At 41.6% G+C, this 288,358-nt stretch overlaps 1 protein-coding gene and 1 pseudogene across 1 annotated transcript; one reads left to right on the top strand and one right to left on the bottom strand.

Moving 5' to 3' along the window:
* The first annotated feature begins 140,873 nt into the window (after positions 1-140,873).
* Positions 140,874-283,714, top strand: LOC126299251 (metal cation symporter ZIP14-like). Its single transcript, XM_049991046.1, has 9 exons — positions 140,874-140,928; positions 206,281-206,417; positions 211,825-211,984; positions 234,887-235,056; positions 249,725-249,847; positions 255,547-255,708; positions 263,290-263,512; positions 277,121-277,305; positions 283,166-283,714. Exons 2-9 carry the CDS (start codon positions 206,292-206,294, stop codon positions 283,316-283,318), a joined length of 1,302 nt encoding a protein of 433 aa, XP_049847003.1. The 5' UTR covers positions 140,874-140,928; positions 206,281-206,291; the 3' UTR covers positions 283,319-283,714.
* Positions 175,957-176,074, bottom strand: LOC126299829 (5S ribosomal RNA; annotated as a pseudogene).
* Positions 283,715-288,358: the final 4,644 nt, after the last annotated feature.

Genomic DNA, 288,358 nt, shown 5'->3' with positions numbered 1-288,358 from the left:
TATTGTCCTCAAGTACATCACCCTTGTATAAACCTTCTATATACTCCTTCCACCTTTCTGCCTTCCCTTCTTTGCTTAGAACTGGGTTGCCATCTGAGCTCTTGATATTCATACACGTGGTTCTATTCTCTCCAAAGGTCTCTTTAATTTTCCTGTAGGCAGTATCTATCTTACCCCTAGTGAGATAAGCCTCTACATCCTTACATTTATCCTCTAGCCATCCCTGTTTAGCCAATTTGCACTTCCTCTCGATCTCATTTTTGAGACGTTTGTATTCCTTTTTGCCTGCTTCATTTACTGCATTTTTATATTTTCTCCTTTCATCAATTAAATTCAATATTTCTTCTGTTACCCAAGGATTTCTAGCAGCCCTCGTCTTTTTACCTACTTTATCCTCTGCTGCCTTCACTACTTCATCCCTCAGAGCTACCCATTCTTCTTCTACTGTATTTCTTTCCCCTATTCCTGTCAATTGTTCCCTTATGCTCTCCCTGAAACTCTGTACAACCTCTGGTTCTTTCAGTTTATCCAGGTCCCATCTCCTTAATTTCCCACATTTTTGCAGTTTCTTCAGTTTTAATCTACAGGTCATAACCAATAGATTGTGGTCAGAGTCCACATCTGCCCCTGGAAATGTCTTACAATTTAAAACCTGGTTTCTAAATCTCTGTCTTACCATTATATAATCTATCTGATACCTTTTAGTATCTCCAGGGTTCTTCCACGTATACAACCTTCTTTCATGATTCTTAAACCAAGTGTTACCAATGACTAAGTTGTGCTCTGTACAAAATTCTACTAGGCGGCTTCCTCTTTCATTTCTTAGCCCCAATCCATATTCACCTACTATGTTTCCTTCTCTCCCTTTTCCTACACTCGAATTCCAGTCACCCATTACTATTAAATTTTCGTCTCCCTTCACTATCTGAATAATTTCTTTTATTTCATCGTACATTTCTTCAATTTCTTCGTCATCTGCAGAGCTAGTTGGCATATAAACTTGTACTACTGTAGTAGGTGTGGGCTTCGTATCTATCTTGGCCACAATAAAGCGTTCACTATGCTGTTTGTAGTAGCTTACCCGCATTCCTATTTTCCTATTCATTATTAAACCTACTCCTGCATTACCCCTATTTGATTTTGTGTTTATAACCCTGTAATCACCTGACCAGAAGTCTTGTTCCTCCTGCCACCGAACTTCACTAATTCCCACTATATCTAACTTTAACCTATCCATTTCCCTTTTTAAATTCTCTAACCTACCTGCCCGATTAAGGGATCTGACATTCCACGCTCCGATCCGTAGAACGCCAGTTTTCTTTCTCCTGATAACGACATCCTCCTGAGTAGTCCCCGCCCGGAGATCCGAATGGGGGACTATTTTACCTCCGGAATATTTTACCCAAGAGGATGCCATCATCATTTAATCATACAGTAAAGCTGCATGTCCTCGGGAAAAATTACGGCTGTAGTTTCCCCTTGCTTTCAGCCGTTCGCAGTACCAGCACAGCAACGCCGTTTTGGTTAATGTTGCAAGGCCAGATCAGTCAATCATCCAGACTGTTGCCCCTGCAACTACTGAAAAGGCTGCTGCCCCTCTTCAGGAACCACACGTTTGTCTGGCCTCTCAACAGATACCCCTCCGTTGTGGTTGCACCTACGGTACGGCCATCTGTATCGCTGAGGCACGCAAGCCTCCCCACCAACGGCAAGGTCCATGGTTCATGGGGGGGATGACATGTGTATACATTTTAATTAGAAAAATTCGGACAGATACTTCCATCTACAAAAAATTTGATCAAACCATTCATATTAGTGATATAAATTTTGCTCACAAATTTAGACAACATCGTCTATGGAGCGCAGCGATCTAGTGCCAACTTTGACTGAAACAACAGTCGAGATCAAAAAGTCGGCCAGGGTGGCCGAGCGGTTCTAGGCGCTTCAGTCTGGAACCGCGTGACCGATACGGTTGCAGGTTCGAATCCTGCCTCGGGAATGGATGTGTGCGATGTCCTTAGGTTAGTTAGGTTTAAGTAGTTCTAAGTTCTAGGGGACTGATGACCTCAGAAGTTAAGTCCGATAGTGCTCATTTCCATTATAGATCAAAAACTGGTTCAAATGGCTCTGAGCACTATGGGACTTAACATCGGAGGTCATCAGTCCCTTAGAAATTAGAACTACTTAAACCTAACTAACCTAAGGACATCACACACATCCATTCCCAAGGCAGGATTCGAACCTGCAACCGTATCGGTCGCGCGGTTCCAGACTGAAGCGCCTAGAACCGCTCGGTCACACCAGCCGGCCAGTCGAGATCGCAATACCATTTATTATTACCGGTTTCGGCTTATGTTAAAGCCATCCTCAGATTTTTATTTGGACCCCTGTTGCTACACTTGAAAAACCAAGGAGCCCCCAGCACCAGCCATAGTCGGCCAACAAAAATTGAGGATGGCTTTAACATAAGCCGAGACCGGTAATAATAAATGTTATTACAATCTCGACTGTTGTTTTCATCATAAATATTTCTTCTTCATCTTCTTAATTATTATTTTTAAAAAAACGTAAATCTTGTAGCAACTGTTGCAGTCATGCTGTTTAATTGCTCCAAGTTAAATTTAAAGATGTTTATACAATATATAACTAGGCGTAAAGAAAAATGTTCTGAAAGAAGAACAAAAAACAATTTATGTCGTCTAAAGAAATGTTTCTTCGCTTACAAAATGATCATTGCTATGGTCCACTTTTGTATCATCGTATTACTATTGTTATTATTAATTCCTTGTTCAACGCAAATAATTTGAATGATGCGTGTCATGAATTTCAGTTCAGTAAAAGGTTTAGTGCGATGGTGCTCGGCTCGGAGGTAGCCGGTTCGAATTCTGATGGTGGAAGAAAATTTCACCGCCAGTATTTGGCCGGCAAGGAAAGGAGACGTGACTACGTAAAGTTCTTGATCACCAGAATTTGCTCCCGTGTCCCATATTAAATTCCAAATATCCCCCTAGTTTCTCTTGGAGTGAGGGCATTTTGACTGTGTTGATGGTGACCCGTCTGTCGGATGGGAATGTTAAGGTATTCGAGAGGAGTAGCCTGTGTACCGACTCTGAGTTTCAACTTCTCCCTTCTCTCAACATCATAAAACACAGACGTCACAACACCCTGTACTCACATTGCGAAGTCACCTACAATTATCACATAAACGTAAGACACTACTTCGTACACCACAAGGGAAAGAGGAGCATTGACCGTGCAGGGGGAAAGCGTTTTCCGATTACGGGGCTGAACTACTCTTCGAGCTCTTCCAGTCAACAATTCCATTCAAATCTTCTTTTTTTTCATTTTTCAGTCGACTCAGGCTTACGTTCGGAGCAGATAAAAAACACAGACGTGCAAAGTACGAGTCCTTATACAGCTCTATTAAGTCTCAGCCTAATCCCCGAACATATTTATATCCACTCAACATCCCACGCTCATGATTGCTCATAACATATTGGTCGACATTTAGCAGTTTGCGACGACTTCCACAATACGTTCCTCCCATCGGTATTTGCAATCACTGTAGAGTTAAAGATATTTGACATGTGTCAAAACTGGTAGATCGTAGGAACTCTAAATCTACATCTGTGCTGCACAAGCCACCATACGGTGTGTGACGGGTGTACACAGTGCATTAGTATTACCATCGCACTTACTACGAGGTTCGTTTAATAAATAATGACCCTATTACTTTTACAGCCGTTAATATGTACGGGGTGTAACTGGTATAAATAGAGATATTTTATATGTTCTACCTTAATATGTACACACGTAAGTGTGACGGTTGCTTTTTCTCTGCATCGAACAGTCTTCCCAAAAACACGTCACATAATTTACTGCCTGACGTTCTCGGCATGGTCGTAACTGAACCACTAAGTGGATCACAGCTATCAGTATAGACTGACCGTTCTGCATCCACGCTTCCACACTTACACACCTGACATGCTACCCATGGGAAAATAAGCATCAACGGCTTGCTCTTGCCCCATGTACTTGGAAGTACTAACCAACCTATACTTGGAGGTACTAAGTAACTGTAAAACGTGCGACTTGGAATAGCTATAATTATTGATCTGCAAATGACGTAAATACTGATGCAATGTTCTTCAGTACACCATCGCCATATCTGCACTTATAACGTTACAGCCCGTATATATGTAATGATCTTTGAGGTGCTTCAAATCTAATGTTCTTTTGCACTTGTGCGATGTTTCGAACAACTCTGTCAGACGGCAGAGCTGCGGTGAATCATCAAAATGAGATCTACGCAAGATATTCGTTACAATCAACGTGCTGTAATTGAATTATTGGTTGCGGAAAAAGAAACCATGGTGAAAGTACCAAGAAGAGCAGAAACTGAGCTCCGTGGTCGGCGACCTTCGGGACGACATGTTGCAGACATCGTTCCCAGCATAGTGAATCACGCGGATGCTATTATTCCTGCAGAACGGCGCATCACAGCTCGACAGATGGCTCTACAGGTGTTGTTGAGCATTGGAAGTGCTTGTGCAATGACTGAGACTCTTAGATATTTAAAGGTGTGTTCAAGGTAGGTTCCACGAATGCTCACAACAGATTACAAGATTCAAAGAAAAGTAATTTCATCTACACCGCATCGAGGAGTATGAGGCCAGAGGAGAAGCCAATCTGTCACGGATCGTTACAGTTTATGAAACTCGGATGCATCTCTTTGAACCGGAAACAAATTGGCAGTCATAGGAGTGTCACAGCCTGAAATCTACAAAAGGAGAAGAAATTAGAGGCAGTGTCCTCTCTGGGCAATGTCGCGACAACAGTCTTATGAGGTACTAATGGTGTCATTCTTGTGAATGTGTTGTCAAAAGGATCAACCATTAATTCAGTGGCATACGCGAATGCTCTGAAAAACTCTAAAAACGATTCCGACATGTGTGGTCTGACAAGAACCAAAAATAAATCTTGCTCCAACACAGCTCACGACCGTTAGTACGTCTCAGAATCCGGGAAGACATCACCAAATTGGATTGTACATCACTGTCTAATCGGCTCCATGGACCAGACCTGGCAGTCTCAGTTTTCCGCCTATTTGACCACTTAATGATTCTCTACGTGGGGCGCACTTTGAAAATGACGAATGCATCGGCTATGCAGCAAACACATAGCTACGAGCTTTTACTAACAAGGAATATACATTCATATTCAGGAAAAGAACACCTTGTACGATTGCGGATAGGACACTCATATTCACGGGGCATGTACATTAGTGTGTTGTGCAGAAATGGTTAGCACTTGAACTATGTAGGCCCGCGGGTTCAAGGTCAACTTCGATATCACAGCTTGTGGCTCTCGTTGTCGCTATAAGCCAAGGTAATGGATCAGTGTGACTTGAGCAGACGTGCAGGATGCCTCGCAGACGTATGCACGAACCGTACCGTCAACTCAGTGCGTCTGAAAGAGGGTGTATTATTGGCATGAGAGGGTGTGATGCATACATCCAGGAAACTGCTGCTCGTGTGGGACGAAGTCAAGTGAGTGTGACCAGAATGTTTCACGGAAGGCCACAGGACACGACGAGATGAGTCAGGTCGCACCACCCAGACTATCCCCCGAGAAGTTCGACACCTCATCCTAATGGCATTGCAGGACAGGTCTGCGTGCACCTCGGCTATGGCGCAACAGTGGAACGGTGTAACACATCGTACACTATCAGGGGTGACAGTCCGTCGCCGTTTATTACGGCATGATTTAATTGCGCGTCGTCCACTTCTCCGCCTATCTATGATGAATGTGCAGAAACATGCTAGACGTCAATGGTGTACGGAACGACGTCACTGGGGCCAGGAAGGCATCAGATAGTATTTTCGGACGAATCCACGCTCTGTTTGAAAACGATGGCGACATTTTAGTTCACTGAGACAAGTGGAGCGGCATCACAGTGACTACGTTCGCACAAGACTTACAGCGCCAACTAAAGGCCTTATGGTGTGGGGCGCTATGAGGTACAAACACGAATCACAGTTGGTGGGTCTCCAAAGCACTGTGACTAGTGTTCAGAAATGGGTCTGAGCACTGTGGGACTTAACATCTGAGGTCATCAGTCCCCTAGAACTTAGAACTGCTTAAACCTAAATAACCAATGGAAGTCACACACATCCATGCCCGAGGCAGGATTCGAACCTGCGACCGTAGCAGTCGCGCGGTTCTCGACTGAAGCGCCTAGAACGGCTCGGCCACAGCGGCCTGCGTGACTAGCGTGACCAATTTGAATGACATCCTGTAAATAGCCATACCCTTTCTGAACAACACTCCAGACGCCATTTTTCAGCAAGACAATGCACGACCGCATGTTCCTTCTTGGTGTCACAGGATGTCAGCATTTTGGCCTGGCCCGCCAGATCATCAGACTTGTCGCCAGTTGTAAAAGACTTGGATATGGTGGAACGACAGGTGCCAACCACCATATATGAACATTGGAACCAAATGAATGCAGCATAAATGGTTATACGGTAGGACGTCATTCGGGCCTTATATGCTGAGGTGCCATCACCCATGGAACAAGTTATCATGGTGGACCCTTTACCTACTAGGCAACACGACACATGCTAGACCAAGGTGACTGAAGTGCTAATCATTTCTGCAGAACGTACTGATGTACATGTCCTGTGAGTATGAACGTCCTATCTGTAGTCGTTCAAGGTGTTGTTTTTTTCTAAACATGAGTGTACGCTCTTCCACAACGCTTGCGTAAGGCCATAGAACATAATGTACATGTAAAAGAAATCTTAACTTTTAAGAATAAATTAAGAGTGGGAATGAAAAATTTTCTAAGTGCCAAAGCTGATAATGGTTCAAATGGCTCTGAGCACTATGGGACTTAACTTCTGAGGTCATCAGTCCCCTAGAACTTAGAACTACTTAAACCTAACTAGCCTAAGGACATCACACACATCCATGCCCGAGGCAGGATTCGAACCTGCGACCGTAGCGGTCGCGCGGGTCCAGACTGTAGCGCCTAGAACCGCTCGGCCATCCCGGCCGGCTAGTAGTTGCTGATAATTGTCAGGACAATGGAAAACAATGTATCTCTGTTTCCGTATAACCAGTTTGTGTCCAAAAAATTGAGAAGGTATTCTTATACCACAGATTTATGCTCGCCGCATCACTGCAAAAAATGATACAAATTAGAAAATAGATACTTTATTAAGAACGTGCCATACCAGAAAACTGACAGGTTCTAATTGCCAATACGAAAGTTTTTACAAGTAGAACTTTGCAAAGAAGAAAATAGTAACCAGCCACTGTTAATAGCGGTTTTTATTTACACATTTGCAACAGGACGGTGCTCCAACACGCTTTCTTTCAGGCGTTCGTGATGAACTAAATGCCGAACTGTCTCTGCGTTGGACTGGACGTGGTTCCCACGGTGAGTGTCTTCGTCGGTGGACTCCACGTCCACCTGCCTTAATTCCATGTGATTTCTTTTTATGTGATTATGTCAAAGATCGTCTGTTCGTGTCGCCATTGCCACTTAGTATGGAAGAATTTCAAGGACGGATAATTAATGCGGTCGCTGATATCGACCATGACATGTTTTGATGCGTACGGCAAGAGTTTCACTATCGTATTAACGTTTGCTTCGTCACAAACGGACCCATTTGGAGTACCTGTATTATGAGCCAGAAACTTGGAGCGAGGAGAGACGCTCAGTAGCTCGGTACGGGCTTTTGTTAAAGTTTCGAGAACATACCTTCACCGAAGAGTCAAGCAGTATATTACTCCCTCCTACGTATATCTCGCGAAGAGACTATGAGGATAAAATCAGAGAGATTAGAGCCCACACAGAAGCATACCGACAATCCTTCTTTCCACGAACAATACGAGACTGGAATAGAAGGGAGAACCGATAGAGGTACTCAGGGTACCCTCCGCCACACACCGTCAGGTGGCTTGCGGAGTATGGATGTAGATGTAGATGTAGAGGCTCTATCCACTGATACGTGCAATTTTCTGTATGACTTGTATATTTCGTGTAGTCGTCTTCTGAAACCACGGAAGTACTTACAAATAACCTTGTATTAAAGACTCAGCAGATAAAGTCCGTTGTCCTATGAGGCTATTCGCAGCCAACATATAGTTGTATCCAGGCTTGTGACATCGTCTGACTGTTCTTACAAGTTGCAGATAATCATCGCCTGCTGCGAAGATTGGCAGAAGACCTACGACATTAAAATCTGTAATGTGCATAAATAAACGAAACGATCCAATACCGTTTGACTACTCCATCTATGATAAGTCACTAAAATGAATCACTAATTTCAAGTATCTCGCACATTCTGTTCAGAGTGATTTAAGGTAGAATGAGGATATAAATTTAACCGTGCAAAGGCTCTTGCCAGATTTACGATATTAGAAGTATCTCAAAAAAGAGTAATTCAGCGATCGGTGGTGTGATACATTAGACGAAAGATGTCGCGTATCACGGAGACCCTCGTTCACAAAATTCCGCGAGCCCACGTTTCAAACTGAGTTAAGAAACATAATGCTTCGTGCAACATACATCTCGCATAACGAACATGACGTCAAATTAGAAAAATTCTGAGTCATATATAATGTGTCGACCGTGTTTATTCCCGCGAAAGACACGTTATGTGCCAATCGCTACATGCTGTACAGCCGGCCGCGGTGGTCTAGCGGTTCTAGGCAGTCAGCCCGGAGCCGCGCGACTGCTACGGTCGCAGGTTCGAATCCTGCCTCGGGCATGGATGTCTGTGATGTCCTTAGGTTAGTTAGGTTCAAGTAGGTCTAAGTTCTAGGGGACTGATGACCATAGATGTTAAGTCCCATAGTGCTCAGAGCCATTTGAACCATTTGAACATGCTGTACACTAACTTGCGGCGGAAGATGCAGATTTCGCTAAGGAAGAACGGTAAAGGAATGTAGTTCCACACTTACAGGAACGGTGACACACATACTTCGTATATTAAAATCTCGCATATTTTTGCATTTGTTACCAACTCTAGCGGCGACGTAGGACTCCGAAATTGTTATTTGGGGTGCTTACTTTGTCATATTAAAAGGAATAATTTACATCAACACAGGAACTTCATTCCTATTCAGACAGCTTCGTGAAGGCAATGAAAGTGCTTGTTACTGCTTATGAAAGTTCACTGTTTATTTAAAGGGACCCAACTTTCCGCAATTTCTTGCTTTCTGAAAACAAACTGACGATAAAATATTATATGCCAGATAATTTTCTCTAATTGAATGTAAATTTAGATGGCCATATATTAGCGCATAGCACTCACGTTGTTTATACTGATGACGCATCTCGGCATGAACACCACGAGACAACGCCAACGTGATGGAGGTGAACGGTGATCGCTCACCATCCTTCCTCCTTCACCACCCAAAGCTAATGGAGACTGCTTGAAGCTGAGTCCGAGACACGCCCACCTTTCTGGATGGGGCTCTATAAGACTGACCTGAGTGACCAGTCACATTCCCTCACGCTTTATTTGCTTATTTATTTATTTACATGTCTAGTTACGTAGGTTCAAATTGAGAAGCAAATGTTCAAGGTCATGGAACGTGTCATTACTTTTATGTTTAATTTCATGTATTAACAGGTAAAATAAAATGTTTATGAACCCAAAAAAGACAAGCCATAAGTTTATGTAAACGCAATCAACAATATTCCATAGCAATCAGATTAATTTTTCAAGGAACTCGTCGACAGAATAAAAGAAGTGACCCATGAGGAAACTCTTCAGTTTCGATTTGAAAGCGCGTGGCTTACTGCTAAGAGTTTTGAATTCTTGTGGTGGCTTATTGAAAACGTAAGCAGCAGTATACTGCACACCTTTCTGAACAAGAGTTAAGGAAGTGCGATCCAGATACAGATTGGATTTCTGCCTACTATTAACTGAATGAAAGTTGCTAATTCTTGGAAATAAGCTGATATTGTTAACAAGAAACGACAGCAAAAAAATATGTATTGAGAACCCAATGTCAGAATACCCGGACTAGTGAACACGAGTCGACGAGAGGTTAGCGAACTTACACAACGTATTGCCCGAACCGCCCATTTCTGAGCTAAAAATATCCTTTGAGAATGGGAAGAGAGACGCTAAAATACACTCCTGCAAATTGAAATAAGAACACCGTGAATTCATTGTCCCAGGAAGGGGAAACTTTATTGACACATTCCTGGGGTCAGATACATCACATGATCACACTGACAGAAACACAGGCACATAGACACAGGCAACAGAGCATGCACAGTGTCGGCACTAGTACAGTGTCTATCCACCTTTCGCAGCTATGCAGGCTGCTATTCTCCCATGGAGACGATCGTACAGATGCTGGATGTAGTCCTGTGGAACGGCTTGCCATGCCATTTCCACCTGGCGCCTCAGTTGGACTAGCGTTCGTGCTGGACGTGCAGACCGCGTGAGACGACGCTTCATCCAGTCCCAAACATGCTCAGATCCGGAGACCTTGCTGGCCAGGGTATTTAACTTACACCTTCTAGAGCACGTTGGGTGGAACGGGATACATGCGGACGTGCATTGTCCTGTTGGAACAGCAAGTTCCCTTGCCGGTCTAGGAATGGTAGAACGATGGGTTCGATGACGGTTTGGATGTACCGTGCACTATTCAGTGTCCCATCGACGATCACCAGAGGTGTACGGCCAGTGTAGGAGATCGCTCCCCACACCATGATGCCGGGTGTTGGCCCTGTGTGCCTCGGTCGTATGCAGTCCTGATTGTGGCGCTCACCTGCACGGCGCCAAACACGCATACGACCATCATTGGCACTAAGGCAGAAGCGACTCTCATCGCTGAAGACGACACGTCTCCATTCGTCCCTCCATTCACGCCTGTCGCGACACCACTGGAGGCGGGCTGCACGATGTTGGGGCGTGAGCGGAAGACGGCTTAACGGTGTGCGGGACCGTAGCCCAGCTTCATGGAGACGGTTGCGAATGGTCCTCGCCGATACCCCAGGAGCAACAGTGTCCCTAATTTGCTGGGAAGTGGCGGTGCGGTCCCCTACGGCACTGCGTAGGATCCTACGGTCTTGGCGTGCATCCGTACGTCGCTGCGGTCCGGTCCCAGGTCGACGGGCACGTGCACCTTCCGCCGACCACTGGCGACAACATCGATGTACTGTGGAGACCTCACGCCCCACGTGTTGAGCAATTCGGAGGTACGTCCACCCGGCCTCCCGCATGCCCACTATACGCCCTCGCTCAAAGTCCGTCAACTGCACATACGGTTCACGTCCACGCTGTCGCGGCATGCTACCAGTGTTAAAGACTGCGATGGAGCTCCGTATACCACGGCAAACTGGCTGACACTGACGGCGGCGGTGCACAAATGCTGCGGAGCTAGCGCCATTCGACGGCCAACACCGCGGTTCCTGGTGTGTCCGCTGTGCCGTGCGTGTGATCATTGCTTGTACAGCCCTCTCGCAGTGTCCGGAGCAAGTATGGTGCGTCTGACACACCGGTGTCAATGTGTTCTTTTTTCCATTTCCAGGAGTGTATAATACCATATGACCTAAGCGAATGAAAATAAGCAAAGTAGACCAATTTTCGCGTCGAACGATCACTTATTTCAGATACCGTTAATAGTAAAAGTGGTAGCATTAATTCTTTGAGCAAAATCGTGAACGTGGGCTTTCCACGACGGTTTGCTATCTATCTGAATACCTAGAAATTTGAACTGTTCAGTTTCGCTTAAAATATCGGGTTTTGTTGAATTGTGTGTTAGAAACTATAAATACTGAGTCATACTGTGACATTACTACCAAGCTAGGGCCATAAGCAGACAGAAATATTTTAGAATTATCTGTAATACTAGAGGGCATACAATTTATGTAAATAAGGGGCAGGAGTGGCCCTAGCACTGATCCCTGGGGCACTCACCATTTGACCGTGCCCCATTCAGACTACACATCACAGCCATTCGCAACACTGATTAATCACCTTTTGCTGTCTGTTGTTAAAATAAGAGGTGAACCAATTGTGAAATACTCCCCATATTCCGTAATGGTCCAACTTCTGGAGCAATATTTTGTGATCAACGCAATCAAACGCCTTAGTTAAATCAAAAAATATGCTAGCGTTCGAAACCTTTTGTTTAATCCCTCCAGAACCTCACAGAGAATGGAGAATATAGCATTTTCAGTTGTTAAACCGCTTCTAAAGCCGAACTATACATCTGATAGCAAATAATATGATATAAAATGAACAATTATCCTTACATACACAGCCTTTTCAACAACTTAAGCAAACACTGAGTGAATAGAAATAGGTCTAAAATTGTCTAAATTACTCCTTTGGACAAAGTGGCCTTACTACTGAATACTTTATTCGTTCAGAAAACTGACTATTCTTAAAGAAAAACTACAAATATGGCTAAGTACAGGACTAACATGTGCAGCACAGTTCTTTAATATTCTGCTGGGCACGCCATCGTATCCATGAGAGTCCTTAGCCTTCAGTGACTTAATTATTGACTCAATCTTCCACTTGTCAGTATCAAAGGGGAGTATTTCGGACATCAATCTCGGAAAGGCATTTTCCAAGAGAGTTATATGATTCCCTGTAGAAACTAAGTTTTTATTTAATTCACCAGAAATGTTCGGAAAATGACTGTTAGATACTATAAATATATCTGACTTGTCAGTAACAGAAATATTTTTACTACGAACTGACTTTATATCGTATCGCTAACCTTGTGCTGCTGACCAGACACTTCCTTCACAACTGACCATATGGTTTTAATTTTATCCTGTGAACTAGCTGTTCTATTTTTGTACCACATACTCTTTGCCTTCCTAATAACATTTTTAAGCACTTTACAACGCTGTTTGTAATGGGCTACTGTAGCTTGCTTGTGACTACTCCTAACATTTTGATATAATTCCCGCTTTGTTCTATACAATATCCTTATCCCAATTGTCAGCCACCCAGGCTGCCTTTTACTGCTAATACCCTGTTTTGAACTTTCTAATGGAAAGCAACTTTCAAAGAGCATGAGAAATCTGTTCAGGAAAGCATAATATTTATCATTTATGTTACCGGCACTATTAACATCCTGCCACTCTTGTTCCTTAAGGAGGTTTAAAAAACTCTCTGTTGTCGTTGGATTAGGTTTGCTACATAATTTGTAATTATATGTAACATTTGTTTGAGTACAAAAGCCTTTTAGTGTTAAAATTTGTGCATCATGGTGTGAAAGGCCATTCACCGTTTTACTAACAGAATACCCATCTAGTAATGAAGAATGAACAAAAATATTTTCTATGGCTGTGCTATTGTTCCCTTGCACCCTGGTTGGCAAAAAAAAAACACGGTCTGCATCACATCATATGAGTTTAGGAGATCTACCAACATTCTTTTCCTTGCACAATCGTACACAATATTAATATTGAAGTCACCACATATAACTAATTTTTGGCACTTCCTATAAAGTGAACCAAGAACCCTCTCCAGCTTGAGCAGAAATGCTCTGAAGCCAGAGTAATAGGACCTATAAACAACAAACAATTACAAGTTTAGTTTCACTAAATTCAACTACCGCTGCACAACATTCAAATATTTGTTCTGTGCAGAGCTGTGATACGTCTACAGACTCGAATGGAATACTTTTTTTTTTTTCACATACATGGCCACTCCGCAGAGAATACCTTGAAAAACAGCCAGCTAATCTGTATACTGCTAAAGGAAACCTCTGAATTGTCAAATTATTTAAGTGGTGCTCCGATATACCAATAATGTTAAAGTCAACATCTATAAGCAGTTCACTAAATTTATCTCTAATACCTCACATATTTTGATGAAATATGCTAATTCCCTCTCTACCTGGATTCCTGACCTCCTCTCAAGGTGATTCCTTTTTTTTTAGAGGGACTTCCTTTAAGCAGGTATACCTATCAGCTGACTTCGGTCTGAAAAAGGTGCAGCTCTAACACCAACTACTACAAGAATTTTTCCGTGAGTGGTTCCACCACCACCACCCACTACACTGTCACCTATAAGCTTCGTCAGGCTCCCCTTCTCATACCTATTGAGGTGCAGGCCATCAGTGCTTGCTCCAGCCCCAAGTTAACACGCCTAACTGCAGCATTAAGATGAGGCCGATCATGACGCTGAAACAGTTGCACAAAGCGCACATTAGTGCCACAAGTTTGAGTAGCTATCTTTACCAGTGCACCACCTACATCATATTCCCTGTTCCACCCACAATCACTAAGTGATCCTCTTTCGTAAAATTCCTACATAACTCCCCTATGCTGTCAGTCGCCTGAGCCAACCCTGCAATAGTCTTCACAATGCTGGTGACCTGGTACTCACTCCCCAACACTTCCTGCAACTGCTGGCCCACACCTCTACCATGTGAACTACGTAGCAGCAGAACCTTCTTCTTTCTATTAGAATTTGCAACTGACATTGGTCTCCGAACTGCTGAGGACTGCTGCATGTTTCCTACACCTACAGCTACAAGAGGCTCCTCTCCACTCAGTTCTAACAGTTGGTCAAATCTATTGCATATAAACGAAGAACAACTGTCTGGATATCTCCTCCTCCTAGCTGCCTTCTTATCAACTGCCAGTTCCCATTCCCCAGCACTCTTCACCCTCCTCAACGTATTTGGTTCCTCCTTTGTGTCTTATAATTGCACCTGAAGGGCACAGATCTTACGCTCCTGCTCCTCTATCAATTTATTTCTGCTACAGATTCAGCATTCCAAGGAGAGGATCTCGCCAGTATGCTCACTGGCTTCCCCACGGCATTCCCCCCCAATGAAAAAACTTTTAACAAATCCCACACCGAACCCACTACTCACAAACCGGCGACAAAGGGCACACTTGTCACTCATGGTAGAATTTTAACAGTTACTGAAAAAACTAAACATCTACGTTGCCTAAATCTATTACAACAATAGAACTATTTAAATAACTAACAATAGTGGACTTGAAATTCTTTCTCTACTAAGAGACCAACAACTTTTCTTAATAGTAATAAACCACAACTAATACCAGTACCACCAAAACTTCACAAAATTTCTTAGCTAAAACCAAAAATTCAACGGCCCCTAGAACACTCAACGAAATTGAAACAGCGAATGAAAATTTTACTGAAATATTTCACTATAAACAATAAGAAACGTCAGCTGAAAACTTTCGCACGAAATTTACTAAATGGCGTCAACGCACAGACAAATCTAAAAAACACAATTGGAGAACGTTTCTATAAGTTTATTAAACCGTTATTTTGCCACATATAGCACGAGATAGCGTTGAAAACTACTAAATTTAATAACTGTATAACAGTGCACAAACAACTTTGTCAAAACTTAAGTGCCGCTGCAGCTGCAACTACAACTGCACGCCGCGAAATGTAAACACACTGTTAATTCTTGGATGAACTACTGAAAACTACTAAATTTAATATTCGAATACAGTGCACAAACAACTTTGACAGTACTTAGCTTTAGAACGGCTACAGCTGCAACCGCACGCCGCGATATGTAAACACACTCCTGAGGCCTGAGACTTGGATGAACGACGTCAGCACACTCACGAATAACAGAGCTCTCGAGTCAAAGATTGAAATGAATGAAAATCCTCTAATACATCCACTTTTACAGCAAATGTTAACAGAATTAAATTTTAAAATAAGTGTGCGCATTGTGCGTTTTTAACCGGGGACCTAGAAACGACGGAGAGGCTCGTCCCGCCGTAGCCCTCAGTGGTTCACAACCCCATAAAAGACCACAGCAGTCCACTCACCCCACCGCCGCCCCACACTGAAGCCAGGGACAGTGTTTGCGCAGCAAGCGCCGACATAGTGTAACTGAGGCGGAATAAGTGGAACCAGCCCGCATTCGTCGAGGCAGATGGAAAACGGCCTTAAAAACCATACACAGGTTGGTCGGCACACCGGACCTCGACACTGATCCGCCAGGCGGATTCGTGCTGGGGACCGGCGCGCCTTCCCGCTCAGGAAGCAGCGCGTCTGATCTCGCGGCTAGCCGAGCGGGCTGAAAATAAGTAATTGAAGACTAAAATTTTATAAAACGTTAGCGAGCAATCTCAACAGCAGTCCAGCACCCGTGACGTCACATAAATCGCCGTCTGTGGAGACATTCAGAATGGTCTGACACAAGTCACGAAAGATGAGGTGGTGCGTCTATCATATGGGAGTTGCTATCAGACAGTAGATTTCTGCATAGATCCCCATTGAGAAGCAACAATTAAGTCAGCAAAGGCCCCATTTCCTCTCCACACTAGAGTAGCTCCAGCACTGCCTCGACAGTGTCCTGCCGGCCGCGGTGGTCTCGCGGTTCTAGGCGCGCAGTCCGGAACCGTGCGTCTGCTACGGTCGCAGGTTCGAATCCTGCCTCGGGCATGGATGTGTGTGTTGTCCTTAGGTTAGTTAGGTTTAAGTAGTTCTAAGTTCTAGGGGACTGATGACCACAGCAGTTGAGTCCCATAGTGCTCAGAGCCATTTGAACCATCGACAGTGTCCTGTGCTGCCCAACGTGCTAGCCCAAGCCTTCAGTGTACATTCTAAGACCACTATCTGTGGCGTCTCCAGCACGTCTTCACTTGTCATCTGGGCTCAGTTCTAAGTAGGACTCATTGCTGAGGACAATTCTACTCCGGTCAGTGAGATTGCAGACCGAAGACGTGTCTGGAGACGAGGTGGGATACCAACGTCACTGTTGCCCGCCATACAGCCCGACAACCACGAGTGTTGGTCTGAGGCGCCATTTCTTTTCATAGCAGGACCCCTTTGGCTGTCATCCGTGGCACCCTTACAGTATAGCGGTACGTCGACGTTATTCTACGCCCCGTTTTCTTGCTCTTCATGGCAAGCCATCCTGGGCTTACATTTCAGCAAGATAATGCCCACCTGCTTGCCTTCGTGTTTGTCAAACCTACATTGGCCAGCAAGGCCACTTGGTCATATCCCAAGTGAGAATGTTTGCAGTATTATGAGCAGGGCCCACCAACCAGCTAGGGAGTCTGACGATCCGAAACGACAGTTAGGCGGAATTTGACACGACATCCCTCAGGACGACATCCAACAAGTCGGCCAATCAGTGCCAAGACCAATAAGTGCTTGCACAGGAACCAGATGTGGACCAACGCGCTGTTGACGCACTCATAATTTGTTTGTCAGTACATGTACATCTCGTCTACAGATTTCCGGATATTTCATTCATGGTTTCTTTTTTAGTGTATATCAACGTCTACTGCCACTCATCAGCCCAGATGACGCTTTCCATTCTTCGAGAAACGAATGCCGTGCGGTATAGCCGAGCGGTCTCAGGCGATGCAGTCATGGACTGTGCGGCTGGTCCCGGCGGAGGTTCGAGTCCTCCCTCGGGCCTGGGTGTGTGTGTTTGACCTTAGGATAATTAAGGTTGAGTAGTGTGTAAGCTTAGGGACTGATGACCTTAGCAGTTAAGTCAAATGGTTCAAGTATGGGACTTAACATCTCAGGTCATCAGTCCCCTAGAACTTAGAACTACTTAAACCTAACTAACCTAAGAACATCACAAACATCCATGCCCGAGGCAGGATTCGAACCTGCGACCGTAGCGGTCGCGCGGTTCCAGACTGAAGCGCATAGAACCGCTCGGCCAGCAGCGGCCGGCAGCAGTTTAGTCCCATAAGATAAAAAAAAAAACAATGGTAGTGCTCATGTGCCCATGTCAACATCTGTGAGTTTAGGCACTGTTTAGGCACTTTGAGAGATAACTGTCAGTTTCAAAAATGGTTCAAATGGCTCTGAGCACTATGGGACTTAACAGCGGAGATCAGTCCCCTAGAACTTAGAACTACTTAAACCTAAGTAACCTAAGGACGTCACACACATCCATGCCCGAGGCAGGATTCGAACCTGCGACCGTAGCGCTCGCGCGGTTCCAGACTGAAGCCCGTAGAACCGCTCGGCCACACCGGCCGGCAATGTCAGTTCCGCAGACTTCCATCATAACGGTGATATATTAACGTCTGCATTCTCGTACCACACGCAACGAGTCATGTTTTTACGGGCCACAGTATACGTATCGCTTTCTCTTTCTAACCCCACCTCCTCCACTCATAGTTATTTGGCAAAGTAAAGATTGCCACTGGAAAGTTGAAATATGTCTGAATTTCACCAAGGTCGGGGCATCTCATGCCAATTTTGCCAGCGAAGATCTTTGTTTTAGCGAGTCACCTCATGCGATATCATTGTAACTTCCGCTGTTTGCACTCAGTTTAAGTGCCGTTAGTGGAAAGAGACTCTTGAATGGGCGGTTAGGCAGGGCGGAAGAAGCAGGTGTCGAGTGGAGTCGGCAGCACGCAGCAGGAGCTTTGGTAATCGTCTACCTCGTTCACGGAGTATAAATCTAAACAGTGGTAACATAAAACTCAAGTTTCGTTGCTGCGATATAGTTCTCTGAATATGTAGTGGAATTTTTGGAGTAAAATCCCATTCTCTCAGTTAAATCAGTCGACACGTTTTCTGGGCGATGTGCGTAACGATTATGCGGAATTAAATTTTCGTGGAATTGCTGGAAATGCTTCCTATTTCAATCCAGACGAGAGATTTGGTCAAAATCATCTTTACTGTTATGTAGTACACTTGTAACAGGAGAAGGTCTTGGTTCATACCGACACCTTTCTTGAAAATCTGTATTGTGCAGAATGTTACTACAGAATGCTTGCTTGACTTATTGCATCCTTCCACTTTCACTTTGATTCTCGAATATTTGCAGGCACAGGCACTATTAGATATAAAACATATTTAACTGCACATTGTGGTAGGGGTATAAAGATTCTCTGCGCATGTTCAGTTTATGTTGTGTATGATTCCTTGTAGAATTTAGAGCGCATCATTTGTATTTAATGTCATTCACTTTTGGAATAAATGTAAGTCTTCAGCTCTATCCACGTTTCACATGGCGGCCAGTGCTTAATTGTAAGCACGAATGGGAGCCCTGAGCTGTAGAGTACTAGCGGTAGCCATCGTGCTAGTACACATTTTTCTATGTAAATTGGGTTCAGCCTGGTCAATGAGTGTTAATTACATGAATATAAAAAAGAAAGTCAGGATTCAACTCTAATTTACACAGTTATCACCATCCTTGTGGCTTTTCCTGTTAACACGGATTTTCGTTCCTTTATCATAATGAATTCCTCCTTTAAATTTATTTATGTAGACATAAAAATTGTATGCATTCTGTAAGTATATTCCAGCTCTTAGGTAATATTAACAGTACCCGTGAAATCACCGGTGGATAGCAGAATAGCAGTCAGGTCAAAATCATTTCATGGTCATAGTTTCTACTTTATACCTTTTGCAAGTATCATAACAAGGTCTTATGAGTACAAGTTTTTAATGAACGCCAATAAAAGAAAAAACTTCGTTTGCAACAGATCATGGATTTACTGTGAGGTTTTAAGATAATAGCGCCATGAGTTCATGTTGGCTGTTATCTTCAATTAACTCCCAAAGACCCAAAAGGTCGATATTATTGTTCCAGTTTACTATTACCACAAGTAACATGAAACCACGCTCAATCTGTGTGTGTTGTTTTCGGTACCCCCATAACGCAGACATTATTCATCGTTTGGTATCCAGCATTGAGTTGGCTACTGGTTCGTTGCACTGTTACATTCCGTAGTAATCGGCTGTGATAATTTTCATAAATATGTTGTTGCGGTGGTTTTGCCTACATCAAAGCAGTCATGGTACGCCTTTGACGAGGATGTACAAGAAAGGTCGAACATCTGCACGACCTATGCGTACCCCATGATCTGGCCAGGAGCAAATGCAATAAGATCGAGCGTTTTTCCCAGCTTTGTCTCACTGGTGACCTGTGCGAAGTGTCACGCTCTTGACACGATGCACACTGAAATGGGTGGCACACCAGACACGGGGAGAATGACGATTCTAGTCTTCGTCTGGACATCTACATTAATGTTCTCTATCATTTCCATAAATCGCTAAGTTGAATGTCTGGATGGTTTCTTTGAAAGTGCTCGACCTATTTGTTTCCACACCCTTCCCCTGTCCGAGCTCGTGCTGCGTCCCTAATGATCTCACCATCGAAGGAACGTTATGTCCTACAGTTCCTATCTCCCCTGACGTAAACAAACCGCTCGCCTTGGATCACAATTTTGTTTGGTTCAAATGGTTCAAATGGCTCTGAGCACTATGGGACTCAACTGCTGTGGTTATTAGTCCCCTAGAACTTAGAACTACTTAAACCTAACTAACCTAAGGACATCACACACAACTATGCCCGAGGCAGGAATCGAAGCTGCGACCGTAGCAGTCGCACGGTTCCGGACTGCGCGCCTAGAACCACGAGACCACCGCGGCCGGCCTTTTGTTTGGTTACGAACTAATTAATGGCCAATGACTGTCATCTTAATTAGCATAATATATTATCCAAGATGGCTATTGAGTAGTACACTTGCGTTTTTGTTTACATAGAGGGTACTCAACGGTCAAATTCTTTTAGCCCAGTCTTAATTACGATTATTTATGATTTAAAAATGATGTCCTCCCTTCCTCCACTTGTGTAGTGCGTTCCAATTGGTCTCCCAATCACCACAATTCTTTGGGGTACACAGTATCATGAGACAGACTAAGCATTCATGCTCTGCACGTTGGTCAATAAACGGCAGCAGCAAATACAGATGATATACGCAATTTCGTTTTTGTAATTTTCAGCTGATGATCACATTCAATGGAATTATCTGCAAGCACGCCAACCTGTGACATTATTTACAATTTTGGGGCTATTTTTTAGAGTTCTATCGTGCCATTTTTCAAGAAGACACACATAAATACAGCGTTTCATATTTTGGAAGACGAAAGGCGACTTGTAAGTAGCCATAATAAAGTTCCCTGTTAAAAACCTACGTAATACCCACTTTTAAATAATTGTTTTGAAAGAAAAACATCTGACGACACCATACTTTTTCTGTTACCTGTGAGCTAAGGGGGAGGGGCTGCGAGCCCACCTTGCCCAGGCTATGAGCGCCGTTGTTCCTTCTGTCCTCTGTATGCGTCTAACATTAGCCCCACAGCTACCAGCCCATTGTTGCACTACTGCCACTACGGTGCATAAACAATAACACTCGCTATGAATGCTCGGAACAAAGAACCACTGTCTTGCACTCAACACACATGGTCCCAGATAGCCACAGAAAGGCATCTTTAACTGTAATACTCTGTGAGAGTGAATTAACAAAACCCTGTGTAATTACAAAATCTTATTCGAAAAGGCAGCATCCGCGAATTTTCTTCCCTCCTAGTTGCTAGTTGCATACATTATCCCATTGTCCAATCAAAAAATGTCTGGACACCTCTATTGTGCTTACATGCTCACCCAGAACAACGGTCTTCTATGTCGAGTCACTACACGACCAGCAGCATGCTCCAGGGATCAGCCAGAGCTGCCAGTCTTCATACACGAATTCTAAGAACTTTTTATATGGTTCAAATGGCTCTGAGCACTATGGGACTTAACATCTATGGTCATCAGTCCCCTAGAACTTAGAACTACTTAAACCTAACTAACCTAAGGACATCACACAACACCCAGTCATCACGAGGCAGAGAAAATCCCTAACCCCGCCGGGAATCGAACCCGGGAAACCGGGCGTGGGAAGTGAGAACGCTACCTTACGACCACGAGCTGTGGACAACATTTTATATAACTTGTCTCCTAGTCATTGCGGATATACCCAGAAATTTCACATTTTCTCTATACAAAGAATTGTGAAGTAACCATTTGTACACCGGCTATATTATGTTTACACGAGTAATGATGGTTAGCCAATGTCATTGTGGTTGCCTACTGCGCACGGTCGGGCTCATGTGTCTTCGGTAGACACGCTAGCGCGGCTTTCCTTCCCTAATTAAACATTTTATTACCTTCAAGTTATTTCGTTCCGAAGGCGAAACTTCTCTTTCGTTCCGAAGGCGAAACTTCTGCTACTACCATGCGCTCCGCTTCCATTTGCGAGTGGCGCGAGGAGAGAATGTCCCATTGCAGTCATTTCACGAGACCTGTATGGAAGGAGGTAATACATTGCTCATGACACTTAGAAGAATTGGAAAAAGGTATTGTGTATACTACTCCCTATACCACCCACCATGTATCGCTCTTGAGGTATAAACTTGGCCAGAAGTTGGAAACAGTGTGAAAAAAGACTCATCCGACCTGTGACACTCTTCCATTGCTCTATAGCCCAGGTTTTGTGGCTTCGATACCCCATTTTTGCTGTTACAGACACGTGAATCACTGATGAGCGGTTTTAGAATTGCGGCTCTCCCTGCAATTCCCTGCTTATGGAGCTCCCGTCATGATGTTTTAGTGCTCGCATGGTTCACGAGCGCTACCATTCAATTCTCCTGTAACTTTTGCAGCTGTCATTCTCTTATTTTTTTCGCTACATTCCTCTTCATTGGGCGTCCTTCACGATCGCTCAACACACATTATTACCGTCCACAGTGTGACTTAAGTCCTTTTCACATGGTGATCGAAAATGTTCAAGAAAGATTATAGTCTACCGAAGCGCTCCAGGCGTACTAGGCACGAACTGTAAACTAGATTTTTACAAGATCTTGTAGCCTGTTTCAATAACAAACGTAAACACAGCGTTCTGCTACTAGCATAACAGTGCCAAAGTCGTGATTTCACATTAGCGTATCATTAATTATTAATTAAATTTACAAAGATTTAAAAATTTCCGTGAAAATATTTACGAAAAGTGAACTTACGCTCACTTGCTCAGAAAGTTCCTTGTAATAACAGGATAATAATAAATAATAATAAACAGAAACAAAACTCAACATACGGAAGGCACCAGAGAGCAGTATGACAGACTCAGCACTCAGCTGAGACGTGACCACAGCAGACAGCCACTAGCATGCGCCTGCGCAGTGAGGCCACTAGGACCGAATTTAGAACAGGCCCTATTCCCTTATCCCTAGAATTATCGCTCGTCGCTATTAACGTGATCATAATAGTGAGGCCGTTCACACGCTAGACAGCCGCCATTCACGCAACTGGTTGCTAATCGATGTTCGTTCATCATGTAACAAGGACATTAGCGGATCATGTTCTCCGCTTACCCTGGATGCCATATAAATCTTCGGTACGGTACCTCTTGAGACACTATACATTTTAGAGCTCACTTAGCTGAAAATAATTCGCTCACAACTACACAGGACACTGTTCTGACCACAACTAACACCTGCAACCTATCGAGAACATTGCTCAGGCGCCATTCATGTCAACATACAACAGCGCAACCTGCAGGTTTGGCAGGCATCTGTGTTTCTCGCGGTGTTTCCATATTTGTGTCCAACCGCTCTATCTCCTCCATCTGATGCAGGCATCTGAAAGTAATCTCTTTAATATGGATCTGCTATATTTCTTGAGATATGTGGAATGACAATACAGTATTTGCAGTTCATGATGCTTTCATCTTAAAATCTATTGAGTGAGAAGGTGTAAAGTGTTCAATCAACAACATGCTGATAATATGTAGTCATCCTTTTTAAGCAAATAGGTGTTTTGCAATATTCTCGACGACGAATATATACTAAAAAAAGACCCTCTACACTATACCATGTCATCCGTATTTTATAATGTTGTTGCATGGTCCACTTTCCTCATATTCTTCCCATTAACTATATAATCCGTTAGAACTGTAGTCTTCGATATATTCCTATATCATTAAAATTTGGCAATCCTACAACATTATACTAAACTAGTGTTGGTTTTTCTGTAAGATATTGGCTGTTCCTATGATTTCTGCATGGCAGCAAAGAAACATTATATACTACGAGGTGTGATTCGAAAGTTTTAAGAATGGGCTTGTAATCGTACAAGGGTGGTACTTACATGCTATTGTGGTGCATCTCCTTCAAAATAGTCCCCTTAAGACTGAACACAGCGACTCCAACGGTGTTTCCACTTTTGGAAACATTCCTGGACTTTTTTTACTGAAGTGTGTTAAGGACGCTCTCCGTATTTGCCTGGTTGTCTTGAATCGAGTCAAATCGCTTCCCTTTCAGTGAAAATTTCAGTTTAAGAAACAGGTAGAAGTCCACGGAGCCAAATCAGGGGAACATGGCGTTCGTGGAAGCACAGGAATTTTGAATTTGGTCAAAATTTCAACGATGGAGAAGGCACGATGAGCCGGAGCATTGTTATGGTGTAACACCCAACCCCTGTCGTTCCACAATGCACGCCTTTTCTTCCGCACCTTTTGCCTAAACGCTCAACGACCCATTTGTAGTACTCCTGTTTAATTGTCTGTCCTCCAGAGGTAAATTCATGATGCACAATAGCGGTAGAATCGAACAAAATCACCGACATTGTCTTCACCTTCGACTGACTTTGCCGTGCTTTCTTCGGTCGTGGTGGAGTGCCGGCCGGTGTGGCCGAGCGGTTCTAGGCGCTTCAGTCTGGAACCGCGCGACCGCTACGGTCGCAGGTTCCAATCCTGCCTCGGGCATGGATGTGCCACGTCGTGTTGCGGCACTTCTGCGTGCTTGTGAGCACCCTATACGACGTTAGGCTGGTGTACCAGTTTCTTTGGCTCTTCAGTGTATGTGCCCAGAGCAATGTCAACTGGAGCACCTATACACCCAATCAGTCCAAACGTTTGGAGACTGGGTCAGCACAAAATAGAGAAACATTAAAGTAATGGTTTTAATGCTTCAGATGTTCTACATAGGTTCTCGTTACTTCAGCGCAACGCACAGAACGTTCATAGAAACATGAAAGTGTCAGAGAAATCCTTCTTTGGGATGTTATTTAATCTCGCACGTCACATTGGCTCGAATGTCGGTTATGTCGTCAAAGCGTTGACGCTTCATGTGAATTTTTGCACTTTGTCGTTTTGTGGAAGATTCGTGTTTCTAACACTAATTCTCGTCATTCGTGATTTCTACAATAGAATGGTCCGCATTTTGCATTTCAGTCATGTCGCGGAAGGCGTCTTCGCGTCGTTGTTTTTGTTCGGGGGTTCTGATGTGCGGGACAAAGTTTACACAATCTTTTCTCTTCTTTAAAACATTCTGGAGAATGTCTTGAACAGTTGATTTCGATATGTTGTTACATCGCGATTTGCAACACCACAACGTGTACACACTACGGTCGCACGTTCACTACTTAACGCTGGCTGCTCACGACTATGTGTTAGAATCCACATCAGCAGATGCCGGTCTGAGACCCCTTGGAGGAATCATAAGGAAATGTAAATCACCTATGAAGGAGATAGCATACAAAACCTTCGATCGCCTTATTATTGGGTATTGTTCGTTATTCTGGGAAACTTAGTGGGCAGGGTTAATATAGGAGCTGTATATCATATAAATATGAATAGCACTTATTGTAAGCGTGTTGTTTAGTTACCGTTAGGACATCGTCGAGATGCTCATCAAACTCCAGCACCAGACGCTAAAACAGAAGCGCTGTGCTTCACGGAGAAATTAGCTGTTAAAATTATGAGATGGTTTCTCGGTGAGACAAGTTACAGTTTACTTTTTTCCACATTCACGAAAAGACGACGATGGGGAAAATAGAGAAAATGGAACAGGCGTGTGTGGCAATCATAAGTGTCTTACGAAAAGTGGCTCGCGGAATGTATATGTAGATCTTAACCTCAGGCGTACATACTTTGAGTTTACGAAGCTCCAAATCCACTGTCTATTCTATGAGGGTTGTATGAAATAATGGACATCAGTTGTACTATTTGGGTCTCCCTTTGTGTTACTAGTAGTAACAGTTGATTGTCAGTGATGGCAAAGCCTGCTGATGTCATCAAGGAAGCTACCGCTTATAAGTTCTACGAAGTCCATCACCGGGTCTTCCGCGAACAATGAAACTATTAGAATCCAACCATTACGTGACTCGGTGCAAATCTGTCCTGCTAAACTTTGTCAGTGACATTCGCCGAATCTTCAATGTATGAAGCAGTATTAGCTTTCAGCGAAACTAAATACCTTCCTAGAGCGTACAACGGTGAACCAGATACGCTTATAGCAAAGTATGAAAGTTCTGCGCCTACGTATATACAGCTTTATTGTACAGTGTATCGCGGGGAGTACTTTGCACCAATATTAGTGTCACTGCCCTGTCCCATCCACGCGTGGAGCAAATGTAAAAGAACTTACTGTGTATAGTAAGCGTCCTAATCTCTCTTATCTCATATCGCTTTCTGTAATGTACTAAAAAGTATTCCTCCGGAACAATGTTGCTTTCTTTTATAAAAGCTCACATTTGATTTCCACGAGTATCCTGCCACACTTTATTCTGGGCTATACCAGTCTCTGACTGCTGTCATGCTACCGAAAACAGCCCTAAACATTGGAGCTTTAGAATTAGTCGAACTAGCGTCTTCTGAGCGGTTTCCTTTACAAACGTTCCGCACTTACCCAAAATCCTCCAAATTCGACTCTCCAACAACTGTTTTTACATATCCTTTTCATCTCACAGCATTTCTTTAGCATTAGCCCTATATATTGAAACGATTTTCCTGACTCCAGATGTTTTCCACTATAGTTGTAATCGGATACTACGAGTGTGATTTTGCAGGTTTTCTCGGCGTGACTGTTTAATTTTAAAGACGATCTAGGTCTCTGAAATCCGGGTGTGTACAGCTTCCCATGTCAATGTGGCATGTCTTACGAGGGATATGCTATTAGAACAATTGAGGAGAGGTACGAGGAACATCAGCGACACATTTTCCTAAAACGAACAAGCAAATCAGTTGTCACCGAGCATTGCCTCGAATACAAAAATTAAATGAAATAGAATGAGACCAGTATCGTGGTGCAAGCACCAAGTCTCTGGTACAGCGTAATTAAGGAGTGTATAGAAAGAAGGAAGTCAGACAACCTAATAAACAGTGAAGAAGCTTCCAATTCAAACAAGGCTTGGTTTCGGCACTGAGTCTATTAAGATCTCACTTGCCGTCGCATCTAGCAGTGCTGTGAGACCCTAAGAAAATGTACTTGCAATGGAGTATCAGTGCGGACTCTGAAAAACAAAAGAGCATAAAAGGCTGTAGCGGGAGTCGGGAGGCGAACTCAGCTATAAAGAGCGGCGCGAGACCGACAGGCGTTCACTGTATGTCTGGAGTCATGGCACAGCTCACAGCGTCTGTAGAAGACGAATGGTCTGGTCTTCGGAATACTGTGCATAAAATAGAAATAGCAGCTCGGCTCAACACCTGGAAGCACACCACGGATACTATAGGGCTCGTTCTGTTTGTTATGGCTATTACATTGCGTTTATTCACATAGAAAGGAAGCTGCTATTCATAAGATCCAGCGGAACTATATACTAAGTCGTTCTCCAGATTCTTACGGTCATCAGCTGACGATATTTTCCTGTGCACAACAGAATCGTGAAAGCATAATCTGAAAAAGCTTCTGACCGACTTCGTGAATGGTTTGTGGATGCTGAGAACATTATCGGTCCTATTTAACCTATTTGGTGCGTACTCGATGCTATTTCTGTTGAGCATTCGCCGTCTAGCATAAAGTACCGGCTTCTCTTAGGTAAAACTTCTTCCAGTCAGTCAGAGACATCGGTGTGCAAAACTAAAGGACGAAAATAATTTTTGGATGATGCGTCACAGCCAAAAACATTGCTAGGTGAAACGGAACATACGAGTACTTAGAAAGACCTGCTACACAACAGTACAAAAGATAAATGACATTAATTCTCAATGAGATGAACAGTAATGGCACTTCTTTTCAAAGACAATAATTACACTGATGTCACCACTATTTATAATGGTTTCCAGGACATAACAATTGGTGGGACGTGATTCTTCATAGGGTGTCTGTTCACCACGGACAGCACTGCACGCTCTGCAACGTGTTCCACTCCTCCAGCAGCGCGGTTCACAGCTGCTGGATGGTCGTTTGTGAATGTGGAGGTGCTGCAAGACATCTCCCCAACGCATCCCAGCGCGCCCTATGGGATTTCAGTCGAGTGAACGGGCAGACAGGCCCATTCCTCGTATCTCCTCACTTTCCAAGACCTCCTGCACGTGCGCTGTCTATTCGGTCGCTCACTGCCATCCATAAAATCAGAGCCAAATGCACCCCTGGAAGGACGCAAATGGGGTAGGAGTACAGTATCATAATAACGTTGACCGGTGAGTTGATCGTGTTTAAATGATTTGGAGGTCAGTACACTCATGCAAAATTATGCCTCCCCATCCCATAACACTATGACCACCAAAACAATTGTGGTCTACAATGTTCCGGGGTGCATTACATGTTCCCACCTTCCACCATATGAAGGTATGTCCAGAATCACTACTCAGACTGGATCTGCTCTCATTCGAGAAGAGCACGGGACTGGTTCAAATGGCTCGAGCGCTATGGGACTTAACACCTGAGGTCATCAGTCCCCTAGAACTTAGAACTACTTAAACCTAATTAACCTAAAGACACCACACACATCCATGCCCGAGGCAGAATTCGAACCTCCGACTGTAGCGGTCGCGCGGTTCCAGACTGAAGCGCCTAGAACAGCTCGGCCACAGCGGCCAGCTGGCACGGGACTCCAGTCCTCGTCGGTCTGGTCTCTATTGTCTTGAGACCATCGCAAACGGTGCCGCCGAAATGTTAGTGTCAATGGAACTGGTCGTCGGGAGAAGAGACCACCCCATACAGTCAGCGTGCTACTGTGGAGCGTGAGATTGTGTGCCTTTCAGTCCTGTTTAACGTGGTTGTAATTGCACACGCTGTTTGACCTATAGTGCTTTTAAAATTAGTTGCGACTTTTGACGTTTGGCTCACTGGAGGGGGACATGATGCCGTTGCCCAGGTAACACCAATAGCGAGCCGGCATTCCCTACCACACCGCCAGTAGTTCGATTCGTTAAGGCTGGTATTACCTCATCAAATTTCTTTGTCCAATATCTTTGTCAAAGAAATTTGATGGTGTAATAGGGAACTTTGTCAAATGACGTTAAATATTTGATCAAATCTAGGGCCTCACTGTAGATTTGATTAAAGAAGTCGCTTGTCTTCTGTTCACTGCAATGTGACACGTTACCACGTGGAATGCTAGCATAGCTGCAGCCTTCTGTCATCTGTAGTGTTTTTATAAACATTGCCAGTAAATACAATTGGTGTGTACTGACAACTACAAAATTAATAGAGATGTATGAAGCTGATGAGGCGCTTTACAACGAGAGGCACCCTGAATACAAAAAAAGATTAAGAAGATTGGAGACCTGACCTGACCTGACCTAACCTAACCTAACCTAACCTGATCTAACCTAACCTAACTCTTTCTTGTAGCAAGGAATCGGAGTGTTACAGTGAGCCTGTCTTCTACAGATATAGCAGTTCTTGAGTGAGTATTGTGCTTTGTGATATACGGATACACTTCACTGTGCACATACACTCTTAAGTAACTGATGTACGACTTGACGTCCTCTATAAGCTCACGTAACAAGTTTTGTTGAATGCTTTTATCGTATCGTCGTAAAACCCACGGCTTCACCCAGGTAAGTTTCCTTTTTTTCCCCACTTCTCTTCCGCATTTGTGTTATATAGAACTGCTGTAGTTAATAACAAGTTGTTGTTGTCAGCCATCTTGAACTTTGACGAAAAATATGATGACGGTGTAATACCCCTTTTTAGCGTCAAAGATCTTTGTCAAATATATTTGACGAATATTTGATCACATCTTTGATTAAATCTTTGACAAAGAAATTTGATAGTGTAATACCGGCCTAAGCGCCTCTGTTGCCTCGCCGTGAATAAACAATACCACGTGGTGTCGCGCATTACAGACACGTATGTTCGTTTCCTCTCGTTGTATAGTGATGTTTTCTGACGCTGAAGTGTTCTACAGTCGTCAGGTATTGTGAACGAGTGTTTCGTGTTGGCAGTGCATTAATAATAACTGTGCACCACGTGTGAACTCGAGATTCGCAGTAAAAGTTGTCTTCCAAGAACATGTTCACCGGCTGTGAAGATAATGTTCTTTCGCAAAATATTCCTCCGAATTCGGTGATAGTAATGGTCAACGCGCAATACTACTCGGCTGTGATGGATAAACCTCCAACCATGCAGCGGAGGAAAGCGGTAAATTTTCTCTGGGTACAAAGAAATGTTCGAGTGGATAAAGTTGAACCTAGGTTGTGTAAGGGGAAGTTAATGCAGGTTGTAATACTGTATAAGCTAAAAATTCCACACTACCAGGTCGTCGAAACGGTTGACGCTAAAGAGCATAGTTTAATCGGGCTTCCCCCATATCGTGCTCATTTCAATCTGACAGAATATATGGGCCTAGGTATAAAGTGCCAAAAAACAACAATAAATTTACGCTCTGTGAGGCTGAAATACTCACAAAAGAAGTCATTGCAAATGTTATCTCACAGGACTAGTCTCAAGATGTCAGCCATACCAAGAATGTTGTTGAGGAGACATGGATTCATGAAGGGCTGTATCGAGTTTTGAGTAATACGTTAACTCTCTTGTTGCTGTGTTAGTATCAGCTTCTTCTGCCTAAACGCAGCAGAGTTTACGGGTATACATCTCACTAACATTCTAGAGCAGTTGAAATTATGGCAGAATCATAGAACAGCATATTATTAAACTAGCAATGAGGACGAGACAGATCAATAGTTACGAGAAAGTCCATTTTCAGTATAAAAATTAATGTACAGCTTCTTCACTTATATTGTTGCAAAACCCACAGCAAATCTCGTTTCATAGGCTATTGATGGACGTTAAAAATTACACTGTTTCATTTTAAAAAAATCTGCAGTTGCTTGAATATCGTGGTATATACGGAAGTTTCGCATATTAATCATACACACATCAAAAAATGTTTGGCATCACCCCAGTTCCCAGAAATCTTGAAGATAGACTTTGACTCTTGATTCTGTATCACAGACACAGTCCCTTTGACTGTTCAGAGACGTCTTTAACCCCACCCTAACATGTAAAAAACAATGCATGAGCAGCGCCTATTAGATGGAGGGGGTCCGACAGCCGATCAGTTCCAAACATTCCATCAGGAAGGAGGTACACGGCTCGTGTTGGCTGTAGTTCAACCATGCCTAGACGGTCAATACCGTCGTTCGATCGCGTCCGCATGGTTACTTTGCGCCAGGAAGAGCTCTCAACAAGAGAAGTGTGCAGGCGTCTAGGAGTGAACCAAAGCGATGTTGTTCGGACATGGAGGGGATACAGAGAGACAGGAACTGTTGATGACATGCCTCGCTCAGGCCGGCCAACGGCTACTACTGCAGTGGAGGACCGCTGCCTATGGATTATGGCTCCGAGGAACCCTGACAGCAAGGCCACCATGTTGAATAATGTCTTTCGTGCAGACACAGGACGTCGTGTTACGACTCAAACTGTACGCAATAGGCTGCATGATGCGCATCTTCACTTCCGAGCCGCGTGGTCTAGGCGCCTTGTCCGGTCCACGCGGGCGCGGCTTCCCCCCGTCGGAGGTTAGAGTCCTCCCTCGGGCTTGGGTGTGGGTGTTGTCCTTAGTTTAATTTAGATTAAGTAGTGTGTAAGCTTAGGGACTGATGACGTCACCAGTTTGGTCCCATAGGATATAACCACAAATTTCCATTTCCATTTTCACTCCCGACGTCCATGGCGAGGTCCATCCTTGCAACCACGACACCATGCAGCGCGGTACAGATGAGGCCCAGCAACATGCCGAATGGACCGCTCAAGATGGCATCACGTTATTTTCACCGATGAGTGTCGCATATGCCTTCAACCAGACAATCGTCGGACACGTGTTTGGAGGCAACCGGCTCAGGCTGAACACCTTAGACAAACTGTCCAGCGAGTGCAGCAAGGTCGACGTTCCATGCTGTTTTTGGGTGGCATTATGTGGGGCCCACATACGCCGCTGGTGGTCATGGAAGGCGCCGTAACGGCTGTACGATACGTGAATGCCATCCTCCGAGCAGTAGTGCAACCATTCGACAGCATAATGGCGAGGCATTCATCTTCATGGACGACAATTCGCGTCCCCATCGTGCACATCTTGTGAATGACTTCCTTCAGGATAACAACATCGTTCGACTAGAGTGGCCAGTATGTTCTCCAGACATAAACCCTATCGAACATGCCTGGGATAGATTGAAAAGTGCTGTTTATGGACGACGTAACCCACCAACCACTCTGAGGGATCTACTCCGAATCGCCGTTGAGGAGTGGGACAATCTGGGCCAACAGTGCCGTGATGAACTTTTGGATAGTATGCCGCGACGAATACAGTCATGCATCAATGCAAGAGGACGTGCTACTGGGTATTAGAGGTACCGGTGCGTACAGCAATCTGGACCACCATTTCTGGAAGTCTCGTTTTATGGTGGTACAACATTCAATGTGTGGTTTTCATGAGCAATAAAAAGGGCGGAAATGATGTTTATGTTGATCTCTAGTCCAATTTTCTGTACAGGTTCCGGAACTCTCGAAACCGAGGTGATGCAAAACTTTTTTGATGTGTGTGAGACAAAATGCTCTTCTCTTTGCGTGCTATCATTTGCCAAAATATTGTTTCGAAATCTCAGACCGCTTATGAGATCCGAGAAATTTATGAATATTTCATTCCGGCTTTTTCACTGGCGAGTGCGTTCGTGACGGAGCCCTTTACATGCATTCCATTTTCTGGGCATTGGAGACAGATAGGCGATATCCTTCCAGGTTTAAAGAATAATTTAATACGTTAACTAAATTTCATTTGCAGCAACATATGACCTAACACACACCAAATGCAATTCCATAGCGGTCCCTATTTTCGACTGGAAACCTTAAGAATTTCTTCCAGTAGTTTTAGCTAATACCGAAATATCACAATAACTATGACTATTAACGGAATGATAGGTACTTCACCATGAAGCTGACGAATGAAGCTACAATATGTGCGAGACTCAGAGTTTATTACCGTATCATTCCTTTAAAATCGTTTGAGAAATACTACAGGTCGGCCAACTTGTGCGGCTGATATGTTACGCGCCGAACAGGCGTGGCATTACCGTCGCCTGCTGACTCGTTCAGCACACGCTGGAAACTGCGCTTCCCTCCATTCGCTCCCTGCTCAACTGTCAAAAGTCGCAACTAATTTTAAACGCACTATAGGTCCCTTCGTTCCTGTTGCACAATGTAGGAATCATCTGCCGCTGTTGGTGATCGTGGTCGACCACCCTCTCATTCGGGCGCAGTGCCTCTGTTTCGGAAAGCTCCCCATGCACTTGAAACAAAGCTGTAAGCAATACCAAAATCCTGAGCTAAACTCGTCATTCTTCCAGTTTCTAAGTGATTCTTCCTATGTAAATTCGTCCAGTTGTTGACAGCGAGCCATGTTGTAATGAAGGATACCACACAATGCACAGTAAATTATGGCTGATTAACACAAAGTCTTTTCCCGTTAGTTCAACTTTCTCGTGTTGTGCCCTACCCATCTGATGCTATAGTCACTTCCAGCTTTCTGTGCACGAGAGGGAGACCTCTGGCAACATTCTCTCTCACTTTCATTCGTTTTCACCAAGTATTTAATATGTTACGTTCATCTACCTCTTTCTTAACTTTAGCAGAACAGTGGATTTGTAATGACGCCCTGTATGACCGAACTTTGGCAATTCACTTTGTTCTGTATTCCTATCCCTTCACTGAACGTACGAAAATCATGCAGCTTAGCTTCGAAACATCTGTTCCTACTGTTCTTTCGGCTTGGAAATGCAACTGTTCGAAATAAGTTGATGTTTGCTACCCGCAAATAGAAATTACCTTCATATTTCTTGGAACTCACATAGTGACTCCGTTGGCACCTTCAGTGACTAACTATTCACAGTTAATATTGAAAATATTGTGAAAAATTTGTGATTTAACAGGGAAGCAATCCGACGCATTATCGTATTTCGTCACTCATATTCCGTTCCATCGCTAGAAATAATCGTTTCTAGCATTGCACCTGTCCCGTTTCACCAGGGTATTCGCAAAACAAATACCGGAATCAGCTTAAAATTAAGTTCGCACTCTCTCGGTGATGAGCTGTAAGCACTTGAACGTCGAACACACCACTAAGGAATGTGTATGGATTATCAGACTAACGCCACAACGCCGATGCTCAACACACATTGCTTTTTGGAGAACTCGTTCCGTTTGAAGTATTCGTTTCCGACCATTCGTTCTATATTACAAAGAACTTAGTTAAGGATTCTCTACCACCTGAATAATGTTGTCACTACAAGCTTGGGGCAATATGAGTACAATATTACGTTTCGTGTTTGTTCTGTACTATCTCAACTGAAAAGTAAATGTTTGTTTCTAAGCTATCCCACCGAAAGGCCCGCCATGAAATTCAAATGGTTGGTTCCTGGGAAGCACTTCGCAATGAAAAATTAAACCTCTGTCATAAAGTGAAGCATATTATGCGGGACTATCACGTATGAAGCTAAACGGATAATTAGCTACGACTAAGCACGATACCAGTACAGTAATCAGACGGGAAGTATACAAATGTTCCGGCAGAGATCGCATAACATAATTAAAATGACTAATGGCACAGTATCAGACATGGAATATGTCGAAATATGATTAAATAGCTTGTGCACAAATTAATTCTGCCGTAAAACGTGAGAGCATTAGTCACTCGTCATCAGCCCTGCATTTCTCATATATTTTAATCTAATGCATACTTGTACACACAACAGAAACTCATCACACTGAAACAACGTCCTAAAAACTCAGCTGGTTATATTTATTATTTAAGGCTCGTCTAACCATGGGGAAGCTGCACGAAATTAGAGATCTCAAAATGTAAGTCGATTGATTTTCTCAAGTTAAATCAGCAAAATACCACAGAGCAATGATCTTAAAAATGGAGTAAACTGAAGTAAAAGTGATGCTAAGCACTGTGGAACTTGCATTTTATCGAAAGATTGTAGGAAGAAAAAGGAATAAGAATTCCTCATCTGGGCAGCTCGCAAATTCAAGGTAAACGAGACAGATAATAATACAAAGAAATGAACATACAGTGTGCACAACAAAATTAGTTAACTGTTAGCTGCTCAGAAGATGGACTGTGCTACAGTCTGAGCGATACTTACGTTTTCCAAGTATAGCCAGTTAGGACGAGATGAGAGTAAGGAAGCCAATAGATACCAAACAAAATTTCTCTCACCTCAACTGCTAATAATTCTAAAACTCATCTTGGAGGGAGGACTGAATACTGCTTCCAATGTGACGAACGAGAATGTCCTTAATAGCCGGCCGCGGTGGCCGTGCGGTTCTGGCGCTGCAGTTCGGAACCGTGGGACTACTACGGTCGCAGGTTCGAATCCTGCCTCGGGCATGGGTGTGTGTGATGTCCTTAGGTTAGTTAGGTTTAAGTAGTTCTAAGTTCTAGGGGACTTATGACCTAAGATGTTGAGTCCCATAGTGCTCAGAGCCATTTGAACCATTTTCTTTGGTCCTTAATCCACGGAACAGCACCTTCCCACTCAAGTAATACAGAAATGTATATTATGATTCCTTAGGGTGTTCCTGGTACCGAACAGAGTCTTCACTAGTTTCCTCATTTGCGCGACGTCCAGTGGCGAGTGCGTTACTTTGGAATGGACAGTCCGTGAACTGGTTGGTAAATCAACGATCTTTCTCACGCGACCAGGGCAGCGCCGGTAGACAGCTCTTCGTGACAAAAAGACAATTTCATGCTGAAGACACACACGGCAATGCTGTGGCGGCTGGTAGCAGCCCGCCTGTGTTACAAAGTATTGTCGGGAACTGACAACAATTACATTCTGGAGAACAAGACCTTTCTGCAATAACTGGGCGCCTCCAAGGAGGCTGCTGTTCCCTGATTTTGGGACACGGTGATAGCATTTTTGCTTACAAAAAGGAACACTGCCAAGCACTCCAGACTCGCTCCCTTCCTACGAGACTTCGAAAAACTTTCCGTTCTCAGGAATACCAAATTTACGCAATAAGTTATTTAGTAATCGTAACAGACCTGAAACAAAAATCGTAAATCGATATGTAACAGTCATATTACACAACATTAATCACTAAAGGTAATCATTTCTAATCATGGCGATGGAAAACATTTGTATCACCAGAAATTTGCCAGAAGGCATAAGAAAATATGTATCGTACTGTCCCCAATCTAAAGACTGTGAGTCAAATACAATGGTCAAATAGAAAATCTCCTCGTGCAGTGAGAGCATATAGGACTGTCAGTAGATATCTGTTGCGTTAAGTCGTCTTCGATGCCACAGAAAGGTAGAAATTTGTAAACTGCCCCTGCTTCACCGCCTCTCTTCCCTTGACTCTATACTCATCTGTATCGACACGAAATACTCATCACAGCCGTTCACATCAAGAAAACACAAATCACCTCTACTAGGACCTAGTCTTGACCAGAAAAGCAGGATTCCCTTGTTGTTTCAAAACTTTCTTGGTGTGTATGAGTTTGACTTGGAAGAAAAAAGCGACTCTAATGCTGACTAACTGTTTACTACTGGCCGAAATATGAGGCGTGAACGAAATCTTATCGGTAACGATAACATCTACGTCTACACCTAAGCTCCACAAGCCATCTTATCGTTATGGTATGTAGTTTGGCGTACTTGTAGTATGGGTGCCATATGTCCACCAGCTGTCCCAATTGCAAATGGTGCAGCTCAATATGAGCTCTAACTTCTCTGATTTTACCATCGTGATCATTTGCAGTAGTTATGTGGGAGGAATAAATGTGTTGTCTGACTCTTCATAGACCGTCCGCTCTCATAATGATCAGCAAACATTTCCGTGATGCAGAAAGCCTCTTTTAGCACCGTTTGCCACTGAAGTTTCATTCGGCGAAACAAGATTTCGTAGAGTGGCTATACGTCGGCCATTTCTAAAGCGAACTGAAATCCTGTCAGCCGTTTTTTATTTAATCAAAGGCGTCATTTGCTTTTTCACGCCCCCTTGAAATTAGCATTGACTAACTTGAAATAGCTCCTGCTAGTTTTATTTTTTCTCTCAATAAACAGTAAGAAGCGGCGATTACTGTGTACACTGGCAGCGACTAAGAACATTTAAGTGAAAATATCAATCAACTTTTCAATGTAGATAAAATTGCAAGATGAATCAAAACATCATATTCGTCCACCTACGATAACTTCACCAGTTGTTGGCAACCTGAATGTAAATCAATGCAATTTGAGCAATTTCCGAAAAATGCAAGTAATTCTGTCCCGTCATTTGCTCTTTTAAAATGACTTCCTCTGTCAACGCGTTAACGATCACGCAGCACCAAACAGTGATAGAAACACTGACTTAGAAATTGATTTCCACTGTGTTGAGAGGATTTTCTTGCGACTATCGATGATTATTACTTGAGTTGTTAATTCCATTCGTTGTAAACGTGGCTTCATCAGTGAACAGTATTAGTGGAAGCAAATGACTATTGTCATTTAAACTGAGACAAAATTCAAGTCATGTCACATTGTCGCCAATGTCAAGATTGTGGACACTCTGTATATGAAATGGTTACAAGTTTTCCGCATGTAATGCTAGCCATACATATGTCCACGGCACAGTGATACGTGCAGAAAGTCGCCGTGTGTTTATAGTAGGACTACGCTGCACCACTTCAACAGTGTGTTGGTGCTCCTGCACAGGCTGTTGAACTGAGCGTTCAGAAAAAAAATGGGGACTTAGAAGAATGTCTGTTTCACGCAATATGCAGAAAACTCTGGTAAACACTCTACGAGTAGAAATTCGACAGAAGTAGGAGAACTACCATCGCAGAAGCCATGAACATACACCATATCTGCATATTCTTCATTAGTGTAGATTGTGGCATATTAGCCAGCGAGTGTACACAGTTAACCGATGCTTCTCGCTGATAAACTCTCAGTCCCTATGTCGATACATCAGGTTTTCATATGCAAGCAACACCTTGTTTTTCGATCACGAGAAAGCCTCGTACACCATTTAGAAGCACAACATGTTCTACATCTACACCTATACTCCGCAAGCCACCGTACGTCGTGTGGCGGAGTGTACTTTGTGTTTCAGTGTCACTTCCCTCTTCTCCTGTTCTAGTCGCGTATGGTTCACGGAAAGAATTGCTGGTAAGTCTGCGTGTGGGTTCTAATCTCTTTAACTTTATCTTCGTGGTCTTTTCGCGATATAAACGTAGGAGGAATCAGTATAATGGTTGACTCTTCTAGAAACGTACGCTTTCGGAAGTTTAACAGTAGACGATGCCGTAAAGAGAAACGCTTCTCTCGCAATGTCTGCCAATAGAGTTGTCTGAACATATCCGTAATGCCTTCGCGCTTGCTAAATGAACATGTAAGGAAAGGTGCTGCTCTTCATCGGATCTTCTCTATTTCTTCTATCAGTCCTATCTGGAGTTGATCCCATATTGACGAGCAATATTCAGCTATTGGTAGTAGTAGTAGTAGTAGTAGGCTCTGTGCACTATGGGACTTAACTTCTGAGGTCATCAGTTCCCTAGAACTTAGAACTACTCAGACCTAACTAACCTATGGACAGAGCACACACATCCATGTCCGAGGCAGGATTCGGACCTGCGAGCGTAGCGGTCGCATGGTTCCAGACTGTAGCGCCTAGAACCTCTCGGCCATCAGGGCCGGCTCAGCTATTGGTACAACGAGTATTTTGCAAGCTAGGTCCTTTGTTGATGGATTACATTTCCTGAGGATTCTTCCAGTAAATCTGTCTGGCATCTGCCTTACTCGCGATTAATTTTATTTATTTGTTCTATTTCAAACATTTTATGGAAATAATTATTTCCATTGACTGTTCTGCAATTTTTAATCATGTAATACGCAGTACGTGACTTTTTTATGTTGACGGTCAACTGCCACTATCTATGGCAAGCGTCGATCCTCCACAAGTTTTCCTGCATTTCGCTACGGTTTTCTAGAGTCACGACTTCTCTGTGTACAACAGTGTCACCTGCGAAAAGCCTCATGTTCGAGTCACCTTACCGCCTTTACACAGTCCTCCTCGTCATACACTGTGCTGGAGAAGCCGTGTTAGACAGGTCAGGACAGAGCGATGTTCCACAGGCAAGCGTTATCACAGATGCGATTGCAAAAGGCAGCAAAACGTTCACGGTAAACGACCCAGTCCATTGTTCATTGTAAGTGGACAGCTTTGTTATATTTAAAATTCTGCAATCTTGCAACAGAAATACACCCGTTTCAGTTTGCTAAAATGGCTACAAAAGTGACGCAACTCACCGATTTAAGATTTTCGACAGAAAGATAAGGTACGAAGACATCGTTATTGACCAGAACATTTGCTGTCCACCTGCCTTGTAAATAATACATCTTATTCTGATTATGAGTGGTTCTGTGAGATTTGTGAACTTCCTTTTTGTCATTAAGTTCTCTTGGTTACCATAACTGAGGGGACTGATGGAAAGCTCCTTCGAAACACTTTACCTAGAGGGTCGTCTTAGTGGTAAAAAAAATACTCATAGTTGGGAGAAATTGGGTTAAAATACCCACCCGAGCGTCCAGATTTACATTTTAAATGGTCTCTCAAACTGGATTACAGCGACTGCCTTCTCTGCGCGATAGCAATGGATATACAATCGAAGAAAGTGCTGCCAAAGCAGAGTTACTAAGCACAGCCTTTCGAAATGCCTTCACAAAAGAAGAGGAAGTAAATATTCCAGAATTCGAATAGATAACAGCTAACAACATTAGTAACGTAGAAGTAAGTATCCTCGGAGTAGAGAAGGAACTTAAATCACTTAATTATAGCAAGTCTTCTGGTCCAGACAGTATACCAGTTAGGTTCCTTTCGGAGTAAGCTGATGCATTAGCTCCAGACTAAACAATCATATACAACCACTCGGTGAAAGATCCGTATCCGAAGACTGGAAAGTTGCACAGGTCACCCCCAATATTCAAGAAAGGTAGTAGAAGTAATACACTTAACTATAGGCTCATATCGTTAACGTCGATATGCAGCAGGATTTTGGAACATATATTGTGTTCGAACATTATGAATTACCTCGAAGAAAACTGTCTATTGACACACAGCCAACATGGATTTAGAAAACATCGTTCCTGTGAAACACAACCAGCTCTTTACTCACATGAAGTGTTGAGTGTTGTTGACAAGGGATTTCAGATCGATTCCGTATTTCTGAATTTCCAGAAGGCTTTTAACACTGTACCACACAAGCGGCTTGTACTGAAATTGCGTGCTTATGGAATATCGCCTCAATTATGTGACTGGATTTGTGATTTCCTGTCAGAGAGGTCACAATTCGTAGTAATTGACGGAAAGTCATCGAGTAAAACAGAAGTGATTTCTGGCGTTCCCCAAGGTAGTGTTATAGGCACTTTGCTGTTCCTTATCTACATAAACGATTTGGGAGACAATCTCAGCAGCCGTCTTTGGTTGTTTGCAGATGACGCTGTCTTATATCGACTAATAAACTTATCAGAAGATCATAACCAATTGCAAAACGATTTAGAAAAGATATCCGAATGGTGCGAAAATTGGCTGTTGACCCTAAATAACGAAAAGTGTGAGGTCATCCACATGGGTGCTAAAAGGAATTCGTTAAACTTCGATTGCACGACAAATCAGTCTAATATAAAAGCCGTAAATTCAACTAAATACCTAGTTATTACAATTACGAACAACTTAAATTGGGAGGAACACATAGAAAATGTTGTGGGTAATGCTAACCAAAGGCTGCTTTTCATTGTCAGGACACTTAGAAAATGTAACAGACCTACTAAGGAGACTGCCTAAACTATGCTTGTCCGTCCTCTTTTAGAATACTGCTGCGCGGTGTGGGATCCTTGCCAGATAGGACTGACGGAGTGCATCGAAAATGTCACTGGAGGTCAGCACGTTTTGTATTATCGCGAAACATGGGAGAGAGTGTTACAGTAATGATACAGGATTTGGGCTGCACGTCATTAAAAGAAAGGCGTTTTTCGTTGCGACGGAATCTTCTCACGAAACTCCAATCACCAAATTTCTCCTCCGAATGCAAATATATTTTGTTGACACCGACCTACATAGGGATAAACGATCGCCACGATAAAATACGGCAAATCAGAGCTCGTACGGAATAATATAGGTGTTCGTTCTTTCTGCGCGCTATACGAGATTGGAATAACAGAGAATTGTGAAGGTGGTTCGATGAACCCTCTGCCAGGCACTTAAATGTGATTTGCAGAGTATCCATGTAGATGTAGATGTAGAAATGACGGAATAGTTACTTTCAAAATGATGTGGTCGATTTCCTTCCCCATCCGTAACCTTCTCGAGTCCCCAGCCATTTCTATTATACTCTTCGTCGACAGGACGTTAAACAACTCAATGAAAGTGGCCTGACCTCATTCCTTTTTGTACATTCTTATACTCATGTGTCCACCTGTAACAAACACTGGTAAATTAGTCCTACCTCACATCCCAACCCACATGATTTACCCGTAGCCCATACCCATCCCCATAGAATCAGTCAACCCATCATCTCCATTTTATCCTTTCCAAATGTAATTACTATTCAGTTAAGGGTAGTGTTTCTTTGAAAATGACTCCATGATATAATAATAATTTTTAGAAAACAATAAAAAAAGAAATCTTTAGGGCCCTCGTGTAGGTTTAGTGCCATTAGTATGAGCCAGTTAAAAACAATGTACAGGGTGACAATTATTGAACCATATGAAATAAAATCTTCATAACTTCTGAACGGTTTACGGTAGGACGTTCAAAATGCACGATTGGCCGGGGGGCATGATGAGAATTAGTATGCGCTGTATGGTTTGGTTTAGCGACGAAGCCCACTTTCATTTGGATGGGTTCATCAATTAGGAAAATTGGCGCATTTAGAGGTCTGAGAATCCGCATTTCGCGATCGAGAAGTCTCTTCATCCGCAACGGCTGACTGTGTGGTGTGCAATGTCCAGTCACGGAATAATCGATGCGATCTTCTTGATGGCACGATGGCTACCGAGCGATACGTGAAGGTTTTGGAAGATGATTTCATCCCCATTATCCAAAGAGACCATGATTTCGACAAAATGTTGTTCATGCTAGACGGAGCTCGACCCCGTCGAAGCAGGAGAATGTTCTGTGTCCTGGAGGAGCACTTTGATGACCGCATTCTGGCTCTGTGGTACTCGGAAGCCACTGGCAGGGGCCTCGGTTGGCCGCCATACTCTACGGATATGAACGCATGCGACTCCTTCTTGTGGGGCTATATTAAAGACAAGGTGTACAGCAATAACCCCAAAACCAATGCTGAGCTGACAACAGCCATTCAGGAGGTCATCGACAGCATCGATATTCCCACACTTCAGCGGGTCATGCAGAATTTCGCTATTCGTTTGCGCCATATCATCGCCAATTATGGCAGGCATATCGAACAAATGATAAATCTGAATATCTATAGTGACGTTTACATGTTGAGTCAAGTGTGTGCACGACGTAGTTTGTAACTAATTTACGTTTTATTCATATAGTTCAATAATTGTAATTCTGTAAATACTGCAGGTTCTTTACATACTACGCATCAGTTTTTGTATTCTCATAGTGCGCTGTCTTTTCCGTGGTGCGCAAAGGCATAAAATTAAAATAAACGACACTAAATGTTACTTTTAAACATAACTCACTTATGTTGTATGGAACTGTATAGGATCTGCTACGGTTTTACGAATTTTATTAACTACGTGCTTTTCTACTTCTTGTATCTTTTAATGGCAGTACAGTATTTAGTCTGAGATGACACATTCTGGCAGCTCACTGCCCAGCTACTAATTATACATTACTCTGTGTGACTACAGTTACCACAAGTGGCATGTTTTTGTTGTTATGTGAGCCAGTGAGATTAGGTGGCGAATTTCCGTTAGTTCTGCTAATAAATTTACTATGGGTCACAATCGAACAACTTTTACTTTCACATGGCATATAGTAAGTGAAATAAGCTTTAACTTACTTTGGTGAGCATATAAACTCCAATTTCTGGCCAACAGAGCACTAAAAACAATCAAACATCGTTTGATTGCGGCAGATGTAAGCAAATAAAATAATGTTTAATTGATAGATGCACCTGATGATTGAAGCTTCTTTTTGAGTATTAAGTATTAAGTATTAATGTTAAAACTGAAATCAAAATAGTGTGTTGATCATAAATGTTAACTGCTAAATCAAGACGCCAAAAGTCAGGTTTCATACTGGTCAGTGAAAGTTGGGAATTCTCGTATTGCAATACAGAGGATGTTTCTTATAGAAATGGTTCGTCGACGCCTTCCTCAGAGCTATTATGAACTGTCAAGTGTGTTTATGTCGTGTGGATGACTCATATAATTTCTTGTCTGGGTGATAATGAAGTAATAGCCTCCTTATCTCGAATGTCATCAACGACAATAAGTAGCGTCATATGCCTTCACACCAGGATACAAAACAGAGAGGTTTGAGATATAACAAGAGACTAGTAATCTGAAGCATTTCGTCATCATCTGATCTCCCGGTGCCAGGGTTGGAGTGTTTTCGATCAGGCGCCACCATATTAGAAAGCGTTAGCAATACTAAATGCGGAGGCTGATATCTCAAGGTGTATCATGAGTAAAATAAAATTCACAGGAAAAAGTAAACAAGTACTTTTAAAATTCTTATCCAGCAAGAAATGATGTTTGGTTACTCCCTGATTGTTCCAAGAAGTTAAGATTAGAAGTATGTTTTAATTAGTTCCTGGTACAGGCTCAAGCACGTGGAAAAATCAGACTGCGTTATTTCACTGCCACACGATAACACGAAACGGTGAAATCACATTATCATTGTTTCCGAGATAATGTGGAAATTCAGTGGTATTAAAGATAGTAAATAAACAACTGAGTAATTCGCAGTAAACGAGAAGTAGTGAGCATCTGGTATCTGTCAAAGAGACGTCTAAGAGATATACAGGTTTTCCAGTATGGTCCACCTGCTTTCTTGTGAAGTACACTGACGAGCCAAAGAAACTGGTACACCTGCCTAATATAGTGTAGGGCCACCGCGAGCAAGCAGAATTGGCGCAACACGGCGTGGCTTGGACTCGACTAACATCTGAAGTAGTGCTAGAGGGAACTGACACCATGAATCCTGCAGGGCTGTCCATAAATCCTTAAGAGTACGAGGGGGTGGAGATCTCCTCTGAACAGCACTTTGTAAAGCATCCCAGATATGCTCAATAATGTTCATGTCTGGGGAGTTTGGTGGTCAGCGAAGTGTTTAAACTCAGAAGAGTGTTCTCGCAGCCACTCTGTAGGAATTCTGGACATGTGGGGTGTCGCATTGTCCTGTTGGAACTACCCAAGCCCGTCGGAATGCACAATGTACATGAATGGATGCAGATGATCAGGCAGGATGCTCAGGCAGCTACAGTCGCTTAGTGGTGGAAAGACATCAGGACCAGGCGAGATAGCTACAAGATTCTACAAAGGTCATGCGAAAGAACTTACGCCCCTTCTAGTAGCAGTTTACCGCAGATCGCTGGAGAAACGGAGGGTACCTAGCGACTGGAAAAAGGTGCAGGTCATTCCCGTTTTCAAGAAGGGACGTAGGACAGATACTCATAATTATAGGTCTATATCGTTGACGTCAATCTGTTTTAGAATTGTGGAACATGTTTTGTGCTCGAGAATTATGACGATTTTGGGGAACAAAACTCTCCTCTATAAAAATCAACACGGATTCAGCAAAGTGAGATCTTATGAAACTCAGCTCGCTCTATTTCTTCATGAGATCCATAGCGCTGTAGACAGCGGCGGTCAGGTTAATGCCGTGTTCCTTGACTTCAGGAAGGCACTTGACACCGCTCCGCACTGTCGTTTAATGAACAAATACCCAACTCATCGAGTATCGGACCAGATCTGCGAATGGATTCAAGACTTCCTTACAGATAGAACTCAACACGCCGCTATTAATTGAAGAAAATCGACATGTTTCCGGAGTAGCCCAAGGAAATGTGATAGGACCGTTACTGTCTAGATGTAAATAAATGATCTAGTAGAAAGCGTGAGAAGCTAATCAACACTGTTCGTAGATGATAAGGTTGTCTGTAAGAAAGCAGCAACGCCAGAAGACGGAATCGATTTGCAAAACGACCTGCAGATGACATAAATGGTGCAGACTCTGCCTGAGCCTCCATCGGCTTGAACAGTCCCTTGCTGACATGGAGGGTCCATGGATTCATGAGGTTGTCTCCATACCCGTACACGTCCATCCGCTCGATACAATCTGAAATGAGACTCGTCCACTCAGGCAGCATGTTTCCAGTCATCAACAGTTCAATGTCGGTGTTGACCGGCCAGGGAGAGGCATACAGCTTTGTGTCGTGCAGTCATCAAGGGTACACGAGTGTTCCTTCGGCTATGAAAGCCCATGTCGATGATGTTTCGTTGAATGGTTCGCACGCTGTCACTTGTTGATGATCCACCATTGAAATATGCAGAAATTTGCGGAAGGGCTGCACTTCTGTCACGCAGAACGATTCTCTTCAGTCGTCGTTGGTCCCATTCTTGCAGGCTCTTTTTCCGGCCGCAGCGATGTCAGAGATTTGGTCTTTTCCCGGATTCCTGATATTCACAGTACACTCGTGAAATAGCCTTACGGGAAATTGTCGCTACCTCGGAGATACTATGGCCCATCGCTCGCGTGCGGACTAAACACCACGTTCAAACTCATTTAAATCTTCCATTGTAGCAGCGTAACCGATCTAACAGCTGCGCCAGACACTTGGTCTCTTATACAGGCGTTGCTGACCGCAGTGCCATATTCTGCCTGTTTACGTATTTCTGTATTTGAATACGCGTGCCTGTACCAGTTTCTATGGCGCTTCCGTGTATATCAGATAATGATAGATCAGGAGTACGAATAATAATGAGTACGGAAAATGGCAATTTAGTAACGGTATATCTGCAACAGATAGAAAGAATATCGCTAGCAGAATTCAACTAAACGGCTATTCAATACCCATTGTGGCCTTCCAGGTATTCCTATCGATCACAAATACGGATGGCAGAGAAACAGCACCAGTGTGTGATAATTTTAATGATCTTATAAAATATATCAATGAGGACGAGAATTTAATCACAATGAGTGACTGTAATGTAGTCGTACGTGAAGGTAAGGAAAGGAAAACAACGGGAGACTCCTGTCTCCACACTTCAGTCCGGAACCTGCTACGGTCGCAGGTTCGAATCCTGCCTCGGGCATGGATGTGTGTGATGTCCTTGGGTTAGTTAAGTTTAATTAGTTCTAAGTCTAGGCGACTGATGACCTCAGATGTTAAGTCCCATAGTGCTTAGAACCATTTGAACCAGTTTTTTTCTGTCTCCACTAGCGAAATGAGAGAGAAGAAATATCAACAAAATTTTGTGTGAACACACTTCTCGAACACAGTGAAGATTTCAATGGATCAAAGAAGATATCACATAGACTATATTTCAATAAAACGTGAGCCAGGAAACAAGGACTCCAAGAGTTATCTTGGTGTTGACATTGATAGGGACCATAATATGGTATACAGGAAATGACAGTAGAAGTTCAACAAATGAAAAAGAAAACATCTGAAACGTTGGAACCTACAATAGTTGAAGAAACCACAAATTCGTAGTATCTTGGAAGAACGTGTGACAAAGAGAGAGCCGCCCGTGGTGGTCTAGTGGTTCTAGGCGCGCAGTCCGGAACCGCGCGACTGCTACGGTCGCAGGTTCGAATCCTGCCTCGGGCATGGATGTGTGTGATGTCCTTAGGTTAGTTAGGTTTAAGTAGTTCTAAGTTCTAGGGGACTGATGACCACAGATGTTAAGCCCCATAGTGCTCAGAGCTATTTGAACCATTTGACAAAGAGAGAGTTGTCACTTCAACTGCGCTGGTGTGGAAAATCGGAACTACGGCCTTCAGCGTCTACATCATACTCCGCAAGCCACCTAGTGGCCTTTGGCGGACGGTACTGCTGGTATCACTAACTGATCCCTCTTCCTGTTTCACTCGCGAATGGCGCATGAGAAGAATTATTGTTGGTATGTCTCTGTATTAGCTCTAATATCCCGAATGTTCTTGTCGTGGCCATTTCGTGGGATGTATGCGAGCCGAAGTAATTTGTTGTACGACTCTTCCTGGAAATTTCAATAATAAGTCTCCTTGATGCAAAACGTAGCGTCTGCCACTGGAGTTGAGCATCTCTGTAACGCTCTCGCACCGACTAAACGAACCCGTGACGAAACGCGCCGCTCTTCGTTGGATCTTCTCTATCTCTTCTATCAGTCATACCTGGTAAGTATCCCAGATTGATGAACAACACTCAATAACAGGTCAAACAAGCGTCTTGTAAGCCACTTCCATCGTAGTGAGTTACATTTCCCTAAGATTTTTCCCACGAATCTGAGTCTGGCACCTGCTTTTTATACTATTTGTTTTATGTGGTTACTCAACTTAAGCTCGTTGTGGGTGGTTACTCCTAGGTATTTTACGATACAATCTGTGTCCAGTAAGTTGTCATCAAGGGCGTAGTTGTACAACAGTGGATTTCTTTTCCTATGTATTCGCAATAAGTCACATTGATTTACGTTCAGGGTCAACTGTCAGAGTCTGCACCATTTATCAGTCATCTGCAGGTCGTTTTGCAAATCGATGCCGTCTTCTGGCGTTGCTGATTTCTTACAGACGACCTTATCATCTACGAACACTGTTGATTAGCTTCTCACGCTTTCTACTAGATCATTTATTTACATGTAGACAGTAACGGTCCTATCACATTTCCTTGGGCTACTCCGGAAACATGTCGATTTTCTTCAATTAAGAGCGACATGTTGAGTTCTATTTGTAAGGAAGTCTTGAATCCATTCGCAGATCTGGTCCGATACTCGATGAGTTGGGTATTTGTTCATTAAACGACAGTGCGGGGCGGTGTCAAGTGCCTTCCTGAAGTCAAGGAACACGGCATTAACCTGACCGCCGCTGTCTACAGCGCTATGGATCTCATGAAGAAACAGAGCGAGCTGAGTTTCATAAGATCTCACTTTGCTGCATCCGTGTTGATTTTTATAGAGGAGATTTTGTTCCCAAAAATCGTCATAATTCTCGAGCACAGAAGGGGCGTAAGTTCTTTCGCATAACCTTTGTAGAATCTTGTAGCTATCTCGCCTGGTCCTGATGTCTTTCCACCACTAAGCGACTGTAGCTGTTTTTGTATTTCGCCGCCGTTATCTCAATATCTTCCATTTGGATGTTTCTACGATAACAGAAAGGTGGGACCGTCCTACGATCTTCCGCGATGAAACAATACCGGAAGACGGCCTTCTCTCTGATATCTTCAGTTTCGGTGCCGGTATGGTCCTTGAGTGAATGAATAGAGGATTTCAAACAGCTTACTGTTTTTACGTGAGACCAAAACCTCTTAGTCTATTTACTCAGATCGACTGACTAAACTTTTTCCTTCAAAGTCACAGAATGCTTCTCTTTGTGAAGGTCTCTTTGTTTACATAGCAGTTTTCTAACACCGCTATTAAAGCACTGATAGTCTTTCCCATCCTTCATGACCTTGCTCGGAACATACTTGCCTAAGGCATATTGAACGACGCTTTTGAATTTTTCCCATTTGTACTCCACATCTTCGTCCTCAGCTTAGAATATTTGATGCAGACGTCTCGGATACTCCGCAGTTTTTATGCTGCCACTCTTTCTATGCAAAAATATTTTCCTATCTTTCTGAACATTCCTTGTAACACCCATGGTCATAGTTGCTATTACAGCCTTATGATCGCTGATATCTTCCTCTACGTTAAGTGATTCCATAAGTTCAGTTCTGTTCGTTGCTAGGAGGTCTAGGCCATTACCTTCTTGAGATGCTTTAAAAGATGTTTTGTAAATGCAGCATAGAAAACACTATAAATGAAAAGGGCAGGAAACAGGCAACCACAGATAACAAATGAGATACTGAAGTTAATAAAGAAAGGTCGAAAACGTAAAAGTGCAGTAGATTAACGGCAACAATATAGGCTACATAAAAATGAAATCATTCAGAACTGTAGAAAAGCTAAAGAAGAATAGATGGAGGCAACATGTACGTAGAGAGTTCAAACAGGGTACATACATACTAATAAACAATCACTTTATGATGCATATAAAAAAGACCGCAGTGGTAAGATAAAAAAGTTAATTCGGTAATGGAAGCAGAAAATAATGCAACAAGATGGAAAAAATTCGGAGAGACTTAACAAACACAGCAGACAAAACTTAGTGTTCCTAGAATACATGACGCTAATACGTCTGAGTGGGCAACTAACCAAGAACGCTATAAGCTTAGTGGACACTACTATTGCCATCCCAATAGACGGGAATACCTACAGCGTACTTATCACGATGATGTAAAAGAAAGGTTAGTACTTTGTCACTCAGGATGCTGAAATAATCATTCTGGTCCATGTTAACGGTAACCTGAATGAGTGGGATCAAGTCACAGTAGGAGAAACACCCCCGAAACATCACAGAGCTCTCTGGCCTGAAGTACGCCTTCCACAACTGCCGGTTAACCGCTTATTGGACCGTCGGTGCATTAGATGTTTTGCAGCTTTTAAAAAGAAGCAAAATCGAGTCTTTCCGGACCATACTAAACGCCTCTATTCAGCTACTGTCCTGTTTCTGTATTGTTTGGCCCACTGAAGACGTGCAGCTTTGTCATTCGCTGTGAGCCTTTTGCGAGGTATCTGCCTCCAAATCCATTGTACTTACTTCCCTTTGAAACGCCAGCTAGAAAACTGAATGAGTTGTATCTACAATCACTGACAGCGACGGTCCTTTCGGGTTTGAAACACATTGTCACTAAAAAAGCCTCACACTTGACTCCAGTCCCTCTCATCTAGGATCTTTTTACGATCACTGTTCTTAGGCCATGTTGCACGGTTGTGAGTAGTACACCATTCCTTATATACAAGTTGGACAGTGCACATCGATACGCCATCATTCCGGGCAACTTCATTCATGGTGTAGTCATGGGCACGTCCTTTCTGTCCACCTGTGACGTCTCCTCATCGATCCACCATACTGCATTGATTCCACACAACCCTGTGGCACATGCTGGTATATACCTCTTCACAGATATAGCATGCGTTAGCTGTGGAGGGTCGCATTACCCAGTACCAGTTCGACTCCGCCTACAGCGTACGAAGTGTGTTGCTTACAGCGGTCGACTAAATTTTGAGGCGGTAAGCTTATATACTGTGTACAGAGGTAAAATGTACTGCGTTAATTAACTACAAGCAAGACATGAGCGATAATTCAATACAGCCAATCACACTAATAAAATGTTTCAGGGAACGACCAATCAAATGTAGTTGCCAGGACATCAGACGTAAAGGTGAAACTTATAGCATCAACACATGGGTCATATATCTTTTCTTCGAAAGGAACTTATTTATAAAGGTATCAAAAAATGGTTCAAATGGATCTGAACATTATGCGACTTAACTTCTGAGGTCATCAGTCGCATAGAACTTAGAAATACTTAAACCTAACTAACCTAAGGAAATCACACACATCCATGCCCGAGACAGGATTCGAACCTGCACCGTAGCGGTCGCTCGGCTCCGGACTGTAGCGCCCAGAACCGCACGGCCATTCCGGCCGGCTCCGCCGACAGTTGAAGAGGGTCGTAATGTGTAATAGGCAGACTTCTATCCAGACCATCACAGAGGAATTCCACACTATATCAGGATCCATTGCAAGTACTATGACAGTCAGGCGGGAGGTGAGAAAACTTGGATTTCATGGTCGAGCGGCTGCTCATAAGCCACACGTCACGCCGGTAAATGCCAAACAACGCCTCGCTTGGTGTAAGGATCGTAAACATTGGACAATTGAACAGTGGAAAAACGTGTGGAGTGACGACTCATGGTACACAATGTAGCGATCCGATGGCAGGGTGTGGGTATGGCGAATGCCCAATGAAAGTCATCCGCCAGCGTGTGAAACAGTGAAATTCGGAGGTGGTGGTGTTATGGTGTGGTCGTGTTTTTCATGGAGGGGCTTGAACCCCTTGTTGTTTGGCATGGAACTGTCACAACACAGGCCTACATTGATGTTTTAAGCACCTTCTTGCTTCCCACTGTTCAAGAGCAATTTGGGAATGGCGACTGAATCTTCGAACACGATCGAACACCTGTTCATAATGCACGGCCTGTGGAGGAGTGGTTATACGACAATAAAATTCCTGTAATGGATTGGCCTGCACAGAGTCCTGACCTGAATCCTATAGAACACCTTTGGGATGTTTTGGAACGCCGACTTCATGCCCGTCCTCACCGACTGACATCGAGATCTCTCCTCAGTGCAGCACTCCGTGAAGAATGGGCTCCCAATCCCCAAGAAATCTTCCAGTACCTGATTGAACGTATGTCTGCGAGAGTGGAAGCTGTCATCAGGGCTAATGGTGGGCCAACACCATATTGAATTCCAGCATTACTGATGGAGGGCGCCACGAACTTGTAAGTCATTTTCAGCCAGGGGTCCGGATACTTTTGATCACATAGTGTGTTAGTCTTTTTTCTGCTCCAATAGGGGCATTTTTCCGCTGGTTCTCTTCTTCCCCTGCTACAACAGGGCTTGTCACTCATATGAAAAGAACTTTAAGTGTCAGTAAAATTCTGAAAGTTTATTTATTTGAAACTGAAATAACGCAAAACTGATTTTACGACTCGGACCGGATTTTATGTGCCCAAAGCCTTAGCATGTGCTTCAGTAATGAAACACGGGGTTCCTGGAACCCTTCTGATGATAACGGAAACACTTTACAGCCAGTTTCTCCGTGCTACGCCATTCTGTAAAGTATGTTTTCGCCTCAAACCTGATATTAGGTGCGTATTTTATGTATTCAATTAGAGTAACTTTGAACCTCTGTATCTAGGAAACAAAGATATCAAGAAAATTTTCAAGGATGTTCGAAATCGGTTTATTAGGAATAAATTGTAAAAAATTCAGCCATTTGCTTGGAATCCGTGGCTCTGTTTTGATATCCCAACAACTGCTTGTGTGTTTCGGGTTTTTTGAGGAACCGCCCGTGAACTAAATGGTATCTTCATAAGTACCTTAAGACGGACCATAGGACACATATATCGCAAAAAGAGCCTATCGATTTGCTCTATTTCCCTAAGCTAAGTGTAAAATTCCAACTATGATCTTGTGCTACAGGATAGTTACAATAAGACGATCCTTCTGTTGGGTATAGCCCAAGGGCTTTAGAAAACACATGGTCCTACCTTTTTATCATCAATAGAACCCGAGGTATGACCCCCAAAAAAATCGCGTTACCATGCGTGGCGTTATGAAACATGTGACTCAGCGCATGAAGTCGCATGCGTACCGATTACGTCTGCATGTAAACAATGAAATTTTTAAATTGCTAGTTCCAAATTATTGCATATTAGATAAGTGAAACATTTCTATAAACAGAAAATTTAACACTTTAAATCTATATAGGTCGTTTATTTGTAAAGTAGAAACTTTTTGGAACAGTTGCCTACATGAAATATTGAATTCTTCTGTAAAATAAATATTTCCAGAAAAACCTACTACACCACAGGAATCATCACAAGATAAATTTTTGTCTGAATTATAGGGCTTTGGTAAACATACCCTCCGAATTAATTTCGATATTTACTGTGCACTTGTTGTTTAACGGTACATTGCAAAAAAGAAAAAACAGCAATCATCTCTTCTAGAGGTGATACCAGAGCAAGTGCAAATGCTCTAATTTACTACGTTTTAGAATATGACCCTAACTTCGGACTTTCGAAACTCCGAGACTTTTGTTTTGAAGAAAACGCTCAAAACATCAGTATCAAAACAAAACTCGCAACAACAGATTTCTGAGAAGTGAAGATTGTAGCTCTGTTCACAGAGATTACAAAGGCGTGTGTGTTTACTGCGAAACCTTGAAAACATTGTGACGTGTAGCGCGGAACAAACAGCGAGTAGCAGTCACACTGGGATCTTGTGTGGCGAGCGATAACGTTCACACGGGCTGCGCGTGCCTGGAAGGGGGAATTCGCAAAACCGTTTGAACCTCGAACCTAGCGGTTCTCAGAGCTTACACAAAGTCTGGGCGCAAATTAAACGAAAAGGAAAACGCACCAACCCTAAATCTGAATGGTTGAAAGGTGAGTAGATCGCTATCCTCGTGGCTACGAAACTGGTACGCTAACCACTGCATCACCTCGCTCTGGCCGGCCGCGGTGGCCGAGCGATTCTAGGCGCTTCAGTCCGGAACCGCACGACTGCTACGGTCGCAGGTTCGAATCCTGCCTCGGGCGTGGATGTGTGTTATGTCCTTAGGTTAGTTAGGTTTAAGTAGTTCTAAGAACCTGCGACCGTAGCAGTCGCGCGGTTCCAGGCTGAAGCGCCTAGAACCGCTCGGTCACATCCGCCGGCTTTTGGACAACACACTGGCGTTATGAGTAATATGCTAAAGCGACGAAACAGAAGTTGTAAGCAACATTTTTCAAAGAAGTGTTAATGGTCTTCTGTGAAATATTTTTTCTTTTGATCAGCACAACACGTTCCACATTTTGTGGGTGTAGATATTGACGAAAATCGGTACTGGAATAAACGGATTACTGAGCTAGTCAGGTTATGTAACTTTTCAAATGTTCAAATGTGAGTAAATTCCTAAGGGACCAAACTGCTTAGGTCATCGGTCCCTAGACTTACACACTACTTAAACTAACTTACGCTAAGAACAACACACACCCATGCCCGAAGGAGGACTCGAACCTCCGCCGGGAGGTGACGCGTAAGTAACTTTTACTCTCCGTAAAATTACCATTTCTGAAGTAAAAGAATCAATATATTAACATATTTTGGATATTTCCACTCGTTAAGATGTTGCACCATATTTTTTGGGATAACTCACTACTTAGCAAGAAAGCTGATTGCACTAAACCGAGCAGCGGAAATACTTACTGGATTTCTAAGAGCAAAACGCCGTCGAAATTGTCTGTTTCAGAACTACGACATTGACAGCAGAAATTAATTTATCTCCATTAGAAGAGAACTTAGTCTTTGCGAATAATATTTATGTCACAAGGCAATGTACACGTTGTCATGTTGTAGTTAAGTACTTCCTTACAGTTTATGTAGGTAAAAAGATAATTACCACATCTTATTTTACTGTTCCGCATTCGTCCTAAGGAAACCGTCCCAATTTGATAATAACTTGAAGAAAGAAAAAAAGACCTTGATTACCTGTTAATAAAGCTGTCAACGCCTCAGAGGAGGGTTAAACACGCAGCCTCAAAATCTTACAGCCTTTTCCTAACAAAATAAAATGCCTGACAGGTACTGAAGCAAACGTAAACCAGAACCAATGTTTATATGCAGCTCTTTCTGTTCTTTACATGAATTTATAATTTAAAAAATAGATGTTTGGCAAAAAGAGGTAGATGTTTACTTCTGTAAAATGTAAATATGTTTCACCAGTAACAATAAAATCAGAAGCTAATATGACCAGTTTTATTAAATTTAAGCCAATATGCTATTTAGTAATCTGTGAACGACTAAAATATAGTCATGCAAACAAACAATCCACATGTGCATATGCACTGCATATACTGCTCATGGCCGAAGCTTCTGCTTGTATAAGGGACGATCATAATGCTTCCGTTCGAAGGCAGTACAGTCCAGAATCGCCGTGAGCATTGAGACAATCACTCCCCGACGCACCAGGTTGAAGCTACCCAATTGATAAAACACCATGTCGTGTTGCGTGAAGAAGTCAGTTACTGCCTCCTGCACGTCCTCGTTCAACAGAAATCGTCGACCTTTCAAGCCCTTTTATAAGGTAGCGAAGGCGTGATTATTGCATGGGAAGAGATCAGGAGTGTAGGGCGGGTGCTGGAGTGTCTCTCACTTGACACTTGAGTTGGTGTACCTTCCGCTATGCGACATTTGCAATATGGGGACGTGCGTCATCGTGAAGCAGCAGCACCCCTTGCGCAGCCGAGAAAAGAATAACAGCACGTTGGTCCTGTTGGTAATAACGTCGTCATAGTTCACGTTTCCGTACTTACCGCATGCACGTCGGAAAGTCAGGTCCGTATTACACTGTCAAATTTCTTTGATCAAAGATCTTTGTCAAAGGTTTCGACAGATTGCTTTGACCAGAGTACTTTACTGACACTATTAGACGATTGTCAAATTTTTCGTCATGGTAGTTGGGGGATGAATGCTGAACAGTTAATCGTCTGTACAGTAATATAATGTTGGCACCGAGTGCATTGCTTAGAAACATTGAGAAACGGAAACGAGTGTGGGTGCAACCATGTACAGCAAGAAGAGAAGCTTGAAGTGTGCATCAGAATTTGTTTTGTGAGTTACTGTACGAGGACATAAAGAGCTAAGAAAATTGTTTGAGAATTGACGAATGCCGCCCTGAGTGGCCATGCCGTTCTAAGCGCTACAGTCTGGAGCCGAGCGACCTCTACGGTCGCAGGTTCGAATTATGCCTCGGGCATGGATGTGTGTGATGTCCTTAGGTTAGTTAGGTTTAAGTAGTTCTAAATTCTAGGGGACTGATGACCTCAGAAGTTAAGTCGCATAGCGCTCAGAGCCATTTGAACCATTTTGAATTGACGAATAAACGTTGTTGTTGTTGTTGTTGTTGTTGTTGTGGTCTTCAGTCCTGAGACTGGTTTGATGCAGCTCTCCATGCCACTCTATCCTCTGCAAGCCTCTTCATCTCCCAGTACCTACTGCAACCTATATCCTTCTGAATCTGCTTAGTGTATTCATCTCTTGGTCTCCCTCAACGATTTTTACCATCCACGCTGCCCTCCAATACTAAATTGGTGATCCCTTGATGCCTCAGAACATGTCCTACCAACCGATCCCTTCTTCTGATCAAGTTGTGCCACAAACTTCTCTTCTCCCCAATCCTGTTCAATACCTTCTCGTTAGTTAAGTGATCTATCCATCTAATCTTCAGCATTCTTTTGTAGCACCACATTTCGAAAGCTTCTATTCTCTTCTTGTCCAAACTATTTATTGTCCATGTTTCACTTTCATACATGGCTACACTCCATACAAATACCTTCAGAAATGACTTACTGACACTTAAATCTATACTCGATGTTAACAAATTTCTCTTCTTCAGAAACGCTTTCCTCGCCATTGCCAGTCTACATTTTAAATCCTCTCTACTTCGACCATCATTAGTTATTTTGCTCCCCAGAGAGCAAAACTCCTTTGCTACTTTAAGTGTCTCATTTCCTAATCGAATTCCCTCAGCATCACCCGATTTAATTTGACTACATTCCATTATCCTCGTTTTGCTTTTGTTGATGTTCATCTTATACCCTCCTTTCAAGACACTGTCCATTCCGTTCAACTGCTCTTCCAAGTCCTTTGCTGTCTCTGACAGAATTGCAATGTCATCGGCGAACCTCAAAGTTTTTATTTCTTCTCCATGGATTTTAATACGTACTCCGAATTTTTCTTTTGTTTCCTTTACTGCTTGCTCAATATACAGATTGAATAACATCGGGGAGAGGCTACAACCCTGTCTTACTCCCTTCCCAACCACTGCTTCCCTTTCATGTCCCTCGACTCTTATAACTGCCATCTGGTTTCTGTACAAATTGTAAATAGCCTTTCGCTCCCTGTATTTTACCCCTGCCACCTTTAGAATTTGAAAGAGAGTATTCCAGTCAACATTGTCAAAAGCTTTCTCTAAGTCTACAAATGCTAGAAACGTACGTTTGCCTTTCCTTAATCTTTCTTCTAAGATAAGTCGTAGGGTCAGTATTGCCTCACGTGTTCCAACATTTCTACGGAATCCAAACTGATCTTCCACGAGGTCGGCTTCTACTAGTTTTTCCATTCGTCTGTAAGGAATTCGTGTTAGTATTTTGCAGCTATGGCTTATTAGACTGATTGTTCGGTAATTTTCACATCTGTCAACACCTGCATCCTTTGGGATTGGAATTATTATGTTCTTCTTGAAGTCTGAGGGTATTTCGCCTGTTTCATACACCTTGCTCACGAGACGGTAGAGTTTTGTCAGGACTGGCTCTCCCAAGGCCGTCAGTAGTTCCAACGGAATGATGTCTACTCCGGGGGCCTAGTTTCGACTCATGTCTTTCAGTGCTCTGTCAAACTCTTCACGCAGTATTGTATCTCCCATTTCATCTTCATCTACATCCTCTTCCATTTCCATAATATTGTCCTCAATTACATCGCCCTTGTATAGACCCTCTATATACTCCTTCCACCTTTCTGCTTTCCCTTCTTTGCTTAGAACTGGGTTTCCATCTGAGCTCTTGATGTTCATACAAGTGGTTCTCTTATCTCCAAAGGTCTCTTTAATTTTCCTGTAGGCAGTATCTATCTTACCCCTAGTGAGATAAGCCTCTACATCCTTACATTTGTCCTCTAGCCATCCCTGCTTAGCCATTTTGCACTTCCTGTCGATCTCATTTTTGAGACGTTTGTATTCCTTTTTGCCTGCTTCATTTACTGCATTTTTATATTTTCTCCTTTCATCAATTAAATTCAATATTTCTTCTGTTACCCAAGGATTTCTACCAGCCCTCGTCTTTTTACCTACTTGATCCTGTGCTGCCTTCACTACTTCATCCCTCAGAGCTACCCATTCTTCTTCTACTGTATTTCTTTCCCCTATTCCTGTCAATTGTTCCCTTATGCTCTCCCTGAAACTCTGTACAACCTCTTGTTCTTTCAGTTTATCCAGGTCCCATCTCCTTCAGTTCCCACCTGTTTGCAGTTTCTTCAGTTTTAATCTACAGGTATAACCAATAGATTGTGGTCAGAGTCCACATCTGCCCCTGGAAATGTCTTACAATTTAAAACCTGGTTCCTAAATCTCTATCTTACCATTATGTAATCTATCTGATACCTTTTAGTATCTCCAGGGTTCTTCCATGTAAACAACCTTCTTTCATGATTCTTAAACCAAGTGTTAGCTATAAACGCTTCAATTTGAAACCATCCACAGCGCAGCGTCTTAGAATACAGCTGATGGCTGCAGATATTTCGTTACGGAAATCTAACCGCTTGTTCCGATTTTTAGAATCATATGTGCAAACAAGGTAATCATTTTAGAAATGGGATTTCTACTGTAGATCGTCTCATAGTTTCGTTAAAATTGTTAGCAGCAATTGGAAACTATTCGAGATTGCAATATAGTACTCGCATCTCGTAGCGTACTATTTCAGGTATTGTGACAGAAACATGTGGACCAATATATAAAACACTTAAGGAGCAATCTATTAAGCTTATATTTCATTATTTGGCGTGACAAATAAAAATATTTACTACACTTATGTACGTTTTATTGACAACATTTTATTTCCATATCACTACAGATAGCTTAGTCCTGTTAATTTTTTCTTTGCATCGCCCACAGTACAGTCCCTTCGAATAACGCTTATGTCGGCAACTACTTCTTTGTGGTAATCTGACCGGTTTTTCGGTTTACATACTCATTGTGTTTGGTGTTATGAAGAGCATCGTGTTTTTCACAGTTGTAAATTAGGCCGGCCGGAGTGGCCGAGCGGTTCTAGGCGCTACAGTCTAAAACCGCGCGACTGCCACGCTCGCAGGTTCGAATCCTGCCTCGGGCATGGGTGTGTTTGATGTCCTTAGGTTAGTTAGTTTTAAGTAGTTCTAAGTTCTAGGGGACTGATGACCTCAGCAGTTAAATCCCACAGTGCTCAGAGCCATTTGAACCATCTGAACAAACACTTATAAATTACCAATGTGGTTGCAGCCACACACAAAGTAAACTTAGCAATGGTTTTACACGTTAGAAGCAACTGAAGCGACTCAATTAATTGGCGGACTTCAATCAGAGCTAGGGCCACGCTCTAACTTTGAAGAAACAGAGGTGCTGGAGTGCAACAAATCGCTCGTCAGTTCAGTGCTGGCCAACAATGAACATCCCACCCACAACCAACGCTTCGCTGTGAGATACAGAAGCCATCGCTCCACACCCGAACTCCTGCTCGCCGTTGCTGACAGGACTTCGATTAGCACGGCGGTAGGAACCTCATCACTGGGTGCTCGACATGTGGAGAAAGGACAATTGGGCTGCTGCGTAACAGTAGACGCCGGCATACACAAACAGCAGCGTACAACTAACACTCCAGGAAAACAAACGCGAGACAGAACCGAGCAGTACTAAATGCAACTTTAATGGCGAAGAGTCAACTGTGTAATGCCGTTGTCAACAGTAAATATCTTGAGTGATCGGGACAAGTTTATTTTTCCCCCACGAGACACACAGCTTATGTAGTCGACATTTGTGCTGTTGCGCAGATATTTTCAGTGCATATAGAAACAAAAATAAATAGCGATAAGAAATCAAATGAAATGCAATTACTCTTCCTGTACAGCCTCCGAAAGTTTGGCAGTGGATTTCGGGTTCATCCGGTATGGCACTCAAAATACTAAGCAACCTGACACCGCCAGGAAGAAAGACGAAAAAGTCATCAGGGATGAAACACTAGCTCTGATTGTTGAAGATAGTGAAGGAAATGCGCAGTTCCTAATTAATCTCCAACTCAGCTACTTAGTGGAACCACGGAAAACCTAAATTGCGATACCAAAACAGGAATTTGAACCGATATATTAACGAATACAAGTCCACTGTATCACGTCGATCTTTCTTTCTCTTCTCTCTCTCTCTCTCTCTCTCTCTCTCTCTCTCTCTCTCTCTCTCAGGAGCACCCCGCCGCGACATCATGTAAACATTTAGCCTATCCTGCATATAAACGTGTTTTGAAGGTGTTATGTGCAATAAGCACACAACCTCAGATGACTCCTGAAAAAATCTTCTCTGACAAGACATTTACCTATCCTTGAAATAAAAAGTGCGGCTTGTGGAGTGGAACATCGGATGAAGTTCAAAATGGTTCAAATTGCTCTGAGCACTTTGGGACTTAACTTCTGAGGTCATCAGTCCCCTAGAACCTAGAACTACTTAAACCTAACTAACCTAAGGACATCACACATATCCATGCCCGAGGTAGGATTCGAACCTGCGACCGTGGCAGCAGCGCGGTTCCGGACTGAAGCGAAGTTCTTGCACGATCAGGATATCTCTCAGCATACAATCGCTTTGCTGCTCTCATATTTTGGCGACGTTCCATGTAAATAAAAACTGTATTAACTTTCTCAGATCCGACGCGCAAGTCGCCGAAGTGGCGTCAAATCCAAAGACCCGACGGGAGGCCTTAGTCACAAGACATTTACATTTTACTTCCTCAGATTTTGCAAAGAACATTGAGAAGATCTGATAACTTTATGAAGACGTCGTCTACTCGCTACAACAGCAGACCACAGATTAATGGTCTGGCTAATTAGCTCCAGTTCTGGCAAGCTGTGTAAACTTGTTGTCTGTACTTGTTGTTTGTACAGGCACTATGAAACACATGACCACATCATTTGGCTGTATGCATCTTATTGCTGGCACTCGCAATTAATGCTATAGGTATAATCTTCTGAAGAACGGTATCAAATGCCCGAAACCAGTTAAGAAATTAAATTTCTTTCATGCAGTTGGTTGCTAATTGTTTCAATATATAGAACCTAGTGCTTTGTGCGCGTCTTCAGATGCATTATTAAAAAGTAAATAATATAACACGCCAATGCATTTAAAATAAACTTGACTATCATATCTTCTCTACCCTTCTACCTACGAAAAAATGGTGAACACCACACAATGTCCTCCTTCAAGCTAAGCAGCATTTGTTTGAAAGATTTACTTCTATCACTAGAAGTGGCTAAGTTATTCAGGTGTCCTGTTTTAATTGCCTCACCCAGTATATACGGAAAGAAGGAAGGAAGGAAGGAGTACGAGGATCCCGCCCGTCACGAATTCATTAGAAACAGAGATCAAGCTGTAATTGTGCAAAGGCGTGGAAGAAAATCTGGCGTTCTCTTTCCCAAGAAATCACCCCGGCGTTCGCCTTAACCTCCTTAGGGAATCCACGGAAAACCAAGAGTGAAACTGCTATGTTCTTTGAAAGTAACCATACAAGAGACTTAGGGGCAGAACGGAAACCTACATCTGGATGGCAGGACGGGAAAACGAAAACGAGTCCAGTGTCCACCTTTATGTGAGACCAGGTTCCTCAAGTATATTCGTTTGAAGCAAACCTTCAAAAAACAGTTGAATAGTGCAGCTGACACTCCTTTAAAAGTTTTTTTTAAATGCATTTTACCAGCAATCATTTGGATAGATTTCTTTCACGAAAAAGAAAGTAGACATCATTCAAATAAATGCTCGGCTTGTAACCGTATAGTTACAAAGAAAATTTATTATGTTTTTGTAAATCAACTGTTACGATTCGAATCATAGCAAGATAACAACAATATAACATGTGGAACATATAATGAAATAAATAGCTACGTCAAGATGACTGAATATTCCGGAGGTTGTGGTAAGGTAGATCTCTCCTCAGTACGTCACAGAGAACTATTCGAAAACGCTATCATGGAGAATATTACAAAGGATTCTCACTTCGAACGCAGGTCAGCTTCTAATCAATAGAAACCTATCTACATCTATAAGGATACTCTTCAAATCACATTTAAGTGGTTGGCAGAGGGTTCATCGAACCACCTTCACAATTCTCTATTATTCCAATCTCGTACCAGGCGCGGAAAGACCGAACACCTATATCTTTCCGTACGAGATCTGATTTCCCTTATTTTTATCGTAGTGATCGTTTCTCCCTATGTACGTCGGTATCAATAAAAAATTTTCGCATTCGGAGTAGAAAGTTGGTGGTTGGAATTTCGTGAGAAGGTTCCGTTACAACGAAAAACGCCTTTCTTTTAATGATGTCCAACCCAAATCCTGTATCATTTCAGTGACACTCTGTCCCATATTTCGCGATAATACGAAACGTGTTGCCCTTCTTTGAACTTTTTCGATGTTCTCCGTCAGTCCCATCTGGTAAGGATCCCACACCGCGCAGCAGTATTCTAAAAGAGGACGGACAAACATAGTTTAGGCAGTCTCCTTAGTAGGTCTGTTACATTTTCTAAGTGTCCTGTCAATAAAACGCAGTCTTTGGGTAGCCTTCCCTACTACTTTTTCTATGTGATTCCTCCGATTTAAGTTGTTCGTAATTGTAATTCCTAGGTATTTAGTTGAATTTACGGCCTTTAGATTTGACTGATTTCTCGTGTAACTGAAATTTAACGAATTCCTTTTAGCACTCATGTGGATGACCTCACACTTTTCATTATTTAGCCTCAACTGCCAATTTTCGCACCATTCAGATATCTTTTCTAAATAGTTTTGCAATTGGTTTTGATCTTCTGATGAATTTATTAGTCGATAAACGACAGCGTCATCTGAAAACAACCTAAGATGGCTACCCAGATTGTCTCCCAAATCGTTTACATAGATAAGGAACAGCAAAGGGGAACCCCAGAAATCACTTCTGTTTTACTCGATGACTTTCCGTCAATTACTACGAACTGTGACCTCTCTGGCAGGCTATCACAAATCCAGTCACATAACTGGTACGATATTCCATAAGGACGCAATTTCACTACAAGCCGCTTGTGTGGTACAGTGTCAAAAGCCCTCCGGAAATCCAGAGATGCGCAATCGATCTGAAATTCCTTGTCAATAGCACTCAACACTTCATGTGAATAAAGAGCTAGTTGTGTTTCACAAGAACGATGTTTTCTAAACCCGTGTTGACTGTATGTCGATAGACCGTTTTCTTCAAGGTAATTCATAATGTTAGAACACGATATGTGTTCCAAAATCCTGTTACATATCAAATACATACGACTCTTTTCAGTATATGTAACATTGTTATGATTAAGCAATGTAGCCAGTCCCAACATGTGAATCATTGGCAAGAATTTCCTCACGACTTTCCAGTCTTAACTGCCGTGTACCTTGAATTGCTGCTGCCACTTAATAATTTAGAATTTGTGAAACACGCGACATCTATGGCATTACAACTAGAAGAAGATTTCCATTCCCGAAACATAGCTGACTACCCGATTGTGGACAATTATTTCCAATCTGCCGTACGTCACCAAATTACCTCTTTAATACGATTAGACAATAAATTATGTCCCACAGTCACCTGCAGCATTTTCTTATTACCAGTTCGCAATTTTAACGTTAAATCGAACAAGAACACAAAATGACAACATTAAAAGGCAATAAAAGACATTTGAGTAAAAGTGTGTTCCCATTAATTAAAGCGCTGTCAAAAGCAATTGGGTTAAAATTCAAATCTAGCCAGATCCCAAATAAATGCTTCATACATTTTTAAGAGCTGCAAACAAATGCACGATGTACTGATGTGTTAACATCCACCGAAGTCCACCGAACACCAACAAAAAAGGAAGAGCCTGTTTGACAAGTATACTGATTTATTCGCGACTGTTACGCTCGCCTAACAACGGTATTCTTCATTGCCACAGCTTTATCAATGTTTGGTGAGATGACTCTTCACGAAATAATTGAGGTAAAACGTCTTTCTGCGTAGAAACACGGATTGGAAATAAATATGGAAACACCGCTACAAATGCATGCTTGAGGATAAATGCCAATGCTGGCCAAGCCTGCAGGTTCCGCATTTGTATATGACCCTACAAACGGCACCTGTGCAAAGTGTCCGCCGTGTTCAGAAGTGTGTTCCCTCTAACTGTGAGTGCCTTATGTCGGAGATAAGTGAATCCGAACGTAGATAAATTATTGGTGGTCGTATGATGGGTGCTACCGTAATCAAGGTAGTTGAAGTTTCAACAGGAACCGTATCGAAGATTTATCCGGATTACAGAGTAAATGAAAAAAAAAAATACATCATCCCCTGAGTCGCAACGCGGGCGAAGGTTTGTGTTGAGTGATAGTGACAGACAGTCATTGAAGAGGATTCTGACAAAAAATTAATAGACGACAGCAGCAAATATAACTGCAGAACTGAATGTCTCATTCGCGGGGCCTGTCAGCACCAAAACAACACGAAGGGAGCTCCACAAACTGAGAATTGCTGGGCGATCTGAAATTGCAAAACCACTCATCAGTGACGCAAATGACCTTAACAGGAAAACGTGATACCGAAACCATAAAATCTGAACTATGGAGCAATAGAAGAAATTCACTTGGTTGGATGAGTCTCAATTCACATTCTTCCCTACTGATGGCCTAGTTTACGTCCCAAGAGTGAAAGATGATGAGGATTCGGTGATGGTTTGGGCAGCCATGTCACTCAATTGAGTATTTCACATGGTTGTGCTAGGCATTCCTACACAACCCTCCTCTCCTTGGTTCCGAATTGTAACTACAGAGCCGGCCGCGGTGGTCTCGCGGTTCTAGGCGCGCAGTCTGGAACCGTGCGACTGCTACGGTCGCAGGTTCGAATCCTGCCTCGGGCATGGATGTGTGTGATGTCCTTAGGTTAGTTAGGTTTAAGTAGTTCTAAGTTCTAGGGGACTAATGACCACAGCAGTTGAGTCCCATAGTGCTCAGAGACATTTTTTGTAACTACAGCATCACGGAACTATCGAATCGAGATCGTCGACAACTTCCCTTCTCGTTTCACTCTCTGACGTATCATCTCCCATACCAACAGCAGGTACATTGGTACTTGGATCCACCGGCTCCGTATCCAACGAGACCGGATCTCTGACAACTGTGATGTCCTCGTTACCCTAATTCACCTCCATATTCGTCCGGTTATTAACCCTAAGAAACCCCTCTCGTCTCGTCTGACTTTGAGTTCGCATTCAAAACAGCTCGAATTCCCTACACACAAAGAAACCTGTTCGCTTCCTTTTCCAACAAACTCAGACACATAAAATAAATCTCTCCAAAATTTCAACTCGAAACAACGCCAATCGACGAGTGGGACAACACACAGAAAACACACCAAAGCTGAAAGAAACAAATGTAATTAAGAAATGCATAACAACCTAAATTAAATAGCTCCCCGCCTTTACGAATTTTGCCTCGTACTTACTTTGCATACAAAGTTCAAAACATTCCCACAATCACAATGTTGTCCACACAATCAGCACAATGACCACAAAAACAAAATTCAACTTGAAATGCACGACTCTACTATCTATCTTGAATTAGATTACCTACCAGTAGGATCCAAGGAAGAGTCGCCATTTTTATGCAAGATACCACTGGGGATAAGACAATAATTTCGTGCGTCAAGCCGGTGATCTGCATCGAGTATCCCCTCTCCATACAGAAATCGAGCCACTACGATTCAGGTGTACGGAAATGAGGTGTGCACAAGGAAACCGATCGGGTGAGTGGCCCTGAAAAATGAACTGTAGCTGTGAAACTTGTATGAAATTCATAGGTATGAATGTAGCAGAGGGGATTGTTGTCTACTGAAATTTAACAGGGATTGATAATTATCACAAATTATTGACAACGTTAACTGAATGCAGATCAACACAAGACACGGAAACGCAAATCAGGTTACCTCCTTACAGGAGATGAGTGCTAGACAGAAGCTGAGTCCGTGAGTATAGGAACGTTTATAATATTACGTCGGGATGGATAACTCACGAAACGATGTAGCTTATTCTGGTAAATACACTCGTGGAGTATCTAACTAAATTGAAACACTGGGTTGCATAGGTCATGACGATTGCATCCAGTCAGTGAGTGAGGGAATAAGTACGCATGAAAACGTAACAACAAAGTCATGGCCAAGAGATTACTGTACAAAGTGTGAGTGCTCAACGCTACATAAAACATCAAATCGTGCCTATTCCCACTTGAGTACTACTGATTCTTTGCACTGCTGCGTGAACTTACTCTTGCAAAGCTGAGCTGGGTGGTGAGCTGGCGCTGCAGCAGGTGATGGATTACCAAGTGCCATCTCCCATCTCTAGAATATCGAAGCCTCTCTCCGAATCTAAACTAGCGAACATCTCCAATGCCTCTCCTAGAATCAGAGTCCAAAGAGAAGCAGTATCGGCATGTGAATCAAAAGAGAATCAGAACAGGAATGATATCAGAATCAGACTGTGAATCAGAATCTAAAGAGAATGTGATAAACTAAAATCAGAAAGTGTATGACTCTAAAACTTGCGCACTGCCACTTCTGCCCTCGCGATGCCACCAAAATTACACGTTTGTCAGTGTGAAGGATTGTCTCTACCTTAGCGAATGGAAACCCTCGTATCAAAAAGTGGCATGCTCAAAAATGGTTCAAATGGCTCTGACCACTATGGGACTTAACATCTATGGTCATCAGTTCCCTAGAACTTAGAACTACTTAAACCTAACTAACCTAAGGACATCACACAACACCCAGCCATCACGAGGCAGAGAAAACCCCTGACCCCGCCGGGAATCGAACCCGGGAACCCGGGCGTGGGGAGCGAGAACGCTACCGCACGACCACGAGATGTGGGCATGGCATGCTCACTATGCAGAATTACCTGATGACTGTCGGGGAGCTGTGAGTTTCAACGAATGGAAAGACGCAGTTCCTAAAGTTTACGAAAGCCGACCAATCGGAATTGAGGCTGGTTTTCTCCCCGGAACTCCATTTGGGCTGTCTTTTAATAGCGGCGCCTGAAGGCATCGGCATACTACAAAGTTGGCCCTTAACAGTGATGGTATGCATTTCACACACTATGTACCGATCGTCCTGTGCTGGGTCTCCCGGATCGCTCGTTGTTCACAGTCTGACTTCCGGTCGCCCCCACCCACTACACGTGTGGTCACCGGCAGTCGGTAGACGCACTATACAGGGTGTTACAAAGAGGTACGGCCAAACTTTCAGGAAACATTCCTCACACACAAAGAAAGAAAATACACTCCTGGAAATTGAAATAAGAACACCGTGAATTCATTGTCCCAGGAAGGGGAAACTTTATTGACACATTCCTGGGGTCAGATACATCACATGATCACACTGACAGAACCACAGGCACATAGACACAGGCAACAGAGCATGCACAATGTCGGCACTAGTACAGTGTATATCCACCTTTCGCAGCAATGCAGGCTGCTATTCTCCCATGGAGACGATCGTAGAGATGCTGGATGTAGTCCTGTGGAACGGCTTGCCATGCCATTTCCACCTGGCGCCTCAGTTGGACCAGCGTTCGTGCTGGACGTGCACACCGCGTGAGACGACGCTTCATCCAGTCCCAAACATGCTCAATGGGGGACAGATCCGGAGATCTTACTGGTCAGGGTAGTTGACTTACACCTTCTGGAGCACGTTGGGTGGCACGGGAAACATGCGGACGTGCATTGTCCTGTTGGAACAGCAAGTTCCCTTGCCGGCTAGGAATGGTAGAACGATGGGTTCAATGACGGTTTGGATGTACCGTACACTATTCAGTGTCCCATCGACGATCACCAGAGGTGTACGGCCAGTGTAGGAGATCGCTCCCCACACCATGATGCCGGGTGTTGGCCCTGTGTGCCTCGGTCGTATGCAGTCCTGATTGTGGCGCTCACCTGCACGGCGCCAAACACGTATACGACCATCATTGGCACCAAGGCAGAAGCGACTCTCATCGCTGAAGATGACACGTCTCCATTCGTCCCTCCATTTACGCCTGTCGCGACACCACTGGAGGCGGGCTGCACGATGTTGGGGCGTGAGAGGAAGACGGCCTAACGGTGTGCGGGACCGTAGCCCAGCTTCATGGAGACGGTTGCGAATGGTCCTCGCCGATACCCCAGGAGCAACAGTGTCCCTAATTTGCTGGGAAGTGGCGGTGCGGTCTCCTACGGCACTGCGTAGGATCCTACGGTCTTGGCGTGCATCCGTGCGTCGCTGCGGTCCGGTCCCAGGTCGACGGGCACGTGCACCTTCCGCCGACCACTGGCGACAACATCGATGTAGTGTGGAGACCTCACGCCCCACGTGTTGAACAATTCGGCGGTACGTCCACCCGGCCTCCCGCAAGCCCACTATACGCCCTCGCTCAAAGTCCGTCAACTGCACATACGGTTCACGTACACGCTGTCGCGGCATGCTACCAGTGTTAAAGACTGCGATGGAGCTCCGTATGCCACGGCAAACTGGCTGACACTGACGGCGGCGGTGCACAAATGCTGCGCAGCTAGCGCCATTCGACGGCCAACACCGCGGTTCCTGGTGTGTCCGCTGTGCCGTGCGTGTGATCATTGCTTGTACAGCCCTCTCGCAGTGTCCGGAGCAAGTATGGTGGGTCTGACACACCGGTGTCAATGTGTTCTTTTTTCCATTTCCAGGAGTGTATGTTATGTGGACATGTGTCCGGAAACGCTTAATTTCTATGTTAGAGCTCATTTTATTACTTCTCTTCAAATCACATTAATCATGGAATGGAAACACACAGCAACAGAACGTACCAGCGTGACTTCAAACACTTTGTTACAGGAAATGTACAAAATGTCCTCCGTTAGCGAGGATACATGCATCCACCCTCTGTCGCGTGGAATCCCTGATGCGCTGATGCAGCCCTGGTGAATGGCGTATTGTATCACAGCCGTCCACAATACGAGCACGAAGAGTCTCTACATTTGGTACCGGGGTTGCGTAGACAAGAGCTTTCAAATGCCCCGATGAATGAAAGTCAAGAGGGTTGAGGTCAGGAGAGCGTGGAGGCCATGGAATTGATCCGCCTCTACCAATCCATTGGTCACCGAATCTGTTGTTGATAAGCATGCGAACACTTCGACTGAAATATGCAGGTGCTCCGTCGTGCATGAACCACATGTTGTGTCGTACTTGTAAAGGCAAATGTTCTAGGTAGAGTTGTTGTTGTTGTTGTTGTGGTCTTCAGTCCTGAGTCTGGTTTGATGCAGCTCTCTATGCTACTCTATCCTGTGCAAGCTTCTTCATCTCCCAGTACCTACTGCAACCTACATCCTTCTGAATCTGCTTAGTGTATTCATCTCTTGGTCTCCCTCTACGATTTTTACCCTCCACGCTGCCCTCCCATGCAAAATTGGTGATCCCTTGATGCCTCAGAACATGTCCTACCAACTGATCCCTTCTTCTGGTCAAGTTGTGCCACAAACTTCTCTTCTCCCCAATCCTATTCAATACTTCCTCATTAGTTATGTGATCCACCCATCTAATCTTCAACATTCTTCTGTAACACCACATTTCGAAAGCTTCAATTCTCTTCTTGTCCAAACTATTTATCGTTCATGTTTCACTTCCATGCATGGCTACACTCCATACAAATACTTTCAGAAACGACTTCCTGACACTTAAATCTATGCTAGATGTTAACAGATTTGCCTTCTTCAGAAACGCTTTCCTTCCCATTGACAGTCTACATTTTATATCCTCTCTACTTCGACCATCATCAGTTATTTTGCTCCCCAAATAGCAAAACTCCTTTACTACTTTAAGTGTCTTATTTCCTAATCTAATACCCTCAGCATCACCCGACTTACTTCGACTACATTCCATTATCCTCGTTTTGCTTTTGTTGATGTTCATCTTATACCCTCCTTTCAAGACACTATCCATACCGTTCAACTGCTCTTCCAAGACCTTTGCTGTCTCTGACAGAATTACGATGTCATCGGCGAACCTCAACATTTTTATTTCTTCTCCATGGATTTTAACACCTACTCCGAATTTTTCTTTTGTTTCCTTCACTGCTCGCTCAATATACAGATTGAATAACATCGGGGAGAGGCTACAACCCTGTCTCACTCCCTTCCCAACCACTGCTTCCCTTTCATGTCCCTCGACTCTTATAACTGCCATCTGGTTTCTGTACAGACTGTAAATAGCCTTTCGCTCCCTGTATTTTACCCCTGCTACCTTCAGAATTTGAAAGAGAGTATTCCAATCAACATTGTCAAAAGCTTTCTCTAAGTCCACAAATGCTAGAAACGTAGGTTTGCCCTTCCTTAATCTACCTTCTAAGATAAGTCGTAGGGACAGTATTGCCTCACGTGTTCCAACATTCCTACGGAATCCAAACTGATCTTCCCCTAGGTCGGCTTCTACTAGTTTTTCCATTCGTCTGTAAAGAATTCGCGTTAGTATTTTGCAGCTGTGACTTATTAAACTGATAGTTCGGTAATTTTCACATCTGTCAACACCTCTTTTCTTTGGGATTGGAATTATTATATTCTTCTTGAAGTCTGAGGGAATTTCGCCTGTTTTATACATCTTGCTCACCAGATGGTAGAGTTTTGTCAGGACTGGCTCTCCCAAGGCTGTCAGTAGTTCCAATGGAATGTTGTCTACTCCGGGGGCCTTGTTTCGACTCAGGTTTTTCAGTGCTCTGTCAAACTCTTCACGCAGTATCGTATCTCCCATTTCATCTTCATCTACATCCTCTTCCATTTCCATAATATTGTCCTCAAGTACATCGCCCTTGTATGGACCCTCTATATACTCCTTCCACCTTTCTGCTTTCCCTTCTTTGCTTAGAACTGGGTTTCCATCTGAGCTCTTGATGTTCATACAAGTGGTTCTCTTATCTCCAAAGGTCTCCTTAATTTTCCTGTAGGCAGTATCTATCTTATTCCTAGTGAGATAAGCCTCTACATCCTTACATTTGTCCTCTAGCCATCCCTGCTTAGCCATTTTGCACTTCCTGTCGATCTCATTTTTGAGACGTTTGTATTCCTTTTTGCCTGCTTCATTTACTGCATTTTTATATTTTCTCCTTTCATCAATTAAATTCAATATTTCTTCTGTTACCCAAGGATTTCTACTAGCACTCGTCGTTTTACCTACTTGATCCTCTGCTGCCTTCACTACTTCATCCCTCAGAGCTACCCATTCTTCTTCTACTGTATTTCTTTCCCCCATTCCTGTCAATTGTTCCCTTATGCTCTCCCTGAAACTCTGTACAACCTCTGGTTCTTTCAGTTTATCCAGGTCCCATCTCCTTAAATTCCCACCTTTTTGTAGTTTCTTCCGTTTTACTCTACAGGTCATAACCGATAGATTGTGGTCAGAGTCCACATCTGCCGCTGGAAATGTCTTACAATTTAAAACCTGGTTCCTAAATCTCTGTCTTACCATTATATAATCTCCACATCTGCCGCTGGAAATGTCTTACAATTTAAAACCTGGTTCCTAAATCTGTCTTACCATTATATAATCTATCTGAAACCTGTCAGTATCTCCAGGCTTCTTCCATGTATACAACCTTCTTTTATGATTCTTGAACCAAGTGTTAAGTATGATTAAGTTGTGCTCTGTGCAGAATTCTACCAGGCGGCTTCCTCTTTCATTTCTTTTCCCCAATCCATATTCACCTACTACGTTTCCTTCTCTGTCTTTTCCTACTACCGAATTCCAGTCACCCATGACTATTAAATTATCATCACCCTTCACTATCTGAATAATTTATTTTATTTGATCATATATTTCTTCAATTTCTTCGTCATCTGCAGAGCTAGTTGGCATATAAACTTGTACTACTGTAGTAGGTGTGGGCTTCGTATCTATCTTGGCCACAATAATGCGTTCACTGTGCTGTTTGTAGTTGCTTACCCGCATTCCTATTTTTCTATTCACTATTAAACCTACTCCTGCATTACCCCTATTTGATGTTGTGTTTATAACCCTGTAGTCACCTGACCAGAAGTCTTGTTCCTCCTGCCACCGAACTTCACTGATTCCCACGATATCTAACTTTAACCTATCCATTACCCTTTTTAAATTTTCTAACCTACCTGCCCGATTAAGTGATCTGACATTCAACGCTCCGATCTGTAGAATGCCAGTTTTCTTTCTCCTCATTACGACATCCTCTTGAGTAGTCCCCTCCCGGAGATCCGAATGGGGGACTATTTTACCTCCGGAATATTTTACCCAAGAGGATGCCATCATCATTTAATCATACAGTAAAGCTGCATGCCATCGGGAATAATTACGGCTGTAGTTTCCCTTTGCTTTCAGCCGTTCGCAGTACCAGCACAGCAAGGCCGTTTTGGTTATTGTTACAAGGCCAGATCAGTCAGTCATCCAGACTGTTGCCCCTGCAACTACTGAAAAGGCTGCTGCCTCTCTTCAGGAACCACACGTTTGTCTGGCCTCTCAACAGATACCCCTCCGTTGTGGTTGCACCTACGGTACGGGTATCTGTATCGCTGAGTCACGCAAGCCTTCCCACCAACGGCAAGGTCCATGGTTCATGGAGGTGGAGGGGGGGGGGGGGGGGTAGGCAGAGTATCCCGTATGAAATCATGATAACGTGCTCCATGGAGCGTAGGTGGAAGAACATGGGGCTCAATCAAGACATCACCAACAATGCCTGCCCAAACGTTCACAGAAAATTTGTGTCGATGACGTGATTGCACAATTGTGTGCGGATTCTCGTCAGCCCACACATGTTGATTGTGAAAATTTACAATTTGATCACGTTGGAATGAAGCCTCATCCGTAAAGAGAACATTTGCACTGAAATGAGGATTGACACATTTTTGAATGAACCATTCGCAGAAGTGTACCCGTGGAGGCCAATCAGCTGCTGATAGTGCCTGCACACGCTGTACGTGGTACGGAAACAACTGGTTCTCCCGTAGCACTCTCCATACAGTGACGTGATCAACGTTACCTCGTGCAGCAGCAACTTCTCTGATGCTGACATTAGGGTTATCGTCAACTGCACGAAGAATTGCCTCGTCCATTGCAGGTGTCGTCGTCGTCCTAGGTCTTCCCCAGTCGTGAGTCATAGGCTGGAATGTTCCGTGCTCCCTAAGAGCTTCCCTGCCGGCCGCGGTGGTCTCGCGGTTCTAGGCGCTCAGTCCGGAACCGAGGGACTGCTACGGTCGCAGGTTCGAATCCTGCTTCCGGCATGGATGTGTGTGATGTCCTTAGGTTAGTTAGGTTTAAGTAGTTCTAAGTTCTAGGGGACTGATGACCATAGATGTTAAGTCCCATAGTGCTCAGAGCCATTTTTTGAATTGCTTCCTGTCGGGACACCTTCGTTCTGGAAATCTGTCTCGATACAAACGTACCGCGCCACGGCTATTGCCCCGTGCTAATCCATACATCAAATGGGCATCTGCCAACTCCGCATTTGTAAACATTGCACTGACTGCAAAACCACTTTCGTGATTAACACTAACATGTTGATGCTACGTACTGATGTGCTTGATGCTAGAACTGTCGAGCAATGAGTCGCATGTCAACACAAGCACCGAAGTCAACATTACCTTCCTTCAATTGGGCCCACTGGCGGTGAATCGAGGAAGTACAGTACATACTGACGAAACTAAAATGAGCTCTAACATGGAAATTAAGCGCTTCCGCACACATAACATGTTTTCTTTATTTGTGTGTGAGGAATATTTCCTGAAAGTTTGGCCGTACCTTTTTGTAACACCCTGTCGACAACTGTCACTGCCTAGTGGATAAGTTACAGACTGCAAGCACGACCACGGTATCCATACACCCTCTGTTCGCAGAAACGTTAATGTTCTCAGACGGCGCTGTCCACCTGAGTGAGCAGGGCAAGACGGCGTGCGGTGGCGGCCACACAAAATCCTGGCCGGTTTCCAGATCCCTAACCGGGCGTCCCCGCGAGCCTCCTAATGGAACCCTCGGCTACGCCTCGACTGTCCTGCCAGCTAACTACATACAGACTGTATGTCCGCGGGATTTTTAAAGTAGCGACGGGGACGGCGGATAGGTGGCGCTGGGTGGGGATGTCGATCGGCGGAGAGGCGTGCCCAGATAGTCCGCAGTAAACACCATGTACGGGTGGCGCTGTGGTTAATGCAATTGCCTAGTAAGCAAGAGGTCCCTGTTCGGCACACATTTTCAACTGTCGCAGCTGATTCCGCGCAAAGTCAGGATGCAGCTGACATCAATACTACTTACTTTTCCCTTCCTTTCTCTCTCTCTCTCTCTCTCTCTCTCTCTCTCTCTCTCTCTCTCTCTCTCTCTCTCCCCCTCCCCCCAAGCCCCTCCAACTTCGATTTACGTAATACATACAGATTCGCTACCGAAAGATACATTAAAAAATAGCAATGGGTAACTTCAGCAATCATCATTGCTGCCCCATAAGCATCAAGCCTCACGCTGCACATACAGCATTACACCATCAAACAGAAAATCTGCATATTGCATTACCAAATTAATATATGTGCTTAACAAGAACGAGAGGTCAGGCTGGCTACAGTCGGACGCATTTCACTCTCAATACGGAGATGAATATACGGAGATGACTATTGTTGCTGCAATTGTTAATTCGATGTTCCTCTCCATCTGCTGTGTTTACGGAATGTCAAAACAAAATAGATGCGATTAAAACGTATATCATTAGACGCTCAAGTAGACACAATACTCAGTCTTTGACGTAAACAAAAGCACGAACTATTAAAACTCGTATCTAACAATTGAGGTAAACATCTACATCTACGTGATTACTTTGCTATTCAAAATTAAGTGCCTGACAGAAAGTTCATCAAAAAGTGGTTCAAATGGCTCTGAGCACTATGGGACTTAACTTCTGAGGTCATCAGTCCCCTAGAACTTAGAACTACTGAAACCTAACTAACCTAAGGACATCACACACATCCATGCCCAAGGCAGGATTCGAACCTGCGACCGTAGCGGTCGCGCGGTTCCAGACTGTAGCATCTAGAAACGCTCGGCCACTGCGGCCGGCGAAGGTTCATCGAACCACCTTTAAGCTACTTCAGTACCTTTCCACTCTTGAACAGCGTGCAAGGAAACCGAACATTTAAATCTTCCCGTGAGAGCTCTGATTTCTCTTATTTTATTATGATGATCATTTCTCCCTACATAGGCGGGCGTCAACAAAGTATTTTCACACACTGAGGAGGAAGTTGGTATTTGAAATTTCATCAGAAGGTTCTGCCACAGGGAAGAACGCCTATGTTTCAATGACTGCCACCTCAATTCGTGTATCACATCCGTTGCACTCTCTTTCTTATTTCGCCATAATACAGAACGTGTTGTCCCTCTTTAAACTCTTTCAATGCCCTGCGTCAATCCTATCTGATGCGGACCCCACATCGCACAGCAGTATTCCAGAAGAGGGCAGACAAGCGTAGTGTAAGCAGTCCCTTTTGTAGGCCTCTTACATTTTCTAAGTGTTATGCCAACAAGTTGCAGTCTTTGGTTTGCTCTCCCCACAACATTATCTATGCCATCATTCCAATTTAAGTTATTTGTAATTGTAATACCTAGGCATTTAGTTGAGTTTACACCCTTCAGATTTGTGTAATTTGTCGTGTAATTGAAATTTAGAGGATTCCTTTTAGTGTTCATGTGGATGACTTCACACTTGTCATTATTTAGAGTCAATTGCCACTTTCCATACGCGTAGAAATGCAGATCCTATCGCATCAGAATTAGCATCCATAATGGATATATGCCCTTCAGTTTTCTTCTTTATTTCTCCTTTCGCCTAGAAAAGCAATAGAATTGTTTCACAATATCGTGACCTGTGATTCACATTCAATGGTTTCTGGCTCAAAACTGATTAATACAAGATTTTATGATTCCAACAATATTTTGTATAGTTAAATGACTACATTCTGGTATTAGTATTTAATTAAATAAAATATCTTACTGTATCTCATGTCACGAACGTCAGTAGTCGTCTGTGACGGAGCAGGATATCGGGGACAGGGTTACGAATTTTCTTCGTGATACTTTCAAGAAGTTGGCGTAAGCAGGTGATAAAATATGACAAGAGCGCAAAGGTGGAGTGAGATACGACTGATTTGCTACAGGAGTTTCAGTTCAAAGCTCTGCCACACAATACAGCACAACCTATGGAGGGGAGAATGGTGAGGCTGCTGTTGTGCTCTTGGAATAGTTTCCTCCTTAAAGGTGTGGCGACAGGAAGGAATCTGGCCACCCTCTGCCACTAATATTAACGAAACGAGATTAACATGTCGACCCCGTGAAGACACGGGATAAAGCCAGGAAAAAGAAAGTTTTCACTTTTAGTATTTGCAGTAGTGTTGTTATACGAATAGTACTTGCGGCCGTTGCTAATACTTTTCTCATAATACGTCTGCTGGCGCATTATTGTTTTGATTTGTACGTCGTCTAAAACTCTCAAAACAGTGATAGAAAATATTGTTTCTTTGCTTCAGTTACATCGTGATCGCCTAGGGAACAACGTCAACAAACGTTAGTGACAGGGCGCTGTGCTTTCCGAGTGACATCACTGGCAACCATCTGTTTCGGCTGAGTAACAGTAAGTATCACTCATTTGATTATTAACGTAATCGTTTGTGTGTGCTCCATTGCTGTCAATAATTTTATTCTGAGTAGCCATAGCTTCAAATGGCTTTTATATTCATTAACAACATTGGAGCTCTGAAAACTATTTGTTTAGTGAGAATATCTAATACCCAGTGCCTCAGTAGTTACTTGACAGCGTTCAATCAATTACATTAAGCCTCTTGATTCGAATACGCCTGTCTTATTTTCCAGAGGAAATTCTTCAAAGTTTGAGATGTGCAGGCGAATCGCTCTCTCAAATGTCTTGTTCTTTTAATATTTCATATGTTACAAAATTATCTCAGTATGTTGCCATCTCTTAGAATTTTCCATGTTAGTAAAATTTGAACCAGCGAATTTGAATTAACTGAAAGTCGATTTATAATCTTAATATTTGAAGGAATTTGGAGTTCTGTACGATATTACTACCGCATTTCCACGTAGTAAGTTTTTTTTAAACAATTAAATGAGGCGACATTGTTGTCAACACAGTTATCCATCTGTCAGTATCCTGCACAAAGAATAATCGTCTTTGCTGAAAGTGGAAAAGGAGAGGGACACATACGTTCAGTATCATTTTAACGATATTCTAGTATTGATAATCTGCAGTTACAATCCACCTTAATGTCAAAATGAATAAAAATAAACAACCGGAGAATTTTTGGGAAATTAAGTTAATGACTTTCGATTTAAAATTTAATCATTGCAATAACCTTGAAGAGTAGCGCATCTCCTGCAAATGTGTTTCACTTTAACAGCGACAGCATTCAAACCCAAAGAAAATAACAAACAACAACAATGTTAATGATCAAGTAGCGCTACACTACTTCTTTAATGACACACTAATTCCTTTCATTCATTCACATTGCACAGGGGGATCGCAAATTGAAAGCAATGAGCTCACTGGCAACAGCTACAGATTGGGAACCGCTCACTTTGACACAATGAACAAAGCATTTTACCAATGTCAAAACAATAATTCACAGACCTGTTACTATCTCCACTGCATTGTACTTAGTGCTCGGACATTGGGCAGGCTCCGTCCCCCCGCAGCCGCAGTGGTCCACAACCCCACGACGACTACCGCTGTCCACTTCACTCCTCCGCCGCCGCACACCGAATCCAGGGTTATACGGTGGGGGTTCGGAGGTTTCGTTTCAGAGATGAATATTGACGGAGTCGTGTAGACCGGTTTTTGAATAAAGGTTTAGTTAATTAGTTTTTAATAGCTGGTATGAATCTGTGAACACCACATTACACTTGAATAGTGTTGAAACGCTCTAGAGAATTTTGCAGAGGCAACAAGCTTTCACTTTGGGTGCGGCTGTCGTTGGGAAAAGTAACTTGAAAATGTTAGACGACGAGATTCTCAAGACGCGGCCACAATAATTCGTTTTCGTGGGCGGAGCGGGATGGAGTAAATTGACGAGACGTGGGCGAACTATGGTAAGGCATAGATGTTAACGGGTCCCAGTGGGTTTAGGTTGGTACTCTAGGCAAGCCAGTCCTTTTCAAGAACGTTATTGTCCACAAACCATTGCCTAACAAATGCTTCTTTCCTGACATGATGTACTAGGTGCGACAATAAAGTAACTAGACTGATGTAAAAAAAAAATTGAGTTTTAGTCAAGTTTAGTGTTGTCTCCTACAAAGTAGTTCCCTTCTGATTGCACACACTTTTTTCAGCGCTTCTGCGATTGATGGTAACATTTCTGGAACTCATCTTCTGTAATATCATCCAAGACCCTCGTCGCAGCGTTTTGGACATCTAGTATTGTTTGAAAATGGTGTCCCTTGACCGCCGTTTTGACTCTTGGAAACAGAAAAAAGTCGCATAGAGCGATATCTGGTGAATAAGGTGGCTGTGGTAGTACTGAAATTTGTTTTGAGGTTAAAAATTGGTGTACTGACAGAGCAGTATGGCATGGCGCATTATCCTGATGCAGAATCCAATTATCAGCAATGTTGGCACAGACACGAAGAACTCTTTTACGAAGTCTTTCTAAAATTTGTTTGTAGTAATATTGATTGGTTAAATGTTTGTCCAGGAGACACCCACGCTTTATGAACATTTCCCTTGGAATCAAAGGAGCACACAAGCATGCATTTCACTTTTGACTTTGACATGCGAGCTTTTTATGGTCTGTGTGACCCCTTTGAGCACCAATGCGAATTTTTAGCTTTTTGTCTCTGGATCATACTCAAAAAGCCAACTTTCATCACCAGTGATAACATCCAATTTAACGCAAAAAGAAATGGCATACTTTGCGCAATATTATGCGGTTCCATTTCTGTGACGAGAGACACAAACACGTGTTAACTTATTACAGCACAACTCATGACTGGGCAGTTGCATCAATGTGCCGCTTGGACTAGAAGCAGCTTATAGACCTAGGTCAAAGATATTGTGCCTACGCAAGCCTGCAGGGTTGCGACATCTTGCAAAGAAAATCAGATTCATTACTTTATTGTCGCGTCTAGTATTGTCATGCTGATACACTCATTGTCTCCAAACTGTTCCTCTTTTGTACGTAGTACAGAATGCCGTAAAACGCATTCATGTCCTTCGGCACTTGGCGTTTTCTTAATTGCAATAAGAGGAGCACACCCTAACCCCGGGAAACACCCCTATACCGTAACACCATCTCCTCAGTACTTCATTGTAGACGCGATCCATGATGACAGGTAACATTCTACACTCATTCGACAAACTTTTTCCTTTCCATCGGATTAACACAGGGCATAGCGTGACTCATCACGCCAAATCACTCCTTTCCAATCGTCCACTGTCCAATAGCGTCGCTCTTTACACCATTTCAAGGGTCACTTAGCATTGACTACAGAAACTTGTGGCCTACAAGTAGCTGCCCGATCATTACACCCCATTCTTTTTAACTCCATACGCACAGTCATTGTGCTACTGAGACTGTTGAAACTCATTACTGATTCCTTCCGCAGAATCATGCGATTTTTACAACTTCCCTCCTCAATTGCTCGACGGTCCCTGCCCGCATGGCGTCTGACTGGTCGTGGTTTAACTGCGGTTGTTCCTTCGGGTTTCCACATCACAATCACATCACCAACAATCGACCTGGGCAACTTAATAGGATTTGAACTGTCTCTTATGAATTTCTTACTCGGGTGAAATCCAGTGACTACTCCACATTGTAAGTGGCTGAGCTCTCGTGACCGACATGTGCTGCTGTTACTGCTTCGCTGCAGACAGCACATCACTCTCGCCTCCGCCCCCTCCCCTCCTAGAAAAAAGGTTCAAATGGCTCAGAGCACTATGGGACTTAACTGCTGAGGTCATCAGTCACCTAGACTTAGAACTACTTAAACCTAACTAACCTAAGGACATCACATACATCCATGCCCGAGGCAGGATTCGAACCTGCGACCGTAGCGGTCGCGCGGTTCCCGCTCGGCCACTTCGGCAGACCCCCCCTGTGTTTTATACTGGCAGTTCCTTTTATCGTGACGTCCAGTGGCCAGTTCCAGTTCTGCATTACATATTCAGCATTACAGAGGGGTATCCAGATCCTTTTGATCAGACTGTGTACCTTTCATTCCCAAAATGTGAGCGTTCTGTCTTCAAGTGTGCGTGTGAGTGTTGTGGTCTTTCAAAATAAAATGAGAGAATGAAATTATGGTGGTGTGATGGCCCTCAACTACGCATCCTCCGACTCAACGTTGAAGTATTAAAAAGTTTTGGCTGGCTTCGTCGTCTAGGGGCTGGGATACATAGTTGTCGCATTACAGGCCAAATACTGCTGAGTCTACAGTATACGATAAGAATACACACATGAATCGAATGGTCGAAGGTTTCTATCACTCGGCAATTGCGAATTATGAAAGAAACATATCAGTTCATAAATGAAAGATTACAATTAAATAAAATCTTAACGACTTTAAGTGATGAGTATGATAGTAGAAGTACTTTTGAGAATGCGGTATGTTTCTGCAAAACACTTATTGGTATCGATGGTCCAGCAATTAAATAAAATATAAGTTGAATAACAAGGAAACAATAGATACCTACATCACGTAATTAGTTGTGAACAACAACACAGCTCGCGAGATATTCACTTCTAAACGCACACTACGTCTTCACTGTAGAAGCCACGGAAATCTCACAAGTGCACAAGTCGGCAATCCAAAGTACACTCCTGGAAATTGAAATAAGAACACCGTGAATTCATTGTCCCAGGAAGGGGAAACTTTATTGACACATTCCTGGGGTCAGATACATCACATGATCACACTGACAGAACCACAGGCACATAGACACAGGCAACAGAGCATGCACAATGTCGGCACTAGTACAGTGTATATCCACCTTTCGCAGCAATGCAGGCTGCTATTCTCCCATGGAGACGATCGTAGAGATGCTGGATGTAGTCCTGTGGAACGGCTTGCCATGCCATTTCCACCTGGCGTCTCAGTTGGACCAGCGTTCGTGCTGGACGTGCAGACCGCGTGAGACGACGCTTCATCCAGTCCCAAACATGCTCAATGGGGGACAGACCCGGAGATCTTGCTGGCCAGGGTAGTTGACTTACACCTTCTAGAGCACGTTGGGTGGCACGGGATACATGTGGACGTGCATTGTCCTGTTGGAACAGCAAGTTCCCTTGCCGGTCTAGGAATGGTAGAACGATGGGTTCGATGACTGTTTGGATGTACCGTACACTATTCAGTGTCCCATCGACGATCACCAGAGGTGTACAGCCAGTGTAGGAGATCGCTCTCCACACCATGATGCCGGGTGTTGGCCCTGTGTGCCTCGGTCTTATGGAGTCCTGATTGTGGCGCTCACCTGCACGGCCCCAAACACGCATACGACCATCATTGGCACCAAGGCAGATGCGACTCTCATCGCTGAAGACGACAAGTCTCCATTTGTCCCTCAATTCACGCCTGTCGCGACACCACTGGAGGCGGGCTGCACGATGTTGGGACGTGAGCGGAAGACGGCCTAACGGTGTGCAGGACCGTAGCCCAGCTTCATGGAGACGGTTGCGAATGATCCTCGCCGATACCCCAGGAGCAACAGTGTCCCTAATTTGCTGGGAAGTGGCGGTGCGGTCTCCTACGGCACTGCGTAGGATCCTACGGTCTTGGCGTGCATCCGTGCGTCGCTGCGGTCCGGTCCCAGGTCGACGGGCACGTGCACCTTCCGCCGACCACTGGCGACAACATCGATGTACTGTGGAGACCTCACGCCCCACGTGTTGAGCAATTCGGCGGTACGTCCATCCGGCCTCCCGCAAGCCCACTATACGCCCTCGCTCAAAGTCCGTCAAGTGCACATATGGTTCACGTCCACGCTGTCGCGGCATGCTACCAGTGTTAAAGACTGCGATGGAGCTCCGTATGCCACGGCAAACTGGCTGACACTGACGGCGGCGGTGCACAAATGCTGCGCAGCTAGCACAATTCGACGGCCAACACCGCGGTTGCTGGTGTGTCCGCTGTGCCGTGCGTGTGATCATTGCTTGTACAGCCCTCTTGCAGTGTCCGGAGCAAGTATGGTGGGTCTGACACACCGGTGTCAATGTGTTCTTTTTTCCATTTCCAGGAGTGTATTTCTCTCTCGCGCGACCACGCGCAAACCGCTCCACACTCCAAGTCTCTCTCGCGACCGTGCGTCTATCGCCCGTACCGTCCCGGCACTTCCCGTATCCTGTACCATCCTGCGCACTTCCATACAGTCTCACCACTAATGAGCACTGTGATTGGCTAGAGCGCTCCCGCCATGTCTTACAGCCAATGCACACACACATATATAAAACACATACGAAATACTGAATTTACATTTAAATACTTGAAACTAAATAAATATTCCTACAGCTGGACCATAAACACGCTCTAACACACATTATTAGATACATAAAAAATTAATTAAACACATGTCAAAAGAAAAGAAGAAAAAGGTAGGCCAGGAGCCTAATGTCTCTGTGCTTCCTGAAACACAGTAAATATTTAACCAGTTTCTTCATCAGTACAATATATCGGATATTAACAAAGACATAGATGAATCAATATATTTATAAGCATGCTGCTACCGTTTTTTCGTGTAACTAAATGGTTCAAATGGCTCTGAGCACTATGGGACTTAACTTCTGAGGTCATCAGTCTCCTAGAACTTTGAACTACTTAAACCTAACTAATCTAAGGACATCACACACATCCGCGCTCGAGGCAGGATTCGAACCTGCGACCGTAGCGGTCGCGCGGTTCCAGACTGTAGCACCTAGAACCGCTCGGCCACAGCGGCCGGCTTTTCGTTCAACTGTGGAGTACTTGTGGCCTGACGCGATCGATAATAATCGGCCACTTTGACCTCCAATAACTCATGTACTATTTAAGTTACATGCCTGTAATTCATACCAATTTAGGTTTACAGTAATATCTTTCGAAAGACACGGCGATTGACAAAATCGTATGAAGCATTTAGATTTTGGAAATTCGTTGCTGGGTGTTACTTGCATAATTTACCATCAGATACTAAACTTTAAACTAATAAAGATATTGAAAATCTGATTACACCGTCAGAATCGTCGTGCAATTAATGGTAATGTACATGTTTCTTTTTGAAGTATCGTGATTCATCTGGCTACTGTTAATTTCTATACGAACTGTGAAATGCCTGACATTAAGGTTTCACAAAGTCCGCCAACTTTGGCATTCCCGATGTGTCTCCTTCATTGTCACAAAGCACCGTCCTCGTCACAGCGGAATTCCCAGCTACGCGGCTGGACCATGTACTCGGGCTACCCCTCTCGTCCGGCTAACGTTCGCAACCACGTGTTTGCTGCCGGGCCCCGGCTTTGACGAGCGTCCAGTGCGCCCACGCCAGCTTAGAATATATAATATTTCCAGGGCCCCACAACTCGCCCGTTACCTCACAGTGTGTAGCTAAAATTCTGTGGCGCAAGTCCGTGATCGGCTACTGGGCTGACTGAAGGCTGACTAGAGCCCTTGTTCGCTGCTGCACAGGAAGGTGGCGTACGTGACTGTGACGGATTTGTGTAGACTTTAGTATCGTATTTGTGTTGTTGACGCCAATAAGAGAGAAGTTAGAGGGTGAAATACGGTACCTGCAAAGAACCGTCCGCTCTCGAATGCCCCCGGTTCAAATGGTTCTGAGCACTATGGGACTTAACTCCTGAGGTCATCAGTCCCCTAGAACTTACAACTACTTAAACCTAACTAACTTAAGGACATCACATACATCTATACCCGAGGCAGGATTCGAACCTGCGACCGTAGCGGTAGTGCGGTTCCAGCTCGTAGCGCCTAGAACGTCTCGGTCACATAGGCAGGCGCCCCGGTCAATGAAAGTATTGCGGTCAACGACGTCACTTGCTCTCACTCAGTGAACCACTACGGAAAGGTTTAGAATTTAACAGAGGTCTGTGGCATAAACTCTTGTTACCAAGAGGTGTACGCCAAAATATTGGCGATAAAAATGTTTTACAGCCGGGATCCGACCCGACCACAAGCGTGCGTTAGCGACCTTCGTTACGGAAACTTGTGATCCGTGAGATAAGGCCTTAATAACTTTTTCTATGAACGGCCGTGCCGCCGTGCGTACACCGTTTACCGTCAGATCACCGGCGATAAGCACCGTCGCGCGATGGATGACGTCCTCCTACGCCGTGTGCTGTTAACAATTTTCCCTTCACCATTACGGCAGAGGGGTAGGAAGGGTGTTGGCGTAAAGTCCTCGATCGCTAGTCCTTACACCAACATCCTGGATTAAATTCCATCTTCTCCGCATTGTCTAGTGAAGTTGGGGCTTGGTATACTGTTAATGGTGATTCGTCCGTCTAATGGAAACGTCAAACTCGGTTGCCCGCTTGGTGTAAGAGAAGAGTAAGCTATATGTCGGCACCGGGTTTCGCACTCTCCCTTCTCTCATCATCACCCAACACGCACATGGCACCAATCTACGCACACACACTCATTACAGGAGTAACTACCTACACTTCACAGTTACACTGAACCAACACACACGCTTCGGGAAGGAAGGTGCCTATGGGCGCGAAGAAAAGAAAATACGGTATCGGCCATTAAAATTGCTACACCAAGAAGATGACGTGCTAGAGACGCGAAATTTAACCGACAGGAAGAAGATGCTGTGATTTGCAAATGATTAGCTTTTCAGAGCACCCACACAAGATTGGAACCGGTAGCGACACCTACAACGTGCTGACACGAGGAAAGTTTCCAACCGATTTCTCATACACACACAGCAGTTGACCGGCATTGCCTGGTGGAACGTTGTTGTGATGCCTCGTGTAAGGAGGAGAAATGCGTACCATCACGTTTCCGACTTTGAGAAAGGTCGGATTGTAGCCTATCGCGATTGCGGTTCATCGTATCGCGACATTGCTGCTCACGTTGGTCGAGATCCAATGACTGTTAGCAGAATATGGAATCGGTGGATTCAGGAGGGTAATACGGAATGCTGTGCTGAATCCCAACGGCCTCGTATCACTAGCAGTCGAGATGACAGGCATCTTATCCGCATGGCTGTAACGGATCGTGCAGCCACGTCTCGATCCCTGAGTCAACAGATGGGGACGTTTGCAAGACAACAACCATCTGCATGAACATTTCGACGACGTTTGCAGCAGCATCGACTATCAGCTCGGAGGCCACAGCTGCGGTTACCCTTGACGCTGCATCACAGACAGGAGCGCCTGCGATGGTGTGCTCAACGACGAACCTGGGTGCACGAATGCCAAAACGTCATTTTTTCGGATGAATCCAGGTTTTGTTTACAGCATCATGATGGTCGCATCCGTGTCTGGCGACTTCACGGTGAACGCACATTGGAAGCGTGCATTCGTCATCGCCATACTGGCGTATCACCCGGCGTGATGGTATGGGGTGCTATTGGTTACACATCTCGGTCACCTCTTGTTCGCATTGTCGGCACTTTGAACAATGGACGTTACATTTCAGATGTGTTACGATCCGTGGGTCTACCCTTCATTCGATCCCTGCGAAACCCTACATTTCAACAGGATAATGCACGACCGCATGTTGCAGGTCCTGTACGGGCCTTTCTGGATACAGAAAATGTTCGATTGCTGCCCTGGCCAGCACATTCTCCAGATCTCTCACCAATTGAAAATGGTGACGGAGCAACTGGCTCGTCACAATACGCCAGTCACTACTCTTGACGAACTGTGGTATCGTGTTGAAGCTGTACCTGTACACGCCATCCAATCTCTGTTTGATTCAATGCCCAGGCGTATCAAGGCCGTTATTACGGCCAGAGGTGGTTGTTCTGGGTACTGATTTCTCAAGATCTATGCACCCAAATTGCGTGAAAATGTAATGACATGTCAGTTCTAGTATAATATATTTGTCCAATGAATACCCGTTTATCAACTGCATTTCTTCTTGGTGTAGGAATTTTAATGGCCAGTAGTGTACCTTTCCAATTTAGACTTCTGAACCTGGGTGCTCTTCCAGCCACTCATGTTGCACAACAAGTATTTCTCTGTAAGAGCATTAGCCGCTACAGGGGAGGGTCTAGGTTGGAGTTCCGGACCGGAAATATTTTTAATTTATTAGGAAGTTTCACCTCCAGAGTTGAACTGACAGCTGAGTCAAGTATCTGTCAGCTGTGACGTGACGGTGTGAGCGTGGGGGATTTGGTAGGGCAGCGTCCATTGGCTGCGGCGGCCGCCAGCTGGGTGAGTGGGAGGGGACGCAGCACGTCCGCCGCCTCGTCGCTCATTGCCGCTCGTTGCGCTGCGGGCTGCGGACTGCGCCGGACACTCCACTGCCAGCTGCAGCCACGGGAGCACCGGCGAGTCTGCCACTCACAAGTCATCGGCTTTCGTCAGTGTCAGTGATAACAGGTACACTTCCTATTTATGAAACGGAAGTTTTTTCACTACCTTTTATGACTACCTGTTCTCGCACGTTTACGCTTAGTGTATCCTAACCTTCTAGTCTCGCCGACGTTTTCGGTTTATTCCTAGTTGCACTGTTAAGGCCAACAGAGTTGTATTTGATACTGAACAATTTTCCTTAATTTAAGCCTCAGCTTTTTTGAATGGCATAACCGACAAAGTACCACGATTGTTGTCGATTTTGCCGGCCGCGGTGGTCTCGCGGTTCTAGGCGCGCAGTCCGGAACCGTGCGACTGCTACGGTTGCAGGTTCGAATCCTGCCTCGGGCATAGATGTGTGTGATGTCCTTAGGTTAGTTAGGTTTAAGTAGTTCCAAGTTCTTGGGGACTAATGACCACAGCAGGTGAGTCCCATAGTGCTCAGAGCCATTTTTTTTTTTTTTTTTGCCGATTTTACCAGTTCTTAAAATCTGCAACACTTGAAAAAACAACTGGATTATCTTCGTGATATGCATTGCATTTCTTAACACAATCCATTTTTTTGGGTAAGTGATTCCTTGTACACCTAAATTTAGCAAATTCTTCTCTATCATCTTAATATGGTTAAAGCGTACTTCAATTTAGCGTTCGTTACTGTGACAATCAATAGTAAAAATCGTGTCGTTGTATTGAAGCATCATATTGCTGTTTGTTTTATGTCTGGACCTCGCAAGCTGCAGTTCTAAGAGAGTAAAAGGATTATTATAAGGACCGATTTGAGGACATATTTGCCGGTGTAAGAATCACTTTGCTAAATCGTGGGACGCGTCGATAAAAAATGATGCTACTGTTTTCGCAGCTTTGTTCTTCGTCTCTAATGGACCTTTGGACCCTAACGAAGTAACCCAACTATATTAGACGATGTCGTTGGTTTTTTTATTCAGAGAAAATTGAGCTCAACCATCACGTCGAAATCTGCGAGTACAGACACTGGAAAGAAGAAGGAACGACCTTCATCAATACAAAATTATTTAAAGCACCGGTTTTATTTCAACTTCTCGCTGAGTTGATGAGGCAACTTGTCGTATTTTCGTACACCCATTTGCTGTGTAATTTCTGGCAGTTTTAAACACAGCAAAGAAGCGAGGAGGTAATTGGCTGCTGACGAATAATCTCTATTCCAAAGTTTGCACTTCCAACAAAACTATCTGTTGGTTAAAAAAATCGATTTTTTAAAATTGCATTTTTGGATCCATAAAAGTGTTTAGAATCCACCCCTAAAACGGTGTTTCCGGATACGGAACGGAAATGTTTGTTATTCGCAGTTGAACAAAAAAAATGCACCTGCCTGGAATCGGCCTTTTTCACGCACCAGTTTTTTTTTCTTTCGGAGGACGAGTTATTGTACCTGTGTTTGGGAAGAAATACACAAAATTCAAATGAAAGTCTGAACGCGTGTGTTTGGAAGTCAGCCCCTAAGCATTGGCATTCGGGTTCGAAGACTGTGGAGATTGCGACTTTCCTGGCAGTGAGCAGCTTCAACGAAGGGTATTCAGCAATTCGGAAGACCATGACAAAGATGGACGTCACCCTGCGACTCTATTCAAAGCAGTTCGCCACCAGATTCAAGCGGCCGAAAACCGCTTGTCACCGTCCGTACGAGAGGCTCTGGAGCAGCGCAGGATGGCCCAGATCGAGCAGAACGCCCTCTGTGAGGAAAAGGAAGGACTAGTTTATGGACCTGAAATAGCAGATAGAACGTAACTCGCATAATATTGCATTTATTTGCAGTCAAAAAGTCAAACGCGTTTTTTCTCGAAATGACATTTTTTATACCGCGCGGTATGGTAACTTCAAATCTTCTGAGCAAATTGGAATGATTCTTTGTTTCCGACGAAGCTAACTAAATTGTCTAGGAGTTGTACCACTTTTATTCCGATCCATCAACTATAAATATTTTTTCTTGACCGACGAAGTCGAAAAATCGATGAAAGAAACCCTACTTTTTTCCAATGGCCGCCATTATGTTTCCTATGGTCCAAATAACTTAAGCGAGGTACAGCTGCTAAAGATTCTTACATACTTCGCTAACGTCAACTCAATTTTGATTTCAGACGAGCCGGCTGACCTGTGACATACCGCGCGTGGAGGTCTACATCGAAATTTTGTTTCGTTCGACGGCACTTCCGCCTTTGTTCTTAGACATTTCCGGTCGAAAAAATTCCAGTTTGTAGAGGAAATATCAATAAACATTTTGACTAAATTTGACATTGATATCTATAAAACATCCCGAGAAAAAAATTCTCAAGGAACATGCTTTTATCGGTCTAACCTCCCCTTAATTTAGTTTAATAAGTAGGACGCAGAATAAGTGAAAACTATAAAGTGCCCTTCGCAAACGTATTACACTTTTATAGGGTGTTTCACAATATTTTTACTATATGAAATTTGAATAATGCGAACTAAAATTATAATACAGCGACAGTGGCGCCATCTATTAGTAGCGAGAAGTGTCAAGTTTTATCCCATAGAAGGTCAGTAATCGTGTCGTACTGGTCGAAGCAACATCGTAAGTTCGCGGTGGTGTGCTATTTTCGCTGTGGCGAATATGTCATACGCACGCAACGAGCCTTTCGTAAACATTTCAATGTTGAGCCGCGATATCCAATTCCTGTTCATGGAGAAATATGGAATTGGATAAGAAACATTCGTGCAGCTGCCACTGCATCGAATCGAAATTCAACCGGCACTCGGAAAACCGTGCGAACTATCGAGAATGTCGAATGTGTGAGTGGCAGTTGACAGGCAAGAATACATGCCCAAACGCTGAATATGCCAGACGCCCAACAAGACCTTGCAAGGTCTCCGTGAAGCGTTTGGTAACCGCATGATTTCAACACGCGCTTCTGTGGAATGACCGCCTCTCTCGCCTCGTTTAACCATACCAGACTTTTTAGGTACGGGATTATTTGAAGGCGAGAGTGTACTCTGGTCGGCCGAGAAGCTTGAAACAGTTAACAGAACGAATTCACGATGAAATTACCAGACTACCTCCAGCAGATAAGAAAGAAGTGTTCAAAAACTGAGTGAAACGCCTCGGATATTGTGTAGCCGTGAATGGTAGTCATTTGCCCGATGTAGTATTTCATAAGTAAATTTGAACAAATGTTGTACCTTGTGTAAAATGTTCAACTTTGTTTCACGATCAATCTGCGTGAAATTCAAATTTGAAATCATCGCCGGCCGGAGTGGCCGTGCGGTTCTAGGCGCTACAGTCTGGAGCCGAGCGACCGCTACGGTCGCAGGCTCGAATCCTGCCTCGGGCATGGATGTGTGTGATGTCCTTAGGTTAGTTAGGTTTAATTAGTTCTACGTTCTAGGCAACTGATGACCTCAGAAGTTAAGTCGCATGGTGCTCAGAGCCATTTGAACCATTTTTGAAATCATCAAAACATTGTTGCACACCCTGCAGTTCAAAACTAACGATTACCTGAAGGAAAGTTTTGTACGGGATAGACAAAAATTATCGTGAAAATAAATCAAAGAATTTAAAGAGCAAGCTCAGTGTGTAACTTCCCATCGGCGGCAATGTCATTACAGACTGAGCAAGAGCTGGGATAATACAATAGCCGGCCGGAGTGGCCGAGTGGTTCTAGGCGCTACAGTCTGGACCCGCTCGACCGCTACTGTCGCAGGTTCGAATCCTGCCTCGGGCCTTGATGTGTGTGTTGTCCTTAGGTTAGTTAGGTTTAAGTCGTTCTAACTTCTAGGGGACTGATGGTCTCAGCAGTTAAGTCCCATAGTGCTCAGAGCCATTTGAACCATTTTGATAACACAACCAAGCGAAGTGGCGCAGTGCTAAGACACTGGACTCGCATTCGGGAAGACGTCATTTGGCAACCCTGAGAACTACGGTCACTTCGAGTGCAAGAGGCCGGGCGCGGCGTGTTGGAGAATGGTCCTACGAAATACTGGTAGGAGCTTTAGAAACAGAGCCTATCTGGAGTGACATTTAATTGCCAGGAGTATACAGAGTAATAAAGCTGCTACAATGCGTGGTACAGCGGACGAGCCTGAGTGCGTGTCGTGAAGCACTGACATACCTCGTCGGTGAGTCGTGCCACTGGAATGGCAGGCAGTGTGCCGTAGCCGGTACGTTCTCGTGCAGGCGGCAGCGTAGAGATGGGCGTGAGTGGCCCGCGGCTGAGGTTCTGCAGTACAGTGCAGCCCTACTCTTCCGTACTCTCACAGACAGCCCGTCACAGGCATAGGGAAGGAAAGCCGACTGTGTTGTCCAGGTCGTCGGTTGTCGTGAAGGCTAGGCCCTGGTCCCCACCATGGATCGACAGACACTGCAGATGTTCACGAGCCGACCAGTGGGCTGCGCTAAAGTCCTACACCTGGACAGTGTGGGGATATCAGCTTGCAGATCATACGTGAGCAACCCTCAGTGGGAGGAGAGCCAGCAGCACTCCTATCTGCTCCTCATCCAAGATGTCCCAGTAGGCAGCAACGACAGACCACAGGTGTGGCTTGCATCAGTTGGCTCTCTGCGTCAAAGTTGGCATGCGGTCACTGAACCTCAACAGACCGGCATTTTCGCTGGTTCTGTCGACACGGACATAATGGCGACATGACTGAATGGCTACACGACTGAATGTGTCCTCGAGGACCACATGCGCCGTTATTTAAAGTGCCAAGCACACGTCTATGCCCCGGCCGCGGTGGTCTCGCGGTTCTAGGCGCGCAGTCCGGAACCGTGCGACTGCTACGGTCGCAGGTTCGAATCCTGCCTCGGGCATGGATGTGTGTGATGTCCTTAGGTTAGTTAGGTTTAAGTAGTTCTAAGTTCTAGGGGACTGATGACCACAGCAGTTGAGTCCCATAGTGCTCAGAGCCATTTGAACCATTTGAACACGTCTATGCCACAATGGCTCTGTGTGCATTAGTGAATATGCCTTCGTTTATTAGTCTCGACAGCGCACCTTGCCTTACTGTGGCGGCTCAATAATGGTACTGGGTTGCCAAGCTCGCGTCTTTCTGGAGTGCCTGATTACTGCAGTGGTGTTCTGGCGCTTCGAGGTACTAAGTGTTACTTCATATTGTCTTGTCATGTTGTATTGCAGCGTTTACTCTTTTGCTTCCCTCGCTGGGAGATTGTGTGGCAATACTTGCCTGGTGATCTGCCTTCTGCTACGCCGTATTGGCATTCCGATTGGCACCCTGGCTCCGAGCTGGACTCCTCGGCTGTGAGATCGCTTGATAAATTTTAGGCTAGCACACAAAATTTATACTGGGGCACAGTAGCTAATTCAAATCCCCATTCAGCCATCCGTGTTGAGGATTTTCTACTTTCCCTAGTTCGCTTAAAGCAAATGCTGAGACGGGTCGTTTGAAACTGATGCGACTGTAACAGGAGCGTGTACTTCATCTGTAATGGCCGCATCATCCACGTATCTTTGACACTACTTCTTCTTACTTTGGATAAGATAATAATGAGGAAGGAAGCCAACTGTCCTTTTAAATAAAAATCTTGACATTCATCTTCATTGATTTAGGGAAACGTAAATGTATATGACCTTGGCTGTATGACCTTCAGGCCAAAAGCAAATTAAGAAAGAAAAAAGTTGTATGACCGAATGGGGATTTGAACCCTGAATGCGAATCCAGTGACTTATCTCTCTCAGCACAAAGCCATTAAGTTTCCTACACAGCACACATTTAATGAACCATGACACCACACCGGAGCAGCACTTACATTTTTGCTTCTCTAAATCAGACCGTAATTCGCGTTCAGAAAGCGGCGTTCCTCTGGTTTTAACTGTGACTCGTACTACATACAGCTTACTTATTCACTAACTTTCGCTGTCAATCGGTAAGGCATTTAGATTCTCAAATTTTGCACCTATCTTGATCTTATACTCTTCCGCAATGCTTAATGTAAACCGCATTATGCAGTGGTACAATAAAACAGTAAGTCAGTAAACTGTGTTCGAATGTGATGAACTGACTAACCTTATTGTTAGGCCAAGTGTAAAAGACATAACACGATATAACTAAAACTTGCAAACAGAGTTACAGATCAATAATCTATCGTTTAGGAAGGATTCACACAAACAAGTCATTATTTGGCTTTTTAAATGTATTTTATTAGTATTTCCAGGTTTCAGATCTTTTCTGTATTTATGTATTTCATTTTTCATTTGATTTGAACAAGAAGATAAAAATAGCAGTTGCCCCATCCTACAATTGCCCGCAACGAATCAGGCTCTATTGTGCTCCGTCTAATCCCAGCAAAGTCAATCAGTGCTCTTAAAGATTAGTAAGGGGCCCTTTATTTGTTGTTTATTAGACACAATTTCCTCTGGGTTTGAAGATCCAAATATTCTGTGTCTTTTGTTCTCGAAAGCTTTGCACTAGAAGATTAGTGTGATGTTGTTTCACTATCCTCAACAGACACATTAAACCTACGTTGTCCTTTCTCTATACCCATCATGTGTAGGTGTTTCTTAAAGTTCTCATGGCCTGTCATTAGTACTCCCGTGGGTTTAGTCTGTCTCTTGTCCAAGACCAGTGTTGCAGAACTTCTCTTGCCATGTTTTTGTTTTTGGATCATACCCCAATAAGCTAGCCTTAGTGATGGTTAGGATTGGTTCCGCTCCAAGAAATGGTGCTGTCGCACCTGTTGTAGACAGCCAATCAGCTTGTTCATTGCCACTGATTCCTGAGTGAGCAGTCACCCACAGCAGCTGTAACCTGTTGCTTTACTCTAGCGTTTTTTGGAAATTTGTGGTAAGGTCTTATGGGACCAAACTGCTGAGGTCTTCGGTCCCTAAGCTTACACACTATTTGAACTAACTTAAACTAACTTACGTTAAGGACGACCACACACCTATGCCCGAGGGAGGACTCGAACCTCCGACTGTGGGGAGCTGCGCGAACCGTGACAATACGCCATATACCGCGCGGCTACCCCGCGTGGCTTTTCCCCTAGTGTCACAAGGGCTTTGGGGCATTCTGAAACCATCTTTGATCTCGTTGCAGGGGCTGATAGAGATTTCAGAACTGCTTGGCGGTGTGAATAAACGTAGACGCTACGACCTTTGTAGTACCTACGCGAACTCTAATCCGCCCGCAAAATGACAGCACATATTTCCTCCCGGAATAACGAAGCCAGCTTCTACATCTACATCTACCTCCATACTTCGTAAGCCACCTGACGGTGTGTGGCGGAGGGTAGTCTATCGGTTCTCCCTTCTATTCCAGTCTCGTATTGTTCGTGGAAAGAAAGATTGTCGGAATACCTCTGTGTGGGCTCTAATCTCTCTGATTTCATCCTCATGGTCTCTTCGCGAGATATACGTAGGAGAGAGCAATATACTGCTTGACTACTCGCTGACCGTATATTCTCGAAACTTCAACAAAAACCCGTACCGAGCTACTGAGCTTCCCTCCTGCAGAGTCTTCCACTGGAGTTTATCTATCATCTCCGTAACGCTTTCGCGATTACTAAATGATCCTGTAACGAAGCGCGCTGCTCTCCGTTGGATCTTCTCTATCTCTTCTATCAACCCTATCTGGTACGGATCCCACACTACTGAGCAGTATTCAAGCAGTGGGCGAACAAGCGTACTGTAACCTACTTCCTTTGTTTTCGGATTGCATTTCCTTAGGATTCTTCCAAAGAATCTCAGTCTGGCATCTGCTTTACCGACGATTAATTTTATATCATCATTCCATTTTAAATCACTCCTAATGCGTACTCCCAGATAATTTATGGGATTAACTGCTTGCAGTTGCTGACCTGCTATATTGTAGCTAAATGATAAACGATTTTTCTTTCTATGTATTCGCAGCACATTACACTTGTCTACATTGAGATTCATTGCTATTCCATGCACCACGTGTCAATTCGTTGCAGATCCTCCTGCATTTCAGTACAATTTTCCATTGTTACAACCTCTCGATATACTACAGCATCATCCGCAAAAAGCCTCAGTGAACTTCCGATTTTATTCACAAGGTCATTTATGTATATTGTGAATAGCAACGGTCCTATGACACTCGCCTGCGGCACACCTGAAATCACTCTTACTTCGGAAGACTTCTCTCCACTGAGAATGACATGCTGCGTTCTGTTATCTAGGAACTCCTCAATCCAATCACACAATTGGTCTGATAGTCCGTATGCTCCTACTTTCTTCATTAAACGACTGTGGGGAACTGTGTCAAACGCCTTGCGGAAGTCAAGAAACACGGCATCTACCTGTGAACCCGTGTCTATGGCCCTCTGAGTCTCGTGGACGAATAGAGCGAGCTGGGTTTCACACGACCGTCTTTTTCGAAACCTATGCTGAATCCTGCGGAGTAGATTTCTAGTCTCCAGAAAAGTCATTACACTTGAACATAATATGTGTTCCAAAATTCTATAACTGATCGACGTTAGAGATATAGGTCTATAGTTCTGCACATCTGTTCGACGTCCCTTCTTGAAAACGGGGATGACCTGTGCCCTTTTCCAATCCTTCCCTAGAGAGATTGCGCTCTCTACCTCGCATACCCAGGCCCCAGCATCTTTGTTTTCGACCCCGTCAATAAATCAGACCATGTCTCTGCACGCTGTACGGTGCGGTGGTTCATTTATGAAAGGTTTATGGAAGCAGCTGGAGGTTATTGTATATACAGCCGGCATTTCCACGACCATTCCTATGTTTAGAATATTCCCTATTTTGGTGTGGGATTCTGGATATCCTAAAATCATCCAGTTGTTTCTAGTTTTTAGTCTGTATGCCTCTGCCGCTGCCTCAATTTTATCTACAGGTTTAATGTGGGCATGTCCAGCAGGTCCTCCATTCCAGCAGTGGCTATGTAGTTAGTTTCGCCTGTTATAGCTTAGCAAGCCAGTCTCTGCACCTTGCCAAGCTCCTTAGCAGCCATGCAGCTTGCCAAGCTCCTCAGTAGCCACCTTCTGTTCTATTTTGTTACACCATACTGTAGACCATAACTATCATAGGGATTATTACAAAAGTGTATAACCAGTACGTACTATTGGGATTTAGACCTCAGTTTTTTTTTCCTACGATCTTCTTGTACTATCAAGAGTACCTTTCACGTTGGGACATACATTCCTTATGTGAAGGGTCCATACTTCACTGCCCCCTCTGAAAGTGGCTTTTCATCAAGAAACTTAAGATTCCAGTACGTGTGCTGGATATGCTTCCTCGTAATGGTGCTACAACAAGTTTCTTGGGGCTGATCTTTAGATCCTGTTTCCTGCAACACTTTTACAGAATGCTCAGTGCATATTGTACCATTGTTCTAACAGTACTAGCTAATTTCCCAAGTACTGTATGACCGAGTCGTCCACGTATCCTTGGCAAAAGTAGACTCTAGCATTTAGCTCTTCCATGAGCTCATTCACAACAAGCTTTCTCAGTAGTAGGGATAAAACCCCATCTTATGAACACCCTCTGGTGGTGTTGACCACTAATGCGTCATTCGACATGGTTGCTTCTACCTTACTTCTGCTCAACCTGGTCTTAATCCACCTGCATCTGGTGGTCTCAGTGTCATGCTCTTCTGCAGCTGTAACCACGGATTCGAACGTCGTATTTGTAAAAGCCCCTCTCGCTAACCAGGAAGATGCAAAGAGCAATTCCCTGAAGGTGTATGCTTTTCCGACCTTCACAACAAGTGAAGTGCTGTTTCACACAATTTTCTTGGTTGATATGCGTGTTGGTTGAGTTGTAGAGGAATTTCAGTTAACCCCTTTTTCCCTAAGACACACCGTAACCAGTTTTCCTAATTTCTGAAGAAGGAAGGAGGACAGACTGATCAGTCTCTTATCCTTGGCCTTGGTATGATAAATTTTCCCTGGCTCCGGCATGAAAACAACTCTCACTGTCCTCTAAGCGTTAAGAATGATTTCTGCTGCTGGGCTAACCTTAAACAGCTTACATAGTTACCTAATTAAACTCTCTCCCGCAGTACAGCTGGAAAGATTCTATGTGGTCTTGGTGACTTGAGTGGTTGACATTTTACCACCGGCCACTGGATTTTTTTTTAAATCAACGCATTCTCTAGCAGATTTATTTTAGTTTCCTATATTCAAAATACATTGATGTTTAAAAACATAACAAACAGAACACTTTGAACGACTACAGATAGGACGTTCATATCCACAGGACATGTATATTCGTATGTTCTGCAGAAATGATTAGCATTTGAACCATGTTGGCCCGCGGGTTCAAGGTCAACATCGATATCGCGGCGCAACACCACCTAGCGGTAAAATGTACTTGGGGCCCTAGTCGTCGCCATAAACCAAAGAGGATCTGTGTGACTTGAGCAGACGTGCAGGATGCCACGCAGACGTACGCACGAACCGTACCGTCAACTCAGTGCGTCTGAAAGAGGGCGTATTATTGGCATGAGAGGATGTGATGTACACATCCGGGAAACTGCTGCTCGTGTGGGACGAAGTGTTTCAGCAGTGCAACGGGTGTACCCAGAAGGCCATAGGACACGACGAGATGAGTCAGGTCGCACCACCCAGACCATCCCCGGCGAAGGTCGACACCTCATCCGAATGGTATTTCCAGGACAGATCTGCGTCATCCTCGGCTCTGGCGCAACAGTGGAATAGCGGAACACATCGTACACTATCAGGGGTGACAGCTCATCGCCGTTTATTACGTTATGGGTTACGGGCACGTCGTTCACTTTTCTGACTACCTTTGATAAATGTACAGAATCATGCTAGACGGGAATGGTGCATAGAACGACATCACTGGAAACAGGAATGGCATCAGTTAGTGTTTTCAGACGAAATCAGTTTCTGCGCTTGTTTGAAAATGATGAGCGCATTTTGGTTCGCCGCAGACAGGGGGAGCGGCATCACAGTAACAGCATTCGCACAAGACATACATCGCCAACTGAACGCCTTATGGTGTGCGATGCTATTAGGTACAACCATAAATCACCGTTGGTGCATGACCAGGGCACTGTGACCACAGTGACCTAAGTGAATGACATCCTGCGACCCGTAGCCATATTATTTCTCCACGACACCCCAGACGCCATTTTTCAGCAAGATAATGCATGACCATATTTTGCTGCACGAACAGATGCCTTCTATTTGTCACAGGATGTCAGCCTTTTGCCCTATCCCGCCAGATCACCAGACTTGTCGCCATTCGGAAATGTTTGGGATATGGTGAAACGACCCAATGTCAACCACCAAAGATGAAGTTTGGAACCATTGGTGTCAAAGGCCAAGACCCGGTCCAAAGTAAAATTGTAATAAACGACCAGAAAATACAGATTGTGAATTCAACGTCTTGGGTTCAAATGGCTCTGAGCACTATGCCACTCAACTTCTTAGGTCATCAGTCGCCTAGAACTTTGAACTAATTAAACCTAACTAACCTAAGGACATCACACACATCCATGCCCGAGGCAGGATTCGAATCTGCGACCGTAGCGGTCGCTCGGTTCCAGGCTGTAGCGCCTAGAACCGCACGGCCACTCCGGCCGGCAACGTCTTGGGAAATACCATCTCCTTTACAAACAAAAAGGATATACCGAAAAAAACTTTAAGATCAGTTACATTAATAGGATCACATACAGAACAAGACATAAAAAGATGAGAGAAACCTTAAAGAAGTTCTAAAAAACAATGCCAATGCCATCTGTACTTTGTGGCAGTGAGACCTGAACAATAACAGCTGGAACGAACGAATAATACAAGCTGCGGAAATGAGGCTTTTAAGAAGAAGAACTCGCTATAGACTGTATGATATCGTTAGGTGTACAACAATCAGGCAAGAGAAAATACTTAAAAACATAAATGAACAGATCAAAGAGTACAGAAGTAAATTGAGGGATCACAGCGCAAGAATGAATGAAAATAGAATGCCTAAGTAGTAATGAATTGTCGACCACTAGGGGAAAGATCAATAGGTAGACAAAGAAAGATGTGGAGAGATCAAATAGCAACTAACCGGAGATAGCAAAGGGACTGAAAATAGGAAAATGCGTAACACCCGAAGAGAAAAGGAGAAGAGGGGAAGATTGAAAACAAAATGGGACAATTACCAATGAATTCATAGAATTTCTTGGTGAGCTTTTATATTTAAGGTATCGGAAGAGAACAACTCGATGGATGGTAAACAAAGTAAACAGTAGAGGAAAAATGGCGCGCAATAATAACAATAATAATTCCGTATGGCTCAATGGGTACATGCAAGTGTTTCAATAGGACGCCACTTCGGCGAAAGGTGTCCCTAGTCTACCCCCGTTATCCAATCGGGGAAAGGGGACCAACACTTTAAAGTGGAATCCGAACCTCTTGTCGTTCCTAGAGACTCCTTACATTGTTGAAATGTGAAGACTAGACGGAAGGCAGGCTGAAAAGTTTCGTGGTCCGACTAGAGTTCGATCCCGTGACTTCTCGGTTTCAACGCTATGGCGAGCAGTGCTTCTAGTTCTTTAAATAGAGTAACGCTTGTAGCCCTGAGAATAGGAGGTACTTGCACCAAGAAAATTTATTGCTTTCAAAAGGACAATAAAGGACAGAGGCCACGATGTAATGGAAATCAGAGAAATGACATGCGAAATCATGTAGAAACGACATGTACCGCGTAGCTGAAGAGTGTAATGCGAGGAGAAGTTTGAGGGCAACGTTCGTGTGTCAGTAGATTTTAAATGGCTGATAATGATGAAGAACTTGTTAATAAACTGTATAGACTACAAATAACCCACCACATACACAATCGTCCTAGAAAACACGTGTGAATTCTTCTGACTTAAGCGAAATCAATGCAGTATAACATTAACTGTAAAACATATTCGCTCTTTCTAAATTACAGAAGGAGTTGTGTGTTCAGTCTTATGAACAAAGCGAGTATCAATGCTTTCTAAGAAATATGACTGCACTCGGTAGGGACCAACCAAAATGTGCGAGTGTCAAAATCATTGAACATGTTGTAATACTCTCTGAAAGGTAATCAAAACCAGCCAATCAGAAGGCTAAATTTCATGCCTGTATTTTTGCTATTAAACAGAGTAATTTCCATTTCCTGTTCACGTGTAAGTACAATATTTAGACTGCTGCCAATAGAAATTAGAAAAACATCGCCGTTTACCATAATTAGATTCGCGAATGGCGCAAGATGTATTTAAAGACAGAGCTGATAGCCTCTCCCCCAGGTACAATGTTATGTTCATTGAGAAGCTGAAAATCGAGTTTCGTTGAGTGGAAAGGAGTGGATCCAGCCAGATGGCATTCTTGTGCGAACTGAAGGCTGACCTCACGTGGTTTCACAACACTCGCTTCAGCCCGAGTACAGCTTTTGGGCGATGCAAACAGCGCACTAATTTAGCAAAACTGAATCTTATTTCATCACACCTGTTTCAGGTCGAGTGATATGTCACTGTTTCCTCAACACTCGGTAAATGCAACGGAAAAATTGCGAAAGCTAGCTACAGTTTTGCTTGATATTTTTTTCTACTCTATAAACGAATATCTAATGAAACCTTGGTAACATTCTTGGTATACTAGACAAGATGTTTTATTTTGTTGTTAAACTTGCGTTTTACGTGTAACATGAGTACTGACAAAGAAAAAGATACTCATTTTTACCAAATTTAAGCCACTGTGATATTTAGTAATCTGTAAATTCCTAGCACGCAGCCATGTTCACAAATAATTCATGTGTATCCAGTAAACTAAACCGCTCCTTATCAATTCATAAAACTCGTGCAAATACAGACGGTTGGCTACAACGCATATCAGCTGCAGTCGACGATAATCTTAATCAGAACCAGGCAATCCTTCACGAAAAAGAAGCATCCGTGGAGCACCTATTGGATTTTGAGCCCTAAACGTGAAATATACGGTGTAGGGACGTGCTACAAGTTGATGAAACAAAGCTATGAATCTGGCGCGAAAGCCACCTAGGACTTTTTCGTTGGAGAAGCAAGCCTCACACACGTTCCTGTATAAATGACAACGCGGAAATGTTGCGTACTGCAAAGCGTGAGTGGCCTGGCTTGAGTCACATCACTGGCGTGTGGGCCTCCGTTAGATAGCAACGCTTTCTGTCGAGGCGGCGCTGCGCTGGAATCAGATTCCGCAGGATGGTGACGTGTTTGGAGGTGGTTTACAGAGCCGATCCAGTGTAACGTCACCCACACGCATTAAATTACCTTCAGGATGATTTATATTCTCCAGTGTCCGTCTGCGACCAGCCACAGCCATCGGTTGTCGGATTTTGGAGTAATCGTACCTTGTAGGTGAGTGTGTACACTTAGGAAACAAACAAAAAAACTTTAAAAAAAGAAACTCCATACTACTTCTCTTAACGCGTCGCTGGAGGATAGATACAGTGGACAACCACTCTAATAAAACGCCTCTAAGCTGCGAAACTACTCTATAAACACCTTCCGTGTACTCTGGGATTTTTCTTCAATCATTTTTCCTAGTTACAAGAACGGAAGAGCAGCTATATAGTCGTAGGCTGTCACTATTGTGGAATCTGTTTGTCTACTGGGACACGAAAACATATCGATCTATGCATGCAGACAGAGCACGGATTCATGACTGGCTACAAACTTTCTGGGAGATTCATGCCCATCTTGAAGCAAAAGCCACAGAGTCACATCCTGCGAACCCGCGATTTCGAAGAGCTGCATGTTATTCTGGGCCACTTGAAAATAACATATGTGAAAGGGTTTGCGCCGCTATGTTTCCGTTTCCCAAGAATATTAGGTCAAAGGTCCCCATGAAGGATCAGTTACAGTCAACTTTCAAGCCCGAAGTGGCGCAGTGGTTAGCACACTGGACTCGCAAAGAGGAGGGCGATGGCTCAGATCCCCGTCCGGCCGTCTAATTTAAGATTTTTCTAGATTTCCCTAAATCTCCTAAGGCAAGTACTCCGTGGGTTCCTTCGAAAAGCCACAGCTGGATTCCTTCCCAATCGTTCCATAATCTGAGCTTGTGGGCCGTTTCTAATGACGTCGACGGGGCCTCAAAGTCTTGGATTTTTTTTCCTCCTTCACGCACATGGGTTCAGCGCGGGTTTCCTGCAACATGGTTTACTCTTTCGCATATAAATCAAAACTGTCGCGTAAGTTAACTCGTATTTTAAGTAAAATCGATTTTATTGCGAAAAAGTATAAAATGTTCGTCGTACCTGTCTCCGAACTCGTGCATAAGCAGCTGTTCGTAACCAGCTACACATAACCACTTCTCAGCACCAATATTTCACACGATGTTACTGTATGCGCGTTACAAGTAGAAACTAACACCCAAGGGAAAAATCAAGTATTCTTTACACCGCATATGAGGGCGAGAAATATACGCATGCAGGAAAATGACTTCAGCGTGTTTGGGGCAGACGAATTCTCTATTTCCACTGCTTCTAGGATGGGTACCAGCCGACGCATTGAGAAAACGTTACCACGATAAAAATAAAATAAGTGATGCTAGAATAAACAGAAACAGGGAGATATAGAAAAAGAGCCGTCCTGTCGCTTCTGCGAATGGAAGTGCGGGGTTAGTAAGACGTGCAGCATCAACTGTTTTGAATGCGTTTAGATGGTGGAACACTGCATCTCTGAGATCCTGTAAGCACGCGTCACCGTGTCAATGTTGTGATGCCGCCAGGATAGTGCCGCGCGCAACATGTTGATGACAAGGGTCGCCGTTAACTGGGGCAGTAGACACACTATCCCAGAGCACACTGTACACGATTGCGAGAAACGGCAGGCTACAGTATCTCTTATTCAAATTTAGTCATAATTGTCCTCTACGTTCGTGCTGAAATAAATGTAATTTCCAATGTCCGTCCGCATGACATGCAAAATTGGATATGATGTTTCTGCTCATTAATCTACTTTAAACATACAGTACTGCAGTGCCTGTGTTATTCCGAATTACGGTACAATATTTCTTCGAACATGTAAGCGTCTCCGAAGGAACAGGCACTACGGCGACTACGGCCGTTATGAAACACATGAAATGTATTCGCGGTTGCGAATATGGGCAACCATCAGCTGTATAATGGAATGACAACAATGGAAATTTGTGCTGGACCGGGATTCGAACCCAGATTTCTCGATTATCGCGAGCGGTCGCCTTACCATTTGGCTATCCGAGCACGACTCACTGCCAGACCCAAGCTTCCATATGTCGCCCGCCATTTGTCTACAACCTATACTCTTACAGTCACTATGTATATTCAAGTACAGGAGAGAAATTTTACTTGAAAGTCGCTCGCCCGGTGTCGGCGGATAAATACGGTATTGCCTGCATGTCCGAAGGAATATTGCATCGTAACTCGGAATAACACAGGCATTGCAATTTCGTATTTACCCGCCAACACCGGGGAAGCGACTTTCAAGTAAAATGTCTCCCCGGTAAGGGAATATACATAATGGATGTACGCGTGCAGCTTGTAGACGCATGGTTGACGACACACGGAAGCTTGGGTCTCGCCGTGAATCGTGCACAGGTAGCCAAATTGTAAGGCAACCGCTCTCGATAAGTGGGAAATCCGGGTTCGACTCCCGGTCCGCACAAACTTTCATTGTCGTCATTCCATTATATAGCTGATGGTCGCCCATATTCGCAACTGCTTATACGTTCCGTGTGTACTTTAAACATGGTTAACAACAAATTTTGTGCGTCACTTTTAGGTACAGAAAAAATGGTTCAAATGGCTCTGAGCACTATGGGACCTAACATTTGACGTCATCAGTCCCTAGAACTTAGAACTACTTAAACCTAACCTAAGGACATCACACACATCCATGCCCGAAGCAGGATTCGAACCTGCGACAGTAGCGGTCGCACAGTTACAGATTGAAGCGCCTAGAACCGCTCGGCCACAGTTCAAATGGCTCTGAGCACTATGGGACTTAACAGCTGTGGTCATCAGTCCCCTAGAACTTAGAACTACTTAAACCTAACTAACCTAAGGACATCACACACATCCATGCCCGAGGCAGGATTCGAGCCTGCGACCGTAGCAGTTGCGCGGTTCCGGACTGCGCGCCTAGAACCGCGAGACCACCGCGGCCGGCTCGGCCACAGTGGTCGGCCTTTTAGGTACAGAGAGAAATAAATTGATGTGATGGAATTCATATCCCTACAGCCGTTTCTTCACACATAAGCTTCAAAGCTCGGTATACGGACTTTTGATGGCCAAATTACACTGGCTGACGAAAAAATAAAGCACCCAGAAGGGAAGAAGGAAACGAATTGAAACTTCACGGATTGAGAGGGCATGTGATGCTATTATAGTGACTACAGAAACAAGTATAATATACAAAGAACTTCCTAGAAAGAGCTCACATATCAGTATGACGTTGCACTCCCTCTGCCCTCAATTCATCCACTGAATCGGTTCGGAAGGATGTCATAAAGCCGTTGTATCATCTCTTGAGGCAAGCTGTCTCACAACTGTTGTAACTGGTCATTGATCTTGTGAGTAATAGTACTGGGACGGAATTGACGTCCGAGCTGGTCCGACACGCGTCCTATTTAGGACATACCTGGGGATCTTGTTGGCCGTGGGAATACCTCAGTTCGTGCAGACAGTGCACACACGTGTATGTGTGCAATGTGTGGACGAGTATTTTCCTGTTGAAAAATGGCACCACAATACAGTCACATTAGTTATAACACATTACAACGTAGGATAAATGTGGCGTACCATTGTGCCTTCAGATCTCCCTCGATCACTATCAGCCGTGACCTGAAGTTGGTTGGTTGGTTGGTTGGTTTTGGGGTGGGGACCAAACAGTGAGGTCATCGGTCCCCTCGGAATAGGGAAGGAAGTCGGCCGTGCCCTTTCAAAGAAACTATCCCAGCATTTGCCTGAAACGATTTGGGAAAATCACGGAAAACCTAAATCAGAATGGCCGGACAAGGGATCCGTCCCCCCCCCCCCCCCCCCCCCCTGTGTTAACCACAGTGCCACCTCGCTCGGCGACCAGGAGCCATACCCGATGTATCCCCACACAATGACGCCAGGAGTAACACTTCCGTGGCTCTCCAAAACATTGAACCTCAGCCAAGGTCGCCACCATAGTCACCGATGACGATCATCCAGGGTACTGAAGAAGAGCAATTCTTCGCTGAACACAGCACAACGCCATTCATCAGCAGTCCATGCAACATGGTGATAGTACCACTGGAAGCGCGGCTATTTGTGTTGACCTTAACAGCAGCCTATGCATGGGGCGATAATTCCCTAGTCACACTGGCGCTAGTCTCCGACCAATGGTTTGAGATGGCACAGAAGATTGCACGGAGTTCACTTCTGGCAAGCAGCTGCAGGTATGAAGGGGTTAGGATGTGCTTGGTGCAAAATACGGCCATCCCCCTTGTGGTGGTCAGGCATGGTCAACCGGAACCTGTACGATGAATGTGCCTGTCCTCCCGTTAACTTGCAGTTCAACATAGGATCACTCTCACAAACCTGGATATTGCACAATTCGACCAGCCTGCCAGCACTAACTCTATCAGGTGCTGATAACGCTGTCTCCCACGAGTACGTGGCATCTCCGTGTTCTTCACGGTGACCACTCAACATCTGACGGTATTCACAACCCTTATGCATCCCGCCAGTCGTGCTAACAAACCCAAACGCGAACGACACTCTGGTGGATTTTCTAACTGTCACAGAGAGTTAACTCTAATCATTCACACACCCGCCGATACTATGTGTTCAAAAATGGCTCTGAGCACTATGGGACTTAACATCTATGGTCATCAATCCCCTAGAACTTAGAACTACTTAAACCTAACTAACCTAAGGACATCACACAACACCCAGTCATCACGATGCAGAGAAAGTCCCTGACCCCGCCGGGAATCGAACCCGGGAACCCGGGCGTGGGAAGCGAGAACGCTACCGCACGACCACGAGCTGCCGACGATACTATGTGTGTGTACGAAGTTACACTGAGCTCTATGTCTTCTGGGTGCTTCACTTTTTCTGTCAGGCGCTGTAATTCAGAACAAGTGTAAACCTACACTGAGAGTTCCAGCATTCCGAGTGAGTTAAAATGGCTTGCTAAATTTTAATACAAGCGTGTAAGGGTACGGAAGAAGAACTTGCAGATACGAATGTGGTTGTGGATCGGGCACTTTCGGATGTCGATGGCAGAAAAGAAGATTAAGATTTAACACCCCGTTGACAGCGGGTCATTGGAGACGGAGCACAAGTTCCAATTGAGGAATGCTGCTTATTAACTGAAGGGTTATTCACATACATGTAGAATAGATGTGGCTTCAAAATTGGACTCTGTGGCTCTCTACATGAATGCAGATGTGATATCTGTAGAAAATCAGTGACCAGTTTTTAACCTCTTTGTATCCAAATGAACTTGTAATCTACATCAAACATGCCAACATGTACAGGACCTTAAGTTCAATTATTACTTGTTTTCGAAATCCAAGTTTCAATCTGTCACTGGTTCCAAGTGTAGAAAATCTCAACTTCTGGTTTCGCTATGTTACAGAGTTAATACTACAAAAAGATTGCGAATGTGAGGATTGTCGTTTCTACATCTATATCTATACTCCATTTTTGTGTGTGGTACTTTTGGTACCATTATGAGATCTAATTTCTACGATTTTCTCATAGTAGTTATTTTATGAATGTCAATAGCATGTTGCCCGACTCATCTTGGAACGTATGCTCTCAGACTTACAACAGTAAACCTCTCTGTGATACACAACGCCTCTCTTTCAGTGTATGCCACTAGGCTTTGCTAAGCACATCCGTAACGCTCTCGTGTTTACTAGACGATACTGTGATTAAGCAGATCTCTTTGTTGGACCTTCTCTGTTACTTGCAATAATCCGACTTATTATAGAAATTTATCCTTGAAATTCGACTTAATTGTAATAAGTATGGATGTATTATTTAAATCGACATATGAAAACTTGAGCCGGATCGGGACTGGAACCCGGATTTCTCGCTTATCGCGAGGCGTCGCCGAAGCACTTAGTCTATCCGAGCACGCTCCCAGGACCGACCCAATCTTTTGTATGTCATAGACTATTTATTTACCGAGCGAGGTGGCGCAGTGGCTAGCACACTGGACTCACATTCTGGAGGACGACGATTCAATGTGGCGTCCTGCCATCCTGGTTTAGGTTTCCGTGATTTCCCTAAATCGCTCCATGCTAATGCCAGGATGGTTCCTTTGAAAGGGCACGGCCGACTTCCTTCCTTGTCCTTCTCTAATCCAATGAGACCGATGACCTCGCTGTCTGGTCTCCTTCCCAAAACAACCCAACCCCCCCCCCCCCCCTATTTATTTCTTCTCATAAATTATTAATCCATTTACCGACACTCGCGCATCTCTAGATTCCTTTCAGGTTGGAGAATCAAGACAACGAGAAGTCACATAGACTGTCTTTGCCATTTTCGTCACAGGCCCCCATCTTTACCTGATATACAAGTACACTACTGGCTATTAAAATTCCTACACCAAGGAGAAATGCAGATGGAACGGGTAGTCATTGGACAAATATATTATACTAGAACTGACATGTGATTACATTTTCACGCAATTTGGGTGCATAGACCCTGAGAAATCAGTACCCAGAACAACCACCTCTGGACGTAATAACGGCCTTGATACGCCTGGGCATTGACTCAAACAGAGCTTGAATGGCGTGTACAAGTACAGCTGCCAATTCAGGTTCAACACGATACTACAGTTCGTCAAGAGTAGTGACTGGCGTATTGTGACGAGCCAGTTGCTTGGCCACCATTGACCAGACCTTTTCAATTGGTGAGAGATCTGGAGAATGAGTAGGCCAGGGCAGCAATCGAACATTTCCTGTATCCATAAAGACCCCTACAGGACCTGTAACATGCGGTCGTGCATTATCCTGCTGAAATGTAGAGTTTCGCAGGGTTCGAATGAAGGGTAGAGCCACGGGTCGTAACACATCTGAAATGTAACGTCCACTGTTCAGAGTGCCGTCAATGTGAACAAGAGGTGACCGAGACGTGTAACCAATGGCACCCCATACCACCACGCCGGGTGATACTCCAGTATGGCGATGACGAATGCACGCTTCCAATGTTCGTTCACCGCGATGTCGCCAAACACGGATGCGACCATCGTGATGCTGTAAACAGAACCTGGATTCATCCGAAAAAATGACGTTTTGCCATTCGTGCGCCCAGGTTCGTCGTTGAGTACACCATCGCAGGCGCTCCTGTCTGTGATGCAGCATCAAGGGTAACCGCAGCCATGATAGTCTATGTTGCTGCAAACGTCGTCGAACTGTTCGTGCAGATGGTTGTTGTCTTGCAAACGTCCCCATCTGTTGACTCTGGGATCGAGATGTGACTGCACGATCCGTTACAGCCATGCGAATAAGATGCCTGTCATCTCGACTGCTAGTGATACGAGGCCGTTGAGATCCAGCATTGCGTTCCGTATTACCCTCCTGAACCTACCGATTCCATATTCTGCTAACAGTCATTGGATCTCAACCAACGCGAGCAGCAATGTCACGATACGATAAACCACAACCGCGGTAGGCTACAATCCGACCTTTATCAAAGTCGGAAAGGTGATGGTACGCATATCTCCTCCTCACACGAGGCATCACAACAACGTTTCACCAGGCAACGCCGGTCAACTGCTGTTTGTGAATGAGAAATCGGTTGGAAACTTTCCTCATGTCAGCACGTTGTAGGTGTCGCTACCGGCGCCAACCTTGTGTGAATGCTCTGAAAAGCTAATCATTTGCATATCAGAGCATGTTCTTCCCGTCGGTTAAATTTCGCGTCTTTAGCTCGTCATCTTCGTGGTGTAGCAATTTTAATGGCCAGTAGTGTATATTTATATTTGATGACGAACTGCAGTTTCAGATATTGTAATTTTTTCTTGAAATTCAATTAAACTCTAATAGATACAGATGTACCACTTAAACTGACATATGAAAATTGTTTAGTGACTGCGAGTGTGTTGTGGCGTGACCGAGCGTCTGACTGCAGCATACCCGCTGCTAGCGTCGCCGCGATGGCCGTTTCAGTCCTCAGTTAGTGGTCTGTGGGGTAAAATAAAGGAAGTGAAACGTTAAATGCAACTTGTGCAGAAACCAGACGGTAAAAAGAGTCGAAGGCAAGAAAGGGAAGCAGTGATTGAGAAAAGTGTGAAACAAGAGTTGCAGCCTATCCCCGATGTTAATTAATTTGTATATTGAACATGCAATAAAGGAAACCAAATAAATATTTGGAGAAGGAATTATAGTTCAAGGTCAAGACGTAGAAAAGCTCCTTCTGGTCTCCCTGGTCAGCAAATATTTAAAGGACAAATCGCACCACCTCCAGCCGATTCAGAAAAGGATCACATCTGATGCTGAAACGGCTCTAAATGGGAAGTCGGAAAAACACGATTTTAATAAACTGCAAGAGCATCCAACGAAAGGTCTCAGAATTAGTATCGCTTACTGAAGGGAATAATGCGCAGATAGTATTGGGTACAGAAAGCTGGTTGAAGCCCGACGTCAATGACAACGAAATCCTAAGTTCAGACTGGAATATTTATCGTAAGTATAGGTTACTCACCAATGGTGGCGGTGTGTTTATTGCAGTAAAAAAATTCGATAAAATCTAGCGAGGTTATCATGGATTCCGAATGTGGATTAATCTGGGTGAAACAGTATCAAAGAACGGTCAAAAATTGTGATCGGATGCTTTTATTGACCACCTGGGTTAAGATCTGTAATTGTAGAGCGCTTCAGACAGAGCCAGCAGAATATCATTAGTAATTTTCCTTATCATGACGTTGTAATAGGGGGTGACTTCAACTTGCCAGGTATAGATTGGGAGTGTTATGCCATCAAAACTGGTGCCAGAGACAGGAAATCGTGTGGAATTGTTCTGGATAGCGCCAATTTGCTCTGCACAGTTTACTTCGACCACGACGGCACGAAAACAGTTAACCAACGTAGCCGTTTCGGAAATACTACTACCCTCGGCACGAAAGCCATGAACATGGCCTTTTGAACTTCAGATAAATCGCTCAGTTTCCACATAACGACACAGAGTGCACTGCCGGCCGCGTCTCTCCGACACGCTATATATATGCCCTCTACTGCTAGTGTTGCCATCTTCCGTCTATGAGTGGTTATTACATGTTGACACTGAACTTAGACGGTGATCGCATTAATGTGAATGGGTCATGTATAAGCAGTACACTTCGAGTGAAGAAAGGCCGACTTATCGACTGACCAACTGTTGACGGTAGTGACTCGGGGACTTCTTCACCGTACAGGAATCGGAATTTAACACTGGATTCCCTAGCTTCTGTTTGCGTGTTGACATTGCCCTTACAGTTTGTGTAGTGAAGAAGAAAAAGCCGCACTGAACTCCGGCTGTGCTTTGTTTACCCCGACACTGCCCGATAGAGTCACATGTCTGATCCCGACTGTCCACTGATTCACTTCGTCCCGTTTATCATACAAAGTGTTCTCTGTGGGTCATTTTCTAAACATAAAACTCGTCCGCGAGGATTCGTGCGTACAGGTAGAACTCAATATGGACAGAATTCGTTTGGAAACTGTCAACGCCAGCAGGAATTGCCTGCAGGTAAGAAAACATGCTAAGGACAAAGAATACTAGTAAGTAGGAGTCAGTACTTCGAACCTCGTCGAATACGCTTTGTTCGATATCAAAGATGTATGTTTCGCAACAGCCCTACAACAAAGCACATGTTTTAATCCCTTTCGACAGTCGTCAGTTCGGTACAGGAATCACTGACTATATTACGCAACTACCCTTCATTTTTCCCATTACTCCAGGAGAGTAGGCCTATATTTTCAGATGATTATATTTCCAATTAGTGACATTAGAATTAATGTTACATAATTCATACTGATAACGGAAATGCCAAGCGGCGTTAGCCGAGCGGTCTCAGGCGCTGCAGTCATGGACTGTGCGGCTGGTCCCAGCTGATGTTCGAGTCCTCCCTCAGGCATGGGTGTGTGTGTTGGTCCTTTGGATAATTTAGGTTAAGTAGTGTGTAAGCTTAGGGGCTAATGGCCATAGCAGTTAAGTCCCATAAGATTTAATACACCTTTTTTTTATATAACGAAAATATTAGAAATGCAGCATAAAATATCAGCAGCAACAGTAACTTATTTTGGCTCTCTTTTAAACGTATTTCTCTTATTATTATTTTTACTAACTCGGTAATCTCCTATAGTAATTTAGGGCTACAAAAATACCCCTAAATCAAAATAGTTCGGCTTACATCGAAATCACCTTCCTTTTGAGTTATTTTCCAAGTTCATATCACTATGCAGACCCCATAGTTCGAATCTCAATGAACGAGTCCAATGGCTGAACTGAACCACTGCTATACGCATAACGGCACGCAAATAAATGATTAAGGAAATTGCTAAACGTTTGACAGCATCTACCTACAAATATTTCCTTACTTCTTAACTGAAATTAGCTAACGAAATGCATTCACCGTTGAGAGAAAAAGTATTTGTCAATTCATGTGGGCTCGCAATTTCATAACACTGCCGAACTATTTGATAGATAGTAGCTCTTCAAAGTAGTGTAATTGAGCTTAAGAAACGAAACTAGCAGATTATTTGAAGAACATAATGGTATTTCTGATTTACATTCTAGCAGTGAGACAAGGACTGAACTCCAGTCCTCTCTCAAGTGAATGCTACGCGGTTTGTAACGCTCGCTAAATATAAACCAAGTGCAAATGAGTTTTGCAGACTTCAGAGAGTTACGTTTGCATTATCACGCATTATTAGCATATCGAGAGCGTCTTCTGTCAACGCTGAACATCGCGTTGACCTATGAAACTTCTCACACCTGGAAGCGACGGAACTGCTAAGATTTATTCAAAGTTCTTAATAGCTTATTAGCGTCGGTGTTCGTGATAATCATTACAGATTTACTTCGCCCTTTGCGTTCTTATTTTTGTCAAGCAGTGCATAGGTTGCATTTGTTTCCCATGATCCAGATCGCAATTTTTCTTTTAGTTTATTAATGAAACACGATTCGGCATAGTTTTTTCACCATTTGTGGAATTCTATTTAGCGAAATGTGAAATTTACAATGGATATATGGCTGCGGATAATAACTGCTTTATTCGCCTTTTATCACTTATTTTGCATTAAAATGAAAATTTGAAATGGTTTACATTGTACTGCTTCCATATGACGCGTGTAATATTTAAAGAAGTGGTGATTTCAATCGTCTGGACACAGACGAAACAGTACTGCAGTAAGTCAAAAAAATTGTCGCTGATGTTGTATTGATCAAGTCTTGCAAATGGTCTTTGATGGAAACATTCATCTATTCTGCAGATTACTTAAAAGCATGTAACTGATTGTTTGATAGTTCTGCAGTTAACTATTTCATATTTTAGAATGTGAAAGTAAACTATAAAGTCTGAGTTTTCTCCAAAACGTAGGTGACTATGCAGTAAAAGCATTTGAGTTTCGCTTTATGTGGTCATACAAAACACGTATCAGGCTCTTTTGTGTACAAAGAATGGGAAATATATGTAAATAAGTCATCAGACGCACGCTTCTGAATAACGGTCTTCTCGCTACTTCCCCATGATACAAGTTGTTCAGCTAAACGAATCCATCCTCCCCTTTCATGTTTTCTGACATCATCTGCCCATCTGCCACAAGGTGCCGCCTAGGTCTTTTCATCTCTCTTGAAAACCAGCAAAGAATGTTCTTGGTCCATTTCTCGCCTCTCTTAGATATTTTCTATACATATCTTTCCATTCCTCGCTGAGAAACCCTCGGGATTTAAATGATTTTCGCATTAAAAGTGCATGCCTCATAACCATAAGTCGAAACTAACAGTACACTCTGACTGAAAACTTTCCATTTCGGATACATCGGAAGGTTATTTCTGAAATTTCTATTCAGTTTATCGAATTCACTCGAGGCCAGTTATCGCACGTGGTGCAGCACGGGTGAAGCATTGGACTCGTGTACTGGAGGACGGTGGTTCAAATCGAGATTGAGGTTTACTGTGATTTCTCAGTGTCGCTTGAGGCAAATGCCACGATGATTACTTTGAGTACGACACGGAAAATTCGTTGCCTGTCCTTCAACAACCCGAACTCCTGCTCCGTCGCTAATGACCTCCTCTCTGTTTGCTTCTTTTGCTATCCATCAAGCCATTGTCTTCAGTTGCACTAAATACAAAATAAAGAATTAGTTTACCTTCTCCCAACATGCATTTTCTAAGGTTCTCTCATCGCCTAGGCTCCGTCTACATCCTTCAAAAAATAGTTAAGATATACCTACTACAAATATAGCTCATTTACATGCGTCAACGATTCATTAACAACAATATGACAAGGCCCTTTACTGGCAGATATGCTATTCGCGGTAAGCACCCTAATCTCTCTACGGATACTTTTAGAATATCCGCCTGCGATATGAGGAGAGCGCCGCAAGATTAATGCGTGTATTCCCGCGTTATGACTTGCACTACGCTCCCGTCACAGATAACTGTAGTGCCAGTAGTAATCCTTTCCAGTTTAATGAGACAGATGTTGTCTTCTATTCTGCTTCTCGCATGCAATCCTGCCGTTGTCCATCTTCGGCTGTAATGACCCTGGCGAGTTACATTACGGAAAAAAAGGAAAGACGCACCACGAATGATTATCCGAATGGGACGGAAATCAGTACATGCGATGTACGTGTACAGTCAAAAATTATTACAGTTTCTGAAAATAGTATGATTTATTTAAAAGGAAGGGTGCCTTACCATGAAGGACAACAAAACAGGGCGTAGATATCATCGACGTACCGCCGTGCTGTAAGTGTGCCGCAGATGACAAGCAAACAGATCCTTCTATGAAAAGAAACGGCTCATAGGTATCCCACCGCTGTCCCGGGCGTCTCCAGACACGTCTTCGCTGGTCATCGGGGTTCAGTTCGAACGCAATTCTATTCCAGTCAATGAGATTCCAGGCCGAGGACGTATCTTGAGACGCCCCAGACAGCGATGGGATACCAACCCGATTGTCGTCCGCCATACAGCCCGATAGCCAGGAGTGATGGTCCGGGCTGCCATTGCATTTCGTAACAGGACGCCTTTGGTTGTCATCCGCGGCACCCTTACGTCGACGATATTCTACGCCCCGCTTTGTTGCCCTTCGTGGCATGCCACCCTGGGATTACATTTCAGTGAGATAATGCCCGCCTGCACACAGCGAGAGTTTCTACCGCTTGGCCAGCAATGTCGCCGGATCTCTCCCCAATTACGAACGTTTGGAGCTTTATGGCCAGGGCCCTTGAACTATCTGGGGATTTTGACGATCTAATGTGCCAGTCTGACAGAATTTGGCGCGGTACCCCTCAGGAGGACATCCAACAATCAATGTCAAGCAGAATAACTGCTTGTGTAAGGGCCGCGCGGAATTAGCAGAGCGGTCTCAGGCGCTGCAGTCATGGACTGTGCGGCTGGTTCCGGCGGAGGTTCGAGTCCTCCCTCGGGCATGGGTGGGTGTGCTTGTCCTTAGGATAATTTAGGTTAAGTAGTGTGTAAGCTTAGGGACTGATGACCATAGAAGTTAAGTCCCATAAGATTTCACACACATTTGAACTTTTTTTTGCTTCTATAAGGGCTAGAGGTGGACCAAAGCGTCATTGACTTGCTCAGTTTGCGAAGCTCTTTCCCTAGAATAAATTATTCATTTTTTTCTGAAATTGTAATCATTTGTTTCCTGTACTACATGTACATCACATCTACCGATTTCCGTCTCTTTCGGATAATTCCTTCTTGGGGAGACTTTTTTATTTTAGCTTTTTTGTTTTTTAAAGTTTTGTGTATTATGAACTTGTCTTCCATGTAAAGCACTCCCGTTTTCTATAGAACAACTGTCGTGTCTATGTGTTCTGTTTATTCAGCTTCCAGTAATGCGTGGATCTTTCAGTTTCTGTTGAAATAATCAACATGTCGTATTTGATATGTAGCGTTTAAGAATGAAGTGTATTCAGAAAGCTATCTATACTGCAATAGTAAATTAGGGGTATACTCCATGCACTTCAAATGGTTCAAATGGCTCTAAGCACTATGGGACTTAACATCTGTCATCAGTCCCCTAGACTTAGAACTACTTAAACCTAACTAACCTAAGGACATCACACACAGCCATGCCCGAGGCAGAATTCGAACCTGCAACCGTAGCAGCTGCGCGGTTCCGGACTAAAGCGCCTAGAGCCGCTCGGCCACAGCAGCTGGCTCCACGCACTTAATAGCTGAATTGGAGTAACGAGAAGATATTTAGTTTCACAAAGATAGCTCATCTGTGCTTCCAGTGAATACATGTGTTCAGTAAAAAAAGTCGTAATCGATATCAGCGCAACCTTTGATACTGTAAGTACGTTGTTTAGGTTTTTATGTTGGTAACGTCACGTAGCGCTCTGTATGAAAATCACTGGCTGTGCTGTGTGCAGTCTGTGGCTGGTTGGCATTGGTGGAATATTCGCTATTGTAGAGTTGGGCAGTTGGATGTGAACAGCGCGTAGCGTTGCGCAGTTGGAGGTGAGCCGCCAGCAGTGCTGGATGTGAGAAGAGAGATAGCAGAGTTTTGAAAGCAGATGATCTGGACGTATGTCCACCAGAAAGAGTAAATTTGTAAGACTGGATGTCATGAACTGATATATGTATTATAACTTTTGAACAGTATTAAGATGGCAGTATTGGCGCTCGCTGTATTGCAGTAGTTCGAGTAACGAAGATTTTTGTGAAGTAAGTGATTCATGAAAGGTATAGGTTATTATTAGTCAGAGCCATTCTTTTGTAGGGATTATTGAAAGACAGAGTGCGTTGCGCTAAAAATATTGTGTGTCAGTTTAGTGATGATCAGAATAAGTAAAGAGAGAAATGTCTGAGTACGTTCAGTTCTGCTCAGCTGTTTGAAAATCAAATAACGTAAGAGGTTTATCAGCGCAGTAATTCATAAAATTTTCTAAGGGGAGGTTTCAATACATTTACTTTGTGTGTTCTTGTTCGTGCAGAAACTGTTTGGTACGATATGATGAACAGATTGAAGTAGTTATACTTCGTCGCGTTCAGTCATAACAAGAGTATGAATATCTTTGCAAGTTGAGAAAGTAAATTAGCTATTTTAAGACGAAAAATGTAAAAACTATTATTCAGGTAGTGTGTTCTGGCTGAAGCAATAAAAGTTTGTGAAGCTAGACTTCGTAAGGGTTCGACTGAGGTACCTTTTCTCGAATTTATTCCACTTTTGCATTAAGTAACACCTGCTTTCTTAACCGAGGTTAGTAACTTTCATTGGCACAATGATGTAAGATGCGAAGTCTTTACTTTTCTGATTTAAACAATTATCATAGCCAGAAATTTGCAATCAAGAGGAAGAGTGATGGCAAAATCCAATTCTTCTTTACCTTCTGATGCAATAGTCTCGAAAAACAAGCAGAAAATACTGAAATTATTTAATGTCCCGAATAGTGCTTAAACCTCCACTGTGTTCTAGAACAGTGTCTATACAAAAACACATTAACGGAGATAAACGGTTGCTGATTCTTAGTACCTAGCGTAACACGATTTTGATACCAGCTTGTCAGATTAAGTAGTGCTAAATGGAGGCGTAGCAGCTGTACGAGTGATGTAAGCCATCCTCCGACGCAGAGAACTGAAAATTATCGTCATTACACATCTCCATATTATTCCACCACTACAACTTGTTGAGAAGGAGGGAAGAACGCTTAGAGTAAACGTCCTGTCGAGGTCGGAGTTTCTAGGGACGGCGCACAAACATCTGGAGAGGATGAGGAAGGAAATCGGTCGGGCCCATTCTGCCTTAAACGATTTTAGGGAAATAAAGGAAAACTTAAATGCCGATGGCCGGTCAGGAACTTGAAAAACCATCTTCTTTCCGAATACGAAACCACTGTACTAACCAGTGCAACACTTCACTCGGTTTGTTTGGGAAGGATGTCCAGCTACCAAATGGACAAGGGTACCAATTTCGGCGTAGACAATTTAAGATACAGTCCTTTCAACCATGAGACATCACATGTTGTCTTCTAGAGCCCAGTTTACGAGACCTTAACCAGAACTACAGCCCCGCTGTTGTACCAGTCATCAGTGTGGTCTACAAGGTAATGAACTACTGGCGGTCAACGGTTTGACGCTGTAAGGACTCAGCTCGTTACCATTCAGCGTCTAAACTCGGTATTACTGCCTCAACACAAAAGAAACAAGTCTACTCCAGTAACCGAGGACCTATTACTCGTGGCGTATTGGTACGTAACTGTTTACACCCTCGAGCTGTGTCCTTAAGCTGTGGAAAGTTTCACCCTAATCGAACAGATGTGTTCTTTCATATCACTCGGTTTGTTTGGGAAGGATGTCCAGCTACCAAATGGACAAGGGTACCAATTTCGGCGTAGACAATTTAAGATACAGTCCTTTCAACCATAAGACATCACATGTTGTCTTCTAGAGCCCAGTGTATGAGACCTTAACCAGAACTACAGCCCCGCTGTTGTACCAGTCATCAGTGTGGTCTACAAGGTAATGAACGACTGGCGGTCAACGGTTTGACGCTGGAAGGACTCAGCTCGTCACCATTCAGCGTCTAAACTCGGTATTACTGCCTCAACACAAAAGAAACAAGTCTACTCCAGTAACCGAGGACCTATTACTCGTGGCGTATTGGTACGTAACTGTTTACACCCTCGAGCTGTGTCCTTAAGCTGTGGAAAGTTTCACCCTAATCGAACAGATGTGTTCTTTCATATCACTCGGTTTGTTTGGGAAGGATGTCCAGCTACCAAATGGACAAGGGTACCAATTTCGGCGTAGACAATTTAAGATACAGTCCTTTCAACCATAAGACATCACATGTTGTCTTCTAGAGCCCAGTGTATGAGACCTTAACCAGAACTACAGCCCCGCTGTTGTACCAGTCATCAGTGTGGTCTACAAGGTAATGAACGACTGGCGGTCAACGGTTTGACGCTGGAAGGACTCAGCTCGTCACCATTCAGCGTCTAAACTCGGTATTACTGCCTCAACACAAAAGAAACAAGTCTACTCCAGTAACCGAGGACCTATTACTCGTGGCGTATTGGTACGTAACTGTTTACACCCTCGAGCTGTGTCCTTAAGCTGTGGAAAGTTTCACCCTAATCGAACAGATGTGTTCTTTCATATCACTCGGTTTGTTTGGGAAGGATGTCCAGCTACCAAATGGACAAGGGTACCAATTTCGGCGTAGACAATTTAAGATACAGTCCTTTCAACCATAAGACATCACATGTTGTCTTCTAGAGCCCAGTGTATGAGACCTTAACCAGAACTACAGCCCCGCTGTTGTACCAGTCATCAGTGTGGTCTACAAGGTAATGAACGACTGGCGGTCAACGGTTTGACGCTGGAAGGACTCAGCTCGTCACCATTCAGCGTCTAAACTCGGTATTACTGCCTCAACACAAAAGAAACAAGTCTACTCCAGTAACCGAGGACCTATTACTCGTGGCGTATTGGTACGTAACTGTTTACACCCTCGAGCTGTGTCCTTAAGCTGTGGAAAGTTTCACCCTAATCGAACAGATGTGTTCTTTCATATCACTCGGTTTGTTTGGGAAGGATGTCCAGCTACCAAATGGACAAGGGTACCAATTTCGGCGTAGACAATTTAAGATACAGTCCTTTCAACCATAAGACATCACATGTTGTCTTCTAGAGCCCAGTGTATGAGACCTTAACCAGAACTACAGCCCTGCTGTTGTACCAGTCATCAGTGTGGTCTACAAGGTAATGAACGACTGGCGGTCAACGGTTTGACGCTGGAAGGACTCAGCTCGTCACCATTCAGCGTCTAAACTCGGTATTACTGCCTCAACACAAAAGAAACAAGTCTACTCCAGTAACCGAGGACCTATTACTCGTGGCGTATTGATACGTAACTGTTTACACCCTCGAGCTGTGTCCTTAAGCTGTGGAAAGTTTCACCCTAATCGAACAGATGTGTTCTTTCATATCACCGGGAGGCAAAAACGGTGAAGTTTCTCACGGTGAAGGACATGCAGCAATATCCTTAGCGGTTGAAGCGACAAATTCAGATCCATGCAGACAAAAATAGGTCTCATTTTGAAACCATTTACTTCTACTGGAAATTACTTCTTAAGGCAACAAGAGCACAAGAACGGAACATGTTTGTGGTAAAATCCTTGTCCACAACCACTGTGTTGCTCGATTTTGATGAAATTCGTCAAAGCGTTAGGACAGAATTCAAGGGTCGAAAACCGCTTTTACATACTTCCTTGCCGGCCGCGGTGGTCTCGCGGTTCTAGGCGCGCAGTCCGGAACCGTGCGACTGCTACGGTCGCAGGTTCGAATCCTGCCTCGGGCATGGATGTGTGTGATGTCCTTAGGTTAGTTAGGTTTAAGTAGTTCTAAGTTCTAGGGGACTGATGACCACAGCAGTTGAGTCCCATAGTGCTCAGAGCCATTTGAACCATTTTTTTTTTTTTTTTTTTACATACTTCCTTCGTTAGGCGGGCAGTTTCATTTCTGTTGTATACACAAGTTTCACAGACGAACAAAACAGAGCCATTGATCTTTACGGCAGTTTACAGTATTGCAGAAACCTCGCGAATTTTCAGTTCTCTATATTGTCTCTTTTCGGTTCATCGCGCGTTCGGAAGATTCTGTGGGCATTCGAATACGTGAAAGAGGAAAATGGTAATCTATTCTGCGCTGTAGTATGTTACTGGACAGGCATAGACTGCAATTTTAAATTCATTTAACTCTGCTAGTGACAATAAATTTGTAATCACTAGCAAACACACTGCACAACAAAATTAAAATGACACTTTTAAAACTCCGTAACTGTTTCCAGTTACGACACTAAAGTTTTAAATTTGGCTGAAAGGTACCTACAACCTTCCTCTGTAACGGCGCAAAAACGAGGCGCTCCGAGACGTAACCCGCAGGCTTTGCGACACTTCAGACAGCAAGGTACTGACCCATGCGGAAGGAGGGCCAGAGCTCAGCAGTTCATGTGAGGTGCAAGGTGGTTTAATGATGTCACACTGGTACCAAATTCACCAAAAATCTGTCTAACGACACCGTGATCGCGTCACACGATGGGAAAGCCGTCACACCCCTCTAACCCTTCCGTGGTACGGTTGCAATCTTTGCTGAGCTCTTTAAAAATATACCTGTACAGAGACTTCGACACCCATTGCTTCGCTGCTGCTCTAGTGCCTGAGGGCGGGTAATCCCTTTGAGACCCCTTAGATTCCTTATGCCCACCAGCACGTGCTATAGCAGCGCTGGAGTGCCGCTCAGCTGAATGCATGTTGAAGCCTCTGTACAGACACATTTTTAAATTGTTCAGCAAAGGTGTGCGGACAGTACTGAGGATGTTGCCGAATTGGGGGGGGGGGGGGGGGGGGTGTTGTTGTTAGAGGGTCCTATGCCGTTTTTCTCATGCGCGTGCCCGAGGCAGGATTGGAACCTGCGACCGTAGCGTTCGCGTGGTTCCACACGGCAGCGCCAAGAACCGCTCGTCCACACCGGCCGGCAACACCTCCTGGAGTACTGTTCATGAATGGCAGTACAACAGCTGGAATCATAAATTTTGCTGTCACGGTGAGTAGGATAACCACGAGGGTGTTCCTGCTGTCGTATGAAGTCGCACCCCAGACCATAACGCCAGATGTAGGTGCTGGGTGTCTAGCACGCAGACAGTTTTGTTACAGGTCCTCGACTACCTTCCTTCTAACCAACACATAGCCGTCACGGACAAATGGCGGAGGTTCGTGGTCAGTCGAATGCACTCTACAGGGCGTCTGGATTGGATATGTCCTTGAAGTAACCGATTTGTAACAGTTTATTGTGTCAATGGGATGCTAAATGCTGCTCAAATTACTGCGGCACACGCAGTACGATGCGCCAGAGCCATACGCCGAACACGATGGTCTTACTTCTCGATAGTGCCACGTGGCCGTCAGGAGCCCGGTCTTCTTGCGATCGTAGCTTCCCGTGACCACCAATGCCACCAATCAGGTACAGTGCCTACACTCCTGGCAAGTCTTTCTGCAGCATCGCAGAGGGAAGATCCAGCTTCTTGTAGACATATTACACGACCTCCTTCACACTCAGTGATGTGTTCATAATGGCATCACTGTCGCCTTAAAGGCATTCTCGACAAACATCACGTCCAGTCCTAAATGTAACTAACGCTCACGACCGTTACAGCGTGTATTTAAAGCAAACCTGATTTGTGTTCTCATAACATCACTACTAGCGCCACTGGCGCGAAATTTGAACAGACATCACCTTTTCGGTGTAGAAACACGCCTACAACCCTTACTTCATGTCGCACAGCTCCTTCATGGTGGTGTGATTTCTTTCTTTTTTGCCGTTATTGTATATTACTATTTGAATCTTTTTCTGTAACTTGAAAAATAAATTTTAGTTAGCTACAACATTACGGTTTCTCTTTGGAACATCTGAGAAATATTCTATTTACTATCGGTAGTCATCAATAAAGTCCAGAAGGGACGTAGATAACAAAAATATAGAATCTGTGGTCCCATCGTAGCTTCTGTGTCCACTTCGATGCCTGCTTTTGTCAATCAGTTTTTCATTTGGTCCTTTGGGGATGCATGGACCCAATTTCCATCCCAAATTCAAGATGGTCACCGGACATATATCGTTAGACTTCCGTATCAGCGACATTAACATCTAGCCTACGGAGGCCATCACATGCTGTTGTTGTGAGCTTCAATCCGAAAACTGATTTAGTACAGCTCTCCACGCTAGTCCGTATTGTGCAAGCCTTTTCATTTCTACATAGCTGTCGCAACATACAGGCATTTGAAACTGTTTATGCAGTCAAGTCTTAATCTTCCTCTAAAATTTTTGTCCCAAAAACTTCCCTCCGTACCTACACTGAATGTTCCAAGATGTGTCCTGTCATCCGTTCCCTTCTATTAGCCAAGTTGTGCCATAAACTATTTTCTCCCCGATTCGATTCTGTACCTACTAATTAGTTTGATTTACACCTCTAATCTTCAACATTCTTCTGCAGAACCACAATTCCGAAGATTATATTCTCTACCTGTCTGTTATGTTTATAGTCCATGTTTTACTTTCGTCCAAGGCCACACTCCAGAATTTCGCGAAAAAGACTTCCTAACACTTAAATTTGCATTGCATCTTAACAAATTTCTCTTCTTCAGAAATTGTTTGCTTCCCATTGCCATTCTGCCTTTTATATCTCTCCTACTTTTGTCATCGTCAGTTACTTTACTCCCAAAATTGAAACACTTTTCCACGACTTTCAGTGTGTGTCCTCCTTACCCAATTCTCTCAATATTACCTGATTTAATTTGACCACATTCCAATACCCTTGTTTACTTTTGTTGGTATTTATTTTCTAACATCCGTTCACGATGCCATCCATTCCGTTCAGCTGATCTTGCAAGTGCTTTGCTGTAGCTTACAGAATTACACTGTTAGCGACAAACGTAAAAGGTTTTGATTTCTTCTCCTTCAGTTAAAATTTTCTATTCAAAATTTCTCTTTGGCTTCATCTACTACTTGCTCGGTGTACAGACGGAATATCACCGGCTAAAACCTTGTCTCACTTCCTTCTCAGTAACAGTTTTCCAGTCATGTCCAGCGTGGTTACTGTACAACTTGTAGAATACCTTTCTTATCTAAGTCCGCAGCTCGTGGTCTGGTGGCGAGCGTTACTACATAGGGATTACAAGGTCCTGGGTTCGATTCACGGCCGGCTGCTGTGGCCGAACTGCTGCTACGGTCGCAGGTTCGAATCCTGCCTCAGGCATGGATGTATGTCCTGTCCTTAGGTTAGTTAGCTATAGGTAGTTCTAAGTCTAGGGGACTGATGACCTCAGATGTTAAGTCCCATAGTGCTTAGAGCCATTTTTTCGATCCCGGCGCTGTCGGGGATTTTCTCCGCCCGGGGATTGGGTGTTTGTGTTGTCCTTATCATTTCATCATCATTCGAGAAAGTGCCGAGACTGTTCAGTGAAAAGGTTGGGAATTTATGAGGGCACTGATAATCACGCAGTTAAACGCCCCACAAACCAAATATCATCATCTTTCTTATCTAAATTTTATCCATGCTACCTTCATAGTTTCAAAATACGAGGGACGTTCAATAAGTATTGCGACTCTTTATTCGGCCAATTTTGGTTGAAAAAGTGCGGAATTTGTTGTGGGTCAGTGTGGAATATTCCCGCTTCGGCTGCTATAGTTTCATGAAGTTCAGATATGTGGCGACGCTACACATAGCCTTCAAATTGGCGTCTGTAACAGAGATGCATCCCAAGCTGAGAGCTGTTATTAAGTTTCTTTTGGCGGAAAACCAGAGCATCGCTGATATTCATAAGTGCTTGCAGAATGTCTACGGAGACCTGGCAGTGAACAAAAGCTCGGTGAGTAGTTGGGTGAGGTCTCTGTCATCATCGCAACAACGTCGCGCAAACGTATCCGATCTCCCGCTTGCCAGCCTGCCGCAGACAGCCGCGACTGTTAACAATGTTCGAACGTGTGGACACTCTCGTTCGAGGTGACCGATGAACCACAATCATAAACCTCGCTGCACAACTGGACGTCTCTAATGGTACTGCTGACATACTCGTCCACCAGTTGGGGTACTTAACGGTGTGTGTCCTCTCGGTTAGTCGCCGCCAAACAGAAGACCGTGGAAAACAACGAAGGACCATATGTACGGAACTGCTTGCTCGTTACGACGCTGATTGCTCCTCCGAAGAAAAAACTTAAAGCCGCACCATCAGCCAGTAAAATCTTGGTGACGGTCTTCTCGGACTCTGAAGGGTTTATTCCGGTTTATTCCGCTTGATGTCCTACCCCAAGGCGCAACCATCAACTCTAAAGTGTATTGTGCTACACGCACGAAATTAAACAAACGATTTCAGCGTGTTCGAAGCCACAAAAGTGCAAACGAACTTCTTTTTCTCCATGACAACGCAAGGCTTCCTACAAGTTTGTGCACCAGAGAGCTGCTCACAAAACTTCACTGGGCTTTTCTTCCTCATCCACACTACAGCCCGGATCTCGCAGCTCTCGACTTCCGACTGTTTGTTCCAATAAATGATGAGCTCCGTGGGAACCAGTATATGGATGGTGCGGAGGTTATTGATGCACGAAGACGTTGTCTCCGACGTCAACCAGTAGAGCGGAACAATGCGGGCATACAGGCCATCCCAGTAACGTGGCGTAAGGTGTCGCATTGAACTGAGATTACGTTGAAAAATAGTGTTATGTAGCCAAAGGAGTTGGGAATGATACGTTGTACTGGATTCCAGAATAAAACCAACCTGCTTTCAGAAAGTAATGTGCTACATAACTTATTGAACACCCGTCGTATACATACGAAACTGCACTGAAATGAAATGCCCCAGAATTTTTTATGTAAAAACTCTTAAAGCTTTTATCTGAAACAAACTTATTAACATTCTAAATCTTTATTCTTAATAGCTACATATTTATTTCTCAACATTGACACACTGGTAATGAACATGTCTCCCATCGAGAGACCACTTTGTTGTTACCGTCACTGCAGATTGTTTAACTTTATTGACGGAGCCACAACCTCACCGCTGCTAGCACCGCTTCATCACTATCAAAGTTAAATCTTCGAAGTCGTTCTTTAAGTTTTGGAAATAGATGAAAATCAGAAGTGCATGGAGGATAATCAATGCCAGTGAACCCAAGCCGTTGCAGCTGTCGAAAAGTTCGTCTATGTTCTGCCATTTTCATGCTGAATAAGAGGGTGCTCCACGTTTGGACGAACTCTTGGAATTCCAACCTCGATTACTGCACGCTGTTTCTCACTCACCGGCATAGTTACTTAACACGCCGCCATGCTTCACGCTACTATTCGGAGCCCTCTAGCGGCAGACGGCTATAAATGCGTAAAATGAAGAATAAAGGTGTAGAAGGTTAATAACGTTTGTTTTATTTAAAAAGCTTTTCGAGTTGGGAGGCATCACTTTCCAGAACGCCCTCGTATATATTCCAATCAACATTGTCAAAACTTTTCTGTAAAAGCTGGCTTGTAGTCCGAAGATATAATTTGCGGCAGGCGAATGATGACTTTCCAAATATGTGACCGATTTTCATGTATTTTGTGATGCTTCAGATCCGCTTGTCTGCACATGTACAGTACACTGAACTGAGAGGAGCGTTCGTGACTCAGCGTGTGGATGCAAGTAGCACGAAGTCAAAACCTGTTATCACTCTCAGTGGGTTACATAACTGTGACATAACAAGAGTGCTAATCTTTCCTATATTTATTCATTTACACCTCATATTCCACAATTACATCATGAAGCAGCGCTTTCAGGGATAAGGAACGACGGCTGAGCCTGCAAAGTAGACTAATAACTACAACTAACGCTAATCTATTCATGTTGATAATTATGGTAATTAGTTGTAGATTACTTTACATTTACAGAGTGAGTCATAAATGAGGAAAATATTTCGTGTATGATGTCACACACTAAGCCACAAATGCTTTTTTTTTTTCATGTTCTATGTCAAGGAATGGTGCGACTGAATTTCATGAAATCGAGAAATGTGAAGGCAGTTTTGTGTGTTCCTGTGCGACTGCAAAAGGCATTATGAAAGAATGACAAGACCTTAGAACTTACACGTGTTGTATTTGTTTATTCCCATATCACTGTTGACAATGCATAGTTGACAAGCTCTTAATACGATTGCCAGAATTTTGCTACGAATGGTGTTTCTTCCGTATAATCCCTGTTTTGACTGTTACAAATTAGGAGTTTTGTGTATCGCGTAATGCCTCTATGGTAAAATAACACGTCCAGGTGCTCCAACATACCGTGTAGTAAAACACCTTGATTCTCTGTTGAGCACACTAGCTGGGCGGTGTATATATCACGCTACGAACTGTGTGGATCACTTACGTCGATTATAAGTACAGCAGTTGAATGGACCTGGTATTTTAGTAAGTGGTCGCTCTTTTCTCTCGCATTTCTCTGTTTGATTCGTTACCGTTAACTGAAGTCGGGTTTGTCGCCTATTATTACCAATCTTTTTATGAAATATTTCAAGGAATGTGCCCTTGGGTCGGCGGCATTGAAATCTGTTCGCTTGTCTAGATATATGGACGAAACTTTTTTTCGCCTCATGTAAGTGACAATTTAAATATCTTCTTAGAACCTCTTATTTTAGTCCACGTAAATAGTTACTTCACGACTGAGATGAAAAAAGATGGCTACCTTCTCTTCCTTGATGTGCTGGTCAGCAGGAAAGTCGATGGTACACGTTGGGACATCTCGTTTATAGGAAGCCAACTCACACTGATTTGTATCTTCAGGCTGACAGTTGTCGCTATGCGGCTCAACGTAAATAAATTCTTCGTACCTTGGTTCATATGGCCCTCGTCATCTCAAACCCTGAAAGATTGAAAGCTGAGTTAGCCCACCTCGAAGTCACTTTTCACAAGAAAGGTTATAGTGAAAGACAGATCAGGCGAGCGTTGCGCTGTCGACCAACCCTGAATCGGATGAGTGATGAAAATAACAAAGTGACACCCAACTGTATGGCCTTTTTGCCTTACGCAAGCAGTATTTCCAACGTGATAGGTCGTATTCTCCCGAAACAAGGTGTGAAGTTTGTTTTTCGACCACCATAAAAGATTTGGGCCCTTTTAGCTTCAGTGACGGATGTCTTTGGTTTGTGTAATGCGGGCGGCTTCCGTATTCCTAGCGGTTGTGGCATATCATAGATTGATTAGACCATTATGGCGACGGAGGACCGATGTATTCAGAATAAGCTTACAGTAGCTGAGTGCATCTGCTATTGCGGAACATTTATTGGCACCAATCATCCTATAGGATATAATAACGCAGAGATTCAGGTGTGAACATACAGTAACTACTATATTGTTATTAAGGAAGCAGTTAAGATTAAATTAGCAAGTGAGTTTATAAATGAAGAAGGAGGATTTTGCATAACGTCTGCTGGGAATCCTGCTCTGTACCAGCAAACCGACATTTTAAATTTCCTTGCATAGCGCTTGCTAGTTGCATTTGTGCCTTGAAAATAGCAAGGTTTGCAACCTATCGAAATATTGGTGATTGTCGAAGATGTCACCTGGTTGCATTCGCACAGGTTGTTAGGCCTGGTCATATAGTCACTAAAAATATGCCAAGACTGTCAGATTTGCACCTGGTGGCCAAAATTGGAACAAATTTTTTGCCAGTGTATATCGGTTCGCATTAACGCATTAGAATATCTATCAACTTTCGGTGCTGTACAATAAATACAGCCCACACTGGACCTCTGTGAGTAGCTGCACTTTAATTGTAACCGTAAGGTAATAGTTCTTCGATTGTAAAAGAGGAGGTAAGTTTCTGATTTTCTTAAGTGGTTACCTCCTGGTGTGTATTACGACTTCTGGTAGTTTGGAAAGTAGAAGGAAGGTGGAAGTAAAACCAGAGGCCGATTTGTGAGATGCCCCGATAGCTCAGTCGCTAAGAGCATTGCCACCTAAAGGCATGGTTCTGGGTTCGAGACTCGGTCCGGCACATACTGTGGGCCAGTGGTTAACACACTGAACTCGTATTCGGGAGGACGAGCGCTCAGATCTCCGTCCAGTCATCCAGATTTAGGCTTTCCGAGACTTCCCAGTCTGTACGTTCGGGCGTTGAGATCGCCCGAACCTAGACCGTGCACGTACTGTCTGGAGTACTGATGTGAAAATGTCGGCCATCTCCGGACGACGTCCAGTGGAACGGTCAGATGTCAGCGTCACTGTGACCGCAACCTTAGTCGTACCTGGATAGCTCGGTCAATAAGAGCACTGACCACAGAGTTCTTCGTTCAGCGTTGGATATCTGGTCTGGCGTTCAATTTTACTTTGGCAGAAAGCTTCTGAATAGTTTTTCTTAGTGTCGCCTCATCACGACGCTTCATTTCTTGCTCCATCAGACTATGTAGGTGGAGTATTTTGATTGATGGGTGCGGAGGGTTTGCAAAGAAAATGTTAATTTTCATTCCAGTTTGAAAAATTGTGCTATATGTTGAGCTAAAATTTTGAAACACGCTCTGCCCTGATTGTCAGCCAATTTTCAGACTCGATTCCCTGATAAGACAGTCTGACTCACAAATTTTAATGAAAACGTTTTTGCTTTCGCAACTACAACAGGTATTTCTTTGAAAAACTTTTGAATGAAACAGCTTTATAAGTTTTAATCAGGAATGCTGTGCATTAATGAACAGACGTGTAATGAACCTCATCTTGTAGATGGAACTCTCGCAAGACAAATGTAATTGTTATCTCTACGATCTGAAAACAAGCACCCAGGAAAATAACTATCAAATCTTAATAAACAATGACAAAATTAATGCAAAGCATCATCTGGCGAATTGCCGCTGCGAAGTGAGTATGTCAGCAAATTGCATCACGTCGACCTACCTCGTAGCTATACAGGGTAAATGTGTCGAAAGATAGCGGAAGTGTACTTGTTGAAAAGCAAGTGCGTTTATTATTGAAGCAAATCCGTTAAAAGGTAAAAGGAACCAGGTACCACGAGGAAGCCGGCCGGAGTGGTCGTGCGGTTCTAGGCGCTACAGTCTGGAGCCGAGCGACCGCTACGGTCGCAGGTTCGAATCCTGCCTCGGGCATGGATTGTGTGATGCCCTTAGGTTAGTTAGGTTTAAGTAGTTCTAAGTTCTAGGGGACTGATGACCTCAGAAGTTAGGTCACTTAGTGCTCAGAGCCATTTGAACCACGAGGAAACTCAGTACTGGCGGAAACACATAAAGAAACGTGGTTGTATGTTCAAACAAAGGAAACGTTTTAGTGCAATGAAAAGACAATTCAAATTGTGGTGGAAAGATGTTTTAATGCTCAAAACGGTTATTTACAAGATAGATAATCCTATATGGGTGATTACAGTCTGTGTCAGATACCGCACAATAATCATCAGCGGTGCAGTTATTTAACAAGATTCGAAAAGTAACAAAATGAAAGCGTTCTTCCCACTTCTAGTTGAGAGAGAAAGAAATTTTGAATACCACTGGTGTTCATGAATGTATTAATCACAGCTTGATAAAGCTATATACTTGGGCGCACGGCTCCTAACGATCACAAATGTATGCCTACCTCATTGAAATTCTAACAAATACTCAAAGCGAGAATTTACTCTGTATAAACATGATTCGGAATCAATGCGATCTGCAAGAGACGAAAGTGATACGTATGATCTGTAAAGACCAAACCAAGAGCATGCAGCGATCCACTCAGATATGATAAGCAGCATACTGAAACCTCAGATATGCATCATCCATCCGAAAAACTGCCCTAGAGTGCCACCAGAGTGCTTCCCGTTGCGAGCACTCCGACTCGCTCCTGCAGCCCAAAGTTCCTGAGCTGTGCAAGGCGTCCCATGCGCGGCTGAACAGGGAAAATGCCGCAATGGAACCTGTCATAACTCCTGTACTTCGAAAGGCAACAGAAGACTGGTTAACGACGTGCTTGCACGCTTATGAAACAAGCCGGCGCGGATAGCCGAGGCTTTAAAATTCTGTTTCTTTAGATGGTGACAAAGGTTCCATAACTCTCTCCCTCTGTAGATAAGGATTCATATTACGCGGGCGTGGTCATAAAATGTAACTGGCCGATGGTGATAAGCGATAATTGTGCGCAAGACTTCGTCTGTATATATAGCCTACTTGGACTGCTCGCGACTGTTATTATCGCGTAAATGTGAGCAGTTGGCGTGAGTTTATCTCCATCAGTCTCTGAGTTGTAATTTTCCCATTAAGATATGAAGTTCTGCGCTATTCAGAATTTTATTGTCTTGGTGTAACACACTGTTCCACCCCCACCAAATATGATATGTGCTCGTGAAATACTGAAAAGTGTGGTTGTACCACTTGAGTAAAAGTCTCTTCTCTTGGCTTCTCATGAAGTTCCGAGATCGATTTTGTTAGTAGTGTATAAGCGACATCAATGCAGTAACTAAGGAAGCAGCTTAAACTAACAACTGTGAATAACAGATGTGCATGCGACCAGCCAGTTGTGAACAGGCAATGTTAAGTAGTGAATGTGTGGCCGTAGTCTGCCATTGTTGTGTAACAAATCACAATTGAGCAACATGTCTGAATCAAGTCTTCAAAACATTCTCCAAAATGTTATGAAGAATAAAAAAGTTTTATCTCCCCCACACGCTGACTCCTGAACAAAAACTAAGACGTATGGACGCCTGTCACGACTTTACTGAAATGAAAAATATGGACGTATCTTTTCTGAAGAAAAAAATCAGTACAGGTGACAAGATTTTGTGTTATCAGTACGAATCTACCATAAAGCGCCAAAGTTCAGAATTTCACAGGAAGGTTCAATGCTTTGACAACATGACCGACATTCAAGCGTATGTGACACTCGAGCCAATGTTGACTAACATCCCTAAGAAGGACTACTCTTACAGTTTCACATGGTTGTATTCTACCGTTTTTACTCAAATGGGGGGAGCCTACGAGGAACATCTGAAGCACTGAGACCACCATCTCAACGTTTCTCTGTTTTTATTAATCCAGTCTCGAAACTTTTCGGAGTGATGGGTTATAATTCGGAGGAGGTGTATATATTTAAGAGCAACAATTCTTGAAGTTGCACTTTATTGCTGCAGGCAGATGAGAGGATGCCATTCGTTTGTTCCTAGTGTAGGACAGACGTACCCTATGCTGGACCGATGTTGTTCATTGCTGCATAACAAAAAAAATCTGCAAATTTAGAGGCTGACTCTTCCGTTGGCGAGTAATACTTTATGTTACGGATTTTTACATCAAGTGACAACCTATTTAGATCAAATGTAGCCGCCTTGTGTGTCTCATGTGTAGAAGTGACGAAAGGAACAAAGTGACGGAGTTCACTGGGTATTCCTTATCTTCAGATCAATCAAAATGGGGGTAGGGTGGGAGATGATCATTTCTTTATCCACTGTATTTTGGAACTCGTATTCCATTGGACTATCCATAATATGAAAATAGTTTTTGATCTTCGTCGTTACTGTCTTCGTCATGCTGTGCTTGTAAGACTGCAGTTACAGTGGCGACAATATCTGCAGTACTGCAGACGACCGACATCAGCCAAGGACCTTGATCTTTTAAAATTAGTACACAAGTACGCACATGGTCTCAGTGCAACTGATCTCAACGCCCAACGAACAAATCAGTTTGTTTTCTTCGGTCGAACTGACCAGGTTTCCCACGCGCAAAACATAGATTGCGAGAAATTTTTATGTTTAGTTGCAAGAAAGAAGGAGTTTGTAGCATCCTGAGGACGAGAAACATAATAGCACTGATATGTATTGGAATCTATGGTCAGAAATCACTACTTAATTGGAAACTACAATTTTGAACAACTTCAAATTTAATAATAATTAATTGAACGTTACCTTATATAACATTATGCATGCTGTTGGCTATCTAGCACTTAAAACTCAGCCGGCCGGAGTGGCCGTGCGGTTCTAGGCGCTTCAGTCTGGAACCGCGTGACCGCTACGGTCGCAGGTTCGAATCCTGCCTCGGGTATGGACGTGTGTGATGTCCTTAGTTTCGTTAGGTTTAAGTAGTTCTAAGTTCTAGGGGACTGACGACCACAGATGTTAAGTCCCACAGTGCTCAGAGCCATTTTTTGAACTCATGTCTGTACTTACTGCAACATGTCATCTGCAACACAGACAAAATCTGTAGTGGAACTTTTATACCTAGATTACAACCTCAAAACACTACGTTTTCAAGTAAGAAAGGTGGTGTATGTGACTTTTGGTACTTAAAATTGTAGTAGGGGGTCTTTTTTTGCGTTGTTGTAGATGGACGTTAGTTCTCTACGAATTAGTATTGCTGCTCCAGTAGGGTGGTGATTCTGTTATTTGACGTGATTTGCAAATGTGGTGTATGTGTATCCAGTTTCAGCGCTTTAGGTGGTCCTATTCACACATACGCTGAATGACAGACACTGAAGGTTAATTGACTTGACTGTTTTGCTTAGTTTACACACATAAAAAAGTTTTGCATCACCCTGGTATAGAAACTCCTGAAGATAGACGTTGACTGTGGATATTGTATCACAGACACAGTCACTTTGACTGTTCAGAGATTTCACTAAACCCGCCCAAGGATGTAAACAACTATGCATGAGCAGCGCCTATTAGACGGAGGGGGTCCGACAGCCGATTAGTTGCAGTCATACCAGCAGGAAGGAGCTACGCGACTTCTTTTGTCTGTGCTCAACCTTGCCTAGACCGTTCGATCGCGTCCGCATTGTTGCTTTGTGCCAGGAAGGCTCTCAACAAGGGAAGTGTCCAGGCGCCTCGCAGTGAACCAAAGCGATGTTGTTCGAACATGAAGGAGATACAGAGAGACAGGAACTATCGATGACATGCCTCGCCCAGGCCGCCCAAGGGCTACTACTGCAGTGGATGACCGGTACCTACGGATTATGGCTCGGAGGAATTCTGACAGCAACGCCACTATGTTGAATAATGCTTTTCGTGCAGCCACAGAACGCCGTGTTACGACTCAAACTGTGCGCAATAGGTTGCATGATGCGCAATTTCACTCCCGAAGTCCATGGCGATATTCATTTTTGCAATCACGACACCATGCAGCGCGTTACAGATGGGCCCAACGACATGCCGAATGGACCCCTCAGGATTGGCATCACGTTCTCTTCACCGATGAGTGTCGCATACGCCTTCAACAAGACAATCGTCGGAGACGCGTTTGGAGGCAACCCGGTGAGGCTGAACGCTTTATACACACTGCCCAGTGAATGCAGCAAGTTGGAGTTTCCCTGCTCTTTTGGGGTGGCATCATGTGGGGCCGATGTACGCCGCTGGTGGTCATAGAAGGCGCCGTAGCGGCTGTACGATACGTGAATGCCATCCTCCGATCGATAGTGCAACCATATCAGCTGCATAATAACGAGGCATTCGTCTTCATGGACGACAATTCGCGCCCCCATCGTGCACATCGTGTGAATGAATTCCTTCAGGATAACGGCATCGCTCGATAGAGTGCCCAGCAGGTTCTCCAGGCATGAAACCTATCGAACATGCCTGGGATAGATTGAAAAGGGCTGTTTATTGACGACGTGACCCACCAACCACTTTGAGGGATCTACGCCGAATCGCCGTCGAGGAGTGGGACAATCTGGACCACCAGTGCCTTGATGAACTCGTGGGTAGTATGCAACGACGAAAACGGGCATGCATCAGTGCAAGAGGACGTGCTACTCGGTATTAGAGGTACCGCAGTGTGCAGCAATCTGGACCACCTCCTCTGAAGGTTGTACAACATGCAATGTGCGGTTTTGATGGATAATAAAAAGGGTGGAAATGATGTATATATTGATCTCTATTCCAATTTTCTGTGTAGGTTCCGGAACTCTCGGAACTGAGGTGATGCAAGACTTTTCTTGATGTGTGTATTTGAAGTTGTGTGGAATGTTTGTAATCTTGGTTCTCAATGTCACGAAAAATCGGCTCGAGTATGTAACAGAACGTTTCTCTCTTCGTCTCATATATGTCCGTAAAACATGCCTGGTTATTCCAGTAGCTGATGAAATAGTGTACAGTACTCGCCACGTCCTTTTCGAGAGCCATAGCTCGTTCACAAGCAGCCGGCGTCTTTTTAAGAGCAAAAGGCGGATTGCAGCACTCGCCTCCAAGCACAGAGACGTCGTGCCGTCTATCCCGCCCGAGGAGGTTAAAATAGATTACAACCTCCTCTCTAGAACAGATTATGACCTAACGTAATCTCTTCCATTCCGCCAAAAACCGACGGAGGAGACTGGACGCAGTGTGACCAAGCTGTCGGCGACCTCTGGCCACTGCGTGTGGCTCCCGTTGTCGGTGCCTCTGCGAACGCAGCTTAACCCTTTGAACTCCTACGGATTCTGCCAGAAACCACCATTTTATTAATTATTTTAAGTATCAGTGCCTTTTGCATGAAATCACCCATGCCACTGCAAGACAGAGACTTCGTGGTACACTAGGTACTTTGAAATGAAACCACTGGAACAGACTTAAGTTGACATACAAAATTTATTAAATAGGTCTATAATTTGTTTTAGGCGTCGTGAACTCCGAAAGTTTCGAGATGTGTAATTTTGTCTAGGGAAAATTGGAATTCCCTTTCAAATATATCACATCAAATGATGAATAATGGCTGGTTGAAAACTGGATGTCCCAGTGGTTCCAAAATGAAACCACCGCCTTAAAGCAACTGATTGTTTACCTTTTGCCGATTTCATCTCACGTTCGTTGCTTACTACTCGAGGGCCAGTCCTGCGGTGTTGCTGACCACCTGACAATTCAGTGACCACACAGCTGTTCTTTACAACGAACTAAGTCAGCCCAAGAACCCCACGGGTCAGTTATAAGGACAGCCTACAGCGTGGCGTGACATGCCAAACGTGTCATATATCATTTTCTGGCGGTGTTTGTGTGCTCTTCCTGTGACTACTTCTACGACAGGGACGGCTCCTGGAAGTTCGAGGCTTTCTACAGCATGGAGTTAAATAGGCCGGATTTTTCCCAATGCTCCTGTAAATCTTGTCGTGTTGTCTTTCCTTAAAAGTACCTTTCTTCCTTTCTCGCAGATAAGATATATCTTATTTTCAGAGAATGCCTCCTGTCGCCATGACTGTGGAAGCCTGGGATTCCTATTTTACTCCAGGTGTTTCTGCCGAAATTGCTGTACGAATATACTGGGACCGGTGGGAAAGCTACAGACAGGACACAGTTGTTGTTGAGATTTATAAAAGGCCCTTCTTCGTACGGATTGGATGTAATGGTTGCCTTGTCTTTGCCACCCTCACGCATGAACTCCATGGGATAGTCTCTGACGCACGCTCTTAAACGTCGGTCGGTGCCGACTAGCGAGATCTCAGTGCAGCGACATATCATTTCAACAGCAGTTGCAGGAACTTCTAAAATTCCTCACAGGAAGCAAACCCTATATGTAGGAACAGAAAATGGCCAATGAAAATTATTAAATTCTGCTCTTGATTCCTATTGTCCGAAAGGAACCGCGTGACCACTACGGTCGCAGGTTCGAATACTGCCCCGGGCATGGATGTGTGTTATGTCCTTAGGTTAGTTAGGTTTAAGTAGTTCTAAGTTCTAGCGGACTGATGACCACAAATGTTAAGTCCCATAGTGCTCAGAGCCATTTGAACCGTTTTTGTCCGAAAGGCCTAAATGTTAAATAATCTCTAGAGGTAGTTTGGAGCTCACCAAATTGAGGGATCGCCGGCAGCTCTATTGGGATGTAGAAGTCGTGACCTTGAGATGTCTTCCTGTGGAAGGTCGTTCTTCGTGATCAATCAAATTATTTATTGCCGTGCAGAAAGCTGAGAGAATCCCGAAGAGCGTTTCCCGTGCGCTGGCGTGGATTTCAGGTTCAATAATTTCCGGCTGTTCTACACGAATGTTTCCTTTCAGTAAGCGTGCAAACTCTCGACGACAACAGTCATCTTACGTCAGGTTGTGGAGCCAAGATGATGATGATGTTTTAGTGAAAGAGACGGACTAGGTGAAGTTTTATTCGAACAAATAAATTCCATTGGCTTTCGTGGTTTGGCGAGGCTTTTTCCTTTATTGCCAGTCAGATGCATTGACTGCATTATATGGAACAGGAACTTAGATATTAACATTTACTTAGTTTTATATGTAGTTTCGTCTTTCTGCAATCTTGTTCTATATATATACTAAGGTTATATACCTGTATTATTATGCTGTGTGTGAGGGATACGGATACTCAAATGGCCAGGCCCTGGTTTTCCAGTCGTCTAGGTTCCAAGCGATATGGTCACGAGCCCAGGAGAGGCGCTGCAGGCGATGTCATTCTGTTAGCAAAGGCACTCGTGTCGGTCTTCTGCCGCCATGGCCCATTAACGCCAAATTTCACCGCACTGTCCTAACAAATACTTTAGTCGTACGTCCCACATCGATATCTGCGGTTATTTCACACAGTGTTGCTTGTCTGTTAGCACTGACACTCAACGCAGACGACGCTGCTACCGGTCGTTAAGGGAAGGCCCTCGGCCACTGTGTTTTCTGTGGTGAGAGGTAATGCCTGAAATTTGATATTCTCGGCACACTCTTGACACTGTGGATCTCGGAACATTGAATTACTAACAATTTCCGAAATGTAAGGTCCCATGCTGTTTGCTTCAACCACCATTCCGACTTCAAAGCCTATTAATTCCCGTCGTGCGGTCATAATCACGCCAGAAATCTTTTTACATGAATCGCCTGAGTTAAGTACAAATAACAGTTCCGCCAATGCACTGCCCTTTTATAGCTTACGTTCGCGGATAATACCACCATTTGTATATGTGCATAGCGCTATCCTATGACTTTTGTCACCTCAGTATATATTTAACCCTTTAACAAACGTCTGAGTAAAGCGAGTTGAATACAGTGTGGTTATAATTAAAGTGCAGTTACTCACACAGATCCAGTGTGGGCTGTAATTATCGTATGATAGTGAAACTTGGTAGATACTCTAATGCAGAACTGCTTTCCGCTGGAAAAAATTAGTTCCAATTTTGGCCACCAGGCGCAAATCTGGAATTAGGAACAGGATGTGGGTAAAAAAGGTCAAACAAATGAGCAAGACGCAAAGCTGATTTTATTATTAACTGCCGCTCACACAATTTGTTCAATATGAGCACTGAAGATGTCGATGAGTTGCTGCGCAGCGCCAGATTTACACCTGGTGGCCAAAAGTGAAACTAATTTTTTTCCAACGTTAATCGGTTCCGCATTAACTCGTTAGCATATCAAACAAGTGTCGCTGCCATAAGATAATTGAAGTCCACATTGGACCTCAGTGAGTAGTTGCTCTTTAATTATAACCACCCGATAGCATAAATTGTCATCATTGTATAGCTAGCTACAATCGCAGGATGATTTCGTCATAGTGACTACCACAGTGAAGGAGCACATATAGACGTTGTACGAGGCCGAGGCGTGTCTGATTAACCTAAGAATCCTTTTAAAATACGGCCTCCGCAGCAACGTAGGCGCCAACCACCACTTGCACGCTGAGTATCTGCATCTATTGGCTGTGTATAGACGCCATTACGGAAGCATTCGTCTATCTTTATCATTGCCCGTGCTTATTTAAGATACTTTACGTAATATAAACGGTCACCGATTGTGAATTTCGTTTCTGTGTGCAAAAAATGCGAAAGTAGTCGTAGCTCATCGGAGGATTTTTGAAGTTTACGGAGAAAAGATAATGAGTGGTGTAGTATAAAGAAAATACAGTAGAACGTTTAAAGAAGACTATACTAATGTCCACGAGTTGACTCAGTAGTTATCGATTTGTAGGAAAGAAATTGTCTGTTTGTCGTAGTAATTTGGGTAAGCAAGAATAAAGCAAGAGTTTAAATTATGGGCTACAATATAGAAAAGAAATAAATAAATTTTTATGATGAGGTGCAAGTTGTGTGGTCATCCGTCATCACTGAAGACTTTATGTAAAATGTTGATAAAAAGCTTTAGGAAAAGAGACGCTTTCAACATTATGTGAACAGTTTCCTCATGTTCCAGGAGTGTTCTTTATGAAGCTCTTAAAGAGCAGTTCAACTTGTGCTCGCTCTGGTTGGCAGATCAGGACGCAAATTTTTATGAGAATGGAAATCGTAGGTCGTATGTTCGTTATGATAAGTGCCTAAATATTGGTGGAAATTATGTCGAAAAGAAGATTTAAATACAAGCTTTCACATAATAATAAAATTGTTTTAATGCGCTTACGTTTGTTTAATATAAAACGATATATACTTGAAATACACGCCTCGTAGTAGGCAAAGGACGAAATTTGTGACACTGCATGTTCTCGTTACATGTGAGAATAATAAAACACAAATTCCATTACTACAGAAACGAAAATCGAATGTCAAACTTGAAAACTGTCCCACTGTCCGTATGAATGAATGAGGAAAACACATTCCGGTTCTTTAGCGCTTGGGAACTTTAGTGTGTTTCAAGCCATTTTATTCGTCATTCAGTCTCCGAGAATAACATATATTACAAAATGGGGCCTGAAGATGGCATATTACATTACCGAAACTAGTAGCGAAAATAAAATGAAATAACTTTTCAATTTGCGCGGTTGTTTCGCGAATTTCCTTGTTAAATAAAAATTATTCGAAATCTTTTCATAACTTTTTTTTTACTATGCTGCGGATGATATGCATAATTATGCTTAGTACCCACTCCGTAGATGTCGATTTTCCTTTACTACGTTTCACTGGAGACAGGATTTCTTGCCCCCTATCCGACAAGGATGATCACTTTCACTTGTTAAGCACGTATCGTCATCATTGTACTCCTCATGTACATTGTCCGCACAGTTGAGCGTACGACACCACACATTCCACTGATTCATCTTGCAGAAACACTACTATTTCATCTGCCCCTTTTTTCTCACTCTGCGAAATTTCTTGGGTTTCTTTCTCACGAAATGTCAACTTCGGCAACTGTTGTTGTACATATAATGCAATGTTTGCTTTTTTATCGTAGTCGTTTTTCTGCTGTGAATCAATGCCGCTAACACTGTAGCGGGTCACTCGTCGACTAAGCAATTAAACTACGCTCCGTAGTCTCATGCTGTGCTCACCATTGGATACTTTACTCCCGCCGCCTGTTGCCATTACCAGCTAATTCTGTGGATGCATGGTAGACAACATATGGGGTCCAGAATGAGATTTTCACTCTGCAGCGGAGTGTGCGCTGATATGAAACTTCCTGACAGATTAAAACTGTGTGCCCGACCGAGACTCGAACTCGGGACCTTTGCCTTTCGCGGGCAAGTGCTCTACCAACTGAGCTACCGAAGCACGACTCACGCCCGGTACTCACAGCTTTACTTCTGCCAGTACCTCGTCTCCTACCTTCCAAACTTTACAGAAGCTCTCCTGCGAACCATGCAGAACTAGCACTCCTGAAAGAAAGGATATTGCGGAGACATGGCTTAGCCACAGCCTGGGGGATGTTTCCAGAATGAGATTTTCACTCTGCAGCGGAGTGTGCGCTGATATGAAACTTCCTGGCAGATTAAAACTGTGTGCCCGACCGAGACTCGAACTCGGGACCTTTGCCTTTCACGGGGTGTCGAACACCGTAGATATCATTGGCCTTTTGCGACCTCGCACTCAAGGGGTTCCTTAATAGAAGTATGTGGAACGCTTAGACTGTAACTTTATGACACTACGTACCTCCTGTATGTATGTTTCTGAATACCGGTGTATCTATACGTATGGTTATAAAACCCAGATCTGGGTCTTGAAAACTATTCTCATATTCTGTTTAGATGGTACTTTCACGTCTGCAGACATATTCAATTCTGTATCCGCAGCTTTTGAAACAATTCTTACCGGGCGTATAAAAGAACTTTTTTTTTTTGTATATTTAGATACATTCTGGTGCTGAAGATGTATGAGACAGGCGACACATCCTCAGACTTTAAGAAGAATATAACCATTCTAATCCCAAAGAAAGCATGTGTCGAAGGGTGTGATAATTACGGAGCTATCAGTTTAATAACTCTCAATTGCAAAATACTAACACGTATTCTTTACAGACGAGTGGAAAAGCTGGCAGAAGCCGACCTTGGGTAAGATCACTTTGGATTCCGTAGAAATGTCAGAACACGCGAGCCAGTACTGTCCCCACGACTTATCTTAGAAAATAGATTAAGGAAAGGCAAACCTACGTTTCTAGCAGTTGTAGACTTACGAAAAGCTTTTGACAATGTTGACTGAAATACTCTCTTTCAAATTCTGAAGGTCACAGGAGTAAAATACAGTGAGCGAAAATCTATTTACAATTTGCACAGAAACCAGATGGCAGTTATAAGACTCGAGGGGCGTGAAAGGGAAGCAGTAGTTGGGAAGGGAGTGAGACAGGGTTGTACCCTCTCCCCGATGTTATTCAATCTGTATATTGAGCAAGCAGTAAAGGAAACAAAAGAAAAATTCGGAGTAGGAATTAAAATTCATGGAGAAGAAACAAGAACTTTGAGGTTTGCCAATGTATTAATGTAATTCTGTCAGAGACAGCAAAGAACCTGGAAGAGCAATTGAACGGAATGGACAGTGTCTTGAAAGGATGATATAAGATAAACATCAACAAAATCAAAACGAGGATAATGGAATGTAGTCGAATTAAATCAGGTGACGCTGAGGGAATTAGATTAGGAAATGAGACAGTTAGAGTAATAGATGAGTTTTGCTATTTGAGGAGCAAAATAACTGATGATGGTCGAAGTAGACAGGATATAAAATGTAGACTGTCTATGACAAGGAAAGCGTTTATGAAGAAGAGAAATTTGTTAACAAACATTATATATTTGTCATGAAGTCTTTTCTGAAAGTATTTATATAGATTGTAGCCATGTATGGAGGTGAAAGATCGACAACAAATAGTTTAGACAAGAAGAGAATAGAAGCTTTCGAAATGTGGTGATATTGAAGAATGCTGAAGATTAGATGGGTAGATCATGTAACTAATGAGGAGGTGCTGAAAAGAATTGGGGAGAAGAGGAATCTATGGCATAGCCTGACTAAAAGAAGGAATCGGTTGGTAGGACACATTCTGAGGCACCAAGGGATCACCATTAAAACATTGTAGGGAAGCGTGTAGGGTAAAAATCGCTGAGTGATACCAAGAGATGAATACACTAAGCAGATTCAGAAGGATGTACGTTACAGTAGTTACTCGGAGATGAAGAAGCTTGTACAGGATAGCATGGAGATCTGCATCAAACCAGTCTCTGGACTCAAGACCACAACTACACCAGTCATTAATATGGATAGAATAAGGAATATCCCAAATGTGTACCAACGGCGATTTAACATTTCTTTTTGCGTCACCAGTATAACTTTTATAGTATGCTACCTCTGCGTGTCCTATGTTACATTTCGTTTAGTTTACTCGTTTCAGTGTACTGCGAAAGTAAAATTTATTTCATCTCGAAATTTGCCGTTTGTTAAGCCTATGAAACTTCGTGCCAGAGTACTACTTAAACTTATATATACTACGAACTGTCAAAACCATTTATTATGTAAGATTTCCTGTGTTGAGGCTGCTATGTAAGCGTGTTTCGAAAGCCAATAAATTAAAAACAAACGTTCGCTGGCATTAATGCTGTGTTCTATTAGTGAAAAATTCTTCGAGCCGATAAAAAATTTGTGGACACTCTCTGTTTTCTACTATCTTGGTGAATATTCGACAGTATGATAAATCTCGAACGCCTTTCGAAAATACAGAAAGATCTAACCTACTTGTGTCTACTATTTGCAAGATATCGTGTGTGAATAAAACGATTTTTTGAGAATTACCCTGCTGATTATTTGAGAAAAGCCGCCTTTACCTGAGAAACGTCATAATGTTGTAGATTAAAATATGTTTTAGCGGCTCGAAAAAGACGGACGTTAGCGAACTTCGTACGAAGCGTTAATTTAAATAAGAAAGCGCTTTTACGAGATTAGACAGTGTTGACGGCGCAGCAGATATAAGCGCTATCAGCTTCTGGACTGAGCCGGCTTACGATACTTCCCAGCTGAGTCAATCCGCCGTCTTGGAAGAAGACAGCTACGCACCTCCACTAGCTGGCCTGCAAGGTAACCTACACGTGTGCACGTGCCATCCTCTTAAGCTGGTGCCTTAAGTTTATTGAATATGAACAACGTGAACATATTACATGTTTCCTGCGAGGTTGTGTCGTATTCGAAGGAATTATTTATACCTTAGTTTATAATAGTTCTTTTTTTTTCATGTGAATCGTCATTCCAACATTTGGTCTAACGATTATGCATAGTGTACGATCGTTAGATAAACATATTTGATCGTACACTCATGTCAATGATGGTCCACTTGAAAATGACATAGTATTAGAAACTGGCCATTCTTGACACCTAAGTAATGTTGTTGAATAAACAACAGCCTTTTAGGGAAAATTGTTTCACTTAATAAATTGGTCATGGCTACGGACCCACGCATAAAAAATATTGGGTATCGGGGTATCTTATTACCATATTGCTCACAATGCGTAGTGAAAACTGCTTTTATTTATCGTTTCATAATATCATTTTTTAAGGTCGTATATCTTTTCCACCTTCAGAGTTCTTCAGAGACGAATTTAATGTAATCGGACATCATAGAGGGCATGTTCTCTTCAGCAAGTAATAACATGCTCTTATACGATGATTACACTTTTTTCTGAGGAAAGGAAGACTAGGGTTTGACGTCCCGTCGACGACAAGGTCATTAGAGACGAAGCGGAAGGTCGGATTTTGGAAGGAATCGGTAGTAAATAGACCCCATCCTTTCAAAGAAATCATCTCGGCATTCATCGACAGCGATTTACTGAAATTACGGGAAACCCCAATGTGTCTGTCTAGACGGAGATCTGAACCTGTGTCCTCCCAAATATGCGTCCAGTGTCTTACCACTGTGTCATCTCACTTGGTTTGGTTTTCTTTTTTTTTTTCTAACAGAACACATATTTAAATTTCCGCCGATCAACAGTGAATATATAGCAGCGCTTGCGCAAGAGTAAAAATTATAGTTAATTCATTACAGAGTACTAGCCTAGTTGTTAGTTACATATTCCGCAGGAAATTTGTATGAATTCTGCCGTAACAGTTATCGAGTCGTTTCACAAGCCGTGTGTACATAATTTGATTTTGTATATAACTGGTTATTTGTTGTTGTTGTGGTCTTCAGTTCTGAGACTGGTTTGATGCAGCTCTCCATGCTACTCTATCTTGTGCAAGCTTCTTCATCTCCCAGTACCTACTGCAACCTACATCCTTCTGAATCCGCTTAGTGTAGTCATCTCTTGGTCTCCCTCTACGATTTTTACCCTCCACGCTGCCCTCTAATACTAAATTGGTAATCCCTTGATGCCTCAAAACACGTCCTACCAACCGATCCCTTCTTCTGGTCAAGTCACGATGTCATCGGCGAACCTCAACATTTTTATTTCTTCTCCATGGATTTTAATACCTACTCCGAATTTTTTCTTTTGTTTCCTTCACTGCTTGCTCAATATACAGACTGAATAACATCGGGGAGAGGGTACAACCCTGTCTCACTCCCTTCCCAACCACTGCTTCCCTTTCATGTCCCTCGACTCTTGTAACTGCCATCTGGTTTCTGTACAAATTGTAAATAGCCTTTCACTCCCTGTATTTTACCCCTGCTACCTTCAGAATTTGAAAGAGAACATTCCAATCAACATTTTCAAAAGTTTTCTCTAAGTCTACAAATGCTAGAAACGTAGGTTTGCCCTTCCTTAATCTAGCTTCTAAGATAAGTCGTAGGGATAGTATTGCCTCACGTGTTCCAACATTTCTACGGAATCCAAACTGATCTTCCCCTAGGTCGGCTTCTACTAGTTTTTCCATTCGTCTGTAAAGAATTCGCGTTAGTATTTTGCAGCTGTGACTTATTAAACTGATAGTTCGGTAATTTTCACATCTGTCAACGCCTGCTTTCTTTGGGATTGGAATTATTATCTTCTTCTTGAAGTCTGAGGGTATTTCGCCTGTCTCATACATCTTGCTCACCAGATGGTAGAGTTTTGTCAAGACTGGCTTTCCCAAGGCCGTCAGTAGTTCCAATGGAATGTTGTCTACTCCGGGGGCCTTGTTTCGACTCAGGTCTTTCAGTGCTCTGTCAAACTCTTCATGCAGTATCGTATCTCCCATTTCATCTTCATCTACATCCTCTTCCATTTCCGTAATATTGTCCTCAAGTACATCGCCCTTGTATAGACCCTCTATATACTCTTTCCACCTTTCTGCTTTCCCTTCTTTGCTTAGATATGAGTTTCCATCTGAGCTCTTGATGTTCATACAAGTGGTTCTCTTATCTCCAAAGGTCTCTTTAATTTTCCTGTAGGCAGTATCTATCTTACCCCTAGTGAGATAAGCCTCTACATCCTTACATTTGTCCTCTAGCCATCCCTACTTAGCCATTTTGCACTTTCTGTCGATCTCATTTTTGAGACGTTTGTATTCCTTTCTACCTGCTTCATTTACTGCGTTTTTATATTTTCTCCTTTCATCAATTAAATTCAATATTTCTTCTGTTACCCAAGGATTTCTACTAGCCCTTGTCTTTTTCCCTACTTGGTCCTCTGCTGCCTTCACTACTTCATCCCTCAAAGCTACCCATTCTTCTTCTACCGTATTTCTTTCCCCCCTTTCCTGTCAATTGCTCCCTTATGCTCTCCCTGAAACTCTGTACAACCTCTGGTTCTTTTAGTTTATCCAGGTCCCATCTCCTTAAATTCCCACCTTTTTGCAGTTTCTTCAGTTTTAATGTACAGGTCATAACCAATAGATTGTGGTCAGAGTCCACATCTGCCCCTGGAAATGTCTTACAATTTAAAACCTGGTTCCTAAATCTCTGTCTTTCTTTTATGGTTCTTGAACCAAGTGTTAGCTATGATTAAGTTGTGATCTGTGCAAAATTCTACCAGGCGGCTTCCTCTTTCATTTCTTTGCCTCAGTCCATATTCACCTACTACGTTTCCTTCTCTCCCTTTTCCTACTACCGAATTCTAGTCACCCATTACTATTAAATTTTCGTCCCCCTTCACTATCTGAATAATTTCTTTTATTTGATCATATATTTCTTCAATTTCTTCGTCATCTGCAGAGCTAGTTGGCATATAAACTTGTACTAGTGTAGTAGGTGTGGGCTTCGTATCTATCTTGGCCACAATAATGCGTTCACTATGCTGTTTGTAGTAGCTTACCCGCATTCCTATTTTTCTATTCATTATTAAACCTACTCCTGCATTACCCCTATTTGATTTTGTGTTTATAACCCTGTAGTAACCTGACCAAAAGTCTTGTTCCTCCTGCTTCACTAATTCCTACTAAATCTAATTTTAACCTATCCATTTCCTTTTTTAAATTTTCTAACCTACCTGCCCGATTAAGGGATCTGACATTCCACGCTCCGATCCGTAGAACGCCAGTTTTCTTTCTCCTGATAACGACATCCTCTTGAGTAGTCCCCGCCCGGAGATACGAATGGGGGACTATTTTATCTCCGCAATATTTTCCCAAGAGGACGCCATCATCATTTAATCATACAGTAAAGCTGCATGCTCTCTGGAAAGATTACAGCTGTAGTTTCCCCTTGCTTTCAGCCGTTTGCAGTACCAGCACAGCAAGGCTGTTTTGGTTAATGTTACAAGGCCAGATGAGTCAATCATCCAGACTGTTGCCCCTGCAACTACTGAAAAGGCTGGTGCCCCTCTTCAGGAACCACACGTTTGTCTGGCCTCTCAACAGATACCCCTCCGTTGTGGTTGCACCTACGGTACGGCTATCTGTATCGCTGAGGCACGCAAGCCTCCCCACCAACGGCAAGGTCCATGGTTCATGGGAGGAGGACTGGTTATTTATAAATTACTAATAGCACAGTGGTTATGTTTAATTAAAATGAACACACCTTTTCTTTGTTACGGCAAATGACAAAATTAAAACACAAATTTGAGAACAAAATAAAGACCACAGTGCAGGCCCTATAAGTCTATAGAAGAGAAAAAGTTTCCTTTAATAAATGATTTCGGATGAGATTTAAAACCTGCTTCGCCATCTGTCATATACGTTGCGTTATTGGACAACTGAGGGTGAATTTTTGTGACTGTACATTAAACTCCTTCATGAACCACTGAGAGTTTTTTTAATTAGTTTATGCATATAATTTTTTCATCAAGTGTTGTAGCTTGGGGACCTACTCTCGTATAGTGTAATGTGCTGTGCGCTGGTTACTGAGACGGCGTGGGGCCTGAGCCAGACTAAGATAGAATTCTCGCGACGGAATAACGACTGTGGCGCAGCATCGGCCAGACTGAGTGTGGACTTTAGGCGGTTTCCCACGCTCGTTTTAGGCAAATGCTAGGCTGGTTCACACTTTGCGCTCCAGAAAATACGATACGCAAACAGTTAAAATACGGTCGCAAACAGAACCAAGTTCACACAATTGACAGACAGCTGGTTCCCTGCCTTACGTAACTGGCGACAGCGGTGAAAGGAAGAGCATCTGGCCACAAAGTTAAACAAATGTCCATAAAATGAGGACAGTGGAGCCCATAACTAAACGTGGCAGATGCTAACGCTAAGATGAAGAAGAAGTGTTGTAGCAGTGGAGATTACTATTCCGAAATTACGATGAATTGTCTGCATCGAACTTCATTACCAAATAGATGTGTAGAGTGTACCAGAACTCCACCGACTTACATTCCGAGGTTGTTCAGGGACACCTCTTGAGTATTTTTGTCTGTGAACCCACAGTCTCCGTCGGCTCGTTACAAAGTTATTGTATTTTGTTTGGTTTCTTTCACCAGTTAGCTTTGTGTCTCTGTTGCACTGAAAATAGTCCACAACAGTGCAGATGTCTTTGGTATGCGCCGTGTGTCTTGTTTGCTAATAAACGTGTTCCATTTACTCACGGTACTTTGTCTTACCCGCTCTCCGCTCTCAAGTTTGCATTCAGTGCTGCTAGGTTCTGTGTCAGGGTTATTACTCCAGCAATGATGCTTGTGCATTAACACTCACGTACAGCTGTTCGAATACGTTTAACGATCAAGGTTTGGTGGACATGTACCTCCCGTACACTGACGTGACCAAATCCAAAACTGGTACAAATGGCTGTCAGCACTATGGAACTTAACATCTGAGGTCCTCAGTCCCCTAGACTTAGAACTACTTAACCTAACTAACCTAAGGACATCACACACATCCATGCCGGAGGCAGGATTCGAACCAGCGACAGTAGCAGCAGCGCGGTTCCGGACTGGAGCGCCTTGAACCGCTCGGCCACACCAGCCGGCAGTCGTGTTGGAGGCTACCTAAGGTGATTCGGCGTAGATCCCTCAGAGAGGTTGGTGGGTCACGTCGTCAATAAACAGCCGTTTTCAATCTATCCCAGGCATGTTCGATAGGTTCATGTCTGGAGGACATGCTCTATCGAGCGACATCGTTATCCTGAAGGAATTCATTCACAAGATGTGCACGATGGGAGCGCGAATTGTCGTCCATACAGACGAATGCCTCGCTAGTATGCAGCTGATATGGTTGCACTATCGATCGGAGGATGGCATTCACGTGTCGTACAGCCATTACGACGCCTTCCATGACCACCAGCGGTGTACATCGGCCCCACATAATGCCACCCCAAAACAACAGGGAACCTCCACCTTGCTGCACTCGCTGGACAGTATGTGTAGGCCGTTCAGCGTCACCAGGTTGCCTCTAAACACGTCTCCGACGATTGTCTGGTTGAAGGCACATGCGACACTCATCGGTGTAGAGAACGTGATGCCAATCCTAAGGGGTCCATTCGACATGCTGTTGGGCCCATCTGTACCGCGCTGCATGGTGTCGTGGTTGCAAAGATGGACCTCGCTATGGACGTCGGAAGTGAAGTTCCGCATCATGCAGCCTATCGCGCACAGTCGTAAAACGACGTCCTGTGGCTGCACGAAAAGCATTATTCAACTTGGTAGCGCTGCTGTCAGGGTTCCTCCGAGCTATAATCCGTAGGTAACGGTCATCAACTACAGTAGTAGCCCTGGGGCGGCCTGAGCGAGGCATGTCATCGACAGTTCCTGTCTCCCTGTATCTCCTCCATGTCCGAATAACATCACTTTGGTTCACTCCGAGACATCTGGACACTTCCCTTGTTGAGAGCCCTTCTGGCACAAAGTAATAACGCGGACGCGATTGAACTGCGGTATTGACCGTCTAGCCATGGTTGAACTACAGACAACACGAGCCGTGTATCTCCTTCCTGGTGGACTGACTGGAGCTGATCGACTGTCGCACGCCCTCCGTCTAGTAGGCACTTCTCATGCATGGTTGTTTACATCTTTGGGCGGGTTTAGTGACATCTCTGAACATTCAGAGGGACTGTGTCAGTGATACAGTATCCACAGTCAAAGTCTATCTTCAGGAGTTCTGGGATCCGGGGTTACGCAAAACTTTTTTTGATGTGTGTATTATACCATACTATAAAATAGTATTCCTCCCTCTTCGCTCATGGATAGCAATCCATTAATAAAAATTCGGCTTATATTAGACTACGAGAAGTATTAATTGGTAGTCCTAAGTATTCTGTAGCACAGATGCTTGTGTATTTAGCAACCCTTCACTTCATAAGTTGATGACGCAACAGGCAGTCATGTACGAAGCGAAAACATACCGTAATAAGTGGCAGCAAGTATAGGTTCAGAGACAAACGAAGGTTACAGAGTTTCCTAGACGATGTGGAATGTCAAGGTGCAGTACTCTTGTGTTTCCTGACGTCTTTCGGATAAACGACTCTGCAATCAGAAGCGAAAATCAACCTGCAAAACGAATGACATAAATGATCACAGCAGCCAAACTCGATGACGATGTATTGTTGGTGTTGCTGACAGCCCTGGAAAATTATTTAGTCAGCAACAACCGTTGTTCAAATGTGTGACGCCTCTCGTTTGTTGACCGCTACTGCATTGTCATCATTTCAGGAGTGGAAATGTCAAGCGTGCAAAGTACCAAATCTCACATTTGTCAGGAGAATCTGAAAACAATGTATCTTTTATTGCACATGACTTATCTGTAATCAGAAAAATAAGAAGGTATTCTCATACCTCAAAATTATGTTGCTCACCGCATCAGCGCAAAAATAATGACACAAATTAGAAAATAAATAACCAGGAAAGTGAAAGGGTCTAAATGCAAATAAGAAATTTATCTTTTTTCCAAATATCATTAATACTGAGGCACCTCGTTTTATTTGTGATAATTCATGTACGGATATACGGCAGTAATGTCATAACTGATAGAACAGCCCGCATCTCGTGGTCGTGCGGTAGCGTTCTCACTTCCCCCGCCCGGGTTCCCGGGTTCGATTCCCGGCGGGGTCAGGGATTTTCTCTGCCTCGTGATGGCTGGGTGTTGTGTGATATCCTTAGGTTAGTTAGGTTTAAGTAGTTCTAAGTTCTAGGGGACTGATGACCTAAGATGTTAAGTCCCATAGTGCTCAGAGCCATTTTGATAGAACAGTCGTCAACAAAAACCATAGCTCACCCTGTTTAAATTTTTTTACAAGAGACTGACAAAATTAAATTACACCATCCAATCTTGGGTCCATATGTTGCACAGTTTACTATGGAACACGCTGTACTGTTAAGGAACAAACAACACACGTTGATATCTGTTCTCTTCTCCAACTTCTTTTACTATTTTCAGAACCAAATTGTCTTCTCCCGTTACAAAAATATTTTTTTGGTGCGAAAAAAGGCTTACATGTGCTCTGCTTACCACCCAAACTGCGCATCAACTAAACGGAGGGGACACCGGCGCATGGCAGTTGGAACTATAGAGGGAAACAGTACTTGGTACAAAGACCATGCCCCACATAGTAATGAATGTTTTCAAAATTTTTCCACGATTTTGCACTTACAAAAGTCAAGGGGCATGCAAGAGAGTACCGAGAACACAGCACCATTGAAAACGCGTTTTATGAATATGTGGCACTTAGGACTTCGACATTTCCACTCTTTGTATGTACTTAATTCAAGTATAGTGTTTGAATAGAGCATTGAGAACGTTTTCGCTTCCATAAACACTGATAGGAACGGAAGTGGGGCAACTTGGGATATGAAGTGTGAACAGACAGGGCACTATGAGAAGTAAGGAATAATTAAAACCAGTCTTGATGACAGAGGCAGGGCATGAACTGGGGAAGGAAATCGGCCGTCCTCTTTAAAAGAAACTACCCTTGTATTTGCCTTAATAGATCTAGAGAAACAACGACAAACTTAAATCTGAATAACTAAAGTGAATTTGGAATCAGCTCCTCCGAAACAGTAACGTGGTATCCGGGACTTTGTCGTGACCTATGATGAAATTGGGATGATAGTTCCGCTTTAAGGAACCGTTTCAGATGACGTGATACCTCTCATTATTTTAATGCTGCATATAAGCGTGGTGTGACATATGTTTTGTGGTTTCGACCTAGCCGGCCACGGTGGTCTCGCGGTTCTAGGCGCTCAGTCCGGAACCGCGGGACTGCTACGGTCGAATCCTGCCTCGGGCATGGATGTGTGTGATGTCCTTAGGTTAGTTAGGTTTAATTAGTTCTAAGTTCTAGGGGATTGATGACCACAGATGTTAAATCCCATAGTGCTCAGAGCCATTTGAACCACTTCTTTTTGGTTTCGACCTACCACCGACATACTGAAACTAAGTTCACCGTGCATTCATTGCCATTTGATGCATACAAAACAAAGCAATATAAGCGAAATATAAGACTGTCTACGTGCTGTTATCAAGCGAGGCAGCTTGAGCATGAGTCTACCGCTGCAAACTCTGAAGGTTAAAGACTTGGCCGTATCTGAACGCTGCAGAAAATACACACTCATAATTTGAAACTTAAGACTTCGAAAACTCTCATCATCTAAGGCACTTAAGATCTCCAAGTCAAGAGAATTCCTACTGAAGGTCTGACGGATTCCTTCTTCTACTCGTTCTTCATCTCCGCTTCTTTTTTGATAGGGAACGCTCTAGCTTAGAATACTTCATAGTCTTAGGACGGGCCAGTGAACAAGTTCTAATTCCTCCCTCTTGCATTTAAAACAATTGCCACACTTGGGCGCTTGCTGATAAGAAGTCTTGACATTTGGTGATAAGATTATTCACATGAAATATTTTCTGTATTTTTGAATTTCTTTCTAGTGTTATCTTCGCTAAGTTCCCCACTTTCTTCTATTACAAACATACGTTCACGTTGACTTCAGAAACATATTTCTCTTCTCTCTTACGTACAGAGATGGGTGAAATGGAAGAACGATTCCGTCGATGATGAGGTCTTTAGGTATGGAGCATGGCTCTGACTGGGTAAGGAGAGGAAAGCGAATAGACTATGTCATATTGACAGAAACCGCCCAGGAATGTGACTGGGCGATTTAAGGAAACCATGTAAACCTAAATCTGGATGAGTGCAGTGAATCAAACAGTTACGTAAAAGCAGGTGTTCACATAAAAGAATTATTTCGAGGCAATCCCTGAAAGTAAGCTCCTAGTTCCCTCATTTGTACGCATAATTCTATGCTGATATACCGAACGTGAGCACCTTAAAATTTGCGCATCGTGCTAGGCAGGGGTTCAACGGTAGAAGAGCTGCAAATTGTCATGGTAGGGCTTGAGGGGGAAAAGCGAAACAGTGCCACACAATTAAACCGAATATTTTTACGGCAAGCAAAGGAGCTACTATTTTAGTGTTCCTTAATCCATACAACAACGAGCTAGTTGGTAAAAAACAAGAAGATTTCGGCTGTGATCGTCTACAGCCGTGCGCTCCGTCTTCAGGCCACAAGTGACCCATCGGTACCATGCGACCGCCGCGTCATCCTCGGCTGAGGATGTGGTTAGGAGGGGGGTGTGGTCAGCACACCGCTCTCCCGGTCGTTATGATGGTTTTCTTTGACCGGAGTCGCTATTATTCGGTCGAGGAGCTCCTCAATTGGCATGACGAGGCTGAGTGCACCCCGAAAAATGGCAACAGCACATGGCGGCCCGGATGGTCACCCATCCAAGTGCCGGCCACGCCCGACACCGCTTAACTTTGGTGATCTGACGGGAACCGATGTATCCACTGCAGCAAGGCCGTTGTTGTCTACAGCTGTAATGGTTCAAAAATACGACTACAACAGCTCGATTCGGTACAATTAGCTTGAACCAGTTTATAAAAGACATATACCCCACAGTGGAAGATGAGCAAGACTAAACTAATTTAGAAATTGCTGAGAGGTGGCAGTTATATGCCCTTGCGTCAGGGAACTGCTAACGATGAAGCGGTCAGTGGTAACGTGGTAACGATCTATGTTAATACTGCCGGCCGGAGTGGCCGTGCGGTTCTAGGCGCTGCACTCTGGAGCCGAGCGACCGCTACGGTCGCAGGTTCGAATCCGGCCTCGGGCATGGATGTGTGTGATGTCCTTAGGTTTAATTAGTTCTAACTTCTAGGCGACTGATGACCTCAGAAGTTAAGTCGCATAGTGCTCAGAGACATTTGAACCTTTTTTTTTTTTTTTTTTTTTTTTTTTTGGTGTCAATAGTCTTCAACACTTGTTTGCTACCCGCACTTATTATGTCAGAAGGTACAAAAATCTTTGACACTACAGGCGCCTTGACACATTCGTAACAAAGAAGTGTACCCTCAATGGCCTGAAACAACATGAGAGTTGCCCCCTGGCAGCCGCGGCATCATAGCACAAGTTTTCATCGAAAGCCAGTCGTTACTATTATCAACAACGACGAGATCATAGATTGTGTCTTATGGTGTGACAAAAAGCGCGACAAGCTTCATACATATGCCAATGTGAAAATATCTGTCCACAGCGGATGGACAGTATCATTAGGGCTGAAATGGCTAATCGTGATGTCGATAGTGCTCTATATTGATTTTTAATGAAACATATTGTTGTGTCCATAGTTAGCACGAGACGGTTTGGCTAACTACGAATACTCAAAATATTTAGTAAAGGAATAAAATGCGATCGGTGTTATTTACATTATGAATAGAAAATGAAATATACATGACTACGTATATGTGAGTCTGATCCAGTAATGACGAGCTCTGTATGCAGTAGTCTCAGTGCGATCCTTCCGCGATCAGAGGGTTTAACACGGTGATCGGCGTCTTAAGAAAACGGGAGGTCGGGTGCAGCGAGAGTAACAAGGCTCCACGATCCGACAGGTGGTCTGCTGTGAATAACGGATAATTTTAAAGACGCGCTTTTGGTTATAACACATGATCCTTTGAGTTACGTCACAAACATGCCACATGCGACAACAAAATAATGAAACTGGTTAGAAAAAACAACTTTTCTCACATTTTTAAGCAATTACTCTGGTATCACCTTCAAACTAACACCTTTGTGCCTGCTCACACACACTCCATCGGTGTTCCCATTGTTCGTAGCGTCTCTAGAACTCATCTTCTGGCATACCAACAGAAGCCCTTGTTACAGTTGTTCGTTCAATTGCCTCTGAGCAGTATGGGACTTAACATTTGAGGCCGTCCGTCCCCTAGAACTTAGAACTATTTAAACCTAACTAACCTAAGGACATCACACACATTCATGCCCGAGGCAGGATTCGAACCTGCCATCGTAGCGGTCGCGCGGTTCCAGACTGAAGCGCCTAGAACCGCTCATCCACTCATGCCGGCTGATTGGATGTCCTGCACTGTTGCGAAATGATGTCCTTTAACAACTGACTTAACTTTTGAGAATACAGAAATGATTACATGGAGCCGTGTTCGGTGAATAAGGGGGTTGTGGCAGCACTGCAATGGACTTTGACCTGAAAAACTCCCGACAGACAGTGCAGTACGGAATGATGTGTTATTGTGATGCAGGATCCAGTTGTTAGCAATGTGTGCACGAATACGACGGATCCGTTTTCGAACGCCACCACTGTCAGTTGATGTTTTGTTCATTCTATTATAAACATAAGATGTGACGCAGACTTTGTTTTCTTCAAAATTTATTTGTTAGTACCGAGTTGTTTTAATTTAAGTACATGGTACACAAATTTACAATCCGTTTCATTAGCCCAAAGTTCAGTTTCAAAGTACACTATAATTTGACTTCTATTTCGGGTAACTTAAAACGTAGGGTTGCGTTTCCGAAATTTTTGGGTTGAGTAGAAACAGTAATCGTCAGTGTTTATTCAGAAGACGACCACTTCGCACTGTTCTCAACCAGGAGATGGTGCTGTGATTAAAGTTCGTGAAAAAGTAAGCAGTCGTTTATTTCATATATATATATATATATATATATATATATATATATATATATATATATATATATATATATATATATATATAATTTTATTTAGAAGAAAAATATTATCTTGATGTTCTGTTCAGCAGATTTATTACTTCGTTACTACTGTCTCCACACTGAGGTGACAAAAATCGTGAGATACCTCCTAATATCGCCAAATTACGCGCAATGTCCTAACGTATACGCTCGTCGTACGTTCTACGTTGATTTCTGCGGTTATTTCGCGCAGCGTTGCTTATCTATTAGCACTGACAACTCTACGCAAGCGCCGCTGCTCGCAGTCATTAAGCGAAGGCCGTCGAGCACTGCATTGTCCGTAGCGAGAGATAATGCCAAAAATTTGGTATTCTCGGCACACTATTGATACTGTGGATCGCGGAATACTGAATTTCATAACGATTTCCGAAATGGGATATTCCATGCGTCTAGCTTCAGCCACCATTCGCGTTAAAAGTCTATTAATTCCCGTCGTGCGGTCGTAATCACGTCGGAAACTTGTTCACATGAATAACCTGAGTATAAATGAGAGCACCGCCAACGTACTGCTCTACGTAAATACTGGTGTAATGTTGTTCAGTACACCGTCCTCAGTCATCAACAGAAATATCTGTACTTATACCTGTCACACCCTGTATCTAAGATACATTCATAAGCAACTGAATTAGAGAGAGATGCCATCGCCAAGACGAATAGGATTGGTGAGCGTGTCAAGCGGTGGAATGTCGTTAGCACTTGTACTGGCCATCGGCGTGACGCGAACAGAGGGCGGGCGAACTTACGTCCATCTCGCGGCCGCGGTCAAAACCAGGCGCTCCTACCGATGTGCTGCGCCCGAGCCAAACTATGCGACGCATTGCTCCTCAGATTTACTCGGAAACGTTTATTGGCGGATTCTGTGCTCTTCTGTACTAATGAATCGATCAAAAAAGGGTCGCTAGCCTCGCTTGACACGTGAAACAGCGTGAAAGTTGTCACTACTAGTATACTAGCATAAATGCCCTGTAGCACTGCAACTACTTTCATAAAGACTCTAAGCCCACAAGTAGATGGGAAAACATTATCCGCAAACAGTGAGTACATCGCCTGCAGCTGGTTTCTAGCAACTCTCGCCGACAATCTCTTTCAAAAACCAGGCAGTATAACAGTTCAAAGTCAAAATCCGAGAAGTAGAAAAACACAACATTTCAAATTTCCTGCGGTCACAACTGGAATTTATTGACTCCGATTTCGCTAAGTTTGCCATTTTTATCAAGGGCCACTTGTAACTAGTTATCCGCTCTGATACGAGGCCTGTGCCTATCGAGCACATGCTCACTCACTAAACTGAAGCACTCGCCCAGAACGGCGGGAGAACTGAATTCCCCACCCGCGCACCGCGACGTACTTGCACACTCTTTTAGGGCTTCCGTACTCAGAGAGCAACTTTATTACTCACTGATGCTCACTTACTCCCAGTGTGACAAATTCGACACTCTTAAAACTTCACGCAGGACCTACGACTGACTTCCTACAGCCGGCCGCGGTGGACTCGCGGTTAAGGCGCTCAGTCCGGAACCTCGTGAATGCTACGGTTGCAAGTTCGAATCCTGCCTCGGGCATGGATGTGTGTGATGTCCTTTGGTTAGTTTGGTTTAAGTAGTCCTGACCACAGATGTTAAGTCCCATAGTGCTCATAGCCATTTGAACCATTTTTTTTTTTTTTTTTTTACAGCCTTTGACGGCTGCCCACCGACTCCTCGATTTCGCCACCTCTCTAGGCAGCTCCACGAAAATTGTTTTACATCCAGGCTTGCCGTCAACCAAGTTCACGAGCAGAATGCAGGAAAGTTCATTGGTCATTTCCGGATTGTGCTAACGATACTCCTTTGCATAAGGTTCCTTTTTCCAACGGAAAATACGCATAATCAGTAGATCCATTAAAGTACACCCCTCAATTGTTACCCGCAGTGACCGAACTCCACTGCACAGAAAGGGCTTCTTGGTCCATCAATTGAACAGGATTCAAAGTGACCCAGAACTGCCACAGCGTAAGGACATTCCTCATTTATCAATGAGAAGGCTGACGGCCAGGAAACCTCTACTAGTCTTAGCGGAGCAAATACTATACACAGACTTGAAGATCATGGCACAGTGGCGGACAGACTGGAGCGAAGACAACTTGACAATTCACTGATCCCCTTCGACTCTACACAAAGACCGATTAGTTTTGAACTTCGCCAGCGACAGAGGAAAGCTCTTAACAGGATTCGAATATCACATGGAGTCTGCCAGGACTTTCTGTACAAATGGGGCAAATCCCAAACCCCCAGTATGACTGTGGTGCTCTGCGTCCGACAGTAGATCTTATTGTGAGTGACTGCAACGTCAGAGAGTACCGAGGGCCAAAAACAGATCAATATGAACTGAAGGATGCTTAGGTTTCCTGGATGGTTGGCTTGGACCTTAATATATAATGTTGGTGCTTGCTGCCCATGTTCCATAATCCAGTCAACTTTATTTGTGTAAGTTTAGTGTTCATTTCATTGTTCCTTTTATGGTTCAAATGGCTCTGAGCACTATGGGACTTAACATCTGAGGTCATAAATCTCCTGGAACTTAGAACTACTTAAACCGAACTAACCTAAGGACATCACACACATTCACGCCCGAGGCAGGATTCAAACCTGCCACCGTAGCGGTCGCGAGGTTCCAAATTGAAGCGCCTAGGACCGGCGTTCCTTTTATTATCTTTCTTGTTATTCATTTCAAGGTTCTTTTCAGTTTTGATTTTAATGTTCATGCAACTGCTCATTTTAACGAAAACTTTAATGTTTCCCTTATTGGCTCCTCTCACAGTCCATTTTTTGCAAGGCACATTATGCTATTCGTTTTACTGCATGTTTTATATCTATTTTAAAACTAATGTACATAAAATTGTATGTACTTGTTTTCTTAGCTCTTCAGCTGAAATAACTTAAATGTCCAAAGTACCTTTAGTGTTTATGCTGAGTGATAAATAAATTCAAAAGTTTTGTCAAAATAGATGCTGGAGAACTCCTGCCATTATAGGACTTCACTAGTTCGTACGCCTGTCCACATTCCATTCAAACCTTTACGGGCCCATCACTCAAGGTTGGACAAAGCTCCCTTTCCCCAGATACCGATAACCAGCCCTGTGTCCACAACAGCCAAGTAGCTGCGCCAGGAATGATATATTACACGCGATATCAGCGCATCTGACCGAGGAAATATTTTGAGTGACCGACTAGTAACACGCATCTCTCAGTCCATGCAACAGGTGCGTCGTACCACGATTCGGGGAAAATTTCCGCTGCTAGACTCAGCTGACGTGGGTACAAGCTGCTGAAGGCCACCTACTACAGCGTATTTTAACAGCGGTTCCACGGGTCACACTGCACTAAATCACTTGTAAGCCCAGTTCAGGACAAAAGAGCCATATCGTCCAGAATAAGGGGCTGTCCGCCTCTGCAGCTGATCGTTCACTGAGGCTGAGTGCTACTCGGGGGATCCAGTTTAGATTCCCGACTGGGTCGGAGATTTTATCCGCTCGGGGACTGGGTGTATGCAGTCCTCATCATCATTTAATCATCATCGGCACACAAGTCCCCTAAGTGGCGTCATATATAAAGACTTAATCTAGGTGGCCGAACAACCCTAGATGGGGTATCCTGGCCAAAAATGCCTCCTGTTATGGTGTGCACAAGTCATCGCCTCACACCTCTGCTTTTGCTTATCACTTGTCACAGTGTGCAGCGATTTGCATGGGTTGCTGTAACACATGGAACGGACGCTTCAGGTATGAAGAAACGTCACCGAACACATTGGTATACGATGATAACAGCGTATGAGTACTTTAAAAACCACATGAAGTAATGCCAAACGAGCACCTTTTTAGTCAGTTGATGGAGGATTCCCGTGTCAGTAATTTTCACATGGGATGAAATGTAGCCCTTGCTGCCGATATCTTAGGGGAGATCTCAGCGCTTTTGGGCACGTCTTGGGGCTACTGGCCGAAGGGCGTACTGTTTCGATGCATGTCTGAGTGTCGGCGCCAGCTGAACGGTCATGCATCGTGATGGCTCCACAGTGCTTTCGGTGTCTCGTGGGGTTTGTGACGCCGTCATCACTGCAGAAGGGATATGGGCTACACGCCACTACTTATGGGTCTCTAATACAGTTATTCGCGAGTCTCTGCTGACCAGAAATGAATGCTTCAAATATGTGTGCCAGTCTATTTTACAAAATGTTTTCAGTTGCTTTGTTGTTGTTGTGGTCTTCATTCCGAACACTGGTTTATGCAGCTCTCCACGACGGTCTATCTTGTGCAAACTGCTTCATCTTTGCAAAAGCGCAGCCCATTGTACATGGTCGCAGTCAGTCAAGGAATATTTTAGGCAATTGGTTTTAAAAATTTATTTCAAAGGCCCAGTCAAATCTTTACATGTGTTCTCCCCGAGTAACTTACGCCGTGCCTACGTGACATAAGTCGCTTGTCTTTCAAAACCGAGGCAGTACTGTCCAGTTAAAGGTGCTGACAAGAGACGCATTGAGCCCTCTGCTGAAACTGCCAGCGAATTCACGCCATTGGTTTTAGCCAATAGCGTGTGCGGGATACCGATCACATGTGTGGACGCCAGAGCGTCTTGCGGTGCAGAACACACTTGCTTCTCTCTCTTGTAATCCAGACCTCCAGCAGAACAGACGTCTTTTCGGAAGGCAGAACCTCTGACTCTGCTTTTCACGCCCGACCACCAACGTAAGTTAACATGAACCGCTTCTCCTTCCATTTCCCATTTCAATTAATTGTTCGACCCCCTAGACTGGCCTAAACCTGGTAACGTCCGACCCTAGGCGCGCCCCTTGTACACTGTGCATTGAAATACATCCTCTTTATTGTACCTAATTTCCTGTTTTGTTGTTTAACGGCAGCCCTGGATGCCCACTCTCTAATCCTGACCTTTCGACCTCCTGCAGCCTGTCGTCGCGAGGCACATGGAACAACTGCCTCCCCCTTTCCCAAACCTTGTATACAATTACAACTGGTGACTAGAAGTGGGATCATATACATTTGCACCACATCCATTTCAACCTGTTTACAGTAGTGAAATCTTGGTCTCTCTCAATAACTTTTACTCAACACGTAACACTCAATTACGAAACTGATTATTTCTGGATGTCTCTGGGTTTGTCCTACCAACGATCCCTTCTTTCAGCCAAGTCGTACGGCACTTTTTTCCTCTGCAGTTCGACTCAGTACCTGTTCATTAGTTTCTGAATTACGTATCTAATCTTCAGCAACCGAGGAGGTAAAAATTTAGTTTCTGAGATTTTCTACAGTTTTTGTTGTTGTTGGACATGAGGTTGTGTTTCGCGAAGCAACTGCAAATAATTCGCGTTCTACACATTCAACGCTGTATAATGGAGTAAACCTACTTGGAATATATTGTTAATTTTTCAGGTACAAGATTTTATGGTAATTAAAATGCTATACATTTTTGGAACCATTTATATAACGTGTGGACAGGTGAGCCTACTCCATAAGTCGTGCCCCGTCTTGTGCCTTAAAACTGAAGAAAATCTTTTATCATGGAACATGTGACACTTGCAAATGAACTGAGTTTCTTTAATGTCTTAACGATTTTACCTGTCTTGAAAATGGAAATTTGAGTTTGTTTCCAATAGCTTCTGTTTGAAAATGTGTTTAATTTGTAACGGGTTTTTGATAATACTTCTGCTAAATTTGATGTCACTTACTGATTATTTTTATTTAGCAGAGCGATAATGTAACAGATAGACTATAAACCGCAGTACCGCCAAGATTTTCCCGACTGCAGCACTTTTGAATTTCAGTCAAATTTTTGTTCCTAGTGAGAGGTGTCGCTGTTGCGTGCATACCCTATGATGCACAGGACCATACTCTGGTCACAAACGGAGAGACGAACCACCCCAAATGATCATGTACAATTAATTTAAGACAAGGATACCGTCACACCGTGGAAACGCCTTATTTAAATGAATATTAGTAGAGGTGGTCCAATTATGTGTGAAACAAATGGATAACACACCACCCACATAGATATATTAATGGAAAGAGTTGTCTTCTAGCTCTGAATGGAAACAAATGGTCACTATAAGAATTAGATTTATTGTCCTGAAACAGGAGACTGATACATTAAAAAGGACCGTTGACAAATGTACAAGGGGTCATAACTCTAAAGTATAACCTTGGCACAGGTGCTGGATAGGATGAAACAGTGTTTCGATAGTAATTCGTAGACATGCCCAGTGACTTTACGGGTCGTTAGTTAAATGTAGAAAGCAATCCTAAAGGTCGGAGTGAACACCATAAGACCGCCAAAGTATGCATCGAGAGCAACAATCTCCTGAAGGGGGCGAATTAAACTTCACATATGAACGACACCGGCGGGTGCGACGGCTGGAGAATGTGATTTCGGCCTTCTCTTTGTACTTATTTCTTAAGTACGGACATCCTTCTAGTAGCGGCGGATCTCGTGTCTTCAGTGTCTCTAATGAAGTCTCACTCCTGTCCTAAATTCTGCAAAAGCCTAACATGAATTCTTTACTCTGCTAATCCGAAGTGTTTTCCTCCCGGCTGCACTGAAACTCAGCTGTTTTTCGCCAAATCAGAGGAACTCGCTGGCCTATGGCGGCAAAGATCAGAAGCACCGACCAGTAAAACTCGAGTGAGGATGTTAAACAATCTCCTATTCTTGTGAATTTTCGTTATGTTGAACGAATAGTGCTCTTAGGTGTGCAGGAAGGCAAAAATTCTGAAGAGGGCCTATCTGATGCTCTGCACAAAAACACAATGAAAAAGCACGTGCTGCCCAGAACGAATATGACCCGAGCAGAAAGTTGGATTTCGAAAATTTAAGCTGAGCGTTATTTCGAGGCATCGAAACGAACATCACAGCCTCTGAGAAGCCACGATAATGGACGCGAACGCCGATCTGGCTACACGAGACTGCGACTCTACTAGGACTGACCGGTTTTACGATGGCCAGCTCCTCTTAAAAGGATTGTTAACCCGTGCAGCCAACTTGTTCACTTTCAACACTTGGAAACCTCCACTCTAATAGAGAGAAAAGGTAAAGACACGGAACAGTGAAATTAAAACAGCCACTGGCGAACCTAATCCAGATCTGCAGTTACAGAGCAGTGTAACTGAACGACTATTTGATCAAGGGAATATGCATATCGTCCTCTGAAATATGTTAGTGGATAGTATCAGATAAAAATGGCCACGTTACAAAAGTTATATGACCATATTGTTTTCACATTTGGGAAAACCTTAATTTTCTGGAATAATTTTTGTAATTTCATAAAAACACTGCAGCACTTAAAAGTGAATGCCATCATTTAAAATGGGTAAGGAAATATGTTAAACCTCCATTACAGGGCTGGTACAGTCGACATTCTGTAAAGTGTACCAAGGTACAACACTCTCCCCTACCCCAAAATTTCCAACTTAAAAGAATTTGGGGGTCACGAAGTCCATTCATACTAGTTTCTGATAGTCACTGTAGCGCCAAGTGTGTATACTTGTTTTCCCCAAGTCTCATCATCATCATCATCATCATCATTACCATCATCATCATCTCAGCCTTTTCCCACGTTATGTGGGGTCGGCGTTGCTTTGCTGGATCCTTCTCTTCCATAATTGCCTATCCCGTGCTTCTTATCTGAGACATCCTTTCTCCCGTAGGTCTCCTGCTACTTTGTCTTTCCATCTCAGTTTCGGTCTTCCTCTTCTCCTTGATCCTTCGATTTCTCTGCTTCCCACACGGTGCTCCCCTCATCTCTGCACATGTCCATACCATCTTAGCCTACTTTCTTGGATCTTCTTCCCGATGGGGCCTCACTTTCACTGTTCCCCTGATGTACTCATTTGTTAGTCTATCCTTTCGTGTCACCCCACTCATCCACCTTAACATTCTCATTTCTGCCACTTCCATCTTTTTCTCTTGGGCTTTTGTAATTGGCCAAGTTTCTGCGCTTTGACAAGGTCAAAGAGATATGGGCTGAGAGCAGATATCACTCATGTAGTCCCACTCTCACTGGAAATGCCTTTTTTGCACCTGCACTGCTCCTGAATTGTGTCATTGCACGTTCATACATGTCTTCTACCACCCAGATATATTTTTCTGGCAGGCATTTACTTCTCAGACATCTCCAAATCTCTTGCCTCGGCACCCTGTCATATGCCTTCTCAAGATCGATAAAGGCCATATGCCGTTCGGCTTGTACTTCTCTGTGCCTCTCCATCAGTTGCCTTAGTGCAACTATTGCGTCAGTTGTTTCCCCCAAGTTAAAAATGGTTCAAATGGCTCTGAGCACTATGCGACTTAACTTCTGAGGTCATCAGTCACCTAGAACTTAGAACGAATTAAACCTAACTAACCTAAGGACATCACACAATTCCATGCCCGAGGCAGGATTCGAACCTGCGACCGTAGCGGTCGCTCGGTTCCAGACTGTAGCGCCTAGAACCGCACGGCCACTCCCGCCGGCCTTTCCCCAAGTCCAAAAGAGCAATATTAGTAGAGTTCTACTACGTCATCCAGCGTATTTTGATCGTTTCCAGACGCTGACAAGTTTTTGTGTTACGAGAACTGCTATTCGCAATGATCTCTTCAACCTCTCCGTCTTAACTAGCTACTCGCAGACAAGATAAACTTCATAAACTCGATTTTGACAGTGGAAATTACCGTGTAGCTGAACGCCGAATATGAGTGTTGGAGCGTGGGCTGGGTTAGAGAGGTTTGGGACGTCGGCAGCATAGTCGATAAGGTGCGTGGTGATGCAGGTTTGCGATGTCGGTATGTTACAGGATATTCAGGAGAGAGGACATAGCAGAGCCACTTGGCACACCATCAGTGGCGTAAAAGATATGGCAGCAGGCGTTGATTGTGACATGTGTGGAACAGTTATGGAGAAAGAATGTTATTAACTCGGAGCGCGTAATTTTCTAAGTTGAAGAGATGATCGGGATGCAATACCTGTTTATAGATTTTATGTTGTGAAATGATTTGGACTAGCTTTGTAGAGCAGTATTTCGCATACAAGAAAAGCGCTATCGTTAAAGTGCCATTCTGCATACGTGATTTCTTTTAAAACTCTGTAAAGTGACCTCAGAACATAGCGAGAATGACCATCACGGTGCTAATGAGTCAGAAAGAACTCAGGCTGTATATCTGGACTGAGAAGTAGGTATCGCAACGGAACTGTATTCAAACAATCTTGTCAACGCCCTCTCTTGATTGCGGCCCTATCAGCTGTATACGAACAATGAGCTCTAAGGTCTTGTTAGTGGCAAAGACGGCGTCATAAGACATGTGGCCATCGACTTCAAGCACACACACACAAACTCGTCACGAAGCGTATGAAAGAGACAGAGAGTTACTACAAAATCTACACACAAACGTATCTCCATTGCACTGTTTGCTTACGTAACAATTGTGATGCAGGAGATAACATCGCCAGAAACTTACTACGATCATATATGACTTTGTATTACATAATATGACAGCTCAAATGTTCTCTGTGGTACACAGTTACTACTGCTTCTACAAAAAGTAAACAGAATCCAGCCACTCTGATTGTTATAGAATGCACCGCACAACTTCTCATAAGAGAACTTCATCAACTCGACCTTGTATATTCTTGAGAAAAAACCACACGAGCTAGATATCAACCTCAGAAATGTATCTCACACGAAAATTCGGGCCATTATGCAGTCACTACGCAGGTATGGCCCTCCCAACATACAGCTTTTAAACATTCGGGCGCTCAGGTTGTTTTTCACGCGCCCCGCTTTACCGCAGCTGCGTAATGCTCGAACGCGAAGTACCGTGCGCAGAGTTTAGGAAGAGGTTAGTTAGTGTTCGTGATACCGGCGAACCCACAAGCTATCGTGCGACACCTCCGGAAGCGGTATCGAATGACGGCTAAACTGCGGCCATTAAATGTCAAAGAACTAGAACTCTTGAAAGTCGTGACCGGTAAGCATCAATATTTACGGTTATTGGACGAACTTCTATACACGGTAAACGATAGCACATGACGCTTTCTTTATTCTTATCCTTATATCTTTCAACTTCGTTGCAGACATCATAGACAACTTCACAGATGAAGGCGTAATAAATGTAGAAGAAAACAGTGGGTTGACGTTGGGTGCATGTGTTCAAGAGGATAACGAGGGCGATAATGAAGCTATCATTGCACCACCGTCGCACCCGTCGAACACTTTAATTGCTTCGACGCGGCATGGGAGTGCAGTCAAAGACGTTGCTTTGACAATATAAAATCGTCGAATACTTCTTTGCCCGTGTCCGTAACAGAGGAATATATGCAACGGATCGTTGCGTTTTGGAAAAGTGGAATCAAGGGGAATCTGTCTTTCAAGACTCTCAAGAAGAGCTTTAAATTATTAAAACAGAAAAGGATCTGTATTTTTGGAATAAATACGTCGAATATCGTGGCACCCATCGCCAAAAGTCTGCAATAGTAAATACAATCTGTTTAGATAAATTTAACAATGCATATAGCGATAATTTCGCGATCCACGACGTTAACGTACAATCGTAGGGCATTCAAGCCGCAGTGGAGGGGGGACCTAAATGATTTCGTGGCATATGCTGGGTGGTAAACAAGAAATACGGTATTGTGTCTCGAAAGATAATCCAGGTTCTTCTTAGCGTGCCTGTCCGCTTCGGACGTTGGCGATCATCATGGCTATTCTGTCTTTATCAGTTGCAATACGAAACAGTTCTTCAGCGCTAATATTAAACCTTTATCTAAGTTTGTCGAGCCAGGAACTTCTTCTTCGTTCCGGAGGTATCTTTTACTCGATTTTACATTGCAGGATACTTTGAAACAGCTCATATCGTTTTGGATACCTCATGAAGTGGCCAAGGTATTGTAGTTTGCGACACTTTATAATGTTGATCTGTTCTGGGCTTTTGTTAACTCGACGTAGAACCTGGACGTTTGTCACTTTCTGAGTCCATGATATTCTCAACACTCTTGTGTATAGACACAGTTCAAAGGCTTAGAGTCTGGCAGTGGTTGCCTTTGTAAGGGTCCATGTTTCCACACCATACAAGAGAAGTGCGAGCTCATAGCACCTGAGGAGCCACATTTTTGTATGCATGGTAAGATCGTGACATAACCCTTGTTACAACACCAAAAAGCTATGTGATGAAACAGCCATAATTACTGCCTGTGAAAAGTTCGTCGCCGACACCAGTGCTGTTATGGAAGCGTTCGGTAAACAGAATGTTTACAATATGGATCAGACTGGGTTTCATTTACATATACATCTACATCCATACTCTGCAAGCCACCTGACGGTGTGTGGCGGAGGGTACCCTCAGTACCTCTATCGGTTCTCCCTTCTATTCCAGTCTCGTAATTTTCGTAGAAAGAAGGATTGTCGGTATGCTTCTGTGTGGGCTCTAATTTCTCTGATTTTATCCTCATGGTCTCTTCGCGAGATATACGTAGGAGGGAGCAATATACTGCTTGACTCTTCGGTGAAGGTATGTTCTCGAAACTTCAACAAAAGCCCGTACCGAGCTACTGAGCGTCTCTCCTGCAGAGTCTTCCACTGGAGTTTATCTATCATCTCCGTAACGCTTTCGCGATTACTAAATGATCCTGTAACGAAGCGCGCTGCTCTCCGTTGGATCTTCTCTATCTCTTCTATCAACCCTATCTGGTACGGATCCCACACTGTTGAGCAATATTCAAGCAGTGGGCGAACAAGCGTACTGTAACCTACTTCCTTTGTTTTCGGATTGCATTTCCTTAGGATTCTTCCAAAGAATCTCAGTCTGGCATCTACATTACCGACGATTAATTTTATATCATCATTCCATTTTAAATCACTCCATTTGCGTACTCCCAGATAATTTATGGGATTAACTGCTTCCAGTTGCTGACCTGCTATTGTGTAGCTAAATGATAAGGGATCTATCTTTCTATGTATTCGCAGCACATTACACTTGTCTACATTGAGATTCAATTGCCATTCCCTGCACCATGCGTCAATTCGCTGCAGATCCTCCTACATTTCAGTACAATTTTCCATTGTTACAACCTCTCGATACACCACAGCATCATCTGCAAAAAGCCTCAGTGAACTTCTGATGTCATCCACCAGGTCATTTATGTATATTGTGAATAGCAACGGTCCTATGACACTCCCCTGCGGCACACCTGAAATCACTCTTACTTCGGAAGACTTCTCTCCACTGAGAATGACATGCTGCGTTCTGTTATCTAGGAACTCCTCAATCCAATCACACAATTGGTCTGATAGTCCATATGCTTTTACTTTGATCATTAAACGACTGTGGGGAACTGTATCGAACGCCTTGCGGAAGTCAAGAAACACGGCATCTACCTGTGAACCCGGGTCTATGGCCCTTTGAGTCTCGTGGACGAATAGCGCGAGATGGGTTTCACTCGACCGTCTTTTTCGAAACCCATGCTGATTCCTACAGAGTAGATTTATAGTCTCCAGAAAAGTAATTATACTCGAACATAATACGTGTTCCAAAATTCTACAACTGATCGACGTTAGAGATATAGGTCTATAGTTCTGCACATCTGTTCGACGTCCCTTCTTGAAAACGGGGATGACCTGTGCCCTTTTCCAATCCTTTGGAACGCTTCGCTCTTCTAGAGACCTATGGTACACCGCTGCAAGAAGGGGGGCAAGTTCCTTCGCGTACTCTGTGTAAAATCGAACTGGTATCCCATCAGGTCCAGCGGCCTTTCCTCTTTTGAGCGATTTTAATTGTTTCTCTATCCCTCTGTCGTCTATTTCGATATCTACCATTTTGTTATCTGTGCGACAATCTAGAGAAGGAACTACAGTGCAGTCTTCCTCTGTGAAACAGCTTTGGAAGAAGACATTTAGTATTTCGGCCTTTAGTCTGTCGTCCTCTGTTTCAGTACCATTTTGGTCACAGAGTGTCTGGACATTTTGTTTTGATCCACCTGCCGCTTTGACATAAGACCAAAATTTCTTTGGATTTTCTGCCAAGTCAGTACATAGAATAATTTAGAAACGATGTCAGGTCGAACTCTTGCGAAAAAAGGGACAAAAGATGTCGTCCGTCAGTAACACAACTCATACCTACACAATAATACCAACGATATCTGCAGATGGACTCTTGCAGTCACTTTTGTTTATTGTTTTAAAAGAGTTGATCGAATCGTTTGTGCCACGTGTCAAACAATTTTTTTTCACGCGGACAATATTGTAGTTGCCGCCTCATCTTCTGGGAAAGTGAACAAGGAACACTTATAAAAGTGGCATGAAGAGGTGTTTTATAAAATCATCCGAGATGATAACATATCAGTTTTAATAGTGGACTCGTTTTCTGGTTACAAAAGTTTGTCAGTGCATGAAGGACACGGAGTAGAAGACACCGCCGTTTCCATATTGCCACCAGGAGGGACAAGACACTGCCAACCGCTAGACATATTTGGTTTCCGCGTGTTCAAGGGGTTTATCCGGAGGTTTACCAACTCGGTACGACTTCTGAGTATCGATGTAAACTTCGCTCATCAGAACGCCGTCCTGCAAATGCAGTCGCTTCTTTACAGGCAGTTATACGCACTAGCGTTTAGGTTAGTCTTCCAGTACGCGTGGTATCGAAGCGGCTACAGCAGTGACCGGCCAGAATACTGTGAATATCAAGTTAAATACTGTTTCGATGCTAGTAAAGTGCGCAATTTATAAGGTGTAGCGGGTGTCAAAGATCCCTTTGCTTTGAACATTTTTATATTGCGATTCATAATTGCACTGGAAACGAAAGAGACGGTTTTCCAACATTTGGTGTTGTTGTGGTCATTAATCCAGGGACTGGTCTGATGCAGCTCTCCATGCTACTCTATCCTGTGCAAGCTTCTTCATCTCCAAGTAACTACTGCATCCTATATCCTTCTGAATGTGCTTAGTGTATTCATCTCGTGGACTCCTGCTACGATTTTTACTCTCCACGCTGCCCTCCAATACTAAATTGGTGATCCCTTGATGCTTCAGAACATGTCCTACCAACCGATACCTTCTTCTAGTCAAGCTGTGCCACAAATTTCTCTTCTCCCCAATTCTATTCAATACCTCCTCATTAGTTATGTGATCTACCCATCTAATCTTCAGCATTCAACATGTAGTGTAGCGTAATTTAATTTTGAATATAATCGATGCATGGTTCAAATGGCTCTGAGCACTATGGGACTAAACTGCTGTGGTCATCAGTCCCCTAGAACTTAGAACTACTTAAACCTAACTAACCTAAGGACATCACACACATCCATGCCCGAGGCAGGATTCGAACCTGCGACCGTAGCAGTCGCACGGTTAATCGATGCATGGTTTTATATATATATATATATATATATATATATATATATATATATATATATATATATATATATATGTAAAGCTGACACTATTAAACTGGAGTACTCTTGTGGTGGTCGTGGTTAGTGTTTAACGTCCCGTCGACAACGATGTCTTTAGAGACGGAGCGCAAGCTCGAGTTAGGGAAGGATTGGGAAGGAAATCGGCCGTGCCCTTTCAAAGGAACCATCCCGGCATTTGCCTGAAATGATTTTGGGAAATCGCGTACTCTTGTAAGAGTTCCACTATATAGGTTTAATTTCGTACTATTATTCCCTCCTCCGCTTTCCACACTTCAGATTTTGGGGGACTCACTGTTGCACAGCACTTCACGTTCGGGCATTACGGCGGCCGCAGTGAAGGGGGACGCGTGACAAGTAACCCGAGCGCGCGAATGTTTAAAAGCTGTACGTTGTGAGGGCCGTACCTGCGTAGTATCTGCATATGGCCCGAATTTTCGAGTGAGATCCATTGGTAGGGTTGATATATAGCTCATGTGTTTTTTACCAAGCAAATACGAGGTCAAGTTGATGAAGTTCCCTTGTCAGATATTAGGTTCTTATTTGACTGTGAAAAATTAAACTGCTCTACACAACAGCACTTGCACTTGACATCCACTTGTGCTGAAAACATTTAGATAACGCACAGAATCTAAACCTACTATTGGCTTGAAAATTTATTCATAGACGTGTCCCAGCAGGAAACTACTGTAGAAATGTAAGTAAGATATGACCGGAAAAAGTTGTGTTATTTGTCAATAAATGCTGTTAAATTTACGTAGAAGCTGACATATTCTTTAGACAGCTCCTACCACGTACATAGGCCGAAGCAAATGCTACAGTTATTTGCCACACAGATAGCGGTATCTTCCAGTCCTTCAGTTTGCAACCTAGTAAAAAACCTGCGAATTGTGCTACACAAATTTGCTCATTTGTAATCGTTAATTTATGAGTTTCGTGAACTTCTTAATTTACACTATAAAATTCATTAGAGGTGAAATCATAGATTAGACACCTCTATACTTGGTAAGACAACAATGTATCTATCAACCAAACCAAAACTTAGAAATATGTTTTAGAAGTGCAATACATCTTCAGTATTTGTTGGTAGCCTCCCAGAATATAAATACGAAGGGGATTAAAAAATTGTGGTAACAAAGAGTTCGCATGAACAAAAAGTGTCAAAATAAATTTTTCTGAAACTTTGTCGAGTATCAATGGTTCTCATTTTATTAAACATATTCTTCATGTTTGTCCATTCATTTGTCCCACTGGTGCACCCAGTGTGCAATGTCTGCACAGAACTAATGTGCATCAAGTTCCGTGAACCACTTCATTACATTAACCTCTTTTTTCCCGTTTTAAAAATGGTATTTTTCTGCCAGTCCTATTTGTAGACATGTCATATTTATTGACCATACATACATGCTTAAATAATTCTTTCTAATAACTTTAATCCAATTTGTTATGAAAGAGGTATGGTTCAGTTTTTGGGCAGTAGTTGTTTTGTGCGCTGTTCTCCTTGTACCATCACTACATGATTTAGGTACAGCCTAATCCGGGATTATATAAGGATGTCGTTACCAGATCCCTCATCGCGTTTCGTCATTTACGAAGAACATTAAGGTTTAACATCTCTTCAAAGACGGGATAATTGGAAACGGAGCAAAAAATTTGGTTGGGGAAAAGATGGGATAATCGTTAGTGTCCTTTCTAAAGGAACTGTCGCGGCACTCGCCTAAATATATTTAAGAAAACCATGGAAAACATTGATGTCGAAGGCCGGCCGGGGATTTGAAGTGCGGCCTTCCCGAATATATAGGGTGATTATAGTTAAACTTTAAAACCGCCGTAGAAATAACACGACTGGTCAGAATGACGTCAAATTGCAACGGAATATTATCGGAGAAGGGAGGAAAACGTATGGTAGAAGAAAAACATTGTAACAAAACATTGGGAGTAACGAAATGTAGCAATAGATGGTGCTGTAAGCATCATAATTTAATAGTGGTCGACTACAAATGACAAATGAATCATACAAAAATGTCCAAGGTGTACGTTTGGCGTTAAACAGACTGTAATACCCAGTGGGCATGGGTGTGTAGGTGTGATACTGTTAGCTACGTAAGCCCATCCACAACAGCAAGTTCATATTACATCGGATGGGAAAAATCGGTTTTTAACTGTCCTGAGGCCAAAAAGAGCATTAAAAGCATCAATCAAAATCAAATCGGATTTCTAATTTCTGTGTGACTGGTACAAAATATGATCAATATGCTGTCCACCGTTTTCTGCAAGTTAAAATCGAGAAACAGCATGTTCCGCAACTGTTCGAAGTGTTTCCGGGTAATGTTCAGAACGTGTTGCGCAATGCATGCCTTCAATGTAGCGAAGTTCGCAATCGGAACACTGAACACAACATCTTTCAGGTAGCCCCAAAACCAGAAGTCACACGGATTAAGATCGGGACGGCCAGGCTGTTGGGAAATGGCATCTGATAATTCTAGAATTTCCGAAATAGCGCATCAGCAGCTGCTTAACTGGATTTGCAGTGTGCGGAGGCGCGCCATCTTGCATAAAAATGATGCCATCCACACACATCAGCGCTGTTGGAGAGCCGGAATGACGTTGTTGCGCTAAAGACAGTCATAGCTCTTACCAGTGACGGTACAGATAACAGGACCGGAAGCACCTGTCTCTTCGAAAAAATTTGGCCCTATGATAAACGATGCTGTAAACCCGCACCACACAGTGACCTTTTCATGATGAAGTGGTACTGGTTAATTTGCGTGTGGATTTTCCGTTGCCCATACTCGACAATTCTGTGTATTGGCATATCCTGTAAGATGGAAGTGGTCTTCGTCTGGCCACAAAATCTTCCGCGGCCAGTCACTGTCCACTTCCATGTGAGCAAGAAATTCTGAAGCAAACGTCTCTCTTGCTGGCAGGTCAACAGGAAGCAACTCGTGCACATGGGTTATTTTGAATGGATAGCAAAGAAGGATGTTTTGTAGGATTTTACGCACCGTGGTCACGGGTATTACCAATGCTCGGGCAATTCTCCGTGCACTACACGTTTGCACACCACCACTCGTCTTCTCCTGCATTGCTGTGGTCATTGCTTCCACTGATGTCGAATCAATTCGTTTTCTCCCTCTACCTGGTCGCCCACCAAAAGAAACCGTCTCTTCGAATTTCCGAACCATTTTCTCTAGACTCACGGCAGTCATCGGACAGACGCCTTTTTTCGAACCCTCCAGTGTCCGGAACTTCTACAGAGCGACGTGTGCACAGTCATCATTCTTATAATACAGCTTTACAAGCAGAGCACGATCCTGCATTGAGACAGTCATGGCGAACGTCGCAGACGCGAAAGGTGGAAAAGCCGTGTACCTGGCGTGTATATACGAACTTCAATGGGTCGTGCGCATGACAGGTGTTCCCATTTACGTATTGTAACACATACAGCGCCATCTATTGATCAATTTTCGCACTACTTTTTTTCTTCTGCCACACGTTTTCTCCCTTCTCCGATAACATTACGTTGCAGTTTAGCGCATTCTGACCAGTGGTGTTACTTCTACAACGATTTGGAAGTATAATTATAATCACCCGTATATAGTACAGTAAAGAAAAATGCAAAGTCGCACACCAAAAGAAACCGTCTCTTTGAATTTCCGAATCATTTTCTCCAGACTCACGGCATTTTTCAAACCCTCCAGTGTCCGGAACTTCTACAGAAGTAAAGTCCGCATATGAATGCCAATTCTGTTTACATATTACATTAAAGGTTTTGTAGCATTTATTACATTCGACTTACAATCATGAATAGTACATCAAATGAAAGAGCAAATCAAATAGTTTCGTCTGTATACATGTTCGTAAGGGGAAGAGTATGACATGACAAACTTGTTGAACGAGTGAGAGTTCACGCGCAGCCCAAGAAATTAGTCCGGAAGGCTAGTCCTTAGTCAGTCTGTGTGGAGACTTTTAAGGAGACGCTTAAAACTGCGGCGTTATCGTTTGTAGCTGCTACAGGTTCTAAAGCTTACAGACCACGATTTACGTTTCAACTTTGCGAGCGTAATATTGCTGCATGACGAGGAAGATTTTCTGGACGTGTCGTCTTCAGTGATAAATCGACATTTCACCTAAGTGGAAATGTGAACACACATAATGTGCGCATCTGTAGGAGCGTGGCGGGGTTCAGGAAATCCCCACAAGATGGTCCGGTTGCAACGAGACTCCCCTAAACTGAATGCTTTTGAGCCATATCACGGCGGAAAGTTTATGGGCCTTTCTTTTTCGGCGAAGCAACTGTAACTGGTTTTTCTTATCTTGATGCGCTATAAGAATGGCTCTATGTTTAACTGGAAGAAGCGAAACCACAAAACTTTATATGGCAGCAAGTTAGTGCACCGCCTCATTCTCATAACCCAGTACGCAATTGGTTAACCGACGCTGTACCCGACCGCTGGATTGAGCGCAAGTGGCCGGTTGACAGAGCTTCTTTCACAAGACCGCCACGTTCACACACAATCTGACCACATACAATTTTTACCTCTGGGATTTCATAAAGGGTCATACGTGTACGCCTCCGCTACCAGCGGGTCTACCTGATTTTAGAAACAGTAGTGTTGCAACAATTATACTAGACGCACTGAGCAAGGTTTGAGAAGAACTCACCTATCGACTCGATGTGTGACGAGTGGTGCTCACGGCCAATAAATTTAAGAAAAACTGTTTGAGTTTCTATTTGATTTGATGAATTATTTATAACTGTAATTTGAATGTAATAAATGCGATAAAGCCTTAAAACCCACATATATTTTTTTGAAACACCCTGTATATAGAATTTATAATATTTGATGTCATAATCAGTAGCTCATACACCTACGGACAGATTGTTTTGGTTACTGATTTCAGCATCTTGTATAGTTTCATCTAGTGACCATATAGTTAGCGCTCGCGTATAGAAGAAAGGGAGGAAGATTGACATTTAACGTCCTGTTGATGACGAAATCAGTAAAGACGGAATACAATGACGGATTGGAGAAAGATAGGGAAGGAAACGGAAAGGATAAGGTCTTGTGGTAGGAGGAGTAGCAGAAATACCAGACTGCAGTCCCAAAGTTTTGGATTTCGATCCTCAGTCGGTCTTTTTTCTCTTACTGACCGCTTCTTTACCTCTGGCAACGATTGCCAATGATTTAGATATGAGAAAAATGCCAATTTGCAACATGGTTTGGAGTGCACATTAAATATAGTGTCCCCATATGCAAACAGGAAGACTCAACTCTCAACGGTGTTCCATGAAATCGGTTTTGAAGCGTGTTTTTATACTTTGTATAGTCGCAACTGGTCAAGGAGGCCGCAGCCGAGGTAATAAGTGCTTAGGCTCAAATGGTTCAAATGGCTCTTAGCACTATGGGACTTGACATCTGAGGTCATCAGTCCCCTAGAACTTAGAACTGCTTAAACCTAAATAAACTAAGGACATCACACACATCCATGCCCGAGGCAGGATTCGAACCTGCGACCGTAGCGGTCGCGCGGTTCCAGACTGTAGCGCCTAGAATCGCTCGGCCACAACAGCTGGCAAGCGCTAAGGCTCGTAAGCGCGAGAACTATGGATCGACTCTCACTCTTTTTTCCATTCCCACGTAATTATAACAACAGGTTTATTATTATTGTGTAAATGATCAATAATTAATTATTCGTTTATTATTTTTATAATGTGTATCTTGAAAAAGGATTTTTTTTCGTAAGGAGTTTGGAAGTAAAAATATGATACACGAGACTTTTTATTGAAATCTGCATCGCAATCTTATTTATATTATTGTATCTACATTTCTGGAAAGCATAATGAGTAACTTTGGAGCCTGCACGAATGGCCGGCCGAAGTGGCCGAACGGTTCTAGGCGCTACAGTCTGGAATCTCGCGACAGCTAAGGTCGCAGGTTCGAATCCTGCCTCGGTCATAGATGTGTGTCGTGTCCTTAGGTTAGTTAGGTTTAAGTAGTTCTACGTTCTAGGAGACTGATGACCTCAGAAGTTAAGTCCCATAGTTCTCAGAGCCATTTGAACCATTTTTTAACCTGCGCGAATCAGGATGATACTGGCCATAGAACATGAAAAACAATAATTATTGCGACATACAGCACATGTAATGAAAATCGAATTTTTGCCTATGCATGGTTATTTTCAGTGTGACTATTGCAAAACAGACTTGGTTTACATTCATAAATGGTTCTCGGTCATCATACAATTTCGTCGCGTATCACGCATATCTGTTGTTATAATTACGGAGAATGAAAGAAAAGAAAAAAAACAGCGGAAGCGAGATACGATCCAGAGACCGATCGAAACTAAGCAATTACTCGCTCGACTGTGGACTCCTTGAATACTAGCGATCATCATACGAAGTATGTGAGCCCGCGTAAAATTTTCAAAACTCGATTTTGTCGAAAACGGTTGAGAGTTGCATCTCCCTACATACACAAGATGGAGGCCTAATCGTGCCCTACACACCGTATCATTATGAATCAAGCGGCGAGGGAAGTTTGTACAGTCCGCTTGTCAGTGCAACAATGGGCCACAGTCAGGCTGACGGCGTTCCGATCCCCGCTCGTGGGTTTGCGAAACTGCAATAGGTAAATGCCGAGATGGTTCCTTCGATAAGAACACGATCCATTTCCATCTCACATCTCTACAGACGTAAAAACTCTGATTTTCCTTCCTAAGAAATATCTGTCTGCAAGAATGTCTCAAGAACTCTGTACATCAAGGCAAAAAGGAATTACGACATTTAGCTGCTAGTGTGCATTGATTTACAACTGGGAAAGTTGAATCCCGGTCCAATATAAATTTTCAGCTTTTCCCATTAATGTAAATAATGCCCACTAGCAACTACATGCAATTCCTTTGTGTCTTGATTGATAATGGCTGCTGGAACAAAATGTCCGGAAGAACAGACACCACATATATAACTATGTAAATGATTATTTAAGAGACATGGACATAATATACGAATAAATAAGATACAAATATCTTCTATCGAAACATAAGTTCCACAAGATTTAGTACCGCTTTCTTATAGATTAACCTGCAGTGGCAAATGGAATTATGTGCCTTTAATGTGAAGAGTCTTCGAAGTTTTGCATTAAAAGGACAACCGCCAGTCTTCAAGCTATACCACACTGTTTCGAAGTGAAGGTTTATCTAAAATCTGTAGAGAAACCAAACTTCAGTTACAAGAGTCGAAGGATGAGAAAGGCGGAATTTAACAGAAAAGGCAATGAAAGACGTTTGTAGCCTACCCTCAACTCATTCAATCTATACTCTGAGGACCAGTGAAGTAAACTAAAGAAAATTTTGAAAATGAATTTGATGTCCATGGGGATGAAAATAAAAACATTGTAATTATTTTAGAGGCGGGAAAGTACTTGGAACATCAGTTCAATCGGTATTGTCTTGAAGAGAGCTTATATGACGAAGATCAATAAAAGTAAAACAAGGGGAATGGAATATGGTCGAATTAAATCGGGAGATAGTGGAAGAATTGGATTACGGAACGAGACACTAAAAGTAATATTCGAAATTTTCTATTTGAGCTGCAAATTAACTAACGATGGCAGAAACAAAGAGGATATAAGCGTAGACTGCCAGTAGTAACAGAAGCTTCTTTGACCAAGAAAAAAAGTTAGTATTGAATATAAATGTGTTAGGATGTCTTTTCTGAAAGCATTTGTCCGGAGTGTGGCATTATACATTGTCCAGACAAATTAATGGACTACCTGTCGACAGCGTGAATAACCTCCCTTTGCAGCGTGGACATTCAAGAGAGTCAGAGAGGCTCTTGAAGGTACCGACAGGAATGTGGAGCCGTTCTCACTTCAGTAACCTAGCCAGCTGCGCTAGGTTTCGCGGTTGAGGATCCATGGCACAAACAGCACGATCGAGGTGTCTCACAGATCTCGATTGGGTTTAAATTCGAGAGGTTTGGTGGTAAAGGGAGTATGGTAATCTCGTCTTGGTGCTCTTCGAACCACGCACGTGCGCTGCGAGCTGTATGGCAGGTTGCATTGTCCTTTTCGTATAAGTTATCGTCTCTCTCTCTCTCTCTCTCTCTCTCTCTCTCTCTCTCTCTCTCTCTCTCTCTCTCTCCTCCCGAACAGGCCATGAAGGCTGCCGTGTCATCCTCAGCTCATTGACGTCACTGGATGTGGATACGGAGGGGCATGTGGTCAGCACACCGCTCTCCCGGCCCTATGTCAGTTTCCGAGACCGGAGCCGCTACTTTTCAATTACGTAGCTCCTCAGTTAGCCTCACAAGGGCTGAGTGCATCCCGCTTGCCAACAGCGCTCGGCAGACCGGATGGTCACCCATCCAAGTGCTAGACCAGCCCAACAGTGCTTAACTTCGGTGATCTGACGGGAACCGGTGCTACCACTGCAGCAAGGCCGTTGGCTGAAAGTTATCGTGCCGAGGAAAAAATAAACTGCATGTGTGGTTGAACACGTTCCCAAGGATAGATGCGTATTTGTGTTGATCCGTTGTGTGTTCCAGAATGACGAAATCACCCAGGGAATGTCACGAAAACATTCCCTAGACCGTAACGCTCCCCCCCTCTGGCCTTGGCCCTACCGATGATCGTTGCAGAGCCGTAAACGCCAACAATCAACTGTCCAATAAAGCGTAAAACGTGATTCATCTGAGAAGACCACCTATAGCCACTTAGTGCAGATCCATTTGCGGTACTGGCGTGCCAATCCAGCCTTCATCGCCTATGAACAGTAGTCAGCATGGGTGCACGAACCAGGCGCCTACTGTGGAGACCCGTAAGCAGCAACGTTCACCGAGCGGTCGTTGAGGAGACACTGACGGTAGCCACTTGGTTCATCTGGCCCGTCAGCTGCTCAGCAACTGCACGCCTATTCTCCTGTACACCACGTCCAGTCGCCTTGCATCGCGTTTGGAGGAACCATTTTGCCACACACACTATATTTTAACCACGGCGGCACGTGAACAGTTTACAGACTTTGCCGTTTCGGAAATGCTCCCATCCTTGGCCCGAAAGTCAATGTACATGCCGTTTTCCCATTATGACAACGACTCCACTGTTTTCCGCGTACCCCGACACGCTTTATATACCCTGCACTGCTGTTGCTGCCACCTGCCGTCTGTGAGTGGTTACTGTACGTTGGTGTCGAACGTGGGTGGTGGTCACATTGATGTGGCTGGACCGTGTAGTTAGTACAACAGTACAGACAAGAAGAGAAGAACACAAGCTTTTGAAATTTGGTGTTACAGAAGAATGCTTAACATATTGACAAAACGAAGAGATAGGGTAATACGGTACATCCCGAGAAACCAAGGAATAATCAATTTGATAAAAAATGTAGACGAAGACCAAGGCTCGAATACAGTATGTAAGGTGGGGTGGTTGTGCAGAGATGAAGAGATTTGCGCTACGTAGATTATCATGAAGAGCTACATCAAACTAACATTCGGGATGAAGACTACAAGAATAACTCTCAAAATGATATCATGTAGCTTTGCATGCTCCAAGACATTTATCTTGTCTTGGTTAGTAATACAGAACTAATTTCTTTGCTAGGGTATTGAAAGAAATAATTTGTATTTGTTATTGAAGCAGTTACCAAGAAGAAATAATTCCTTTCCTCGTCGTTTGTAAAACATTTAATTTCACTAGGTAGCATACAAAAGAGTTTCATAGCCGTACATTCCAATCCTTGACTTTCGATCTTTGATGGACTCGCGCTCTGCCAAGGGTCTCAAGGAATATGGGACTGTACGAACATATATATGATTCTGCAAGTATGGAGTTGATAGAATGGATTTTGCTGTGTGGATGGATCACGGATCTCTAGAAGTAGTTGCGTTAAAAAATGGTTCAAATGGCTCTGAGCACTATGGGACTTAACACCTGAGGTCACCAGTCCCCTAGAACTTAGAACTACTTAAACCTAACTAACCTAAGGACATCACGCACATCCATGCCCGAGGCTGGATTCGAACCTGCGACCGTAGCGGTCGCGCGGTTCCAGACTGAAGCGCCTAGAACCGCTCGGCCACTCCGGACGGCTAGTAGTAGCGTCTCTAAGAGCATCTCATGATGACTGACTGGATACTTTATGCGATTCTTGTGGTAGATCAAATACAAGTAGGAATATAAAACCTGTCCCGATGTTGCAAGCGATCTTTGGCTACACATTCAGACTTGTGAACAATTACTCTATATTAAATCGTTGATCTACTAACAAGTATTATAATACTAATGTGTCAGATTTTGAGCTCTTGAGGTACTGACAGGTGTCTTGAAAAGGAGTGAAAACTCTCGATTGTAGTATCTGCAAAGTGAGTATTGTTGTTATTTTCACCGTCAAGCAGACTGGCTGATGTGACTGTGACACAGTGAAAGAAGACTCAGTAGTATCAACTGCCAATTGGTGATTCGCAACAAATAAACCGTAGATAAATGATATACTCATGAAGCTAGTCTGTCTGCTAGCATCTAAAACTCAGCATGAATGTGTACTTACACCTGTGGACACTATTACCTGCAGAGTTTGAATGCACTTGTTTCGTTCAATAAATGTTAAGAGGTTCTGGAGAATCGGATGTCACAAGTGTGATGTCTCCTGAACAGTCAAGATGCTCCAGGATAATTCTGTTTCTATCGCCATAACATACACGTAAAATTTTCTTGCTTTGTTCAGAAGCAACTGCAGTTACAGCTATGCCGTGAAGCAAATTGTTGGATTCCCTGTCCAGATGTCCTCGAAGAAACATACGTTTGTTGACAGTTGACAGATTCTGGTCTGCATCGACTGAGGATCCGAACTGTTGCCAGAAACGATTCCAACGCACCGTCAGCGGAAAACTCGATCAGTAGTAGTCGAACTCTGTAACTGCATAACTGAGTGGAAATCCCAGAAGGCGAGCAGTCGGTCTTGGCGCCTGAAATCCTTCCTCTTAGTACTGTGTTCTGCCTTCTACATCGTACGCTTCACATATCTAAATCCTTAAACTAGTAACAGTGTAATGCAATCGACAGCCAACGTAGTCTACTTCTTTCTTGGGTGCGAATGTAGTTAACGAAGCACGTAGCTTTGGAAAACTGTGTTCCTTAGTCAGCCTAGAATAACAGTCGATTGGTTCAGTTTCTTTCATTGCTTTCAAAAAAATAGCCCGTGGCTATGCAAAAGCGGAAAAAAATTGTATAGGGGTTTTCAACGAAGTAAAAAAAAAAAGAATGTTTCTGCACAGCATTCTGCAGCGCACCTGTCAAAAAAATTTAATGAATGTGTGAAGCAGGGAATGTATTCTTCGTATTTATTTATCTTCTTAATTGGTGCTTCTAAGCCGCTGTATTTCACACTCATGTTGCTGGCATTGTCATAGCTTTGCTCAAGACAGTGCTTGAAATCAAGTCCACAACTCGTGGCCTAATGGATGCCGGCACGGTAGCCTCTGCAATAAAAAACTAAGAGAATGGATCAACGATGAGCATGAACAAGCGTCATGGGACGTCCGCCCCGAAAAAATGCAGCGAACAATAACGAACAAAATGAGGGCAGAAAAAAAGTGGTTAGGATTGCTACCTCGGGGTCATGGAGTCCTTGGTTCGATTCCCGGCCGTGTTGTGGATTTTTCTTGGCCGTGGAAGTGTTTATGTTGTCCTCACCATTTCATCATCATTCGAGATAAATGGCGAGACGGGACAGTGTAACGATTGGAAATTTGTGTGAGCGCTGATAACCGCGTCGTTGAGCGCCCCACAAACCAAATATCATCATCCTCGATATCAATGTCATTCTCACTTTAAAAAAATATAGCAAGCTATGGACGAGTTGCTCAGCAGTAGGGCCTTCCATGTCCAACCTTACAAAACTTTCCACTAGTCCTGATCGCAGGATAGAGCACATTATCAGAGTCAGCTGGTCTACATGCGATATACACTCCTGGAAATTGAAATAAGAACATCGTGAATTCATTGTCCCAGGAAGGGGAAACTTTAATGACACATTCCTGGGGTCAGATACATCACATGATCACACTGACAGAACCACAGGCACATAGACACAGGCAACAGAGCATGCACAATGTCGGCACTAGTACAGTGTATATCCACCTTTCGCAGCAATGCAGGCTGCTATTCTCCCATGGAGACGATCGTAGAGATGCTGGATGCAGTCCTGTGGAACGGCTTGCCATGCCATTTCCACCTGGCGCCTCAGTTGGACCAGCGTTCGTGCTGGACGTGCAGACCGCGTGAGACGACGCTTCATCCAGTCCCAAACATGCTCAATGGGGGACAGACCCGGAGATCTTGCTGGCCAGGGTAGTTGACTTACACCTTCTAGAGCACGTTGGGTGGCACGGGATACATGCGGACGTGCATTGTCCTGTTGGAACAGCAAGTTCCCTTGCCGGTCTAGGAATGGTAGAACGATGGGTTCGATGACGGTTTGGATGTACCGTGCACTATTTAGTGTCCCCTCGACGATCACCAGAGGTGTACGGCCAGTGTAGGAGATCGCTCCCCACACCATGATGCCGGGTGTTGGCCCTGTGTGCCTCAGTCATATGCAGTCCTGATTGTGGCGCTCACCTGCACGGCGCCAAACACGCATACGACCATCATTGGCACCAAGGCAGAAGCGACTCTCATCGCTGAAGACGACACGTCTCCATTCGTCCCTCCATTCACGCCTGTCGCGACACCACTGGAGGCGGGCTGCACGATGTTGGGGCGTGAGCGGAAGACGGCCTAACGGTGTGCGGGACCGTAGCCCAGCTTCATGGAGACGGTTGCGAATGGTCCTCGCCGATACCCCAGGAGCAACAGTGTCCCTAATTTGCTGGGAAGTGGCGGTGCGGTCCCCTACGGCACTGCGTAGGATCCTACGGTCTTGGCGTGCATCCGTGCGTCGCTGCGGTCCGGTCCCAGGTCGACGGGCGCATGCACCTTCCGCCGACCACTGGCGACAACATCGATGTACTGTGGAGACCTCACGCCCCACGTGTTGAGCAATTCGGCGGTACGTCCACCCGGCCTCCCACATGCCCACTATACGCCCTCGCTCAAAGTCCGTCAACTGCACATACGGTTCACGTCCACGCTGTCGCGGCATGCTACCAGTGTTAAAGACTGCGATGGAGCTCCGTATGCCACGGCAAACTGGCTGACACTGACGGCGGCGGTGCACAAATGCTGCGCAGCTAGCGCCATTCGACGGCCAACACCGCGGTTCCTGGTGTGTCCGCTGTGCCGTGCGTGTGATCATTGCTTGTACAGCCCTCTCGCAGTGTCCGGAGCAAGTATGGTGGGTCTGACACACCGGTGTCAATGTGTTCTTTTTTCCATTTCCAGGAGTGTATTTAGAGCCAAATCCAGTGAAACAGAATAATATTTCCAATTCTTAATTTCACAAATAATATGACCACGTATGCTTCATGCAATTCAATGGGTAAATGTTTTTGACAAATGTGTCGTAAGTTTCTTTCCTTTATTTGCATGAATATACCTAAATGATTTCCATTGTGAGGTGATCCAACAATTTCATCACTACCCTGAAACGCAAGACCTCGTTCTGCCAAAAAGTTATAACTGTAATAATTCGTTCTAAATGTCTGCTAGTACGTTTGTTCGGTCTCAGTTTGACTCACAAGTTGAGAGCCGACACGTGCAGCCCTGTCTTTGCGCACTAACAACGAAATTATGGCTTGTCTACGTGAAGTGCTTTCTTCAAGCATTTTCAATAAAATATTTGCGTTCTTCCAGTCATCTAATCCATCTTTCTTAATCGGTGACGAACCATCTGAATGAGTATCCTTGCAAACAATACAGAAAAGGTTCCCTTTAGATTCTGAATAACACAACCAATTTTATTCGGTAGCTTATGTCTATACGTGAAAAGTTACTTTTGTCAGAATCGTGGTTTATTTTCTTTGTCATACATTTTCTTTGAAGTCAAAAAATTACTGTTAATATCTTACACTTACGTATTTCCATTCGCAATCCAGTAATTTCAATCAAAGTTGCTCAGCCATTCTCCAATATGGTTAGAATATAAATTACTTTCGTGTGGTGTTTGGCGCGAAGAACATGGTAATAACATCATAACATGTGATGTACTTTCCACCTCTGTTTGACTTGAAGAATACGTCTTCACGGACGAGAGGGCTTGGATGACGATGCGGCTGAACTAGGAGGACTTCCTGTCCGTTCGACAGCAGTATCACTTGTACAACATGTGGCTACATCGGAAAGAGTTGCAAATTATAATAAATATTTTATACTGGGCCTACTGCCATCATCTGTACAATAAAATGCAACTTCTATATTTTATGCTTCAGTTTGTTTAGATTCAGCAACACCATTGTGAACATCAAAAAACTGGCAACTTATGAGTTTTTGATACAAGAGGTTTTTTTTCATTTCATTTTTTGCTTTGCGCTTTGCACTTCTAGGTCCTTAGTATCGGTCCGTACCTCTAGGCCGACTGCTCATGTTGACTACTACCTCGATCTGCGTAGAACTAAAAATAAATTACAGAATAAAATGGAATTCTACTATTTAATCCGATGGCGATACACATCGGTATTATAATTTACATCCATTTTGTACAGAGTCCAGGGCCAGCTGGCTGTGTCATATGTCTCGTATGGGAAGACCGAAGTGATGAATTCGACTTTCTGAAACCACCTATGCAGTGGTGCAAGACTGGGTCCTACGTTTCGCAGCCCTCAGTTGTTCACCCTGGTGGGCCCTCGTTTGCAAAAAAAAATGGCGAAAAATAATTTCTTGGGATCGGTAGACCCTCTAAAATGCATAGGACCGCCTTAGTCTCTCTGTACACAGACAGTAACGTTATGAAACAAGAGAGGGAAAAGGCCAGGCTGAGTCTAACATGGACACAGCGACACGTTCGCAGACACCTGTACACATTCGTTCTGAACCGACAATGTACTGCGGTGAAGCTACCCAAAAATTACATTCGTTGAATAACGTTCTGACAGAGAATACAGATATGCCCAATCACTAACAGATACAACTATCAACAAAGCTCTCGACAGCAGAACAAAGCACTTCAAGTTACGAGAACAAGTGACAATAATTTTCAGAAAAATCAAAAAGAAAATCTTTCAAAAATTAATTTATTTATTTTCTTTTATGTGTGAAAATAAAAGTAACTCACTCTTTGGAATGTACTAGTAGAGCGACGTATATGTTGACATGTCCCCAAAAGCATGTACCGTAAATAAAACACCATGATAATATCTGTTTATGCATACAGTTCACCCAAAATCACCATTTTCGTCTTTTTAAGTCGTTGAACGAATACAAAACATTAAACTCACGATTGTGGGTGAACCGTATAAGGTAAACTTGTGCTATCATGGTGTTTTATACACATATTCTTGAGATCTACATTTTAGCACTGTATCATCCTGATGTAACGTTAGGGTTTAGCTAGCATATTGTAAAATAGTGTACACGCGGCATAATTTCCTCCGCGTTCATTCATTTGCATCGACACAGCTTATTCGTTGTCCTCTCTAAGCCCGAGGGCCTAAGCTACTGAATGATATACCAAATTTTAGATCTCAAAAAGATCTGCCTAATAGTCCATGACAGACTATGTTTGTCTCGTACGGTTCACGCCTACAACATTTTTCTGCTTGATATTTGTGTGACCCCCTCACTTTCTCGGCTGGGTCGGGGAATTTTCTCCGCCCAGGGACTGGGTGTTGTACTGTCATCATCATCCTATCACTCTCATCGACCGCAGGTCGCGTAAGTGACGTCACATTGAAAGACCGGCTTCCGGCTAACGGTCTGCCCGACGGAGGGCAGACGATTAAAAGAAAACTTGTAACGCATGTGTTGCAAAACATCACGACCTCAAAATTTTACACATGTCCAAAGAACTATCACATCAAAAAGTGACCGAAGCTCTAGGATCGTAAACTGCACGTTGTGAGTGCAAATCCAGGGCACGCTAATTTTTTAATAATCTTAATGGAAATGATGTGGTCTTTCTTTTTATCCGTACAATTTGGTTTCAAAAATACTTATTTTTTAATTCCATCGTTTGTATTTTTGTGGCGACGAACACGCTGAAGTCGTTTCTTCAATTTCCTGAGGGTAGTACAATGCACTTTAGAGTCGATCGTTGCACCACGAGGAGGGCATCAAACAGAATAGCCCCTTCAGGGTCCCAGAAGGCCGTTGTCATTATTTTACCTTCTGAGGGTGCGGCTTTGAACTTTTTCTTTGGAGGAGAGGTGGTGTGGCTCCACACCGTGGATTGCAGTTTTGTTTCCCGTTCGAAGTGATGAACTCATGCTCCATCACCTGTGACGATGTTCGACATACTGTATTCACGAGTAAATAAATTATAACGATGAGATTTTATGATCAGATGAAACACCGATCATTGATACGTACATTGTTATATACGTTGCACTCAGAATCGCCGGCCGAAGTGGCCGTGCGGTTCTAGGCGCTGCAGTCTGGAACCGCGAGACCGCTACGGTCGCAGGTTTGAATCCTGCCTCGGGCATGGATGTGTGTGATGTCCGTAGGTTAGTTAGGTTTAACTAGTTCTAAGTTCCAGGGGACTAATAACCTCAGAAGTTGAGTCCCATAGTGCTCAGAGCCATTTGAACTCAGAACCTATTTTTTTTTAACTTAGTATTGTGCATAAACAAAACAAATAAGCTTGTCTTATTCTTCAGTGCTTCTTGTTTCCCTGTCGGAAAATTTCACAATCAATAGATAAATTACGCTTCAGTCTCTTAATATGTTCTACTGATTTTAAGCAGTCGTATTGTGTCTCATTAGTCCATAGTGATCGCCAGAAAACGACACAAAATAAACGAAGGTGCCGCGAAACTACAATACATACAGTAATAGTCCACCAACAAGAAAGCAACATTCACTCTAGTATAAAAGTACTGTAAGAAAGGTAAATACACAGTAGAAAGAATGAACAACTGTAATATACCTTACAAAAATAAATACGATTTTTGTTAGTTACTTTCTTTTTAGCAATCATAGAACCCTATTCCAACTGCTCGGGTTATTACGGTCAGCTCGGAGAATATTAAATAATTCTCCTGTAAGCTTTGCAGTGTTGTCAACTTATGACATATAATGTATGGAGTGGCCAGTGCTCGCTTTTAGAAAAAGAGTTAAAATTGTTACTACTTATTGTAGATATGGACACCATCCTAGTTTGCGGGCCCCGTAACATATGCTAACTCTTGTTGATGGCTAGGTGTAAAATAAAGCACAGAGCTATAATAAAGAGATGCTAAATGAATCACCTTTAGTTGTCAAGAGAGGAATGTGTGAAGCCTTCAAAGACTTCCGTAGCAGAATACTGTCGAAAGATCTTTCACAACGCCCAAAGAAATTCTGGTCATATGTGAAAGCTGTTAGTGACACAAAAATTAGTGTCCAGGCACACATGGACGAGACAGGAACTAAAATTGTGGATAGTATAGTAAATGTAGAAATGCTTAACTCCATTTTCAGAGGTTCCTTTACAAAGGAGAACCCAAGAGTATTGCCCATTTCTCGAATCAGTCAAAGAGTGAGTGAAACACATATTAGTGTCAGTGGCGTTGAGAACCAACTGAAATCGTTAAAACTGAACAAAACTCCAGGGCCTGACGGAGTCCCTATCAATTCTGTACTGAATTTGAACTGAGTTAGCTCTTCCTTTAACTGTAATCTACCGTAGATACCTCGAACAAAAAACCGTGCGCAGTAGTTGGAAGTTGCTACAGGTCAGAACCAGCTACAACATGGGTAACACAAGTGATCCACAAAACTACCATCCAATATTCTTCGCATACATTTGTAGTAGAATCTGAGAACATACGACATATTCTGAGTTCAAACGCAATGAGGTATGTCGAACAGAATGCTACCTTGCATGGATTCCGAAAACATTGATAATATGAAACGCAACTTGCACTTTTCTCACACAATATACTGAAAGACGTGGATCATGGCAATCAGCTAGATGCTGTATTTATTGTGACAGAATTGAGGGATTTTTTGGTAGGGAGGACGCATCAAGTTGTCTTGGATGGAGAGTCATATTCAGATGTAGAAAAAAAAAAAAAGGTTAGAGCTTAACGCCCCGTCGAAAACGCAGTCATTAGAGATGAAGCACAAGCTCGTATACGGAGGGAAATCGATTGTGCTCCTGTCAAAAGAAACATCCTGCCATTTGCCTTAAGCGATTTAGGGAAATCACGGAAAACCTAATTCTGGTTAGCTGGACGGGTATTTGAACTGTCGTCCGACCCAATATGAGTCCAGTGTGTTAACCACTCCACCACATTCCTAGCTGCAGATGCAGAGGTAACTTAGGATGTACTCCAAGGAAGTGTATTGGGATCCTTGCTATTCATGTTGTATATCAATGACCGTGTAGACAATATTAATAGTAACCTCAGACACTTCAAACGATGAGGTTATCTATAATGAATTACTATCTGAAAGAAGCTGCGCAAATATTCAGTCAGACCTTGATATGTTTTCAAAGTAGTGCAAAGATTGGTAGCTTGCCTTAAATGGTCAGAAATGTTAAACTGTGGGCTTCAAAAAACAAAAAAACGTAGTGTCCTGTGACTGTAATATCAATGAGCTACAACTGGAATAGGTAAATTCATACAAATACCTGGGTGTAACAGTTTGTAGGTAGCCTATATGAAATGAAACGATCATATAGGTTCAGTCGCATATAAAACAGATGGTAGACTCTGGATTGTTGGTGGAATACTAGGAAAATGCAATACGTCGCCAGAGGACACTGTAAAAAAAATGGTTCAAATGGCTCTAAGCACTATGGGACTTAACATCTGAGGTCATCAGTCCCCTAGACTTTGAACTACTTAAACCTAACTAACCTAAGGACACCACACACATCCATGCCCGAAGCAGGATTCGAACGTGCGACCGTAGCAGCAGCACGGTTCTAGAATGAAGCACTTAGAACTGCTCGTCCACAGCGGCCGGCGAGGAGACTGCATAGAAAACACTTATGCGACCCATCCTAGAATGTTGCTAATACTAGGGAAATGCTATGCGTCACCAAGGAGACTGCGCAGAAAACAGTTATACGACCCAGCCTAGAATACTGCTTAAGTGTGTCGAACCCGTACCAAATAAGACTAACAGAGGATATTCAACGAGTACAAAGAGCCGGCCGGTGTGGCCGTGCGGTTCTAGACGCTACAGTTTGGAACCGCGTGACCCCTACGGTCGCAAGTTCGAATCCTGCCTCGGGCATGGATGTGTGTGATGTCCTTAGGTTAGTTAGGTTTAAGTAGTTCTAAGTTCTAGGGGACTGATGACCACAGACGTTGAGTCCCATAGTGCTATGAGCCATTTTAACCATTTGAGTACAAAGAAGGGCAGCACGAATGGTCACAGGTTTGTTTGATGTTGGAAAAACTGAACTGGCCGACGCTTGCAGATGGGCACAACCTATCCCATGAAAAGCTTTTAGTACCTACTTTAAGTATTGAATCTAGACATATATTAAACCCCTTACATATCGCTCCCATAGAGATCACGAAGACACGATTAACTACATCGCTCACAGAGACATTTAAGGAATCATTCTTCCCTCTCTCCATACGTGAGCGGAACCGGAAAAAGCCCTAATAACTGGTACAATGGGACGTACCCTCTGGCACGCTCTTCACCGTGGCTTTCAGAGTATACTGCAGATATAGATGTAGCTGCAGAAAACCGTTGTCTCTCCTCTTCACATACATGCGCAGTTCTTGCAGATTCGCATGTAACGAGACACGCCTTGTACATGTTTGATACTATTATGCCCATTAATGAAAAATAGTTGAAGCCTTATTCAGACTTTCATATAGTTCTGCTGGATTATTACCTAAAGTATACCAAATATGTCTAATTAATTTCTAAAAATGAGTGTTTACTTTTACCATACGTGTTTCGTTTTACTACTTTAACACTTGGCTAGTGGTCAGAAATGACACGTGTTTGCAATTTTCGTTTGGTTGCGTTCTCGCTTCCCTCGCCCGGGTTCCCGGGTTCGATTCCCGGCGGGGTCAGGGATTTTCTCTGCCTCGTGATGGCTGGGTGTTGTGTGATGTCCTTAGGTTAGTTAGGTTTAAGTAGTTCTGAGTTCTAGGGGACTGATGACCATAGATGTTAAGTCCCATAGTGCTCAGAGCCATTTTTTGTTTGGTTGTAGATCTGGAAACATTTCATTTCATAAGCTATGGAAAAGTCATTTTTAGATACAGAATTTTCAAATGCAGTAAAAATCACCTTAAAACAGCTTGACGACCTGTGTGTTGTCCTTAGCGTAAGTTAGTTTAAGTTAGATTAAGTAGTGCGTAAGCGTAGTGGCCAATGACCTTAGCAGTTTCGTCCCATAAGACCTTACCACAAATTTCCTATAAAGGACAATCATAAAGTTCCCGTTCGAAAGCCGCACAGTCCAGAATCGGTATGCTGGTCAGACAAAATGGCCGTGAGTGTTGAGGTAATCATCCCACCGACGTATCTGAAGAAACCAGATTGGTAAAACACCGTGTCTTGCAGTGCGAACAAGCCTATAACTGCCTGCTGCACATCCTCGCCCGTCAGGGATTGTCGAAGCTTCAAGGCCTTTTTTAAGGGATCGAAGGTGTGATAACCACATGGGAGAGATGAGGACTATAGGGCAGGTGCTCGAGTGTCTCCCACTTCTGGGATATGGGGACGTGATGAAGCAGCAGCAGCCCTTGTCGCAGTTTTCGTTCCGCAACGGTGGTTTTCGACAGACATGCTGCCCCATAGCTTTCTTCTTTTCCCCATGGATGCCTAGCGCTGTTTGTTCTTCGACAGCTGAGAAAAGAATAACAGTATGTTCGTTCTGTATTTGGTAATAACGTCACCGTAGCTCACGTTTCCGCGTCTACTTCGCACCCGTCGGGACGAATGTCACACTAATCCTTTGCCTTTTTTTCTTTATTGGATTTCAATTCCCCCCCACCAGACGGGGGGCAGGAGCCTAATATGCTGCTCTACATCCTACAGAAAAGTTAAGAAACATAATGAGAATAGACACAAACAAGAAAAACAGGCGATAAAATGGTGACATTGTAAAAAACTGTAAAATGGCGGTAAGGTGTGGAATTTAAAATATGAAAAACACTGCGGTGACGATGCGGATGATGAAGTAGACAGGCACAATTAAAAAAACACGGCGACAGTCTGGTTTCTGTTCACATGAGATAAAAAACACAACTAGTGACAGTATGGCAGCTGTTTGCAACACTGACAGGGGACATAAAACACTGAACACTCACTTATAACAGCACTACTATACAGGTGAGACAGCACCAGATGGGGGAGGAAAGGGGTGAGGACCCGGATCTATGACGGTGAAAAGGGGCGAGGAGAGGAAAAGAAAAAAAGGGGAGCCGATGGAGGGAGGGGACATAGAAAAGAGGGGGCTGGGCGGACTCGAGAAGGAGTGGGAAAGGCAGTGGAGGGGAGAGCAGAAAGGACTCAGGGGAGAGAAAGGAGGCAGAGAGAGGGTAGGTGGGGAAAAAAGAGGATGGAGGAGGGGGGAAGAGGGAGTCTGGGGAAAGGACAGAGGAAAGGAGGGGGAGGTGAGGATCAGAGTTGATACGAGGGATAAATGGAGGGAGAGAGGGCATCATCCGGGAGGGGGAGTTAACGGAAGCCACCTAGGGAAATGAGATGAAGGGTGTAGAGATTGAGGGTAGGGGGGACACAACAGTGAAGGCACGACAGAGGGCAGGGGTTGGAGAGGAGGGGAGCAACCAGGGGATGAGGGAGATCAAGGTGGCAAGAGGTGTAGAGTATGGGGATATGTTCGAGAAATAGGAGCAGATGGGGGAAAGGAATCAGGCCGTAGAGGATCCGCGTGGGGGACAGGAAGTGTATACAGAAGGTGAGGCGGAGTGCATGGCGCTTGAGGATGAGGAGGGAGGGGGTGGGAGGGGCGGATATCCAGGTGGGACTGGCATAATAGAGGATAGGACAGGTTAAAGATCTGTAGGTGTGGAGGATGGCAGAGGGGTTCAACCCCCAGGTCCCGCCAGAGAATCCCTTGCCCATATAACTGTGCATATATACCCACAATGGTATGGCGCTATGTTGCATGTATGCTGCAGCAACGCTCTCAAATTGAAACTTTTTAAATGCCTCTTATAGATCTAACACCAAATCAGACTTGTAAATAAAATTGTGTTTCTTTCCAAATCAATGCCGATTTCTTAATTTTGTTTATGGATTCTTTCGTTATTTCTTGGTAGAACAATTCTGTACTTAATATTGAAAGACAAGTAGACTAATTTTGTTCTACTCATTTTTGTTCATTTCAAATTAGTTTTCGGCTTATTGGGCTATCGTCAGGAAACAACTAGTGTCTCTTCCAGACTATAGTCAGTTGTTTCCTGAAGATGGCCCAATAAGCACTAAATTATTTTGAAATAAACAAAAACAGTTCACTGATGTTTTAAATTAATAAAACGAAACGTGTGTCGTAAAATAAACACACACTTTTAGTAGATGATGTCCTGCTTCCTGGCGCACTCGCTTTCCATAGACTGATTCCCGAAAAACTGTTATAATGAGAAATAGGATGGACTACCAGGAAACGTAGCTGTAACACTTCCTTGTTTTATCCTCATTCGTTCGCGGTTCACTGTTAAAAGCCTTTCTGTTTCCTCGCAAGCGTAACTTATTTACCCTACAACACTTTCCAATTCGAAATTGTTGGGTCAAATCTGCAGCAACAGATTAGGGATGGCAGTTATTGCCGAAACCACCGGTTTTCGGTTATATCGTTTTTTTTTTCACCCCAATTTTACTCGACTGTTAAAACCGCTCAAAATAACTGGTTCCTGAAACAACCGATTTTCGATTTTGTATTCGTGTTATTTCCTGTGAGAAACATAGAAATCGAACAAAGATCCTCAGACATGTGGCTCTCTCAGTTACAATATACCTAGAATGAAAATAGTAAATTTAATAGGCAAACAAAAGAAAACTTAATCTGTCCACCATTCGTTTTTTTTAATCAAAAAGTGATAAGTGGTTGAATACTTTAAAAAAATCACCAGTATTTTCCTACCGACTCTAATTTTTTGAGACTGTTCAAAAAGCATGTACCGTTTGGGAATTACAAATAGTCTGAGCTAAAGGGTGAAAACTAAGGTTGAAGAACTCTGTCTTTTGTGTTAATTTCTCCGTTTTCAAGGCTGCAGCCAGACAAGGGCATGTTAAGAGGGGCGTTTGAAAAGGCCGTGCAAAGTCCGAGAGATGGCACCACCGGCGCATATCGAGATCATGATTTGTGAGTTGCATCTGTGAAAAGAACGCACACCAAGTTTCAAGTATATTAGTCTGTTTCTTTGTGTTTGGCATTCGTGTGAATTAAGGAAGTCGAGTGATTACCAAAAATTGGACGAAGAAGAATTTCGTGTGGTAATTAAACATTACTTTATGAAAAGCAAAACGCCTCAGGAGACTAAAGAGAAGCTTGATAAACATTACGGTGCCTGTGTACCTTCGATTAGAACAGTTTATAAGTGGTTTCAAAATTTTTGGAGTGGCCTTATGGGCGCAAGTGATGCTGAACTTTCTGGACGTCCTGTGGAGGTTACGACCCTAGAAATCATTGACGAAATCCATGATATGGCGGTGGCTGACAGAAGAATTAAGGTGCATGAGATTACTAGTGCTGTGGGCATCTCGAATGAACGGGTACATAATATTTTGCATAAACATTTGGACATGAGAAAGCTATCTGCAAGATGGATTTTGCAATTGTTTGTGCTTGACCAAAAACGGAATCGTGTGAAGTGTTGCAAGGATGGTTTGCATCTGTTCAGGAAGAATACGCAGGACTTTAAGCGTCGTTTCGTCACTGTGGATGAAAAACGGATACATTACTATACTCCTGAGACCAAACAACAATCTACACAATTGGTTACCAAGGAAGAATCTGCACCAAACAAGGCGAAGACCATTCCTTCGGCCGGAAAAGTTATGACGATTGTCTTTTGGGATTCACAAGGGATAATCCTCTTCGACTATCTGGAAAAGGGTAACACTATTACAGGTGACTATTATTCATCGTTATTGGACCGTTTGAATACCGAGATGCAAGAAAAACGCCGGCGATTGGACCGCAAAAAGTCTTTTTCCATCACGACACTGCACCAGCATACACCTCAGCAGTTGTGGTCGCAGAATTAATGGAAATAGGATTCCAACTCGTATCACATCCCCCCTATTTTCCAGACTACTATTTGTTTCCCAATTTGGAGAAATGGCTGACGGGACAAAGATTTTATTCAAATGAGGAAGCGACTGCAGCAACTAATAGCTATTTTGCAGGCTTGGACAATTCCTATTATTCGGAAGGGATCAACAAATTAGAACAGCGTTGGGCGAAGTGTATAAGTCTAAAAGGGGACTATGTGGAAAAATAAAAAAGGTTTACCCCAAACACGTAAATAGTTTTTATTTTTGCAAACGCCCCTCGTATGTAGACACACGTAACCGATCAGCTCTTCTATTTTTATGGTATAATATGAATGAACTGTTGTTAAGTTTTTAATTTATTACTGTTACCGTAATTTCCCCCCTTTTATTATTTGATAAAAACGGCAGACATATCTTTAATCTTTCAAAGAAAATGAAGAGTTGTATTTCACTGCTGCGTAACTCTATAAAAATACTTCTAGCCTGTGGTTGATGCCATTCTGTAACACAACATATGTCTGAGGCGACAGCGAGAAACCACACAAGGTACAAAGGAAATTATTGTCTCAGCAATACTGTACCAGTTCTTATGCCATGTGTCTGTTGCTCGCTTCTGTCGGCAACGCTATTAAAATATCACTGATCACTTTACTCATTCTGTGTAATGATGCAATATTTCAAACGAATGGAAATTTTACGAATAAAAATTGCTCCTTTTTTTGAAAATGTTTAATTAAAAGCGAAAAATTTTAGCACTGCTACTATGGCCAATCGATATCGTGGTTTTTTATCGGTTATTAATGAAAAATTAAAAACACGCCTTATAACCGAGAGCAAACAAATAACGAAAAACACCTGTTATTCAGAACTAAAATACCGCTATCGGTTTTAATCGGACAGTTTTTCGCATCCCAACAACAGATCAGCAATCGCTATACCATTTCTTTGGCCATAAAGTTCCGTTAAAGCGTAAAACATTCTAGAGTCAGCTTCATAATAGTCTTGTCATCAACGATGTTCAACAAAGAAAAAAACGTTCTGAAACATTATCCTGGAAATAGTGTAGAATACAATTGGTTAGCTTTTACCTCTGAGACTATCAACCAATCGACCAACACGTCACACATTCACGCGTATTGTAACGATTAAAGTGTCGGAACACAGTGGAAATGTGTGTTAATACATTCATCGCCCTGTGAGACATCATGGAAAATGTTTGCGGTCGGCTACGAAACCATAATTGTGCCCATGCGTGCGCCTCTTCGACCGTACGAAGCGAATCGATAGCGACGAATGTCTTTTTCAGGGCTCCAAAAATATTAATATCACGTGGGGATGGATAGGGACTGTATGGAGGATGTGTAAGGACTTCCCAGTGGAACTTCTTCAGCCTAGTCGAAACAACCAGACAAAAAAATGCACGTCCACATATTTCCTGGGATGCCAAGCCCTTACATATCCTTCATATAGATCCGATCTCTCCACTCCCAGTTTCTGTATTTTTGGAGCCCTGAAGACAGAAATTCGTGGCCGTCGATTTGCTTCGGACGAAGTGGTGTACGTCTGGATACAATCGTGGTTCCACAGTCAACTGAAAACGTTTCTCCATGAAGGCTTTGATCGTCTTGTCTCACCTTGGGACAAATGTGTTAACAGTTATGGCGATTGCTTTTGAAATAATGAACAATTTATTTTCTTTTCTTCCAAATGTCTCGTTTTCACTTGGCTCCCCCTTACACACAGAACAGAAAGCGTTGGTCATTCGCGCTCAGCCAAAGCGAGCAAGGCAATGTGTCGGTAAAGGAAAATACGTTATTTTCTTGCCTAATTGTTATATGTTATTGCGCACTCCTGATGTCTGTGCTATGAGACCACAAAACATCGCTTCTTTCCCAGACACGAGCCGACTGTGCGTCTATTATCGAATCCTAGTAAGGAAGAAGTATAAAGGAAGGCGCCTGCCGAAAGGGATTGCTCAGATTTTAAAACTCAGAGAAGACGTCAGCGGAAGCCGATAGCTGGCGAGTAAATCGGAAATCCCGGTTAGCGATCTTCCTCCGGTAGTGTTATTAGTTGGTAGCGCTGAGCCAATCTGCACTCACCCGGATGAAGCGAATGATGTGTCATCTGCAGGACAACCGTGTACGCAATTTCCCAACACCTAGTCCAGCACTCTGACACAGAGCAGTACATCCTTAATGTAAAATCAGCATGATCCATTCCTCATAAATACTACATCGCCTTAGGAAAATAAACACTTTTCTTATATATTGTAATGTAGGTGAGTGGCAGTACTTTTAAATAACGGGGGATTTGTGTATCTCAAGTTATAGATTCATTGATGCTGTACAAAGTGACGATAGACTAAAAGGTGATACCCTTCGAGTACTTCCTTATCCAAGCCGTGTCTGTTTCTATTCAGTAGATATTTTTTTTTAAATATGGTCGAATTAATAGCAATATATATAGTTTACTGAATCGATACACAACTGGAAAATTAATTTGCATTATGGTAGAAACGAGCATTCGCAAAGTGCTTCTTCTCTTTAATGGCAACAATTACATGTTGTAGTTGCAACATTGATGTTCTGAAAGAGAATTTTTTCTGGTTAGTTACAATATATTTATTTCAATATTTATTTCATAGTTATGAACTCAACTTCCGTTCAACCCCTCATCCCACTTCTTCCTGGTTCCCACGTTTAACGAGTTGCATGCCACCTTCCGTAAATTAAATATCTGTCTGAGGTAAAGAGACGTTTCTTACCTTCCTGGGCCTTTCACACAACACAATGCGAATAAGCCCCATAAAACTTAAAGACAGCCTTAAGCGAGACTTGTTATTCATTATCAGTTTCTGTGCATGTCGTGTTAGACTAGGTTACTAGATGATTAAGCATCTTTGCTTTCGTCACAAACGGAGCAGAGAAGAATAAGGAATCGCTCCAACGACAACATGGATTGGAAAGGAGGAAATCCACTGACATAAGCAACTACTACAAAGGTCAGGTTGGTATGACTCAGTGCCTAGTCGACCGCTCGCCTTCTACTGTCGTAGCTGTCTGTGGGAAGTAGCTGAAGGACAGTCAAATCACGAGTAGGTGACAAGGCGACAGAATGTGGAGGTCGGAGGCTTGCCCGCTCGGTAAAGCAGGATAGGTGACGATCTGCTGCAGGCACAAGTGTTTTGGAGCACACAGTTCGGTGCATATTCCTATGTTCACTCAATGACATCATCAATTACCATTGCCGTGGACACGGGATCCTCAGGAATGGACCATGGATCAATGAAAACGAATCTCCTGGCTGGATAAATCACGTTTCTTGCTACACCAGGTCGATGATCGTGTCCAGGTATGCCATTATCCGAGTGAATGGCTGCGTGAAATGTGCACCACGCCGTGGGCACAGGCCATTGGGAGCAATATTATGATGTGGAGGACTTTTAACTGGGCTTCCATGGGAAGTATTGTAGTCATCAAAGGAACCATGACAACTATGGGCTATGTGCGCATTATCACAGACCACCAGCATCCTTTCACGTTTGATGTCTTCCCCGATGACATCTTCCATCGGGATAACTGTTTGTGTCACGAGGCCAGAGAAGCATGATGGTGAACTCACATTGATTTCTTGGCCACCAAATTCGCCTGATCTAAACCTCCTGGAACATGTCTGTGGCACTATTGGTCGCCAGCTCCATAACTACGTACCACTGATCTGTAATTTGAGGGAACTGCTTACCTGTTTGTATGTGTCTGGTGTTAGATACCTCTGGAAACTTATCTAGGGCTTTTCAAATCCATAACATGAAGAATTGCTGCTGTATTCTCTTCTGAAGGTGGGCCAACATGTTACTAAGCAGGTGATCATAATGTTTTGGCTCATCATTGTATATTGAATATAACTGGAGCACACAGACTTTCTTGCTGAAGGCTAGTCTTCTGTAGTCTCTGTCGACCACACTGTCTTTGGAAATCGAAGACAAACCTGTGATTTTGCAGAATTGTGGCGATACCCTGGTTTGTTTTATAGTCCTTGGTCAGGTAGCAGACCATGGGTAGTAGGTCTGGTGGTTTTCAGTGACATATGCCCATGGTATGAAGCAGGAGTCCCAAAAATTTGCCGCCATGCTATCATATTTTAACTATTATTGGAAGCATTTTCAAATTTAATGACAATCAATTGGCTGTAAACTATATTAATGCATATTAATATTTCTTAACCAATCTTTTCTAAAACTACTCAGTTTATCATTTACTACAACATTGGCATATGTGAAAACAAAATAATCTCAGCATCTGGAAATGTAATCAATGAAGGGTCATTAATCACACAAGTAACAGCAACTATCTGAGGATTGACGCTTGAGGTATATCACCTGTAATTACTACTAATTCATGTAACGACTGATTGATTCATGAATCTTTATTGATCCACTTTTTTTCATGTTAAGAGAGATGTGACTCCGATCAGTATCATTGCCTGTGATGCTACAGCATTCTAATTTACTTAAAAGAATAATTTCATAATGGGCAGTTTAGGGTTGTGTGGGTCCAGTAGCATAGGCCACATGTGGAGGTCCCTATTAACTGTTTTCAAACATTATTTTATTTTCATATATAATGTAAAGGAACTGTCAACTAAAATTTCTCTAACAGAAGCTAAGCACACTGATGTTGGAACATCTGTATGACTAACATAATAAAGATTGTGTCAATCCATTAAAATTACCCATCACAGTTGAATTTTACTAACTCCATTCACATAGTAAGACTAAACCACTGTTGAGCCAAGTAATGTGTTCAGTGGCAACCCGTGTTTTGTCTTCATTCCAAGTATCAAAATTATAAACCAACTGAGGATATTTCCCAGTAAGATAGCAAAACTGTCAGATCATCAACCCCAGTTTGTTTGGCGATGGTTCTGTTGATCAGCCTCAATTTGGTTACCCAAGGGATAATACTCACACTCATCAAGGCATGAAAAAACACATCTATATTATTGCACTATGACACAAATAGATTTCAGCACTCATCCATCATACATCATTTTCCAAAACTATCAACAAGGTGATGTATTCTCACTTAGGTAACAATGGTGTCCTCAGCAAATCACAATTTGGGTTTCAAAAGAGATGCTCTACTGAGAATGTCATTTACATGTTCACCCACCAATTTTAGACATATTAAATAACAAAATATCATTGGCTGCGATTTTGTGCAACCTATCTAAGGCATTTGAGTGTGTGAATCATACACTCCTGGAAATTGAAATAAGAACACCGTGAATTCATTGTCCCAGGAAGGGGAAACTTTATTGACACATTCCTGGGGTCAGATACATCACATGATCACACTTACAGAACCACAGGCACATAGACACAGGCAACAGAGCATGCACAATGTCGGCACTAGTACAGTGTATATCCACCTTTCGCAGCAATGCAGGCTGCTATTCTCCCATGGAGACGACCGTAGAGATGCTGGATGTAGTCCTGTGGAACGGCTTGCCACCAGTTGGACCAGCGTTCATGCTGGACGTGCAGACCGCGTGAGACGACGCTTCATCCAGTCCCAAACATGCTCAATGGGAGACAGATCCGGAGATCTTGCTGGCCAGGGTAGTTGACTTACACCTTCTAGAGCACATTGGGTGGCGGACGTGCATTGTCCTGTTGGAACAGTAAGTTCCCTTGCCGGTCTAGGAATGGTAGAACGATGGGTTCAATGACGGTTTGGATGTACCGTGCACTATTCAGTGTCCCTTCGACGATCACCAGAGGTGTACGGCCAATGTAGGAGATCGCTCCCCACACCATGATGCCGGGTGTTGGCCCTGTGTGCCTCGGTCGTATGCAGTCCTGATTGTGGTGCTCACCTGCACGGCGCCAAACACCCATACGACCATCATTGGCACCAAGGCAGAATCGACTCTCATCGCTGAAGACGACACGTCTCCATTCGGCCCTCCATTCACGCCTGTCGCGACACCACTGGAGGCGGGCTGCACGATGTTGGGACGTGAGCGGAAGACGGCCTAACGGTGTGCGGGGCCGTAGCCCAGCTTCATGGAGATGGTGGCGAATGGTCCTCGCCGATACCCCAGGAGCAACAGTGTCCCTAATTTGCTGGGAAGTGGTGGTGCGGTCCCCTACGGCACTGCGTAGGATTCTACAGTCTTGGCGTGCATCCATGCATCGCTGCGGTCTGGTCCCAGGTCGAAAGGCACGTGCACCTTCCGCCGACCACTGGCGACAACATCGATGTACTGTGGAGACCTCACGCCCCACATGTTGAGCAATTCGGCGGTACGTTCACCCGGCTTCCCGCATGCCCACTAAACGCCCTCGCTCAAAGTCTGTCAACTGCACATACGGTTCACGTCCACGCTGTCGCGGCATGCTACCAGTGTTAAAGACTGCGATGGAGCTCCGTATGCCACGGCAAACTGGCTGACACTGACGGCGGCAGTGCACAAATGCTGTGCAGCTAGCGCCATTCGACGGCCAACACCGCGGTTCCTGGTGTGTCCGCTGTGCCGTGCGTGTGATCATTGCTTGTACAGCCCTCTCGCAGTGTCCGGAGCAACTATGGTGGGTCTGACACACCGGTGTCAATGTGTTCTTTTTTCCATTTCCAGGAGTGTAATATTCTCCTAGATAAGCTGAGGTTTTATGGGATTGATGGCATAGCCAAACAATGTATTATATCATATTTAACCAAAATGAGCAGGCAGTTGTACCTTAATGAGATTTTCACTCTGCAGCGGAGTGTGTGCTGAAATGAAACTTCCTGGCAGATTAAAACTGCACCCGACCGAGACTCGAGCTCGAGTCTCGGTCGGGCACAGTTTTAATCAGCCAGGAAGTTTCAGTTATACCTTACTTTGTAATTCAAACATTTTAATTTGGGGACAATATTCTAAATGGGGAGAAATCGTACTAATATGGAGTTCCCCAAGGCTCAGTCTAAGGTACACTGTTGTTCCTCATATATGTAAATAATTTCCCATGTAATTTACAACAAGCAGGATTAGTTCTTTTCATGAGTGCACTAATATTGCAATCAATCTAATCACACACACTACAAGAGAAGAAATGATAAACACTGTTCCTAAAAACTCATTAACTTGTTTTGCATATGATCTCAGTTTTAAAAAGACACAACCTATTCAGTTCTGCAAATCTGGAGGTACTACACCAATGATAAGCCTGTCCATATTGTGTCCATATTAATGAGTATCTAAACTGAAAAAAGCCCAATTTGGAACATGTAAAACAATTTAGTTCAACCACATTTGCACTTCTAATCACTGAAAATCTTGTGGAGAGACAAATCAGTGAGTTGACATATTTTGGATATTTTCATTCAATAATGGCATATGGAATAATGTTCAGGATAACACATTTTTAAGAAAGAAAGTCTTCAGTGCATAAAAATGTGCTGTAAGTATAATATGTGGTGCTCACTTGTAGCCATCTGTTTACGGAGTTAGGCATTTTGACTACTGCTTCACACTATGTTTATTCTTTCGTGAAGTTTGTTGTAAATAATCAACTGCAATTCAAGAGGCACAATGATGCGCATAATTAAAATACCAGAAGAAAAAAAATTAATTATGCAATTTAAAGTTGCCTTTAGCACAAAAACTGGCACACAGTGCTGCAGTTAAAATTTTTGATCACATATTCAGTGATGTAAAATGTCTGAAAGACAGAAAACTAACATTTCAAAATAAACTGAAAAAGTTTCTCCCTGACAACTCCTTCATCAGTTCTGTAGAAGAATGTCTATCATTGTAATGTGTAAAAGCTGGTGTGTAGGAATTACTAACTTGCATCTGTTTGTATAAAATAAATAAATATAAATAAAACAAAAAAACAATAGGGTGCATATTTACAAAATAATTTGTGGTGCGAATATAAATTGACTCATTCCACATCATTACAATTTATGATGCAAAATACCCATAGAGCATTAAACTAACCACTGTAACTAATCCACCTGTAGAGGTGATGGTTATTAATCCTGTTTAGACAAAATACATACAGAACATCTCTACAAGAAATGGCCATGGTATAATGAAATTGCAAATATTCAGTACAATATTTATGACACAGCATGTTCTCATAACTACTTAAGAGACCCACAATTTTCACCCACGTTAATTTACTGTAGTACTGTCACAAATCCAAAATGTGTTGCACTTGACTTTTACAAAAAATGATTGTCCATTACAAAACAAAACAAAACTTCAAGAATACTACCTACTTAGCCTGTGTATACAGCAAAACTGATCCCTGTGTTCTTACTCTTGTTTCACCAAGTGAGAGTAAGAAAACCACTGCTCCAGGTTTTTACAATCACTCAAATTACCAGCTGAAAGAACTGACAGTCACCTATTGTTACATGGACTTGCTTGTACTGATTGTCTTGAAATTGATTGCAAATTATTGCAACTCACTCTAAAAGTTAAATCCCACATGTTATAAACTTATAAGTTTAGGCTTGCAGATACTACAAAATTTCTGCTAAACTCTCCACAGCATTGTCCACCATACACATTTTAACACACTGATTGGTATAGTCTAATCATTGCCATGCATAGTGGTAGAAGCTGCTAACCTAAACCTATTACGTTCAGAAAGTGGTAATGCGCACACTGGCATATATGAGTTGGTTAAATGTAAAAACATGCAAGACAATTTTACAGAAATGCATAGAAACATGGTAGAAAAACATACTGTAATGGCACACTGTGGTTTAACCAAAAATTAGTGAGAGAAATATAAAACATAACTGCAACAATAGCACTAAGTGAACTAGATTATCACTAATCTTAATTCAAAGGAATAGTTGCAGATTTTTTGGAGCAGTAATAACATTAACAACAGTAATAATGTTAATGTTATTAGTCCATTACAGCCATAGACAATCTCACACATATACTACAATACAAAAATACAAATGAACAATGGAAACTCCAGATTAGAATGATGACAATTTTATGAAAAAGATAGATTGCTACTCACCATATAGAGGAGAGGTTGAGCTGCAGACAGGTAAAACAATAAGACTGCTAAGAATCTGAGCTTTCAGCCAAGAGGCTTTCTTCTAAAACAAAACATACACACACATTCACACACATTACCGTGTTATATTACAATTGATAAATTCTTTTACATCATAGAAGGGGTAGTCTACTAATCAGTTTTTCAGTGTTTGTTTGAATGCTTGTTCTGATAAATCTTGTACAGATTTTGGAATCTTACTAAATAATTTGTGCCCCATGAGTTCATATATGTTAAGTGATTCTGAGAGCCTCTGATATGGAGTATGAATGTATCTACTGCTTCTGTTTTGTACCAATGTACATTTTCTATTTTCTTTGTGTTTGGCTTCTGGTAACTTCTTCCTTGTATAAATTAAAACACAGACACACACCAATAGCACAAGGGGTTCTGAGGTACCAGTTATTGACGAATGCTGAAACACCTATATTAATACATGGTGTAACCTCCATGGGCAGCAATGCAGATGCTCACAGATGAGAAGGGCTGCAATGGGTGTAGTGTGTCTAGTTTACACTGTACGCACATATAACCATTACTTGCAGCCAGTCACAGACAGAATCTTCTTTCATTGCTGAAGACCACAACACACCATTCCATCTTACAAATGATCCATTCATGTGCATGCCTATAGACCCACTAATAATAACTGGTTCACAACAGTTCATGTTGACACATCTGGGCTCCCAAACCCTCTTGTCTGTGTTGTGGTAGCTGAACGATCTGCTACTGCTGCCCTGCCCCTGGCAGTTATCTGTATTGCGTGGACATCATCTGTGGGTGTGAGAACGTTCATGTGACCACTGATATGAACATCATTGCATAACTTGTGTGGAAATTCTCCAAAAGCACTGTCCTGCCACTTAGAAAGCCACAATTTGACACCTTTCAAACTCACTCAGTTGGCTGTTGGAAGCATGAGTGCTATCTCCATGGCATGGTTGCCTGCATACTTCTCCTTCTGGTTGTGAGCATGCGCTAAGAAGGATAGACACAGGTGACACTCTGGTAGCTATGCCACTATACTATATGTTGGTGAACGGTGTTGAAACCATTGTCAGTACATCTGCAACCTTCCCAGGTGGAATATACCATCATCAGGTCAAATTGACATCGTCTTTCCAGGTGCACTAATTTTATTCCCAGCAGTGGATTTGTGGTGGTATGTGTACCTCTGTTGACAAAAAATTAGAACTAAAGGTTTAGAGATGTGGTACTTTATTTTTTATTAGAACAAATGCTGTACTCACACTTTTAAAATGCACAGAAAAACATTAAAATAATGTTTTTAGAAGTTAAATTTCTAAAAAAAGAAAAGCCCCCCGCCTTTCCCTCAATCTAGAAGGTCACAGTACCAGAAGCTCTTTTTTAACAAATCTGATGAAAGTGGAAGTTTGAGAGAAGCTATACTATCACTGATGATGGTGCACCTTCACTGACCCGTTTAGTGAAAGTGGATTGTTGGTTCCAGCTTCACTGAACAATACACATTCATTATTGGTAGTGCACCATCACTAATGAAGGTATACTTCCACAGTACTTCGTAAGTTGCATTTTGTGAGCTGAAACTTGGAAACAGTCATTTTATATAAAATTCTATAAAATTCATTTGTTGCTGCAAGGACATGCACCATGGCATTTATACTCCACAACACTTTTTTTTCAAATGTAAATACCATAGTGTGACATTTGTGCTGGGAGTTGCGTTTGAAGAATCTCTGGCTGCTTCCCACTGACTGAGATGTTGCAACTGTCCTCAGGGCAACAGTTTCCTCTGATGGAACTTCCTTCTCTGAGATTATTCTAAGAGAGCAAGTACTGAACTGGGAGCTGGAACAAAATGTTGTCACAGTCACAGCTGCATATCATATTGTCCTTTTTTTGAAGTATTTAAAAACAATCAATTTAATACATTATGCGAAGGTGGTGGAGCACTGCCTCTCTCATCCAAGTTTGGTAGAAGCCATCAGCCATTCTCTTGAGGATGACACCTAGGATTGACCTTGTATCTCTTCTTCTTCGGAAATTATAACTCTCATCGTACACCCCTTTTCCACTGGTAGCAAACGACGATCTGAACACTGCTGCATTCTTTGTGCCTGTTCTTTGAAGCACTTGTATGCTTCAGTTCCACATTTTTCAATAGCTTGAGTTCACTCATCTGAATCATCAGGCATTATTCATTACTGTCTGGAACACATTCTTTTTCTCTGTACTCAACTTCTGTTCCTGTTGGTATGTTATCCTCTTGCACTGGAGATTTGCTATCCTGCAACGTTTGAGCCCCTTTCTCTCTGCTAACACCCACTTGATTAATTATATTTTCATTGTTGTCCTCAGGGTGAACATTCACTGATGCTTGGAGATAAACTTGATGAAGACAAACCATGTTTAGGAGGGCATCCTAACATCACTTTGTAGGTGGACCTTTTAATTCCAAAATGTGTTGTGTTGTGCACCCATGTAGTTAGCATATTTTATAGGTCCTGATTTGCTCCCTCTATGCTGCCTTGACTCTGGCTGTGTCTAGGTTTATCATGCACAGTCTTAAAATTGGGCCATATTTCAGTTAAGTGGCTCATTATTTTGCTAACAAACTCTTGACCAATGTCTGACTGGAACGATGAGAGAACACCTAACAATGTAAAAATGTCAATAACATACCTCCTCAGCTGTTATGGACTTCAGTGGCCTGAGAACAACCAATTTAGTGAGAATTTATAGTCTCCATCTGATTGCGATTGGGAGTCGTGAGATCAATTTGACATCTGGAATTTAACTCTTTGAACATCTTGGGCTTCACTACTATTTCTTTCTTTTGACCTTTTTGTTTTTGTAAACAAGGCTTGCATAAGCTCTGATAAATTTGGATGCCACTGTATGTTGTATTATGGTACTCTGACTTAAAAAATTTTTTCATTCCATCAGGTCCACCATAGCCAGATGTTACATGAGCACCATGCAGAATATCACTCAGTTCTTCATAATAAATATAGTTCTTAATGTTGCCCTCTTCAGTATCAGGTTGTATTAATTTCATTATTCCATTCACCTTGAGCAGTTCATATCTCTTCAAAAACAAGTAGTCATTGCTGTCTTTCTTTTGTCCAGAATTTAGTGATAAAACCTAGCTGATAAGTGACTCATACTTTCCTCTGTCCATGAAGACACAGTTGTAATTGGGGTTTCCCGATGCCACTCTAATACATTTGTAGAATTTCACAGATTCAACCGTAACTGCACTGCTGTCAACCTTAGCTGCAGTGCTGTATAACATAACAATAACCAACTGATGACAATGATATTCATGTCAATATATGGTACCATTGTACTGTTAATAATCTACTTGTCATGCTCACAGCTAGGGTTTCATCATAAAATAATACCATATGCTACTATGCTTTGAAAAAATTAAAATAAGATGTTCTAATATATATTTCAGGTCCACAACCCATGAGTTGCCTTAACAAAAATATTACTTGTATTTTATCCATCCTCAGCAACTGTAGATGTACGTAACAAAACAATAAGAAACCGGCTGCATAAAAGAAATTTAAGTTATTTATTGGTTTCGGGCACATAGTGCCTTTCTTCAAATGGTTATACCTATTGCATTACTTGTGAGTGTCAACAATATCAACAATAAGATGCATGCAGCAAAATGTTATACTGATTTTGTACAGATACTATGAACCACATGACCATGGCATTTTGCTATATGAATATTATTGTTAACACTCACAATTAATGTGGTAGGTATGAACTTCTAAAAGAAGGACACTAAGTGCTTGAAACTAGTAAAGAAATTAAATTTCTTTTATGCAACTTGTTGCTTATTATTTTGTTACCTTAAACACATTAATCTTGACAACTGACCACTAATATATTTTACATATTGACCCCAAGATAATTTATAATCTAAATATAGTTATGCGACTTTTTTGCTTAGTGGCCTATGTCATTTGGTGCTGGTGGTATATCAACAAATGGTTATTAGGCAAGTTTTGTCAATGATGCAAAGTAAATAATGACTGCTGAGAATATGTTGGTGAGTAAAAAACCAGCTGGAGTGGAAAATAAATAAATCTCTTGTACTGATCTGCAATACCTAAAATGTGCTCCAATAATCTAGAATTTCAGTGGATGGAATATTTAAGTGTTCAAAAACACACATACTTTTTCCTATGTCTCATAACTGTGGTTAAAGCTGTGAAATGAGCTCCAATGCTACTGGTATTGTAGTCTGTGCCTGATCTGCAAGTCATCCCAGGATTCTATCCTGCAAAACAGGATCCAGCTGGATTCTTTTGGGCATTGCATTAGAAATGCCATCAAAAGACTACACTCTCTCACAAAAAAGTAAACATGGGTAAAATGTTATGGGCTAATTCATTGATTTTCCTTATCTTTGAATTATGCATAGTTGTGGAGCCAAGATCATACTTTTGAAACCTCAATTGTGGTTTTTTCTCAGACAGAACAATTTCTCTTACTTTGTTAAATATGGATCAAAAACGTTTTTTGCCCTCCAGTAATTTGATATAAATCAGTTTTTTGAACATTTTTTCCTTTTCTTGGCAGTTACGGGTAGAAAGCTTTCAGTTTCAATTAAGTATCATATTAATGATTATCCCTCTTTGTGACACAATCTCTGTCCAATAACATTTTAATTTAAATTGACAGTTTGATCTCAAACAATTGCTTAGGCTTTGAACTGACACCGCATAAAGAGGGGAATTCGTGGCTGGCTGCATCCAACCAGTCAGTTGACTGATGACACCAAAAAGAAAAGTGAGGCAACAAAGCAGTATCTCAATAAGAATAAACCAGATTTTTCAGTAGCTTGGTTATTAATCCTGTTTTATTTGTAAGAGAAAAATTAATCCTAGTTGTTTAGATGGTACCTGCTGAAGATTTCCCATAAATATGCAACATACATTAAGCAAAAAAATTAATATGCTTATATCCCAATTTTGTCAAGCACATTTCTGAAATACTTGTTTTGCTTTGTAGGTAACAATATAAGAATATTAAAAGCAATTTCACAGGGTCTCTGAAAGTGATTTTCAGTTTACATTATATCAAAGACATTACATATTTATCAGGTAGTGGTACCTTGTGCTCTGAGGCACATGTTTCCTCAAATTTAAATTATTCTGTGATTACTTCATGTTGATATTACGTAACAGTAAGATTATCAGAAAGATTATCATGATTCTATATTAATGTGCTCTCCCACTCCTGTGTGAACAACAATAACTTATAAATGTTTAAACTTTCATTGCAGAGAACACAAATATGGAGAAACTACTAATAATCTTAATAATGACAGTTGTTCAGATTGTGATGGGATATGAAATGAACTGCACTGATGTGAACTCAGAACTTATGGAAACTCTAGAAATGATCCTGAATTGTACAAAGGTAAGACTATAAATGGTTATAAGTTATTTAACACATAAAAGTATGTCAATTTATTTTAAGTATATAAATGCATTTACAGTAGGATGAAAATTTTTCATTGGAGATACAAGACAGTAGAGCTCAAAACATTTAGAAATTAATCTGTGTCTTTAGTGTTTATTTTGTTGAATGACAATTGATTCTACAAACAACTGAACTAATTATGTTAACTGAGCAACAGAAATTCTTCATAACACAGTAATGTAATTGAAGAGTGACAGTAAATGATAATATATGCAAAATAATAACCCCCTGAAAATATTACTCCAGAAACAAACCAGTGACACACTACATGAGATTTACAAATTCTCAGACAAGACTAACGTGTTGCCTGGCACATACATACATCACAAGCCAACATATGGTGCATGACAGAGGATACCCTGAAACCACTGCTAGTCATTTCCTTTCTTATTTCACTCACAAATAGACTGAGGGAAAAATGACTGGCTGTATGTCTCCATACAAACTCTAATTTCTCTCATCTACATGGTCCTTCTGCAGAATGCATGTTGGTGGCAGCAGAAACATTCTGCAGTCACTTTCATATGTCAGCTCTCCAAATTTTCTCAATAGTGTTCATCAAAAAGAAAATCACCTTCTCTCCAGAGATTCTCATTTGAGTTCTCAAAGCATCTCCATAATACTTGTATGTTGTTTGAACGTACCAGTAACAAATCTAGCAACCTGCCACTGAACTGCTTCGATGTGTCTTTAATTTGATCTGATGCGGATTGCAAACACTTGAGTAGTACTCAAGCATGGATCGCACTAGTGTCCTTTACAGATGAACCCCTTTTTCTGAAAATCCTCCCAATGAACCAAAGTCAATCATTTGCCTCCCCCACCGCAATCCTTACTTGCTCATACCATTTTCTATTGCTTTGCAATGTTATACCTAGGTATTTAATCAATGGGCCTGTATCAATCAGAAAGAAAAATTATGAGCTGTTGTATGCTATGCACAGAATAAATGGAGTACTTTTTAGAAACTCAAGAAACTAAACTATCAAAGCACACAGATAAAATTATACAATTCGTTCCTGGTTAGGAGCTCGTTAAAGTCATAAAATAGGTTACTTCCCTATTGCTGCTTCTGTCTCGGCTGGTCGCTGCTGCCATTAGGAGGAGACAACACTTCTAAAACCTAAATTGCTGATGTTACACAGTAGAAACAAGCCAAAACCGATTTTGGTTACTTTATTGAAATATTACTATCACCAGTTTGTACTGAAAAAGTATCATTATCAATTTTGAACTGATACAATTCATCATCATCATCCAGCTTGCATGCTTTCATCAAAACACATGCTAATGTTGTTTTACATATGAACTGCCCTAGAATAAACTATAATTCACAACTATGAAAGTGTAACAGTGATGTTTGCATTACAACTTCCATTGCAACTTACGTGAAATTTTTCTCCACTGAATCATACTTATGTTGTTGTTTGTATTCTCTCTCTAAAACACACATACATTGGTTTTCATTATAATATGTGTGTAAAAATACAAACAATGTGAATATGATAGAGCAACTATCATTATTTCACTTTTGTAGCTGTGAATTTGTGGTGGCACAAAGTAAATAACCTGTAAACCAACATGGTGAAAGCATGCAAGCTGTCTGATGATGTATTATATCAATTCAAAACTGGTAACAATATTTTTTTGTATATAAACCAGCAATGGTACGTTTTCAACAAAAGTAAACCAAAACCAATTTGAAGTTGTTTGCTGCTGCACACCATCAATAGTTAACATCACATTACATACACAGTCGCCAAACATATCTTTATCTGACAAAATTGCACTTATGTGATCACTGAGTGTCTGTTAGACAGAAATAAATCATGCTTGGACTGTCTATATGATCCACTGTTACATCAAAATGCTTTCAATAAATATAAGAGACAGTCCAATGTGTGCTAGATGACAGAAGTAACAAAATCACTCACAATGTCACCATATGCAGTGTTTAGTTAATGCTGTATTCTAGTTCCTCATATTACTTACAAAAATTGAATGAACTTAAGTCTCAGAATTATATGTGACCTGCCTTTTACAAAATTGTTATGTAATAATTTCAATAAGGTGTGTGCAATAAGATATTAGGTACCCAAGTTTTGGTATCAGTGTCAATAAATATTGTTAAAATAAATATCATATATGAACAGTTTAGGGTCATCTATCAACTTGACATATTATATGGCACTGCAAGCAACATTTTGTTTGTAATGGGAACTGAAAAGTTTTCCATTTACTATCTGCATAGCATACAACAGCTCATAATTTTTCTTTGGAGTAATTTTGCTTAGACAGTACAAAAACAATTAAATAAATCTTCAGAAGTCCAAGATTAGCCACCTGCAGACTACTGAATGACAACCCAGAACATAAGGCCAAAGTTTATGAGGCATTGTTCTTTTCATAGAGCTTTATCAGAATATATGTATTTCATGTAATCAGTTCAGCACTTTTAAATGACAACTTCAATCTTCTTCAATGGTCTCATGCAGCCCATTGCTTAGTTTTTACTTTGAGGAGCAAATTTCAACCAATTCTGAGCCAGAAGAAAAGCATGTAAGAATAATAGATGTAGCCTGTATCTGCTAAATTGAGGATGCAAGTTTCTGACAGTTAAAATTCATCATTTGAGTAAGAATATAAAGCCAGGTGACTTGGTGCTCTCTGACAGTGGGTTACACTGTATTACTTCCCCTTATATCAGCACAGCACACATTATGTGTACTCGTAACAGTTACCTGTATTGAACAGCAACAATTATACTCACAGAAGGAGAGCACTAAATACAAACGAGTACAGAAAACTTTTCACTTTAACAGCCAGATTCTCTTTACTATTCATCCAACCACTAACATCACGAGCCTACCATTTGTTATCTCATACATACCCACATAGAATGGTTTTATATGCTAAGAATGATAGTAAAAGGCAAGAAATATATTTTTAGGTATATCAACTGAAAGACGTACGTTTAAAGAGTGCAGTTTGATGGCTGACTAAAAATCGAAAAATTAAGGATTCAACTCTCATTTAATTTTTTTGTTACATTACTTTCATCTCTGGCAATGTTTTGTGTATTTGGTAAGATGTCAAGGTGCAGCATGTACTGTATTCCATGTAAGCTGAGTTTTCTCTGTGAATCATTGGATAAATCATTTCACGTGTCAAGGGAATGCATGGGCATTTCACCTCCAACAAAACAATGCTTTGTATAGCATTATGGTAATCATACCACTATTTGGTTTGATAACAGCTTTACTTATTTTATAGAATAAATGTATAATATATGAGGTTTATTAGTAAAAGCCAGCAAATGAGAGTAATATTAGTGTAAATAACAGAGATCATGGAAAATTACCTGAACAAACATTGCAAACACAACTATAAACTATAAACTATACTTAGTAAAATAACACAGGTTTGAAAATGGTGGCAAGACCTAACCTTAGCTACAGGGTAAATGTAGGTCCATAGTCAAATAACATAGGCTGCAAAAACATGGCAATGCCATGCCTTAGCTGCAGAATAACTTTTAAGGTGTAAAGAGCAGAGAGTGGGCACTGGTAACTCTCTGATAAGACTGTCTTTCTGCACTGATACAATAATCAAAACTTAAATGGATATTTCCAAGTAATGACGATGTAAATAAAACAGAAAGAAACTTCCACATGGGAAAAATATATTAAAAATAAAGATTCCAAGACTTACCAAGCGGGAAAGCGCCGGCAGACAGGCACATGAACAAAACACACAAACACACACACAGAATTACAAGCTTTCGCAACTGGCAGTTGCTTCGTCAGGAAGGAAGGAAGGAAGGAGAGGGAAAAATGAAAGGGTGTGGGTTTTAAGGGAGAGGGTAAGGAGTCATTCCAATCCCGGGAGCGGAAAGACTTCCCTTAGGGGAAAAAAAGGACAGGTGTACACTCGCACACACACACACACACACATATCCATCCGCACATACACAGACACAAGCAGACGATGTCCTGACGAAGCAACTGCCAGTTGCGAAAGCTTGTAATTCTGTGTGTGTGTTTGTGTGTTTTGTTCATGTGCCTGTCTGCCGGCGCTTTCCCGCTTGGTAAGTCTTGGAATCTTTATTTTTAATATATTTCCAAGTAATGAGAAATACAGCGCTCAAAATATGAACAAAAAGGAACATTAATTATTTTTACTCTAACAATTAATTTCTGGATAACTAACATCTACTAAGTTCAAAAGCAGAAATAACATTGCCCATAAATTCTGTGGCGCTAGCTGTGGATTATCAGCAAACACATTTCAAGTATCAGCACTAGGATTTATATTAATAGACCATATGTGAAAAAGATAAATACAAAACTTAATGAAGTCATGTGTATTGTTAGTGGATTGATACAGTCTACGCACACATACTAGTTACCTTTCTTGACTCACGTTTCACTTCCTGATGTCAGACAGTAGTGTTTGCTACTACCAGAATACCAGAACATAGTTGACAACCCCAGCCTTCCAATACTGAATGATGTGGAGCAAAACAGATTAAGATCAACAAATGCCACTCTTACCACAGCCAGGACTCTTACTGGAAATGAATTCAATGCTATTAATAAATGGAAATGCTGTTGGTAACAGAAATGTCCTTTACAATACCTGAAACTGCTCTGCATCCAGGAAAAAGCCCCTGGGCTGGACCAGCCTCAGGCAGTTTGGACTACCATGAACCACATCCTAAGAGGCCACGGAAGATATGCAGACACTCTCCACAAGTGGGAAAAATCTTGAGCACCATCTTGTGACTGTGATGCAGAATGACAGACAGTTGGTCATGTATGAGTTACTGGTGTAATTAAAGCTGCGAGGAGGGTTCGTGAGTCATGCTTGGATAGTTCAGATGGTAGAGCACCTGCCTGTGAAAAGCAAAGGTCCCGATTTTGAGTCTCAGTCTGGCACAGTTTTAATCTTCCAGGAGGTTTCATAACAGTGCATGCTCTATTGCAGAGTGAAAATTTCATTCTAGTTGCTCGTGTTCTATCAACATGTCTCACACATGCCTAGAAAAGTTCCTTCAAAGGTTTCCTGATGTGGTAAATGATGTAATAAACTACAAGACCTGGGTATTCAACTATAGCTGTTATCATTTTGTTATATTATGCTGGAGAGCCGTGTTTAAATGTTGATATTTAGTAGTTTAGTAATCTTTGTATATCTACAACTATTCTTGCGATTCAAAAACTGAAATGTATGTCATATGATACATAAATAATTTTTGGATTGCTTCTTGTTTCTTTCTGCCTGTGATGATATTGGTGTAAGTGCACGTACATTTCAGATACTTTGTTTTATTTCTCAAATACAGCTTCATCAGGGTGATACACTAGCACCAGACTTATATGGGTCTACACAGTATTATCCATCCCTCAGTTCTGTATGTGAAAGGATTATGAATAATGTCTCAGCTAACCCACGGAAACCAACAGGACTGCCACAACCTGAGTCAGGCCCAACTACTGTGCAAAGTAAGTATATATTGATTACTTAATAATAAATGCAATAGCTTTTTAGGTGCAGCTGTTTTTCTAATAAAAACTTCGATTCCTCTCCCATCCATATCATCTTTTATTCATAATTTCAGTTTCAAATCATTGAGAAAGCAATAGAAAAATGCCAAATCCTTTTCAGCATGTGGTCTGAAGTACTCATAATGTAGTCAGTATAATATAATATGGACAGATAAAAAAATCTACTCACCAGGCAGCATCAGAAGAAAACATATGTAAAAGATAGGAAACATGCAAGCTTTTGGACCCAGTGATTGCTTCTTCTGGCAGAAGAGTTGAAGGGGAAGGGATGAAGGGAAAGGACAGGTGAGGTTTTGGAAACTGGGAGACTCGTAGAAAAGTTGCCAGAACCGTGGGCCAAGGGGACTTAATAGAAAGGATGAGAAGTCTCTCCTCATCTGTCATGACTTTTCCATAACTTCCCCATTTCCTAAACCTTACAAGTCCTTTTTCTTTCATCGCTCTTCCTCTCCCATTAACTCTTCTGCCAGAAGAAGGAGCCACTGGCTAGCACTTTCCAGTATCAATTTACACCTGTTTTCTTGTGCCACTGCCTAATGACTTTTTTCATCTACCAATATTACATTATACTTTCAAACACTGTTCATTTTCATTCACAATAAATCAGGGCATTGAGTGGCCAACAGACACATAAACAGGATTAAAATTGCGTATATCAAAATAAAAATTCAGAATGGCTAGCTAATACTTATCCCCAGTAGGCCAAAAGATGCATATAAATGTATAAGAAATTTCCCTAATTGCTCTTCATTCACTAATACCAGCCAGTAGGAGTACAAATAAAAACGGCTACCAATAAATGGCATCAGTTACTGCCTCCCCACTCCTGTCATCCACACGAAAACAGACTTCAGTGACTTCTTGACAAATTGAACTTACAAGCAGGAAGAAAAGAGACCATGGAAGATCTGAACATAGCATTGGCCCAGCAGAAAGTACACCAACCTGATAAATGTGATTGAAAATTACAGTAGTTGTACAAGCCAATTGAAAATGACAATAGTTGCACAAACCAGTGCTTGTGTGGATGTAAACTACATCGTTATCACAATACAACAAAAATATAATAATCTCCATCAAATAATAGTACTTGAGTGCATATATGTGCCACTAATGAAGGCAACTTGAGTATGATGCAAGAATATTGCATTATACAGACTTATTTAATGAAATACTCATTCTTAAGGCATCATGGAATGCAGTTTATCATCTTTATTAATATTAAAAAAAGTTATGCATGTAAAAGGAAGTAGAATTACAACTTTGAATTTAGGATAACCATAAGAGGACTGAGGAATTGATATCCATCAGTCACTTATTTTCTCTGATGCTATTTAATTATATACCGTCAGTATCTGGAATCTTTTTAATTGACTTGTTCAGGGAAACCATAGAAATTCACAATCATGATCATAGGTTTAACAAGAAAGAAGAAAGTCCTATTTCCAAGAGTAGCTGTAGGACTTAGAGAGAAACACCTAAAGCTACAAAGTGAAAGTGCTGCCTTCAGAAGAGAACATGACACCAAGCGGTAGCTGAGCTAAACACAGCTAACAGTGAATGGGACACAAAGAAGAACAAGTTCAAAGCAGCTTATGTAAACAATGAGGCACAAAGTGGAAACCTTCACCACAATGATGTCAATAGGCCAAGAGTGAAGAGAGGTACAATCAGAATCGTGACCAGAGAGAAAGACCAAGCACCAAGAGAGGTTGTTATCGAACATTCCAAAATACAGCAGTGATGGTAACTAACAATATCAGGTGTGAGTATGGAACTGACTGACCATTTGATAGGCAGCCATAATTATATCAGTTGTGAGGAACACTTACTGGCAGGCATATTCACACGGTGAGCAGAGTGGTTCATGCTGTGAGGCCAATGTAGTGGCAAGATGGTGCCCTCTAATGGCCATTCAGGTCCGTTTCCTCCAGCAGGCATTCAACTTCCATGGAGCCAGATCCTATGCCACTCCCCCCCCTCCCCCCTTCTAAACAAGTGCATATGAGCAGAAATGCCACTGACAGTGCCGTGGAGAGAGGGGGGAGGGGGGAGGTGGGGATGGAATGGAGGCACGGATGAAGACACAGTCCATCTGATCACTGACTGTGGGAATGGAGTGTGTTCAGAGGCATCCTTCAGGCTGTTGTTGGCAACTGGCACGCCAGGGGATTCCACTGATCCAAATGGATGTGGAAGGGATCACTGGCGCAAAAGTGGCTGCAGTGCCTGCAATATCATATTAATTTGCTGACACCAGGCAACAGACTTTCAACTAAAAGTATCTCCCTGTATGGGAATATACATAAGGGATATGGTTGACAAAATATGGATGTTTGGGTGTGGCCCTGAGTCATGCTTGGATAGCCTAATGGTAAGGTGACCACCACGATAATCGCAAAATCCAGGATTGAGTCCTGGTCCAGCAAAAATTTTCATTGTTGTCATTCCATTATACACCTGACGGTTGTCTTTGCAGCTGTGATTACATTTCATAATGACTGTAGTTGCTGCAGTGGGATTATTCCATCATACTTTAGAACATCACAGACACTGTAGTATCACACATATTACAAATGATTTTCATAATCTCGTGTTTAGAAGAGTGGAATGATTATTTTTCTGTTCTTTTATTGCTTGTACAAATTCACCACGAGAAGCAAAATTTCAGACAATCTTTAGACAAAGTATGAAACTGAATGTGAGAGAAATAATATTGCTAACCTCACTGAATATCAGCCTCACTGTAATTCAAATATTTTTATTCATGTAGCTAAATTTGTGAAAAATTTGGAGGGTATGTCAGAAAAACTATCTAGCCACAAAATCAATTTCTGGAGAGCTATTATTAAAAGATATTAATGAACTTGCAATCATTACTGATTCAGCAACAGAAAAGTTACAAATTAGTACAGCTACACCTAATAGTTACTAACACAAAGTGCTTAGAAGCAGTGATTACATTTTCTCAAATGGTTCAAATGGCTCTGAGTACTATGGGACATAACATCTGAGGTCATCAGTCCCATAGACCTTAGAATTACTTAAACCTAACTAACCTAAGGACATCACACACATCCATGTCCGGGGCAGGATTCGAGCCTGCAACCGTAGCAGTTGCACGGTACCAGACTGAAGCACGTAGAACCACTCAGCAACACCGGCCAGCTACATTTTCTCAGAAAATTAATGACAGAATACGTTGAGCAACACTGAATGAGTAAGGATGCAACGAGTACTTGTAGGCCTACAAACAACCATTGAAGCTCTCATGAGTTGTTCTGAGAAAATATTAACTGTAACATACTATGTCTATTATGGACTTCTAGCAAGTACAATTGATGGGATTTCAGTTTGTTATATTTCTTTAAACACAACAAAAATGTTGATGGTGAAAGAATAAAAAAGTAAAAATTGCAATTTGTGAAAGACTTTCCAATTCCTAATATTATTTAGGTTTTTGTCATACAAGTTTTATGTCTTGGATGCACATTTGGAACACAGTAAGTATTGTGTAGATAAACCTGTGGTTATTTGCGGTCAAACTGACAACAGTCTAACCATTCCTAAAACGAAAGATGAGTAGGGAGAAATAAGGGAAAAAATGATGAGATGAGCTGCAATCATTTGATGGACCAGTATGGCAACAACAGTGCAGGACACACACCTATGGAAGAAGTCTAGAGAGCTCTTTAAACAACAGTGGGACACTAATTAGTAGTATAAAACATAACAAATAAACATAGACAAACAAGTAAACTCACCACTGGAGGTCATTGCTCATGCCCTAGGTTAAGCTTGAACCATACCTCCAGTTAACAATATGCTCATGGTGCTGATTGTTGATGGATGACTGTAATAGAGGTCTTGTGAAAGGAATTTTTCACTTACATCATTCATAGCATATTTATCTGACATTGATTTATCTTTCTCATCAAGCTGATGATGTCGAAGGTGTCCACCACATGACTTATCCTCCATTGTGAGCCTAGCTGCAGTTGTGCAGGCTTCAGCAAACACCTACACTGTGCAGATAAAATTACTTACTATCCACATGCATCATATATCTGGCACAGTTATGAGTTTTTAGATACCCTGCAGCAACATGACAGTAATTAAATGATAGTGTTACTATTACTCAAGCTGTGGTCCAATAAATGCATAGTATTCAGGACCAACCAACAACAGCCTGACACATATCACATGTTTGTCGTAGATACTTCCAGTACACATGATTTTTGTTCCCCTTCTTCAAGGATTCAACATTGGACACGTATGTTTTACAGTGGTTTATATTATTGAAATTGACATTTGACAATTAGGTCAAACAGCCAGTCACTGTGTTTTATTGTCATCATTATTATTCACTGAATATTCAGAGGGACAACATGAACACTGTCCAAAAAATTGATATGCCTTAGACCAAATTCGATCCACTGATCTCCATATTACCATCTTATTTTGATCTGCAAAAGAAGGTCAGCCAAACAAACTTTTCTCTTTATTTAGATATATATGATTCAAAGAAGTTGGCCTTGGAACATACCTGCTGCAGATACCATTTGCATTTAGCAGCTTTATAGTGCAGCTATCAATTTTCTTTTAACTTCAAACATGTTTCTTAACAACTACTTCAGAAATGTTTATTCAGAGACACACGTATAGATGAACTCATAAGCAAAACAAAGTCATTCATAATGAGGGTGGGATTCAAAGCTGCAACCTCCAAAAAAGTGTCTTAGTGCCTTGATCTACTTTGCCCCTACAAGCCAGAGCCACATATGCTTAAGGACAGACTTAAAGCGGCAAGAAGTTTTGAATAGTTCTTCCTTCAGGCTGTCACCACTGCCACCCTTTTGATGGAAGTATGTTTCCTTCTTCCCCAGGCATCAGTATAGGTACAGCAAGCAGAAATCACATTGTAGAAAGTCAGTTACAATGGGAGCATTCAGTTTGAGACAAAATAATTACTGTGATTGAAGAACACAGTTTTCAATTAGAGATGCTGGCAATAGGTATGGTATTATGCCTACTACTGCAAAGAAGTGATGCAGGAATTATGCTGACTGAGGTGCTATCAACAGAGATCCTGAGTCAGGCAGGGAGATACTTGGCAAACATCAGGGGAATGCATAGCTTATGAGTAAGAACAGACACCTTCCATCCCTAAACGTGAAGCAGTTGCAGTGAAAGAGCAACTTCCTCAGTTACAGAGAAATACTCCACTGAAGACTGAGGGAAGCCAGACTGCACACACAAGGATGCACTGTGAAACAGGAACTCAGGGAGAAAAATGTTTTATACTGTCCAGCATTCACAGTGCTCTATCTCAATGTGGCATGGGAAAATGTAATTTTACTAATATGAAGATGTTTTCCTCAAGCAACAGTGATCCAAGGGTGGTTTACAGGCCACGAGGGACCATACAACAAAAGAATATGTAGCAGTGATAAAAAATGGGCAGCTATTGGTTCTTGGGGCTAGATTTTTGTGAGAGGAGCAGGACTCAGGTGTACTTCACAGAACTGAGGGAACTCTTGACAGCAAACAGCATGCCCTAATAATGAAGTACGTGATGCTGCCTTCAGTCATTGGATTGCTAAGCATAGAAGGAGAGTTAATGTTACAGGAAAATCATTCTTCTATGCATATGTCCCCATCCATTCAGCAGCAGCTGTCAAATGCAGGCATTAAAAGACATTGGCCACCACAGCTTGCTGACATTAATCCAACAAAGGACATATGGGTTGAGATAACATGAATTCTGTCAGATATTTGGCCACAAAACTAACAGACTGTGGCTGATGCCTTTCAGGAATGCATTCTTGTAGCCTGGGATGATGTTACTTCATCTGGCAATTACACTACTGGCCATTAAAATTGCTACACCACAAATATGATGTGCTACAGACGTGAAATTTAACCAACAGGAAGAAGATGTTGTGATATGCAAATGATTATCCTTTCAGAGCATGTGGCGACACAAACAGCAGTTCACCGGCGTTGCCTGGTAAAATGTTGTGATGCCTAGTGTAAGGAGGAAATTATTCGTACCATCGCATTTCTGACTTTGATAAAGGTTGGATTGTAGCCTATCGCTATTGCAGTTTATCGTATCGGAACATTGCTGCTCACGTTGGTCGAGATCCAATGACTATTAGCAGAATATGGAATCGGTGGATTCAGGAGGGTAATATGGAGCACCATGCTGGATCCCAATGGCCTCGTATCACTAGCAGTTGAGATGAGAGGCATCTTATCCGCATGGCTGTAATGGATCATGCAACCACATCTCGATCCCTGAGTCAACAGATGGGGACATTTGCAAGACAACAACCATCTGTACGAACAGTTCGATGACGTTTGCAGCAGCATGTTTTATCAGCTCGGAGACCATGTCTGCGGTTACCCTTGACGCTGCATCACAGACAGGAGCGCCTGAGATGGTGTACCCAATGACGAACCTGGATGCACGAATGGCAAAACTTCATTTTTTCGGATGAACCCAGGTTCAGTTTACAGCATCATGATGATCACATCCATGTTTGGCGACATCGCAGTGAACGCACATTGGAAGTGTGTATTCTTCACCGTCATACTACTTGATTATGACCCGGCGTGATGGTATGGGGTGCCATTGGTTACATGTCTCGGTCACCTCTTGTTTGCATTGACGGCACTTTGAACAGTGGACGTTACATGTCAGATGTGTTACGACTCATGGCTCTACCCTTCATTCGATCCCTGCGAAACCCTACATTTCAGCAGGATAATGCACAACAGCATGTTGCTGGTTCTGTACGTTCCTTTCTGGATACAGAAAATGTTCGACTGCTGCCCTGGCCAGCACATTCTCCAGATCTCTCACCAATTGAAAACGTCTGGTCAATGGTAGCCGAGCAACTGGCTTGTCACAATACGCCAGTCAATACTCTTGATAAACTGTGGTATCGTGTTGAAGCTGCATGGGCAGCTGCACCTATACACACCATCCAAGCTCTGTTTGACTCAATGCCCAGGTGTATCAAGGCTGTTGTTACGGCCAGAGGTGGTTGTTCTGGGTACTTATTTCTCAGGATCTATGCACCCAAATTGCGTGAAAATGTAATCACATGTCAATTTTAGTATTATATATTTGTCCAATGAATACCCGTTTATCATCTGTATTTCTTCTTGGTGTAGCAATTTTAACGGCCAGTAGTGTACGTTTGATGCCTCATAGATTCCATGCCAAGATGCATGATTGTAGTTAGATGTACTGGAAGATTCTGGACAAGATACCACAGCACTTAAAATGGTCTATTTTATCTTCCTGTTCTTTTGCTCAATTTTATGTCAGTGAAATCTAGTGGTAGACTGAACCTGAGATAATAGAATATTAATTGATTTTCCTTTAAGTTAGAATTTTAATTGAAATAATTTTGTTTTAGAAATATTTTTTAATATTATACTTCTCTTTTATTTGCTCTCTGCCTAAATACTCAAAAGACATTAATTGAGAGGACATTTTTAGCACCGTTTCTCTATTACTTTTATCTCTCACTTCCCCTCTACTGCTACCCCTTGCAAATTCCCTAAAAGGTTATATGATTTTTGCTAATACTTATTCATCTTTAATTTGCCCTCACACCTCTCTTTATCTTACACTCTCATCCCACTTGCCTGCCATTCCATCTTTCCAAAATTATTAAACAAATCAAGTAGCTTTTGTTGAAAGTATACTTTTCCTTGTAACGGCTACCTGTTCTTCACCTATCTTGTACTTCCCTCCTATATCATTCCTCCCAAAACCTGTGAAACAGTTGTTTTAAAGCCAGAAAATCAACAGAGTACAGCTGACGCCTTTTGAGACTGTATTCTTGAAGGACAAGATGAAGTTACTTCTTTTGGTATAAATTATATATCCATCCAGGAATATAATTTATGTTCCAACCACATGGGGGTCCAAGATGGGGTGATTGTCTGGGACCACTCTTATCGCTTCCATGTTCAGATGTGTATGAAATCTTATGGGACTTAACTGCTAAGGTCATCAGTCACTAAGCTTACACACTACTTAACCTAAATTATTCTAAGGACAGACACACCGACTAATGCCCGAGGGAGGACTTGAACCTCCGCCGGGACCAGCTGCACAGTCCATGACTGCAGTGCCTTAGACTGCTCGGCTAATCCTGCATGGCTTGCTTCCATGACTGAGTCTCAGTCTGGTACAAACAAAATTAAGTTGTCGACCTACTTAACAACTCATTCAGTGCCATTCAGTATTTAATCAAATTATGTATCCACAAAAAATCTTAAATTTTGTTGGCTGAAGCAGAAAAATGCTGATATCAACATGTGTCTAATTCAGGAATTTCATAAGTTTTTCACCTTCAGGTCTAAAATATACTGAATCAAGATTATGAGAAAACTTACAATGTACAGGTTTATTAAGATTTCATTGCCTGTTTTTGGCCTGGCAGTTTAAACAAGAGGAAAAATGTAGATTCAGTATTGTAGTCCTGCAACCAGCTTGGAACTCACAGCTAGTACAGTTGTTGATTCAGACAGCAGTCACAGTACCACTGAGCTAATGAACCACTGCTGTCATCTGTGATCTTTCATTGCCATAGTGGTGGCGAATATAGATAATTTATCAAAGGTGAGAGTAACAAATTGTATTTATCCTCGGAAACAAAGTCCCTGGACTCAAATCATAGATTTAATAACCTGATGTCATACTGAATGTGAAAATCATGCAGTATATTTAATGCATCTGTCAAGGAAACAGCAAGTGAATGTAATAGGATAATTCTGTGCCACTCTTTGAGGTAACTTGATGATCATGGAGTTGCCAAACATGTTACGCAATGTTGACAATTGTAGTATACACAGGAATAATATGTTTGGACAGCTGGTCGTTTCCCTGAGTGGGCTTAGAAGTGAGGAGTGTAGCTTACATCTCAAAGATGTGTTGCCGAGTTAACCCAAGACTGAAATATCAAAAATATTCATCCATGGATTTACTCTCATTTCTGTAACTAGGCACAGGGGGTAGAGCATAGATACAATAGTATTCAAATGTACGGACTGCAAGCTGAAATCATAACTCAGTAGCTGCCACAATTATTATTGTTTTTTCTCTCTTAAGCATACCACAAACTGAAAAGCTCATTTGCCAGATGTGATTCACTTGTTTGTAGTGTCTGTGGTAATTCTAGTGTAAGCATTACGCTTACTTATCACATCTTCTGATCATTATAGACTTAAAACATGTATTTCTTGAGAACACTGCCATTGGAACTACCCCAAAAACAGAGGGATGTAAAAGCAAATAAGAAAACAACAGAAGAGCACTGGTAGCAAAACACGAACACCCACAAAGCAATTCCTTAAGCAACAAGTAATATAAAGCCTGGAATTACTGAATTTAACTGTGCAAAGAAACACTGTGCCATTACCAAAATCACACAACAAAGACATAAAGAAATTTTAGCAGGGTGCATAAAAATGAACAATTATATTAACAGTACAGTCTTTAATATTTCATTCTAAAGTAAAACTGTCACTCACTCTATAATAATCAGAAGAACAAAGAGTAACTTCTATGCACAATGTTTGCAAAACAATCATTGCTGATGTTTGATCATAAAAACTAAAATCTTCTGATGAATAAGTTGTTCAGTTTGCAGTATGCTTATGAAGGAGAGAGATGGAAATAGCAATACTAGAGTAAAGGACACAGTTGCAAAGCAACACCTCTCTGCCAGTGCAGTGTTTTCTCAATTTACTGCCTGATAGTTTCACATTAATAGCTTATCCAGGCCATCACAATAGCTATATGAGAAAAAATGAGGATCAATTGATGGAACAGACTGATATGTTATGTGGCAAAACTAGTACTCACTCTTTGATCTCAGTCCTTGAAGCATTCAGCATGCCCCAAAACAGTCATAAAGCCCATACACTACTGTATGGGTTTAATAGTGACTTCAAGATATCTCTTTAGCACATTTACTAACCTGCAAATATTAATGTTCACCAATTCTTTTTTAAGTGAAAGAAGTTGGGCAGGCAACTAGTGCAATACCAGTACAACCAATAGACATGAAAACTAGTGGTCTCCCAAATAAAACGACCATTAACAGACATGAAAAGTTATAGATTGACTGAAAAATCAAACAGAAACATACACTGTTTAATCACCAATAAGGATCTTGCAATGTCACTGAAAATTTCAAAAAACTAAAAAGGCAAGTCAAGTAAAAAACATGGCTTATTCATAGGTTCATGAGCCTCATAATGACCATTAACACCCATAATCAGTTATTTGCTCTGTAAGGTTGCCTTTGGTTAGCTACACATACTTCTACTGTCTCCATACACTATGCTTTAAAGAACAAAGCTGCTGGTCACCTATCAACACCGGAATCTCCCACCGTCAAGCCAAATGCTTGTGCACTAAGTAAGAGCTTGTGCATTCAGATTTTTAATACTGGAGATGAAATTCAATGCTCAAACATAGAAACAGAACTTACTTGTTCTTGTAATCTTTCTGCTGTATTTGAAATGAGTTTGGCCAGTGCCTAGAGATCCAAATTGTCAGTTCTGAAAAATTGATATGTACTACCAAAACACATCTGCATCCATTTGACTGCTACAGTCTCTCTTCTGTGCCCAACAAGGGGCAATGACAGGATCGACAATTCCACAATTTCCAGTGTCCCCTGGAATATTTTAAAATCCTTGCATTTTCACCAATCGGTGCTGAAGCTACAGTTTATTTGGCAGCTGGAACTACTGGGAGCTACCGCCATAAACTGTCACAGCTCTGCTTTTAATCACTACCCAACTTCAGGTATCAGAAACTCCTGATGAACATACATATTCGGGCACAGGGACATAATGTATAGTTCTTTCAGCCCTTTAGTACTCAAATGTAGTTCACCTAATCTACATAGATCCCAAATAGCAGTCTGGAGAAATTTATCATGTGTGTGTGTGTGTGTGTGTGTGTGTGTGTGTGTGTGTGTGTGTGTGTGTGTGTGTGTGTGTGTGTGTTTGTGTGGGCAGGGGGTGCGGGGGAGGAGGGACGGGGGGAGGAGGATGGGATTAAGAAAAGTAGAGCTTATGAGCATACAGAAAAGACTGCCACAGGCAAGAGAAAAAGGATAACAAAAGGGTATTTTCAGAATGAAGAATGGGCAATAAATCAAGAGATTTAAAAGAAACTGTTTCATACATTTTAGGAGGAAAGACAGAGGAGAACAGTAAAAAACAAAAAAGAATGGGTGAGGAAGAAGGAGACATTGCAAAAATAAGTTTTTAATTTGGTTACTAATTGTGGCAGGATGGAGTGACAGGCAAGTGAGAAAAGAGTGTAAGAGAAAATAAGTTGGGAGAGAAAATGAAAGGTGAATAAATGTTAGACGAAATATTTTAAAAATTTTTTGGGACGGTACAAGGTGTGGCAGTAGAGGAGAAGTGAGAGATGAATTTTAAACAACAAAAAATACCGTTACAAAGGTCCCCCTTAATTTATTACTTTTCAAATATGTAGGCAGAGTGCGAATAAAAGAGAAATGTAACATCTCAAAAATATATTTAAAAGAAACGTAAAGGACAACTAACTCATATTCTATTATCTCAGGTTCAATACTTTTCTGTAGTTAAGTGATCTTCCAATGGCTCTCGCTGACAAAAGCTGGGCAAAACAACAAGTGAATAAAATAGAATATTTTTGTGTTATAATATCTTGTCCAGAACACCTCATGGTTTCTAACTTACAATGGAATCTATGATGTGTCAGATGTGATTACCGGAAAAGGCAACTTTGTCATAAGCCTCTAGAATGAGGTTCCAAAAGGCATCAGCTGTACTCAGTTGGTTTTGTGGCTGAATAACTGACAGAATTCATGCTACCTCAGCCCAAATGTCCTCTGTTGGATTAATGTCAGTGGCCCATGGTGGCCACAATCTTTAAATGTCCACATGTGACAGCTTCTGCTGAGCAGATCGGGACTCATGCACAGAAGAATGACTTTCCTGTCACATGAATTTTCCTTCAACCCTTAGCATTCATACTGAAGGCAGCATCACATACTTCATTATTGCAGCATATTGCCTGCTATCAAGAGTTCCCTCAATCCTGTGAAGCAGTCCTGAGTCCTGCTCTTCACAAAAATCCAGTCCCAGTAAGAAACCAATATCTGCCCACTTCTTATCACTACTACATATTCTTTTGTTGTATGGCCCCTCAGGGCCTGTAAACCACTGTTGCTTGAGGGAAACACCTTCTTATCAATGAAAATTACATTTTCCCACGCCACATTGAGATGGAGTGCTGTGAATGCTGGCCAGTGTAAGACATTTTCCTCACTGAGTTCCTGTTTCACAGTGGATCCTTGTGTGTGCACTCTGGGTTCCCTCAGCCTCCAGTGGAGTGTTTCTCTGTAAATGAGGAAGTTGCTCTTTCACTGCAACTGCTTCACGTTTAGGGATGGAAGGTGTCTGTTCTTACTCATAAGCTATGCATTCCCCTGATGTTTGCCAAGTATCTCCCTGCCTGACTCAGGATCTCTGTTGATAGCACCTCAGTCAGCATAATTCCTGCATCACTTCTTTGCAGTAGTAGGCATAATACCATACCTATTGCCAGCATCTCTAATTGAAAACTGTGTTCTTCAATCACAGTAATTATTTTGTCTCAAACTGAATGCTCCCATTGTAACTGACTTTCTACAATGTGATTTCTGCTTGCTGTACCTATACTGATGCCTGGGGAAGAAGGAAACATATTTCCATCAAAAAGAGTAGTAGTGGTGACAACCTGAAGGAAGAACTATTCAAAACTTCTTGCTGCTTTAAGTCTGTCCTTAAGCGTATGTGGCTCTGGCTTGTGGAGGAAAAGTGGATCAAGGCACTAAGACACTTTTTTGGAGGTTATAGCTTTGAATCCCACCCTCGATATGAATGACTTTGTCTTGTGTATGAGTTCATCTATGTGTCTCTGAATAAACATTTCTGGAGTAGTTGTTAAGAAACATGTTTGAATTAAAAAAAAAATTGATAGCTGCACTATAAAGTTGCTAAATGAAAATAGTATCAGCAGCAGGCATTTTCCAAGGCCAACTTCTTTAAAGCATATATATCTAAATAAAGAGAAAAGGTTTGTTTGGCTGACCTTCTTTCGCAGATCAGTGGTTTGAATCCAGTATAAAGCATGGCAATTTTTGGACAGTGTTTACATTGTCCCTTCGCGTATTTGGTGAGTAATAATGATGACGATAAAACACAGTGACTGGCTGTTTGACCTAATTTTCAAATGTCAGTTTGAAGAATATAAACCACTATAAAACGTATGTGTCTAATGTTGAATTCTTAAAGACAAGGAACAAAAATTATGTGTATTGGAAATACCTACTAGATACACATGTTAATGTATGCCAGGCTGTTGTTGTTTGGTCCTGAATACTATGCGTTTATTGGGACCAGAGCTTGAGTAATAGTAATACTGCCACTTAATGAATGTTGTCTCTCTACAGGATATCTGAAAACTCATAAATGTGCTAGATATGTGATGCATGTGGATAGCAAGTCATTCTATATGCACACTGCAAGTATTTGCTGAAACCTGCACAGCTGCAGCTAGGCTCACATTGGAGGATAAGTCATGTGGTGAGCTTCAACATGATCAGTTTGACAAGAAAGATAAATCAACATCAAATCAATATGCTATACCTGACATAAGTGATAAATTCCTTTCACAAAAGCTCTGCGATGTTCATCCACCAACAATCAGTACCATGAGTATATTACAGTTAACTGGAGGAATCTAACCCAAGGCATGAGCAGTGACATCCAATGGTGCATTTGTTTGTTTGTCTACATTTATTTGTTATGTCTGTTATTAGTAACTAGTGCCCCACTATTGTTTAAAGGCTTTAGGCTTCTCCACAGCTGTGTGGCCTGTAGAGCTGTAGCCATAATGGTGCACCACATGACTGCAGCTCATATCCATATTTTCTTCCTCATTTTCCCCTGCTCATTTTTCCTTTTTGGGATTGTTAGATTGTTGTCAGTTTGACTTAAATAACTGCAGGTGTATCTAAATGATATGTACAGTGTCCAGAATTCACATCCAAAACATAAACTGTATGTGACAAATAGCTGAGTACTATAATTGTAGCCCCCGTCAAGAAATGAGAAAGTTTTGTGAATCATGATTTTTACTGTTTTTGTCCTTTTACCATTATGTTTGCTTTCTATTTAATGAATTACATCAAAGAAGAAAAAATCTATTAACTGCACTTTTGTCATTACCCAAAATGCAAAAATCTGAGGTCAGACTCCTCTGTAAATAATTGTCTTTTTTCTGGTGAATTCATACAAACAATTTAAAAAATGGAACTATGTAGCTCTGAACTCTGCACCCACAGGCTATCACTCCACTCTTCTAACAATAATGCTGCAAAAATCATTCATAATATTAGTCTTCTTGAACACATGAGCCAATATGCTTGTGGAATGTAATTTTGTGGCTTTAATGTTCATTTGAAAAGGTGTGCACTTATCTTTCCAAGTTGCAAAAGACAAAGATAAGTAATTTTAGAAGAAAATCTTGTTGGTAAATTGCCCTTTCATTCTTAGTCAAACATGGATGGTAGACAGGGAGTTATTATAAGCATATTCTTAGAAGTTTTATAGCCTCTGTGCTGCATATTTATTTGTATCCAGGTACTGACACTGTGATTCAAACAATCAAGTCAGTAATCTTTGTTGTAAAGTAAGCAATCCTTATTAGACAGGAAATAGGTGAATACAGAGTAAGCATCACACTCTGGTCTGGTTTTTCTGCTGTCATTGCCAAATGGTTTGATTTTTCAGCTGTTTTTTCTGCAGTAGCCCAGGTTTTTTGCTGTTGTGTGTACTAGGGGGTTTCAATAAGAAATACAACACATTTCTTTCTGAAAGCAGATTGGTTTTATTCATGGTTCCAATACACCATATTATTCCCCCCAATATGTTGGCTACAAAACCCTATTTTTGAACACAATCTCTACTCATTGAGACAGCCTTACACCACCTTATTTGGAGGCCCTGCATGCCCACATGCTACCACTCTAATGGTTCACATTGCAGTCAAAGTCTTACTGCACCAATAACCTGCCCATCATCCACATACTGTTTCCCACAGAGTGCATCCTTCATTGGGTCAAACAGATGGAAGTCAGAAGGTGCAAGATCTGGGCTGTAGGGTGGATGAGGCCAAATAGTCCCCCTGAAGTTTCACAAGCTCCTCTCTGGTGCACAGACTTTTGTGAGGCATTGCATTGTCATGGAGAAGGAGAAGTTCATTTGCAATTTGTGGTGACAAATATGCGGAAGTCATTACTTCAATTTCCTGACGGTAGTACAATACAATTCAAAGTTGATCATAGCACCATGAGGGAGGACATCAAACAGGATAACCACTTCAGAGTCCCAGAACACCATCAACATGACTTTATCATGATTCACCAATCACCTCAAATTAGAGTGTCTGCACGTTTGAACATTGCAGGAGTTATAGCTGTGCGCTCCCTGCCAGCATGTGAGGGACTGGACAGGTCTGCCTGACCTTATTGTGATGATGACAGATGCCTTGCCCAATAACTTATCATGCTTTTCTTCACTGCCAGGCCTCTGTGGATGTTCTGCAAGTGCCTATGAATATCTACGATGCTCTGGTTTTCTGCCAAAAGGAACTCAATGACAGCTGTCTGGTCGGACTGCACCTCCATTACAGAAGCCATTTTGAAGGCTATGTATAGTGCCACAGCCTATGAGAACTTTATGAAACTATAGAGGCTGAAACAGGAATATTTCATGATGTAACACAACAAATTCCACATTTTCTCAACCAAAACTGGCAGAGAAAAAAATATGTTGCATTAATTATTGAACACCATTTGTACATATTTATTTATGGCTGCCACCAGAAATGGTTGTTGAATCTTTGAGAATACCATCCAGTCATGTTCGTGAAACAATAGAAAAATCGCTAAACAAGTGATGCCCAATGAACCCAGGACAAAATCAAACAGACAATATATCAGCTAGTGGCCACAAAAGCATCAACAACTTTGTGTGTAACACAGTTGTTTTCAAATGCTGTATTGTCCTAGTGGCAACACAAACAAGTGTACTGGTACACACAATTGCCTTGCTTGCTTCACAGAGCAGTGGGTTGCATCATTGCAATGGCAAGAATGTGTGATCCTGAAGATTTCCCATACAGAAGGCTACCTTCAACCAGTACATTTAAAGCTGTTAACAGGCACTTTAGAAAAACAGGTATGATTGCAGCCAGAAACGTTAATGCAGAATAGCAAAAAAGCAGTACGAATGTGCAGTTTAATGAAGTACTTCAGAACTACAAAACAATAGCTTACAGCATGAGAGCAATAGCTCATGAACTTATTGTGTATTTGGAATATTGTAAATGAAAACAGTTTGTGTCCATAATTTTGTGGCTTGTTCTTCTATGGTAACAGTTATTTATTACACTGCAACATGAAATGAAAGTCAGTAAGTTCACAATAAAACAAATTAATTTCCCTGAGCCACAAGAAAATTCAAAGAATTCATGCAACTAATTCAAAGTGTGTGCAGGTTAAACTGAAATTTCCAGATGGTAAAGCAAATGTGACAATATTGGTAAATGGTGATGGAAATCACTGCAACAGTTAGTTAGTTCACTTGGCTAAATAAGTACACCAGTTCATAGGAACTGAAGTGTAACTTCACTCAAGCAATCCCTCACACAGGCATAGTCAATTTGCACAACAGTAAAAGCAGTCTGAATGTTATCTGGCAGAGTCCATAGATATAGTGTTGGTGTTTAGGGAAACATCATTTAAAGCTGACTCACATAGAATAAGAGGGAGTTCAGAGTCTCTTGGGCTTCAGTCACCCTGCTAGCTGGTCTCACATGACTGGTCAGCCAGAGATGCAGTGTTTTCCTTGCTGGCAGCCCTCTTATCAACACTTGTCATTTTCAGTATGGGAAATGTAAATCACTGTCACTGGTGAACCCATCTATTCTGTTAAAAAGCCAGGTTACCAGGTAAGGATATTGGTAAATCCTGATTTGAAAGGCAAGCTATTATGCAATGCAATCAGTCTTTGATCAAATCAAAATTTTGCACTGGCTGTTCTGCTTAATAAGCTAACTTGACACAATGTACTCAGTATTTGTCATTGATTGCCTGCATTTTATGGCCATAGTTCAGCAATAAGAAATTTAGTGTTTTATGCAGATAATATGAGTTCAAGCAATAAAGAAATAACGTAGGATGTAACTGTCCCAAAACTTTTCTTCAAATTTCAAGTGATCACAGACTTTAAAAATACAGAGTAAAATTACATACAAGGCTAGAAAGAAAGGAAGTCAGAAATGTCAATTATCAGATTTTTCAGGATATTTCACTTGTGATACAAACACTATCTCCAGCATTGCATGGGAACCAACAGGCAGGCTACAATTGCCATGTTCCAACCCATTGCTCAGATAATGTGACAGGGGGTGTTTCAGTTTGAGTCAAGAATAAACTAAATGAGTTAGAGGGTGTCCTTGGAAAGAGGTCTGAGAAAACAGTTTTGTCATTAAACACTTCGGACTCATATATCTGTAACATCTGCTCACAAAACTGTGCACAAACTCAAACTGAAACCTTACAAAGGCATGGTAGTGCATCAATGGACAAGCTGAGACACTGATGCTCTGTTTTAATAGTGCAACTGGCTATTGCAGTCTATGCACAAAGGAGAAGTTGATTCTGAAACATTATTTTTTCTGTCTAAACATGGCTTCATTTACTGGTGTATGTGAACTCCCAAAACAATTTATCTTGGATGTGAAAACAGGAGTGTGGTGATCAATTAATGCAACACAGATTACTGAACTAATCTTTTTTCCAACAAACCATAACTTCTGATAGGTATATGAACAGTATAATGTAAGGGTTTTCACTGAACTAACAACTAACATTAAGACCTGTCATATGGTTATTTCATGCAGGACAGTGCAAGAGCACACACACTACCAACATGTCTATGATGACAATATTAAAAGGTGTGTTTGATGGCAGTAACTTACCTATATCGATGATACAAACTTTCCTGTCATCAGAACATCTCATCACATTGGTATACACACATTGTCAGTGTGCACATTGTCCTGCACAAAATAACTGCAGGTTGTTTTGTCCGTTGTTAATTCTCAGTACTTAGGACAGTTGAATACAATGTCTGGATGTGCAGGAAAGAAATAAACTGAAGAATAAATATGGTCTGAGGTGGTTTTGGTAAACTAGATGAGATTTATAAAACTAAGCTTCTGATGTTTCTGAAAATCAAGTTTACAATTGTGTAATTGAAGTTCAGAAACTTAAAGCATGTCCAGTGTGAAATGGAGATGACTCTTGGAAATTACTAAGACATACAGGAAAATCAACAAATGAATCAGAGAACAGGCTGAAGTGAGAGACATGATTATGTTCATAATGAAAATAGTAACAATAGCTTTCTTCAACATCAAATGGTACACTGCACATATAACAGAAACAGTAGTGATTACAGTTATTTGTACAATACACAAGACACATTCTTCTGAATATGTCATTAATTTACAACAAAATTAATATAAGATGTTTACTGATTTCTATTTACATAATTTCACAAAGCATTTGTTGTTCTTCATATTAGTATGGTACTCTCCTAATGTGTAGAAAAGATGTTTTACTAAAGGATGTTTTACTAAAAATTTCTTAAGCTGATGTTTCAGTTTAATTGTAGGAAGAGCCATGACTGTACTAGGCAGTGCATTAGCTAACTTTATACCTGTGTACTGAGGCCCCTTTTCTTAAAGTGCTGTTCTGTGGCTGACAATGTAAAATCTTTCTTTATTTCTAGTGACAAGCAATATGGATTTTATAATGTATGTGTTTATAGCAGTTAACACCCCTGTTTTTTGGAAACAAGTTGCAACAATATTCCCTATTTTTGCTCCACAGATTATTCTCACACCCCTTTTTTTAATAATGAGTAACTTATCTAGATTAGCTTTGTCTCCCAAATTTCAATATCATAGTTCAAGTGAGAGGGTAAAACAGCATAGTATGCAGCCTTTAGGACTACAGTGTCTTTGCAGAACTTGCTAATAGTACTGATTGCAAATTTCTTTTTTGACAACTTAGTTGCTAGGGAGTCAATATGTGTGTCCCATTCCAGGTTGCTTTGGATTGTTAGGCCAAGGAATTTTACACTAGACACTATCTTTACCAATTCATTGCCAGTGTATAATTTAATTTCATTATTCAAACTTCTTTTGTTGAACTCCATCAAACACATTTTACTGGTGCTTACATATAACTGGCTTTCATTAAAAAACTGAACAATTTCTTTTGTCACATTATTACACTCAGCTTCTAGTTCATTACATGATTCCTTTTTACACACAATGGATGTGTGATCAGCATACAGAACAATTTTGGAATTTATAGTACAGTATTTAATATCATTTACATAGATCAAGAAGAGAATGAGGCCCAACACCAAGCCCTGGGGCATGCCATATTTTATGTAAGTTTCATTGTAAATGTAAATGTGTGCTAATGTGTTGTAAATGGACGACACCCATACAATATTTATTGTTCCATGGATGAATAAATAAATAAATAAATAAATAAAAATAAAGATCTCTGATTTGTAGACACCACTTTCTGTTTTAAGCAGAACAAACTGTTTTCTGTTGCTCATATAACACTTTATTAAGTCATAAGCAGCGCCTCTAATGCCTATGTTCTGTAGCTTGTCTAATAGGATGTCAACATTCTTACAGTCAAAGGCTTTTTTCAGGTCTAGGTATACACCCGCCAAATGTTCCTTGCTTTTGGTACCCCCTAACACCTCTTCAATTAGTTGAGCAGCTGCATTGCTAGTTGATTTACCTTTTAGGAATCCATTTTGATTTTCAAACATCAGGTTGTGTTTGTTAAGAAAGTTTATAATCCTGTTGTATATAACTTTCTCAACTATTTTGGAAAAGACAGGAAGGATCAAGACTAGTTTGTAGTTTTCTCTTTTGTTATTGTCACCTTTTTTTAAAAAAGGGTGTTACCTATGCTATTTTTAGTCTGTCTGGAAAGGTGCTTGATTCTATTATATTGTTGACTGCCACAGACAGAAGTACAGAGACATTTTGGCTACAGGCTTTTAAAACATTAATATTTAGGCCATCATGCCCAGCTGAATTGGAGGATTTTAGAGAGTTAATGATGTCCATTATTTCTGCACAGTTTGTGGGGGCTAGATATATACTATGGCACTGCATACTGCATGTAGTGCATGTTTTTATGTTTGCCATTGATGGCTTCCACTACGGAAGAAAAATATTAATTAAAAATATTTACAATTTCCAGTTGGTCTTGTTTGAGCATGCCATTGTGGTTCATAGTAAAGTCGATACAGGATTTGTCATTGCAGGTTCTAAAGCTGTTTATGAAAACGAAATGGAGGTAAGCAGGAAATGTGGCCATACAAATGGATGGTAGTTGGGCTAAGGAAGTTCTATGCTGGATTCCAAAATATGATAAGCAACTGAAACAATGACCTCAAAAACAATCAGTTAAATAATGAGTCAGTGACCTAATTGACAGTGGGGTGACAACCTTAGAAAACATGTGGAGGTGATGTGGATGTGTATAGGTAAAGTACATAATACAAAGAAAAGTCTAGGGGAAGGCTTTATCTAGCAGTGGATGTCAGATGGCCGATGATGCTAATGATTATGATACTAATGATGATGATGATGATTCCCAAGCAAAAAATGACTGAAAGAACAGCAAACAGTGCCTTTCAAGCTTACCAATATTAGCTTCATACAAATAATGTAAAAGTTAACCCTAGGAAAAAATATAAAATTTGAATATGTCAGCAGCAATTATTAAACCATTTATGGTTACAATATAGTTTTAAATGGATAAAGAATAGAAGTTGTAGCAAGTATATTTTTCCATGAATAACCATAGATACAGACTGTTCTGGAAGCAACACATGTCCATCATTAGGTAAACTTTTAAATGTGTTTGCTTTGACCCAAGGACCTTAACCACCAGCTGTGGTGAAGAGTATGTAAAAATTACCTGCTCTGCATACAATAATTTTGTTATACTTTATGGAATATATCATTGTGATGTCCATAAGTCAGACCTTTAAGATGTGATTAGAAAAAAAAAACTGTGGAGTACATATAATGACAAAATAAGATAGACTCTTTATGAGTATATGAGGATATTTTGCATACTGAGTATATCTTAAAATATATTCTGGATATGAAGGTTGATATTAGGCAGTTAAAAGCAAATTTTACACTGATATATATGAAAGACAACGTGTCAATTTATTAGGAAAACTAAAATGTTGAATTCCGACAAGTTTATTCTGCAGAATAAAGTAAAAGCCATCAGCAAATGAAGCTACTTGAGATATGACATAAGAAACTCCTGGTAAACTGTTTATTCAATGTTTCAGAGTATGTGGAAGCATGAAGGAAATGACATTCTTCATGCAATAATTATCACAGTGTCTAGACGAGAGTGATATAGTGTATTGTTAGTGTTTTAGCTAAAGCAGAACACAAAAAATCTCCCATGCCAAATCCACTTCTGGAGCACATTAACCACACTCTCCCTCAGGGCGTTGACTACCTTTCATTGTAACCTGCTTTGAGAAACATTCTTTCCAAAATCCTTTCCAACTCTCCCAAAGTGGTAATCCACAGCCCACTCAACATAAGGAATATCCTGGCACCTAGTGTATCCTTATACCTTGCATACTCACAGTTCCTTGCCACACAAGACCTGCCATATGCAATCACCCACCACATTCTATTCCAGTTCTGTTTCAGATAACTTCTACTTAATCAGAGGCTTCAAAATCCAAGCCATCTGGAATACGGAACCAACACTCTCCCTCACCCATCCAATGCCACCCCCTCCTCCCTCCCAGCTTCTCTGATTTGCATAGACAGGAAATGCCCATACAACGCATTCCTTGACCTCACAATACTTCTGAAAGCAGTCTTCAGTATCTCCTGTACCATAACGACTTCCTTCCTTATCCCTCCTTCCATTTCTGTACACTGACAGTGTTCTCTCCACTGGCTTCCTATTCCTCTATTCTGTATCCCCACCCCATAGCCTCTCCAAACCACTTTTCCATTTCATTGTGAACCATATGCGAATCCCCTCACATGTACCAGGGAGCTTCACTGTTCTCAAATTTCCATCCCATTCCCTAGTTTGCTCTGTTGCTTAGCTTTCACACTCCCATCCTTTCAAACCCCCTCCATGCCCCCTTCCCCAGCCCATCATTGTTTCTCTCACCCATTTCACCAATGAAACCCATCAATCTCAGTGCTGTGACAATGTATGCACTGTGGAAGAATGTCATCATAAAACTTTGCAACAATTTCATTACATTGTCAACCTATGTTTGCATATGCTGATATACATCCACCTGAGAATAAAACATTCTAAAGTAAATATTCTCTTAACTACTTCTCTACAACCTCTGACTTGGGAAAGTACCAAGTATTTTAGTACCATGAAGCAACACACACATTTTTCAACTAAAATTACATCATGACAAACATTCTAGAACCTTGAGTCAAGTTATTCATTACAAAATATTAATGCTACTTGTAATCAGCATCAATTTTTCCCTTTATGGTCTACATCCACTGCCATTACAATTAATATTTCTTTAAAAAGTGGTTTATAATTTGTCAACACATGTTTTACAATTCTTTTGCAGTTTGGGTGTATGGAAATTTGTGTGTCTTGTGCATAAGCATCTGTTCTCTATTTGGATCATTGCTGGCACCACTTCAGAAAACCAAACTCTACAATACTGCACTTACAATTCTTATTGGCCTTGCTGTTGGATCACTTTCAGGAAGTTCAGCTTTCCATCTGATACCACAGGTATTTAAATAAAAATTCTATTTGTGGTGATGTACACATATCTCCAGAACTGATCTGTGAAAGAGTTAAAAACTTTAAGAAAATGTTGCTATGCTACAATCTTATGAGTTCTCTTAAAAAGGAGGATTTATGAGCTATTGGTAAGTAATAGCTAAAATAGCTAATGTGTTAAGTATATACAGGGTGTTTGTTTTAACTTGAGAGAACTAAATATCTCGAAAATAAGGCATAGCATGAAAAAATGTTCTAGGTGAAAAGGGTACATTTATCTGTGATACAATTGCCACCTCCTAACCCTCTTCCCCCCCTTCCCCCCACCTGAGTGGGTGGGACCAACATTGTATTTTCAAATTCAGATTCTACACAAAAAAAGTGTGAGATTTACTCAAACCATTGTTTTCCATTCATGGCAGATGGTGCTGTAATCAGCAGATATCAAGTGTGCCTGATTTTGCAATTAAGAACCAATTTCATTTATTATGTAAATGTAAACCTTTGTGTTCTAGCAGTTGATATTTATGTTCAAAATTTACTTTAGTGTTGCAAATTTGATTGTACAGTACAATATGGTTAGCTGTGTCAATATGTGGTTAGAAACCAAATTTATCATGACCAAAGAGCACTGACATGGATGTAACAGTTTTGTGTTCCCATTGGGATGCTTGATATTGGTGGGTCCCTTTACTTCTCACCATTGAGGTGATAGATTTCAATGAATATCCATGGCAGGGAGCACCTGTCACTATCACTTCATGGACATTTTATCTCATTACGGTGGTTGTGGTTGTATTCCACCAGTATCTATCTAGTGGCCAGTGTGAGAGTTACATTGGATGGAAACACACACTGAAATCAGTCATCCTAATGTCGGGTACAAGGGCAGCCACCAAAATAAGCATTCTGATGGTTTGGTGACTCGTCACAATAAGGAACAGGAAACTATGTTACAATACAAGTAGTTTATCTGCCAGAAACGTCAATGTTTACCCATATTATTTGTACTGTACAGTAACATTTTCAACACTCAGGTAACATTTGAACATCAGTATCAACCATTACAACACAAAGTTTTACATTTACATAATAAGTGAATCAAATGAGTTGTATCTTAATTGCAAAATCAGGCACACTTGATGTCTGTTGATTGAAGTTTCATCTACAAAAAATGTAAAACAATGGTTTGAGTAAACCATAAATATTTTTTGGCATAGAATCCAAATACAAAGCTGACCCTGCCCACACAGGAGGGATTGTTAGGAGGTGGCCAGCTGTAGCACAGCCAGGTGCCCTCTTTTTTATTATTAGTTTTGCACCTTGAATATGTTTTTGTACAGTGCATCATTTTCAAGATATTCAGTTGTCTCATGTTAAAACAAACACCATGTAGGCAGATAAACAATTATTAACAGCTGATATCAATTAAAGTGCTATATTATGCTTATAAAATCTTATATAATCTGTATGATATTATATCCAACATTTATTAGTATTTAATTACAAATGTGCCTTATACTTTATATGTGTGGAATTTATTTTTGACTTATAAAGTTTGTTTGTATATAACATTTGAAGCAGTTTATTTGGTGACATGAAAAAAGATCTTGTTTACTTCATTAACATGAATGAGGGCCACACAGAGCTGGCCTTGTGAAAAGCAACTAACACTAAGGTCCACACCTCCAACACACAGCATCTGGCCTTGTGCTTTGCTTATCACTATAGCATAATATAAGCTGGTTGGGAAAAATACATATTTAAAGAGAAATGGTAAACTATTAAGAATAAGAGATATTTGGGGTCGAAAAACTTGATTGCCTGCATCTCTTCCCATCAGAATTTCCACTTCTATGGTCTTTTGTTGGAAAGAAGTAACTTTAAGCCTCTGTCAGTGAAAGGTTCTGAGTAGTAAGATAATGCATGATGCTCTCAATCAGAGTTATTTCACACCTCACTTTTGAAAGGAATTACGAAAGAATGAGTTAAAGACTGTTTTCTCAAGCCCCAGCAAGTCTGATCTCATGATCTTCATTGGATTCTTGAGACCGCGAAGTTCTTAGTTTTTAGCCATTCTGGTGTATTCAGAAAGTCTCATCAATTTTCTAGGCATTTTTATTTAAAAAATCAAAATGTAATGAGTAAGCACACAAATCCAAAAGCAAACTTAATAAATTTGTTTTTCCTATTGAAGACTATACATAAAAGCTAAAAAAACAGCGTAGCAATGTCATTAACCTTTTTATACGCAATGCAAAATCCATATACACTAACAAAGTAAACTCAGTGTTAGATTGTTTGTATTTGTATGTGTATTTCTATTTCTTTATTGGTCCTGTAAATCATGTTTAGGTACATATTTTGCACAAACGATGTAGGACAAGTAAATATCCTGTTTGCAGCATCCTGCATTCATATCCCACATATTTTGCTTTAATAATATTGATAATCTTTGTACGTATTCCATATTCTTTCAAGGTATGCAACATGATTTTCCTGTTAAGAGAGTCAAATGCCTTCTCAATATCAATATGCATAAGATAGAGTGTATTCTGCCATTCTGTGCTCTGCTCAGATATTATATATAAGGTGTTGACGAGATTGATACAACTTTGGTGTCCTCTGAACCCAGCTTGCTTTTTTGTAGTCATGTCTTCTCAGAATCCTAAATACCATTTAGCATTAATCTAAAGAGTAATTTACTTGGTACAGATGTGAGAGTGATGCCTCACCATTTATTACAGTTGGTGGTATCCCTTTTCTTCGGCAACTTAATAATCAGTTCCTCTTTTCAATCCTTTGGTAGCTTCTTTTCTGTCCATATCTTCTCAAACCATGGATGCAAGAGGTTTATGGTAAAATTAAAGTAATAAGAAAATTGTCTGTGCTTTGTAACATTTTTTGGTGGTTGTAATACTAAGATAAATGTTGTTGAGTAATTGATTACAACACAATACAATAAGATGTATCTGTCATGCTTCGAGATATACTGTGTCATGTATGGTATGCTCTTCTTCATCTTCATAGTGAGTATGCTGTGGATGTTCCTGTCTTCTCAGGTGACAACAACTGTGTTCACATGGTTGCAAGCATACATTCTTTTCCAATGAACACTCAGGCACACTGGAACACTAAATTATTTGATTGTACCCCATGTCTGATGCAATATGGAACAGAAGGTGAAACTTAGTAGTCGTAATCCCCACAATTTGCTACTTATATGGGAGCTAATAATCAATGAGTGACTTCACTTTGTTATGGCATACCTATTGTGCATAGAAATGGTATTTCATGGTATTAGTGTAATGTCTTCTGGAGGTGACTAATTTTTTTCAAGTGTTTTTCTGGCTGTTTTTTAACAAAAATTTTAGTTCTACATTACGGGTTCTCCATTTTGCTCTATTACACAATTGAGCAAATCATAATAGAAATTAAACAGAGGTAAGCATAATTCTCATCCAATTAAAGCACCTTGTCTATATTTGTGTCATACTATTTTTAAATATAATTTCTGCCATTGTTGTCGTTTATTACTTCAATAATTATTGTAGGAAAGTGTATGGCCCTCAAGAAGACTTTATAACATTGCATATTACAGTGCAACTAATTCAGTTTCATTTAAACTGCTAGATCCACAACTAGGATGTATATATTAACATCGGCAGTTACATATGGTGTTTACATCGTCTGCGTAAGTTACTGACATACCTCTCTTTGGGGCTGAAAAGAAAATGGTGATAAGATCTGAATGAAAGGCAGTTATCTAAAATTATGTTATGAGAAAAAGAATATTTTAATCCAATCTTGACTTTACTTTAGTAACAATGTGAATTCTTGCTTCAACTCAAACAGACCAGTGAAAAGTTAGGAGGGTGGATTATTGATGACTGAAGACCAACTTAGAAGATGGGGAAAACATTTTTCCTCTGTTCTTAATAGAGAGCAACCTGAAGAGGGGTGAGACAATGGAATGTGCCAGATGCCAATGACAGAACCAATGTAAACATATCAGCTAAGGCTGAAATCAAAATTTCCTGTGTAAGGGAAATGCAATATTGCATGCCCATTTTGATGTCTCACACATAATATGACTTTAATTGTTTCTGGGTCATTTTGAAGTGTATGGGACATTTGTGTAGAGTGGCCCACACACATTGTATCAGGTTTAGGTGCTCCAAGGTAGATGGAGGAACTGTGACAGTGGAAACAAAATTAGTGACATACAAATAAACACTTTATTGTTATTGTCCTGTGATACTTAGCTAGTGTAGTACAGTAACTTGTTGGATGTGCTTGTGGACAGATACAACTAAGCAGTGGCCTGTTAAGGCATGCATTACTGAATACAATGTCAACAAGACTATGTCTGTCTTCGGCGCCACACTGCCAATCACTGTAGTAAACACTTGTCCCTATGTGAAGGCTATAGGTGACTCCACATGTCCACTTGTAGACTAAGTCTTGCAGGCCGATCTCCACTATGAACTGTAGCTACAACCAGCAACCCTGAAACTCCGGACAAGAACTGTTGACTGTCATATGCCAACACTGAACATAACAGCCCCCCTCCACCCACCCCCCACCCCCGACACTCCCCGCCAGTTACTTCCTATGTTCCTGTGGCTGCCACTTATCACAATGCAGAAGTCCATTGCGTTGGTGGTGGCATAGAGATTGCTGATCGGGCAGTGTTTGCGGTTGGCAGCAAACTTCAAAGTTCCACCCATGACACTAGTCAGAAACAGTCTCAGTGTGCCAGCTCTGACTGAGTCTGGTGGTGAGAACACAACACATTTCTTTGCCACTGTATTTAAAGGTTCTGTTCCATATGCCCATGTATTCCTGTGTCAGAAAACACAGCCTTTTGCTATGACAATGAAAATACACTGCTGGCCATGAAATTGCAACACCATGAATGTGGTGCACAACAAATGTCAATTTGGATTGAAGTATACTATGTGCTTAGCTATGACAATGATTTGCAATTTAGTGCAACTGTACCAGTGATTTGAAGTAATGCTACCTACATGTTGTATATAAGGGAAGATTATGCAGCATATTTCTCATTCTGAAATAAAATTTAAATGTCTGTTGTTTATGAGAAGATTGTGTCATGTTTGATGTAAGAAGGAGAAATGTCTACCAGCACATCTTAAAAATCAACACTGACAGAATGATGTCCTGTCAAAACTGTGGTTTATCATTTCACTACCCTGCTTCTCACATTGGTCAGGGTCCTCTGACTGTCATGTGAATGTGGATCGAACAGGCTCAGGAGGACTTTACTCAATGCTACACATGATTGCAGTCACCCTTATGATTATTGCTCAGGAGAACAGACATATTGTTTGCTCAGCCACATAGGATCATGCAGCCGCATCATATACCTCAAGTCAGAAAACAGGCTTATTTGTAGCAAGAAACATATCCACTCAACAATGTGATGGTGCATAGTGCACTGAGGATTCTCAGCACGATGTCCATTGTTGACAGTTCCCTTCATGTGACAGTAGAGAAAGACATGCTGACAGTGATGTGTGCAATGACAAAGTTGGACACAGGAGTGATACCATGCCATCTTTACAGATAAATCACAGTTCTGTGTGCAGCATCACAATAGCTGTATCCATGGGTGGAGACTTTAAAGAGAAAAAATGTTAGTAGACCACATTCATCTTCATTACAGGAAACGATATTGTGCATATACAGTATGGTAGAAAGAATACATGATTAAGTTTTTAGGTGATTTTGGAGCTATACAGGGTGTGGCATTTTGTTCATAGAGCTGAACCCTCTGACAGTAACAAAAGCTCTAACCCGAATAGCCAGCAGGTTGTACTGAGCTTGTATGAAATTGGTACATCATTCCATGATGGTGCTGCAGTTTTAATGGCCAAAAACTCAGTATAATAAAAAAATTACATTTCATTGCAAGGTGTACACATATCTCTTATTGAAATTCCCCAAATATATTACTTAATGCTGTGGTGATATTTTGAATCATGCACAGCTAGCTGTTTGAACCATTAAAATCAATACATTTAACATATGGTATTTTCTGAATTCCTCTGAGCACAATTTTTCCTTATTTTTAGAAAGTAAAAAAACAATTCAGTATGTTTTGAATATTCAGGAAAGTAAAACCAATAAGGCAGAGCCACATTGTTCCTTTCCAGGGATGTGAGTACAAAATGTGAGGACACCAACACCTGTGGCTATCACTATAAAAGGCATTCTTAGAATTTTCAGATTTTGTTGCATTACTTTAACATAGCGATTGGTGAATGAAGCCATGACTTACCACATACACCACACAACAGTTCACATGGTTCAGAGGTAAGTATCCCTTATGCCAGTTTCTTAGAATGAATAGTGTGCATCTTGGAGGTTGGCAAAAGACCATCAGACCCAAAAATTTCCTGTTAATCTGTTTTATATTTCCACAATAACTTTACTGTCTGGTTGTTGTGGTAAGATATGGCTGACTTCACTGTAGTACACAAATTTATAAAATTTTAAATGTTATGTTCAAATCTTGTAGCCAGATGTCTTTAATAGAAGGTGTTTTTACTCTATGCTTGTACCTGATCCCCAGCAACACTTGTGGCTGGTTTTACTGTCTTACTCTGCATCAGCATAAGAGCAGTACAGTTCATATTCACTGATTGATGCTCTCAGTGACAGAAATAACAGATTGTGATGTTCTCAGTTTATGAGCATAATGTCGAAATTTAATGCCAAACCAAATTGTGTATCAATTAGATAGCTTTGTTTATTTCCATTGCTGTATAGTGTTCCTGAGTGTGAAATATTTCAGATCTCAACTCTCTTATGTAGTTCCAGACATCAGAACAACACAAGTGTTTGAACAAACATGTGACACTGTCAAACAGATAGAGTGTAAAAATAAATTATCAGCACCTAATAGCAAACTTGTATGTGTTTAGGAGTTGTATATTTAATACAGCTGTGGATACTGTTTCATGTTGCTGGGTGTAAAGGAGGCTGTTACAACTGACGTGAGAAAATTGTCAACAATGTGTTCTGTAACTAATTTCTATCACACATAGATTGTTGCATTTCATTCATTGCTATTACATGTGTTACTTTTTCTACCCCACACTCACTAATGAGCAGCCAAGTCTAAAGCTGGCTACTGTAAACAGTGAGCTGTTTGATTAGCTACTATCATATACACTAACCAGCAGTCAATCACACATCACAGTCAGTGCAAGTCTTCACAGAGTATTTTACTGAATGAATTGCAGAGAATTTCTATGAATAGAGATTGCAGTTTTAGTGTTATATATTTTTCTTCAACTGTAACATATTAAGCAAAATATCAAACTTAGAAATAAAATGATTACTGTTTCACCTGGTAAGTGGTTTCATAAGCAATTAGCACAATGTGCAGTTACTTAAAAACCGTCTTGATTGCAAATTTTTTTTTATTCATATGACCGGTTTCGGTTCATTCAGAACCATCACGTATGTGACGTAGCATGTGAAAATTGCTGGATTTGGATGGGTTACTCCTGTAACTGAAATATCAGATCTGAAGATGGTTCTGAATGAACCGAAACCGATCATATGAATAAAAAAAAAAATTACAATCAAGATTGTTTTTAAGTAACATTATAAAATCACTGATTGCTGTTATCCCACAAGACATTATGTCTGTTTTTGCAAACAATGTGCAGCAATTGTTAAATTCTCATAACTCAAGAACTGCTACGAAGAGAACTAGGGCCTGTGATGCACCTCCAGATAAATATCACTGTTGCGTCACTGTCTCAATTATGTATGTTAGTTATCATCCAGTGTTCAAATACTTCATAAACTATACAAAACTAAAGCTATCTTCAACTCTTAAGTTTGGTTTGAACACCACAGTGCTTTACTAGGTTGGTCCTATTGAAAGGGCATGGCCGGCTTCCTTTCCCATCCTTTCCTATTCCGATGGGACCGATGACCTCACTGTTTGGTCCCCTCCCCTCAAACCAACCAAGCAACCTATTAGAGGTGAAATTCCCCTCCCTTCCTCCAACTTTCAGACTGATTTATCCTATCAGTTTTGAGTGCTGTGTAGCACACTAAATTCTTAATAACTGTATATATAAATCACAATACTAATATCAATGGAAATAACATTCATGTATGAATGTTAAAAAGTTATTCTTCACTATAATGGCAGTGTTTCAGCCAGTGAATGGAATCTTGGATAGATGTAGGATTCACAAATTTTTGCTTCACCTAGAAAAATCCCAGTAAATTTCTTGTTACTTCTTAATTCTTTCATCAATGATAAATTACATCTGTCAGATGATTTATTTATTTATGTATTTACTTACATTTTTTGCATGTAGGCCATCAAGCTGATGACTAGCAAACATAATACATAGATACAGTGGTGGTACATACATTCATCTTAATATTCTAATTATATTATGTGTTCCAACAAGGAGCATGTAGATTAGAATTCACTGAGTAAATATAATCATTCATTTTCTAGGAAGTCTTTTAACTTTCTGTGGAACAGCTTTGGTTTACAAGTTTTCAAAGCATGTGTCAGCTTGTTGAACCATATCTGCCCATTAATATAAGGGCTATTGTCAGTTATTTTTGCCTGAAGTAGTTACCCTTACTTCTAGTATCATAATTATCTGTATCACTGCACTTATTTACTTTGTTTTTTTTTAGTATAAGTATAATAAGTTTATATAAATACAAGGAATATACTGTTAGATACGGTATTTATGTAGGACAAAGGTTTCATGACAGGATCCTCTGGACTTATGTCCCTGCATTAACACAATGGCTGTTTTCTGTAATACTAATATTCTGTTCATATTCATGTCTGTTGCACAACCCCACAGTTCAAAACCATAATTAAGAAATAGATAAACTATTCCATATAAAACAATTTTTAGTGTTTGACTTGAGGCTATTTTTTCCAACTGACTTATTAGATAAAAGCTACTGCTGCTTTTCTCATGTGCAGAAGTAGTGCAGTTTACCCAAAGGAGATTTTTGTCCAGGTGGACACCAAGAAATTTAATGTTATCTGTTTCTTCTGATGTAATACCACAAATATTCTTTATTTCAGCCTCATGAAAATCAGTTGTTTTAAATGTTAGTAGCTGGGATTTACTGATGTTGGTGTTTAGAGCCTCGTGTAGAAAATGTGTGGTTACTTATGTCACACCCTTAGTTACAGCTGAGTGTAATACCTCCAAGTTTTTTCATAAAATAAGAGGGAGATGTGTCATCAGAGTAGGTTACTAGATGTGAGTTGAAGGGTTGTGTCATTTCATTGACGTAAACCAAAAAGAGAAAGGAACCAAGGATCAATTCCTGAAATACCCCCTGGATTATTATACCTCTAGAAGACTGGAAATCTTATTGTCTATTTTACATAAAAGTTTAGTACACTGTTTGTGATATGTCAAGTATGTGGCCAGTAGTTGTATAGATGATGTTGTAAGCCTTTAATTTCTTAATGAGCAACCCATGGTTGACTGAGTTGAAGGCTTTGGAAATATCTAAGAATATGCCTGCTGTCTTCATACCTTGATCTAGGGGGGTTTACACTTTATGGAGAAATACAGCAACTGCAGTAGTTGTGCAGTGATGTTCTTTGTAAAATCAGCAGAGAGCCGAGAAAGGATAACCATTTCATAAACCTAGCTAAAGGTAGGAATCAGTGATATTGCATGGTAGTTTGAAACCTCTTTTGTACTCCCCTTCTTATGCACTGGTTTAACAATGCTTATTGTTAGATTACTAGGATAAGTGCTTTCTCTAGTACTACAATTTATGAGGTATGTTAGTGGATTAACTATTTCTTTTATGTATTTTTTAACTACTGCACCCGACATACCATCCCATACAGCTGAATATTTGTTCTTTAATTTGAGGATGATCTAGCTTATATTATTTTCTTTCACCTCATCAGATTCAAAACTTACTGCTTGAGGGGAGTAATTCAGTATCTCTCAGTACATTTCTAAAGTGTGTGTTGGATTTCCTGTTGATGATATGAAATGTTTGTTAAAAAAGTTACATAATGCTTTTGGTTCTTTTATAATATTACAATCCTGTATAATGCATCAAAATACAAGATACAATTACAAAGAAGTCTGACCCTACAGTTTTCTGTTTACCATATATTCATTCATTGAGAAGACCAATTGGTTTGGATATCTGACTGTAGATAATTAACCAACTATGTCTTGTTAGTTTTCTGACCTTCAGTTTGGTTAAAACCTTTGTTATGGTCTCTGGTACTCTTACTTCTTGACATTAATGTTATCTAGTAATTCCTTCAGTTTCTTTATTTGTTGTTAAAAATACAGTTTCTTTTATAGTGCAGTTATCTTTTTTATGTACAGCATGTTATCGGTGACTGTGTACTGGGCATTCACAGTAATTCATTTATACTGTAATATTCCAGAATGGAGAAAGTTAATTTCCACTGCACTGGGAAACTTGGCTGCAAAGCAAATTACACAATCCAAGATTATTCTTCTACCTTTATGCACTAACTGAACCCCCTAAACCAGTTACTGAAGCACTCTGTATCTAGTTATATTATCTGCATCATTCGTATTAAATTACCTAATTTGCGTATTTATGTCTAAAACTATTGCTTGGGTGTACCTTATCTTCCCTCAGCACTTTTATTGGAGCAATTCTGTCCTATGAAAGTAAGTGAGAGTAGAAAAGAGGCGGGGGGAGGGAGGCGGGGTTGGAGACGGGTGGCTCACAGGGCACCAGGTGTGCTCGATAGGAAATCTGAGGGGGGGAGGGGGGAGGAGGCAGTAGGTGCACAGGACAAGGATGCAACCAGAGCTGATGAGTTTGTGCAGCACACAGTGATGGTAATACGGAGAAGTGGATTGGGAAGGGGAGATAGAACAGAGAAAGGGGAGCGTGTTAAGAAGATGGTACAGGTGTACAGGTACAGAATATTCCCCCCCCCCCCCCCCCCCCCCACACCCAGCAGGAATACAGAAAGAAGGACCCGTTGCAAGGATAACTCCTCAGCTCAATGTGCCACCTTCCATCTCTCTGATGGCTCCATTCATACTTCTATTTATATAAAGCCCAGTAACCATCAACAATACCTCGCAGCTGTCTTCCCTTACATGCCAAAACAATTGCTCTTGTGTAGGCTGGTCATCTGTGAATGGCATATGTGCAGTGATCAGAATCCCTTTGCCAAGGCCTCACAAACGCCTTCACAGACAGGTATTCTCACAAAATCTAGTCTATAGACAGCTTTCCTGTGCTGCATCCTCACACACCCCTAACCCTCCTACCATCCTCAAGAACTTGCTGCAAAGGAGCAGCCCTTCATCACATAATACCATTCTGGACTGGAGCAAGCGAACCATGTCCTTCACAGGGGCTTTGAGAGTCTATCATCATTCTCAGAAATGAGGGACATACTACCCACAATCCTTCCTACACCTCCTGAAGTGATATTATTTTGCTTAAACAACCTACACAATATTCTGGCCCATCCCTAGGTCTCCCCACTCCTAACCCCTTGTCACATCAGTCACATCCCTGCAGAAGACCTACAAGCAATACCTACCTGATTAACCTACCAAGAAAACCTACTCCATTCCTATTAGGCCTATCCTATCCCATCAGTGACCACGTAATATAATAGTTCTTCTGCAAGTTCTGCACAGCATTTTATGTGGGCATTACCACCAACCATGCGTCCACCCACTGAAGGGCCACTGAGTCCAAGAGCAGAATTGACCACCTAGTGGTGGAACATGCTGCTGAACACAATATGCTTGATTTCAATGGCTGCTTCACAACCAGTGCCATTTGGATCCTTTCATTCCATCACCAACTTTTGTAAACTATGTAATGGAAGTTATCCTTGCAACACATTCTTTGTTCCCATAATCCTCCTGGTCTTGGTCTCCACTAACCCCCAGTACCTACACCCTCTCCTCAAAAGTCTCCCCTTCATCTGATTTGACACCTCATCCCAATACACTTACCCATATCATCATCATCATCAACATGCTGCATTAACTCACCAGCTATGGTGCCTGTGTGCTGCATTGCCATCCCTTGCACCTGCTGCTTCTCTCTCCCACATTGCTTTCTTTTACACCTGCTGCCTCCCTTCAGAGTGTCAGCCACCCTCTCCAGCCCTCTCTTCTGCTCCCTGCCTCTTTTCTATCCTACTGACTCCACCTGACACAATGCCTCACCCCAGTCTACCTATTGAAGTGCAGTTCTTACATTGTATATTCGGATAACACATCGTAGCTGTGTGTGTGTGTGTGTGTGTGTGTGTGTGTGTGTGTGCATGCACACACATGAACTCTGCCTCAAAAAAGGGTTTATCTGAGAGTTAGTGAAGTTTTCATTCTTTCTTCCATGTCTTTCAACAAGTCAAGGCTTCCACTATTCAATGGGTTATTCCCTTCACTCCTAAATTACATACATTCTGCAAGAATTTTCCACATCATATTTAAAATAGGAACTGTTTATGTTTGATCAGGTTGGAAACATTATAATTCAAAATGTATATTGTTAGTGTAATTAACTGATACAGTGTGCATCCTACCAATGTACATCCACTTTTTATTCATGGAACATAATATAAAATTTTAAAAAATAAATAGAGAATAGCATTCCTAATAACCTAAAGATAAATAACAAAAATTGTCAAGGAAAAAATTATTGGTGTCTGGAGGAAACAAAATATTTTGCAAATGTAATAGAGTTACAGACAACTGGCCACTGGACATGTGTTACCACCATGAAACGCAATAAAAATATCATGGATGCTAATTCACATAAAAACAAAATATGTTTTCAGTAATCAGTTCTGAAGTGCAATGGAGAAAACAGAACCAAGTACACTAGATGGAAAAATAAGACAGGATGTTGAAATAGTTGCCAAGAAAAACAATCAGTTGGAACTCTTTCCCACTACCCATGTACCATTATTGTCAAAATGCTGTTATTGACATCTTTGACAATAAATATAATATACTACTAATTACTGTCTTTTATAGTTCTGAAATCAGATTGTCAAATTATTGTGAACATAATGTACTCTCAGATAGTGTCCCACCTTGATAATAAAAGTACACTTAACAATTAAAGTTTGGTTTTCATAAATATTACTCATCTGAGACTGCCTGTTACACATTTATTCACCAAGCACAACAGGGTTTAAATAAAAATATAAAGAATTTGTATTTTATATGACTCTTCCATGCCATTTGATTGTTAAATCATGAAATTTTAGCTAGAAAACTGAGGTTGTGTGGAATGAAAATATAGGACAATGTTTAACAAAAGTAACACACAAATTGGTAGTAAAGAATTCATCTAGTAGATAATCTCCCTGTCTGGTGAAGTTATGAATGGACTGTCTCACATTATCATTAATGTTGAAAGTAAGTTAGGTTCTAATTATAGCCAAATTTTAAATTGGATAAGAGAACCCTTTCTGCCCTGTAGGTGAATTTGTTGGAGTAATTTTAAGAATTGTACATCTAATAATTTCACATCTGTAAGTGCTCAGCACATAAACATGTGTGTGTGTGCATGTTCAGTTTTCTTTTTGTAATATGTAAATCAAATCATTCAAAACAAAACCTGCTCTTGGGATGTCACCTATGATGTGCAGCATCAAAGGAAACATGATTTTACAAACAAAATATTGTTTAAATTTTAATTTTGTATGCCCAATTGGTAGGCAAACTGTTCTAGTATGATATTCGATTGTAGGATGTTTATCGTTAGCAACAGTAAAATGCCAAGAATACTCAGTCTTTCCAGTAGTGATTGAATTATGACTTAGCAAGCAGACATTGCATATATCATAGAAACATCACATTTTTTAAATTCCTACATCATACCTTCCAAGTAAATTTTTATATTCCTTATTGCTTTTTTCATGTGTTTCATGCTAAAATGTATTTCTCCAGATCAATCTGCCATATTTTAGCAAACTATGTGTAATTAAATACAAAATACATCATGTGTTTTGAAAGCTGTTACAGCTCTTACATATTCTGAATACATAACAGAATTTACTAAATACTTAATTCATCAGTTACACATTTTTCTCATTTCCTGAGGTGCTAATATAAGATGTGACACTATGGCGCATATCCATAATATGTAACACTATACTGCTGGCTCATCATTTACAGTCAAAAACTTATGATCAAACCTTCTTTTTAGATCTTCTGTTAACACAGAGACTTCTTTCTGTAAAGTAACTTCACTGTGTTTTTTTATATAAATATCTGTCTGCTGCTGACAAATGAGATGGTAGTATCATTTTTAAATATTAAGTATAATAAATACTCTAAAATGAACCCTGTGTTACTCCACATTCACCACTCTTATTTACTAAGAAATATTTTCTATCTTTGTGGTATAATATTTCTGCACACAGTTCAGTTGATAACCACAAAGATAAATGTTAAACAAGTTGATGACAAATCCACAAACACCATAATTCCTTTACTAACAAATTTTGGTACTGGTATATCATATCAAAGACTATGCACAAATTTTAAAATAGCAAATAGCCTAATTTATCGTAGGATTAATTATGATCCATGTTTGTACACATTAATAGTGCTTCATTGCTACATAATAATGTATCTCCTTTTTTCAGGCTTTTGAAGTTATGGGATCAGAGGATCATCCCCAGTACTTACACATTGCATTAACAGTGTGGTTGGGAATATGGGTATTCTTCCAGGTTGAAGTAATACTCAAAATTATAGAAAAGCACAAGGTTAGTTGTCTATTAGATGCAGGTTTATTACAAGGGCCTGTTATTTATTATATAGCCTCCTTGAACAAACAAACTATTAAAGTCTTAAAGACTCCAAGACAAATGTGCTTTAGAAGGCAGTTATCATTATGGTATTTAGATCCTAAAAGCAATACCTTCAAATATTCTTATAAAAATTTTAGTCATTTATGCCACCTAGCAGGCAAAAAAAATCAAAGGGCAATCTGTGAAAGTTTAAGTACTAGTTTCCTGATAGATTCAGATAGTAAAAGTAACTGAAAGTGTTCCCCAACACTTCTAGCCTGAATTCTGTAGCAAATTTTCCAACCAGTTGCACAGGCAACCAATACACTAAATTTTTTTAGATGAACAGTTAATCAGCAATATAAATGTTTATCCAGTGTCACTGGAGGCAGAGGTCCAATTTGGAGTGGATTGATGGCAGGGTCTGAGCAGGCACAGGGGGGGGGGGGGGGGGGGGCAGGGTGCAAAGGGGTTTAGTTGTTATTGGAATGTCCACCATTAGGTGCATTATGGAGCCCCTTAGGCAGATAGCAGCCAGGGCTCGAAAGAAAGCCAATGTGCAATCAGTATTCCTGCCAAGGGGCCTCAGGTGAGATGTGGAGGCAGCTTTGCCAGCGACTATTGAGCATGCAGAGTTCAGTGATCTGCAAGTTGTGGCTCAGCTTGGGTTCTGAGGCCATCCACAGTTTATACAGGTAGTTGGCTGAAGTGGAAAAGGCTGCTGGCCTCATGCATGGGGTGCAAGCAGAACTCACAATTTGCAGTATTGTTCCAAGAGTTGATTAGGGTCCTTTGGTTTAGAGCCAAGTGGAAGGTCTCAATCAAATGATTTGTTGACCCTGCAATGGTCTTGGCTGCTGATTTATAGAGCATCATTATCAGTTGGGGATTTGTAGGACTCCCTTGATAGATCAGGAGTGCACTACACAAAGGAAGCAGCTACTCATGTAGTAAAGTACTTGTGGAGTGCACATGAGAGTTTTTTAGGCTAGGCAGTAGTTTGAGGTACTCTGATGAACACTCACCAGTTGATATGCTGTAAGGGAAGTCAGACCACATTCAGAGTAAAGACCCTTCAACTGTCAAAATTTTATCAGTAAATTGTCAAAATATTTGTAAATAAGTTCCTGAATTTACTGCCCTCCAGGAAAGTTTTCAAGTTCAGATTATTCCTGGGACCAAGAACTGGCTGCCTGAAGAGGAAAGCTCAGAGATATTTAGCAAGCCATGGAACATGTATTGGAAAGACTGATTAGCGGCCCTAGTAGTGGGTGTGTTCATTGTAGTTGACAAATATATTGTCTCTATTGAGGTCAAACTCGAATGTGACAGTGAAGTTATTTGGTCATGTATAATAGGTGTAGGTGAAACCAAGTTAATTGTTGGGTGTTATTACCAGTCATCCAATTCTTCTGTGACAGTTCTGTAGTCATTCAAAGAAAGTCTATAGTCAGCGGCACATAAATAATCAGATCATGCAGTACTAGTTGGAGGCAACTTTAACCTACCGAGTACAGACTGGATTGTCTATGAATTCATTGCAGGGGTACAGATAGACAGTTGTCATTAAACTGTCTTGAGCAGCTAGTTCAGCAGACCACACACAATTATGTTAGACTTTGTAGCTACAAATAGGCCAGACCTTATCAACAAAGTCATTATAGAAATGGGTGTAGTGTTCATGATGTCGTTATAGCAATGATGATTACAAAAGTTATTAAATCAGTTAAGAAAGCTAGGAGAGTGTTCCTGCTAGAAAGAGCAGATAAGCAGTTGTTAGTATCTCACTTAGACAGTGAACTGACATCATGTAGATCTAGTAAGATGGATATAGAGGAATTATGGACAAAGTTTAAGCAGATTGTAAACCATGGTCTGGAGAAATACATGCCAGTAGGTGAATTATGAATGGAAAAGACCCACAATGATTTAATAACAAAATTTGGAAAACTCTGAGGAAACAGAGGCTTTTGCACTCTTGATTCAAAAGAAAATGTGGAAATGATTGCAAGCAAAGGTTAGTAAATGTTCATGCATCTGTGACAAGATCTATGTGCAAAGCATACAACAACCACCAACATCATATTTTAGCAAAAGATCTGGCAGAGAACTCATGAAAATTCTGGTCCTATGTGAAATCGTTAAGTGGGTCTAAGGCTTCTATCTACTCCCTTGTTGACCAGTCTGGTGTGCCAGTTGAAAATACCAAAACAAAAGCCAAGTTTCGAATTTCATCTTCGAGAAATCATTCATGCAGGAGAGTTGTACAAATATACTGTAATTTGACCATCAAACAGACTCCTGCGTGGACAACATAGTAATAAGCATTCCTGGCATAGAGAAACAACTGGAAGAGTTGAAACCAAGTATGTCACCAGGTCTGGATGGAATCCCAATTTTGGTTTCTCAAAGAGTACTCTACAGTGTTGGCCCCTTACCTATCTTGCATTTATCACAAATCTCTAGCTCACCACAAAGTCCCTAGCAACTGGAAAATGGCGCAGGGGATTCCAGTATATAAGAAGGGAAAAGAATAGACCCACAATATTGCAGACCAAGATCCCTAACATAAGTTTGCTGCAGTATCTGTGAATATATTCTCAGTTTGAATACAGTAAATGTTCTTGAGACTGAGAAGCTTACATTCATGAATCACCATGGTTTTATAAAGCATCGCTCATGCAATACTCAACTTGCCCTTTTCTCCCATGATATACTGTGAAATATGGACGTACAACAACAGGCAGATTCCATATTTCTAGATTTCAAAAAAGCGTTTGACATGGTGCCCCCACTGCAGGCTGTTAAAGAAGACATGGGCATATGGAAGAGGTTCACAGATATATGAGTGGCTTGAAGACTTCTTAAGTTATAGAACATAGTATGTTGTCCTTGATAGCAAGTGTTCATCAAAGACAAGGGTATCATCAGGAGTGTCCCAGAGAAGCGTGATACGACTGCTGTTATTCTCTATATACATAAATGATTCATTGGACAGGGTATGCAGCAGGCTACTCATCAGATGGTCAGTTCCAGAAGATGGATGCGAAAGCGTGAATGCTCTTAAGTGAATTTCTGAAGAGAAAAGCAAGAAAGCTATGATTAAATCAGAAGCCATATGGATACTGCAGGAACTTAGCTCTAAAGATATTGCATTCATGGCTACAATGTCAGGTTGTGTTCTGGTAGTTTCAGTGCAATAGAAATTGATCTGACTGAGGAACTGGACTTTGAGAATGTAATGAATGTGTTTGGCAGTAGTTCAATGACTTTCTTCTTGCCTTGTTGTCAGCATTCTTTGTTGGTATATTAATTGATTTTTGTGCTTCTACCGAGTTATTCTTTGTGTATATGGGTGTGTTGTTAAATAGTAATATATGTTTGGCATCTCCATCCTGATTTCTGGACACACTGCAACCTGTCTTTCTACTCTGAACTCAATATTTTCCTTCTTTGAATATTTCTTTTTTAAGTAAAATACTGTATAACTATTTTAAATAACCTGTTTACAATTCTTCTGCTAAATGTTTTTCCGAATTGGCTAAGTTTGTTTTTGCAGGGCAGAAGAAAGTTGTTGGGCCCTTGAGTGTAACATTATCAAAATATGGGACTGATAACACTGCACTTAGTGCATAATTATTTACAGGTAGTTGTATTTGTTGCCAAAACAGTGAGGAATTTGTTTGAAGGCACTACTAGTTGATCTGTGATATTTGTATTTATATTTGTATCTCCATATAAAATTATATTAACTTTTGTAGTTGACACTTTACCTAGAACTTCAGTTAATTTATCAAACCACACAGCATACTAAATGTGTTGAGGAACCTGTAACATGAGTAAAACTGTGTGTGAATCAAAAAGAAGCACCGAGTAACATGGTGCAGTAGTTAACGAACTGGAATGGCATTCGGGATGATGACAGTTCAAATCTGTGTCTGGTCATCCAAGTATTGATTTTCCATAATTTCCTTACATTGCTCCAGACAAATGCACTGGGTTCCTTTGTGTTGTGTTGCCTACTGTGGGTGTCAGTGTTGACTCAAACAAGGAAGGAGAGAAGTTGCAATGGCCGGTAGCAGGAATCCAAAACAAACTGTGCAGAACTTGAAGATTAATATAACACTTTATTTCTATAAAGAAGAGATCTATTACTTAACTTGTGCTTTGGTGCCTTTTACATTCAGTTACTTATACAAACTATTACTACACACAGAATGCAGGCTAAGTATCGTCTTCTTATTACTCAGTGCTGATACTCATGAAGTCTGTGACCAAACTGGGCCAGCTAGCGATGGGTGACTGGTTAAATCAGCATTGACAAGGGGCACAGAACTCTGTCAAAAATGGTACAAATGACTCTGGGCACTATGGAACTTAACATCTGTGGTCATCAGTCTCCTAGAACTTAGAACTACTTAAACCTAACTAACCTAAGGACATCACACACATCCATGCCCGAGGCAAGATTCGAACCTGCAACCATAGCAGTCACGTGGTTCCAGACTGAAGCGCCTAGAACCACACGGCCACACTGCAGAACTCTGTCATCCTGGAGGTGTGGCACTGCCTGCTCTATCCATTGGCATGTGGGTCAGCACATTCTTGCTGCCATTTTGCGGTGCCGCACTGCACTGGTCAGTGTACAGTTGATGCTTTAGGACTACACACTTTGAAATGCCATGGCTGATGTCCTTCCACATCCTTGAAACATTTTGAGATTGTCCACCATCTCTAAGGACATCAATGTTGATGGGACATTAAACACTAATTTTCCTTTATTGCTACTAACAAGAAGCGTGTTTTATTCAGACTAGAGCTCTAAATCTGAGTTTAGTTCTATGTATGTTTTTAAATATGGTACACTATATTTTTAATTTTCACACTTAATCAGTTTCCTTTCCTATCACTTGAGTCCACCATATTTATTATTATTGTGGGAGTAATGTCTTTTAGTTTTCACAAAGCAGTGACACTGCTATGTGCTGTTTTAAATGATTTTGGACTTGGTTTTGGCACTAAGTTGATGAAAATCATACATTCACACAGGCTAGTTTAAAAGATCCTAAAACCTGGTCAAACACACTTTTGGGTTAATATAAACATGTAAAATAAATACATGACCTTATGTTTAAAAAATAAAGGGCAATTGTTGTTCAAAGTTGAGAAGAAAAACTGAAAGTCATATGAATCTGATGAGTAAAACATATTAATCAAAGAGACAGTTTAAAAGACATAACCTCTACACAAGACATTTGATGGCATATGAACAGTTATGATGGATGGGATGTGAAATCCAAATAATTGCATCTGATTTCCTACCTGTGAACATCTTATTATTATTTTTTTCCCCTTCAGCTCCACATGAAAAAAGCTGGTTGAAATTTCTTTGGACTCAATGATTGTGACAAAATGATCTGCCCAGTCAATGAGAAGCACATCAGTTACTATATATAGTTTCTCTTCATCTCCCTCTAAACACTGCTGATATTTCAGTTATGAAGCACACTTGTAAATCAGCCTACAATAAGTACTGTACAATAGTTTCTAAAGTTAATATCCAGATTTAGATACCTGTTTTCAAACAGTAATAAATAAATTAATTTTATATATCTCTTTTGTAGTGTCATTTAACACCTATGTTTTTAATACCATTCTGATTGTTGTGTTTATAGAACATTCCACATCACTCACATAACCATGCATCTGAGGGAACTATGCCATCAGAAATGACAGCTTTCATCAATCACAAAGGAGAAATTTTTCCAGCACAACCAGAACTGCAATTAAAAGCTATTACCAATAATGTACACCAGGAGGCAACTGATGGACATGAGGTATATCATTAAATAAGGACTTATTTAAGAATAAAATTATTGGTGCTTTATTTTTTTGTAATTCATTACTTTGATACAGTAGTCTTCTATTAAAAGAAGTACAAGAATGAATCAAATGAAAACCTTAAGATTGCAAATAAAAATCGACATTTTGTGCCGTTCTTCTGTAGTTTGGCATTATATTTACCAATGATGTAAGGCCTACCCTATAGGTGGCAGTATGCTACAGACATGCAAAACATTGACACAATACCAATTCAAAATGCCTTCATTGGTTGTGACATGCACCAAGGTAGAACAGCATTCTGTCATAAATTTTTTGAGCAGTGAAAGTACAAAACCTCTCGAAATCCATTGGAGAAAGAAGGTCTAGTATGGTGATGCATGCCTATCATTGAAGGATGTGTATGAGGGGAGCAGAAAGTTTGGAAATGGTGTGACTTCTGTGATAGATACTCGGCACCTGTTTCAGGCACACCACACTGTGACAGCAGAGTCTGCTGCAACAGTTGAAGCCATTGTGATGGAAAATCACCACGTGACTGTGGATGAAATAACCACAGATGTGAACATTAGGCATGGCTCAGCACATCACATTAATCATGAAGTGCTTAAGTTTTGGCAAAGTGTCTACAAAATGGATGCCATGGCAGCTCACTCTGTAACTGAAAGAGTGGTTCATTGATGTCTGTGAAGAACTTCTATAGTGCTTTATAGCAGAAAGTGATGGCTTCTTCACAATACTCATTACAGGAGCTGAAAGCAAGCAAAGAATGGTGCCATTCCTTATCACCAAAACCCAACAAATTTCATACAGTTATCTACAAGAAAGGTTTTGCTGACTCTCTATCTGGATGAATGAGGCATTGTCTTGGAACACTACATGACTAGGGGAAACACCATCACGAGTGCCTCATATACCAATGTGTTAAAAAATCATCTCCCACCTGCTGTAAGTGATGTGGACTTCTAACTACATGTGTTGTTTTGCATCATGACAATGCTCAGTTTCATACTACATATGCAACTCCTGCAACCATCAATGATCTGCATTTTGATACTGTGCCACATCTGCCATACTCACCAGATCTTGCACTAAGTGGTTACCACATGTTTGGACAACTCAAAGGGGCGATATGATGAATAAGTATTTTGTTCCAATGCACAGGTACAGCAGGCAGAGCACGAGTAGCTACATAAACGACAAAAAATTATTTTTTCAGAGGAACCCATGCACTTCCTACATGCTGGAGGAAGTGTGTTAAATAACAGGAAGACTATGTCAAAAAGTGATACATTTGAGTTCCACTTTTGTTCAGTGAAAGAAATTACAAATAATATTTAAGGTTTTTGAAACTTCCTGGCAGATTAAAACTGTGTGCCGGACCGAGACTCAAACTCTGGATCTTTGCCTTTCACGGGCAAGTGCTCTACCAACTGAGCTACCCAAGCACGACTCACGCCCTGTCCTCACAGCTTTACTCCTGCCAGTACCTCGTCTCCTACCTTCAAAGCTGTGAGGACGGGGCATGAGTCGTGCTTGGGTAGCTCAGTTGGTAGAGCACTTGCCCGTGAAAGGCAAAGGTCCCGAGTTCGAGTCTTGGTCCAGCACACAGTTTTAATCTGCCAGGAAGTTTCATATCAGCGCACCCTCCACTGTAGAGTGAAAATTTCATTCTAGAATTTAAGGTTTTTGTTTGACTTCCCTTTGTATAACAGATTCTAATTTTGAACGTTGATAAGTATAAAGTGCACGATATTTTTTGATATTGTGGATGCAAAGACAAGTTTCCTCTAGGTCAACAGCTTGTATACCAATTTCCTGCATCAGTGACTGGTTTGTCATTGACAGTGTCACAAAGCAATAAAATAAAGGAGCCATCATATTGCATTAACAATGTCTTCAATTCACTCAATATTATGTTGTATAAAAGTGGACTTAATGTATTCTGATCAAACATTTAATGATAAAAATCAGGTAATTGCCAGGAATGATGATATCTACCAGCTACAGGGAGCACCGACACTGGTGTGACCACAGTGTGACACACTGCCATTGCAGTAGTGGTAGTTCACCCAGAAGAAACCCATGATTAATGACTTCACATAATAGAATTGGTAAGGTTCCACATTCTGGTCCTAGACGGACCAAACAGGCCTGACGACCTGAATGTCATTCTCTACTGATAGTGTCACTGAATACTGTAGGGAGGGGCAAATGATCAGCTCATTGCTTTCTCAGCTATTAATCACTCGAACAGCTCCTCAGTTGGCCTCATGGGGCTGAGTGCAATCCATACCAGAACTCCCACCAAGGAAAAGTCCCTGGCATTACCAGGAATCAAACTCAGGCCCCACATGGTGTTCAGCTATGCTGACCACTTAGCTGAGGAATTGGACACATAATAGATGGAGTGAGTGATCTGCTCTCCATTGTAATTGCTGAACAGCTTGTGATTTTGCCATGTTTATTTTGCATTGAACTGCTGCTTACAACTTTATCATGTTGATTTTTGTGTGCCCTTTAGACTATTGTTTCTCTGCCTACTGATTATATGTGGTTTTTGTGTGCCCTTTAGACTACTGTTTCTCTGCCTACTGATTATATATGGTTTAGGCTATAGATTTATTTTGGTTTCATTTACTGAAGCATTTGGCCTAGCTAATTATAACCTAGCATAACTTGGACCTTTTGTATATATTCACATTTTACAGAAACTGTAAAGGAATATTTTTATGAGCATGCCTCAACAGTGGCATTTCTTCATACTCAAGGCAACACAGTAAACATTTGAAGTATTTCCAAACTATGGAATAGTGGGATCAACAGCAGTCAGTTCCATTGTAAAACATTAGAAGCAGATATAGTTTTTCGTGGATTACTATCCAGTGGCACTACCTCTGTCACCACTGCCATTTGTGTGTTTAATGAACCAGTGAAGGGGTAGGACACAGTCATTGTTTCTGCACACTGTAGTCCTCAAGCCCCAATGGGCCAACTATTACCAAAATTTAATATTAATTTTGTTTGTGTTACAATAATGAAACAATATAGTTTACAAATAACTAAATTGTTCTATACCTGAGATGTCTGTTGCCTGTGTTAGAGTCACATAATTTGAGGTACTGGTGTCTGGTACATTGTTGCACATAGTGCACTGGTTTGTTAAGTCACTGAAAAGTAACTCATTAATGAACATGTACATGAGATACTAATATCTTGTTTCATGGAATGTCGAACATCCTTGATGATCTTCTCACTGTGGGTCTATGGAAGAAAAAGTTTATCTCACCTAATCTAATACTAATAATTTAGTGCTACTCTCTTGGAAGTTCTATACACACATCAATGCTTAGTGCTCATTACATATCCAGTAGCTTGAATTCTTGTGTTTGTGGAAGAGTTTAATGTTATCTTTATCTAAAAGACAGAAGGGCATAACTAAATTTCCTAGGCGTCATTATTGGCAATTCATAATTTTTGTAGTATAGCTTTGAGCTGCATGGAGTGCCACAGTTGTGTAGAGTGATTTCTTGTTGCAGCAGTTTTCCTATAATCCTCACTGATTAATCCAATCTTTATTGAAATGATAATTAAACGGACACCCTAGCTGCAAACAGGCATTGATGTATTTCATTAGGGACATGTTGAAAATGTGTGCCCCGGCCGGGACTCGAACACAGGATCTCCTGCTTACATGGCAGATGCTCTATGCATCTGAGCCACTGAGGGCACAGAGGATAGCGTGACTGCAGGGACTTATCCCTTGCTCGCTCCCCGTGAGACCTACATTCCCAACATGTCCACACCATTACATTCGTAGTGCGCCTAAGAGATTGTTAGTATATAGTTCTACATAGTGGGACATGAATAGGGGATGCGCTTGTAGTATGTTAAAGCAGAAGGAATTGCCCTCTGTTTAGAAACAGCTAGAAGCACAATTAGGCATGGCTTCAGACTGCTGCTGTGGGCTACGCTGACATTGAGCACTTGTGGCATAGACTGTAGTACCTCTCATGTTTCTAACATATCCAGGAAACCGTGATGTCTATGTGCCTTCTGATGTGTATGACCTGGCTGTTTTACCCTCACCTAAGGCTGAATGCAAGGCAAAGGAGGGTTGGTGTACATCTAGGTAAATGGTCACAGATGTTTAAAGGCTTTGCTGCCATCTATTGAATGCACTGGGAACAGTCAGGTGGAAATCTTAGCTAATGTCAAGATGAATGACACTGATCAAGTGTACACTAATACATGATTCTTTGAAGCAAATTATCAGCAGCAGTCCCCCTCCCCTGGAGTTATCATCATACCTATCAAGTAGAGGGCAACTGATAGAAATAATGTCACATGATGGAACAACAATTCATTCAGATATACTAAGAGTCATGTCATGAGCCCCAGAGGTCTCAGCTTTATACCACATCCTCTTCCTTCTTTTTATTAATGATCTCCAAGAAGTCATACTGTCAACAGTACTTGTATTATTTGCTGATGATAAAAAACCTACTCCCTTGCAACATGTCTCCACAGAAGATGAGAGCAGACTTAGTTGACAGCAGTGGAAGGCTGCTGCACTGGCTCTATGATGAGAATCACTTACTTTATTTGGATTAAAAAAGCTCATACAGTCATCTGTCCATTTAAGAATCTTACAATATATATAAAACCAATTACCACAGATAATAAAGTTATTGAACAGGCCCATGATTGTGGGTAGATAACACACTACAATGGAATGTACACAGAGATAAACTGCTCTACTAAATGAGTGGCATCCAAGGTGTGACTTGAGCACTATTACATTTGTTTACTTTTCTTTGGTTAATTCTATCATTTCAAGTGGCATTCATTTCTGGGGGTCAATATACACAAAAATATTTGTGACGCAAAAACAAATCATGATATAACTGTTGCCACATGCAGCTACCAAGTGTTCTGCACTTTCACTTATACATTCACAAGAAGTTATATGTCATTAGGTAAAATTATATATTGGACCAATGAGTAAATGTAAATTATCAGAAAATGTTGCAGTGAAACTGCTACATGAAATACTGAGAGGCCAGTTCTCTCTTGATATAATACAGACAGTGGTGTACTGTGGCAATCCATTATACAGTTTTTAAATGTGGTGAGTAAGATTCCATTAGTCCTTCACAACCAAGTACATAGATTGTCCAGAGTCAGAACTTGCTACTGATGCTGGAGAAGCAGTTGTTTCTATATATGACTAAATATATCCAGTCACTGGCAACTTCAGCAGTCATGTAGGCTGTTGAATGAGCTCTTAGGTATGATGATCCACATGGGCTCATGCATTAACACACTGTTGAATATGCAACTGCAAAATGACAATAAGCACGACTATCAATTTTTTTCGTGTAAAATTTTGTAGTTGCTATGCTCACAAGAGATATGAGAAGTGAAAGGTAAGGAAGCAGTATTGGAGTTCAAGATGCTGTCAGTGACAAGGGCACTAAGGACTGAACACAAATTCAGATTTGGGAAAAATGAGAAAGGAAATCAGGCACATTCATTTTAAAGAAACTGTCTCACTACTTTCCTTAAGAAATTCAGGGAAATAATGAGAAAGCTGAATCTGGATGGCCATACAGAGAGCTGAACAGCTGACTTGACACATGCAAGTCCTGGGCCTTAACAAGACAAGAGAGAAGTCAGAATTTTCAATCTACAAGAAACATACTATTTTAAAATAACACTTAGAAAAGAAGTTTGGACTGAAGCAATGCAAACACAACATGCAAATGAGAAGTATGCTGCATTTCTTAACACAATAATTTATCATTATTTTGCAGTCTTTTTCAAAATAATCTGTCAGAAAAAGCAGGGTCACCTTAGGAAATGGATCACCAAAGAAATAATTGAACTCCAGACTAGACTGAATAGACAGAACTGGAAGAGGTACAGGCAATTAATAAGAGAAGCAAAAGCCATTTCAAAAAACAAATCTCTACAGTGGCATAGCTAGGCAGTTTGGCACCCAGTGCAGCATTTTAACTTGTTAGTAGGGTAAGTAGGTTCCAGAACCTGAAAAAATCTTTTAGCACTGTCTTAGCAATCTAATCCATTTTCAATAACTAAACTACATGTACAAGGGAACAAAAACCAGTGATGAAAGGATACATTGTATTAGGCTTGCTGATGACATCATTACAGTTGTAGACTCCAAAAAAGAAGTGAATAGAATGTCGCAAGTCATATAAGACACTCTTAAACTATGGTAATCAGAAGTGAACAAATGGAAAATAAAAGTAATGGTAGGAGTATAGAAAAATAAGGGAGAAATTAAAACCAATATGAAAATTAATGAGATCAGAATTGATCAGGTGAAACTATTTTGTTAACTCAGTAGAGTAATCACAGAGGACAATTGAAGCTTAATGGTAGTGAAGAGAAGGATTCCATTGCAAAAAGCAGACATTTATGACTAAGAAAAATATTTTAACCACCATTCATATGAATATTTACGTCAGAAAATCCTTTGCAAACTCGTTTGCATAGAGTACACTTCTCTATGGAAGTAAGAGCTGGACGCAGGGCAAATTGGAAAGGAATCAGCTTGAAGTTTCTGATACGTGGATATGGTGGAAAATTACAAGAACTAGCTGGATGGAAAGAAAAACATACCTGGAAGTCTTGAGGAAAATCAATGAAGAGATAAAATTATTAAAGGAAATGGAAAAATGAAAAATAAAATTTATTGGACATGCCATCAGACACAACATTATCATCATTAATATTCTTGAATGGAAAGTGGAGTGTATGGGAGACATCAAAAAGAGGATAGGATGTGTCAGTTACATGGAACTGAAATGAATAGCCAGTGACAGAAGAGAGTGATTGCACTGACAAGATGTTAGCCTTTAGAACAATGTGTATACTAACAACAAAAGGGGGAGGGTTTACTTTACTATCACCTCAAAAAATTACAAATTTCTGTAATTGTTGTTGACTTTCACTTACAACAAGACTGAGGTGTAAGTAGTATCTAGAACTTGAAACACCTGAATATGACATTTGCTGGGAAAAGCCACATCTACTACTATTACTTAAATTTTTTAATAAATTTAACTGAAAAAATTAAAATAAGTATATAATCTGATAGAAGTATAGATGTATTCATTAAAAACAATAAATAATTTTTCAAAAATTTAAAACTTGAAGTGTGTGTCTAGATTACAATATTTACACCTGCATAATTAGAATTACTAGGTTTAAGGCATCAGATTAAACTGATTTTTGCTATATTACAAGTATGTTCTCTGCACATAATGAAGGGACCAAAGAAAATCAACCACCTGTTGCAACATCTACCTAGGTAATGTGGAAAGTGATCAGTTGTACTTTACAGTATCTGTTCTCCACGCACAACATTCTCTGTACTGTTTATCCTTCTCAGTTTTACCAGTATTGCCACTGAAATCTAATTTAAAATTCTTGTTGGTTGCAATACCATAATATGCGTAAAGTGTTGTAGACACTCAGAGAAAAATATAACAGCTTTAAAAACTGACTGAACTATGTATTACATATGCGAAAACATTATTTGGTTTCAGATTTCAGCTTGGAAAAATGGCTATCAGCCTTCTTTAGATGTTCCTCATTCTGTGAAAGCTAAGAAACAAACAATTGCACCAGTGGCCTATATGGTTGTTTTTGGAGATGCCATTCACAATTTTATTGATGGAGTATCTATTGGAGCTGCATTCACTGACAGCATCTGGACAGGCATTAGTCTCAGCATTGCTGTCTTCTGTGAGGAACTACCTCATGAACTAGGTAATCAAGATTTTGATTAAGAGTAATAATACATCACAATGAAAGAGCAAAGTTTTTGTGTCATTTCATGCTGCAGTGCACACACAGTTTCATACAAAACATATATTTTACAATATGATAGTAAGGACAGTCAAAAGAATGTAACACTCTCAGACTCAAATTTTTCCTGTAGGAAGGAAATTTTTTCTTTGTGCTGTAATGCTCTTAGGTGATTTTTAATGATTTTAGATGTTAGATTTATACAAAAATATGTACCTATTTTCAAAATTATACTTTTTACACTTGACTTCTTTTTATGGATCAAAATAACTCATTTAGGAATATTCACTGTTGTAATAAATAAACTGATCATTCACTAAACTATCATGCAAAATAACAAAAACAATATTTAGTCATACAGCAAACTGTAATGAAACGAACACTTCCATGTATTCTGGAGATCACAAGCTGCTGCACGCTGCTACATTGGTTTGTTGATATTTTTAAAGTGATGCTCAAAAGCTGGTAGCACTGTATGCACATAATGGAAAGACTGAATATTTGCAAATGTTTACATGAAGTTTCCATTGGGAGAACATGTTTCTGTTGCAGCTAATACACATTAAAAGATAATGTACACAATTGTAGCCAGAGGGTCTGAAAGGGTTAATGTGATTAGTGAACAGCTATGAAATCTTGGATTCAAATGCACTGTATCATAGTTTAATGTATATACTTATCAAGTAAAGCTATGATTATCTTATAGTTATGTCATGATTCTTACTTTCTTTCCCTCATATGAATTTCTTACTTGTCCCAGAAAGTTCAGATGTCCCTTTTATTCTATTTTCCTCTGTTGTTTACAGTTGAATCACAAAAGGTCTTGCATTACTGTTTTTCAGTTTGTGATCCATTTACCAATATTAGCATATACAAACAGCATTCAATAAGTAATACAACACCTTTTTCTGAAAGCAGGTTGGTTTTATTCAGGATTCCAATGCATCATATTATTCCCCACTCTTTTGGCTACAAAACCCTATTTTTCAACATAACCCCTGTTCAATGCAACAACCTTTCATCCCCTTACTGGGAGAGCCTGTATGCCTACATGATACCACTCTACTGATCAACATTGGAGCCAATGCCTTGTTGCACCAATAACCTACCCATCATTCACATACTGCTTCCTGTGGAGTGCATCCTTCGTTGGGCCGAACAGATGAAAGTCAGGTGGTGCAAGACCTGGGCTGTAGTGTTGATGAGAAAGAACAATTGAGTGAAGTTTTGTGAGCTCCTTTCAGGTGCATGGACTTATGTGAGGCCTTGTGTTGTCATAGGGAAGGAGAAGTTTGAATAAGAGTATCTGCATGTTCAAACATTGCAGGTGTCAAGCTGTCTGTAGCTGACCAGCATGCAAGAGATTGGACAGATCTGTACAACTTTGTTGCAATGAGGGGATGCCTCACCCAATGACTCACAATGCTATTTTTTCACTTCCAGGATAGGCAATAGAATTTGTCTCAGAATATCAGCTCAAGAAACAAAATTAACGAAAAATGTAGAAAAATGCTCAAAAATACATGGGAACATAAATGCATAAAATGGAGTGAGTTATTAAATTTAAATATCTTGGAGAAACTGCACAGCAGAATGGACTAAAAGAATTTAGAGATTAGGCTTTGAATAAAAACATCAAGGATGGGATGTGCATTACTGTAAATATAAAAACTGAAATACTGTACCACAGTAGTAAGACAAGATTTTTTGAAAATGTTTTTGAATGCTTAACAAAGACTGTAAGTTGGAGAAAACTGATATACTTGAAAGCTGAATTATTAGAAAAAAATGGGTGCTGTACAAACTACAGATGATTGGAAAATGAGAACTAATGAGAATATCTACCAAAGTATACAGAAAATATGAGAAGTAATGGTAAAATGAAACGTAAGTTTCTTTGAATGCCTCTACCGCATGAACGAGAATAGGCTAATAAAACAAATATTCCTGTATTTCTGGAAAAAGAAGTCAACATTAGCATGGATTACAGAAATAAGAAAACAACTAGGAAGAAATGACATCAAAGAATCTAAAATACCAGAAAGACACTTCTTTAAGAGTACAGTAATAAATTTAGAAGGCTTTCAAGGCAAAAGAAATCAGATATATCAGCAAAGGAAATGAAAGAACAACACTGACAGATGACGATGGAATACTAAGAAAGTAGAAAACAATGAAGAAAGAGGAAGAATTGAGTTGCTTAGATTGCCACAAGGCATATTGTGTGTTTTGTTAATGGGACCATTTAGCCATTATCCAGAAAATAATTCACAGATTTCCTATCAGGCATTTGACTTTTAAGAAAATTACTTCAGGTTAAAATGTCATAAAGTGCTTAAGCAGTCATGTATGTACGGGCATCTACAGAAATTTATCCAAGAAGGGGCAGATTAGGTGATTAGTTGAGTTGGAGAACAACTTGTTACTCAAGAAATAAATTTTACAGGAAGTACACAAATCTCACTGTATCTTCAGTGTTTGATAGTTGTCCAGTCAATATATTTTGAAGGTAGATTACTTTTACCCTAAAGGTAAGTGTATTTCATTAGCATATTCTAAGTACATCTTTTTATATTATTGGCATAAGTCTGTTGAACAAATTCTTAACAGCTTAGGGCTGAACCAAAATGGTCCTCATCTCCTTTGTTTGACATGATATTGTGTGGCCATGGCAGCTGGGCTACATATCTCACAACTCTAAGGCTGGCTGTTGCTCTGGGCTGCATCCCATGTAGTTTAAGATCCATTTATTTTAAGGAGGTCCAAACACCTTACTGACCTATATAGTTCATCATTTTTACCTCTCTTACAGCACATAAATTGGCATTGCTTCTGCATTTGGAGCCACAAATGCATTGTAGTTGAATACACTTATAATGTGGTATGATTGTTTTCCACATAATCTGCTACAGTTGCCCTACCAGTCAAAACAATGCAGTTCCAACAAGCCTTGGTGGGTCATATACAAACCTACTGTTGAGATGAAGATGTACAGCAGGCAAAGGGGAATTTGGGTGGGTGTCATACAGATGTACTGCACCCATGTTTATACTGTGCTATGTGTCAGAGCTGTCCCTTTTTGGAGATTGTTAATGGCTGTACAAGTAAGCAACACAGAAAAGATGGGGTAATCCATTTTGGCAATGTTCTTTAAAGGTTCAAATCAGCCAGGATAGAAAAACAATGCCAAAACCACTAACATGACAAGAAAATATTATTATTTCCCATGAAAAACCTGACATTCAAATAAATAATGTAGTGTGTATTAAAGCTGAAGTGTTTCCCCTTGCTTTCAGAAATGCTAAATCTGTTGTTGAATAGACACAGAGATAATAATTTCTACTAATACATGAGACCTCTGAAATTAATAAAAAAGTCCACCTCAGATTTCAGGAGGGGCATGTTTCCCCACTACCTCACCTCCCCCCCCCCCCTTCCTACCCAACCAACCCCTTTTCCTGTTCTAGGCTTTTTCTTCTTTCTTACTCTTTTTTCATAAAGTGCAGTATAAAGTAATCATGTAATCATACACTCTCCAATTCAGATACTCTGTCATCATTTCCATAAAATAAAGTGTGATCTCATCCTGTTACAAGTATATTTGATCTTTTGATTTCTGGTTATTTATCACATTACCTTTTAATATACAATTAAATTTGCTAAATTCTACAAAGTATTGTACTTTGAGAGCAATATTCCAACTGTTATTAAGAGGCAACTGTTATTAAGAGGCATAGACTCTTTGTCATGACAGCATTATTAAATGGTTGCTGAGAATATCAGCTAAAGTTAGAGGAGATATATAAAAAGTGTAAAAATCATACATGAATTTTTTTTGTATTTAAAGAAAGAATAGAAAATAACATAACTTCACTTATTGTGCTTATACAGTATAACAGTAAGCAATTTGGGGCTGTACACATTGTCAATCATTCTGTCACCAAGGCACTCATGAAATGTAAGGAAGTTCTATAAAAAGTGTACTCTATGCCCGTAATGATGTTTGCATTGGAGGTATTTTCAGTGACAGGAAGGGAGGAGAGGAGACAGCAAGCCAGTGAAATGAAATTCCCAAAAATCATGTTAGGGAAAATGAGGAGGACAGAGTGAGAAATGATGATTTTGGCAAGGAAACTGGAGTAGAAAAGTTCAGTGATAGGATTGAAAAAAGTAGGTTAAATGGTTTAGTCATGTAAAGAAATGAAAGACAGAAGAATACCAAAACAAATGACAGAGACCAAGCTTGAGGGCAAAAGGGAGATCCAGAGAAAAATGGATTGAATCAATGAAGATCAATTTAAGGAGACGAAATCTGGACTGGAACAAAACAAGAAGAAGAATTGTGGGAAAACGGGAAAGTGGAGAAGTACCATAAGTGGTCCAATACAGCCTGAGGCTGGATAAATGGGTAAGAGATATGGACAGATATCGGTATTCATTCCATGCTGCTTCAGATCTATGCCAGAATTCATACGTCATAGTGGCTGGCGAGTGGTGGCACTCGGTTTCTTGGTAACCCATGACCAAATGTCTTCGATGCATGGGAGACCTGAAGAACATAATTACTAGGTCAACAGTGGAACTATTTCTGTACTGTGGTATTTCAGGACAGTATGAGCAGTGTACAGTCTTGTGTTGTCTTCTTGAAAGATAACATTATGGAGACCTAACAGATAGGGCAAAACCACTGGCCTTAACGTGTCATAAATGCCTAACTTGGTGTCAAAATTACTTCCTCTGTGAACCAAGATCATCATGCTGTGTATCCAATGGCACCCCATACCATTGCACTAGGTGCTGGGCCCATGTAATGATAACACATGCAGTTTGGCAATGTTCAGTCTCCTCAAAGCCTCCACACATGGATATGTCCATTATGATGCTATATGCAGAATTGAAAATTGTCTGAAAAGACAACATGTTGCCACTCCTGTGTCCCATGATGTCATTAGGAACACTACTGTTGGCACGCCTCTCACTGCTGCCACATTAAGGGAAGCCATAATAATGGTCTCTGTGCTGAGAGTCCGTGATGCCCCTGATGTCATTGCTCTCTCTTTGTGGACGCCTATATTGCTGCAAACAAGTCCATTTCCTGACTCAAGATATGTGACACAACTGTGAGATCATTCCCAACTGAGTGAAAAATATGTCTTCCTCTCAGGTGCTACTCATGTGGGGTTGGTAAGATCTCTCATGGCATTGAGTATGGGTCTTCTGAATCCATTGAATCCAATTCACATGACAGTCATGAGACCCCAACCAATGTGAGCAGCAATATGTTGGAACAATAAACCACAGTCTCAATAGGGCACAATTCTGTCACTGTTGAATTCTGACATGTTCTGGTAGACATTTCTCCTTCTTGCAAGAGACATGACACAATCTTCTCGTAAACAAATAACATTCAGATATGATTTCTCTATGAGAAATGCATAATCTTTCCTTGAGTATAGAGTGTAGTTGATGTTTATCCTATTTACTTTGTGTGGTTACTCCAAAATATTAATCATTTTCATATCCAAGCATGTAGTTCACTTCACACTAATGTGACATTTCTTTCATATTGTCTTTGTGATGTTGCAATTTTATTGGCCAGCAGTGTAGATAAATCACGTATATAGATCCAGAGGTCATCATCTGTTATCTATCACTAATCACTTCTTTCACCACTGAGCACATATTTTTATATGTGAGAAATGCCAAGCTGCACCATGGTTCCAAGTCCATATTAAACTGTAGGTCTCCTTATATCTCGCCTTGTATGTCAGCTGAAAGGAAAGGTGAATGCAAGACTGTAACACCTCCGATACGCTCGTGGTTAGTAAAGTACTCAGATGCTCAAACCAAACTGTGTTTTGTGACAGGTTTGCCTTACCTGTCCATCTACCTACCCTACATATTTTGCGCAGTTCTGCTGTAATGTTAATCATTTTCTATCTAAGACTGTGGTACACTTCATGCTAGTTGTGTGCTTGTTGATGCTGTCTTCATGGTGTTGCAATTTTAATGTCTAGCAACATAATAGGAGTGTATTCGCAGTGGAGTTACCACCTTTCATCATTTCTGCACAAAGCTGGTGTTATAATAGTGAGAGGAGACTGCTGGGAAAGCAATACAGTGCTATTTGCATGCTAAAGGCAGGTCACACTCAGGTAGAGGCCACCAGATCACTAAATGCTCATCTTTGTGTTGTTCATAGAGCTTGGCAATAATTTCTGATCATAAGTTTGGCATCCAGAAGATTTAACAAAAGACAGTGCAATTACACACATTGACAAATTTTGACTTTTTGTCTGGTGTTGGAAGAAAAATGTCAATTTTGGACTAAATCCATTGTGCTGATCATAAATCTGAAGCTGTTTCTCTACAGTATGTCAGGTTTTTGCACCATCATTGTCATCAAAATCTGTAACCAATGAAATCAGAAACCAATTACAGGAAGGTGGAGGAGAAATGGAACAATAAAAAAAGTAAAGTGATAGATACGAAATTGAAGAAGCAACTACAATGATTTGGACATTCATCTCTCATGGAGGTACTACTACCCTTTACGTTTTCCCATGAATGAATGCTTGATGTCCTTCCTTTTGTGCGTCACTTCTCCTACACATGTGATACACCAGCAGTAGTCAGACATCATGTTTATTCCCCAATGACCCTGATAATGATGTTCCAGATTTTTAAGTTCCTGATGGAACCATTACTCAAGTCCCTCTAATGTGTCAATCAAACTGTTCTGAAAATTGTCTAGGAGTGACATTAGAAAAATTGAAATTTGTGGTAAGTTCCTATGGGACCAAACTGCTAGGGTCATCAGTTCAAAGGCTCACACAATACTTAACCTAACTTAAATTAACTTACACTAAGGACAACACACACACCCATGCCCGAGGGAGGACTCAAACCTCCAACGGGGGGGAGCTGCACGAACCGCGGCAAGACACTTTAGACCGCACGGCTTCCCTGAGCGGGTGACATTAGAGAATGTGGTTCTTTTTTGGAAAATCTACTATTCTAACTGTTTAAATGACTGTAGCGTACCTTCCACTATATCCCTGTAATCAGGGTGCTTATTCTGGCTAATGAATTGATGTACAACATTTTTTAAACTTCTCCAAGCTTGCTGTTCTCTTTTGATCATTGTACTTTCAAAGTGTTCATCAGACATCAAGTTACATGTATTGAGTCCAGCAAATATTCCTTCTTTTAAATCTGCAGCAGATAGATTTGGAAACTGGCTACACAGGTATTGAGAAGAGTTTCATGTTTTGTCCAATGCTTTCATATACTGCTTCGTCAGTCCTAATTTGATACGCAGTGGAGCCAATAAATTGTGATCTGGATTAACCAAACATTCATTCACAATGTTCTTTGATCCCACTCTCTCCTACTCCAATGCTCATGATACACTTTACTATCCCATTTAACATATATAGCGAGACATATTTATGCACCCTGTCTGCTGGCTAAGAAGCATGCCATTCACTCTAAAGGCACCACATACAAGCGATGTGTTTTTTATACATTCATGATACTGTACGACTCTTTTGAGTGTACTGATGCTAGCTCATATCCAACATGTAGTAACACTGCTTTCAAACTTTGCTTTGAACAATCTATAAATAACCTTTATTGCTTACAGTTATACTCCTCAGCTCCCACTTGCATAACCAGTCAAGCAATGTCTCTGCAGAACACCATGAAACTAGCTCCAACAAAAATTTTCCTAAAGTCTTTATCACAATTTCTGTACATTGAGTAAGATGTAATGTGTGCAAGTAAATTATCCTTCAATGGCAGTATGATCCATAAAGTTTTGTTGTGCCTTTTGAGAGCCCCAAGTCTTTCAGCAAATTATTAAGTTCTGTTCAAGTAAGAGATTTTGGGTTATCAGTACTACATTTGGAATATTCAGATACACCTCTTTCATGACTTACCTCTAGTTCAGTGAATTCAGGTGTATGCATTGATATTGTGGAGAGGGGACTGGCAGCCCTGCATCATGAAGGTCACGTATAATCACCTATATAAGTTTGGATACAAGATTATGTTCATGTTGCTTTTGTTGTCTCTCACTACTTTCATCATACAGAAGTAACAATCATTGACATGATTCTTCTATTCATGCCATATAATGGGAACAGTAAAGTTCAGACACTTCATTTTACCTTCAATCCATTTCCTTAATTGCTCTGAGCACAGGGTGTTGAGCAGTTGACTTGTTCTGATCTCTGAGCTTCATGCCAAAATAAGCAAAATATGATTTCCATGCAAATTCCATTATTTTTGAACTCCTCTACTTATCACATAAGTTCCATATATGTAACAAAGTGTATCTGGGCTATTCACACACTACTTTCCTGATGTTTTGAACATGGCTTTGATAAGGTAACGCCACTCACAACAACCCGTATAAGCACCTTGTTCTGACTCTCTCACTCACTCAACTGTTGGTTTGTGTAGTGATTATGGAATGTCAGCCCTCATCCTCCCCCTCTACTTGAACATCCTACAAAAGAGCAATGTTACCAGATTTAAATAAATCACACCACACAACTCAGATTTCACAGCCAGTAGTAAGTAGTAAATAGCCTGCAGTAGGTTGGAAGAAGTGAAAACTAAGGATGATGGAAAAAACTGATATCATTTTCATGTTTAGGGGTAACAAATTAGAAAAAAAAGCCCTACTTATTTTCCAAACTCCATGAATCATGTTGACATATGTTATAACGACAAATAGCTGAGTACCTGGTGCTGCCTGGATATTTATTTATTCTCATCTTCCACTAGTTAAATCCCTTCTTCCCTCTATCTCTTTCCATCTTCTCCTTCCCCTCTCTCTGTCCATGCCTCCTCCTCCTCCCCCCTCCTCTGTCTGACCATACTCCCTCCCCCTATCCGAGTCCATCTCCTCCTCTTTCCTTTCTCTCTCTATCTGCTCCTTCCCTCTGTGTCTATCAGCTCCTTCCCCCTCTGCCCATCTCTTCCTCCCCACCCCCTCTATCTCTGTCTCACTCCTCAAAGTCCATCTCCTCCTCCCTCCCTCCTCCCTCAATCAATCTACTACTCTCCCACCCTTTGTATCCACTTCCACCTCCACCTCCCCCTCCCCCCTGTCTCTGCCCATCTCCTTCTCCCACATGTCTTCTCTTCCCTTTCTCTGTCAATTTTCTCCATCCTTCTCTATGACCATCTCCTTCTCTTCCATTTTGGATTATCTCCCCCCTTCTGTCCACTTCCTCATCCCCCCCCCCCTCCTATCTGTGTCTTCCTCTGTCCCCTTCTCTCACTGGCCATCTCCTTTCCTCCCTTATCTCTCAACTTTACCTGCCCCACCCCATTAGGAGTTTGCTTGTTCTTACCCCCGCAGTATTTTTTCCAGATATGTGTACCAAGTTTGATTGAAATCAATTGAGGGGTTTATGAGGAGCTTTTCTATCCATGGATTTACTGGTGTCCACCTATGTCACATGTATTGTCATAGTTCACATGCATTTGAAAACATATTTCACATTGATGAAGCAAGCTGGGATAATTTTAATTCCCCTCTTGTTTTCCCATCTGCCTCCTTAAATACATTTTTGCACTTTTAACTAATTGCAATTAACATATGTGAATAGAATCTGCATTTTCATAACAGAGAAAGGTTGGCCCTCAGTTTTAAAGAATATAACATGGCAACAATGTCTCAAGTTAACGAAGTGTTACACCAATAGGTGATGTGTTAAAGCAATGACAGTGTCTGTTCCATATGTACGTGATTATTCTGAAAGAACTGTGAATTATGTGGTTGTGTTTTTACTGCTTGTAGATGTTCAACAGTAAACTATTGTAGCAGTGTGTGAATGTTCACCTGCTAATTATTAATGAGGCTTATGGAAAGTTAAATGATAGTGCACTGGCCATTATAACTGTGTATTAGTGGGGGAGTTGTGAAAAGTGAAAGTAAAAGACTGTGAAACACAACTGTTCCTCTGGCATTGAACATTATGCTGTTATTTTCTCATATGAACAGGTTCAAAACCTAAGCTCAGCTATATTCAGCACTTTCTGCAGGCAGTAAAACAGTAATATCATTGACTATTGTGACCAGAAAGTTTCATGAAGGCACATTTATGTGACGCCACCTGCTATGTGTGTACTGATGTTCATTCACCTGGGGATGAAAATATTTGCAGTGAGGCAGCCATCATGTGCAATGGCGTGGAGATCAATCAGGAACTACAGTTTTTATAGATGAATTCTAATTTATATTGTATAGCACCAGACAGTTTTTTATTTAGTAAGAATTCAACCAAATATTTATGAAAAGGAAATCATAGGAATAGTGAGTGTCTCTGTGTGGAATTGTATATCGTCAGGTGGGCATACAGACATCCATTACTTTCCATGTGGAGCTGTGATTGACATTTTGATTGGCTTCAAGCTATCTAACTGCTCGTCCTTGACCATAAGCACTCAGATGGTGCCTTTCAGACATGTTGCTGTACCACACGGAATGTTGCACTAATCAGTTCCACAACAACTTTCATGAAACACCATACTACATGAAATACCTAATGGATGCAGTGTGTTCATGCACAGGGTCTGCTGCAGGTAACATGTCCCATCTTCTACATTTCCTTTTACTATTATCAGTCAGGTGTTCCACAGCAATTATCAGTTGTTCCATAGCAAATGGCAGTTGTTACTTAGCAAGTGTAAGTTGTTCCTTAGCAGTTGTCAAGCAGTGTAACAAAATGTCTATGTACAACCACAGTTCACTCCTCTGAAGAATGAATATCTTCAGTGCTGGTTGATTCAGAGCATATGATGGCCAACTTGATTTTTAAATCTTAATGTCACAGAGCATGTTTGTAGTGCTCCCGGGAGGTGTGTTGCTTGTCAGTCCTAAACTTCACTGGATTTAGAGCTGCTATGCAAAAATATTGGAATTCAATACTAATCGACATCACAAACATCCTAATTAACAGTATCACACATCAGTTTATGTGCTGTATTGCTGTGCTCGTCATAATCACTTGGCACACTGTAGTAGTATTATTTACAGAGTTTAAAACTGATGTATGCATTTTGCACATTTTTAAGCAATTTATATTTCGGAGATAATTTTTTGTGTAGAATTGTGCTATATATGTATTTACACTGTGAAATGTGTTGTACACTTGTTTCACCATATTTGAAACATACGCTACTGTATTATAAATATTTTTATGATTTTTTCCCCTTGTTTTATGGAAACCAACTTACAAACTGAAGTTGAAACGTGCTGATTTGTTAAAAGAGTTTAATCATTGATGATAATTAAATGTAGTATGAAAATGCATCTACAGAAAATTGAAAAATTTTGTGGTACTGGCCCAGTAATAATGATACACTCATGTTCAGAAAAAAAAACAGAACACCTTAAATGGCTAGAGATCATAGTTCATAGTCACAGGATATGTATATTATTATGTTCTGCAGAAATGATTATCATTTCAATCACCTCAGTTCAGCATGTGTCCTGTTGCCTAATAGGCACAGGGTCCGCCATGGGCCCTGATAACTTGGTCCATATATGACTGCATTGCATCATATTATGCACAAATGGTGTCCTGTGGATAGCCATCCATACTGCATTCACCAAGTTCCAAAGTTCATCTGTGATGCCTGGTTTCAGGTCACAGTGGCGCACACACCTTCTCACCATATGCCACACATTTTTGATTGGCAACAAGTCTGGTGATCTGGTGGACTCAGGCAAAAGGCTGAAATCCTGTGACACCAATATGGCTTCTGTTCATACAGCAATATGTGGTCGTGCATTGTCGTGCTGAAAAGTGGCATCTGGAGTGTTGTGTAGAAAGGGTATGGCTACAGTTCACAGGATGTCAGTCACATAGGTCACACTGGTCACAGTGCCCTGGGCACACACCAACTGTGATTTGTGGTTGTACCCAATAGCTTTCCACACCATAAAGCATTGAGTTGGCACTGTATATCTTGTGCAAATGCAGTCACTGTCTGTGGTGAACCAAAATGCAGCCATCATTTTCAAACAAAGAGAACCTGTATTTATCCAGAAACACTATCTGATACCATTCCTGTCCCCAGTGATGTTGCTCCATACACCGTTGCTGTCTAGGATGTTTCTGTACATTTGTCAAAGGTAGAGGGAGAAGTGGATGATGTGTGCCTAACCCTTGCTTTAATAAACAGTGATGGACTGTCAGCCCTAATAGTGTACAATGTGTTACACTATTCCACTGTTGCACTAGAGCTGAGAAGGATGCCAATCTGTCCTGCAGTGCCATTTGGATGAGGTGTCAACCTTCTTGGTGGGAGGTCTGGTTGGTATGACCTGACCCATCTCATCATGTTCTATGACCTTCCGTGAACCATTCTGCACACACCCATTTCACTGTCAAAACACTTTATCCCACACAAGCAGCAATTTTCCAGATGGGTCATCACATTCTCTTGCCAATAATGCATCCTCTTTCAAACTCAATGATTTGATGGTACAGTTTGCATTTACATCTGTGAGGCATCCTACACATCTGCTCAAGATCACACTGATCCATCCATTACCTTTGGTTTATAGTGATAATGAGAGCCACAGGCACATTTTAGCAGTAGATAGCGTTGTGCACAATATCGATGTTGACTTTGAACCTGTAGGACAACATGGTTCAAATGCTAATCATTTCTGCAGAACATATTAATGTAAATGACCTGTGAATATGAACGTCCTATCTCTAGTCATTCAAGGTGTTGTATTTTTTTCTGAACATGAGCATATTTCATATTACAAAAATCCCTATTAAGTTAAGCAACAATACTGAAACTAAGGTTTCAAATGCCTCTAGTAACAGACACTAACTACATAACCATGTCAATAATACTTTCATCAAAGCTAAGAAGCTGAGCTGCTTTTGGAACATTGTGAAGTGTAAACACACTGACCACTTGTAAACCTGTTGATTGTATCACAAATCATAAGAAAATTAAAGACTTAAGTTCAATGCAGAAACATATGAAGTAACTCAATCAGAATCGGAGAGCAATGTGAATTCATGATCTGCACTTGTCCTTATTAGAGCATTCTGAATACATTTCAGTAACTTTTTAATTGTATGATTAACCCATATGAAGGATGGCCTTCAGTCGTGCTGAGACTGTCAATTATGTAGATATATTAGGTGAGTCATGAATTATCATTTCTATTTGCCACTCCCACAACTGCACAGTTTTATATTTGTGTAATTGGACTATGGAAGTAATTATTTTAAATAAATATGGTTCACAACTGTATTTGATCTAATCTTTTATTGCATCAGCATGGTATTATATGAAAATACTGGATGCCGAGTGAGCTTCTAGCAAAAGTTGGTAACTGCAACATGGTACAAACATGGATTATTATGTAATGTAATACATAACTTCTTAATCCTCTGGTGAAGGTGCTAAGAAAACTATTAATTCACAAATGTGCTGTTCCCAATTTTAACATTTGTGGCATTCAAATAAATGTAAATTTTTTTATGCAAACTTAGTATCAGCTTCTTTTTCTATAATCTCCAGGTGATTTTGCTGTCTTGTTGAATTCTGGAATGTCAGTAAAATTGGCAGTCTGCTGCAATTTCCTTTCTGCCTGCACATGCTTTGTGGGATTTGCTGTTGGAGTTCTTCTTGGTGAAATTTATGCGAGCAAATACATATTTGGCTTTGCTGCTGGGATGTTCCTCTACATCAGTCTTGTGGACATGGTTTGTGTCTATGCACATTTGCAATTTCCTTTATTGCTTTTCTTATATTAATCATGCAAAAAATTCATCTATGAGATGAAAAGAAGTCAAAGATATTTATTTTATTGGAGTAAAGTGCAATGGAATGACTTAACTTTATGAAGTATTATACAGTATTATTACAGTAGTAATGTTAATTAAATTATAATCTAATAAAATTATTTTAAGACTACCCGTGAAGATATTCTTCGGTGGTGTAGGAGGAGCTATCTGATAGAAAGTACATTAATTCATTCTTAAACTCAGCTGCATTAATCACAACATGTTTAATATGCTATGGTATACTGTACACATGTATCAGACTTCTTTCTGTACTAATGTTTTAATTTTCATGTCTTTATCAAATTTCTCTGTGCTGTTACAAGCAAGCTTTACACTATTAATAACATGGATTGACTTCTCCATTGTTACATGGCATTTGTAAAATTTTCCTTTGGTGTTTTGCAGAACATTATTAATTACAAAGAGGAATTACTTACTTCATGTTCCACAACAATTTTTTGATTATTCGCTAACGTTTTTAAGGGCTTTTTATGTCATCAACATGTGACTATTGTTTTGAAAAAAGAGAAATATTGCTAACCAGAAAGGATATCACTGAGTTACATTTATTGTAAAACAGTTATCAGAATCAGTTTTTTTGAAGACTTATATGGTATGTTCTAGGACTAGCACAAGGTATATACTGAGGACACAGAAGTCGTGGGGCACCTCTTAATATCGTGTCAGACCTCCTTTTGCCCAGTGTAGTGCAACAACTCAATGTGGCACCATACAGGATTTTGTGCATGAACTGATGTCGCGAACAATTGTGGCTCAGTGACATGGCACATTGTCATCCATAAAAATTCTGCCATTGTTTGGGAACATGAAGTCCATGAATGACTGCAAATGGTCTCCAACCATTTCCAGACAGTAATCAGTTCAGGTGGACCAGAGTATCCAGTCAATTCCATGTAAACAGGGCCCACACTATTATGGAGCCACCACCAGCTTGCACAGCCCTTGGTGACAACTTGGGTCCATTTCTTCATGGAGTCTGCACCACACTCAAACCCTAGCATCACCTCTTACCAACCCAAAATTGGGACTCATCTTATCAACCTCCAGTTTTCCAGTCTTCTAGGGTCCAACCAATGTGGTCATGGGCTCAGGTGAAGCGCTGCAGGTGATGTTGTGCCGTTAGCAAAGGCACTCACATGTGTCGTCTGCTGTCATGGCCCATTAATGCCAGATTTCACCACACTGTCCTAATGGATACATTTGTCATATGTTATTATTGTAAGCTGACTATCACTTATTATGGAATAAAATAATTTCTTCATTTTGTAATTTCTGATTTTATCAGAATCTCTTTGTCAAGTTGTTGTGTATACACTTGAATTTATATAACGGTGAAAAAAAAATACTTGCAGCAAAACATTCTTCTGTAAATGATGTAAAGTAAAAACAGTACAGATACTACTGGGATATAAAAGAATTCAGCAAACTTCAGAAGTAAATAGTACTTCTGGATGCTAATATGTTCACTTGAATTGTAAAAACATTTTTAAATAGTTTTTTCCCTTCAATTCCATTCAAAAATTCCTTTTCTCTTTCAACCCCTCAAAGAATACTGCCAAGGGATTATAAGGCATTATTTCAGTGCAGCTCACACTGTGTGTGAATAAGAGTTCCTTTTACTTGAATACTTCTTGTGTTTGGTGTTATGCAGCCTGAACAACTTCTATGAAACGTTTACTGTTCAAATAATAATCCACTACAGCTGCTTTTTTATGTTTTGCTTGCTGCTACTGGTCCCAAGCAGCAGCTCATTCTCAAGCAGCACATGGATACAGTCAAGCTATTGTTAGCATATTTATACAATTTCTGTTGCATTATAATTTTATATATGGAAGTACTCAGTATATTATTTATTTCTAAATTCTGGTTTTTTTGTTTAAGACGTTATTCAGAATTTTTGTCAAATGTTTGTAGATTTCTATGTCCTCTGAGTTGTTGACATAGCTTCCCTTTTTGGCTCTGTAAAGAATGGAGATATTATTGCTTACATCCACTGTAAAGTGTTGATTTTCTTGAAGATGCATATGAAATGTGGGGTGGTTATTATAGTATTTGCTTACGTGTTGTTTGTATTTTGTAGTAAATTTTTGTTCTGTTTGTCTGATGTAGAACAAGTCACAGTCACTGTGTTTAATTTTATATTTTCCTGATTGGTCATATTTTTAAGCTTTGCCTGTTCTGTGTATTACATTCATTCTTAGTTTATTCTCTGTTGAGAAGCTAATTTTAACATTAGTATTCCGAAATGTGTTACTTATTTTTTGAGAAATATTTCCCCTGTATGATAGCACAAGAAAATTTTCTTTCTTCTTTCTTTTTACTTTTGCTAATATTATTACATCGTTTTCATTTGCATATTAGGCCCTAATTTCCTTTCCATTTATTTTATGGACTATGTCAGGACTGTAGCTATTAATTGCAGTTACAGTTTATTTTACTCAACTCTGTCTTCATATTTTATTTAGTAAGGGAAACTCTAATCTTGCACCCCATCATAGTGTGAAAAGATGCTGCTTTATGTACTAGTGGGTGACATTTAATACATAACTTATCATAAGCACCAATCTCTCCATTCTTAATAGAGCCAATAAAGGAAGCTAACGTAAACATATTGGAGGAAATAGGAAACTACATGCATTTGGTAAAAAGTTCAAATAAGATCTTGAATGGACAAACAGAACATATAAATATAAAAAATTAAGAACTTCAACAAAAAACTTATCAGTGAAAGATAAAACAGAACAAAAGACAATCCAAAATTTCACAGATACAAATTAATTTCCATTAAAGTTATAAGATATAATGTGAGAGCCATGCACAAATATAACAAACAAAGTAGATCAGATATGATCTACTTTGTTTGTTACTTTGTTTGTTATCCTATAAAGTAAGTGAAACTTAAAATAAAATCAGATATATATCACATAGGAAAAGCAGCTGTAAAGGAATATTAATACAACGGTATGCATTCTACCTGTTTCCCAATGGAGAGCTCTACAGATGTATTTATGGTAATTATGTTAGTCACTGTTTGAAGAACTCCAGAGTTTCTCTCATCATCAACACGCACTGTAAATATATAAGGGAGGAATTGTAACCTGAATAGGAGTTTACAGTTCTACCAGAGTACAAGGAACGCCTAAAAAAAAAAAAAAAAGATATGTATGTTCAGTAAAATAGATAAAAAATCGGTAGTGTCATATCTTAATGAGGAACCTAAAACTTTCACCACAGGCAAGAGCATGTAGTGGAACTATAGCTCAATTTTTGAAGAATAGTTGATCATGCACTGGTCAGATACATACCCAGTAGAGCAGTTCATAATGGGGTGAGGGGGATTCCATGGTATACAGTCATTGTAAAGAAACTGATAAAGAAATAGAGACTACTGCATAATAGATGTAAAACACAGTGCTATAGATAAAAAGATGCTGAATGAAACACATTTGGCTGTCAAGAGAGCAATGTGTGAAGCCTTCAATGACTACCATAGCAGAATACTAGCAAATGATCTTTCACAAAACTCAAAGAAATTCTGGTAGTATGTAAAGGCTGTAAGTGTCACCAGAGTTAGTATCTAGCTCCTAGCAAATGAGACAGGAACTGAAATTGAAGGTAGCAAAGCAAAAACTGAGATGCTTTAATCTGTTTTCATATATTCCTTTACAAAGGGAAACCAAGGAGAATTGCCTCAACTTAATCCTCATATCACTGAAAAGATGACTGAGATCAGCATTTGTGTCAGTGGCATTGAGAAACAGCTGAAATTGTTAAAACTGAACGAAGCTCCAGGGTGTGATGGAATCCCTATCAGATTCTATAATGAATTTGAGGCTGAGTTAGGCTCTCTTGTAACTATAATCTATTGCAGATCCTTTGAACAAAGATCTATGACCAGTAGTTGGAAGAAAGTACAGGTCACACCCATCTACAGGAAGGGTAGTGGAAGTGATCCACAAAACTGCCATCCAATATCTCTGACACCAATTTGATGTAGAATTTTAGAACATATTCTGAGCTCAAAACATAATGAGGTATCTTGAACAGAATGACCTCCTCAATCCCAATCAGCAAGGATTCCAAAAACATCAATCATGCGAAACGCAACTAACACTTTTCTCATTTCACATACTGAAAGCTTTGGATCTAGGCAGTCAGGTACATGGAGTATTTCTTGATTTCCAAAAAGCATTTGACTCAGTACTACAGTTGTACTTACTGTTAAAAGTATGATCATATGGAGTACCAAGTGAAATTTGTGACTGGACTGACGACTTTTTGGCAGGGATAACACAGAATGTTATGTTGGATGGAGGGTCATAGTCAGATGTATAGGTAACTTCAGGTGTGCCCTAGTGAGATGTGTTGGGACTCTTGCTGTTCACATTGTATATTAGTGACCTTGCAGACAATATTCATATTAACTTCATAACTTTTGCAGATGATGCAGTTATCTATAATGAAGTCCTGTCTGAAAGAAGCTGCATAAATACTCAGTCAGGTCTTGGTAAGATTTCAAAGTTGTACAGAGATTGTCAACTTGCATTAAATGTTCATAAATGTAAACTGTACACTTCACTAAATGAAAAACTATACTATCCTATGACTATGATATCAATGAGTCAAAGATGGAACTCATACACTATTGAACTCATACAAGTACCTACATTTTGTAGGGATATGAAATGGAATGATCAAATAGGCTCAGTTGTGGGTAAAGCAGGTTGTAGATTTCAGTTTATTGGTAGAATTCTGGGTAAGTGCATTCAGTCTACAAACGAGATTGCTTAGAAATCAGTTGTGCAATCCATTCTAGTAGGACTAACAGGGGACATTGAATGTACACAGAGAAGAGCAGCATGAATGCTCATAGGTTGATTTGACTTACACGAGAGTGCTACAGTGATGCTGAAGAAATTGAACTGGCAAGCTCTTGAAGATAGACATAAACTACCCTGAGAAAGTTTACTAACACAGTTTTCAAGAACTGGCTTTAGATGATGGCCATAGGAATATACTAAAACCCCCTACATATAGCTCTCATAGCATTCATGAGAATAAGATTAGAATAATTACAACACACACAGAGGTATTCATACACTCATTCTTCCTGTGCTCCATACATGAATGGAATGGGAAGAAACCCTAATATTTGGTACAATGGGATGTACCCTCTGCCATGCACTTTGCAGTTGTTTTCAAAGTATGGGTGTAGATGTACATGTACATGTACATGTAGATGTTCTTATGTAGGGTTGTATTATGTAATTCAAGTAGCCCTTTTCAGCTATATAAACTTTTTAATTAATATTTAATTGACTATTAATTTTATACCAGAAAACCACGCTACACGCTAGATGTGACCAGACATAATCAAGAATGTCATTCTAGTAGCTTCTGTGCTGAAAATCTCTTAAATGATTCTCAGAGCAAATCTCTGAAAAAGATTTATGAGTCAACACAGTGTTCCATCCAACACCAGATCAAGATCTTGGTTAACAGTCTATGTAGTTTCTTAAAAACTCCTCATTTGCAACTGCAGCCAACATGTTACATCTGGAACATACAGCTCTTGTCTTAACAGTAGAAATGATTGTTAAGTTTGTAAAATTAACTTCTATACATTGTCTTCCGATTACTTTTGTAGTAAGCTCCCTCGTGTAAAGGTATAGTTACTTAGTGTCCTTAGAATTTTTAGCAAACTAATGCATGTCTCTTCAACAAACACACAAGCATAACTTTTTTTAATTTGTTTTAGATTCCAGAAATGAATCATGTGGCAACAGAAGCAATGGATCGTGGCTGGAAGTCAGGATGCTTAGTGTTATTGCAGCAAAATATAGGTATTGGGATTGGTGTTGTAATACTATATGTTCTTGCACATTATCAAGAACATATCAATGTGCAGTAAATGATCTTCTGGGGAGATCATTCCTCAAAACTCATTGTACGCAGTAAATGATCCTCTGGGGAGATCATTCCTCAAAACTCATTGTACGTGTAATTACTCATATTGTATAAAATATTGTGTATTGTCAACTCATATTTTTGTGATGTGTATTTTTTGAAGCCAAAGATTGTCTTTTTCATGTCCATATTTAATTGTAAGCAAGTGATAAGGTAATATTTTTGCTCAATAAATAACAGACTTAAAAAGTTATTGCACACGAAATACGCTGAAGTTTTCTGAGGTTAAAATGTTCCTAAAGATGCATTACTTAAGTGCTAATATTGTATCATGAAGAAATTTCTGTATATAAATGTTGTTATTTCTAAATTTTACTTTAAATAAAAATGTAGCACTATATCTGTGATCTTAGCAACAGCACAATATAAGCTGATACCTGTTTCATTCCTCACATTTTATTTCTGTCCTTAATAATAAATTCTTCTTCCCCTCCTTTTTACTCTGTCAAGTATTATACCAGATGGTAAGTTTCTACATTCAGCTGTGGACTTGTTGAATTTAACTTGTGTTATGGTGGTCAATATTTCTTCTTTGCACTGCCCGGTGATGGAGAATTATTTCAGGAAATATACCATCAAATATTTTCTTATATGACTGCACCATCTGATTTAATCTAAAATCCTATCTTCTAAATACCACATATTTTGTTGCTGTAATATGTTCACATTTTTCATTCACTCTCTTCTCGTCAGATGTTACACAGGTCTCAAAAAGTGAATTGCTTAGCCTGGATTCCACCTTTTCTTTCTTTTTTAATACCCAAAGTTTACTTGCGTACAGACAATCTATCATTTTACAAAGTTTCATTGGTGTATCTTTCTTAACCCATTTTTCACAAGTTCTCTTAATAATCTGTAATATACCTGAAACTTCCTAGTTTACAATCAACAGCCACTTGTTGGTGTAAGATGATACACATCCTAATATCTCCCAGGCAGCTATGGTAATATTTCAGTTTCTACATCTACATCTACATCCATACTCCGCAAGCCACCTGACGGTGTGTGGCGGAGGGTACCCTGAGTACCTCTATCAGTTCTCCCTTCTATTCCAGTCTCGTATTGTATGTGGAAAGAAGGATTGTCAGTATGCTTCTGTGTGGGCTCTAATCTCTCTGATTTTATCCTCATGGTCTCTTCGCGAGATATACGTAGGAGGGAGCAATATACTGCTTGACTCTTCGGTGAAGGTATGTTCTCGAAACTTTAACAAAAGCCTGTACCGAGCTACTGACTGTCTCTCCTGCAGAGTCTTCCACTGGAGTTTATCTATCATCTCTGTAATGCTTTCGCGATTACTAAATGATCCTGTAACGAAGCGCGCTGCTCTCCGTTGGATCTTCTCTATCTCTTCTATCAACCCTATCTGGTGCGGATCCCACACTGCTGAGCAGTATTCAAGCAGTGGGCAAACAAGCGTACTGTAACCTACTTCCTTTGTTGTCGGATTGCATTTCCTTAGGATTCTTCCAATGAATCTCAGTCTGGCATCTGCTTTACCGACGATCAACTTTATATGATCATTCCATTTTAAATTACTCCTAATGCGTACTCCCAGGTAATTTATAGAATTAACTGCTTCCAGTTGCTGACCTGCTATTGTGTAGCTAAATGATAAGGGATCTATCTTTCTATGTATTCGCAGCACATTACACTTGTCTACATTGAGATTCAATTGCCATTCCCTGCACCATGCGTCAATTCGCTGCAGATCCTCCTGCATTTCAGTACAATTTTCCATTGTTGCAACCTCTCGATACACCACAGTTTGTTATTCATGATATCATCATTGCATGCAATGAGGATCTTCTAATGTCAGCTTTATTCCCATGACAAAAAACAGGGTAGTGTTTCAGAATCAATGGCGCTCACTCATATAAGTCACCACTTTTTAAAAATCGTCTCACTCTTTCAGAGACTCAGAAATTACGAGGTAAACTTTCATTGATTTACTGTAGTGTATGCCTTCGTCTATGAAGACTTTACTGGGAAAAATGTACATTACAGAAATAAACTGGAGTTTCAACAAATTTTTCATATGAAATTCAAGAAGATTGGTCAAATGCCATTCAGCTGTAGTAGACAAATGTGATGAGCCATTCTTATTAATGTCAATTTTTTCCATTACACACTGTCACCATATAAGATCTGTTACAGGGCAGCTGAAAAAGTTGTGCCAAGCACAGAAATGGGAAATAATTGGTTTTCAACCCACACATAGTCAGTGCATCTGTGTAGGTGGTGGATAGTCAGAAGCATCAGTGACAGGATTTGTTGTATCAGTAAAAAAATGGTCAAGTAATTGTATAGCTTTGTCCATGTACCGTACTGACTGCTGTTGTGTTAAGATCTTCCTTGAAGGCTGTCTACAGACTGAGTAAAACTACAGCAGATATTCAGTCCACGCTTGTGGAATGATGTGTGAAGACAGTCTTCAAGTGTCAGTGTAAATGTTCTACCAAGCCATGTGCAGTGGGATGGAAATCTATTGTTTGTATACATCTCATTTCCAACAATGTTACTAATGCTTTCAAAAGATGAGATTCACACTGCCACAACTGATCATTTATAATGTGGACTGGCAACCCCAAAGAAAGTTCTTGGTGATGGTTGTTGCCGTTGCATCTTCCACCAGAAACACTTCCATTCAGCCAGAAAAGCCATCAGTTTACCATCAAACAGTAGCAAATTCTTGTGAAGGCAGTAATAAACATAATATTGATGGGTAAGTGATCAATTCACTGATTTGGCAGCACAAAAATACTTGGTGATGTTTTGTTATATCATGCCATTTTGTTATGTTGTCAGAAAAACATTTTGGAGTTCTTGTTGATACCTCTCCAGGTGACTGTTCCTTTATTAGATGCATAGACAACTTCAATACTGGATATGAATGACAATGGAGCAAGGAGATGACAGCCCAGTGAAATTCTTTTGTCATGAGTGATTGCATCGAAGGTATAGTAATGTCAAATTAAAACTCTACTTTGGGGCTTCCATTGTCTGTCCTATGTGAGTGAGTGTGTGAGCAAGTGCCTCTAAATCTGGTATCCCATCTTGAAATGGAGTTTGTTATCTGTGAATGTGCCTAATATCTGTAGAAAATTTCAATAGAATATCCAAGTAATGCAACTGATGTGGCAGGGGAGTGTCATAGGACCGTTGCTATTCACAATATACATAAATGACCTTGTGGATAACATCGTAAATTCACTGAGGCTTTTTGGGGATGATGCTGTGGCATATCAAGAGGTTGTAACAATGGAAAACTGTACGGAAATGCACGAGGATCTACAGCGAATTGACGAATGGTGCAGGGAATGGCAATTGAATCTCAATGTAGACAAATGTAATGTGCTGTGAATACATAGAAAGAAAGATCCCTTATCAGTTAGCTACAGTGTAGCAGGTCAGCAACTGGAAGCAGTTAATTCAATAAATTATCCGGGAGTATGCATTAGGAGTAATTTAAAATGGAATGATCATATAAAGTAGATCATCGGTAAAGCAGATGCCAGACTGAGGTTCATTGGAGGAATCCTAAGGAAATGCAATCCGAAAAAAAAAGGAAGTAGGTTACAGTACATTTGTTCACCCACTGCTTGAATACTGCTCACCAGTGTGGGATCTGTACCAGATGGGGTTGATAGAAGAGATAGAGAAGATCCAACAGAGAGCAGCACACTTCGTTACAGGATCATTTAGTAATAACGAAAGCGTTACGGAGATGATAGATGAACTCCAGTGGAAGACTCTGGAGGAGAGACACTCAGTAGCTCGGTACGGGCTTTTGTTGAAGTTTCAAGAACATACCTTCACCGAGGAGTCAAGCAGTATATTGGTCCTTTCTATGTATATCTCACGAAGAGACCATGAGAATAAAATCAGAGAGATTAGAGCCCACACAGAGGCATACCGACAATCTTTCTTTCCACGAACAATACGAGACTGGAATAGAAGGGAGAACCGATAGAGGTGCTCAATGTACCCTCCGCCACACACCCTCAGGTGGCTTGCGGAGTATAGATGTAGATGTACATGTAGAGTGCCTGATCCAGATTTTGTTGGTCTGTAATTTGTGAGGAGTGTGAAGTGGCATTCTTCCAACATATACCAGAACTTTTTCACCACAACATATGCATCATACAGCTCATGGTGGTAACTATACCAGCATATTTTTACTGGTGACAACTCTTGGTTAGTAAATTCTGATGCATTATTATATCACTGCTCGCAAAGCCATTGCAAGTGCATCTGCCACCCATGATGTAGGTGCATATGGTAACATTTGTGTCTAGAGTGCAAGCTCTACCATGATATAGTTCACTTTACAAAAAAACACTCTGTATTTTCTCCTGTCTAATTTAATGTGTTTTACAGCTTATGAGTGCCTCTGAGAAATGTGTGAAGTGGTGTCACCAAATCACAATTGTAGATGACATGTCAATAAAAACTAGGTAAACCTGAAAAGTATCATATTTTATACTATCTGCCAGTAAATTTGATATCATTACATTATGGAGGGTGTCATCAGTTACTGCAGTTCTTGCTAATGCTTCCAGACAGTAGAGCAATTCGGATAGCATACAATCTCTAAACTCCCATCGCTGTATCATGATACTATAGTTGAAGTCATGAACAATGGCAGTCAAGTTTAAGCTTGTTCTGTGCACCTACGCCACATATACTCTGACAGCTAGTGAGTGTTCATTATGTTCTGAGGGCTCTGCTGTGAATGCCATAACTAATGCGACCATTGAACATGATTGTAGCAAATTGTTTAGTGACTTTCGATTCCATTTGCTGTGAGTTGTCATCACTGGTAGTGGTGGTAATTGATAAATTCTGCATAAGTAAGTGAGAGACATAATTTGTAGGATATACGGTTTCTCCAAGTGGAAAGTGCGTGAATGCACGTACCACAACTGCTGTTTGGAATCATCAACAATGCATGCGCAAACTGACATCATTCTTGGATTGGACT

The sequence above is a fragment of the Schistocerca gregaria genome, chromosome X, assembly GCF_023897955.1.
Source record: "Schistocerca gregaria isolate iqSchGreg1 chromosome X, iqSchGreg1.2, whole genome shotgun sequence".
NCBI classification, from domain to species: domain Eukaryota; kingdom Metazoa; phylum Arthropoda; class Insecta; order Orthoptera; family Acrididae; genus Schistocerca; species Schistocerca gregaria.
This window is presented reverse-complemented; position numbering and strand designations above follow the sequence as displayed.

Bases quoted from the DNA above. Each gene is read 5' to 3' on its own strand.
- LOC126299251 (XM_049991046.1), top strand. From the start codon at position 206,292: ATGGAGAAACTACTAATAATCTTAATAATGACAGTTGTTCAGATTGTG. The intron at 249,848-255,546 runs GTTAGTTGTCTA...TTGTGTTTATAG, and splicing joins AAATTATAGAAAAGCACAAG to AACATTCCACATCACTCACA. The intron at 263,513-277,120 runs GTAATCAAGATT...TATAATCTCCAG, and splicing joins GGAACTACCTCATGAACTAG to GTGATTTTGCTGTCTTGTTG.